Source organism: Oncorhynchus kisutch, linkage group LG6 (assembly GCF_002021735.2).
Source record: "Oncorhynchus kisutch isolate 150728-3 linkage group LG6, Okis_V2, whole genome shotgun sequence".
Taxonomy (NCBI): Eukaryota; Metazoa; Chordata; class Actinopteri; order Salmoniformes; family Salmonidae; genus Oncorhynchus; species Oncorhynchus kisutch.
The window spans coordinates 28,128,717-28,417,074 of NC_034179.2; the positions used below are offsets into that span (position 1 = coordinate 28,128,717).

General features: G+C 42.4%; 14 protein-coding genes and 2 long non-coding RNA genes across 32 annotated transcripts; 10 read left to right on the forward strand and 6 right to left on the reverse strand.

Annotated features, from left to right (window-relative positions):
- Positions 1-14,090: 14,090 nt before the first annotated feature.
- On the reverse strand, positions 14,091-84,982 carry LOC109892603 (connector enhancer of kinase suppressor of ras 2). Its single transcript, XM_031826525.1, has 23 exons — positions 84,615-84,982; positions 80,760-80,923; positions 77,818-78,020; positions 66,385-66,472; positions 66,087-66,128; positions 63,627-63,746; positions 63,355-63,414; positions 61,005-61,073; positions 54,091-54,237; positions 42,994-43,127; positions 41,690-41,904; positions 39,407-39,654; positions 38,963-38,997; positions 34,435-34,483; positions 34,271-34,319; positions 33,905-34,077; positions 31,781-31,854; positions 31,163-31,234; positions 21,076-21,146; positions 20,764-20,864; positions 18,729-19,269; positions 18,142-18,353; positions 14,091-16,502 (listed from the first exon to the last, which is right to left on the reverse strand). Exons 1-23 carry the CDS (start codon positions 84,679-84,681, stop codon positions 16,281-16,283), a joined length of 3,156 nt encoding a protein of 1,051 aa, XP_031682385.1. The 5' UTR covers positions 84,682-84,982; the 3' UTR covers positions 14,091-16,280.
- On the forward strand, positions 39,525-44,331 carry LOC116374373 (uncharacterized). Its single transcript, XR_004210241.1, has 3 exons — positions 39,525-39,628; positions 42,481-42,620; positions 42,988-44,331. It is a non-coding gene; the product is annotated as an uncharacterized LOC116374373 (long non-coding RNA).
- On the forward strand, positions 72,324-74,197 carry LOC116374374 (uncharacterized). Its single transcript, XR_004210242.1, has 3 exons — positions 72,324-72,614; positions 72,850-72,907; positions 74,151-74,197. It is a non-coding gene; the product is annotated as an uncharacterized LOC116374374 (long non-coding RNA).
- A 1,507-nt stretch (positions 84,983-86,489) lies between the features above and the next one.
- LOC109892097 (protein CXorf21-like) lies at positions 86,490-88,559 on the reverse strand. The gene is made up of 3 exons (XM_020484516.2): positions 88,506-88,559; positions 87,940-88,077; positions 86,490-87,784 (listed from the first exon to the last, which is right to left on the reverse strand). Coding segments are annotated over exons 1-3 (831 nt in total). The 5' UTR covers positions 88,507-88,559; the 3' UTR covers positions 86,490-87,092.
- A 249-nt stretch (positions 88,560-88,808) lies between these two features.
- On the reverse strand, positions 88,809-100,301 carry LOC109892605 (SH3 domain-binding glutamic acid-rich-like protein). 2 transcript variants are annotated; one of them, XM_020485266.2, is made up of 4 exons: positions 100,138-100,301; positions 92,078-92,263; positions 91,731-91,811; positions 88,809-90,369 (listed from the first exon to the last, which is right to left on the reverse strand). In XM_020485266.2, the coding sequence occupies exons 2-4, from the start codon at positions 92,237-92,239 to the stop codon at positions 90,334-90,336; spliced, it is 279 nt and encodes a 92-aa protein (XP_020340855.1). In that variant the 5' UTR covers positions 92,240-92,263; positions 100,138-100,301; the 3' UTR covers positions 88,809-90,333. The 2 variants fall into 2 exon arrangements, with proteins under 2 accessions (XP_020340855.1, XP_020340854.1); XM_020485265.2 differs by lacking the exon at positions 100,138-100,301 and adding an exon at positions 93,659-93,836.
- On the forward strand, positions 94,412-97,634 carry hmgn7 (high mobility group nucleosomal binding domain 7). Its single transcript, XM_020485267.2, has 6 exons — positions 94,412-94,596; positions 95,452-95,478; positions 95,783-95,812; positions 96,374-96,421; positions 96,602-96,718; positions 96,916-97,634. Exons 1-6 carry the CDS (start codon positions 94,582-94,584, stop codon positions 96,943-96,945), a joined length of 267 nt encoding a protein of 88 aa, XP_020340856.1. The 5' UTR covers positions 94,412-94,581; the 3' UTR covers positions 96,946-97,634.
- On the forward strand, positions 99,809-119,970 carry LOC109891771 (bromodomain and WD repeat-containing protein 3-like). Of its 2 annotated transcripts, none has more exons than XM_020484256.2 (40): positions 99,809-99,971; positions 100,127-100,185; positions 100,280-100,309; positions 100,497-100,556; positions 105,242-105,392; positions 105,555-105,653; positions 105,789-105,949; positions 106,064-106,285; positions 106,571-106,671; positions 106,802-106,872; positions 107,057-107,157; positions 107,282-107,322; positions 107,410-107,514; positions 107,615-107,765; positions 107,906-108,040; positions 108,165-108,293; positions 108,397-108,622; positions 108,727-108,873; positions 109,061-109,241; positions 109,396-109,489; positions 109,613-109,777; positions 109,867-109,940; positions 110,063-110,255; positions 110,487-110,603; positions 110,975-111,082; positions 112,704-112,828; positions 112,914-112,996; positions 113,262-113,373; positions 113,564-113,625; positions 113,930-114,085; positions 114,220-114,340; positions 114,533-114,658; positions 114,776-114,848; positions 114,962-115,015; positions 115,154-115,297; positions 115,647-115,799; positions 115,968-116,140; positions 116,262-116,350; positions 116,448-116,600; positions 116,890-119,970. In XM_020484256.2, the coding sequence occupies exons 1-40, from the start codon at positions 99,938-99,940 to the stop codon at positions 117,618-117,620; spliced, it is 5,310 nt and encodes a 1,769-aa protein (XP_020339845.1). In that variant the 5' UTR covers positions 99,809-99,937; the 3' UTR covers positions 117,621-119,970. The 2 variants fall into 2 exon arrangements, with proteins under 2 accessions (XP_020339845.1, XP_031682386.1); XM_031826526.1 differs by having other exon boundaries at positions 116,448-116,585; positions 116,890-119,785.
- A 3,131-nt stretch (positions 119,971-123,101) lies between these two features.
- On the reverse strand, positions 123,102-127,133 carry LOC109891772 (uncharacterized). The gene has a single exon (XM_031826528.1). It carries the CDS (start codon positions 126,534-126,536, stop codon positions 124,236-124,238), a length of 2,301 nt encoding a protein of 766 aa, XP_031682388.1. The 5' UTR covers positions 126,537-127,133; the 3' UTR covers positions 123,102-124,235.
- Positions 127,134-132,756: 5,623 nt separating this feature from the next.
- LOC109892607 (charged multivesicular body protein 1b) lies at positions 132,757-137,381 on the forward strand. The gene is made up of 8 exons (XM_020485269.2): positions 132,757-132,931; positions 133,427-133,524; positions 133,631-133,777; positions 134,060-134,128; positions 135,879-135,986; positions 136,178-136,221; positions 136,328-136,400; positions 136,660-137,381. Exons 1-8 carry the CDS (start codon positions 132,916-132,918, stop codon positions 136,702-136,704), a joined length of 600 nt encoding a protein of 199 aa, XP_020340858.1. The 5' UTR covers positions 132,757-132,915; the 3' UTR covers positions 136,705-137,381.
- Positions 137,382-137,769: 388 nt separating this feature from the next.
- Positions 137,770-142,075, forward strand: rraga (Ras-related GTP binding A). Of its 6 annotated transcripts, none has more exons than XM_020485272.2 (10): positions 137,770-137,958; positions 138,687-138,803; positions 138,963-139,062; positions 139,218-139,284; positions 139,381-139,603; positions 139,874-139,969; positions 140,045-140,167; positions 140,249-140,340; positions 140,447-140,562; positions 141,116-141,589. In XM_020485272.2, the coding sequence occupies exons 2-10, from the start codon at positions 138,777-138,779 to the stop codon at positions 141,217-141,219; spliced, it is 948 nt and encodes a 315-aa protein (XP_020340861.1). In that variant the 5' UTR covers positions 137,770-137,958; positions 138,687-138,776; the 3' UTR covers positions 141,220-141,589. The 6 variants fall into 6 exon arrangements, 3 of the variants coding, with proteins under 3 accessions (XP_020340861.1, XP_020340860.1, XP_020340859.1); XM_020485271.2 differs by having other exon boundaries at positions 137,774-137,932; XR_004210245.1 differs by having other exon boundaries at positions 137,789-137,958; positions 140,430-140,562; positions 141,116-142,075.
- A 2,252-nt stretch (positions 142,076-144,327) lies between these two features.
- LOC109892610 (nuclear pore glycoprotein p62) lies at positions 144,328-154,080 on the reverse strand. Of its 7 annotated transcripts, none has more exons than XM_020485273.2 (13): positions 153,909-154,037; positions 152,645-152,941; positions 151,872-152,281; positions 151,674-151,757; positions 151,390-151,503; positions 151,142-151,261; positions 150,872-151,001; positions 148,699-148,843; positions 148,501-148,550; positions 148,233-148,367; positions 148,014-148,125; positions 145,182-145,248; positions 144,328-145,068 (listed from the first exon to the last, which is right to left on the reverse strand). In XM_020485273.2, exons 2-13 carry the CDS (start codon positions 152,935-152,937, stop codon positions 144,977-144,979), a joined length of 1,752 nt encoding a protein of 583 aa, XP_020340862.1. In that variant the 5' UTR covers positions 152,938-152,941; positions 153,909-154,037; the 3' UTR covers positions 144,328-144,976. The 7 variants fall into 7 exon arrangements, with proteins under 7 accessions (XP_020340862.1, XP_031682389.1, XP_020340863.1 ...); XM_031826529.1 differs by lacking the exon at positions 153,909-154,037 and adding an exon at positions 153,810-153,834; XM_020485274.2 differs by having other exon boundaries at positions 144,702-145,068; positions 150,872-150,989; positions 153,909-154,080.
- A 3,042-nt stretch (positions 154,081-157,122) lies between these two features.
- LOC109892611 (plastin-3) lies at positions 157,123-189,246 on the reverse strand. Its single transcript, XM_020485276.2, has 16 exons — positions 189,035-189,246; positions 182,203-182,308; positions 181,798-181,949; positions 177,860-177,989; positions 172,663-172,795; positions 172,413-172,494; positions 172,059-172,224; positions 171,713-171,855; positions 169,881-169,976; positions 169,571-169,766; positions 169,383-169,461; positions 169,107-169,224; positions 168,787-168,920; positions 167,449-167,572; positions 165,316-165,440; positions 157,123-158,132 (listed from the first exon to the last, which is right to left on the reverse strand). Exons 2-16 carry the CDS (start codon positions 182,264-182,266, stop codon positions 158,000-158,002), a joined length of 1,875 nt encoding a protein of 624 aa, XP_020340865.1. The 5' UTR covers positions 182,267-182,308; positions 189,035-189,246; the 3' UTR covers positions 157,123-157,999.
- A 15,361-nt stretch (positions 189,247-204,607) lies between these two features.
- LOC109891773 (transcriptional regulator ATRX) lies at positions 204,608-233,058 on the forward strand. Its single transcript, XM_031825904.1, has 28 exons — positions 204,608-204,846; positions 205,354-205,463; positions 205,562-205,617; positions 205,732-205,775; positions 205,897-206,024; positions 206,160-206,276; positions 206,363-206,472; positions 206,629-206,696; positions 206,815-208,652; positions 208,793-208,859; positions 213,480-213,631; positions 214,168-214,315; positions 214,451-214,556; positions 224,661-224,843; positions 224,997-225,141; positions 225,255-225,359; positions 226,548-226,901; positions 227,015-227,152; positions 227,327-227,499; positions 227,643-227,760; positions 227,859-227,989; positions 228,286-228,400; positions 228,543-228,726; positions 229,463-229,563; positions 229,674-229,779; positions 229,994-230,171; positions 232,522-232,716; positions 232,796-233,058. The coding sequence occupies exons 1-28, from the start codon at positions 204,827-204,829 to the stop codon at positions 232,979-232,981; spliced, it is 5,376 nt and encodes a 1,791-aa protein (XP_031681764.1). The 5' UTR covers positions 204,608-204,826; the 3' UTR covers positions 232,982-233,058.
- A 406-nt stretch (positions 233,059-233,464) lies between these two features.
- On the forward strand, positions 233,465-239,382 carry LOC109892612 (cysteinyl leukotriene receptor 2-like). Of its 2 annotated transcripts, XM_020485278.2 has the most exons (6): positions 233,465-233,872; positions 234,011-234,104; positions 234,223-234,351; positions 234,452-234,748; positions 235,718-235,818; positions 238,154-239,382. In XM_020485278.2, exons 5-6 carry the CDS (start codon positions 235,782-235,784, stop codon positions 239,203-239,205), a joined length of 1,089 nt encoding a protein of 362 aa, XP_020340867.1. In that variant the 5' UTR covers positions 233,465-233,872; positions 234,011-234,104; positions 234,223-234,351; positions 234,452-234,748; positions 235,718-235,781; the 3' UTR covers positions 239,206-239,382. The 2 variants fall into 2 exon arrangements, with proteins under 2 accessions (XP_020340867.1, XP_031682394.1); XM_031826534.1 differs by lacking the exons at positions 233,465-233,872; positions 234,011-234,104; positions 234,223-234,351 and having other exon boundaries at positions 234,378-234,748.
- Positions 239,383-263,888: 24,506 nt separating this feature from the next.
- LOC109892613 (coiled-coil domain-containing protein 61) lies at positions 263,889-274,923 on the forward strand. 2 transcript variants are annotated; one of them, XM_020485280.2, is made up of 13 exons: positions 263,889-264,101; positions 264,580-264,757; positions 264,847-264,929; positions 265,011-265,171; positions 272,131-272,283; positions 272,373-272,580; positions 272,832-272,914; positions 273,048-273,265; positions 273,480-273,558; positions 273,783-273,974; positions 274,106-274,139; positions 274,215-274,284; positions 274,443-274,923. In XM_020485280.2, exons 2-13 carry the CDS (start codon positions 264,610-264,612, stop codon positions 274,532-274,534), a joined length of 1,521 nt encoding a protein of 506 aa, XP_020340869.1. In that variant the 5' UTR covers positions 263,889-264,101; positions 264,580-264,609; the 3' UTR covers positions 274,535-274,923. The 2 variants fall into 2 exon arrangements, with proteins under 2 accessions (XP_020340869.1, XP_020340868.1); XM_020485279.2 differs by having other exon boundaries at positions 263,891-264,101; positions 272,832-272,932.
- Positions 274,924-276,831: 1,908 nt separating this feature from the next.
- Positions 276,832-283,814, forward strand: LOC109892614 (inositol-trisphosphate 3-kinase C). 2 transcript variants are annotated; one of them, XM_020485281.2, is made up of 7 exons: positions 276,832-277,978; positions 280,176-280,275; positions 280,442-280,655; positions 280,824-281,028; positions 282,927-283,028; positions 283,103-283,174; positions 283,270-283,814. In XM_020485281.2, the coding sequence occupies exons 1-7, from the start codon at positions 277,598-277,600 to the stop codon at positions 283,477-283,479; spliced, it is 1,284 nt and encodes a 427-aa protein (XP_020340870.1). In that variant the 5' UTR covers positions 276,832-277,597; the 3' UTR covers positions 283,480-283,814. The 2 variants fall into 2 exon arrangements, with proteins under 2 accessions (XP_020340870.1, XP_020340871.1); XM_020485282.2 differs by having other exon boundaries at positions 277,209-277,523.
- Positions 283,815-288,358: the final 4,544 nt, after the last annotated feature.

Genomic DNA, 288,358 nt, shown 5'->3' on the forward strand with positions numbered 1-288,358 from the left:
AAAATATCACAATTGAGAGTGCGTTAATAAGTACAAATTCACAGCGCTGACTTGTCCAAGTAGGAGAGGAAAGGCTGACAGATTTGATCAAATGTTGATAATTTATTGTTCAGAATATATGAAATTCTTTCTAAGTGTACAGTGTTTGCCAATTCACTGAGCCATAATTTGGTAGAGGGCGCTTCCCTCCTTTTCCAAAACAACAAGATCAGTTTTTTTGCCGAAATGAGACCGGAAGAGATTAGTTGTTTTGGGGGGTTGGTTAATCCGTTTAGGGACTCAGATACTCCCAGGATTATCAGAAGCAGGTCTGGATCTATTGAAGTCTCCAAAACTTCAGAGAGGATCCCAAAAATTCCACACCAATAACCATGCAAGCTAGAGCATAGGGCAAAGCAGTGGAGTAGTGTACCCTGCGCAGCCTGACATTTATCACATGTAGGGGATGTATCAGGAAATATCCTATGCAGTTTAGTTTTGGAATAGTGTAATCTGTGTAATACCTTGAATTGTATGAGACAATGTCTGGAATTAATGGAGCATGTGTGGATATACTCCAAGCTCTCTTCCCAGTCTGCCACCGAGATGTCAGTCCCTAGTTCTTCCTCCCATTTTGCCTTGATGGCATCTGTAGAAGGTGTGCTAACAGATTGAAAAGCATCATATAGACGCGATATCATTTTATCTGAGGTGGGGCATATTTTTATGCATCCGTCAAACATGGAAGGTTTAGCATTCCCAAATGTTGGGAGGTATTTTCTAACGTAGTCTCTAATTTGTAGGTATCTGAAAAAATTACTTCTGGGAAGATTATAAGTTTCCCTCAGCAATTCAAAGGAAGCAAAGGTCCCTTCTATGTATAAATCCCCTATGGTACTTATCCCCAACTCTCCCCATCGCTCAGTGGTGGGCCGTCAGGGCCAGCAAGGCCTTCTCTGCTGGCCTAAACATCATCAGAATATATATATATTTTAAATATATTTTCCCACAAATATGTATTAAATTATTCCCCAGAGTAAGCGTTACACTCTTCATTTCATAGCGTTCCTCTTGGTTGCACTGCTTCCAGCCCCAGGTTGAGATTTGGAGGGCTGGGCTTTATGTTAGATCTTTTATCCAATCATATTCAGCCATCATGTGTTGCCAGGGGTCTAAAATCTGCCCTCAGGCCTTCAGAATCAACAGTGCGGGCGCTTGTAGCTTAAAGTGAATGGAAATGAAAATTTAGTGTCAGCTTTAGAGTTGGCTATTGTACGCCTGCTGGCTGGCTCCAGTGTTACACAGGAGCCAGCTAGCAGGCGTAGTGCGTGCACGTCTTTTGATTGGATTACCAATATTGAGAGGCAGGTCCTATATGGGCAGGTCTCAGAACTAGGAAACTGAAATTGATCAACAAATTAATTTGCGTACTACTAAGCTGTTTTTTCAACCCACAATGGCGGAAGGAGGAGATATCGATTTGGTCGAGGATATAATTATAACGCCATTCTCAAGACAAACTTTTCAAGAAAAGTTAGACATTGTCAGGAGAGGTAGACGCCGACGCTACAAAGCCTGTCACAGGCGGGAAAGGGGTTCGTTCGCCACTTTCAACTATGAATGACTCACAGGCTCCGAGAAGCACTGCAAACTGTACTGCTGGGAATGCCTATTATTTGCAAGTGATCGATTTGGTGTTTGGAGCCACACTGGCTTTGCAAACCTGAGTTGTCTAACCAAGGCAGCAACGAGACACCAAAGTATGGCTGGGCACTTACAAACAATGGTGCTTTTGAAAACTTTTGGGGACACCCGAGTGGATCTACAGCTCAACGAACAAGCGTGCAGGGCAACGAAGCTGCACAATGAAAAGGTATTGTACTCTTCCCCTGCAATTCTCTGAATAAAAATGTCAATTTCAAGGTGACGCAACGCCTGGTTATACTGCGTTTCTGTCTAAATGTATAGTGTCTAGAGCCATGGCATCATAATGATGGTAATAAGAGGTGGATTAATTCGGGTGGGACTGTGTAGGACTTCACTGAAGGCCCAGGCCCCAGAACCACGGCAGGCTACTGCCATCGCTCAAAGGTGTTATCAAGGTTAGAGGGGGAAAAGGAGGGATTCCTGGCGACAGGGAGCATGAATGACATTGGTCTAAGCTCAAAGTGGACTTTAATTTGCGTATAGGGAAATCTTATTTAGAGTATCTTTAGTATTATAGCCGTGTATTGCTGCATGAGATCTAATCGTCTGAGCGAGCGGTTTGACAATTAAGGCGAAGAGCATAGGCGACAGCGCACAACCCTGCCTTGTCCCCCTGTAAAGGTTAAATCGGGGCGACAATGATTGGTTAGTGAGTATTCTGGCACAGGGGTTCCTATATAAAAGCTGGATCCAATTTATGAACCCATCTCCAATATTACATTTCTGTAGGACCTTGAATAGATAGGGCCACTCAACTTGGTCAAAGGCCTTTTCGGCGTCAAGAGATATGACGGCAAGGTCCACGTTGGGTAACCTCTGAGAATACATAATATTGAAGAGGCGACTGAGATTGAAGAATGAGTTTCTGTTAGTCTAGCATCCAACAAAAAGTAGTCAATTCGAGTGTAAACATTGTGAACATGAGAGTAAAAGGAGTATTTCCTACCCGTAGGGTTAGCGATCCTCCATATATCTAATAAGTTAGAATTTTTTATGTAGGTATTCAAGAATTCGCTTGAATAGGAGGTAGGGGTTCGTTGGTTAGAGGATCTATCCAAATATTGGTCTAGCACACAGTTAAGGTCCCCTCCAATGACCAGGTTAGTATGGGAGATATCTGGAATCAGGGCAAGGACTCTTTTGAAAAAAGAGGGGTGATCAATGTTTGGCCCATAGATATTTAGTAGAGTTACTGAGGTAGAGTGGCTTTCTCCTATTACGATCACATACCGACCCTCTTTATCCGCAATAGTGGTTTTATGTAGAAAGGGAATTCCTTTCCATACCAGAATCGCTGTGCCTCTCGTTTTGGCAGAGAAGTTAGAGTGATACACTTGCCCCACACACCTACACTTAAGTCTGCTATGAGAGTTATTCTTCAGATGGGTTTCTTGCAAAAATATAATATCAGACGAGAGTGCTTTCAAGTGGGCTAGGACCTTGCCTCTCTTAATTGGTTCGTAGGCCCCGCCCTCCCCCCCCCCCCCCCCCCATCGACCCACATTTAACAGGCATGCACAAACAACAGAAGAGAAAAAAAAGGAAAAATAAAAATAATAAACACATTGTCTGGCCGATGCCAAAGAAGCACGGCGCGACCTCGAACAAGAGGTAAAGCAAAAATAAAATCCCAACTATACATATACCTCTCACTATCCTAGAACTTCTACTAACATATGAACTGAGGAGGCTCCCGAGAATAAAGTGTTCAGTTAGCATCTAATAAACCTAAACAGAATAAGTTGCAACTTAAACATATTGCGCATTTAAGCTTCATCCTGGGTCAGTCCCAGAGATAAGCAAGATATAGCCTCACAAGATTATATTGCTAAGCACTGCCGGTCAAAAAATAAATCCGCAACCGACATAGTCAGCCGTACCTTTACATACTGTGGGTCAGGAGATCGGAACAAGGATTTGCTAAATTAAACGTTCCCCCCAATAAAAAAAAATATTGAAAAAAATGTTTAAAAAACAAACAAACAAATATATATATATATATATATATATATATATATATATATCTACACATACATACATACACATACACACACAAAAATCATACATAAAAATATATATTTAAAAAATGTATATACATCCATATGCACATATACACATACAAACATTCATACCCCAGAATAACAATCTACACTGATTTAAAATATACACATACATAATACTAAAATGCTAAGAGAAAATAGTAATAAAGTACAAATAGTAATTATATGTACGCACACCTACACAGACATAAGCACTACAGAGGGCTGGTGGGACTCTAGTCGGGAGAGCGGCCCATGGCTAGACAAAGGCAGAACGGCACAAAACATCAACTTGCTAATCAGGTGTCTGCGTCGGCCCCTTCCCAACCATCAACCCCAGTCCCCTGCAAGCAATAAATAAATGGTATGGTAGTAAGAATAATGTAAGGATTGTAAAATAAATAACGATACAAAACAAAAATGGGGGAATATAAGTATATCCATCCGAATGTGTCAGTGATCAAACCTGGAAGTAAAAATATGCATCGCTCTGAGCACAGCCGGGATGAAAGTGAATTTAACATTAAATGAGAGCTCTGACCGCCATCCATTGGTCGGCTCAGCGTCTTACATGTTCGGTAGCCCTTGTTGAGCCCGTTTAATACGGTTTCACCCAATATGGTATAGTATTGATTTGAGTCCATGAGCAGGCCCTAACACACAATGACAAGGCGCTCTAACCTGTACGGGGAATTGGTGTATATCCCCGGATAAACTTATCTGCGTCCAAAACCGAGGAGAGACAAATCTTCTCACCGGAAGGCGGGGTAATTCTTAGTCTCGCAGGGAAGAGCAAGGCTGGGCGAAGATGGAGTTTGTAGAGTCTGGTCATGACATCTCTGTAGTCGGCGCGATGCTTTGCCACATCGGGCGCATAATCCTCATAGACACGGAATGGGTGCCCTTTATGTGACAGGTTGCCCCTCATTCGAGCTTCACGCAGGATAAGATCCTTGGTCTTGAAACTGTGACAACAGATGATTACTGGGCGAGGACATTGGCCCGGTCCAGGCACTGGGACAAGGGAGCGATGTGCACGATCCAGCTGGAGATCCGAATTCAAAACATCCGATCCCATTGCATCCTTCAAAGGCTTGGCGAAGAAGTCGGTGGGGCGAGAGCCCGCCTCTACCCCCACTGCCAGACCAACAACGCGAAGGTTATTAAGTCTGGATCGGCCCTCCAGGTCCACCACTTTCACAGAAAGCCTCTGCACACTATCCTGCAATGACGTGCATAGCTTCTCTAACAAGTCGATCCCACCAGCGTTGAATTCAGAAGCTTTCTCAAGGTCCACAATACTCTGGCCATGCGAAGCGACCGTTCGAATGATGCTCTCGATTTTGGTGTCCAGTTCAGCAATAGTGGCCTTAAGATCCTCAGCTATAGCAACACGTAGCTCCCCCAAAGCCCGGGTAAGTTCTGTAAGTGTCACGTTGTTGCATGTGCCTCCCTGTCTCGTTGTTTAGTGGGGAGTAGTCCTCCGCTGTGGATTTATTGTCCTTTGGTCGCTTATTACTCGGCATTTTCATATAAAAAGTTACAATCTTGTATTAGAAAGAAACCTTTGTTGTAAAAAGTGCCATAAATTAGGTTAAATCAGATTATTTCGCAAAAAAGTTGCAGGAGCCTCTCACGCACAGCCGTTCACTCCAACATGCTAGCTCCGCCCCCATAAAAAAATATTTTCACAGTAACAAAGTGAATGGTAATATTAGTGGCTTAAAGATAGTACTCTAATAATGGAATATTTGAGTAATTTGAATAAGTAAATGTTTCAGTACAAGGTCACATGACAAACAGAGGGATTGAGCCTTGGGACATTATATTAGAGGCTGCACTGGTGTTTGGGTTAGAGATAAGCTCCCTGTGGACAAATAGATAACCCGACAGTGAAATAAGTGCTACTCACTGAACTCAACAGGCTGTAAGAAAAAACGTAAGATACGTTTTTGACAGTTATTACTCAATTCTATAGCTTGGGTAACACCAGTGATTTAAGTAAGAAGGTAATGTCATCGAAAACAATAATCTGTTTCCATTACATGGAACTGTGTCCAAAATTGAAGTAGATCAAAGTAAATGTGTTAAGTACCGAATATTGAGGTGATAAGCCAGCACCAAATTTTTGAAGGACCTAGCAGATTTGTTAAACAACAGGTTTCATATTTTGACTAGTGGATGTCACAGGGACAGTCAGTACAGGACATATGTCAATGCAACAGGTCAAAATGATAAGATTACAAGAAAGGGGTTCTGGGATTGTTTACTTTAGAAGGTGCCCATTTTGCTTAACGGGACACTTTATCATCTGAAGTGTCTGAAGTATGATTCTGTATAAGTCTTTATCAAGACTTCCTGCCCAAGATTCAGTAAGCTCGATTAAGATTAAGAATTTTTGTGGAATGATTAAGATGTAGCATATTGAAAACTAACAAAATGTTCATTACCGAGTTTACCAATGATTCTGTATCTCTCCCTTTGAAAGGTTTCGGCCGGACCCAGATCCGGCTATTAAGGGATCTCCCAAATTAAGTAAGGCCTGGCCATTTTACTTTGTTTTTACCCTATGTTTTACAACACACACCAGCACCCACACACAACCCACCTGTTATGAAAATGTGTTAGTGGTGTTAATACTGTGTTTGATTTATTGTGTGTGGTCTTTTTATTTTGGTATAAGTGGATTTTTCCTGGGTTAGAAAGGATGCAACTTAAAGGGCACACAAATAACATTTTCTGAACTATCTATTGTCCGAGTTTTGGTTGCACACATGTAAATTCTCTTGATAAGAAATGTACTGAAAAACCCAATGTAAACCCAATGTTTTAAATGTCTTTTAATAATGAGTCTGAGGTAAAGGAAAGAAAAGGGAAATAAACACTCACTTTACTTCTTACCGATCATTGGGACGCTAGTGTCTCACCTCGACAACATCCGGTGAAATTGCGAACTGAAACACTATTTGAAGAAGAAAATGAAGAAACACCAGAAGAGTGAGTGCCGGGAGGGAGGGGGGGTGGTCAACCGTGCACATAATTAATTTAGGCTTGTACAAATTTGTTTATTTGGAGTATCAGGCTGATTGTGGAGGTCTGCACACTCCAAAATGTATATTAATTTAGACAAAATAATTGAGATGCCGATCTGTCATTAACATGCCACAAGCGACAAAAGCTCCAGCTGAATGTCATTGCCAGAATCCATACATTAAATTGTGTAATGAAGCATATGTGTAACTGTATGAAGCAAAGGTCTTAAGTTAAAACATTCTACTGCAATGGTTTTATAGGTTTGAACCATGGAAACAATCTGAGTTTACAGATCCCTTGTGTGTATTTTAGATTGTACGACCCGGAGTGAAAGGTTTGAAAGGATGAAGTGTCTGGTTTAATGTGTTGATTTCCAGTGGTGGAAAAAGTTCTATATTGTCATACTTGAGTAAAAGTAAAGATCCCATTATAGAAAATTACTAAAGTAAAAGTCACCCAGTAAAATTCTACTTGAGTAAAAGTCTAAAAGTATGTGGTTTTAAATATACTTAAGAATATTATATTATTATAAGTATAAGAAAGTAAATGTAATTGCTAATATATACTTAAGTATCAAAAATAAAAGTATAAATCATTTCAAATTCCTTATATTAAGCAAACTAGACGGCAACTCCAACACTCAGACATAATTTACAAATGAAGCGTCGGTGTTTAGTGAGCCCACCGGATCAGTCTGTAGGGATGTACTCTTGATAAGTGTGTGAATTGGATTTTGGAGTTCTAGTCAAGATTCTAGCAGCCATGTTTAGCACTAACTGAAGTTTATTTAGTGCTTTATCCGTAAAGCTGTCCCAACAGCAGAACTTTCTTTTCAGCACCATGGAGTGAATCCACCGCTAAACATGGCTAACAGTGGTGCCTTGTCTGGCAGCGAAACAGTTCATTCAGCCTCATTTACTGCCTTTAAAAAACCTAGCTGATATGGCTGACTTGCTTAAACAAATATGGTTTCTAATGACAATTGAGACGTACAAACTATGGCATAAGGGAACGACGAGCAGATAAGAGTTCATCTGTAATTTCGATTAAGACATTAATGAGCGAGCAATGATAACGTAGTCGATATAACTATTGGAAATGTACGGTGACAGAATTCAGAACATTGGCCGTTCTTACAGTATTCTCCCTGTACACAAAGTCAGAACCGTAGGATAAATAAAAGGGAGCATATAAGCAGACAATGAAAGCTCTTACAATATTCGATGATTACAGTTCTCTATATATATTTTTATGTACATATTCATATTCATTCCTTTACACTTGTGTGTATAAGGTAGTTGTGAAATTGTTAGGTTATATTACTTGTTAGATATTACTGCATGGTCAGAACTAGAAGCACAAGCATTTTGCTACACTCGTATTAACATCTGCTAACCATGTGTATGTGACAAATACATTTGATTTGATTCTAAAACAAGTTATAGGCTACATGTGCACCACCATGTCAGAACAGTAGGTTAAGTTATGGGAAAGGGACCAAATTATTAAGGTGATGCACATGGGCTACTAACAGCTTACTACACAACATACACTTAGTATTACTTTCTTAGATAAGGTATACATAGCTCCATAGCATATTACATAATTTATGCAGCAGCATACAATACATTTTTGGACTCACCTTGTGCTGTGCTCACTTAAACAGGAAAGTGGCGCGGCGGTCCTTCTTGAGGGCAAATTTTGTCAAACTTTGCAATCAAAGTCTAGCATTCTCTGGATTGATGGTGCTTTCAAGACAACTGGGAACTCTGGAAAAAAAACACGGTTGAATCATGACATCAGTGATCTTCAGGTCGCAGCTCTAGAAAGAGGCCCGAGTTCCTGACTTAGAATTCCAAGTGAGATGACCTTTCAAAACGTATTTTTCCAGTCGGAGCTAAATTTTTTCCAGAGTTCCCAGTTGTCTTGAACTCACTGAAGTCTGAGATTTCCCAGTTCCCAGTTTTGGATGCGGCAGAAGTCATGCTGGATTGACAGCATGGCCAATGTATTCAACCTTCTCTGGCCTATGATGTGTTGCAAGTGAATGTTAATCCTTTTAAGCTTGGAAAAGAGAGCCTTAAACCCAGACTTGGACCACACACACCCTCTCCACTGAATAGCAGGCTAGGGATTGCTTAGCGAAATTTACAGTTAGCCACTCATTATTGGTTTAATATAAGCTTATCATTATCTGGGAACTCCTCTCTGAATTTGAAATAATCAAGTGTCCCTCATTCCAGTAAGTCCTTTTTGTAAACAACGTACTTCCTTCCCCTAAACATGGACTTGGTTCATACATATTCTGGTTTGGCCCGAAAGGTAGATAAACACTATCGCCCTCTAGTGTTTGAAATCAAATACTCATATCATTCCCAATTACTTTGCATGACTATCACAATACTTTATTTACCATTTGCACTTTTTCTCTGCTCTGATTAAAATTTCAAAAAAAAGGAGAATGAAGGAAAATGCCTTTATTCCCTATTTGGCAATTCTATTGCACCAAAGAACACACATCTGAAACATGATTGTCATTGTGAAGATCAGGGCTGGGGTGATTTCAAATTGAAGGCAGTCGATTCGTGAAGTGATTTTCATTTATAAAAAAAGAAAAGAGGGAGTGATAAAACATGTAAAATATGTCCTCTTGGCTGTACTGTAAAATAGCCTAATATATATATATATATATATATAAGTTTAAATATGTCGACAGTTCTATTAAAATACAAACATATGTTTGAAACATTTCCTTTTGAAAATACTAACTGACATCAAGTACAAGGACATTATTCCAATGATCCAAACACGCATATCAAACTGGCCAATTCATAATGTAACATGACTTCCAGGTTCCTCTGTGGGCTTATTTGTGAGTGTCTAACTTGTGCAAGAGCTGCACAAATCCATAAAACATTGGGTCTTTACAAAAAGGTTCAACTCAGTAGTTCTATAAAGTCTTACAAATGCTATAAAAACATGGATGTGTGTTAAAACGGCTCACTCGTTTAGGAAATGCCACATGGAAAATATTTGCATAGACTGACCGGACTAATAACAGGCATTCACCATGTGAATGTGGCTGACAAAAAAAGTGACAGCATAGCCGTGACCCAAGTAGTCCCTAGTAAAAAATAACAATATATATATTTAGTGTAATGGTCCAGTTTGGTTAGTAACATAATTTGTGGACTCCACAAATTGCGGCTGTTCTGAAGGCAAAGGGTGTTCTTAATGTTTTGTACACTCCGTGTAAGCGCTGGTAGGTAAACCTTGTGTTGTGGTGGATGCAGATGATGGCCTGCACCCTGCTCTCTGTGGGTGTCTTTGTAAACTGCAAGCTCCTCTGCAAAGAAACACAAATGACACTAGAGTTCAAATACTATATGGGTGCGTCCTGATTCTCCATCCTTCTCCGTGTAATGAATTCAAATCGGATTGCCCGGAGGCGGGAGTTTCCACCATTGGTAAATCCATGACAGGAAGTGTGCAGGGGGGGGGGAGTCAGCTACTCTACATAGTGGAACATGATACCAAAGAGACATTTGGCAACCTGCTTATTCAACCATTCTACTGCGAAGTGTACATTTTGGATTATCTATAGTTAGTCTACACCCCCTTGAACTTTGTGCACATTTTGTAGCATTACAATGTGGGATTCAAATAGATTTCATTGTCATGATCTACACAAAACTCTGTCAAAGTGGAAGAAAAATGTGACCATTTTTTAAAAGATTAATGAAAAATAAAACAATTAATATACCTTGATTAGATAAGTATTCACACCCCACTGAGTCAATACATGTTATAAACACCCTTGGTAGCGATTACAGCTGTGCGACTTCTTGGGTACGTTTCATATGAGCTTTTCACACCTGTATTGTGTGTATTTTAATTTTTTTTTATTTCACCTTTATTTAACAGGTAGGCTAGTTGAGAACAAGTTCTCATTTGCACCTGCGACCTGGCCAAGATAAAGCGTAGCAATTCGACACATACAACAACACAGAGTTACACATGGAATAAACAAAACATACAGTCAATAATACAGTAGAACAAAAGAAAACAAGAAGTCTATATACAACTGAGTGCAAATGAGGTGAGATAAGGGAGTTAAGGCAATAAATAGGCCATGGTGTCAAAGTAATTACAATATAGCAATTAAGCACTATATGGTAGATGTGCAGAAGATGAATGTGCAAGTAGAGATACTGGGGTGGAAAGGAGCAAGATAAATAAATACAGTATGGTATTTGCCCATTATTTTTTTCAAAATTCTTCAAGCTCTGTCAAGGTGTTGGGGATCATGACAGCAATTTTTAAGTCTTGCCATAGATTCAAGCAGATTTATGTCAAAACTGTAAATTGGCCACTCAGGAACATTCACTGTCTTCTTGGTATGCAACTCCAGTGTAGATGCTGCTTTGTGTTTTAGGTTATTGCCCTGTTGAAAGTTGAATTACTCTCCCAGTCTCTGGTGTAACCTACTTCAGTCTGCTTTTTCCTCCAGGATTTTGCCTGTGCTTAACTCCATCCTGTTTATTTTTATCCTAAGAAAATTCCCCAGTCTTTGCCAAAGTCAAACATACCCATACCCTGCAGCAACCACCATGCTTGAAAATAAGGAGGCAGTTCATCAGTGTTTTGTTGGATTTGCCCCAAACATACAGCTTTGCACCTAGGCCAAAACATTTATTCCTTTGCCATATTTTTCTGCAGTCTTACTTTAGTGACTTGTTGCAGACATACGCACTTTTAAAAATAATTGTATTCTGTATATTGTTCTTCTTTTCACTGTCATTATTGTAGAGTCATTGCAATGTTGTTGATCCATCCTCAGTTCTCCAATCACAGCCATTGAACTCTGTAGCGGTTTTAAAAAATAACTAATGGCCTCATGGTGACATCCCTAAGCAGTTTCCTCCCTGTCCTGCAGCTTAGTTCATATATTCTACTGCATCTTTAAGGTGTCTGGGTAGTTTAATACATCATCCACAGCATAAGTATTAACTTCACCAAGCTTAAAAGAGATATTCAATGTCTGATTTGTTATTGCTACCCATCACTGCCATTATTTGAGGTCTTCGAAAAGCTCCCTGGTCTTTGTTCACTGAACAAACAAACGCAACATGTAAAGTGAGGACCAACATTTTACAAGTTGCGTTTATGTTTGTTCAGTGAACAAAGACCAGGGAGCTTTTCGAAGACCTCAAAGAATGGCAGTGGTCTTCTTGAGCTGAAATAAATAATCCCATACATTTTTCATATGCACAAAAAGCTTATTTCTCTCAAATTTTGTGCACAAATTTGTTTACATCACCTATTTCAATCCTACTTTGTAGCTCAACAAAATATGCAAGAAGTTCAAGGGGGTGTAGACTTTGTATATGCACTATATAATAAACTGCTGGTCAATAATCTGGGGAGTATTCAGTAACTCATTATTACCAGGATCAGACCAGCTAACCCAGAGACTGTGATCACACTGACCCTCGGGAAGAAACCAGGAGGAGGATCACTCAGGAACTCGTATGTATCTAGGTAAAATAGACATGAAAAACAAAGTTGTTAGAGATTGAGATACTAGAACAGACCTACTGATATGTCAACAGAACACCCCCACTCCTCACCGTGTCCAGCAGTATAGACTGTTACAGCTCCAACCTTGACAGAGGTATAAGCATTCTGGAAAAACAATGGTCAGAAATTAGTACAAAATAAAACCAACAGAGCTGAGATATTACAGAATCACAAAAGCTGCCATTTTCAGAAAGTCCCTCACCGTCTATTGATCTCATGGCATCTAACACAAAATGTGAGTTCTCATTAAAAGTAGACAATTACTATAACTGAACTAAAGAGCCACTCCAAAACTTCCAGCATGTCATTCTTAAAAACCCATATTGATGAATATTCAAATTAGCCAATACAACCAACAGTCAGCAGTGATAAGAGGCCATCAGAGCCATATAGTGCAAGTATACCTTAACGGCTCTAACATATGGCTGCAGCCCCACTCGGACCACACCCAGCCCACTCTGCAGATCTCCAGGCTGCTCATCCATGTAGTGTGTTGCTGTATGTAGGGTCTGGAGCATAGATGGACAACTAAGAACAGAACAATAGATCATCATCAATTGATCGTCAAATGCATACAGTAAGAAGCATGCTGGTAATAGTCAAGTACATCCCGGTTCTTGAGTAAATTGAACATCATCTTGGTCATTTGATTACCTCTCTAGGGGAGAGCCGCACGGTTTCTGTTTTGTCCTCACTCATGGCATAAACTTGAAACGAGGTCATTCCCATTGCTGCGGAGATCGCCGCCAGCTTCACTACCTGCAGACACACAAACAGAGTTTTGTCAAGATAGGAAAACTATGGACTACTTTAGGCCTGTCTTATATTCACACCTCATCAGTTATTGAAGAGGCACAGTTGAATCTAATACAACACAGGCCTACACCCGTTTTGTGCCATCTAGTGCTAAAACTATGGACCTATAATTGGACAATATTCTACTGTAACTGATGAAAATGATAGGCCTAATTATAATTATTCTAATGGCAATTATAATACTGTTACGAATATTATTACAATTATCAGAACAGTACTTTACTTCATGAAACCACGGTTGCAACATTTTTTTAAACTAAGAATGCAATATCAATGGGATACTGATCAAAGAGATAAGACCTTGATAAGAACTTGTTGAGCAGGGCTCTTCTAGATTAAAATAATTAAATTGATACAATAAAGATACATTTAGGACAGGTTAAGAAGAGGTGACCTCTTTCACATTGAAAGAGTAGGCCATCTATGCTAATCCTGAAATATACAGGGAAACACTTGGCTACATCCATTCTATATATACTTTAAAATCCACATTCGTAGCGAACGTTAACTAGATAGAATTTAGAGTAGCAAACAATGTTGTATTCACGCAATTCTAATCTGTCAGGGGGGAGATTTTCGGCACAACACAGGTACTATTTACATTTGGATGCAAGAGCTCCACAATACTTTTGAGCTAATATTGGATAAGTAGAACAAGAGCTCAAGCAGTTGAACCTTTGTGGTGGCGGTATCAGCTCCAGTGAGCTTCTGCCCAAGTTAAGCACTGTTCATTGGTCAGTGAATAATGACCTTCACTATAACAATGACATACACATAACAATGTTAATCAGTTTTCTTTATTTAGAGTATTGTTCTTCATTCCTGATCCTATCCTGGAAAAGCCTGCCCATTATGTGGGTCCCTATGAGCAAGGTTGAAGATCTGCTTTAGTTCAGAGTACTGTTTTTGTTATCGAAATAAATAGACATGAATGCATTTATTTGTGCAGTAATTCAGTTTATTGGTTTTACAACTTCAGTTTTACAACCTCGTACTGTATATATTTCTGAGAAACAAAAAGGCTACTTTTGATTCATAGGAAGAATAAATGTATTTCTCTTTCTTGATAACACTTTTTTTAAATCAGTTAATGTACAGATAAACAGATAATAATATACTTCCAAAAAAGAGCAATATGTTCCTTTTTTTAATGTCGCAGTGCAACTTACATCTTAGCTACACACCTGCGCAGTTGTACTATGAGGTGCACACCTCCAAAATAACACAGTGGAACCCTGGACAGATTGGGCAGATTTCATGTACAATGTTTTAAAACATTGTGAGAACAATTACATTCTGGTTAAATGAAATACATTCTACAATACATGTACTGCTATTCATAAAATTTGAAAGTTGCAAGCAACAACTTGAGAGTAACTGCTGACACGTTTTATAAATGTTAGTAGCCTAAATGTCTAATATGACATGTAGCCAAACAATGCAGGGCCTGTGTAATCATACTGTATAATTTGAAGTAGATTATACTGTATAACAAATGTACTGACACCTAAAGGCATTTTAAGTATCAGGACACAACACTGGATGATAACTGGAGGTGAATTGAAGAAATGTCAATATCCTGCCAGGAATAAGGGAGCATGTATTAAGCAGCACAAAAAAAACCATTATAATTGAAATTGGATAGAAATGACATATTCCATCACAGGTAAAAGAAAATCCAGAAAAAAGGCCTAAAAAGAATCAACCAAGTATGTCAAACTTAAAAAATGAAAAATGTGTTATGAGTTGTTGATCATGTATTTTAGGCAGAAGGAATGCAAACACATTGAAGTACTACTTCTTAACCTGTAGAAATAAACAACTTAAGCAAATACAATTCGACACAATTTCTGGGATCCTTTTGAAAATAAGCCAGTACATTCACATAAAATCAACAGAGACACAGAAAGGGAACAGAATACATGAGCAAAACTCAAGACCTGAATCAACCCTGAAGATCAGGAGGTAACTTCTGTGACAGGTGGAATGAAGCAAAAACAGTCATTCAGGAGACGCAATGCTTTTTGTCTTTTATATACTTTTTCTAAGAAAAATATAAGTAAAAAGATTCTGTCGTCACAGAATCTAAAGATTGCATTCACAAGTATATAGTTCACAGTTTTAAATAGAGGGTGCTGCTATGCAAACAATATAATATTTTTATTTAACACATTTCTCAACCTCAATGGCCACATGTACATGTTTACTACCATGCAGATGTTTGATTTCAAAAATAAATCTCACCAACAAATGCTATAATGATTGGCAAAATCAAAATAGCTACAAAGAGACATATCAATAAATGTAAAGTGTCATTCCGGTGAGCTGTGTTTGGCTAAACTACTTTGTTTAAATGTCAAACAAAATGTACATAATTATACATACATGTTAAACATGCAACATCCGTACATACAACAAAAATGTGTAATAAAACCCTACTGAGCTTCATACACTAAAAGCCCAAATACCTCCATCTCTTTCTCTCACTCTCTCTTCCTCACACACCCCTGTCCTCTCCACACTTATACAAACATACAGTGTGCACACTTTTACACAGATTGAGGCTTTCTTTCTGGGGGCTCAGGGTCACACAGTAACATGTTGGCCCAGTAGGGGGGTGCATTGTTGTAATCAGAATGATGCCTATAGCCCGTCGCTACATAGCTCTCTCTTCAAGCAGCATTAAAGGGGAAATAAAAAATGAAATAAAATCAAAGCTTGCTTCCTCTTAATCAAGGAAATAAATAACAAAAATGAGAATCGAAGAAAAAAAATGCTCTGCATCAGCCAAAAACAGTTCGTCTTCTTTTTGTTGTTAAGTTCTCTTTCAATCTATCATCTGTTGCATTTTCTGTTTTGAAGATAATAATGAAGAAGGATAGTTTCTCCACACATGCAGAATGGCACCCCGTGGGAGCCTTATTTTATCCAATATACAGTATATACACCGCCCGTAACTCTCTTCTGTTTGATCTCAGTGCAGTATGTACACATATTACAGTGATTGGTTTGTCAGTTCATTTGCTGTGAATGGTGACGGTAGACCCTGGCTGCATCGACGATTGGGGGGGAAAGAGATGATTGCATGATTCCACAGTGTCTTCCTGTTACTCTGTATCTAAGCACTCAAACGTGAGTTTCGATGAAGGAGTGGGTGTGCATCATCAGAGGTGGAGACAGGGGTGAGAGGTCGGACCCCTCAGGGTGAGACTCTGTCGGGGCAGAGCTGAACTCACAGATGTCCACAAAAAGCTCATGGTGTTGCTGCTTCCACTCCTGGAATTTCTGGGAGTTTAGACCGGGGTCGTCCAGCACTTGGCTGATAATGGCCAGATCACCCTCTTTGGCCTGTGGGAACACATCAGTTAGTGTTTGGCTTACATACGACCTAAATGACCCCACTCATATGCCACCTCCTTCGTATCGCTATAGACAGCCACCTGCTGGACACCTGCTGGACTTGTAACATCCTATACCATTCATATTTGCCCTTTGCAGTGTTTTCCCTAAGCGCTGGCCGTTGGCTAACCAGCCGATAACAGACTGATTATTGTCCGGCTACTTTTTCCACTTCATAAATGAACTAGGCTTCTTTTCATTTAAAAGTTTAAATTCGCTAGTCAGAAAAGTCAGTATAGCGTTCTCCCCCTAGAATAAACAATATGCATCTTTTAGTGCCCTATTGGTAGGAAAGGCGCCTGTCAGTCATAAAGCGAGCGATGACAGGGAAACACTGCTGGTTTGTCAGTCTGCTGTCTGTCCCGACTCTCGGTACATGCTTCTTCATCGTCTCCTGTGAGTGAATTTACACGCCCCATGTAATGTAACTGGTAACCATGACTTGAAATCTATTTAATTATTGTTTTGTGGCACATTCAACTATTTTATTTAATGTATTTTATATAGCCAGCCACGGAGTCGGGGCACAGGCTATTTCCTGTGCTTTGATTGACGATCGAACAGCAAGTGTTGACTAGTTTAGTAATAGTGTCGAACTGACTGAATAAGTCAGTCTCCTACTGTATATACTTTGCTATTCATAAATCATACAATGTAGTTACATGTCCATGGTATCTCATCGGAACAAGTAAACCAAATATCTTGTTTGTATTTTCCTAGGACTTGAAGCCCATGTCAAAACTTGCCACAATAAACTAAATTGAAAGAGTAGACTCGACTAGTTTTTCTGACTATATTACTAAGCTACCGCCTTCCCTCTAAGTCCAACTCCCAGTGAATGATTGACAGGTCTGAAACCCAACCAACTCTGAAACGTCCTGCTCCCTCCCCTGACAATCCCACCCACAGTGAATGATTGACAGGCCAAACTGTTAAAGGGATAGTTCCCCCAAATTACAAAATTACACATTGGTTTCCTTATCCTTAGTGTCCACAGCCACAGAGCCAATAAAATACATAATTTGAAGAACAAACATCATTGTGGCAATTCATATCTTGCAGCAAAACTGTAAATATGACTTTAATCTCAAGAGAAGACAGGTTAAAGGTTAAAAAAATAAGCTTATTTTACCTAGGTATAGATGATATCCAATGCAACACACTGAATTCATACATTTTCAGTCATTTTAATTGCAAAGTCATGTCATGCTACTCAGTACCACAACTCATTTAACCAATCTGGGATGTAAAGTTGTACAAGCATTTCGCTACACACACAATAACATCTGCTAAATATGTGTATGTGACCAATACAATTTGATTTGATTTTAACTATTCAATAATTTAGCTGTATATTTTGGATGGAATCAAGGCATTAGAATGTACCAGAGGCCACCAAAATAGAGCTTGTTCTGCAAAAACAAAATGTCTTTCCCCAGGAGGGAAAGCACCCCCGGAACCCCAAAGTCCGGAACTCCCTGGGCTGGCTACTTTTCATATTTGGCTGGCTACTTCATATACTTGGGGAAAACACTGCCTATGACTGCCCTACAGCCTGCCCTGTGGCTGTGTCCCTTCCTCTCCGTACCTTGAGCGTGCTGCGCAGGGCACGAATGCGGTGCAGCTTGTCATTGATGACAGGGTCATTGCAGCGCTTGACGAAGGAGCGTCTGAACTCCTGTTTGGTGGAGGGCCTCTGCTCCCCCAGGGCAGACAGGCTAGCCTGCTCTATGGAGCGATACAGCTCATGAAAGCCATCCACTCCCTCATGATCATGGCCTCGCTCTTTAGACCGAGAATCTGAGCGGGGAAATTAGGACAGGATTTCAAAGCTCTGTATTAAACCTTATTCAACCATTTTAACTTGGATAAAAGCTTTACAAAGTACCTTGTCTAGGGTTGCAAAATTCTGTGAACATTCAATACATTCCCTGGTTTTCCAGAAATAGTGGTTGGAGGATCCAGGTTTTCTATGTACTCCTAATTCCAGGAATCGTCCAACTGGGATTTCGGGAAAACCAGGGAATTTATTGAAAGTTCACAGAATTTTGCAACCCTAACCATGTCATCAAATGAATATATAATCAAGGCATAACCAGGTATATGTGTATTTTTTAAACAGTAACTTGAAATCTGAGGAGTCCTAAAGAGAAGTTTGGCGAGAGCAGGAAGTACCTTGTTTTTTTCTGGAGTTGTGCTTTCTGAATGGCACCTCATCATCCTCACTCCTCTCCTCTGAGGGTCCTGCTGGGCACAGGCTGCCCTTGGTGCCCTGCACGTCCCTGTTCCGGGGCAGGCTCTGGCTGCGCTGCTTATGTGTACAGTGGTGGAGGCGCTGCTCACGCTCCTCTATGTCCACCAATGGGAAGGGCCCATCTCTGTCAGGTTGCCGGCGCCTCTGGGCGGGCAGCGTGGCCTGACGCCGGTGCTCGGGGGACATGAGCAGCTGACCCATTCCCATGTGGCCACTGCCGTAGCCTCCATCGCCCCTGTCACCCTCCCCCGGCACCGTCTGCAGGAAGTGGAGGCCCGAGCTGGTGAGAGGCGTCTCGATCAGGTCCTGCCAGGAGCGGCGTTGGGTGTCACGGAGGGTGGGGCGGCAGCTGGAGGAGTGGGTGCTCCCGGGGACGTCTGGACGGGAATCTTCAGCAGAGGAGTGGGAGTACGTGGACTCACTGGAGAAGTGGCGCTCAGGGAACGGACTGGAGGAGTTCACCTGGAAGGGCACCAGTGGATAGAGGTATTTAATGATAGGGTAATTATGTATTGTATGAGCTTAAGCATAAGTGTGCGTATCAGTGGGGGCTCCTCAGAGGAGGAAGAGGAGGACAATCCTCCTCAGTGAATTTCATAAAAAAAATGTTTTTAAAAGTGATCCTTTTTAGATAAAACTGTACTAAATATATTCATATGTCACCAAATAATTGATTAAAACACACAGTTTTGCAATGAAGGTCTACAGTAGACTCAACAGCACTCTGTAGGGTAGCACCATGGTGTAGCCGGAGGACAGCTAGCTTCCGTCCTCCTCAGGGTACATTGACTTCAAATGGTTCTCACCCCCTACCAGTAATCATGACAACTTCCAGAGGACAACCTTCAACCTATCAGAGCTCTTGCAGCATGAACTGACATGGTGTCCACCCAAGCAAAGGATCAGACAATTAATATATTACTGAAAGCATAAGCTACAGCTAGGAGAGACTCAAGGAGAGAGAGAAAGACTATATTAATTTCATTAAAAAAAATAAAAAAACTTTCAGTTTCACAAATGCAGCTAGCTAGTTTGGCCTACTCAAACACCCTGATCAAACAGAGGGATGATATGTTAGCTAGCTGGCTATGACTATCCAACACACACTGGAACTCTTCCAAGTCAAGGTAAGCTTTTCGTTTCACTCATTTATTGCCACCAGGACCCGCCGGTGTAACTGCTAAACTGCTTACTGACTATACACTAACGTTACTGCATGATTGTAGTTGGTTTACTAACGCATTAGTTCTATACGCGATGTTGTCTATGACGTTACTTTAGCTAATATGGTGACAATAATGTAGGTTGTGTGTAGCGGTTAGGATACGGTTTGGCTTGGAAAGGTTTTTTCGCCTGGTCACATACAGCTGATGTGTTGTGCATTGAAGTCCACATACGAAGGGAAAAGGTGAGAGAGGGAGAGCGCATAGATGCGAGAAAGAATACAACGTGGCCGCTATGAAAGTTAACTGTGTTTACGTGTGATCAGGGGTGCATTCATTTCGCTGATTCTGTCGAAAAACATTTCTTAAACAGAAGCAAACGGAACGAAAATGGGAATAAACTTACCTGAATTTGTCCAATAGAAACTCTCATTTGCAACTGTTTGACTAATGATTACACCCTAGATCAGCTAGATGCAGGCAAGAGTGTGCAAGGCGGTTTTGAATGTGTCACTATCTGTCCATGTGTCAGTGTCTTTTCTCTCTACCTGCAGATTACTCATGATGGGTATAGGGAAAATTAGAGTATCATATAGTATTGTAGCTTAAACCTATCAATGTTACATTGAACTGAGTGAATAGAATATGAATGACCGTCATCCAATATGCTATAATAGAAATAAGGCCATGATTGTGAAAAAAATAATTGCCCTCCCTCATCTTAAATAGCACCGACCGCCACTGGTGTGTATGTGTGTGTGTTCCAGAATGTGGACCAGATGCCTGCACTCACAGACGGGGTGCGGTGGTAGGTTTCACAGCGTGATGACATGCCCTCTTGTTTCAGGGTCATAGAACCATCAATCTCATCCTGGTCACTTTCACTCCAGTAATCTGAAACACACATCAAAGTTGAACATCAATAAGATAAACAGCTTGGGTGACCTCATCCATGCCAATACTGTCAGTATTGCACTACAGTACAATAGGTATTGATCTAACACACTTATGTAACATTTTACGTCAATGTCCTAAAATCACTCAATTTCCACATCACAACAGGATGTTGTCTGATGTCATTACACATCTAGTCAGATTGTCCTACCTTCATCAGGGCGAGAAACTTTATCGTCGGGTGTGTAGCCAATCGCTGCCAGCCCCAGCCGGTTCATCCATCTAAAATGGGTAAGATGACAGGGTGCAGATACACAACATGAGATGGTTAATCGACTAATTGATACCATACTGGGAGTGCTAGGAAGATGGAAATGTGTTGTGTTGCCAGACTTGCCACCTGAACAAATCAGTTGGAGGGGCCTTTGATTTCCACAGACGGACCATTTTTTCATACGACCCTTTTATTGCGACCTATGTGTGCACGCACTTGCATACATTTTTTCAATGAGTGTAATAGTAAAGACCACAATTCATCCTACCATTTCTACCGATCTTAGTGCCAGTTATGATTATTTTTAAATGCACATTTCATGGAACAGTTTCATAAAAAAACGGTTAATCATAAAAATCTGAAGTTGGCCATAAATGATACAAATCTAAAACTATGGAGAGAGCACAAGCCTCTGTCATAGACACACTGATACACTGTGAACCATTAGTGACTAAAGAAATGAGAGCATAGAACTCAGAGATAGCCTACAGGCCAATGCAGCAGTGGTCTGCATTTAGTAAAGAATACAGTTGAAGTCAGAAGTTTACATACACCTTAGCCAAATACAATTAAACTCAGTTTTTCACAATTCCTGACATTTAATCAGAGTAAAAATTATTCTCCGTCTTAGGTCAGTTAGGATCACCACTTTATTTTAAGAATATGAAATGTCAGAATAATAGTAGAGACAATTATTTATTTATTTCATCACATTCCCAGTGGGTCAGGAGTTTACAAACACTCAATTAGTATTTGGTAGCATTGCCTTTAAATTGTTCAACTTAGGTCAAGCGTTTCAGGTAGCCTTCCACAAGCTCCCCACAATAAGTTGGGTGAATTTTGGCCCATTCCTCCTGACAGAGCTGGTGTAACTGAGTCAGGTTTGTAGGCCTCCTTGCTCGCACGTGCTTTTTCAGTTCTGCCCACATATTTTGAAAGGGATTGAGGTCAGGGCATTGTGATGGCCACTCCAATACCTTGACTTTGTTGTCCTTAAGCCATTTTTCCACAACTTTGGAAATATGCTTGGGGTCATTGTCCATTTGGAATACCCATTTGCCACCAAGCTTTAACTTCCTGACTGATGTCTTGAGATGTCACTTCAATATATCCACTTAATTTTCCTGCCTCATGATGCCATCTATTTTGTGAAGTGCAACAGTCCCTCCTGCAGCAAAGCACCCCCTCAACATGATGCTGCCACCCCCGTGCTTCACGGTTGGGATGGTGTTCTTCAGCTTGCAAGCCTCCCCTTTTTCTTCCAAACATAACGATGGTCATTATGGCCAAATAGTTCTTTTTTTGTTTCATCAGAACAGAGGATATTTCTCCAAAAAGTCCCCATGTGCAGTTGCAAACCGTAGTCTGGCTTTTTTATGGCGGTTTTGGAGCAGTGGCTTCTTCCTTCCTGAGCGGCTTTTCAGATTATGTCGATATAGAACTCGTTTTACTGTGGATATAGATCTTTTGTACCTGTTTCCTCCAGCATCTTCACATTGATTTGCACTTTTCGCACCAAAGTATGAAAAGAGACAGAACGCATCTCCTTCCTGAGCAGTATGACGGCTGCGTGGTCCCATGGTGTTTATACTTGTGTACTATTGTTTGTACAGATGAATGTGGTGCCTTCAGGCGTTTGGAAATTGCTCCCAAGGATGAACCAGACTTGTGGAGGTCTACCATTTTTTTCTGATGTCTTGGCTGATTTCTTTTGAATTTCCCATGATGTCAAGCAAAGAGGCACTGAGTTTGAAGGTAGACCTTGAAATATATCCACAGGTATACCTCCAATTGACTCAAATGTTGTCAATTAGCCTATGAGAAGCTTCTAAAGCCCTGACATTTTCTGGAATTTTCCAAGCTGTTTAAAGGCACAGTCAACTTAGTGTATGTAACTTCTGACCCACTGGAATTGTGATACAGTGAATTATAAGGGAAATATTCTGTCTGTAAACAATTGCTGGAAAAATGACTTGTGTCATGCACAAAGTAGATGTCCTAACCGGCTTGACAAAACTAGAGTTTGTTAAGAAATTTGTGGAGTGGTTGAAAAATGAGTTTTAATGACTCCAACCTAAGTGTATGTAAACTTGACCTGTTCACTGTGATTACTATTATTTGACCACGCTGGTCATTTATGAACATTTGAACATCTTTGCCATGTTCTGTTATACACAGCCAGAAGAGGACTGGCCACCCCTTATAGCCTGGTTCCTCTCTAGGTTTCTTCCTAGGTATTGGCCTTTCTAGGGAGTTTTTCCTAGCCACCGTGCTTCTACACCTGCATTGCTTGCTGTTTGGGGTTTTAGGCTGGGTTTCTGTACAGCACTTTGATATATCAGCTGATGCAAGAAGGGCTATATAAATACATTTTATTTTATTTAAACTTCCGACTTCAACTGTATATATTTTTTTTTCTTTCTGTTTTCATGTTATTTTGGCCTTAATACGTGTCACATACCAATGTAATTATTTATTTTTTATGAGTTAATAAAGCCGCATACAAACATGTTCTCTGTTTTGCTTTCTTGAGTAAGACAGCTCCAAAATGCAGTTTTTTTTCAGCCTAGCTCAGCGCTTTCTGTTGTGGTGGGGCAGCCAGCGGAAAATACGGAGCGTTTGGGTTGGTAATGTGATTGGCTCAGTGTTCTGTCACTGATGGGGACACTACGTCACTACAAAATCTACAGGTAGAGCTTGGAAATTTAAGCCCATTGGGTGCTGCCGTAGACTTACATTGGAAGTGCCCATCCAATAAGTCATTGGCCAAAGATAAAATTATGTCAAATCACGTTATATCTACCGTAGCTTTGATTGTACCGATCATGTCAACATCATCAACAAAATCTTAGCAAGAAAGCTATCAGTCATCATCATGCATCAAGTCGGCAATCTGCTGGAAAATCCCTTTCAATCCTTGTCATATGAAGAGAAATTATAGATAATAACGTATCGGTGCTCATCAGCCATTGGACATAAACATAACACAACAAGTTGGAAATTACAAATTCAACAATGAGTGCTAAGGCGCCACTGCAGTCCCGGGTTCGATCCCAGTCTGTGTCACAGTCGGCTGTGACCGGGAAACCCATGAGGCGGTGCACAATTGGCCCAGCGTCGTTTGGGTTAGGGGAGGGTTTGGCAGGCCAGGATGCCCTCATTGTGTTCAAGCAACTCCTTGTGGCGGGCCGGTCACCTGCAAGCTGACTCTGCCAGCAGCATACCACCCTGCATACTACTGCTGGCTTGCTTCTGAAGCTAAGCAGGGTTGGTCCTGGTCAGTTCCTGGATAGGAGACCAGATGCTGCTGGAAGTGGTGTTGGAGGGCCAGTAGGAGGCACTCTTCCCTCTGGTCTAAAAAAATATCCCAATGCCCCAGGGAAGTGATTGGGGACACTGCCCTGTGTAGGGTGCCGTCTTTCGGATGGGAAGTTAAACGGGTGTCCTGACTCTCTGAGGTCATTAAAGATCCCATGGCACTTATTGTAAGAGTAGGGGTGTTAACCCAGGTGTCCTGGCTAAATTCTCAATCTGGCCCTCAAACCATCACGGTCACCTAATAATCCCCAGTTTACTATTGGCTCATTCATCCCCCTCTCCCCTGTAACTATTCCCCAGGTCGTTGCAGCAAATGAGAATGTGTTCTCAGTCAACATACCTGGTAAAATAACAGATAAATAAAATACAATTAATTTGGTTGTCAGTTCGACAGTGTTTCCTCTGACACATTGTTGCTTCTGGGTTAAGCGAGCAGTGTGTCAAGAAGCAGTGCGGCCTTGCTCTCGACCTTCACCGAGTCCGTAGGGGAGTTGCATCAATGAGACAAGATCGTAACTACCAATTGGATTTCACAAAAATGCGGGTAACGCCATGGGCCTTAAAGGTTTGAATACACTGGCCATGCTGTCAATCCAGCATGACTTCTGCCATGTTCAAAACAACTGGAAACTCGGAACTGAGAAATCTCAGACTTCATTGAGTTCAAGACAACTGGGAACTCAGATAAAACTAGCTGCGACTCTGAAAATACGGAAAATAATTTTGAACGGTCATCCAACTCGGCATTCCAATTTGGGATTTCGGGCCTCTTTCTAGAGCCCACAAGAAGGACCGCCGCGCTACCTTCCTGTTGAAGTGAGCACAGCACAACAAGGTGAGTCCAAATGTCTTGTATGCTGCTGCATAAATGATGTAATATGCCAGGGAGATATGTATACTGTAGCCAAGATAGTAATACCAAGTGTATGTTGTGTAGTAAGCTGTTATGTGCCTAACCCTAATAATTTGGTCCCTTTCCCCCTCATAACTTAGCCTACTGTTCTGACTTGATGGTGCACATGTAGCCTATAACTTGTTTTAGAGAACTGTAATCATCGAATATTGTAAGAGCTTTCATTGTCTGCTTATATGCCCCCTTTATTTATCCTACGGTTCTGACTTGGTGTACAGGGAGAATACTGTAAGAACGGCCCATTTTCTGAATTCTGCCGCTGTACATTTCAAAAGTGCTGAACAAATTGTTATATTGACTACGTCAGTCATAGCTCACTCATTAAGGTCTTAATCGAAATTATGGATAGCCTCTTATCTGCTCATTGTTCCCCTATGCCATAGTTTGTACATATCACTTGTCAGTAGAAACCACATTTGTTTAACAAGTCAGCCATATCAGCTATGTTTTTTAAAAAGCCTGTAAATGAGGCTGAATTAACTGTTTCGCTGCCAGGCAAGGGTCCGCTGATAGCCAGGTGTAGCTGTGGTAGGCCCTAACAAGGTTGTGGGCATGGTTTGTCACCGTTATAGTGCAATGAATGTATTGTTTAGTGTTGTGTTGTGTTATGTTATGTAGTGGCTTTACTGGCATGCATCAAAAATAAATCATTGTTTGTCACACCAAGATTTACATGCTAAAATCGCCACTGAATAGGCCAATAACTTCCAACAAAAACTAAGTCAAATACATAGGCCTAAAGCTGACAAATAAGAACAGTAGAAAATATCAAAATGAAAATTCTGGTTCTTTCAATCACATTCATCTCTCTTCTCCGCATGTCTGCCTCCCTTTCCATCTGTCTTGACTTGAGCTATTGCCAGTGAAGTTCAACATTGCATCAAATCATCAGAGGGTCCAGTCTGAAGCTGTCGTTAACAAACTTGCAACAGTGTATCAACATGCCTATTCCAGGCCCTTAAAGTGTCCTGCTCCAGTAAGCCCGGGACAGAAAGCAGCTTTTTATGACGTTTCCACTGGATATATATATATTTTGCTCTTTTCACACAGACGCCACATACTGAGGAACTATCATGCGCAATGGATGTTAAAAAAAAAACGGACTTTGTTGACTTGTGTGAGGCAACGAAAAAATTTGTGGTGTACGTGGTCAGTTAAGACAAAAATAAATCAGACATCGGCAAATGGGCCCTTCTTACATATGCATGCATTCTGAAATGAGACACACCATATCTTCACCACACCTCTTCCCCTTCTTGATGCCACATTTTAAATTATACTAAAGACACATTATCTTCACACATATTTCAGATGCTTTTAACTGATAGCCGCAACTCAATCAGCTAGACCTATTGCCACGTGCACTAATCAAATTGCAGGCTTCCCATACAATCCACAGCCATTTTTTAAAAGAAGCTAATGATCCTCTGTGGATAAGTCATGCTCCCCGGTGAAGTATTTTGAATGATTTTATGTTGACAGGAGTAATTATATAATTTTGGCTAAACATCCATTTATTTTAGGGCAATTCAGCATCCTAACAGTGCACAGTTTATGGAATGTACATATCATTAGGATCATAAGAAAAGCCATGCGTGAAACATGAAATGTAAGTGTTGCGATTACAGACAAACTTTTAGGCTTGAACAAATCTTGTGTTGCAATTCTGATGTACAACAATAACTTTCAGAGTTTTGGCAGAGTTTCATCTCACCAACAAAAAAAATGTATACCAAACGGCCTGTGAGGAGTGCTACACGAACAAGCATAACACAGTATAAAAAACACGGAAGTCAGGGAAACTGGAGAGCGGTATCCTGCACGTTTTCAAGTTAAAAGTCTCCATTCTCTATTACTCAGTTGAGTTTACTTCACATGTAGGTAGCGAATGTAATGGTTTGTTTGCCAGCGCAAGTCTAGATAGCACTAGCTGTATAATGCCTACAACAGTGAAGTTTCAGTCCACTAGGTGCATCTCTACAGAATGGGCATGTCTCTGGTGACATGGACATCCCCATGCATGCACCTTATCAAAATATGACTAATTCAATATTGCACCGTCCCATTCTCTGTGCTCTGTCTGCAATTATCAAAATATGACTAATTCAATATTGCACCATCCCATTCTCTGTGTTCTGTCTGCAATCATAACCAGTATTATCAACCAGGAATAATGAAACATAGGATAATGATAGATGTTTGGAGAATCTATGAATTATGTATGACCACTGGAGACTTTGCCACTCAAAATATATTTTTATGGAATATTTTGACATTTATTTATCACTCAAAATCATGCCAAAGCATATTATGTAGGAGGGGTTCTTTTTTATATTTTTTATAATTTGACATGATTTATATTCATCGGGTCACGAACATATGGACTTTGAAATTAACAAGGGAGACGTTAAATGTAGGCTAAGTCTGGCATAAGCTTATTCCCACACTTTACAATAACTATGTTGCAGTGGTCTTAGGTAGTCTCCATATAGTCTATCCCCTCCATAGCGACACTGCTGCCCAGTTGAAGAGTGTGTGATCTCTATGCAGCACTACAGCACCATGCGCATTCGGAAAAGAACACCTCAGCCTCAGAATAATCCCTTCTGGGGGCATGCAGTCATAGAGTCATTATATCCTAATGTAGGCCTATTTGCCTACTAGCCAAATAAAATGCAGAGCATGCATGATGCGTGCAACTCGTCATTCCAACATATTTGAACATTTAATTCATCCTTCATTCAGTTGTCAGTCAGTATGTCATCCATTCTGTCATTTGTCGGAGTTACAATAGGAACTAAATCAAAGAGAATAGAACAGTCTTATCCAATTGTTTATTGAAATCCATGTGTGTATTCAAAATTATCTAAATTCTCCAAAGTTATTTAGTCTATCACTTTAATAATTCAATGTTTAACTTAGGCCTATCCAAAAACAAAAATAGGCCTTCAACTTGTATGCATTGCAATTTAGGCTATCATTTTGGGTACTGGTGTCTTGTGGAATAATTTTAGAATTCTGTGTTTTATAACTTTTTATTTTAGGCTTCCCCCTAAAAAGAGACCCTAGCTCACAGGCTTCTAAATATATTTGAAACAAAATAATTGAAGAAGCCCATGCAGTGGCTGATAGGGAAAACAGATCTGGCAATAAGAATAAGCTATAGATAGTCTTGACCATTTGGGACCTCTTGGCTATTTTGCTCAGGGCCGGTTATAGCCAAGACTTAATCAATATTTTGTTATGTCTCATTTATTGATATGGATATAGCCTCTGCATGATGGGGTTGTGCAATGCAAATGGCTATAACAAGCTTACATACAAAGTGGGATTCACAATACAACAGTCAAAATGCCTAATATAAGGCCTATAGTCCGTGCTCCCAAATACTGGAAAAAGTGTAATTCATTAGGTTACATGATCACCACAGTAGCGCCACACGGCTATAAAAATTAATTATGCAATTATATGCCATTAAATAACACACAGCAGCATGGCATATTTAGATAGTGGAATAGGCCGAGCCTAAATCATATTTACTTTCTATTTTGCAGCTCAGGCGGTTATTCTGGACAAGGCTCTTCTGTATCTTTATAGTATCATTCTCACACAAGTCATTTGCTGAAGGCCCAAGCCTATACTACGCCATCTAGTTGTACTACGTTGTTATTGAATGCCGTTCTAAAACAAGCTCTTGACATTTATTTTGGAAATGAAACCGAAAGCTGCAAAGCAACTCTTACGTCTGGGCTAGAGTTGCTTGATTGACTAGCTACATTCAGTTCATGTCCTTTACAGATGCCACATTCCGGACAAAGGTTTGTATGTATAAAAAAGATCTGTAACCGAGTTAAGGGAGACAAAGTAAGAATTGAACGTGTAAATGTTCATTCATAGTCGTAACATTGGGTTTGTACATTTACAGATCAAATTTAACAGTTTGTTTCATGTTTCACGCATGGCTTTTCTTACGATCCTAACGATATATACATTTAACCTTTTAGCAGCTATCTGGCTCCATAACTGTGCCCCCGCCATCTTTCCTGTCTAATTCGCAGAGGCTGAAACTAGAGATCTGCATATAATGACGAGATGCTCATGTCTCAGCCCTAACAACGGGAGTCTTTGTCCCAAAGGCGGGCGACAAGTTTAGGTCTGCATATTATTCCCATAGAAACGCATTGGTCTTATTTATACTGGACAGATTTTTGTCAAGAGAGCCCTCTCGCTTTGCCTCTTCCTCTGCTGAAACTATATCACTGAAGAAACCACCCGAGCGAGCGAAACAGCACCCCTCTATATGTAGCCATTATGTCTCAGTATTGGTTAACCATGTATCTGATGCTGTCTGGCCAGGAATCATATGACATGCCATATTATTTTGGTCCAAACAGCATCAGATACATGGTCTACCCATACTGAGACAGAGGGTAGACAGACAGAGATTGATGCGTCTTTCTGTCGGCGCATGTCTGGGTCAATATTTAAATATTTTATTTTGACGGGCAAGGAGGTACGGTATGGCGGGTCAGGCCCCTTTAATGCCGGCTCTGTATGTTGCACTATAGTCTATATTTCTTAAGAATATTCATAATTAAAGACCCAGTCCAGTAAAAAAAAACGTTATTTTTCTGTGTTTAATGTATATTGTAACAACCCTGGGTTTATAAGCGCGAATATCGACTCTGCCATTCGAGCATGCTTTTGGGGCACAGTCGATAGCACGCTGGTGCCTGTTTCATTACATTGGTGTCAGAAGTGATCGGATCTTGCATCCACAAACGTGTGTGTGCTTGGCCAGTGAGCGCGTTCCTATAAGATGTTGAGTCGCAAGCTAGCGCGAGGATGTGCTCTTTGAAAGGAGGGAGTTGTGTAACGATCCTGGCTTTATAAGCGAGGATATCCACTGCCGATCGAGCATGCTTTTGGGGCACAGTCGATAGCGCGCTGGACTTCGGGCTAGAAGGTTGAGGGTTCGAGACCTGCTCCCTGCCTGTTTCATTACAATATATATTTCCACACTATGAGGTTGGAATAATACTGTGAAATTATGAAAATGCCATTTTAGTGTAAGAGCTGTTTGAAAAGTTCCTAAACCTCTCTGCCATGTAGTTCCATGTCGTTTTCAGTTTTCCCCTTCCCACTCAGGCCACTCCCAGACAATCCTAGCAAAATTCTTGCTTAAGAAATTGCTATTCTCTAATTTGCTTTTTTGTTTATTCTTGACCATTTTAAGGTACTTAATTGTTACCCAGAAATTATTTGATATTGACATAAAAACGGGCTGCATTGGACCTTTAACAGTCTGCATTGAAGAAAATAATGTATATCGATGGCATGATATGCAATCTCTGAATCCTCTCACATCCTTTCTTTTGTTAGTGCTACTCAATCAATAAAAGGGAATTTGTGATCAACACTGCCACATAATTGCAAAGCAAAGAGCCAGAGATGATAACAAGTGAATCAATCACAACACAAGGGAAAGATGAAACTGTTTCTGATGAACAAAGCAGCAGCTGATGACCCAGAGGGTGCCTTGAAACAAGATACTTCCTGCTCTTTTTCATCTCAGTAGAAAACAAAGAAAAATAACATTTCAGTAGAACACAACTACAGATATCTAAAGTATATTTTCATATTCCTCCTGTTTGAGCGGAGAACAATGCGCTGAAACAGATAATACGCCTTAGAAAATAAGCTGTTCACCTACTGTACATTCTGTTGCAACCAAGAGAGCATTTTATGAAATAAGCACACTAACTAACCCTACCATCATAGCACTGGTCTTACCTGTTCATCTCCTCCAAACAGTCTGTGGCAAAGAAGAAACTCTTGATTTTGGGATGGCAGGCTTTGAAGGCACTGTAACGGAAGCAGAAAAAAGATCCATTTAGTCTGTGTAATGTTGTAGTTCATCTGACGATTAAACATCTCAATTTAGCATAATTCCATTCCATTAGCCTTAGATCCAGACCACGTGGTACAATGCGAGCTTCAGAGCATTTGGTAATGGCCAAATAAGTGTACTGTATATGCAACGTGCTTATCGCCACTGTAGTCTCTGTAATAGGGACATGAGGCCTGGCTGGCACATGCCACAACCTAGCCAGTTGACCCCTCTCTGATCCCTATGTGACCCAATCAGCTTCTCAGGTGGAAACAGACACCTATTACTTCTACTACTTTGTGCCACGGCTATTTAAAGCTCTTATTATGAAAATAAAATAGTCATGCCACGCATCTGTTTCTGTGTTGTCCCTTTGAAGCCAAACAGAAGCACTCGTGCTGGCAATAATGTATGATGCGTTTGTCTTTGTGTTTCATTTAGGCTTTGTGTTTTCTTTTAAATCCTCAGGTTCACTAAAAGTTTGAGAGACAAAATAAAACATGAATCCCAAAAACACGCACTGTTTCCTTCTGCATTCAATCGCTCGATCTATTCGGAACTCAGGTAGGCTGATGAAACCTTCAGCCTTCTCGTCCTAGGGAAGGAGAAGTAAGGGAAATAAGAAGCAATACATTGCCATATGCCTGTAGAGATGACACACCTCATTAAGTATACGAGACACACTGGAATATGCTGTACACTACATGTCACTTCAACATACAGTGCCTTCAGAAAGTTATCACACCCCTTGACATTTCCCACATTCTGTTGTGTTACATCTTGAATTTATTATGGATTAAATTGAGATTTTGTGTCACTGGTGTACAATACCCCATAATGTCAAAGTGGGATTATGTTTTAAGAAATGTTAACAAATAAATTAAAGGCTGAAATGTTGAGTAAATAAGTATTCAACCCTTTTGTTATGGCAAGCCTAAATAAGTTCAGGAGTAAAAATGTGCTTAATAAGTCACATAATAAGTTGCATGAACTCACTCTGTGTGCAATAATAGTGTTTAACATGATTTTTTCATCTCTGTACTCCACACATACAGATAATTGTAAGGTTGATCAGTCAAGCAATGAATTTCAAACACAGATTCAATTACAACGACCAGGGAGGTTCTCCAATGCCTCGCAAAGCAGGGCACCTATTGCTAATAATACAAAAAAGCAGACATTGAATATCCCTTTCAGCATGATGAAGTTATTCATTAGACTTTGGATGGTGTATCAATACCACCAGTCACTACAAAGATACCAACGTCCTTCCTAACTCATAATTTCAACATGAGGCCAATAGTGACTTTAAAACAGTTACAGAGTTCAATGGCTATGATAGGAGAAAACTAAGGATGGCTCAACATTGTAGTTACTCCACAGTACTAATCTAAATTTACAGAGTGAAAAGAAGGAAGCCTGTACAGAATAAAAATATTCCAAAACATGCATCCTGTTTGCACTAAAGGCACTAAAGTAAAAGTGCAGACAATGTGGCAAAGAAATGCACTTTATGCCCTGAATACAAAGCGTTATGTTGGGGACAAATCCAACACAACACATCACTGAGTACCACTCTTCATATGCTCAAGCATGGTGGTGACTATATCATGTTATGGGTATGCTTGTCAAGGACTAGGGAGTTTTTATGATAAAAAGAAGCAGAATAGAGCTAAGCACAGGCAAAATCCTAGAGGAACAACATGTTCACTCTGCTTTCCAACAGACACTGGGAGATAAATTCACCTTTCAGCAGAGCAATAACCTGTAGATAATAGGCAGAATCTACTGCACACCCAAAGATGATTTGAGAAGGTGCTGGAGGCAAAAGGCAAAACTGGAGAAACAGGAAAGAAATCTCTGCACACTTCCAGTCATATGCAAATGTGTTTTAATTAAGCTGAGCTTTCGGTCAGTCGACCTTCATCAGAGCATATCTCCACAAACAATAGTGGGACAAATAAGGCCACACAGTGAGCCAGAGCCAGCGAGCAGGACAATAACCTTAAGCACAAGGCCAAATATACACTGGAGTTGCATACCAAGATGACATTGAATGTTCCTGAGTGGCATAGTTAGGGTTTTGACTTAAATCGGCTTGAAAATCTTTGGTAAGACTTGAAAATGGCTGTCTAGCATTGATCAACAACCAACTTGACAGAGCTTGAACAATTAAAAAAATAATAATGAGCAAATATTGTACAATCCAGGTGTGCAAAGCTCTTAGAGACTTGCCCAGAAAGACTCACAGCTGTAATCGGTGCCAAAGGTGATTTTAACATGTATTGACTCAAGGGTTGTTGACTACTTATGTAAATGAGATATTTATGTATTTAATTTCCAATCAATTTGCTAACATTTCTAAAATCATGTTTTCACTTTGTCATTTTGGGGTATTGTGTGTAAATGGGTAAGGAAACATCCATTTTGAATTCAGGCTGTAACACATCAAAATGTGGAATAAGCCAAGGGGTATGAATATTTTCTGAAGGCACTGTAACTGGTTCAGTATCTGGAATATGGCCTATAGTGTTGCTATATCTGACAAACCTGCAGATCGTGTTGGTAAACAGCAAGCCTGTTGTGGATAAGAGAAAATAAAGTCATGTTTGACAGCTGCATTGTACTGTCAGAGAGCAGCTTACATTCTGGTTGGTGTACCAGTAGAGCGAGGAGTCCTTGAGGATGAACCAGTACTTCTTCCACTTCTGGGTGAAGTAGCCCTTGGCATCCTTCTTCTTCCACAGCCAGCCCTCACAGTCCCCATGGCCCAGGTCCTTACAGGAGATACGCCTGCGGCTAGCGCTAGTCAGAGAACCTGGGTGGAGAGCAGGATATCACAGGAAATTCTTATAGACACATGGACACACTAAACATTCCCTGGATGATACTGTATCCTTAATACTAACATCATTCCAACCCCATCACAAATCCTAATATAAAAGAAAACTATTGACAAAGGTTCACCAAAAGAAACCTCACAGTGAATGGGTTAATCCCTCATGTTTTACCTTTGGTTCTCTTTTTGGTCTTAGTCCTTAAAGACGCATAGTGAAATGACTGCAAGGAGAGGGAAGAAGAGAGGGTTTGATTAGAAGAGGTGTCTAAAGTACAGTACTGTACTCATATTAGGGGAGTAACAGTAGTACTAACTGTTTCATATAATTTGCTTTACCTTCCTCATGGATGAGCCTCCTTGTCTCTCGATGCCAAAACTAGCATACCTGGGGAAAGGGAAGATCAGGTGAGTAAGCATGCAACAAAATGGAGGCTAACCCTCTTTATATGGGGATAAGCTGATCCTGTACTGCTATCAATGTAATGATACTATTCATAAATAAAGGGTAGAATTATAACTTGATCTATCTATGTGAGTAAAATACTAAAGCATATATTCCATTGACATGAGTGCATGAGTTACATACATGAAATATTGATTTGTTTGAGTGTATCTCTTGATAGAATTAGTCCAAAAGAACTTAGTCCCCATTTCAGCATCTTTATCCTCCCCAGGGCTGGCCTGAATTCCCATCTGGACATGGCTCTACTGACAGATGGTACCATGCATGGTACTGGAACATGGACACTGACTGAAGAAATGGATATCACATATCATTCTCAATCTAAGTTTCACTACTTACTTTTGTGATATACTAGATGTAGATTTTCTATTAAGTAATGCAGTATGTGTAGCATGCAGTATGTGTCACGACTTCAGCCGAAGCTGGTGCCTCTCCTTGTTCGGGTGGCGTTCGGCGGTCGGGGAGGTCACAGCTCCACTACGTATGATAACGTAGGAGGGTTATGAGGAGAGAATTAGTCTCTTTCTGATCGATTCTCCTGATTTCCCTGTGGTGTTGGAGCTTCCCTCGTTGGCCTATCATGACCCCACTATTTCGTGGGAACAGGGGGCACTTAAGGGATGGTCACGTCAGTGCTCAGGGAAGTGTGTAGGTGTTTCCATAGGTGCAACTACGGTGGAGTCCAAACCAGGTCTCCACCATGCACATCCCCCCTGAATATGCCGATTTGGCTCTCGCCTTCTGTAAGAAGAAGGCGACTCAACTACCACCTCATCGACGGGGGGGATTGTGCTATAAATCTCCTGGTAGACGCAGCACTTCTCAGGAGTCACGTGTATCCTCTGTCACAGGAATAGACGGGGGCTATGGAAACATATGTCTCCGAATCTCTGGGACAGGGATACATTCGGCCTTCCACTTCACCTTGTGAAGAAGGATGGAGGTTTACGCCCGTGTATTGACTATCGAGGTATAAATCAGATCACGGTGAAGTATAGTTACCCGCTGCCTCTCATAGCCAGTATGACAGAGTCATTGCACAGGGCGCGCTTCTTCACAAAATTGGATCTCAGGAGCGCTTACAACCTGGTGCGTATCCGGGAGGGGGAAGAGTGGAAGACGGCATTTAGTACCACCTCTGGGCACTATGAGTACCTTGTCATGCCGTATATGTTGATGAATGCTCCATCAGTCTTCCAATCCTTTGTAGATGAGATTTTCAGGGACCTGCAGGGTGTAGTGGTGTATATAGATGACATTCTAATACACTCCGCTACTCGCGCCGAGCATATGTCCCTGGTGCGCAAGGTGTTTGGTCGACTGTTGGAGCATGCCCTGTATGTCAAGGCTGAGAAATGTCCGTTCTTCCAGCAGTCCGTCTCCTTCCTAGGGTACCGCCTGTCCGCAACAGGGGTGGAGATGGAAAATGACCAACCACGGTAAAGGAGGTGTAGCGGTTCTTAGGGTTTGCCAACTACTACCGGAGGTTTATCCGGGGCTTTGGTCAGGTAGCGGCTCCCTTAGGACAGGGCTTTATGTCACCTGAAGGCTCTGTTTATTTCGGCTCCCGTGCTGGCTCATCCTGATCCCTCTTTGGCATTTATAGTAGAGGTGGACTCATCCGAGGCAGGGATAGGAGCTGTGCTGTCTCAGCGCTCGGGTACGCCACCAAAGCACCGCCCCTGTACTTTCTTTTCGAAGAAGCTCAGCCCGGCGGAGTGAAACGGATCGGGAGCGGTTGGCTGTTGTCAAGGCTCTGAAGGCGTGGAGGCATTGGCTTGATTTTCTAAGTCCTACCGTCTCCTTCCTTTGCCCGGTCTCCCTACGGCTCTACAGACTGTGGAGGCCCTGTTCACCCACGTCTTCCGGCACTACGGGGTGCCTGAGGATATAGTTTCTGATCGGGGTCCCCAGTTCACGTCTAGGGTCTGGAGGGCGTTTATGGAATTTCTGGGGGTCTCGGTCAGCCTCACCTCAGGTTTTCACCCCCGAGAGTAACGGGCACGTGGAGAGAGTTAACCAGGATGTGGGTAGGTTTCTGCGGTCTTATTGCCAGGACCGGCCGGGGGAGTGGTTGGCTTTCATCCCCTGGGCAGAGATGGCCCAAAACTCCCTCCGTCACTCCTCCACTAACCGATCTCCTTTTCAGTGTGTACTAGGTTATCAGCTGGTTCTGGCACCGTGGCATCAGAGCCAGATCGAAGCACCTGCGGTGGACATATGGTTTCGGCGCTCGGAGGAAACATGGGACGCTGCCCAGGTGCATCTACAAAGGGCCATCAGATGGCAGAAGGCGAGCGCCGACCGCCACCTCAGTGAGGCCCCGGTGCACCGGGTCTGGCTCTCGACCCGAAACCTACCCCTTCACCTGCCCTGCCGGAAGCTGAGTCCGAAGTTTGTGGGGCCATTTATAGTTCTGAGGAGACTGAACAAGGTTTATTATAGGTTACAGCTCCCCCTGATTACCGTATTAACCCCTCGTTCCATGTGTTCCTCCGCCCCCTCTGGACATCGAGGGGGCCCTGGCGTATACTGTGCAAGGCATCATGAACTCAAGGTGTCGGGTGAGGGGCCTTCAGTACCTCGTGGAGTGGGAGGGGTACAGTCCGGAGAAGAGATGCTGGGTGCCGGTGGAGGACATCCTGGACCCTTCCTTACTGCAGGAATTTCACCATCTCCACCTGGATCGACCTGCGCCTCGTCCTCCGGGTTGTCCCCGAGGCCGTTGTTGGCGCGCTGCTGGAGCTGCGCATCAAGGAGGGGGTACTGTCACGACTTCCGCCGAAGTTGGTGCCTCTCCTTGTTTGGGCGGCGTTCGGCGGTCGACATCACCGGCTTTCTAGTCTCCACCGATCTACATTTATTTTTCCTTTTGTTTGGTCTTGATTGTACACACCTGGTTTCCATTACGTTATAATTTATTCCCTATTTAACCCTCTGGTTCAATCCTGGTTTTGTGCGTGTTTATTGTTGTCAAGTTGTCTCGTTTATGTGCTCTGGAATTTTGTTCTCCTTGATGGAAGATTGTTTTTTGAGTAAAGTTACGATTATTACTCATCTCTGTGTCCTGCGCCTGACTCTGCCTTACCCACATCACCTAGACTATTGACAGGATGTGTGTAGTGTGTTTGATTTATATGATTATGGAGCTTTTCTTTGTTTGCTTTTGAGGAAACTAATAGGCTCTTTTTTTGGTGCATCGTTGAGTAGTATGAGTTTGTACATTTTTCCATCATACTGACACCTTGGTTTTAACATAATTACTCTAACACTGAGTAGGGCCTTCACCTATCCAGAAACTCTGTGTAAAACTGGGTGCTGCTGCATCCATTCTACCAATGAGAATGATCTAAAGCTTGATACATTTAGAAAAATAATGTATTGCCTCCAGCAAGTGAAAGAAGCAACCTAAACCACGGAGCAAGTGGCAGGAAATCAGGTTCAGCAAGTCTCTGTCTCAGTAGAACTCAGCACGACGCAACATAAACCACTTAGGGGATGCGCTACTCATGCTGGCTATCTATGATGACCTTATTAGCTCTCATCACTGTAACAATGGCTGAGAGGAATTCTCTACTGCCAGACCCCCATTTTATACCTACATGGTTGGAGCACCCACTGAACACTGACTATAGGTAAGGTGTTGAATTGTAGCATAAATTGAAACAAAGCAGTGTTTTATTTTTAAATAGAACCAGGAAATAAGATTTAGGTCAATGAAAGGTAGAGGAAATATGTTCTGCTTGGCAACCCTCATGATTTATGTTAAAATCTCCTTCTCTTGAGGCCTATTGGCCAATTCCATAGCTTTTGTATAATTTCTGCCAGTAGTTTTGCAAGTAGTGCTCATGAGCCGTAACTGGTCCCCAAAAATGTTACACAATTATGTAGTACATCATCCGTTTCGTATGATATGTTTCATCCCAAAATTTTAAGCAATTCGTATGATATGTTACAAATTCTAATTCGTACAATATGTTAGGAATTTGTAAGTGCGTGAGTTCCCAGACTGCATCTTTAAGTTAATACATTGTAACAACACACTGAAGGTAAAGTCCTCTCTATTAGAATAATTAATATGATGGTATGCAGGATAATGGAAATTTACTTCACTCACAAGAAGCAGAAGTGGGTAACTAATACAAAGCATTCACAAGATAAATGATCTATCAATTACATTTTGATAGGTTCTGAAAAGCTCTCAATTTACTTCAGAGGAAATAATACCAATTCATTTCAAATTAGCACAATTTGCCTCCATAGCTTAAGCAAAAAAACTCCCACACATCAATTTCTGAATCCGCAAATAAATCCATGCTCCTCACAAAACCATGGCAATATTCTCTGGCCATTGAGTTGGCCTGTCCTGTTGATCCCCATGGAGAAGAAATGCTCACTCACCTGTCAGTGTCAGCTCTCAGTGTGTCTCCAGCTCTCTGTGGAAAGGTAAAGAGCAGATTAGCGCATCACAGAAAGAGAGAGAGAGAGAGATCACAGCGCACTGTTATCTCAGAGCGTGGCTTTTGTTTCCTGTTGTGACCAGGCAGGCAGATCAGTAGATCTGGGGAAGGTAGAGTCCCTGGGCCCAGGTAGAAACCATGGGGTGTCTGGGGTTGTGGAAATAGAGGTGGTATGGGTGGCACTCTTCTGAGTCACTTTTTATTTAATATTGATTGTGACCTCAAAAAAGCTTAAACCACAGAAAAAAGGCACTGCTCTGTGACACAAATAGGTTGAATCTGTATTGTCAGACCATTATGCCACTATGTCTGAGTGTTAAGCTATAATATCCTTCTTGAACTGGTGCAGATGGATAAAATATAAATAGTAGCTGTGCAGACTCACGTGGTACATTGGCACAGTGTTGCTCTCAGGCAGTGAGAAGGGCAGGCCTTCTGGTGGTCCTGAGTCCAGTCTGACAGGCGGGGCCAGCAAGGATGGGCTGATGGGATAGCTGGGGCTGCTGGGGTTGTGGCTCTTCTTGCGGGTACGCCGCCCAGTGTCCCGCTTGCATTCCCTGGACACGTCCGGCTCCTCCTGGATTACTAGGATCTTATCGTCATTCAGGTAACGTAGCAGGGAGTTGTCTGAGTCTAGCAGAGGTCAGGGAGGGAGGGAAAGAGGGGAGCAAGGTTGTGTCATTTGGAAGCCTAGAGAGGTAATTATTTGTTCATTAGGAGGCCCAGAGTGCCTATCACATTAAATGCTTGATGGCAAAACAACCTCTTACCAAGGGTTTAGTGAAACAACATTTGGAATGGAAAAGAAAGTCAAAGTGAGAGCAGTATGAGGTAATGTTTCCCAGTCTCACAGACCAGCATGTTTCCACAGAAACCAACCTCTGTTACGTGACCTTCTATCAGTGAGGGCAAGCCCCAACAGTGTGTGGTTTCAGAGCAGAGGGAGGCAGATATGTTTTTGCACTCGCTATTTATAACACAAGTCATGGGAGTGAGATGCTATCACTACAGCCCGCTCAACATGACTGCTGTAAATAGTCTCACGAAGCTACACTGAAATCAGCCAAGTGCAAAACAAAGATTAGGTTTTCAACTTAATTAATGCCTGACATGAAGATGTTATCTATATTTAACTGATTGAATCTCCTTTTTTTAAATAGAATTGGTTGAGCTTCTTGTGATAGCTTCATCTTTATACAGTGCAGTTTGAAAAGAGTTCTAAATGCACAATCATGTTTCTGTCAAGATTCAGTGGTAATGTCAAAAGAAACCAGTGTATGTGTGGCAGTTCCAGTGAAATGAATGAAAGAAGCAGGCGATTTAGTTATGTGTTGTTGAAAGTGGGGACGGTGATTGGTCCTCATTAGGCGTCTGTACATTGCAGACGCAGTGAAGCCAAAACTATTTCCTTCTCTAAGTCAAAGCATTTAAGGCGGGGACTGGGGAGACTACCTGAACTGAAGGACCCACCTCTGCTACCTCTCTTGTACATATTTGTCTCCTTTGTCTCTGCCATCCAGTTGTAATCCGTTGGCATGGAAACTGGCCTGAGGTCACCTGGAAAGAAGTCCAAGTAGCATGTCAGCTAAGGTGTGAGTGGAGAGAGAGCTAGGAGTTGAGGGAAGATGGGGACGGGGGGGGCTGTCTCACAGAGGGATTGGAGAGGGTTGTAGAGAGAGATGGTGAGAGAGGAGTGGCTGTGCGTGGGTGGATGTCTGCATGACAGAGGTCAAAGTGCAGGCAGGGCAGTAAGGGGTATAAGAGAAGTAGGTTATAGCATGGGAATCCAGTTGAAAATAATTCATCTTTAGAGTGAAGGGAAAACGGTAGGCTTGTTGCACGTGTGTGAATGTGTGAGCAAGAGAGACTGTGATGGAGCCATGTCATGGCACCTAGTGCCTCCACAGACTGGGATGAGCAGAGCGTACCCTGCCTGGAGCCATTATGAGCTTGGAAGCAATCCACCCTCACTTCCCTGGCAGGCTGTTAACATGAAAAACACTCCGTCTGGCAGAGCCAAAGGGATTTATCCCTGCACCACTACACACTGTACAATACACAACAAACTGAGCCTCAACAGAGCCTCAACAGATCCTCAACAGCCAGGAGGGGGCTGAAACAATGCATCGCCTTCTCTCTGTCAGATGGACGGATAGAATACTGTACATTATCAACGGCTTTCAAAGACCTCCTTTCCTTGTCTCAGTGTTGGCAGACAGTGTCACTCACTAAAGATTCCGGAGTCATGCCATGCAGTAATGTGAATGAGCTCATTATGTGAAGTGCAGACAGAGGTGGCATGTAGAATATTCATCATGCTGCTGGCCATCCTACAGCTGCAGTGCTGCTGATGATGAAGGGGCAATGACAGGGGAAGGGGATGTCTGACTGTGGGGGTGGGGCTGGACTGTAAAAGGGAGAGGTTTATGTGAAACATAAATACGCTGGGGTGCATAATAATAAGCTCTTCTATGCATAGCAATTGCCAATTACTGTACATTCTCCACGTGCCATTCACATGATAATGCACTTAAATGAAGGCAGGAGAGGGGAGCTACCCACCTCGCCTGGCATTCCACCCTTCAATGCTCCTCTAATGTTAAACTACCGCCCAGATTGAAAAGGCTGATTGGTTGGTAGTACTACATATCTGGGCTGGTTAACTCACCATGGGTGGGTGTCCTGTCCCTCCGCCTGACCCCTGTGGAGCGGCCCCTGGTCTCGTACTCCTGCCCCAGGGCCAGACAGTCCTCCTCCACCAATGTGAAGTACTTGCCCCCATCATGGTCCAGGTAGAAGCTGGGAGACTCCGAGCCTTTCATACCCATCTTCTCCAGACTGTATTTGTTGATGTCATCACAGGACATAATACCTATCTCGTCTCTGTGATTGACAGGTATGGTTATGGAGAAGATCAGTCAGGTGCTAAAGGACTAAAAAATCAAGTGAACATAAGCTGTACAGTTGAAGTCGGAAGTTTACATACACCTTAGCCAAATACATTTAAACAAATACATTTATATTTTTCCACAATTCCTGACATTTAATCCTAGTAAAAATTCCCTGTCTTAGGTCAGTTAGGATCACCACTTTATTTTAAGAATGTGAAATGTCAGAATAATAGTAGAGAGAATGATTTATTTCAGCTTTTATTTCTTTCATCACATTCCCAGTGGGTCAATTAGTATTTGGTAACATTGCCTTTAAATTGTTTAACTTGGGTCAAATGTTTTGGGTAGCCTTCCAGAAGCTTCCCACAATAAGTTGAGTGAATTTTGGCCCATTCCTCCTGACAGAGCTGATGTAACTGAGTCAGGTATTGCTATTGTTCTGGAATTGATTTGCACTTTTCGCACCAAAGTACTTAATCTCTAGGAGACAGAACGCGTCTCCTTCCTAAGCGGTATGACGGCTGCATGGTCCCATGGTGTTTATACTTGTGTACTATTGTTTCTACAGATGAACGTGGTACTTTCAGGCATTTGGAAATTGCTCCCAAGGATGAACCAAACTTGTAGAGGTCTACTATTTTTTTCTGAGGTCTTGGCTGATTTCTTTTGATTTTCCCATGATGTCAAGCAGGGGCATTGAGTTTGAAGGTAGGTCTTGAAATGCATCCACAGGTACACCTCCAATTGACAAAAATTATGTCAATTAGCCTATCAGAAGCTTCTAAAGCAATGACATCATTTTCATTGAATTTTCCAAAGCTGTTTAAAGGTACAGTCAACTTAGAGTGAATGTAAACTTCTGGCCCACTGACATTGTGATACAAATAATCCGTCTGTAAACAATTGTTGGAAAAGTTACTTGTGTCATGCACAAAGTAGATGTCCTAACCGACTTGCCAAAACTATAGTTTGTTTTAACAAGAAATTTGTGGAGTGGTTGAAAATTGAGTTTTAATGACTACAACCTAAGTGTATGTAAACTTCCGACTTCAACTGTATGTATGGGGTTTTCTAGGCTCACCTGTGTCCATAAAGGCCAGAGACTGGGGACAAGATGAAGACGTCATGGCCACTGTCCAGCGTAGAGGACATCCCCATGGTCCCCATGCTGTTGGGCGGGGTGTTGGAGTCACTGTTGGGACTGGTGGGGATGGGCTGTAGGGACAAGGGTGGAGTCATGTAGACAGCAGGACTGTAATAGTATGAGACAATTTCCTAAATGTAATCATTTTTCATTCATGGCATCGTATGTCAAGATTCATGAGTAAAATCCTATAGAATTGCATACTCCATGTTTGAGCTAATAGAGGATTGTGGTGCAATGTCCCACAGTTCACTTAGTTTACTTAACACAGTGGCACATAATAAACACTATGCTAGTGAAAAGGATAGGATGCTTTGTTGAATGAAGTTATTGAGACAAGGAGAGGATGTGAAGTGGCTCTTATTAACAACAGCAATCTCGTCCATAGCATCCAAGAAATTCTTGAGAGAGGTCTGTTGGAAACTATGGAGGGGATAGCAACAAGACCCCTAGCAACAAGGGATTATGTGATAACGACTATACATCATTAATGTCAAGATGTGTCAAGTGTGGTGAGCATGAGCCATCTCGCCCCAGGAGATGCACTATGAAGTGTAACCTACTGTGATGACTAAACCCTTTGACCAACAACATCTGATTGGTAAAGGTCCTGTGACCATCACCTTCCGATGTGAACAACTACACTTTCATATATTTTCCTTTTCCTCTTTTGAGTCTACTTCTAAGATGAATCAAATCAATTGTAATTTGTCACATGCGCTGAATACAACAGGTGTAGAACTTACTGTGAAATTCTTAGTTACAAGCCCTTAACCAACAATACAGTTCAAGAGACATGCGCGGACAGCATGTCATGACACTTTTTGTTTTTTTGTGTAACAGATGTTTCTTTCCATTCACCACTGTTTGGAGGCTGTAAATACACTACATGGCCAAAAAGATGTGGACACCTGCTCATATGTCACGCCCTGGCCTTAGTTATCTTTGTTTTCTTTATTATTTTGGTTAGGTCAGGGTGTGACATGGGGGATTTATGTGTTTTGTCTGGTCTAGGGTTTTTTGTATGTTTATGGGGCTGTTCCCTTTCTAGGTAGTTGGTATGTCTATGGTTGCCTAGATTGGTTCTCAATTAGAGGCAGCTGTCTATCATTGTCTCTGATTGGGAACCATATTTAGGTAGCCATATTCTGTGGGTACTTTGTGGGTGGTTGTCTTCTGTTTTTGTGTCATTGCACCAGATAGGACTGTTTCGGTTTTCACATTTGTTGTTTTGTAGTGTTCTCGTGTATGGTCTTTATTAAACATGTTGAACTCTAACCACGCTGCATTTTGGTCCTCCTCTCCTTCAGCGGAAGAAAACTATTACATCATAAAACATCTCAATCCAAAATCATGTGCATTAACATGGTCGGGCACTGATGTTGGGCGATTAGGCCTGGCTCGCAGTCGGCGTTCCAATTCACCCCTAAGGTGTTCGATGGGGTTGAGGTCTGGGTTCTGTGCAGACCAGTGAAGTTATTCCACACCGATCTCAACAAACCATTTGTGTATGGACCTGGCTTTGTCATGCTGAAACAGAAAAGGGCCATCCCCAAACTGTTGACACAAAGTTGGAAGCACAGAATAGTCTAGAATGTCATTGTATGCTGTAGCATTAAGATTTCCCTTCACTGGAACTAAGGGGCCTAGCCCGAACCATGAAAAACAGCCCCAGACCATTATTCCTCCTCAACCAAACTTTACAGTTGGCACTATGCATTCGGGCAGGTAGAGTTCTCCTGGCATCCGTCAAACCCGGGTTCGTCCATTGAACTGCCAGACGGTGATGCATGATCCATCACCCCAGAGAACGTGTTTCCACTGCTCCAGAGTCCGATGGCAGTGAGCTTTACACCACTCCAGTCGACACTTGGCATTGCGCATAGTAATATTAGGCTTGTGTGCGGCTGCTTTCAGAGGCAGTTTGAAACTTGGTAGTGAGCAGTGGTGTAAATTACTGAAGTAAAAATACTTTAAAATACTACTTAAGTAGTTTTTGAGCTATCTCTTTACTATTTATATTTTTGACAACTTTTACTAGATGAAGGAACATTGCTGTGGGGACTTGCTTCCATTCAGCCACGAGCATTAGTGAGGTCGGGCACTGATGTTGGGTGATCAGGTCTGGCGAGCTTAACGCAATTCCTTAAGAAACAAATGTACTTTTTACTCCATACATTTTCCCTGACACCAAAAAGTACTTGTTATATTTCAAATGCTTCGCATGACAGGAAAATGGTCCAATTCACACAATTATCAAGAGAACATCCCTAGTCATTCCTACTGCCTCTGATCTGGTGGACTCACTAAACAAAAACGTGTTGGAGTGTGCCCGTCTATCCACAAATAAAAAAATACAAGAAAATGGTGCCCTCTGCTTTGCTTAATATAAAGAATGTGAAATGATTTAAACTTTTACTTTTGATACTTTAGTATATTTTAGCAATTACATTTACTTTTGATACTTAAGTATATTTAAAACCAATTACTTTTAGACTTTTACTCAAGTAGTATTTTGCTGGGTGACTATCACTTTTACTTGAGTCATTTTCTATTAAGGTATCTTTAGTTTTATAATAATTGGATACTTTTTCCACCACTGGTAGTGAGTGTTGCAACCGAGGACCGATGATATTTACGTGCTACGCACTTCAGCACTCGACGGTCCCGTTCTGTGAGCTTGTGTGGCCTACCACTTTGCAGCTGAGCCGTTGTTGCTTCTAGACGTTTCCACTTCACAATAACAGCACTGTTGACCGGGGCAGCTATAGCAGGACAGAAATTTGATGGACATGTTGGAAAGGTGGCATCCTATGACAGTGCCAGGTTGAAAGTCAATGAGCTCTTCAGTAAAGGCCATTTTACTGACAATGTTTGTCTATGGAAATTGCATGGCTGTGTGCTTGATTTTATATACATGTCAGCAACGGGTGTGGCTGAAATATTCAATCCACTAATTTCAAGGCGTGTCCACATACTTTTGGCCATGTAGTGTATGTTGCGAGTGAATTAACATGCACGGGTAGCCTAGTAAAGGAGCCCTTTGAAGTGATTTTTTTTACAATTAGATGAAAACCTATGCCACAATAAAAGATAATAGATTTTAAAAGTTAAATGACAAATCTTTATGACTAAGCCCATAAAATGGAGGCTTCAGAACATCTAGAGCTCACTCCTTCTACAGGACTTCTGTAATTAATAATAAATACCGTTCTACAAGAAAATCAAAATAGAATCCATTTTATGTTCTTCTTCATTATTAATACATTTCTACAAGAAAAGTAAAAAAGATGGCAGAAATGTGTTGGCTCAGTGCTGTCAAAAGAAAATACCCCAACTGTTAAGATTGTTCATGTCTCTCAGACCAAAGGAAGATAAAACAAAAATAATTTAATATGAAGTAGTGGGTTAGGAATGGGTCAATAAACAAAACAAGAGATAAAAAGACACTACCGTACAAAATAATGATTAAAGCTGGTAGTCCTCTCACTATGTCTGTGTCCTATCAGTCTGACCACGGCAGCTGAGGGTTCTCCTGTATATTAGGGGTTCTCAAACTTTTTCACTCAGGCCCCCCTTCCAGCATTGGGGAACATCCCGCGCCCATCCTGCATGTGTGCGCCATGTCTATTTCTATGGGCACAAGCATTGTTTACACCCCTCTTGTTGGTGGAGAAAATCTTGCATTCTATAAATTTTGCCATGTCTAATGTGTATTTGTGTGATATTTTCATTTCAATTGTTATTTTAACCCTTATTTAACCAGGTAAGTTGACTGAGAACACATTTTCATTTACAGCAACAACCTGAAGAATAGTTACAGGGGAGAGGAGGGGGGATGAATGAGCCAATTGGAAGCTTGACTCAAATATTTGAGTGACTAAAACATTAGAGCAAGTTCTATGTGCTAAAAAATCTAGCTAAAAAACATTAGCTGACATGGGTTAGGTGACCTGGAAATTTCTGACAAGTTATAAATAGCTCTCTAAGGTATGCAATGGCTGACATGACAAGAGGAAAACTGATGATGCACTACCCAATTTCGAAATTGTACCTTGTGCATTCTACTACTACAACTTTCAAGAGTAAGTTGAAAGCCAGACTGAGTTCCGACCCCTCACGCCCCACAGTTTGGGAACCACTGCTGTATACTGGATGAACAGATGGCTAGGTTCAATCTTCATTGACTTATTCACTATGGGAAACACTGTGTGCTTGATAGGAGTTCACTGAAGACTCATTTCAAATTCATCTCACATTACATTTGTCCTCTACTACCTGGATTTTCCACATGCTTCTCTGTCATCATATGATTCGTAAAGAGTTGATTTAATAATAGAACATGCCTACCCTTTCTCCAAGCAGTGTTGAGCTGACGTGGTTTGACTCTTTCTGACTGAAACATCCATCATAAACAGTCCTGGGAGACAAAGTCACCCTAACAGTGTTCGTACCACATGTCAATGGCTCCTACAGCCACCCGACATGCTGTCATTTAACTCTGAGGTGCTTCATTAACCAAACAGTGTTTGTGGCTGATTGGTTACCTTTGTGTGTATTTGTTTGTGTTACCTGTAAGACAACAATGCCTGATTCCTCACGAAACTAGAACAAAAAATGACCATGAATTGTGGGAATTTCCAGAAATGTTATCCATAGAAGGGTCCTTTGGAGGAAGGATTGTTTCTTTAAGAATAATTGAGAAATAATTAATTGAAGTTGGATTAATTGAAGACTACATAATATTTCATCTGTAGATGCTGGGTCGTTCCACAAAATGAGTGCCTTTTGCTTCCTTTGATATTTTAAGTAGAAATGGTGCCCCAATATTGAATTTTAAAAGAGAGTTATATTCAATTGAAGTGCCTTTTAATATAGACCACATGGAGAATTTTTATATGAATAAAGAAATGTCCCTCCATACACACTTTGTCCAGGAAGATTTTAACCCACTTAAAGGGGAAGTTTACCTAAAATAAAAACAATCCCAAGTGATTCCATACATTAGGTGGAGTTTGTCTTCTCCTCCTCTCTTTCCCTGCAGTCTAGAACTAGAAAGCTGAAAAAATGGGTCACGTGACTCGTGATGTGTCTTTGTGCACTGCTAGCTCTGCTCAATTATCAGTCAAAGAGTGATTGAGAAAACCTTGAATTGTGGACAAATTCTTTGTTTTATTGAAAGTGTACAGCCAAATGAGCAATTTTTTGAGTAAGGAACTTTTCCACCCAAAACAATTGCAAATATTTTATATAATTATGTTATGTGACTGCAACAACAGTGGAGATGGGTAAAAACCGCGGAGATGGGTAACACCTGTGCATGTGCGCTCTCCTGGGGCAAACTCTGTGACGTATATGCCCTTATTTGGAGTTTGACATCACAGATCAAATCAAATCAAACCTTATTTGTCACATGCACCCTGAATACAGCGTGTAGACCTTACCGTGAAATGCTTACTTACAAAGCCCTTAACCAACAGTGCAGTTCAAGAAAGAGTTAAGAAAATATTTACCAAATGAACTAAAGTAAAAAATAAAATAAAAAGTAACACAATAAAATAACAGTAGCGAGGCTATATATAGGGGGTACCGGTACCGAGTAAATGTGTGGGTGTTCAGGTTAGTCGAGGTCATTTGTACATGTAGGTAGGGGTGAAGTGACGATGCATAGATAATAAACAGCGAGTAGCAGTAGTGTAAAAAACTAATGGGGAGGGGGGTGTCAATGTAAATAATCCGGTGACCATTTGGTTAATTATTCAGCAGTCTTATGGCTTGGGGGTAGAAGCTGTTAAGGAGCCTTTTGGTCCTAGACTTGGCGCTCCGCTACCACTTGTCATGCGGTAGCAGAGAAAACAGACTATGACTTTTTTGGGGGCTTTCCTCTGACACCGCCTAGTATATAGGTCCTGGATGGCAGGAAGCTTAGCCCCAGTGATGTACTGGGCCGTACTCACTACCCTTTGTAGCGCCTTACTGAGCAGTTACCATAACTAGCGGTGATGCAACCAGTCAGGATGATCTCGATGATGCAGCTGTATAACTTTCTGAGGATCTGGGGACCCATACCTAATCTTTTCAGTCTCCTAAGGGGGAAAAGGTGTTGTCGTGCCCTCTTCACAACTGTCTTAGTGTGCTTGGATGATAGTTTGTTGGTGATGTGAACACCAAGGAACTTGAAACTAATGCTTACAAATCGGATCATAACTCTAAAAGTAGCAAAGATTCTACTCTGGAACTTTGATATGCTCATAAAGTATATTATGTTCAACAATATATTGAAAAATGAGCCAAATCAAAAATGCTATACTTTCAGTGCCTTCAGAAAGTATTCATACCTCTTGGCTTATTCCACATTTTGTTGTGTTACAGCCTAAATTCAAAGTGGATACAATTTATATTTTTTCTCACCCATCTACACTCAACACCCCAAAATGACAAAGTGAAAACATGTTTTTAGATTTTTTACAAATCTATTGAAAATGAAATACAGATTGACACCCCTGAGTCAATACATTTTAGAATCACCTTTGGCAGTGATTACAGCTGGGAGTCTTTCTGGTTAAGTCTCTAAGAGCTTTGCACATCTGGATTGTACAATATTTGCACATTATTCTTAAAATAATACTTCAAACTCTCTTAAGTTCATTGCTAGACAGCCATTATAACGTCTTTTCAAGATTTCCAAGCCGATTTAAGTCAAAACTGTAACTAGGCCACTCAGGAACATTCAATGTTGTCTTGGTAAGCAACTCCAGTGTATATTTGGCCTCTACTGGAAAGCAGACTGAACGAGGTTTTCCTCTAGGATTTTGCCTGCGCTTAGCTCTATTGCATTTCTTTTTATCCCAAAAAACTCCCTAGTCCAATGACAAGCATACCCATAACATGATACAGCCACCACCATGCTTGAAAATATGAAGAGTGGTACTCAGTGATATGTTGTTTTGGATTTGCCTCAAACATTGGATTTGCCCCAAAGCTTTGTATTAAGGACATAACGTTAAGTTCTTTCATAAATTTTTTGCACTTGTAATTTAGTTCCTTGTTGCAAACAGGATGCATGTTTTGGAATATTTGTATTGTGTGCACGCTTTCTTCTTTTCACTCTGTCAATTAGGTTAGGATTGTGAAGTAACTACAATGTTTTTGATCCATCCCAGTGGCGACACGTCATTCAGGGCAGGTGAGCAGTACCACCTGTTTTGAGCCCCACATTTTTTGCGTGTTTTGCATGTTGTTTTGGCATTAATATGTGTCACATATCAGTTTGCAAACAATGTTAAAAAATATATATATATCATTGAGTAAATAAAGCCGTATGCAAACATGGTCTCTTTTTTGTTTACTTGAGTAAGGCAGCTGAAAATGCAGGTGTTTCAAACCCAGCTCAGTGCTTTCTGTGGTGGTGGGGCAAGCCAGCAGAAAATACGTAGCGTTGCGCCGTGATTGGCTCAGTGTTCTGTCACTCATGGGGACACTATGTCACCGCCAAGTCTATGGTTAGACCTCGAAAATTCAAGCCCCTTTGGTGCTGCCATAGAGTTACATTAGAAGTGTCCATCCAAAAAAGCTCAAGGTCACAACAAGTTAGAAATCGCAAATTCAACAAAGAGTGGTTTAGAAGGAATCAGTGACAGTGGATGTGTGGTCCCAAATCTGGGATTAAGGAGCTCTTTTCCAAGTTTAAAATGATAAACATTCAACATTGGCCATGCTGTCAATGAAGCATGATTTGTGCGGTGCTCAAAACAACTGTTAACTCGGAACTGCAAAAACTTGACTTCAGTGAGTTCAAGACAACTGGGAAATCGGGAATAAACGAGCTCCGACTGGATTCGACCTTGGTTTTTTTCAGAGTACCCAGTTGTTTTGAAAGCACCATAAATCCAGAGAATGCCAGACTCACAAAATGTTCCCACAAAGGGCCTCCGTGCCACCTTCCTGTTCAAGTGAGCAGAGCACAACAAGGTGAGTTCTAAAATCTATTGTATGCTGCTGCATAAATTATGTAATATGCCAGGGAGATATGTCTACTGGAGCTAAGAAAGTCATACTAAGTGTATGTTGTGTAGTAAGATTTAGTAGCCCATGTGCCTCACCCTAATAATTTGGTCTATTTACCCCTCTAATTTCACCTACTGTTCTGACTTGGTGGTGCACATGTAGCCTATAAGCTGTTTATGAAATGTAATCATTGAATATTGTAAGAGCTTTCATTGTCTGCTTATATGCCCCCTTTATTTTTCCTACGGTTCTGACTTGGTGTACGGGGGGAACACTATAAGAATAGCCCATGTTCTGAATTCTGTCACCGTACATTTCAAAAGTGCTATTGACTACGTCTGTCCTAGCTCGCACATTAATGTCTTAATCGAAATTACAGATAGCCTCTTATCCACTTGTCGTCCCCTTATGCCATAGTTTGTACATCTCAATTGTCATTAGAAACCACATTTATTTAAGCAAGTCAGCCATATCAGCTACTGTATGTTTTTTTTAAAGGCAGTAAATGAAGCTGAACTAACTGTTTCACTGCCAGACAAGACTCTGCTGATATCCAGGTGTAGCAGTGGTAAAATGTTGTGACTTTTTTCAGGACAGCTTTATGTAGGCCCTAACAGTTTGTGGGTACCGTTTGTCACCGTTATAGTGCAATTAATGTATTGTTTAGTGTTGTGTAGTGGCTTTGCTGGCATGCATCACACTTTATTTATTTCTTCGCCACTGATCCATACTTAGTTTTCTCCTATCACAGCCATTAAACTCTGTAACTGTTTTAATGTCACCATTGGCCTGGTGAAATTCCAGAGCAGATTCCTTCCTCTCCGGCAACTGAGTTAGGAGGAATGCCTGTATCTTTGTAGTGACTGGGTGTATTGATACACCATCCAAAGTGTAATTAATAACTTTCCCATGCTCAAAGGATATTCAATATGCTTTTTTTTACCCATCTACCAATACATGCCCTTCTTTGCGAGGCATTGGAAATCCTCCCTGGTCTTTGTGGTTGATTCTGTGTTTGAAATTCACTGCCTGACTGAGGGACCTTACAGATAATTGTATGTGTGGAGTACAGAGATGAGGTAGTCACTCAAAAATCACATTAAACATTATTATTGCACTCAGAGTTAGTCCATGCAACTTATGTGATTTGTTAAGCACATTTTTACTCCTGAACTTATTTAGGCTTGCCCTGAAGGGGCTAAATACTTATTGACTCTAGACATTTCAGCGTTTAATTTTTAATTAATTTGTAAAAATGTCTAAAAACATAATTTCATTTTGACATTATGGGGTATTGTATGTAGGCCAGTGACCCAAAATCTCAATTTAAAAACATTTTTGAATCAGGCTGTAACACAACTATATGTGGAAAAAGTCAAGGGGTGTAAATACTTTCTGAAGGCATTGCACATGTTTATATTTTTCAATATCCATTTTTATATTTTCAATATTAATAAATGTAAATGTGTTGTAAAAATCTAAATACTACTCATATTACAGAGCAAGCAGTAAAGCTTCATATGACACCAACTTTTGCTTGTAGCACCTACAGATGAAACATTATGGAGTAAATAACTTAAATTATTTATTCCTCAATTATGCTTTAATATACAAAGGTCAAAAATATGTCAACAATAGTTCCTTCAAAGGACCTTTCTATTGATAAAGGTTCATGAGAATCCCCAAAATTATGGCAAAAAAAAAGAAGAGGAATCACCCCAATATCCTCCATGGAGGGCAATCCAATACTCTTTTCTTTCTCCAATTCTTTTCAGCCACAATAATTAAGCATAACTCAAGCAGAACCCTGTTTATTTCAAACTGAAAAACATGCCACCATGCCAAATAATCAATACATAATTATTTCCCTGACATGACTTCTGTCACGTCCTGATCTGTTTCACCTGTCCTTGTGATTGTCTCCACCCCTTCCAGGTGTCGCTTATTTTCACCAGTGTATTTATCCCTGTGTTTCCTGTCTCTCTGTGCCAGTTCGTATTGTATGTCTTTCCAAGTCATCCAGCGGTTTTCCCGTTCTCCTGCTTTTTACAGTCTCCCTTTTCTAGTCCTCCCGGTTTTGAGCCTTGCCTGTTTCTGGACTTTGTACCCGCCTGCCTGACCATTCTGCCTGCCTTGACCACGAGCCTGTCTGCCACTCTGTACCTCATGGACTCTGATCTGGTTTTGACCTTTTGCCTGTCCACGACCATTCTCTTGCCTACCCCTTTCGATTAATAAACATTGTAAGACCCCAACCATCTGCCTCCTGTGTCTGCATTTGGGTCTCGCCTTGATACTTCAGTGCTTATCTACACACCCCATACAGAAGCAAACATTCTGGCTTCACATGTTGAGACATGAGGATAAGGTGCTGATTATCTGAACACATTAACTGATTTCACTGCAGATGCCAAAGACACGTAACCACAGAAACGTTCCTGGGCGTCATCAAGGCAACCCATGCAGCATGAAAATGAGTGAGCTTAGTGCAGAGCTAAAAATAGCTCTCACGCAGTCCAGGGCTCCCGAAGAAAAAAACATCCAGGCAGTTATGATGTAAACCCCCAACCCCCCTCTAACCATCATCCTCCCCAGCTAGTGTTCTGTCTTTGTTCCTCCTCATCAGGCAGTCCCTGTTTCCCCCAGCCAGTCCCACATACTGTACTGTCTGCACTCCATCCACACTGAGCAGCACAATAGATTCACTAACTCCATTCACTGATGCTCCAAATAATCCATTAGAATTCAATTAAAGGGTGGCCAGGTATGGGGTACAACTTGCAGATAATTACCCTTAAATTCATCATGTATCATAATCTCATCTATTCACAATGCAGCCCCCATAAGGAACTACTAAGCCGTTGGTCATTATCAATAATGAGCGCTATGTTTCTTATCGCTCAAATTACACAGCTCCCAGGTGAATTGGTGAAAAAACAATATTATTATCTACCAGAAGGAATCCTAAACAGATATCCAAACACATATAGGAACCTCATTCTCAATATCACATCATAACACAATTACCTGGAGTGCAAGGGGTTTCCACCGTACATTCTTGAGCAGGGCAGGGGCAGATGTGAGAGTGTTCTGAGGTCTCTTCTTCAGCGTGAGGATGACTCCGTTGGGGTCTTCTCTGAGGGCGTTCACCAGGTTCTTCAGCTGCCAACCCACCTGCACAAATATGCCATAGTGGAGAGAGACAATACAACACACTCAGTAAGGCTGATGAAATACTCAACCAATCATGAACTAGTAAATTGTCGTAGCTAGTTACTGAAGTTTTGAACATCTCCTCTACAAACCATGTCTGAGATAGTGACGCCGGAGATAATGACAATGAAAACAACTGCACTATCATTCCAATAGCCTACAGTCCATTCCCACAAATTACAGTGCTTGGAAAATAATGGCGTCTGGTACAAAAACTGTTAGCTAAACAGTATGTGCTGGGAAGTGTTCGTACAATGCAGACAAAATATTGTTCCAATTATTTCCTTTCTTGACCGAACATAACAATTTTCAGAATTCTGTCCTATCTGTTGTTACAACGTTATACAACGTTATACAATGTTTAACAGATAGTGTTGCACCTCGTGCCGACCTATAATGCTTCACAAAGCATCAGCACCATGCTCAACTGGGCTCTGTCCCACAGCAGACAGACAGTGTGCAGCTGTGCTACAGTGAGCTTGGTTCTGCTGATGGCAGTGTGCTCCCAGGCAGGCTCCAGTAGAGGCAGGGGAGCAGAGAAAGCAGGTCACGTCCCCCTCCCTCCTTCTCTCCCTTCCTCCCTCGCTCTCTATGCTACGCTGAGCAGAGCACCTCTCTCTCTTCCTCTTTCCTTTGTTCAGTTCCCCTCAACTCCCCCGTGCACTGTAGAGTGCCAATGTTAATAATGTAACTTATCTGTAAACAGGTTACATTATTCAACTCAGGGACTGGCATGGCGACATAGTCAAACTATAAAAAGACCAACAGATCCCTCTACACACACACACACGCATTTCTGTTTGTCCGAGACACTGTCTCTGTGTTCACACCAGCTTCTGTGCTTACAGGAAACTGCAGTGGCAGATCACACTAGCATGTAATAAGCTAGCTAGTCTCTGGCCCCCTGGTGTGTCAGTTGCAACCTTCTATTGGAGGTTCACCCAGGCATATGACAGTTCATTGGCACATCCACTGTCTCATGTTTCTGAACACAGCATCATGTCATAAAATGTGTAATCTCTGTGATTGGTTGATTGGTAATCTAGTTGTTTTGTATTCTGCAGTAAAACAGACTACTGCAACCACACCTTGTTAGTATGTCTTTGTTTGGGCAGGAGGAGCTATAGTGCCCTTTTTATTTAAATATACATCACAAATGTGAAATTAGGCCTACTACAAATTGTCCCCTACCGAGCTAGGACACTGCCCCTGCTCAGTACGACAACATCACAAGTGACCTGATTAATGCATCCACCATGGTGACACAAACCTAAATCATTTACAGCAATAACCCCAGTCCTCCCAGTCCATTGATTATAGTAGCTGTTTTTAAATGATTGCAAATGTATTAAAAAATAAAAAACTTTATTACATTTACATAATTATTCAGACCTTTTACTCAGTACTTTGTTGAAGCACCTTTGCCAGTGATTACAGCGTTGAGTCTTCTTGGGTATGAAGCTACAGGCTTTGCACACCTGTATTTGGAGAGTTTCTCCCATTCTTCTGCTCAAGCTCTGTCAGGTTGGATGGGGAGCGTCGCTGCACAGCTACAGTTGAAGTCAGAAGTTTACATACACTTAGGTTGGAGTCATTAAAACTAATTTTTCAACCAATCCACAAATTTACTGTTAACAAACTATAGTTTTGGCAAGTCGGTTAGGACATCTACTTTGTGCATGACACAAATAATTTTTCCAACAATTGTTTACAGACAGATTATTTCACTTATAACTCACAATTCCAGTGGATCAGAAGTTTACATACACTAAGTTGACTGTGCCTTTAAACAGCTTTGAAAATTTCAGAAAATGATGTCATGGCTTTAGAAGCTTCTGAGAGGCTAATTTACATCATTTGAGTCAATTGGACTTGTACCTGTGGATGGACTTCGAGGCCTACCTTCAAACTCAGTACCTCTTTGCTTGACATCATGGGTAAATCAAAAGAAATCAGCCAAGCACTGCATCGCAGTGCTAGCAGTGCCACCAGAGACTCTGGGTTCGCGCCCAGGCTCTGTCGCAGCCGGCCGAGACCGGGAGGTCCGTGGGGCGACGCACAACTGCCCTAGCGTCGTCCGGGTTAGGGAGGGTTTGGCCGGTAAGGATATCCTTGTCTCATCGCGCACTAGCGACTCCTGTGGCAGGCCGGGCACAGTGCATGCTAACCAGGTCGCCAGGTGCATGGTGTTTCCGACACATTGGTGCGGCTAGCTTCCGGGTTGGATGCGAACTGTGTTTAGAAGCAGTGCAGCTTGGTTGGATTGTGTTTCGGAGGATGCATGGCTTTCGACCTTTGTCTCTCCTGAGCCCGTACGGGAGTTGTAGCGATGAGACAAGATAGTAACTACTAACAAATGGATACCACGAAATTGGGGAGAAAAGGGGATAAAGGGGATAAAAAAAAGAAATACAATTTAAAAAAGAAATTAGCCAAGACATCAAAAAATAAATTGTAGACCTCCACAAGTCTGGTTCATCCTTGGGAGCAATTTCCAAGGTACCACATTCATCTGTACAAACAATGGTACGCAAGTATAAACACCATGGGACTACGCAGCCGTCATACCAGGAAGGAGACGCATTCTGTCTCCTAGAGATGAACGTACTATGGTGCGAAAAGTGCCAATAAATCACAGAACAACAGCAAAGGACCTTGTGAAAATGCTGGAGGAAACAGGTACAAAAGTACCTGTATCCACAGTAAAACGAGCCCTATGTCGACATAACCTGAAAGGCCACTCAGCAAGGAAGAAGCCACTGCTCCAAAACCACCATAAAAAGAGCCAGACTACAGTTTGCAACTGCACATGGGGACAAAGATCGTACTTTTGGAGAAATGTCCTCTGGCCTGATGAAACAAAAATATAACTGTTTGGTCAAAATGACCATCATTATGTTTGGAGGAAAAAGGGGGAGGCTTGCAAGCCGAAGAATACCATCCTAAACGTGAAGCACGGGGGTGGCAGCATCATGTTGTGGGGGTGCTTTGCTGCAGGAGGGACTGGTGCACTTCACAAAATAGATGGCATCATGAGGCAGGAAGATTATGTGGATATATTGAAGCAACATCTCAAGACATCAGTCAGAAAGTTAAAGCTTGGTCGCAAATGGGTATTCCAAATGGACAATGACCCCAAGCATATTTCAAAAGTTGTGGCAAAATGGCTTAAGGACAACAAAGTCAAGGTATTGAAGTGGCCATCACAAAACTCTGACCTCAATCCCGTAGAAAATTTGTGGGCAGAACTGAAAAAGCACATGCTAGCAAGGAGGCCTACAAACCTGACTCAGTTACACCAGCTCTGTCAGGAGGAATGAGCCAAAATTCACCCAACTTATTGTGGGGAGCTTGTGGAAGGCTACCCAAAATGTTTGACTCAAGGTAAACAATTTAAAGGCAATGCTACCAAATACTAATTGAGTGTATGTAAACTTCTGACCCACTGGGAATGTCATGAAATAAATAAAAGCTGAAATAAATCATTCACTCTACTATTATTCTGACATTTCACATTCTTAAAATAAAGTGGTGATCCTAACTGACTTCAGACAGGGACCTTTTACTAGGATTAAATGTCAGGAATTGTGAAAAACTGAGTTTAAATGTATTTGGCTAAGGTGTATGTAAACTTCCAACTTCAATGTTATTTTCAGGTCTCTCCAGAGATGCTCGATCGGGGTCAAGTCCGGGCTCTGGCTGGGCCACTCAAGGACATTCAGAGTCTTGTCGCGAAGCCACTCCTGTGTTGTCTTGGCTGTGTACTTATGGTCGTTGTCCCGTTGGAAGGTGAACCTTAGCCCTAGTCTGAGGTCCTGAGCGCTCTGGAGCAGGTTTTCATCAAGGATCTCTCTGTACTTTGCTCAGTTCATCTTTCCCTCGATCCTGACTAGTCTCCCTGTCCCTGCCGATGAAAAACATCTCCACAGCATGATGCTACCACCACCATGCTTCACCGTAGGGATGGCACTGGCCAGGTGAGGAGAGTTGCCTGGTTTCCTCCAGACGTGACGCTTGACATTCAGGCCAAAGAGTACATTTTGGTTTCATCAGACCAGAGAATCTTGTTTCTCATAGTCTGAGAGCCCTTTAGGTGCCTTTTGGCAAACTCCAAGCGGGCTGTCATGTGCCTTTTATTGAGGAGTGGCTTCCATCTGGCCATAAAGGCCTGATTGGTAGAGTGCTGCAGAGATGTCCTTCTAGAAGGTTCTCCCATCTCCAAAGAGGAACTCTGGAGCTCTGTCAGTGACCATCGGGTTTTTGGTCACCTCCCTGACCTTAGTGGTTCAAAACTTTGATATAAGAATGATGGAGGCCTCTGGCCTCTCTACGGACAATTCCTTCCACCTCATGGCTTGGTTTTTGCTCTAACATGCACTGTTAACTGTGGGAACTTATATAGACAGGTGTGCGCCTTTCCAAATAATGTACAATCAATTGAATTTACCACAGGTTGACTCCAATCAAGTTGTAGAAACACCTCAAGGATGATCAATGGAAACAGGACGCACCTGAGCTCAATTCCGAGTCTCATAACAAAGGGTCTGAATACTTATGTAAATAAGGTTTAGATGTTTTATTTTTCTATTAATTAGCAAAAAATTCTGAAAACCTGTTTTCGCTTTGTCATTATGGGTATTGTGTGGAGGAACAATTTTATTTAATCAATTTTAGAATAAGGCTGTAACGTAACAAAATGTAGAAAAAGTGAAGGGGTCTGAATACTTTCCGAATACACTGTAGATGGGCCAAGGGAGCCTCTATAGCAACAACAAGTAGAAACAAACACAGACCTCACGCAATGCAAGGTGACACCTCTAAAGCGGCCATTGTTGTCCATCTAAAGCTGCCAATGGATCAAATCAAATCAAATTTATATGTCACATGCAGAATACAACGGGTGCAGACTTTACTGTTAAATGCTTACTTACGAGCAAAATATATATTTTTAAATATTAACACAATAAAGTAACAATAACGAGGATATATACAAGGAGCCCCGGTATCGAGTCAATGTGTATGAGGTAGTTGAGATAATTGAGGTAATATGTACATGTAGGTAGGGGTAAAAATGACTAGGCAATCATAATAGATAATAAACAGAGTAGCAGCAGCGTATGTGAAGAGTGTGAAAGTGTGTCCATGTGTGTGTGTGTGTGTGTGTGAGTGTGCGTGTGTGTGTGCGTGTGTGCGTGCGTGCGTGTGCGTGCATGTATGTGTGTGTGTGTGTGTGTGTTGGAGTGTCAGTATAGTATGTGTGAGTGTGTGGGTGGGGTCAAGTGAGTGTGTATAGAGCAAGTGCAAAAGAGTCAGTGCAAAAAGAAGGGGGTCAATGTAAATAGTCTGGGTAGCCATTTGATTAACTGTTCGGCAGTCTTATGGCTTGGGGGTAGGTACTGTACATGTGTGTTCAGAGTTTTATTTATTTATTTTATTTTACCTTTATTTAACCAGGTAGGCAAGTTGAGAACAAGTTCTCATTTACAATTGCGACCTGGCCAAGATAAAGCAAAGCAGTTCGACAGATAAAACGACACAGAGTTACACATGGAGTAAAAACAAACATACAGTCAATAATGCAGTATAAACAGGTCTATATACAATGTGAGCAAATGAGGTGAGAAGGGAGGTAAAGGCAAAAAAGGCCAAGATGGCAAAGTAAATACAATATAGCAAGTAAAATACTGGAATGGTAGTTTTGCAATGGAAGAATGTGCAAAGTAGAAATAAAAAAATAATGGGTTAGCATGGTACAGGTGTACACAATGTTGGGAAAGCAAATAGGCCACAGTCCCAAACAAATATTACAATGAGGATAAACAAATGTGTACTTCTGGCAAAAATAGTATTGGAATGAATGCGGAGAAAACATTTATGTAGATAAAATTGATGTAGAACAATGGTTTTCTCTCCGCCAACGAGTGGATTGTGAACAGTTTGTGGCATAAACAGTGCTTGTGCCCATAGAAATAGACGTGGGGCGCGGGATGTTCACCAATGCTAGAAAGGGGGCTGAGTGAAAAAGTTTGGGAACCCCTGATGTAGAATAACCATAAATAGGGTATCTGTTGGTGAATATAGAGGAGTGATTTGACTGTGTCCCCCACTGAACTTTGCTGTTTAAAGTGAGATCAGGACCCGTATCCACTAAGCGTCTCAGGGTTAGGGTTAGTGCTGATGTAGGATCAGGTCCCCATCTGTCAATATAATAGTATTCATTATGATCTCAAAGGCAAAACTAGATCCTAGATCAGCACTCCTACTCTGAGAGGCTTTGTGGATACCGGCCCAGATCAGAATAAATGGATTGCCCACTGCTGTCAACCCCCTGTGGGTTAATTGAACGAACTTGGTTACATTGGGAACTAAAAGCTCATTATCAATGAATGACTAACCAGTCCCCTGTATTTTTACGAGTACAACGCCCCTGAACTACCAGATACTAAATGATTAATTGAGGACTAATTAGGTACTAGGCAGCACTAAATAAGCACCTTGTTCTTGGCTTCCAAAGACAAAGCGTTTTGTGCCCAGACAGGCTGGGCTGGAGGAGTACAGAGTCTAGGAAAGCACCCGTTTCTCATTCATGATGGCTGACCTTTCCTGACCCAGACTGAACAGAGTGTCTTTCCCCCAGACCCTGAGAGAGATCCTGTAGGACCAAATGACAGTGCAGTACTCAGAGCTGTACTCAGTGCTTTACAGTGGAACATTCAGTCTGGACTCACCACTGTCTGGTGGTTGACCTGAATAACCTCGTCTCCTGCATGGATCTTCTTGCACTGGTCAGCTGGAGACTGCAGAGACAGTGACAGACAGAGCCATGCAAGGGGGTTGTCAATTATCAGCATTCAAGTAGGATAAGTAGAGGTTAGGACACATAGCCATCATAGCAATTACATTCAAATATAATGGTTATTAGAGACCTTTCTTTATGGTATAGGCTATATAGTGCTTTGGCCCAACTCCTCTGACTTCATTGTCATGCCTAGGACAACATCTATGGCATGATAATGAACAGAACAAAGGAGTTGGCTAAAGTACAAACAGGGCCTGCATCCACAAAGTACCTCAGAAAAGGTCCTAGGAATCCTGTTAAAAACCTGTTTTAAAACACACACAAAACTCCCAGGTCAAAATGGGGTTTAGATTTGATGTTAATTCACTGCCCAGACAAACTCTGAGCCAGGAGTAAAAATCAACTCATAAAAGTTTGTCTCAGATGGTAATCATGACAGTTTGAGGTACCGCAAAGGAAAGATAGTGATGACGCGCATTAATATTGTTGCAAATAATGGGGAATAACCAATCATGATGAGGCTTCACCAACTGTGAACTCTATAGCACGCTTCAGATAACCACGGTGACTGTGACTGTACATCAAATGTTGCAATGGTAAAACATTTCATATCATTTTTGCCTGACACAATCACTTTGTCTACTCTTAATGATTGCCTAATATGTTGGCAACCATAACCTTTATTTACATTTTTTATAATAGCTGAATTTTGACAACATTACCGTTATATCAACACACTCATCACTCCCGTTTAACAACTCTAAATCACTTCGGCACAGTAGGCATCAAGTCATTTGCCAATAATGTTGCAAACAACATTGCATACAACATTTGAAAGGTCTATTATTTTCATCAACACAATCAAAGGTAACATAAGCCAGCTAGATGCTTTCAACTGCCGAACTTATAGGCAAGCCCAATTTAGGCATCGTTTTTAACAACATGATGTTGCGCTCCAAAGAGACAACTTGAAATAACATGCTGTAGGTAATAAAATCATCGAGCCTAGTGGTTATACATATTTACAGAATTAGGATCTTAATTTGAGAGAGTTTACTGCAGAAGGAAAATAATGATGTAGATTATAATTAATGGATTTTTTTGGTAAGGGTTGATACATTTTTCGTTAGGGATAATCAAGAGTGTCATTTTAAAGTGTAAATAACAAACTTTAGAATCGTTTTTAAACCTTGAATACCCTACAATTTGAAATGCAGGAAAATTCTCAGAAACAAAAGAGTGATTAAATTAAGATCCTACATTACAGGTATATCGTGAAATAGGCCCCATGTGAAACCATTGTTAAAAGCACAAGAGATAGTGTTGCATGTAGAGATTATTTATGTGTTGATCAAGATCCAAACATCAAATCATTATTTTAACAACTCCAAAGAGAGTGTACATGGTGCAGGAACCATTGACACCTGCTGGTAACTCTTTTAACTGATTAGGAGCGCTCATGAGGTCTCCTAAATATCTGTCAACTAGGTGGGACTCTTATGACTAAAGAGGCTTCATGCATAGCTTTTATTTTTAGGAGTGAAATGTCTCTATTCTAAGCACTTAAGACCAATGTTCTACTCTGAGATGCTTTGTGGATATGGGCCCAGATCTGCAAGGACAGGCTTCCTTGGCACAGCTTTATAAGATAGATAAATTGTGTTTTCCCCCAAAATGTCCAGTAAGTCTAAAGAGTGTTGATCTCAGCCACCATTTAGCAGCAATTGAAAGGAGTCACATCACTTGGCAGAGAATCAAACATCACCGGCCTCTATACCTCCTCCCTTCATACCATGGTAGTACGACTTCACACATTGTACAATATCACTAATAGTAACTATTTTCCTTCTTCAGGGGCTCGGAAATGATTAATGAACTGTCAGTCACAGCACCCATTCCCTCTCCATCTCCTCCAGAGGGTCCACAACATCCCAGTCATGCTTTGAACGTGTTGCTGAATGGAAGAGCTGTGGTTCTCTGTGCCATGCTGCCATCTGTAAGCCTGTGTCATCCCTCCTCAGTTGCCAACCCCAATTAAACACCCAGATGATAATTAGGGGTTCACTATTTGCTGCACTAATTGAACAGTTACCCCAGAGCCCCAACCAGAGATGCGGGTCATTACAGGACTACAATAGGCTCATGTGGAAAACGAGCAGGCCAATGGTAAAACAGAATAACAAAGTTATGGGTGCAAGAGTTGGTATGGTTAGCAGAGACTGTTTAAAGTAAAACAATTGTTTTACTACAGGGACACATGGTCCAGGAAGTAGACTTACGTTCTCAGTGGTCCCAGTGATGACATGAAGGCCGTCATATGTAGATTTGATGTACATTCCCTAAATGAGAGGAGAGAGGGTAGACTGTATTCAACTAAAAAGGAGAATAATGTAGTTATAATGATGAGACGTACACTTCATATCTTGGTATGACATTACAAACAAGTAAAGTTAGCCTGTTTGCTCTGTCACAGAACTATCCTGACAGAGTCCTGGTTCAGCTCCTGCGGAGGTATGATTGAAGGCGTCTATAGTGTAGTCTTAGTACTCACCAGGCCCTCGCTGGGCATGATGTTGGTCAGGTGCACAACCTCCAGATGGGCTGACTGGGACACCAGCGAATCAGAGGACAGCGAGATGATGTGGTCACAGATCCCAGACAGTGTTTTACACTACAGACACAAGAAGACAGGATGGGATCATTCAATATGCTGCAGCTCACACTGTCAACTAGCTGATATGAATTACTGCCTGAATGTCTCTCATTCGTCAGATGACTGTATGGTGGAGAGAAATGACACAGTGTAAAGTGAGCTTCGGGATCGTGCATCATCTCCTGGAGTTCAAGAGTACCACTTTGCTGGTGTAGGACAAAGAACCAACTGGGAATGTAGTGATGGGGAAAAACCAATACAGAACTTTACATACACTTAGGTTGGAGCCATTAAAACTCATTTTTCAACCACTCCACAAATTTCTTGTTAACAAACTATAGTTTTGGAGGTGTACCTGTGGATATATTTCAAGGCCTACCTTCAAACTCAGTGCCTCATCATGGAAAAATCTAAATAAATCAGCCAAGACCTCAGAAAAATGATGAACATACTTTGGTGCGAAAAGTGCAAATCAATCCCAGAACAACAGCAAAGGACCTTGTGAAGATGCTGGAGGAAACAGGTACTAAAGTATCTATTTCCACAGTAGAACGAGTCCTATATCGATATAATCGAAAGACCGCTCAGCAAGGAAGAAGCCACTGCTCCAAAACCGCCATAAAAAAGACAGTTTAAAGGCAATGCTACCAAATACTAATTGAGTGTGTGTAAACTTCTGACCCACTGGGAATGTGATGAAAGAAATATTAGCTGAAATAAATAATTCACTCTACTATTATTCTGACATTTCATATTCTTAAAATAAAGTGGTAATCCTAACTGACCTAAAACAGGGAATTTTTTACTAGGATTAAATGTCAGGAATTGTGAAAAACTGAGTTTAAATGGATTTGGCTAAGGTGTATGTAAACTTCCGACTTCAACTGTAAGTGTCATGATAATATCGTATTGTGAGGTCCCTGGCAATTCCTAGCCCTAATGACAGAGTGCATGGAGTCACTCTCTTCTCCTCCTGCCTGTGTTTTAGAGCAGAAAGAATAAAGCACTGTATGCAATTATCTGAGAATCTGACCTGCTTTTTAATGAGCGATTCTTTGGCTTATTCATCATCTGAGACACACATGGCATTCTTCAAAGGCAAGCTACGGCTTGTCATCCTGGGTTTAACAAGCTGAGGAGTAAAGGGGTCCTTATTGCTCTATGTAGCACTTTATTAGCAGCCTGTCATGTCCTTCAGATGTCATGTCGAATGTACTGTATTTTGGTTTCTATCACTGCCACAAGTAGCACAGCGGCTAGAACTGGCTAGCTACAGTGACACAGCCATGACTCCATCGATTCCCTTAGTCTCCAATCGCTCTCTCTGTCTCTCACTCACTCTCTCTTTCACACAGACACACACACAGACTGACAGACAGACAAACACACATCTGGCCTGTACATAGTTTGTCCTAGCTTCTCTCTCTCTCTCTCTCTGTCTAATTGCTGTAGGCAGGAATGCCCATGGGAGCAGCAGGGAGGTTCTGCATTATTCAACACAGACTGCCAACCAATGGCCTTAAAACTGCGGCTTTAGAGAAATACACAGGCAGACTCACACACTCTTATTAATAACCCAAACCCTCTTCTTCCATAGTGCTGCCTGCCTGGCGATGAGGAGTCTGCATGTGACTGCATTATCACATGTTCAAGTGTGGGCATGTGCCCTAAATGAAGTAGAGAGTGTGTGTGTGTGTGTGTGTGTGTGTGTGTGTGTGTGTGTGTGTGTGTGTGTGTGTGTGTGTGTGTGTGTGTGTGTGTGTGTGTGTGTGTGTGTGTGTGTGTGTGTGTGTGTGTGTGTGTACAAACAATGTGTAAAGATTCATTGGCGTTTCAAAATCATTGACCAACATATTGTTTGATGATTTATATGCCACTGTTATTTTGAAAACATTTGTTAATTTGTGTCATGTGTAACCTTTATCATGACTAATGTTTTTTATCTTATGACTGTAAATAAGATGGTAACACTTTTTTGGGATAGTCCATCTGTAGATGCTCTACAGACTATCAATAACATGTCAACTAACTATCTACAAACCCTATCCTTACCCCTAACCTTAACCCTTATCCTAACCATAACCCTTACCCTTACCCTAACCATAAACTTAACCCTTACCCTAAGCCTAGGCCTAACCCTTACCCTAACCTGTATTCTAAACCAAACCATAACCTTAGCAAGCAGTTACTAATCAACAGATAGCTTGTTGATAGTATGGACAATCTGGACTATCCAAATTATGTGTGACCAATAAGATTTGTGTCAGGTGCCAGTTAATGGTTGATAGGAAGATTTGTGGATCCTTGTGTGTCATTGTGAGCAGTAAACAAACAAACAAAAAAAGACTCCTAACTCACCACATGAAGAATCTTGTTTTCTGTCTCATACACCGTGCAGTCCTGCAAGACAATTAAAGACCAGTTAGAGAAATAAAACTGATCGCAAGTTTAGTGCAATTTATTTAGTTGGAAGACTGTCTATTGAGAGTGTTTAAAACAGGGAAGTTATTTTCAGAAGGCCATCTATTCCTGACAAAACTTTAACAGAAGTATAACATTGAGGTATGTAGCTAGGTGTTCTGTGAGAGAAATATTGATGCAATAGTATCTAGTTAATAAAATTCCCTAACATTTTTCATACCCCTGGACAACTCACCTGTTGTACTATGGTGGTTAACTCCAAGCACAGTTGAACAATGTTGTTCTTTAGTAAGGAGTACTCTGTCACACTGACAAATGGAGATCTGGCAGGAGGGAAGAAAGTACAACATGTAGAGTTCAGAGATGTTAAAAAATATAATCTTTGCATAAGCCCTCTCCAACAACTTTACAATGAAAGAGAACCATTATATAAACTATAAGACACATGCAAATGAAGTTCCTCTGGGAATATTTTGGCGGACCCTACAGAGCATAGCGCAGTGTCACAATATCGATTTTTGTCACAAAAGGGGTGGCTCCTTGTAGCACGCTTTATCATTCTACTTACTCCCGTGCCACATGAAAATGGTAACGTGCCATATCATTCCTTGCATAGCCATAGGAGAAGTGTTGTGTAGGCAATGAAGCTTGCTTGGTTCCTTGATCTGATCTATAGGGTATGCATCAAAGTAACCTTCACTGAACAAAAATGTTAATGCAACCTGCAACAGTTTAAAATGTTTTACTGAGTTACAGTTAATATAAGGAAATCAGTCATTTTAAATGAATTTATTAGGCCCTAATCTATGGATCACACATGACTGGTAATACAGATATGCATCAGTTAGTCACAGATAAAAAGTAGGGGCATGGATCAGAAAACCAGTCAGTATCTGGTGTGACCACCACTTTCTTCATGCAGCGCAACACATCTCCACCATGGGGCAAGCTGTTCACAATGTTGACATCAGCAAACCGCTCGCCCACACGACAACATACACTCTGTCTGCCATCTGCCCGGTACAGTTGAAACCATGATTAATCCGTGAAGAGCACACTTCTCTAGCGTGCCAGTGGTCATCGAAGGTGAGCCCACTGAAGTCAGTTACGACGCCAAACTGCAATCAGGTAAAGACCCTGGTGAGGACGACAGGCACGCAGATGAGCTTCCCTGAGTTTCTGACAGTTTGTGCAGAACTTTCTCGGTTGTGCAAACCCACAGTTTCATCAGCTTCCCGGGAAGCTGGTCTCAGACAATCCCGCAGGTGAAGAAGACAAATGTGGAGGTCCTAGGCTGGCGTGGTTACACTTGGTCTGCGGTTGTGAGGCTGGTTGGACATAATGCCAAATTCTCTAAAATAACTTTGGAGGCGGCTTATGGTAGAGAAATGTACATTAAATTCTCTCGCAACAGCTCTGGTGGGCATTCCTGCAGTCAGCATGCCAGTTGCACGCTCGCTCAAAACTTGAGACATCTATGGCATTGTGTTGTGTGACAATACTGCACATTTAGAGTGGCATTTTATTGTCCCTAACACAAGGTGCACCTGTGTAATGATCATGTTGTTTAATCAGTTCCTTGATATTCCACACTTGTCAGGTACATGGATTATCTTGGGAAAGGAGAAATTTGTACACAACATTTGAGAGAAATAAGCTTTTTGTGCTTACGGAAAATTTCAGCTCATGAAACATGGGACCAACACTTTACATGTTGCGTTTATATTTTTGTTGAGTATATTTTGCATTGATAAATCAATATAATCTCAGTGACTGTTTAAACAATAAACCAAACAATATTGTGGCCTTATTAGAATCCCCCCAAAATGTATTTTGTTTAGAAGTGATAATGTTGTTCTAGACTATTTGAAAACATAAAAATAGATAGCCATGTGACATATTTTGCTGATATGAGACCGAATAAATTGAAGCAACTTATCAAATTGGGATAATGTTGTAGGTTACAATGGCAACTATGAGTATTTGCCCGGACATATTCTTTTATTATAAATCAGATTATTTCACATGGCGATGTGGGAAGCTAAAAGGCTAGCTAACTTACAGTGTTTAGCCAACTTGCTAGTAAGGGAAGACAACAAGAACAAGTCCTTGAGCAAGGCACTTAACCCCCGCACAACAATACCTCCCCGGGCACCCACACCTCTCCAATAAAAGACGGTAAACAGTGCCAGTTAAACGTTTGGACACACCTACTCTTTCAAGGTTTTTTATTTATTTATTTTTTTAAACAATTTTTGTCACGCCTTGGTCTTAGTATTTTGTGTTTTCTTTAATTATTTGTTCAGGCCAGGGTGTGACATGGGTTTGTGTGTTGTGTTTCGTATTGGGGTTTGTAGTATTTAGGATCGCGGCTGATTAGGGGTGTTGTATAGGCTTGGCTGCCTGAGGCGGTTCTCAATCAGCAGTCAGGTGCTTCTCGTTGCCTCTGATTGGGAACCGTATTTAGGTAGCCTGAGTTCGCTTTGTCTTTCGTGGGTGAATGTTCCTGTCTCTGTGTAGTCTCACCAGATAGGCTGTAATTAGGTTTCACGTTCCGTTTGTTGTTTTTGTATTTATTAGTTATTTCATGTATCGTCACCATTTCCTCATTAAAGATCATGATTAACCACCACGCTGCATTTCGGTCCGACTCTCTTTCGACAAACGAAGAACGCCGTTACAATTTTCTACAATGTAGAATAATAGAGAAGACATAAAAACTATTAAATAGCACATGTGGAGTCATGTAGTAACCAAAAAAAGTGTCAAAATATATTTATTCAAAGTAACAACCCTTTGCCTTGATGACAGCTTTGCACACTCTTGGCATTCTCTCAACCAGCTTCATGAGGTAGTCACCTGGAATGCATTTCAATTAACAGGTGTGCCTTGTTAAAAGTTAATTTGTGGAATGCCTTTCCTTTTTAATGCGTTTGAGCCAATCAGTTGTGTCGTGACAAGGTAGAGGTGGTATACAGAAGATAGCCCTATTTGGTAAAAGACCAAGTCCATATTATGGCAAGAACAGCTCAAATAAGCAAAGAGAAACGACAGTCCATCATTACTTTAAGACATCAGTGTGTCAGTCAAGCTGGAAAATGTAAAGAACTTTGAAAGTTTCTTCAAGTGCAGTTGCAAAAACCATCAAGAGCTATGATGAAACTGGCTCTCATGAAAGGACAGGAAAGGAAGACCCAGAGTTACCTCTACTGCAGAAGATAAATTCATTAGAGTTAACTGCACCTCAGATTGCAGCCCAAATAAATGCCTCACAGGGTTCAAGTAACAGACACATCTCAACATCAACTGTTCCGAGGAGACTGCATAAATCAGGCCTTTGTGGTCGAATTGCTGCAAAGAAACCACTACTAAAGGACACCAGTAAGAAGAAGAGACTTGCTTGGGTCAAAAAACACAAGCAATGGATATTAGACCGATGGAAATCTGTCCTTTGATCTGATGAGTCCAAATTTGAGATTTTTAGTTCCAACCGCAGTTTCTTTGTGAGACGCAGAGTAGGTGAACGGATGATCTCCGCATGTGTGGTTCCCACCATGAAGCATGGAGGAGGTGGTGTGATGGTGTAGGGGTGCAATTTAATAATTGATTAAAATGCACTGTTTTGCAATGAAGGTCTACAGTAACTTCAACAGCACTATCTGGGGTAGCACCATGGTTTAGCCAGAGGACAGCTAGCGTCCGTCCTCCTCTGGCTACATTGACTTTAATACAAAACCTAGGAGGCTCATAGGCCTCACCCCCTTCCATAGACATGGTAATTATGACCACTTCAGGAGGACGTCCTCCAACCAATCAAAGATTTTGCAGTATAAACTGACATGTTGTCCATCCAATCATAGAATTAGGATCAGAGAATGAACCTAAACTGTGTTCGAATACCCATACTAACATACTATATACTATTAGTTCATGTTAGTGTACTGTAAACAAACAGTATCCTTTCAGTTGGGCATATTAGCTCTTCGCCTGTCTACGGGAAGTTGATGCTGTTGCTATGCAACCTCTTGCAAGCTAGTTAGCATAACAAATGCTACTAGTTAGACATTTTACAACTTCGGGTGTGTTCTTAAAGTCAATCTGGAGTGCCAGAGTGCGCTCGTAAATTCAGTGCGTCTCGCTCTCGGAGCACACACTGGACGCTCGGGCCGAGGAGTAGGGTTGATTTGAGCTTTCTGACCTTACAACGGCAGTCAAGCACACAATCTAACGTTGGCTAGCTTGCTAGCTACTTCCAGACACAAATGAGACCACTGACCATTTTACTCACCCTAGCAGAGCTGGTTAGGCAGTTTTCATGTTATTCAGAGCAGTGTGACTGTAACTGTGCTGCGGGCAACAATTTAATTACGCGTTTTTTGCTGCCATTTACTGACACCGGCCATATTCAACGAGTGTTGAGCTCTCGTAAATTCAATATGCTGCATTCTGGTACACTCAGACGAGAGTGCTCTGAAATTGGAGTAACGTTAGATAGCCAGAGGGAATTTACGAAAGCACCCGAATGTCCATTGAGAACGCACAACGACTATACAAATTAGCTAAGCTAAGAATGAAGGGAATAATCAAGTCAATAAATGTTGGGTAGTTAGATAGCCTAAAGTTAATAACATGGCAAGTTTGATGTATAAGTAGCCAACTAACATTAGGTAGATAGCTAACATACTGGTACATACTGCTGTAATGACATGCTATGTGGTTGGTAAGGACAGCGTAGCTAACAAATTGTCAGCCAACATAAATTGTAAGGTAACTTATTTGAAAAGTAATTACTTTATTACATTGTTCAACATTTTCTTAACATATGTCATAATTAGTTAAAGCAATGTATCCGCTGTCGTTGTACTTCAGCTGTATACTTTCCGCCATTTTGTTCAAATCTGAAAACAATGTGAAGCCATGCCCATTTTCTTATGAATTGCTTCATGGGCCCTAAAGTACAGAAAGAGTGTCCTCTGCGTATATACTTCATGTTTTGGTATGACATCCGGGAACTTTTGGCATACTAACTATATCCATGCTATGACCAATAAGCATACTATATACTCAATTCATATCACAAATAGTACAGTTAGTGTGGTTAGTATGAGTATTCAAACACAGCTCTAGTGTGTTGTATTGGGATTGTGCCCCAGAGCATTATGGGGGTTCTATGTGTTGAGAAGCTTGGTGACGTTGTTGGATAGAGATTAAGAGTGACAGTTTATCATTTTGGGGATATTATTGAATTCAAATTAGTTTTTTCAAATTACAAGAGACGGAGGAGGTATATTCTAAATTGATTTCAGAACTTTATTTTTGTGTCCAGTTAGCAAGGCAAATCTAAATAAATTGCACTAACTCCAGTAGCTAACGTTAGCTAGTTACCAGCGTGAGTATGTCGTTTTCTCTTGAAAATGTTGTGGACTTCTTGTTGAAGAACCCCATTCATTCTCTGGGGTACGTGGAAAAGGTGCAAAATAAATGTGGGGGGCCGACCTCTGGTCAGTTACATGAAGAAGGATGAAAAGGTGAGGGTGTTCAATACCAGCTGGTGTCAAAAGTATAACGTAAACTCACCCCATTCTGTACAAATGTGCGTAACCGCAACATTCAAACGAGGCTACAAAGAAAACGAATGGGAGTGTAGCGACTGTGTTGACTTCAAAATCGGGGGTGCGAACTAGGTTTCTATTCAAGATCGATATGGTAACGGCTCTATAGTATTGGAGAAAAGTAGTATTGAAAAAACAGACCCTCCGTTACATCGGGACGTGTCATGTCGTATCGTACAGCACGCATAAAGCAACTATTTCTGTCTTACAATCTCTCTCCACCAGGTGTAGCACTTCTATCATCCTTTAAAAACAAGAAATGGACAGTGACGGTGGTAAGGTACCTAGTCATTTTTTGCATCATCATGCGATCATCATTCTCAGAGCTGCTGTTTACTTCTAAGATCACTTTAGGCACCGCCCTAAAAACGCGATTCAAATTCGTCACAAACCTTCAAATAGGTATGTAATGACACATTATATAAACTCTTTATAATGTTTTATTTACATTTTAGAGGCGATAAGGTGATAAGTTGGACAGATCGACTGAAAAAAAGCAATTTTCCCACAAGACATCCCTCCTTCTCACTATCACACATTAGTTTCGCTTCCCCACCCGCCATTTTGAAAAAGACCCTACGTGCTCATTTCCTGCTTGAATTATGCAGAAACGGGCAGCGTTTAGGTCATGTGATTGATTATGTTGGAAAGGGGAGAAATTGTGCTTTACAATGGTGTTGACATTACAGTTGATCTGGAAATATTACGTTTTGGGGGCACTAAAATAAGGGCAATTGTACAGACCAAGGCGATGTACGAGTTTACTATAGCTGGTTAACAGGGAGCCTTTCATCGAGCCGCCTGTATTGCTGGCCTTGCCTGCATTTTGGAAAGTCTGAGCCTTGGTCGAAAGGTGGGTACAGTGACCTGGAAAACATCGATTGTTCAGCCAAACGGCAAAACAAAAGCAGGGAGCATATAAATGCCCACATCAGATTCAAGCTTCTGGGAAAAAGCTGCATCGATTATGATGAAGTTCTGCGTATTCAAACTGCACAACACAACGATAAAGTAAGAAGAAACAGGGATGTTATCAAACTGCTTATTAACACCACTGCGTTTTTGGGCGTGTAATAATTTGCTTTTAGAGGACACGACGAGAGGGAAAGCTCTGCCAACAAGGGCAACTACAAGGAGTTTGAAGAGGTAATTGCACGTTACGATGCTTTACTTGCTGAACATATGGAACTTTTGACTGTCTTTGGGATGTTGAAAACAATTCCGAATGATTTGATAGCTTCCATCGCATCATCCATTAAAATTAGATTGGAGAGAGGTTTACACAGCACATTTTTTCTTGTGCGCCCAAGTAGACTTTGCACTTTCCTCCGGTATTTATAACGCAAAGATGATAACACATAATCATTCCGGACAGACACAAGCAAAAACTCATGATATAAATGTGGCAGCAGCCTAGGCTTCACCTAAACATTAGAAATCTGACATGCTGTATGGGATGATCAACCACAGGCTACCTATAAGAGCAGTTGCATACAGCCAATGCGCGCTGTCCATCTGGTCAGGGTATTTATAGTCCATTTGTGTGTCAGGAGAAAATGTGAATATGATCTAATGTGGTTAATATTCAAAATTGGGCTGCCTATACATTTTTAATCCAAAATGATTAACTGGAATTAATCAATCAACTTAATAGTGATGATGTGAGTACATTTTTTATAAGGCCTACAGTTGCATAGGCCTGCATATTATAAACATGCATAAAGCAAGCTCAGCCCTGTGAGTTCTATTGTCTATCAGTTGTTGTCTATCTGTCTGGGTAGAGGAAATCCCCTCCTAATCTAGTCTAAATATAATTTAGCTGCAGTTTTGACAGAGTTTTCATTCACCCCAGGGCCAGGAGTTTTTTTCAGGAGTTTTTTAAAACCATGTGACCTGATTAGGACAAACTGGTCGCATCATAGCCCATATAAAACTTTTTTACAACTGATGAATCACTGTCATACCTTATAAGGTCCAGAGTTTTCCTAGTTAGGTTAACATAAAAGGAAAAAACTCCAGGCCCAAAGGGGTAAAAATTGCCCCACCGCTTTGGGACCTATGGTGCCACCAGCCTGCTTGCAGTTGTCAGTTATCTTCAGGTATGTGGATGATCAGGGCTTTATTCAGGAATGTTTGTTTGGCTACTTTGATGTGTCAAGTGGGCGAGATGCGTAGTCCGTGTTTGACTTTATGAGTTTTGAGATGTCTGAGTTTAACTTCATAGAGCAACTGAGTGCCCCTGTCAATTTTCTCTCATTACTGTATGTAGAGTCAATCACATACACAATCACATTATTACACATCAATGATTTTACTCCTAGCTTGGAATAACTCATTCTTGGCTCTTTTGTCTAACTATGTAGTGTGTTATTGTTTTTTGTCTTCTCAGTCAAATCCTGTCCTACACTGGTCAAGCCTCTGAACACCTCAACTCATGCCTCAGACCCTCATTCAATCACTGCTGTGATCCCTTTCCAACACTGTGTAAGTAGCCCTCTCATACCCATTCCCCATAATATTGTACTATAAATGTCTTTATTAAATATTTTAGGTTAAAATAATTAGTATTTGATGATTTTTGAAACACACTTGGTCTTATCCATGCACTTTGTCTTCTCCCACCCTCCTCAATTATTCAAGTCAACCAGCCTCCACTGCTACCACAGCATTCTGCAGCGATACGCCATTCTATCTGATTTACGCTTAGTGGGATTATCATTTGTTTTTCAACAGGACAATGACCCAACACACCTCCAGGCTGTGTAAGGGCTATTTGACCAAGAATGAGAGTGATGGAGTGCTGCATCAGATGACCTGGCCTCCACAATCACCTGACCTAAACCCAAATGAGATGGTTTGGGATGAGTTGGACCGCAGAGTGAATGAAAAGCAGCCAACAAGTGCGCAGCATATTTGGAAACTCCTTCAAGACTGTTGGAAAAGCATTCCTTATATTCTTTCTAAAAACCTGTTTTTTGTTTTGTCATTATGGGGTATTGTGTGTAGAACTTTGGGGGGGGGGGCAATTTAATACATTTTAGAATAAGGCTGTAACGTAACAAAATGTGGAAAGAGTCAAGTGGTCTGAATACTTTCCAAATGCACTGTATGTGTATGTATGTGTGTCTTTCAGAGGGGTTGGTTTTAAAGGCCAAGTCAAATTTCAGTTGGACCTTGCGTGTTTCATTCAATAGCTAGAGGACTCCTGATATCTCCAGGAGTGATAAGTATCATTTTTGTCTTAATCTGTTATTGTCTAGTACTCCTGATTCTGTCTTTTTGCTAGCTAGGGCCATCTAATTTAAGTGCTGCCTCTCCCCAGTAGCCTACTTGGTGCGTGAACTGCTGACTGCTCATAACTTGCAGATGATTGTGGACACATCAACCAGGATTAAGGGGCAGGGAAATTTCTGACTGTTGTGGTTTTCATAAACAGTGGCTGTATTGGAGTGGGAGTGGTTTCTCCTCAGCAATCAGCAATTAGTACCGGGAGGGGTGCTCTACACCTCTGCAAAGCAATTATTGTTAGTACTTCAGTGTCCCCTGTTTTCTCAGCGGCGCAGACAAAGTCCATCGCCGACAGCCTATCGCCGAAACAAAGATGGTTCTGCCGAGTTTTTCGAGGAAAGATAGAAAGGAAGGCTCCACAACACTCTCGCACTTGATTATTTGACCTAGTATTTTCAGATCTCATTTTGCTCTTTTGTAGCTTTGCCAACTATGTGTGTGTGTTTTCTATCCCAGTTCGCTCCTCTCCTTGTAGGCTTTACAGGCGCTCCCCACCTCTTGGCTGCAACCCTTCTAATTCAGTGTGCCTTGCATGCACAACCCATGTGGAATTACTGGTCTCTGGCAGCGTTTGTAACTGCCGATCTGCGGTCAAGAACACATTTCATCTCAGCCTATTCAGTCCCTAGAATTTGACGGAGACATGGCTCAACCCAAGAAAACACTGCTACTCCAGCAGCTCCCTCATCATCTGACTACATGTTCTCTCATAGTCCGAGAGCATCTGGCCGTCGTGGTGGTGGCACAGGGCTGCTCATTTCTCCTAGGTCGATGTTCTATTTTCCCTCACTCACTTATCCATCTCATTTGAATTCCATGCTGTCACTGTCACTTGTCCACTCAAGCTTAACATTGTTTTCATCTATCGCCCACCAGGTACCCTTAGAGAGTTCCTTAATGAGCTTGACACCTTGATAAGCTCATTTCCTGATGATGGCTCACCTCTCTTCGTACTGGGTGACTTAAACCTCCTGACGTCTACCTTCGATTCATTTCTTTCCAACTCTTTCCACTCCTTGCCTCTTTTGACCTCACCCTTTCCCAGTTCCCTCCCACTCACAAGACCGGCAATACACTTGATCTCATCTTTACTAGAGGCTGTTTGTCTACTAATCTCACTGCAACCCCCCTCCAGGTCTCTGATCACTACTTTGTTTCCTTTTCTGTTTCCCTTTCCTCCAACCCAATCCACTCAGCTCCTACCCAGATGGTCATGCGCCGTCACAATCTTCGCTCTCTCTCATCTATGCTATCATCGCTCCCATCTGCTAAATCCTTCTCCTGATTCTGCCTCTTCCACCCTACTCTCCTCCCTTTCCGCATCCTATGACTCGCACTCTCCCCTTTCCTCCCAGCAGGCTTGTCCCTCCCCTCCTGCTCTGTGACTGAGTGACTCATTGCGAGCTTACAGAACAGAGCTGCGGGCAGCTGAGCAAAAATGTGGGAAAACAAAACTTCCGGAGGACCTATCATCCTTTCACTCCCTCCTCTACCTTCTCTTCCTCTGTATCTGCTGCTAAAGCCACTTTCTATCACTCTAAATTTCAATCTTCTGCCTCTAGCCCTAAGAAAGTATTTTCCACCTTCTCCCTGTTTAATCCTCCACCCTCTCCTCCTCCCTCTCTGCGGACGACTTTGTCATCCACTTTGAAAAGAAGGTTGACGACATTCGCTCCTCATTCAATCTATTGAGCCCACTAGTCCCACTCACACAGAACCAACCTATGTCACGCCCTGGTCGAAGTATTATTGTGTTTGTCTTTATTTATTTGGTCAGGCCGGGGTGTGACATGGGTTTATTGTGGTGTGTTTTGTCTTGGGGTTTTGTTAGTTATTGGGTGTGTGGCTTAGTGGAGGTATCTAGCAAAGTCTATGGCTGTCTGGAGTGGTTCTCAATCAGAGGCAGGTGTTTATCGTTGTCTCTGATTGGGAACCATATTTAGGCAGCCATATTCTTTGAGTGTTTTGTGGGTGATTGTTCCTGTCTTTGTGTTTGCACCAGATAGGGCTGTTTCGGTTTTCACATTTCATTATTTTGTAGTTTCTTCATGTATAGTTTTTTCCTTCATTAAAATATCATGAATCATCATCACGCTGCATTTTGGTCCGACTCTCCTTCACCACAAGAGAACCGTTACACCCTATGCCTTGACCCCTTTTTCAATCACTCTGACGTAAAATAATAGACAGGTATCCCTTCTTTCTTTTCTTGTCATTTGACAAATAAAAATAATCTTGCTAGTTCATCTATAATAATCTCAACATGTAGTAGGCTAACTGCACTGTATCTGCGAGCTGTTGGCTAGAGCCCATGTACCAAGACCAGAGTGGGCACATTCGCTATATAACGCAACATTTTTGTGACAAAACCGTTAATAGAGTTGAAAATGCGATGGAAACCCATTTAACTTGTATTTTCTATTCGGTACATGGGAATTTAACCACAAACGTTTTGTTTTATTTGCACTACGTCATCACGCACAGCCTTTTAGCCACAGCAAGTCAATTTGATGGAAACACATCTCTGGTGGGAAAATGCACATATTGTTTTTATGCAGATTTTTGAATATTTTCATGAAACCCTGTCGCCAATTGGATGGAAACCTAGCTAATAATATGAAAATAGCCCCCAAAAATCACCCTGCTCATATTGAGGGGTTTGGTATCACATTTTAAAATCGAAGTTGACGCATTTGTTGATACAACTTCTTCAAATCATTTTATTTACAACAAACATGCTGAACATGCCCCCCCGAGGTAACACCCACCTGTCCAGCCAGGCCAGCAGGTTCTTGGCTGCTCCGATAAGGTCCACCACAGAGGTGAGGAAGTCGTTGGGCAGCCTGCGGGAGGCCCTGCCATCATAATGGCCACCTCGACGCCTCCCTGTGATGAAGTTTTGTAGGTTCTTTGCTGAAGCATTAAGCTTGTGGGATAGGGTACGCAGGTTCTCAGTCTCCAGTCCATAGTTCTGGAACAAAAAGTACAGTACCCTCATGGTTCAGTACGCTCCCAGAAGTGTTTAACTTTAAAGTTAAGATGTCATTCGTCAAGAAAATGTGAAATAACAGAAATAACAGTAACTTGCATGGACATTGTGGTGCCAGTCAACGTTGAATCAGCTGTTTCCACATAATTTCAAGGAAATTACGTTGAACCAACGCAGATTATAAATTGAATTGACGTCTGTGTCCAGTGGGGTCCTTGTATTTGAAAGCTCATACAAAACAGTGCTATAGCAAATCTATAATGGATATAAGATCTAAATGACAGAGATAAATAGAGACAAAGTCCCTCCAGTAATATAATCTCATCTTTACCTCTTCATTTATCCACCAAACCAGGTTGACGGAGCTGTATCTTTTTGATCAAGTTATTCAAGTAAACATAAATGGATGATTTCCTCATCAGATACACAATAAAGACCACTCTTCTGCTACACTTTGGTTAAAGTGTACAGAGCATCATGTCGTATTCCATTCTAACCGGAATGTAGGTTGTGTGTGTACGTAACTCGTCACAATGGTGTGTCTGTTGGAGATGTGTGCCTGTGTGTGAATAGCTGTCTCTCATTCTGTGGGTCTTGTTAGCAGTCATCGCTGTCACCATGGAGAAATGCCTCCTTCCTGTCTAACTCACGACTATGTAGCTTAGCCAGCCCGGTTGCCATGGTGACTCCTGGCTTTGTCACTCTTAATTACACCAAGCCCAGTGTTTCCATAGCTCCTTCTTCCCTTATTGATTTTCCTCTTGCTTCATTAAAAATATCAAAGTAATGTGCTGCTTTCTGATAGCCTTTATGGGGGCTTCTCCATCACTAGTCGGTTATATACGTCAATGCAGAGGATGACGAGACAAAAGGCGGGTGAGAATTAAATATACTTTACATTCATAAACATATGCTAAGCAACACTATAATAATGCCTTGTCAGTCGACCCACTGTAGAGGAAACACACTATTATGCTGCTAGGTGGTGGTGAGTACTGACCAGCTAAGCCATTTCCCTGCTATCTCCTTCCAGTGAGCCATTCAGGCAGAGAGAGGCTTCACTGCATGGAGAGGACACTTTCCTCTGATTGCTGTAATGTAATGGGAGTAAAACCCCAGTTGCCTCAACAACTCAGCAGCAGAGCCCTGTCTCTGTCTGTCTGGTCACTGCCGACTGATGAACAATTATCTAACTCCCAGCAACAAGCAACCCTCAGTTTGATGTCAAAGTGAGTCAGCAGTCACAATGACACTAAGCCAGCATTTTCTTTCAATCCATCACACTCACATAATCAACCCACGAAGGAGAGATTCTTTCCTAAAATGTATCTGTTGAGAGGCTTGTCTTTCGCAAGCAGAGCAGAGAGACTGACATCTATTCAGTTGACATCCATTTTGGACGGGCCATGTGATAAGGCTGTGTGTGTGTGAGTGAGTGGGCGTGTGTGCGTGTCCTGTCCCTCCCGGCCCCTCCACCTGCAGCTCTCCCCCAGTGCAGTCATTACTCATGTCAGCCTCCTCTCAGCAGTGACGCAATGTTCAGCTCTAATGCACTCTGCCAGGATCAATGGGGACATGTCCCAGCAGCCAATGAGAATCACAGCACATCACCATGCTGGAGATGAGATGCAGAACACACACTATACTGTGTTAACGCATATGCACACACACACGTTCACGCACTCAAACACACACAGTTGCACACCTACATTATAGCCCCCTATGTGAACAATCCAGTCTTCTCAACATTCACACACACACAAATCAAATTCTGACACACACACACACCCAGGCAGCCCCCACCGGACCGTCTAACTAACAGACACAGATTACATGTGTGTGGGTGTGGAGATGTTGGCCAGACAGGGTTTCAGGCAGTCCAGGCACGTTTCCCAAGCCTCTAATGATGCTCTGCTGCGGGCCGCTCTGTCACAGCGAATCATACACTAACCTCAGCTAGCTCCACACACGCCGCACACACAGGCAGCCCCACACACACACTCCCTCCCAACTGCTGCTTTCTAGGCCTATGGATCCATTACCAGCCCATCAGCGAGGACGTGTGCTGTGTGGCCCCTCTCTGATTCAGTCAAATCAATACACCGCTCTTAGCTTGCTCTAACAGGGCTCTTCCCAGGCCTACGCCTAACTCTCTCTGTATGACTCATCATACACCAAGGCTAACGACACCCACTTCATGCCACCCTTACTGATGTACACAGCACAGGCTCCTGCCGCTCCACCTCTATCTGCCCGTACAAGGATATATCACCAATGAATCTGAATTAGCCTTTAGCTCCAACGAACACAAATCATCACCGTAGCCTCTCGCCTTAGCCTTTTTAGCCCTGTTTACTGAGCACTGTACCTGACCCTCCCCTACTCAGCAAATAACATTGATGAAGACTGTAGGTGAAACACATGTTGTTTTTTATAATAAAGGGACACTTTTTACTGAACTTCAAACTTGTCTGTCATGCCTTGCCATACCTTTTCTGTCAAATGGTGCACAAACAGATCTGGCAACTAGCTGGACATCTCCTGCATGTCTGCTCTGTTCTTCCAGTTCGAGCACCTTGACTGCACTGGCTTGGTTGCACAGGAAGTCATCGATAGTAAAGTTGTTCCATCATGTCTGTGCACCAGACCTCGAACTCTACAGCCCTATCTCCTGACCATCCTTCCTGACTCCAACTCTTTATGTCTCGAACGACTCCTCACCAGAGCACAGAGTAGGTCCACGGCCTCCAGGATGAGCTCCTGGTGTCCGATGCGGGTGACCCCCAACTCCTCCAGCTCCTGGTGAGTGATGTGGAGCAGCTGCTCCCCATTGATCTTCTCCCGCTCAAAGTTCTTAATGTACTGCTGCAGACAGTCATCCAGGCCTGCATGGGGGACAGGCAAGAGAGCATGAGGGGGGAAACTATGTTAATTAAGCACACCTTTGTTCTAATAGTATGTATTTCTCCCCTTTACCGTCAACATCCAAGTAATTTGCTAGGTGTATAGGATGTGGGTTGTGATGGTTTATATACCTTTCAAAGGCATAAATATGACAGAGCTGTATAACATGCAGTGTGACTGGCAGATTCAGAGTAATTGCTGTAATAAAAAAGATGCATATCAAACTCCCGAGCTACTAAAAAAGTATTTTCCATTTCAGTCACTTTGTGTGTTAGTTCCTACATAATACCAGAAGCATGCTTCCAACCATAAACATGGTCCAAGTCCTGAGTGTGCTCTTACCCTCTAAGCAGAGAGAACAGACTTTTCTTTCAACTCCAGAGAACTGAGCAGATCCAGTCTACCATTTGACCTGCTCTTTGTGTAGAACAGAGCAGAGCAGAGCAGAGAGAAATGGGACTAGTCTAGGAGATCAACTGCTCTCACCACATCGTATTAAAGCCATCCTTATCAGAGTACAGCAGAGCCACACAGACACACAGAGTCCTCTGCAGCATTCTGTGTTGGAGCCATGTACAGCGGTCCAGGCAGCACAGAGAGAGCGACAGAGAGAGAGAGGAGCCCAGAAAGTAGCAGAGCAGACTAGCAGAGTCTCAGCTTTCAACCACAGCATCCATCCATGGCTCCCGGGAGATGAGTCCTCTCCGGCCGCGGAGCGGAGCGGGCCACAGCACAGAGCTGACCCACATTACACACACTGGCTGGGCCATGTCAACACCGCAGCACAGCACACACACATCCATGGACACAGGCATTCAACGGGACAAATTAGCCTAGGTCGATCAAAGGATGGTACATTCAAAGACATATGCTGTATCTAGATGGCTCTGCATAGTCTGCATAGTCAGGTGAATCATCTGACCATTTGTATGTGGCAAACACTTGTCTTGCCGTGTTGTGTGCTGCTGCCTAGTCCTCTGTTTCTCTGAGCACACAGACAGGTCCGTAGCCTTGAGACAGGTCCGTGGCCTTGAGACAGGCCCATGACCTATGTTCGTGGGAGTGAAATTTATGAAAGCATGATTGCGTAAGTGTGTGTGTGGTGTTTCTTTGTGTGTGCATGTGCATGTGTGTGCGCACAAGTTCATGTATCCATCTAATGATCATGAATGGCTGCTTTCATTTGAGAGCTTGCTGCTTGTGGGATTTCCATTCTGTTGCTTTCCTCTAGCTATCAAGGCTCCATGGCAACAGTTGCCGGGTGACCAAGAGGTAAGCCCCCTTGAAGAAGTGAATTATCAGCAGTACTTCATTATTGCCCTCAGACCTATCACAAAATGAAATAAGACAAGTATCTAATATTCATACTAAATTACATTTTACCCAAGGGAATAATCCTGAGCCCTCAATGCCCTCAAAAACAGGTCAGTCCCTCCCTCTTACTCTCATGGGCATTGAACCTACTCTCATACACAGCAAATAGTTGTTATGAAATAGATGCAGTACAGTTCAACTAGCTTGCCAACTGCTCTACCTCAAGCCACAATGTTGGAACGTAGTATCAATGTAAGGCAGCATTACCAAGGCAGGTTCGCTGTCCATGGTGCTAGTTTTTCTTGAATGCCTCAATTGATGCATTGGTGTGTGTGCATACTTGTGTAGGTAACGCCTAATATTTAGATTTTGTTCTTTGTAACAAGAAGTGCAAACTCCTAATCACAAAATTACATTTTCACAACTATAGGATCTCTATTGCCCTAATGATCTTTCCTTTGGAAAAATCAGGTGAGAAGCAACATGTAGGTAACGCCTAATATTTAGATTTTGTTCTTTGTAACAAGAAGTGCAAACTCCTAATCACAAAATTACATTTTCACAACTATAGGATCTCTATTGCCCTAATGATCTTTCCTTTGGAAAAATCAGGTGAGAAGCAACAGTCTCTATTGAGTGGAGTTCCCCTTTCACTTTAAGACTGTGTCCACTGACCACCTCTCAAGAACCCCTCAAGAAGAAGAGGGCCAAAGCAACCAATAGCATACCAATATCATCCTGTGTGAATATTCTGTACAGCTGTGACAGCACAAAGACATTTCTCAACTGTCCTATCAGCATCCTCTGTCTCAACTTGAATATGACAACAGATGACATAGATGTCACTTGTCTATGCACTTCCCATGGTGTTTGGTGTGGAGTATTTGAGACTGAACTGAAGTTCCTAGTTGTGTTGTGTATCAGCTGCATAGAAGTTGTGCCGTAGGCAAGCCCTGCCCTTGGTGCGAAGGCTGGAGACACATCTGTGACAGTGGCGCCAGAGGCAAGCACGGCTGTGCACTTCTGGACTGACACTTGGCTGGCATAAACTATTGTGTACAGTACGTGGGAAAACATAAACCATGTCTGTTTTGACACATCATAGCTCCTTTATTTGGATGATAGTAGACCTAAAATAAATCCCTGTGCCCTGGTGAGAGAGAAAGTTATTAAATCAAACCTGTGCTCGGATGTTACAGTAACTAGGTCTTTATTTGGAACATTATTTAAACATTTAGATAAGCATTCAGCTCCACATCCTCATTTTTTTCTAAATGGAGGCTGAAAATAAAGAATTTGTTGTCAGTCAGCGTCTCGCCTTCTGAATGACAGAAGTCTGCCACTACTAAAGTAACGGTGCCCACAATTTGTTTATGGCAGGTAATATAGCGCAACAATCATTTTGTCATCCATTTGGTCTTACCTAAGTGTTATTTCACCTCAGCTGTACTATTGGCCAACACAATAAGAAAAACAACTATAGGTAAGTATGTTTTCTCTCATAAAAATCTTAATGTTATGGCAGATAGTGGAGAATTTGACTAATACTCTTGATCATAAGGCATCTTTAAAACATACTGAACAGCAGAACGCCAACCATTTTGAATTCAGTATAACAGCATATCTAAAAGATCAAATTGACTACTGTGTTGCAAAAGCTGCTGTACAGTTAACTTGCAATTACCTTGCAACCTGCAATATGTTCCCTATCCATATCCACAATGCTGAATTGCAGTATCAATGTAGTAATGTGAATCATTGTCTAGGTCAACACAATATCAGATGTCCATGGTTCTAGTTTTGCGAATAACTCAATTGTTGCCAACACTTCTTCAACCTGTGTGTGTGTGTGTGTGTGTGTGTGTGTGTGTGTGTGTGTGTGTGTGTGTGTGTGTGTGTGTGTGTGTGTGTGTGTGTGTGTGTGTGTGTGTGTGTGTGTGTGTGTGTGTGTGTGTGTGTGTGTGTGTGTGTGTTTGAAAGAGAGAGTGTGTGAGAGAGAGAGACAGAGAGAGCACCTGTCTTTATGGTATGAGGTAATCTAAATGTGAACATTATATAGGTCAACTGATTGTTTTACACGTAATGCGTTGGTCTCAGTATCTGGTTGGTTGTCTAGAAATGCGTAGCCTATCAGGCCAGGGTGATAATTACACTAAATAGCGCTTCCATCAGGGTTGGATACACAAAATGGCACACGTTCAATGTTTCAATGCAAGGAATAGCACCGTTTTAGCTCATAACACCTCCATTGAACCAGTCATTTAGAGAAAATAGAAAACATGTGCACATATCCATGTTAGTCGTTTCTAAATGTACTCTGTCAAGCAAATTAAAATTTAAATGTTGTATAAGCATTACCTTTCATCCAATCCAGCACTTGCTTGGGTGTCCATTTGCTTATAGGTTCCATCACCAGAGCCATCATCGATGTCTTTAAATCCTTCAAACGAGGACTTGATCGAGCGTGAAAATCGTGTTAAAAATCAGAAATGTTGTATCGGTATACAAGAGAACACATAGCACAGGTGCACCTTACTGGGTAAAGGCATGGCTGGTGACAGTATCCTGGGTAAGGAATGCGATGGTGCAGTCCACGCGCTCACAGAAACGACTCCCCCGCCCATCTCTCTCTCTCTCTCTCTCTCTCTCTCTCTCTCTCTCTCTCTCTCACACACACACACACACACACACAAGTACCTGCCGACCACTGTGTGGAGAAGCGAGTCTCTCTCTGAGTGAGAAAGTCTTGCAACCCCTCCCTCCCTCCCCTGCACACCGCAGCATCACATGCTTCTTTCCAGAGACAGAAGGAATGGTGCAATAATACATAATAACCTGACGCCTTTATAGAGATGCAATGGCAGCTGACCGTGATGCATTATATTTCGATTGGACATTTCTGTTAAATATGATATCTCCACTTATAATACCGTTATTATCAGAAATATGTTCACCTCCTTAACTGACGTCATTTCCAGCCCATTTGAGTTGGAACCGAAACGAATCTATTGTGTTTTAACCAATAGAAAACTAGTGATGCCTGCATCAAGCCTGTATGGATACAGTATGGGGGGGAAACCATATGAAACTGGGTCAACCTGCAATTAAAGTAACGATTCTAAATTTAAATAATAAGTATTAAACAAAACATGAAAGACAATTGATTGTCCAAGTCGTTTTTTAAAGTTAGTTACAAGATACCTCAGTTACTGTAAAACCACATCACATCATGACAAATGGTGGGATGTGTGCTAAATAATCACTTCTTTCTGATGTCCCCATGCTTAATTATTAGGAAAATAAATGTAGTTCATAATTATTAAGCTATAGTCAATAGTCACCATTACAACTATAATCAACTATTTATGGTGTGTGCACACTGTGTGAGCCTGTGTCCCACTATGATATGGTTAATAATTCAGTCCTTGCTATGCTGGGCAGCATGATGACACATCTTTACCTAATACTGTACCTGCTAAGCCTGTTACTGACTCTTTGAAGATCTGGCCATTTCTTGTATCTTTATTCAAGTCTCCCCATAGGTTTCACTTCATGGTGATAAATGGAATAAACCTCCACGTTTTCTTATGGAAAATGATCAGAGGTATGGGAATAGTCACACACACACACTCTCACACACCCACACATACACACACAAACATGGCCACCACTCTCCCTAACCATTACCCTCTCCTCTGCTGCTCCAACAGTGCCATGCTAATAGTCCTTGGCATGGCTGCTGTATGACCCAGTGGCTCCCGACAGGGTGTGAAGTGGTGGCATTGGCTCTCACTCCTGACACACACTGGTTTACTGTTAATCCTCTCAGTCTAGTTCCCAAGCAGCATGCCACTATGATCACTAGCAATTTCCAGATTGTCCATCATAGCCTACCCCTAGACTAAACATGTGCTTAATGTTGTTCAATACTGTTTTACACATTAGATGCACCCAACTGAAAGAAAAATGCATGCATACCTAACACATGCTATCACATAGTCACACTCACGTAAACCCTGACAGCCATACATCCCTGCTGAGAATTCTGAAATGAACCTACCCACAAGTCATGCCAGTGATCCAGATAGATATTTTACAAATTAAGATCAAGAGGCTCACTCAGGCAAAATATAAACCCACCATGGCTAAACCAGTAAGTGTATATTATAGTCAATTGCAACCCCCATTCCAATGGCCAATACAGTTTATTCTCCACAAGACATGAGCAATAACTCAGTTCTTTAGCATATTAATATTTATTATTTATTCAGTCGCATTCAAGATTAAAACGCATTAGAAATGTGGCACAGCATGATATGTTTATCTGGCACAGATGTTGTGTAATATCTTTCTTGTCAAAATGCAATGTGACACTTGCAGTAAACATGCAATGCTTTTGTATGACAGCAGGTGGCAATATTTTTCTGCTTTGACAACCAAGTTAGGAAAATACTTTTTTTCTTTGGCGTTTTGTAAATCTGTGTTTAAAACAATATAATTTCAAATCAGCAGTATCTGTGAGGAATTATTTCTCAGAAACAAGATTCTTTACAAGATCAGCTCACAATTCCCTGTTTTTCTACTCTTTGTCTTTAAACTCGAAAGCTTGACATTGTCTCAGGCACCCAAGCATGACAATATAGCAACTGGTTGCATTTATGTAGTAAATATTTTGGACATTGTGGCATTTTCTAAAGATATTTCTTTCAACAATTCAACAAAATGAGGGGATCTCCTTCCGAATTATCAATTGAATTTTCGATTGATAATTGAATGCTTTAGCATTGTCAAGTACGTTAGAGTTGGCAAACAAAGTAGAAATACTGCTGGTTTCAGTCAGGTGGGCTTATTCCTGGGCTCAGGGTTGGGGATGCGTAGGTTGGAGATGCGCAGGTCGGGAGAGCTGAAGTTGGAGCTGGCCACGGTGCAGGTGCTGAGGTAGTGGATGACGATGCTCTGGGCCGTACTGGAGTCTAGGCCGTGGTCCTGACAGAGATACTGGCTGAGCTGCTTCACTGGTTCTGGTACCAGGCCCTGGGGAGGGGTCTGGACCAGGGGAGAGCTGCCCCGGGCCATGCTGTCCTGCATATGCTGTCTGTACACCTCCAGCAGCTTACTCTCCAGGTAGCCGTTCAGCATGGAGTTGGACAGAGGTTCCCTGTTCAGGGTGATGATGCTGCTGTCTATGACCAGGTTACCCTCATCCTGCAGGGTCTGGGACTCCACCTGTACCCCAGGCTCCACAGGCCCTGTGGGTTCCAAGGACTCCAGCTCTCCCAGGTCCTGAGATTGAAGAAGTGGCCCATGGAACACCTCACTCTCCAGCCGCAGGCTCATTGAACTCCTGTTTCCCACATGGTCCCCTCTGAGCTGCAGGTCGGGGTAGTCTTTGCAGAAGGTGGTGCAGCACCAGGAGCGATAGAGCTCCAGGTCACCATAGTCGTCACTGTGGCTATTGGGGATGGTGAGGGCATCACTGGGCCTGGTTGTCGCTCTAGGACCAGACTGCACCAGGCCATCCATGTTTCCTGTGCAGTGAAGTATTCAATAAAAAATGAATGAAATTATTAAACATTGTACACATGCCTGGATGCACTTAATCTCATATGAGCCTTCTAAAATGCAGCATAGCCAACTGATCCAGCGAGGCATGCAGTATTTCAGACAAATCCAAAATGCTTACCTAACATTGAACCTTGGTTCAGAACGATATTGGGAGCAGGGTGTGGTGGACGTTCCTGAGCCTTTGTGGAATCACAATCACAATCCTCTTTCCTGTACCTGAAGACTCTGATGAAGGCTTCTCCCAACATGGCAACCACTACACAACAGTGCATATTATCTCAACACAACATAGCAGCAAACCACACCAACTAGCACTTTCAATTGTGTATTTCCACAGATTTTATTCCAGAACTAGCATTAATCTGGTTCCACCCCAAAGTATTATGCTACCATGACATTAGCTTATCAGGCTCGAAATATACATAAATACTCAGATTCTCTTGCCAGGTCACATAAAACATAAATAGTATAAAACACAGGACAGGTACTGAGAATATCCCTACCTCTGTTTTTACAATAGATGTATTCTTCAGTCTGTCCACTAATACAAGGTTTACAAGTTAGCTACAGATGTCTCTGACTGGTAAGCAGCCACGGTATTGTGCTGTCCCTATTTGTATAGAGCATCTGAGTAGCAAATGTTTAAAACAGGAAGTATGTCAGAAATAAAGTGAGAACACTCACTACCCCTGCTCTTCAGCTGCTGCCTTCTGTGATGTGACACATCAGTTTTAGACTGTAAGGAGAACTGAAACAATATGTGACGGGGTGGCGGTCGGTGCCGTTTAAGGTGAGGGAGGACAACAACCAAAAAATTATGAGCATGGCCTTATTTATTTTACAGCATATTGGATGACTGTCATTCATATTCCAATCACGCAGCTCAGTGTAACATCAATAGGTTTAGGCTACTACATGATGCTGGAATTTTCCATACATCCATCATGAGGTTGCTACAACATAGCCTATAAATGAAAGTTTACAATGTAGGTGCACAGGCCAAGAGAATTTATTTTAGTAATAAAGGTGACAGACAATGACACATTTAACAACACCTTGCACACACTTGCCTGCATCTAGATGATCTAGGGTGTAATCATTAGTCCAACAGTTACAAATGAGAGTTTCTGTTGGACAAATTCTGGTATGTTTAGCCCGTTTGGTTCCGTTTAAGAAACGTTTTTCAACAGAATCGACAGAATTAATACACCCCTGATCACATGGATAACACAGTTCACTTTCATAGCAGCCACATACAAACAGCATGACCACATAATTCTTTCTCGCATCAAGGTGCTCTCCTCCTCTCACCTTTTCCCTTCGTTTGTGGACTTCAGTGCACAACAAATCAGCTCTGTGACCAGGCTAAAAAACCTTTCCAAGTCAAACCTTAATATCATAACCACTACACAGAGCCTACATCGCTGTCACCATATTAGCTAACGTCATAGTCAACATAGCTACTAGAACTAAGGTGTTAGAAAACCCGCTATGATAATGCAGTACAGTCAGAAAGCAATTTAGCAGTTACACCGGCAGGCCCCGGTGGTAATAAATAAAATAAAAGGCTTGGACTTGGAAGAGTTCCAGTGTTGGATAGCCATAGCCTGCTAGCTAACATAGCATTCCTGTTTGAGCCGAGTGTTTGAGTAGGCTAAACTAGCTAGCTGCATTAGCTAGCTAAGTGAAAGTTTAAAAAAATTCTACAAAATATAGCTAGCTCTTGCTCTCTCTTGCTTCTCCTTCAATTTAAAAAAAGGAATTTGTTCAAAACGGTTCAACTATAGTCTTTCCATCTTTGAATCAACTTCACCCCACATTTTATGCACTGCAGTGCAAGCTAACTGTAGCTAATGCTTTCAGTACTAGATTCATTATCTGATCCTTTGATTGGGTGGACAACAAGAGCTCTGATAGGTTGGAGGACTTCTTCCGGAAGTTGTCATAATTACTGTGTACGTCTATGGAAGAGGATGAGAACCATGAGCCTCTTAGGTTTTGTATTGAAGTCAATGTACTCAGAGGTGGAGAGAAACTAGCTGTCTTCCGGCAACACCATTGTGCTACAAGAATAACAAGGAAACTGGTTAAGAATAAGATAGACTGAGTAGTGAAGTAACACTATTTTATTATCAAAGTTGAAAAATATCTCATTGAATTAAATATTCTCAAATGTGTAAAGCATGTCTATATGATCTACTAAATGCCTAGTATTTGGGAACTCATTCTGCCTTGATTTCAAAATCATATTGAACACTGGATACTGCCCAGCATTGGCTTGAACTATTGAAACATTACAAGGTTATCACATTAAATACATTGTCATACAACACAACATTTGGCCATGCTCCGTTGGTCAATTTGATACCAGACTGGTTACATTTTACAACAAAATAAAGCTCTATGATTGGTCTGAGAAGACGTGTTCCAGACGAGCACTGGCAGGCTGCTGTAGAGCTGACTGGAAAACGCCAGGAGAGGGCACTGTGGTCCGCTAACCAAAACCATATGGCTACTGTTGCTCCTGTCTGGCCAAGGCCTCTGCTTCCTGTGGGTGGTAGGAAAACAGTGATAAGAAAATTATACAAAACCAGGGTTGAGACCACCTGTAATTATGCTTCCACCAAAAGGTTCATGTCATTTTAAAAACACAATTGTGTGTAAGTGTTGTAATGATATAGTACAGTAGTCAACAGAACAGTCTCGACCTGCTGCTTAAAAGCAGGTCAGCATTCATTGCCTCTATATTGTGCAACGGAGCTGTGAAATACATGGTAAGAGGAAACACTGCCTGGGAATTGGAAGTAACATGGAGATCTTACAATGAACTACTCACAACTACTCTGTCCCTGTAGGATCAACAATGTTATTGTGAATCAATAACTACTTTGTTATTACGAATCAATTTGTATTGCATGCCTCTTTTGTGAGGTATTTATATTTTCCTGGACAAAAAGCAAAACAATCATTAAAGGGGCAATCTGCATTTGCTACATCCATTTTTGGACTTATAAATTAATTATATGTACCTGTTGATTTTTGAAGATTATAATGTATAAATGAGCTTAGATCAATTGTTGTACCCTATCAGATCCCAAAATATAAGCTTGTTTTACTCCAATGTTTGTAAAGAAAGTAAACACTATATAGCCTCAAAACATGGTTAAAACTATCATTTTTATATCATGGATTGTCAGTCATTGCATCCATACCACTGTCTATGAAATTGAGGGTGGTTATATTTTTCTAGCTCCATCCCTCTGCTTTCTACCGAATCAGCGGAGGGGAGAACAATTTGTTAATGTTGCAACTGCTGATTGCCGCTTTAAAACTCAGTCATTGCATAATGGCCATTTAAGATACATTCTGAGACCTCAGAGAGAAGTACAACAGGTAGAAATCTAAATATACAGCTAAAGCCAGTTGAACCAGATACTAAACACGTGTTCAACACATGGAGATGAATTGCATAATAACATGCCACAAAACATGCCACAAAAATCTTCCTCCAGAACATTAATTTACATTTCATAATATATCATGAGTGTTAGTCACAAGCTTTCGAGCTTATTTTTGGGACAAATGTAACTCGTACACTGATTGTGTTGTAGTCTAACTGTGTGGTTGAAAATCATTGTCTTACGTCAGATGTCATCACTCTTCCCTCAACCCGATAGAACAGTTAATTAGGCCACACATACCCATTGGCCAAAAATAGCATTCCAGTCATTTTATAATGGCTGTATACAGCTAGGGCCAGAGGGCAATTTAGGACCATCTTTTATTTTGTAAGCTACAATCAGCACTGTAAGGTTCACTTCAAAACAACAAGCAATCAATTAAAAGTAAACGGACTGGTCACCTGTGGTTTTGACAGACTGAGTATGTCCATAAGATCATTGTCTTTACCTTGGAGCCTAGAGGGGCTGTTAGGCCCAAAAAGGCATACACTGCATGCTCCTCACGGGCATCAAAGAAGGCCTCATAGTTCTGTAATGACAATACAAGGGAAGCGGTCTCACTAAGTACGTTTCATTAGGTTATCACACAAATTGTTACAGAAGGTACTGGGTAGGTAATAGGAGGTAATATTCTCACGGAGTATGTTGAGAATGTGTACTTTCAATTAGAACAGAATAAATATTAACCAGGCACTCACTATGCAGTTGCAAGCCTACTGTCCTTTGACCTCTCATCATCAGTTCCAGGCAGTAAGCTTCACTACAGTGATGGGGTCAGTACAGTACAACACTCACCCCACAGTATTGTTCTTCATTAAATATCTGTGGAGGCAGGGGGACACCCGTCGTTGGTCTGAAGTCTTCAGGTACGTTCTCCCTCATCCACTTCCTGTTGTCTTCACTAGTGACGATGTCACACTCCTCAAAGTCAATCTTGTTGACAGTAAGGAAACCCATGATGTCTTGCTGCTGCTTCTTAATCTACAGGCAGAGAGGGGATATAGATATACTATGAGTTGTTGTAATAATGATACAATAATAATAGGGTTTGGGTGGTGTATGGGGAGAAAAGCCTCTATTCACTTTGCAGAGCCTCTGCTGCCGGGCTGCATTCTACATAAGAGCCTGAGGACTACGACAGACCCAATAAGGCCTCTCCACAACCAGGATCAGCTAAGAAGTCAGGCACAGACCAAATATGGCAGCAGGATGAGAGCCCAGTGTTCCCATGCTACCACTTATGTTCTGTCTAAACTGCGCTGCATGACTTTAGTTAAGAATTAGAGGAAGAATACTTTGGAAAATGACATCAAATTATATAGATGAAACATGCTGTCAACTCTTGTACACAAAGAGGCCTGGCTTTACAATTAGGTATACATAACCATTTCTGTATGGTCATTGTTGTGACTTGCAAATTCACAGTAAGCAATAATATCCGTCTTTCAGACCAGATAATTCAGAGGTTGGCTGAGGCAGTCGTTCTGTAGCCATTGTGCTTTTTGACTGATTCTTTAGAGGGTGACGTACTGTAATTGGGTGAGGTATGAAGCTCAGATGCCCAAAGACTGATCCTGTCCAGCTATTCTGGCCCAGAACCCCCCTGGCAACAGTAGGAGTGTTGTTTTACAGTATGTAGGGAAGGAGTGGTGGGCCAGGAAAATGGAGGAAGGTGGTGTGGGGGAGTCAACATCTGCTGGGAGAGTCTAATTAAGCCTGACCCCCTCACCCTCACCACTTGGACTAAAACAGTTGCTTGAAAAAATCTGAGATGTTTCACCAAGTGCTTCACCTAAACATTCTTGTCTGCATGCTCACTCATAAAAATACTCCAACACAGATGGGTTTGAGCAGGAGTAAGTGACTGCTATTCCAACAGACAAATACGTGACTATGTATCCTCTTATATTGTACTGTGTTGTACCTGCATTTTAGATACAATACAATCATGGCATTGTGCTAATACTATATTAACACTATGCAAATGAATACAATAATAGTGATAACAAATCAATATCTCCAAAATGGCAGGTCCTCCTTGTTTTAGGGCCATTACAATATGCATTGTCATGCATGAGAAGCCTATAGAATCTAGTGCATTTGTGCAGCTGTCCAGCTTCTACTCTATCGCCTGGGACATCCCATGCACAACTTGCAGAACTTTCAAAAGCAAGTTTATGTCGACGCTAATTCAATACTCGATAGAGCCGAATTCATATGATAGTATCTGCGTAGCTACAACAGAGCAATAGCACACTCGTATGAGCCCGCCACACCTACCTAATCATGCAAATACATGTCATTTGAATTCGCCAAGAAAATGAACATAAACAGTCAATAGGCTACAAAGCTTACTCAATACTCTAGGTTTCTTACCGCTGTCGATCCAGAGGATGATGCTATAAATACTTTTATCACCATGGCTGTTTGATTCACTCCCCAAAACCAAGTGAACGGTGCACACTGCACCAACGTCTCCAAATGATCTCGTTCTCTCTCTCGCTCTCTCTCTCTCTCTCTCTCTGTAACAGCCGATGGAAATCAGATATCTAAAAACAATTGGGAACACTATCCCGGTGCTTTCGAAACGTATTTCCAAAAGCGTTTGACTACGTTCATATTTCATACGCCTATTTACATAGCCTAATAAACACACATCCCATATATTTAAAGTAAGACTTTTAATAAGTATACACTAAATAAAGCTAATAGACATATGCTCGGACATAAGGAAAATACAGTAACAGGTTTACAACCTACTAGCTACCCAATGTAGGCCTAAAGCTGTCTGATAAGATAATATAGCCCTATCAAAAATCCGGGTGATTATTTGGCTGCATTGTTTTTCTTTTTAAGAATAGCCTATTTTGTCTTCCAACATTTTAATGATTTAATCTCATGGTGGCTGAACAACACTAAGCGCAAAAATGCAAGCAGAATTGCAACATTAACGTCTGTGATTTCTTATATTTTCTTGCGCCAGTCCGTGAATAGGCCTAGCTGTTACAAATGATAAACACGTCATTCACTTTCACTAGGAATTTCGCGCGTAAATGAACTACATTGAAAATCTGTTTCTTTTGTGACACCTTGTGCCATCCTTTGATTGGCCAAGCATAACATCAGTCAACATTTAGCCGCACCTACCCCCACCCCCATCCAACCACTGGGTTTAATGTGCTGTATCTTTACTACAGTATTAATAAGAAGACGCCAGTCTCTGCAAACTGTGAACTCTGAATCACAAAATATAGCTATATCTTTAGTTTCTATTAAAGAAGAAAACCTACAAATCCAACATGCCCAAGAGAAAGGTATGTAGAGAGCCTAGATTACAGTATGCGGATATACTTTTTGCCCTGTATAAATCAGTCTTGATATTATGAAGCCTTCGAGACAAGGGAGATTAAATACAAATCTGACGTATGTATTTATGTTCACTCTTGCAAAAAAATCATTTGATATAATTATTAGATTTTTTTGGTTTGCAAAGAGCGTCTTATTTCGCCGAATTTAGAATGTTTCGAGGGATTTCTTGAGAGGCGCACACAATCTTCTGTCTGGTCTGAAGTCAAGCTGGATCTCCATGCTATTGAAACCACAAGCAGCCATGCTTTGCAGTTCCTACCCACATCGCGAACACAGCCAAACAAAACGGATGCCTTTTGATAGTTAGACCGTGTAAATCTGCATGTAAATGGTACAGAAAAATAAAGTAAAAACTCTTCTTTTCTTCCTCAATATAATTTAATTCTAAGACCGTCGCAAAAATGATCATTTTAATGTTTTCTTTGTTCGCGTTAAATGGGTGCTATTGCGCCTTCTTATCGCCAGGGGGCGGAACACAGTTGATTCTGCCCCTCCCCCTAAAATACATTTGGTGAAAACAGATGAGGACTAATGTCCCAATGAAAAAAAAATAACCAGGTCCACTGCTTCTTCTACTCAACGCATAGAACATGAAGCGCAAATCTAGAATGAGTAGAGGCTGGCTGTATAGGCAAAGTGTAGGCTATTGCCAATGTTTGCAAGCGGCTAAGTTTCTGTGAACTTGCAGTTACACATTTTAGACAATATTTAAATATTCAGCAATAATATATTATGTTTTAGATACGCATGCTATTGTTTCCAATCATTTTGAGTAATGTATTTTTTCATACATTTTGCAGGGAGCCGATGGAGATGTCAAGGAGGAGGTAAGTGATACACACACACAAAGACTCACACATGAATATCACCCTTGTAGAATAAGCTACAGGTTGCAATCTTCACCATTATTGAAATCATCACTAGTGATTACTGGTGATTGATTTTATCACATTATTTGCTCGTAAAAACCTGAAAATATTAAATTTGTTGAAAAGTATAATGCATTCTTGAAATAGTGAAATATTCAATTGTCTGCATTATGAAGATGAAGAAAACATCCTCATTCAATTCCTTTTTAAATGTTTTCACACACCTTTGATTGAGTAATATTATTCTCTTTTCTTACATTAGCCTTCAAGGAGATCTGCACGGTTGTCATCGGTGAGTACATTTTGTTTCTTTAAAGCTACCTTTTGGAAATGTAATATGTATATAGGCATCAGCACTACAACTATTTAACCTTTAACTAAAAATATATTTTCTTCTTTTCAACTATCAAATCAAATCATATTTGTCACATGCGCCGAATACAACAGGTGTAGGTAGACCTTACAGTGAGAGGCTTACATACAAGCCCTTAACCAACAATGCAGTTTTAAGAAAATACCCCCAAAAAGTAAGAGGTAAAATAAAAAATAATTAAAGAGCAGCAGTAAAAGAACAATAGTGGGGCTATATACAGGGGATACCAGCGCAGAGTCAATGTACGAGGGCACCAGTGTCAATCAAGGTAATTGAGGTAATATGTACATGTAGGTAGAGTTATTAAAGTGACTATGCCTAGATAATAACAGAGTAGCAGTAGCGTAGAAGGGGGGGCAATGCAAATAGTCTGGGTAGCCATTTGATAACTTATATATATTTTTGTTCTGTTTCATGGTATGCAATGCATTGCTTTGAGAATCTATTGTATCAATATACTCTTCCTTCTGTATTTTTCAGAAACCAGCCCCTCCCAAACCAGCACCAAAACCAAAAAAGCCAGCTAAAGTAATACTTACCTGTCTTCAACATCTACTCATTCAATATAATTATGCATGTCAGGTGTTTAGCATGTCATGTTGTCTTTTCAGCACATTCACACCCATATTAAGTGTCTAGACAATTACATCATTCTGAGGTTCCAGGCAGAGAAGATTTGACAGATATGCATGTAAATTGTCCCCACAGAAAGAAAAAGAAGTAAATGACAAGAAGAAGGAAGACAAGAAGAAGGTGAAGGCAGCAGCAGTCGAGGAGCCTAAAGAGGAGACCCAGTCTGAAAATGGCGAGACCAAGACAGACGAAGTATGTCATGCCATATCACCTGATTGTTAATATAAGACTATTATTTTTAATTGGAAGTATTATCTCGAGAATGTTGTTTTTAGTTAGTTGTATCTTACTATTTGTAGAGGTAAATCCATCTAAAAACATGAATCATTCAGGATTCTCAGTGTCTCACAGTGAATGGCTCTCAAGGTCTTACTTTTTTCATCTTACAGGTAGAGACTCCAGAAGAGAAGACTGAGTAGCACCTATCCTGTTCGTCCAATCCCCTCCCTTGTATGGCCCCCCAAGTCTCATGTGTTTTCCCTAAAACCTCCATTACCTTATTAACAGAGGAATATTTTTATCAACAATTTTGTAATTATTGGTACAGGTTTTTAGCACAAAACAAAGCTAAATATGGAAGATTGTTCTGTTGTGCAGTGGTCATATCAAGTGTTTTTAAGCAAACATAATTACGGTTTCGTTTTTTTATTAGTGTTGGTACCTTGTTGGGAGCTCAAAAAATAATGCTGGCTGGCAGACTAATTGCAGGTGGTATAGTATCACATTGTAGGTTTGCCAACTCACAACATTTCACTTTTGTTGGTGGTTGTATTTTTACCCTTGATATGTGCAGTGTTTTTTCTTTATGTGGGGGTTTACTTATTTTCAACGTGAATGTCTGTAAGAGGAATTTAAATATTGAAAAAATATTGAAAACATTCCAGGCTTAATAATGATGTGGGCATAACTGCTTTTGAAATAATCTTGCTCTGAATTATTTTGATGACAAATTATTTTAACGGCAGAAGAGACTTGTTGGAAGTCGCTAATGCTTTTTGAAACAAATGTTGGGATTTTTTATTGAAATATGCCGCCATCTGTTGTGTTCCCACTGAAGTTCTGGATGTCTAATTGGAATTTAATAAAATAGTAATTGGAATTTTCCTCATGAGGTTGCACTCTGTCTCATTACTTTACGTGTCATTATTACTGTATCATTACCATATCATATATAAACAAACAATAATCTTAAATTAATGACTGATGGAAAACTTTTGGTCAGAGGTAGCATTTTGCAACATACTTTCTGGATTTGTCTAAATGTCTTAGTCACTATTTGCTGACCAAAACTCAAAATGAGAGTAAATGGACCCTAGGTACAATACATGACCAAAATGTGTGTATGTGGACACCTGCTCGTCAAACATCTCATTCCAAAATCATGGGCATTCATTTTGCTTTTGCTGCTCTAACAGCCTCCACTCTTCTGGGAAGGCTTTCCACTAAATGTTAGAACATTGCTGGGGAGACTTGTTTCCATTCAGCCACAAGAACATTAGTGAGGTAAGGCCACTGATGTTGGGCGATTAGTCCTGGCTCGCAGTCAGCATTCCAAAGGTGTTCGATGGGGTTGAGGTCAGGGCTCTGTGCAGGCCAGTCAAGTTCTACCACACTGATCTTGAAAAAACATTTCTGTATCGACCTCGCTTTGTGCACAGGAGCATTGCCATGCTAAAACAGGAACGGGCCCTCAAACTGTTGCCACAAAGTTTGAAACACAGAATCGTCTAGAATGTCATTGTATGCTGTAGCGTTAAAATTTCCCTTCACTGGAACTAAGGGGCCTAGCCCGAACCATGAAAAACAGCCCCAGACCATTATTCCTCCTCCACCCAACCTTACGGTTGGCACTATGCATTGGGGAAAGTAGCGTTCTCCTGGCATCCGCCTAATCCAGATTCGCCTGTCGGACTGCCAGATGGTGAAGCGTGATTCATCACTCCAGAGAACGCGTTTCCAGAGTCCAATGACAGCGAGCTTTACACCACTCCAGCCGACCCTTGGCAAAGTGCATGGTGATCTTAGGCTTGTCTGCGACTGCTCTGCCATGGCAATCCATTTCATTAGGCTCCAGACAAACAGTTATTGTGCTGACGTTGCTTCCAGAGGCAGTTTGGAACTCGGAGTTGCAACCCAGGACAGACAATTTTTTACACGCTTCAGCACTCGGCGGTTCCGTTCTGTGAGCTTGTGTGGCCTACCACCTCGCAGCTGAGCCGTTGTTGCTCCTAGACGTTTCCACTTCACAATAACAGCACTTACAGTTGACCGGGGCAGCTCTGGTAGGGCAGAAATTTGACGAACTGACTTGTTGGAAAGGTGGCATCCTGTGACGGTGCCACGTTGAAAGTCACTGAGCTCGTCAGTAAGGCCATTCTACTGCCAATGTTTGTCTATGGAGATTGCATGGCTGTGTGCTCGATTCTATACACCTTTCAGCAACGGGTGTGGCTGAAATAGCCAAAGCCACACATTTTAAGGGGTGTCCACATTCTTTTTTATATATAATGTATCATGCCAGCTTACTTGTATAGAGCCTACAAATCACCACAAAGACATGATTTTGCATGTCTTGCAAAAGCATGCAATTTTTCAGCTCTTAACATTATAATTGTTTGACATGCAAATTGGTAACCTTGCTCTAACTAGGGCTAAGTAGTGTTTGGCAGTACCCATTAGCCGTAGCTTTTGTGGAGCGATGGGTAACGATGCTTCGAGGGTGACTGATGTGTGCAGAGCGTCCCTGGTTCGCGCCCAAGTCAGGGCGAGGGGACGGATGTAAAGTCTATATTGTTACATATAATAATATGGCGTTATTTTTGCCATATGGTAAGTTTTGTGCTTGTCTGAAAATAACCCTATAGTTGTAGTTGCAACTTAATTTAATATTTGGAAGTACATAGTCTAAAAGTGAAGGCAAGACATTAGATCAACATCCATGAAATCTCATCAGCAGAATATAATAGGCCTTACTTGTTTATTTATTTGAAATGACAATCTCAATACCCCAGAATATGCTCTACTCAAATTAATTGAGGTCGATAAAAACAACTTTATCTACAAATATGTCCTCAATAAAAGGTCTCTGTCCTGGGCTCGATTTCCCAAATGCATTTTAAGGATAAATTAGTCTTTAGAACCATAACGATGGTTCTAAAGCCTTCAGATGCTTTTGGGAAACCGGGCCTAGTACTATATGGTAGGAACTCCTCACCAAAACCAGGTGGTATGGCCACCAGGTGGCTCGTGCTGGAATTGCAAATGTTCTGTCATTGGTCGCGGGAGGGCGCTAACAAAGCTGTGAGATAGCTTGAGAAAGGAAAAGGCCAAACGCTGGGAAGCAATTCAAGTGGCTATTTTCCAAATACACCTAAACATTAGTGAATCAAATGTCGATGTTCTTATCAAGTGATGGCAGAAGAACAGTGTTCACAAATCGAAGCTGGTGAGTGTTACATGTCTAGCTATTTCTCTCTTTAAAATATTAACGCAAACACAGTTTAGGTCTTGAGTCAGTTAGCCTAGCTATCTAGTAGTTAGCATAGCTGGCTAGCTTAGCAAGCTATTGAATGGCTTAATAATGCGCCTCTCTATTTTCAGAATTGTATTACCTCATTGCCAGATTTCTCCAGTCGGGACCGTGTAAAAAATCGGCACAGGTAGGAATGACAAGTTATATCAATAACTTTAACTACAATTGCTATCTATCTAAATATCTCAATGTGTGCTAAAGACTAGCAACTCTCTCCATAGATCCTGGTTGAGGAACTGGAAGAGTATGAGGTAAGCTGCGCTCGCTCTCGTCTATATTAGCTTGTTCTCAGGTCTCGTTTCCGCGATATTGGGGCGCTTTCTACTTTTATTGGTATGGTGTGCTTTGTTATTGATAGAGGCATGAACAATACGGCAACTATATTATTGTATTTATGGAGTTTTGATGCATTTATCTAACCGCGTGTCTTCCGTTTAGTTGATCCCGAAACGATGGAGTTGGGACGGCAAACAATACAAACGAAACTTCCAAGACTGGGTGAGTGTTATTATAATAAGTTCATAACCGGCTATCCAATCAATCGTGTAACTTTTGATTGCGAGAATACATTTGTATATCAATATTTTGTCGGCTTTCAAATGTTTTTGTTCAGTTGATGGATGATAGTTATTTTTAAACCATCTGTGCGTTTGAGTAAAAGCCGGCATTTGATTACTTCAAATTAATATTTGGTCAGGAATTATAGCCGTGTTGTGTGTGGGCAAAGAGGAGGGGTAAACAGAATGAGGATGTACAAAGGTTTAGGAAACGTCCATCTTACCAGACAGCCAATGAAATAGCAGTTAAGGCGTCCGCATGCTTCCCACCCGAAACAGTTCTTGCATATATTATGACGACATTTTGTGACGTTTTAGTATCGGCAAGGGTTTTTGCGGCTGTTCGTGCACAGGACATATTTTTTTCTCGAGGCAAAACGAATGGTGCTTCGAGGCCAAAGTAGGTAACATTATGACGTCAGGGATTTTTAGGTCGGAGCTCTAGAAAGATGCCATATTTCCTGACTTGGAATTCCGAGTTTGTTGACCGTACAAAACGATTTTCCCAGTCGGAGCTCGTTTTTTCCCGAGTACCCAGTTGTTTTGAATGCTCGGAAGTCGGAGTGTTCCGAGCTCCCAATTGTTTTGAACGCAGCAGAAGTTCGGTCAGAGAAATCTAGGCTCCTTTGTCAGAGATTGGTCAACATTGGGGATTATTCAATGAAGTGTTTGTCATTGAGTGAGAGAACTCGTTTTCATGTACAATTTTTTCAATAGAGATGTACTGCACCAAACATCTTAGCTAGATGTAAAATTGCGCAACTAAGAGGTCTGCAACAACGTCAAGATGAAAGACCGATTTCTTGAGATATTTTTGATTAATTAAGCCTATACTGGCTAAGGCGTCTCATGATGGACAAACGGCACTATTGCAGTTTTTTCAAATTTTTCAAGCGAAGGTCTTTTAATATTTTAAGGGAGTATACACGGCACAAACCTTCACTTAGCACAGCCGAGTTCTGCTAGGCGCAAACCGAACCTAGTATGCAGAGACTTTACAATTTGAGACAGCTGGGAGAAGGAAGGTGATTCAGATGGCTAACTGCAGTGTGTGTGTTTCCCAAATCAAATTGTATTTATCACATGCGCGGAATACAACCGGGTTAGACCTTACAGTGAAATGCTTACTTACAAGCTCTTGACCAACAAGGCAGTTTTACTAAACAAAAAGGAAGAGCTGATGATAATAATAACACATTATTAAAGAGCACTAGTAAAATAACAATAGTGGGGCTATATACAGGGGGTACCGGTGTTGAGGTAATATGTACATGTAGGTAGTTATTTAAGTGACTGCATAGATAATAATAATAATAATAGAGAGTGGGGGGGGGCAATGCAAATAGTCTGGGTAGCCATTTGATTAGATGTTCATGAGTCTTATGGCTTGGGGGTAGAAGCTGTTTAGAAGCCTCTTGGACCTAGACTTGGCGCTCTGGTACTGCTTGCTGTGTGGTAGCAGAGAGAACAGTCTATGACTACGATGGCTGGAGTCTTTGATGCCTGGTACATGGGTCGTGGATGGCAGGAAGCTTGGCCCCGGTGATGTACTGGGCCATACACACTACCCTCTGTAGTGCCTTGCAGTCGGAGGCTGACCAATTTCCATACCAAGCAGTGATGCAACCCGTCAGGATGCTCTTAATGGTGCAGCTGTAGAACCTTTTGAGGATCTGAAGACCCATGCCAAATCTTTTCAGTCTCCTGAGGGGGAATAGGTTTTGTCGTGCCCTCTTCACGACTGTTTTGGTGTGCTTAGTGTGTTAGTTTGTTGGTGATGTGGAAGCCAAGGAGCTTGAAGCTCTCAACCTGCTCCACTACAGCCCAGTCGACTAGAATGGGGGCGTGCTCGGTCCTCCTTTTACAGTAGTCCACAATCATCTCCTTTGTCTTGATCACATTGAGGGAGAGGTTGTTGTCCTTGCACCACACGGTCAGGTCTCTGACCTCCTCCCTATAGGCTGTCTCATCGTTGTCGGTGATCAGGCCTACCACTGTTGTGTCATCAGCAAACTTAATGATGGTGTTGGAGTCATGCCTGGCTGTGCAGTCATGAGTGAACAGGGAGTACAGGAGGGGACTGAGCAAACCACTAATTCCTATGATTAATAGTGTTAAACAGTGTTAAATCACACTGAAAACAATGTTTTTTTGTGAAAATATTTCATTTTGCCATTATAACAAGATTGGTAGCAACATTTGAAAATTGTGTGGAAATCAGTTAAAATCATATTGTCATATGCTTCGTAAACAACAAGTGTTGACTAACTGCTTACTTAGGGGCCCTTCCCAACAACACAGAGAAATAATAACACAAGGAATAAATATACAATGAGTAACGATAACTTGGCTATGTATACGGGGTACCAGTACTGAGTCAATGTGCAGGGGTACGAGGTAATTGAGGTAGATACACTACTGTTCAGAAGTCACTTAGAAATGTCCCCTTTTTTTAAAAGAAAACACTTTTTTTTAAATCATTAAAAAACATAAAATTGATCAGAGATACATTGTAGACATTGTTAATGTTGTATTTGACTATTGTAGCTGGAAACAGATTTTTTTTAAATGTATTTTTATTGAATATCTACATAGGTGTACTGAGGCCCATTATCAGCAACCATCTCTCCTGTGTTCCAATGGTATGTTGTGTTAGCTCAATGGCCAGAAACAAATAACTTTCTTCTGAGACTCGTCAGTCTATTCTTGTTCTGAGAAATGAAGGCTATTCCATGCAAGAAATTTCCAAGAAACTAAAGATCTCGAACAACGCTGTGTACTACTCCCTTCACAGAACAGTGCAAACTGGCCCTAACCAGAATAGAAAGAGGAGTGCGAGGCCCCGGTGCACAACTGAGCAAGAGGACAAGAACATTAGTGTCTAGTTTGAGAAACGGACACCTCACAAGTCCTCAACTGGCAGCTTCAGTAAATAGTACCCGCAAAACACAAGTCTCAACAGTGAAGAGGTGACTCCGGGATGCTGGCCTTCTAGGCAGAGTTACTCTATCCAGTGTCTGTGTTCTTTTGCCCATCTTAATCTTTTCTTTTTATTGGCCAGTCTGAGATGTTTTTTTATTTGCAACTGCCTAGAAGGCCAGCATCCTGGAGTCGCCTCTTCACTGTTGACATTGAGATGGGTGTTTTGCAGGGTACTATTTAATGAAGCTGCCAGTTGAGGACTTGTGAGGCATCTGTTTCTCAAACTAGACACTAATGTACTTGTCCTCTTGCTCAGTTGTACAAATTCAAAAATTCTAAACTTGGATTAGCTAACACAACGTGCCATTGGAACAGAGGAGTGATGGTTGCTGATAATGGGCCTCTGTACGCATATGTAGATATTCCATAAAAATCTGCAGTTTCCAAATACAATAGTCATTTACAACATTAATAATGTCTACACTGTTTCTGATCTATTTTAATGGACAAATTGTGCTTTTCTTTAAAAAACAAGGACATTTCTAAGTGACCCCAAACTTTTGAACAGATGTGTATGTACGTATAGGTAGGAATAAAGTGACTAGGCAACAGGATAGATAAATAGTTGCAGCAGCGTATGTGATGAGTCAAAATAGTTAGTGCAAAAAAGGGTAATTGCAGATAACCAATAGCTACCCGGACTAACTATTGAACTTGGGAGTATGAGCTGTTCAGGGTCTTGTTGGTATCGGACTTGGTGCATCTGTATGCTTGCTGTGCGGTCGCAGATGGAACAGTCTATGACTAGGGTGGCTGACGTCTTTGACAATTTTTAGGGCCTTCTGACTGCCTGGTATAGAGCCACACAGTGGAGGTGTCATATTACCTATAAAAACATAGTGGTCAAACAGGGAAATGGTTCCAATAGTTTTTCCCCAAAGGGAATTTTAGAAACACTTAAAATAAGGGCTATGTTTTGTGTAGGCTTACCCTTGCGTGACATTTTGATAACCATGTAAATCTCTCAGACAAGGTGACTTTTATCAATATATCAATTTTATCAAATGCTAATTAGCATCAAATTAGACATCATGCAAGACTACAAATTCCTGCAAGCTCCTGCACGTGTCAATTTAAAACTTGCACAAGACAATGCACAGAATTTTCCTTTTTTTTTTTTTTTTGCCAATTTATTATTACTACAGTTAGATAACATTTGATAGTTAATCTAGAGATTCTTACCATTGCCTCGATTCTTCAGTCTAGTCCAGATCATCATGGCATTTGTAGTTCTTTGATAGCCACATTAGCAGCTAATTTTGGGGGGTAAATACAAGCAAATATATTGATAAATGTCACCTCTTAGAGAGATTTACACGGTTATCAAAATGTCATGCCAGGGTAAGCCTACGTGAAACACAGGCCTTATTTTAAGTGTTTCTAAAATCTCATTCTCACTTTCCACCATCTTCTCCTCAGAGCTTACACTCCAATTTCACCCCTGCCCAGTGTCCGTTTTGGGCAGAACATAAAATCTAACTAAAGATGTATTTTGACATCTAGTTTGTAAATGTAAGGCATTTCATATATTAAAGTGTCTAGGGATACGGTTACATTTTCCCTAATGTTGCTTTGATGACATTTTCCTACTGATTCCACTCACACAGGTCTATATGATGACTGTTTTCTCTGATGTGTCCACAGGTGATCTTGAACCAGCACATCCCAGCAGACTACCTGCTGAGAGTATGCCAACAGATCGGTCCTCTCATAGACAAGGAGGCCCCACCTAGCGTCCCTGGAGTCCAGACCCTCCTGGGCTTGGGAAGGCAGTCTTTGCTTCGCACAGCTAAAAGTGAGCCCCCCCACCCCACCCCAATTCACTGTTTCTTTCTCTTGCCACCAAAATAATGTCATCATCACTAATCAAGGTGCTTGATTAAACAGATGCGGAATACATGCCCCAGACTCCCAGGTCATACAGTCTGTAATGCTTTAGAACCATGTGTTCTGTTAGGTTGTACCCACACAGAATGGAGCGGAACTGCTGTTGCTGCGCTGCACCGGGGTCGCCCCCCAGAACCACCAGTCAGCTTTGGGAAGCCCCCCAGCATCGGTAAGCTGTGCTGTAAAAAGAAAAAAAGAATATTCCTGAAACCTGTAAATTATTGGAAACACTACAGAGCAATACATATTTCATTGTAAATTCCTTTACCTCTACCCAACTGACCTCTACCCTCTCGCTGTCTAGTGTCCATCATGGGTGCTCGCCAGGCTACTGGCACTGCCCGCTTCGGCCATGCCCTGCCGTCCTACACCTACCAGCATATGAAGATGCACAGGCGCATCCTGGGCCACCTGTCCTCTGTGTACTGTGTGGCCTTCGACCGCAGTGGCAGACGGATATTTACGGTAAGAGTCTGACAAAAGACGAGAAGATATACCAAAGACAGTTGTTGTCCGTTCCCTCTGAAGTGTGTCAGTCTCTATACCGCCGGTGTCTCATCATGACCTCTCTCCTTCCAGGGTTCTGATGACTGTCTGGTGAAGATTTGGTCCACGGATGACGGCCGGCTGCTGTCCACCCTGCGTGGCCATGCGGCCGAGATCTCCGACATGGCAGTGAACTACGAGAACACGCTCATAGCCTCGGCCAGCTGTGACAAGGTCATCCGAGTGTGGTGCCTGCGCACCTGCGCCCCCATCACTGTGCTGCAGGGCCATGCAGCCTCCATCACCTCCATTCAGGTCAGGACAAGTAATAGGAACCTAGCTAGTTATACCCTTCATTATTCATTTGTGTTAGGTTCACCTAACACCTTTTTTGCACTATTGGTTAGAGCCTGTAAGTAAGCATTTCACTAAGGTCTACACCTGTTGTATTTGGCGCACGTGACAAATAAACTTTGATTTGATTCATTTACCTTCTGTGATGTAAAATATCTTGCATGAGGCCTGTTTTTTTTTGTGCAATTTTGTGAACCTTTCGATTTGAGAAATATCAGTGTGTTTGACACCCCCTGTCCTCCTCAGTTTTGTCCGGCGGTAAAAGGACCGATGCGCTTCCTGGCCTCCACTGGCGCAGACGGCATGGTGTGTTTATGGCAATGGCACTCGCTCAGCATGAAGTTTGTGTAAGTGTTGGACAGCGGAGGTTGTCTGAGGCATCCAGGGAGGAATGACAAGGTGATGGTGTCTTTATTTTCAACAGATCCTTTTTGTGGCCTAAGTGACCCTAACCTGTGTTTTCTGTTTCCTCCTCAGTGACCGGCCAGTCAAGTTCATTGAGCGGTCAAGGCCTGGGGTCCAGATTTCCACCTCCTCCTTCAGCTGTGGTAGGTGGCCCCTAATAAACAACATGCTTTACATTACATTACAATTCCTCATCACATTTTCACAGATTTTATGGAGTTATTTGCAAATTACTATTTGAACAACATGAGTCAAGGTAAAGTTTTCACAAAGCCACAGCACTAGATCAGTTTGTTTAATGTACTTACCTGTTGCTCTTTGAATCAGGTGGGATGTTCCTGGCCACGGGCGGTACTGATCATGTGATCAGGGTGTATTACCTCGGCTCTGAAACACCCATGAAGCTGTCTGAGTTGGATGCTCACATGGTAAGACAGCAGGGAAGAAGAGAAAAGAGAGCGGAGACAGAAGAATAAATAGCGCTAGAGCACTTGTACTGTTCAGTTTGTTTCTCACTACTCCTTTTGTTAACTCCTACCTCTCTTCTTACAGGACAAAGTTGTGGTGGTCCAGTTTTGTAACAACAGTAACAGGTTAGTGTGCACACTTGTCTCTTTACTTTGATAAAAACTATTTTGATTTGTTGCTGTGTGGGCTCTTACTGCTGTGTCTGTCCCCAGCCTAAGGTTTGTGAGTGGCAGCCGGGACGGCACGGCTAGGATCTGGCATTACCAACAGCAGGAGTGGAAGAGCATTACTCTGGACATAGCCACCAGACTACCAGGGTAAGACAATGCTGTCTATAATTGTCTGTGCTGCTGCAAATGGGTGTATGGGTTTGTTTGTCTCGTTAGTAAGTGTACTTAACGTATGACTGTGTCACAGGAGTGCTGTTGTGAATGGCGAGGACAAGACCAAGCTGGTGCCGACGATGGTGGCCTGGGACCGCGGTGACCGCACGGTCGTCACAGCGGTCTCTAATTACCTGCTCAAAGTGTGGAGCTCTACCACGGGCCAGCTACTGCATGTGCTGTCTGTGAGTAGATGTCTCTATCTCCCGTTGGTCTCCTCTGCAAACGGCTGGAGACCTCTGGCTCTGTAGAAAGGCATAAAACCGTCTGGTCTCTTCAGTGAGTGTGACCTGTTGGGACTGAATGGGTTGTGTTCCTCCTTCAGGGTCATGATGATGAAGTGTTTGTCTTGGAGGCCCACCCATTTGACCGCCGCATCATGCTGTCTGCTGGTCACGATGGCAACATCTACATGTGGGACCTCGCCAAGGGAGCGAAGATCCGCAACTTCTTCAACATGGTGAGAGCCTGACTGCTGTTCCAGTTAGCAAAGGATCTTCATATGTACTACACGGTGACCGCGTTGGTGGCGTACCAGTGTTTTCACCCTGGCCGACATTCACACAAGCCTTCCTCTGTCTCAGATTGAGGGCCAAGGCCACGGTGCAGCGTTTGACTGTAAGTTCTCAGCTGATGGACAGCACTTTGCCTGCACTGACTCCCATGGCCACCTGCTCATCTTTGGCTTTGGCTGCAGCAGACCCTATGAGAAGGTGAGTGTCTGGCCTTTACACATGGCTCATTTGAACATAGATATGTTAATTCCATGTCATCTAATTGCTTGTAAAGAGAATAACAAATCACCATCTCCTCCAGATTCCTGACCAGATGTTCTTCCACACTGACTTCCGGCCCCTGATCCGGGACGCCAATAACTTTGTCCTGGACGAGCAAACCCAGCAGGCGCCCCACCTCATGCCCCCTCCCTTCTTGGTGGACGTGGACGGTAACCCCCACCCCACCCACTACCAGCGCCTGGTGCCCGGCAGGGAGAGCTGCAAGGAGGAACATCTGGTGCCCCAGCTGGGCTACATGGCCAATGGTAAACCTCCTTATCAACACTCAATGTTCAATCAATGTTTCTTTACCTGGCTCTGGGATCAAAATGTGGGTAACGTTGGGAATTGTAACTTCTCTGTTGCTTAGGTGATGGTGAGGTGGTGGAGCAGGTGATTGGCCAGCTAACAGCAGATGAGGGTCAGGGAGAAAGCCCATTGGATGTCCTGATCAGACAGTTGCAAAACCAGCCGGATGAGAGGCGGGACCAAGAGAGAGAGCCTGAAGGAGAGGGGGGTACGTTCCACAGTTTCATATAACCATATTTGCATACTGGAATGACCCTCATACAGTGTGCATATTGGATTTCAGATGTTGTAGTCATTAATTAAATATTCGCTACACTCGCATTAACATCTGCTAACCATCAAATTTGATTTGATTTTGATTTGATATGTGTAACTCTGTTTTTCCTCATTTGAAGCTGGTGAGAGACCAGAGGTAGTGGGATCGCCCCCTAACGTGGGCCTGAGGAGGAGTGGTCAGGTGGAGGGGGTGCGTCAGATGCACCACAACGCCCCTCGCAGTCAGATGGCCACGGAGAGGGACCTGCTGGCCTGGAGCAGGAGGGTTGTGGTCAATGAAGTCCAGCAAGGGGTCCTCCGGTGAGACTGACTGACCAGACAGAGCCTAACTTAGATGGCCTTGAACCTTGTGTTCTAACCAGTCCTGCCCATCTTCTTCATTTTGAGCCTTGGACCATTTGTAAGATTGGTGCTGAGGTAGATATGGCTGACTAAAGCTGTTTGCGTTGTGTAGGGTGATGGAGGAGACCAGACGGGCCAAAGGTGAGGTGGAGTGTTCCATCTACAACACAGAGAGGAGGAGGAAGCCTGTACCCAGTTCTCCTAAGGTGACTACACTACTGTCCCACAGCTCTCAATTTTTTCAGGAGAAATGTGTGCCCCTTTGTTGAATTCTACCAATTGCTTTACTTTCTTTTCTATCATTCAACAACGACTTCTCCCCCCTGTAGACTGAGCAGCAGGCTCCCTGCAAGCGCTCCCTGCGGCGGACCCAGAGGAAGAAGAAGCAGACCAGACCTCCACCAGCGTACCAGACCCGCTCAGCAGGAGAACGTCGCCGTGTGAACAGGGGGAGGATCTCTGACAGCCAGATGGACTCTGACAGCGATGGAGAGGTGGGGGGGTTGTAGTCTTGTTCTTGAAGTAGCAGAGGACTCGCGTTGTCATGTCAGTGGAGGTCTAATTATGTTTCTGTGTGGAGCAGGCAGAGGAGCAGGCAGAAGCCAGCGAAGCTTCCTCTGATGGGGAAACACAGTGGCAGAGTGACAGCAGTTCCAGGTAAATGTCTGCCATCTCCTGAAAAGTCAGTATACTGCAGGAACATAGGTATCCATTCATTACTCTACCTTATGTCTGTGATTACAAAATATACATTTTGATACCACTTTTCTCCCCCTCAGTGTCTCCTCTAGTGACTACTCTGATTGGACAGCTGATGCGGGGATCAACCTCCAGCCCCCCAAGCGGACCAGCAGAAGGCAGGTCCGACCGCCCGGTGGCTCCAGCAGTTCAGAGGAGGCCGAGGGCCAGGGAGAGGAGGCCGGAAGGAAGCAGGCGGAGAAGAAGAAGAAGCCCAAGCAGACCAAACAGAAGGTGTGCTGACCGAACGTACAGTAGAAACATGGGAATGTCAGGAAATGGCACAGCCAACTTGCTGCTTGTTAATGGCATATTATTATTGATCTTGTCTATGTTCTCAGTTACTGTCTTTACGGAGTGTAGAGCCTTTGACTTTGATGTGCTGAGGTCTCGTGACTGAGGGCAAGTTCCCTTAAGAGTGTGTGTGTTATTTCAGACCGTTTAACCCCCTGTCTCTGTGCTCAGAAACCTAGCTCGTCTCTGTCTCTGGCTGGGTGTGATGCAGAGGAATGGCTGCCCCCCTCCTGGATCATGGAGACCATCCCCCGCCGCTCTCCTTTTGTGCCACAGATGGGTGACGAGGTAAGGAACCCTACTGCCTTACGGGCCTTAGGTCCAACAGAGTACACCAGAAACCTTGGGACTATAAGGTTCTATCAGCAAAAAAGATGATTCTGTTATAATTGGCTTGAAAGTTCTAAACCCTCATTGCTTTGAATGTTGTCATAAATGTTTATATTGTATTCTTTTGAACTTAACAACATGAGTAGGTAGAGAACATTGAACAGAACAAGGCTGTGTCAGTAACAGATTTTTGACAAAAAATGCTGATAGTCACAAGCTCTCGAATTGAGCTAAATCTGTACCTAATTGAATACGATAGTGCAAGGTTTGCTTCATAGTTAATAGACACGTGGCCTGCGTGGTGACCCTCTCCACCTGTTCCTCTTCAGCTGATGTACTTCAGGCAGGGCCACCAGGCCTACGTCAGGGCAGTGCACAGGGCCAAGGCCTACAGTATCAATCCTCAGAAACAGCCCTGGAACAAGCTCAACCTCAGGGTAAGACTAACTCTCAACACTTACTCACATTGCTTCCTTTATGTCTACCACATACAGTTGAAGTCAGAAGTTTACATACACTTAGGTTGGAGTCATAACTTGTTTTTCAACCACTCCACAAATGTTTTGTTAACAAACTATAGTTTTTGCAAGTCGGTTAGGACATCTACTTTGCATGACACAAGTCATTTTTCCAGCAATTGTTTGCAGACAGATTATTTCACTTATAATTCACTTTATCACAATTCCAGTGGGTCAGACGTTTACATACATTAAGTTGACTGTGCCTTTTTAAACGGCTTGGAAAATTCCAGAAAATTATGTAATGGCTTTAGAAGCTTCTGAAAGGCAAATTTTACATAATTCGAGTCAATTGGGGGTGTACCTGTGGATGTATTTAAAGGCCTACCTTCAAACTAAATGGGAAATCAGCCAAGACCTCCAAAAATCTGGTTCATCCTTGGGAGCAATTTCCAAATGCCTGAAGGTACCATGTTCAACAAACAATAGTACGCAAGTATAAACAGGCAGCCGTCAAATCAATTCCAGAACAACAGCAAAGGACCTTGTGAAGATGCTGGAGGAAACAGTTTACAAAAGTATCTATATCCACAGTAAAATGAGTCCTATATCGACATAACCTGAAAGGCCACTCAGCAAGGAAGAAGCCACTGCTCCAAAACCACCACAAAAAAGCCAGACTACGGTTTGCAACTGCAAGATCGTACTTTTTGGGGAAATGTCCTCTGGTCTGATGAAACAAATATAGAACTGTTTGGCCATAATGACCATCATTATGTTTGGAGGAAAAAGGGAGAGGCCTGCAAGCCGAAGAACACCATCCCAACTGTGAAGCATGGGAGTGGCAGCATCATGTTGTGGGGGTGCTTCGCTGCAGGAGGGACTGGTGTACTTCACAAAATAGATGGCATCATGAGGCTGGAAAATTAGGTGGATATATTGAAGCAACATCTCAAGACATCAGTCAGGAAGTTAAAGCTTGGTCGCAAATGGGTCTTCCAAATGGACAATGACCCCAAGCATACTTCCAAAGTTGTGGCAAAATGGCTTAAGGACAACAAAGTCAAGATATTGGAGTGGCCATCACAAAGCCCTGACCTCAATCCCGTAGAAGATTTGTGGGCAGAACTGAAAAAGCACGTGTGAGCAAGGAGGCCTACAAACCTGACTCAGTTACACCAGCTCTGTCAGGAGGAATGGGCCAAAATTCACCCAACTTATTGTGGGGAGCTTGTGGAAGGCTACCTGAAACGTTTGACCTAAGTTAAACAATTTAAAGGCAATGCTACCAAATACTAATTGAGTGTATGTAAACTTCTGACCCACTGGGAATGTGATGAAATAAATAAAAGCTGAAATAAATAATTAACTCTACTATTATTCTGACATTTCACATTCTTAAAATAAAGTGGTGATCCTAACTGACCTAAGACATTGAATTTTTTAAATGTCAGGAATTGTGAAAAACTGAGTTTAAATATATTTGGCTAAGGTGCATGTGAACGTCCAACTTCAACTGTATGTTTTTTTATGTATTACATATCCTTTGTGAGGCCTCTCTCTTATTTCAATATATTTTGTTTGTTTTCTCGTCATTCAGGACCAGGAGTCTGTGAAGGTGGTTGGCATTAAGTATGAGGTGGGCCCTCCCACCCTCTGTTGCCTAAAACTGGCCTTCCTGCACCCCATCTCGGGCAAAATGACCAATGAGTCATTCTCCTTAAAGTGAGTCATCCATCTTATTCTCTTGTTTGAAAAGAATATGGTAATATCCAGCAATAAGTGGCAATGACTTTCCTTGTTCTCTCAGGTACCATGACATGCCGGATGTCATTGATTTCCTGGTGCTCCAGCAGTTCTATGACGAAGCTAAAGAGCACAACTGGCAGACTGGTTAGTGTTGCTTCACTCTAACAGGCTTATGTACATGGTGGTTAGAGGCTAGCAGAGGATCGGTCCAGCTCCCTCGCTTACATGTTCCACCTCCTCTCTACTTTGTGCCATATAAGCAGTGTGGTGCGCTCTCCCACATACGTTTCTGTTCTGTGGGATGTACCTTTACAGTTCAAACTCCCATACATCTGTGCTCTGTACGTATGATGATTCACGGACCAGCTGTTGTCATGTACTGAAACGTGCTATGTTTTATCCCGGCTAGGTGTGCGCTTCCGGAGCATCATCGATGACGCCTGGTGGTTTGGCTCGGTGGAGGACCAACAGCCACTCCAGCCAGAGTACCCAGACAGCCTGTTCCAGTGCTACGCTGTCAAGTGAGTCAATGTGTACCCCGCACTCAACAGGTCTGATTAACACGTCTGACACTAGATTTAAGCTTAGTCTGCAGTGGTACATCCCAGTGTGACCCTCAAAAGTTCATACTGTAGCTTACACTCAATAGGAATGCATAAAATATAAATGTCTTATGTTACTGAATGCTGAGGTGTGGTTTCTCTTGACTAGGTGGGATAATAGCGAGAGGGAGAAGATGAGCCCTTGGGACATGGAGCCCATTTCTGATGAAGGTTAGTATCACTGCTTCTATCAATGGCTTCTCACCCATCTCAGGTCATCTACTGGAATAATGCAGTTTGTTTTCAGTCAGTGTACACATTTAAGTGTCTTCCTTGCTAGCTCATTCAACATAACACATGCGGTCTCTATCTATATCAGGTTATTGATAGTGAGACTGAGCTGCCAGCCAATGAGCTGATGTTGTCTCTGACTGGTGTGTTTTAACCAATGAGCTGATGTTGTCTCTGACTGGTGTGTTTTAACCAACAAGCTGATTAATGGTTTCTGACTGGTGTGCTGCGTTCCCTCCCCCAGCGGAGTTGCCAGAAGAGGTTGGGGACGGGGTGGTGGTGACAGAGGAGGAGGTGAAGGCTCGCCTCTACAGCCCCCAGGAGGGGGAGTGGGGGGCTCACTCACGGGACGAGGACTGCCAGAGGGTCATCTTTGGCATCAACGATCTGCTTACACTGGGTAGGTCACTGCTACCACACAGGAACAGCTTTCATGCTAGGAATTCTGCGTTAAATAGATTGTAACTGGAAGTGAACTTGCATATGGATTGGTATTGCCTGATGAGTGTGATGGGCTGTATATTTTGTATGTAGACCTGGCCAAGGCGTTTGCTTCACCTGTGGACCTGCGGGACTACCCCCTCTACTGCACTGTGGTGGCCTACCCCACTGACCTCAGCACCATCCACAGACGGCTGGAGAACCGCTTCTACAGGTCAGCACTGACCTCTCCACACTAACACTGTAGTCATCCCTCAAAACAATTGTAATTGTCGCTAATATTCCATTTATCCTTGCTGCCCCGTTGTACCTCTGTGTTGGGACTTTGGTATGTGCCAGTTTGGGGAGATCAGTGACTCTCACTCAGTTTATCCCCCCCCCCCCCCTGGGTGTTCCTCTCTCCTAGGAGGATCTCTGCTCTGATGTGGGAGGTGCGCTACATCGAGCACAACGCCCGCACTTTCAACGAGCCCCAGAGCCCCATCGTGGCAGCAGCCAAGGTGGTGACTGACGTGCTCCTCCGCTACATTGGGTAGGGCACCCCTGACATCATACTAGAATGAAGGGTGTAGATTTCCACAATGTGAAATCTACTTAAAGAACTTGGTTTTGACTGCAAATATGACAAGTTGTTGTGTGGTTTTGTCAGGGACCAGAGCTGCACAGACATCTTAGATCTGTGCCACAAGGTGAAGACGGAGCTGAGCAGTGGAGAGGACGAGGTGAGACATGGAGAAGTACATGTACACCCCAAAGGAGTTCATAGTGATGTTTAAATGGTATTGGTGGTCTATTAAACTGTACTAAGAGTACTTGTCTCTCTGTTGGTGTACAGACTGCTGAGGTGGACGTGGACTCTGACACTCCAGGGACATCCACAGGACAACAGGTAGGGGAGGGCTTAATCTCAAACATGGAATATGCATTGTTTTTGCTATGACTGTGATTCCTCCTCCCTGTTGTCTTTCTGCATCCTGTTTTTTATTTATTTACCTAACTGGAAACCTTCCCTTTCTCCCACTTTCAGCGGGCCAATCCCAGTCCTAAAAAGCGTGGGGTTGTGTTAGACGTGCGTGCGTGGCGGGGCCAATGTCGGGAGCTGTTGCGGCGTATGATGGACGGCCCTGACTCTGAGCCCTTCAGACAGCCTGTGGACCTCTTTACCTACCCAGTAAGGCTTGTTATTATAGTCACTGCCACTCCCACAGAGTCATGATAACATCCCCTTACAGGATAAGTGCCTTAGGATCTGAGTGCTTTACAATCTGGCTCATTTAGTCCCGTAACAAGATCAAACCTGCTCCTGGTCTAAAAAGCAATGGCGATTCTTCTTTGAAAACACTTTTTATTTTAGGATTAGGTTTAAACTGTTTCTGGGAAACCAGCCCACTGGCATTTCAATCAGAGAAGCTGATAGTCTTATTAGTCTGACTGTAGTGGTTCAGAAGTATTACAAACTATCTGTCCTCAATTCTCAGTTAAGTGGTTTCAGACGTCCTAAAAACTACCCTCTCTCCTAGGACTATCGAGACATCATAGACACTCCCATGGACCTGGGGACTGTTACAGAGGCGCTGGTCGTCGGAAACTATGAGAACCCCATGGAGTTTGCCAAAGATGTCCGTCTCATTTTCAGCAACTCCAAAGCATATACACCTAACAAGAAGTCACAGGTTAGTTTACTCATTCTGACCATTGTTTGGGTTGCACCTCGACTCATGTTGGTTGAGCACTCCCCACTTCTTTCCAAGATTCAGGGGGGGGGGGGCGGGTCTTATACCCCTGACCCTTATGTGTTCTGTGAGAGAATGGGGTTTTGATCTTCATTGTTTTATCTTCAGATCTACACCATGACCCTGAGCCAATCAGCCTTCTTTGAGAGACAAATCATCTCCATCATCTCCGACTACAAGTCTGCAGTCCAGAACCAGCGGAGGAGGAGTCGCCAGAGTGTCAGCTACAGGAAGAGGCTGAACAGTGGAGGCAGCTCCCCTCCCACCAGCCGACCCTCCAGGTACTGGCATGGCTGGAATGCCTCTCTACAACTTTAACCCTTACCACTGTAATAAACACACCTGTTATTTTACCACTCCTTGTAGGATCTATTTAGATTTCACCTGGTGTCTTATCTCTAGTCCTAAAGGGAAGCACAAGTCGGGGAAGAAAGCAACACCCAAAAAATCCCAACCCTCATCTAAAAGCCAGTCTCGCAGGCCATCTCAGGGTAAGTCTTGTCGTGTATGTTTGTGTCTGTGGCGGTATGTGTGAAATGTTTGAGGCGATGGGAGGTTGGGTGGTAACCTGAGGTGCTGCTATTGCAGCGTCGGAGTCGAGCAGCGTGGTGGTGGAGGAGGACAGCCAGCCCTCGTCCTCCTCCAGCTCCGGGACAGGCAGCCACATTGGGGGCCCAGGGGCCGACCGTGTCACCCGCAGTCGGACCACACCCATCAAGAACTTGGGTATTACTACACAGGGTAACCAACACCAAAAGGCAGTGGATAAATAGTCCTTCATAGAGATGTTTTACCAAGCTATCAAGACAAATGTCTTTAGTTAGTTTCCCAACTACTTGAATGTTTGAAGTCAACCTGGTTAAAACGCAGCAGTTAATGGTGTTATTGCTATGTTTTTCAATGCTACCAAAATCACACAATCAGAAAGGGTTATCATGTAAGCCTACTTGGTAGCTGTTGCTGGAGGCTACTTTAGTCAATGTTGCTGTGATATGTTTAACAGGGAGACTATGTATGTTTGTCTCTCTAGAGCGTAACAGACCTCTCACCAATGGTGCCAGACAGAGCCACCGGCGAAGAGTGCTGCAGGAGGGGGAGGAGTCTGGAGGATCCAATAGCTCCTCCTCTTCATCATCGTCTTCCTCATCATTGTCCTCATCAGACAGTGATTCAGACAGTGAGTCAGAGGTTGGGAAGTTCGTGGAGGGAGGAGATCACGACTACAGCAAAGCTCCCTGCTTAAAGACCCGCCACAAAGCCAAGGGCAAGATGGACGTTTCTGGGAAGAGGAGGCGGAAAGAAGAACAGGAGGCGGAGGAGGCTCCAGAGAGAGCCAAGAGAGCACGAGTCCAGGCAGAGGATGAGGAGGAGGAGAAGGATGAAGAAGATGATGAAGACAATGAGGAGGAGGAGGAAGAAGAGGAGGAGGAGCCACAGCCGCAACCGCAGAGAGAGGAGGAGGATGACGAGGAGGAGCCTGAGGAGGAAGAGGAGCCTGAGGAAAAGGAGGAATCGGAGGAGGACGACTCTGAGCAGGGTGAGGGTGGGACAGAGGGCGGTCAGAAAAGCAGTAGCCGCAGTAAGTCTGGTCAGGTGAACACCCGGAACCAGGGCCGCAGGACAGTGTTGTACAACGACGAGTCAGATGAAGAGTCGGGGATCACAGAGGACCCCCTCAACCTAGGCATGTCCCGCTCAGGACGGGTACGTCGCATGACCGAAAAGGCTCGTGTCAGCCACCTCATGGGCTGGAACCACTGACACACACAGCCCCCTCAAACCTCCTCAAACTGGGCTTTCTAACCCCAACCAACCACCATCTACCTTACCCACCAGGCGTGATACTGAGACTGGACTCTGTTCAATTGACTAAATTAATACTTCAGGGATTTCTTTTTTTAATGATTTTTGCATAATTTTGCTTTGTGTAGGAGACTGTTTACGACTCTACTGGCAGTGGTGCTCCTGATAATCTTGCCAAGGAACCTCCCTCCCTGGTCTTCAGGGTTACTCATCAACATGGACCTGGTTAAACTCGCTTCCACCTAACTTACTGCTCTCCTGGGCCTTAAAGACTCCTTACTCCTCTTCTATCAACTCCTCTCATCTGCTTTTCCTCTGCCATCTTTCTACTTGCCCTTGCATTCTCCCTTCTTCCTGGTCGTACTACTACAAAGTTTCAGAGATGCCAAAAACCGGTGCTCATGTTATATCTCAAGGAGACTGTACGGTCTGTTTTTCTCTACCACCTGGGTGACAGAAAGTGATGTTCCCTCTACTCTCTCTGTTTGTGTCCTGTCTGAACAGTACATCTCTCCCTAAATGAGCCTCTTCCACATGACCCCCTCTGTGTTGGGTTGTCTGATTTGACGCTAACCCTGTCACTATTCTTCATCCTCCCAAATCCTCACCCTTCTCATTGAGAGGTCAACTCTGGTGTGCTCATTCACTGCATAAATGTCCCCTTTCAGGTGTCCAGGCTAGGTCATAGAGGCAAGGTGATTCTGTGGGTTTTGGTTCAAGACTATCTTCGCGTAGGAACTGATTGATTCTAATTAGTTGAGGTGGTGACTTCCTACATCATTAATTATGTCTCGTTATAAAATGCTGCATGCCTACAGTAGACTGTTCCACCATTGAATCAGAGACAGATGTAGCTCCTTAGTTAATTCCTGGGCCACTGAATGTTTTTCATGTTATATTCCCCCTAGTCTCTATCTGTTCTGTAGAATTTGTATATTTGCACATACAATAGTTTTATAGAGGCTTGGCCATGTCCTCATCCTGTGGCATGTGGTTGTTAGGGTTGATTGATGTCTAGTGTGCTAGTGACATGAAAGAGTGTGGGTAATTGGAAAGGAGAAATGCAAAGCTGTTGTATAAGGATTGGAACCATTGTTCTATTTCTGTTAGTCGGAATATACTTTTATGGATCAAATGAACACATTAGTTTATAACTTCCAGGGCACTGTCCTTCAAACCAGTCATTGGTTCAAACACCAATGTGAATCATGGTACTTTTTGGGAGATGTTTGCCCATAACCACCACTCACTTCCACCTTGTGCTGAGACGGGCATTTTTTACTACAGAAATGTGTATTTTTTTCACTGTATTATACACTTTGCAATTCTTTCTTAGCTAATACTAATGATGGTGAAATATTTGCATATTTATGTATTGTGTAGCAGCTGAATTTGAGAAGGCTTTTGTTGGGCTGAGCATCCATTGCACCTCTGATTTCCTCTTAATTGGACAACCAGAAAAGCTACAAAGAGCGAAGGACTTTTTTTTTCATGTGGTTTTAAAGAACAAAGGACTTTATTTGTGTGTACAAATCACAGATACATTTTGCCAGTAATATTAATGTACAAATACATCTGATCAAGTTGTTGTGAGCATTACTGATCAGACGGTTGTGCTTGCTGGCTCGAAGGTCGGAGCGACGGGTCTGCCTTAGGAACAGACCGCATGGCTACAGACAGGCAGGTTCTCTTCTCCTTTCCTTCCACTTCCTAACATAAGGTGTGTGTGATACAGTTCCATGACTTCACCCAATGTTCCCAGGATCCCCCCCAGCTCCTCTGCCCCATGATTCCCCTACTACACTCTGGTTTAGTGGCTCTGAACTCTCATGTGTCATGTGGTGGTCCATGCTACTGCTAGTCATGTTGCCACACGAGAGAAGGAGATGGGACTCTGGGAAGTCAATTCATTAAGCAAGGTTTTGGTTAGTCAATCGCCAGCCAGCAGTAACTCTGTCTGCAAACTCTTTGTGGGTGTAGAGTTTGAAAAGACTTCAATTGTGCCAATAGATAGGCTTAAATACCTACTCAATATTTTGGGAATGTGCTCTCTTCATATAATAGATGGTAACTGGACTGGCCCCCTAGTCGTTTCTGAGTTCAATGATGACATTCTAGGTATAATAAGTGTTTATTTTTTCCCCCTACAATTTTTTTTTCTTTTTTTTTTTCTAAAAAATAAAGGAGCAACAGATTTTCTCCAAACTTGGCACCCCTGGTATTTCAGTTTAATTCAGTCACATTCTATAAACACAAACATGTTTTACCATGATTTACATGTTCTGTCACTTCTCATGGAAAGATGGGACTGTGAATTCTCATTTCCTCTAGCTAAGTGTTCCAGCCATTTTCTCCTGTACCTCCATATTTGTTTTCCCAAACCCCTTGCTGTCAACGTGCTATCATTTGAGTTATCACGACATGGTTTGCACATCCTGCCAGTCAACACACTTGGTACAAACTGAGCTGCAACTCTTCCCCAGGCCCTGTAAATTTGACTAGCCACTCTTGTCTGGCTGTTTCAAACCTATCCCGGGCTTGGTGAGTCATCTCTGGCTGCCCCTTCAAAGAGCCATGATGAGTCACAAAGATGCACCATATCTCTGCAGTGATGTCAATCCTACCTGTCCCTGACCACACCACTTTCCCCTCTGAGTGGCCTACTCTACCTTGGAGAAGTAGTAGCAACAGTCTAGGCATTGGATAGGGTATGGAATCTAGGAGGAGAGTGGAAAAATGTGGTGGTATGGTTGGTTTGTTTGCAGCCAGTTAGCCTTGTGATAGAGGTGACTCAGCTAGCTGGGCTATGGACAACCAATCTAGCTAATGCACTGGAGATTGGAAAGGTGAGTCAGATTGCCAGCTAGCAACCATACTTAGTGCTCCTCTGCTGCATGTTGCTCCAGCACTCCCAGAGAGACTGCACTGCAGTGATGTTGAGTTTCTGGATGGAAGCAGGCAAATTGTTCAATTTGGATTATAAAAACCAAGTGTGTTACTTCCCCTCGAATGTTGAAGTCACCTCAGCTTTGCACGTGTCTGAAAACTGTGATAATTACGTTCAGCATCAACCAGCCACTTTTCTCCAGGGAAAATAGTATCAGCATCCCTGTTTGGAGGCTGAATGCAAGAAATCTGAGGAGGCTATTTAAGTGCGTAAGGTTTGTCAAAATGACCATACAAATTCAGCAAATTTTGAATATGAATACAGAGATCATGAAAATTCATGATGTTTCTCTAGTAGCTCCAGAACAAGTTCAGACACAAAATAATTCCACCTAAAGAATCCCAACACATTACTGTATTACAATTTACAATCAACGCTATGGTATATGAAAGTACCAGATTACTGCAGTTACATTTACATTAGACTTTCCTCAATATTGAATTGGTTAATCACAAATACATCCGCTACATCTATAGTTCACTAATCAACAATAAGGTTGCGTACGTTTATGTTGTGCTTCAGTTTCATTTGCCTGTTAAAGTAACTCACTGCCATGACTGTGCTGAAAATACATGTTGTAGATCTTTTACAGTACCTCTTGTTTATCTTATACAATGAAATGCCACACGCTGGGAAATAACAATTGAGAGTGAATCTACATTTGCTGTGAGTGTCATTGTCGCACATGGTCAACTTATAACTATCTGTAAATACTACCACATAAGAGAAATTGAGGGGTGATAGTTTAAACCACTTTGGAATCTCTCATCTTAATGACCCTGATTTTTGTCCTGATAAATTACCTTTGTCATTCATTAGACACTAAAACGTTCACCAAGGATGCAATCAGACGTTGTTAACACCCAGATAACAAATCAATATGTACTCCACATTTTCCCAATACCTAAGCACAGCTTATGTCATATCAAGATTTGTGATTACAATACAATATTAAAGTATGATCACTTCAAGAAAGTTAATTCACTTAAATTGAAGAACAACTGACGCTATATTGAGGTTCTCTAAAACACAGCAGGCTTGATCAGATACTGTCTCATTTGTACATTGTGTGTTGTGATTTTACTATATGGTATGTCTAATTTGAAGTGTTTCTACCTTCATCCACTGCAGCATACTTGACCCTCATCTACCTCACTATAGTATATTTAAGCAATATTGCCTGAGGTGTAGTATATGGCCAATATACCACGGTAAAGGGCTGTTCTTAGCCACGATGCAACACGGCCACAGCCCTTAGCCATGGTATATTGGCCATATATCACAAACCCCAGAGGTACCTTATTGCTATTACAGTGGGGCAAAAAAGTATTTAGTCAGCCACCAATTGTGCAAGTTCTCCCACTTAAAAAGATGAGAGGCCTGTAATTTTCATCATAGGTACACTTCAACTATGACAGACAAAATGAGAAAAAAAAATCCAGAAAATCACATTAGGATTTTTTTTATGAATTTATTTGCAAATTATGGTGGAAAATAAACTTTTGTTATTGACAAAATACTTATCTCAATATTTTGTCATTGCCAACAAAGGGTATATAACAGAGGTCAAACATTTTCTGTAAGTCTTCACAAGGTTTTCACACACTGTTTCTGGTATTTTGGCCCATTCCTCCATGCAGATCTCCTCTAGAGCAGTAATGTTTTGGGCTGTTGCTGGGCAACACAGACTTTCAACTCCCTCCAAAGATTTGCTATGGGGTTGAGATCTGGAGACTGGCTAGGCCACTCCAGGACCTTGAAATGCTTCTTACGAAGCCACTCCTTCGTTGCCCGGGCGGTGTGTTTGGGATCATTGTCATGCTGAAAGACCCAGCCACGTTTCATCTTCAATGCCCTTGCTGATGGAAGGAGGTTTTCGCTCAAAATCTCACGATACATGGCCCCATTCATTCTTTCCTTTACACGGATCAGTCGTCCTGGTCCATTTTGCAGAAAAACAGCCCCAAAGCATGATGTTTCCACCCCCATGCTTCACAGTAGGTATGGTGTTCTTTGGATGCAACTCAGCATTCTTTGTCCTCCAAACACGACGAGTTGAGTTTTTACCAAAAAGTTATATTTTGGTTTCATCTGCCCATATGACATTCTCCCAATCTTCTTCTGGATCATCCAAATGCTCTCTAGCAAACTTCAGACGGGCCTGGACATGTACTGGCTTAAGCAGGAGCAGGGGGAAATGTCTGGCACTGCAGGATTTTAGTCCCTGGCGGCGTAGTGTGTTACTGATGGTAGGCTTTGTTTCTTTGGTTCCAGCTCTCTGCAGGTCATTCACTAGCCCCCCCCCCCCCCCCCCATGTGGTTCTGGGATTTTTGCTCACCGTTCTTGTGATCATTTTGACCCCACGGGGTGAGATCTTGCATGGAGCCCCAGATCGAGGGAGATTATCAGTGGTCTTGTATGTCTTCCATTTCCTAATAATTGCTCCCACAGTTGATTTCTTCAAACTAATCTGCTTACCTATTGCAGATTCAGTCTTCCCAGCCTGGTGCAGGTCTACAATTTTGTTTCTGGTGTCCTTTGACAGCTCTTTGGTCTTGGCCATAGTGTAGTTTGGAGTGTGACTGTTTGAGGTTGTGGACAGGTGTCTTTTTATACTGATAACAAGTTCAAACAGGTGCCATTAATACAGGTAATGAGTGGAGGACAGAGGAGCCTCTTAAAGAAGAAGTTACACGTCTGTGAGAGCCAGAAATCTTGCTTGTTTGTAGGTGACCAAATACTTATTTTCCACCATAATTTGCAAATAAATTCATAAAAAATCCTACAATGTGATTTTTCTGGATTTGTTTTTCTCATTTTCTCTGTCATAGTTGAAGTGTACCTATGATGAAAATTACAGGCCTTGTCTTTTTAAGTGGGAGAACTTGCACAATTGGTGGCTGACTAAATACTTTTTTGCCCCACTGTATAAACTAGTTACAATGTAATTAGAGCAGTAAAAAAAAAAAAAGTCATACCTGTGGTATACAGTCTGATATACCATGGCTGTCAGCCAATCAGCAATCAGGACTCGAACCACCCAGTTAATAATATAAGAAACGCTCGGTCTACACTTCATACAGTATTTCTGTGATGTTAAACAACTTTCTCATTAATTGACAACCTAGGATCCCCGTCACAGGAAGGTGACAAAGGACTTGTTTGACATTGTAGCCGACAGTGCTGATGACTGATCTACAAGTAATTTTGCATCATAAATACCTACTCAATATTATTTGTAAATCATTCAGTCAACATTTACCCACAATGCATCACAGATTTTATGCTCTTGAACACGGCCAATGCCTGCCTGCCTGCCCTGCTGATGCAGCTAAAACAGCCATGTAAACGGTTCTTTCCCTATGACAGCTATTCTCTCTCCCATTCAAAACAACAACAAAAAATGTAACGGTGACGTGGTGGCCGGCCTTTATCTAAAGAACTCCAATCCTCCCTATTCTGTGTCCACTGTCTCTCATGTCATAGGCAGTGTCTTTTCAAAGCATTGAACAAACTGTGCTCATGCAGCCTGTTTTCTTTTTTAAATATATTTTGTGTCTCTGGTTACAGAGTAGAACCATATAGAACACAGCCCGCATGCTCTCCCCCACTCACATGCTGGGACCTACACCAGGCCGGCCTGCATGTGGACATGTAAAGGGTAGGGGTGGTAAAGGAGGGGGGGCTGTGCTGCCTGGGGAATGTAGTAGCTGCTGAATATGGGGTCAGCCATGTAAGGTGCAGGCTGGTAGAAGCAGGTGATGTTGGCAGTATTGGGAATGGCATTCTGTTCCCCCAGCACCCTCAGAGCCAGGACAGTGATCATATTGAGTGTCTGCCTCCGCTCATGTCCCATCAGACACACTGTACTATCATCTATCACCCGACGCAGGGTCATCAGAAAGTCATATTTGCCCGTCTCCTCATCGCCAATAAAGTGGCAGTGCAGGTAGGCCTCGATTTTGCGCTGCTGCTCGCTGAGGTCAGGAAAGTCAATAAAGAAGCGGGAGCACATGTAACGCTCAAGGGACTTGATCTCTGTCTCACTGGCTGGCCTGAAGTTCCTCACGAGCAGGTCACTGTACTTCAGAAGTCCACCTCCTCTGATCTCCTCTGGGTTATGGGTGGAAATGAGTCGGAAGCGCAGGTGATCCATGGCTTGCTCAAAGTCACCGTACATGCACTCTGCTACCACAGTGATGCTGACCCTGTCTTTTAAGGCCGAGCTTGGCCCTGGAAAGACTGTGGTTGTCTCTGGTGGCCCTGGTTCCTGAGCAGCAGCAGGCGCAGACTCTGGGACTCTGTCCCCTGTGGTTTGAAGGGACACTGATTCCTGAGTAGCTTCTGAGTTGGGAGGCTTTTTTGAGTATTTCACCCTGACTATTTGTTCTATGTTGTGGGGTGATATGTTTTTATCTTGGGATGAAACAGCTGGAGTAAGGTGATCTGTGAGTGTTTTGGTGCTCTCTGAGTTCCTCTGTCTGGACCCTGAGGAAGATGAATAATGGCCTTGATCAGTGTCTATTAAAGAGGGATTTGGTTGTATTTCTATAGGCTCAAACAGCTGTGTTGTCAGATCTGACAGATCTTTTAACAAAGACCATTTTTCAGGGAGTGATGAAGTGCTGCTCATCTTTCGTGACATCTTCCTTGGAGATTTAGGTGAGGGGCAAAAGTCAGGTACAACTTGCTGGGATGTGTCACAGGTTTTCTTGGCTGGGGGAAGGAATGAATGTTCAAGGTGTATGTTTTGTGTGACAGCAGGGCAGTCTTGGGATGTGGATTGAAGTATCACCTGAAGTTGAGCTTGCTCTTGTTGCAGTGCTGAGTTCTCTGTGAGCAACATGGGGGATGGATTGATGTCTTTTGACTCAGAAATCAATGACTCCTCTGTGTTACTTTGAGGGTCTACAGATGTATTTGGCACCAGAGGTTCCATCTCTTCTGTCATTGTTTTGGAGGATATAACTGAGAGGTAATCTGTATTCTGAACAAATTGTATTTTTACTGTATCAACTGTTAACACCACCACCTCTTCTACCTCTTCCTCATCCTCCAGAGATCCCAGGTCAAGCTCTGCTTTCTCTAACACTTCCTGTTCCTCTTGCTTTCCAGTTGCATGCACATCAATCGGATGCGATGATTCTTCCTTTTGAACGATAACCTCTTCACTGTGGCACAGACTGTCAGTGAAGTGTGTCATCATTGAGTCATTGTCTTTATCTTCTTTTAGACCCACAGAAGGGTACTGGGGTTCCATTATGTTTTTCTCTGCCCCTCTATCCAGATATAACACATTGCCATTGTGTAACTCCAATCCCTCACACTGACCCTGTTGCCTCCTCTCAGTCTCCCAATATGCCTCCAGCATATGGTCCAATATAATCTGGAAGGAGTCCACACTGAATTCAAACTGTCGTCGCAGGGAATTTACGAACCTGAGTCCCACAGTCTTACCCCTGTTATTGGACAGTGAGATTTGGCTCCAGCGGTCGTGCTCATTGAAGACCTTGACCATCTTCTGTACGTAGGCCTCCTTCATGGTGAGGCAGGTGATCTTGCGTCTGTTGACCCCATGGGGAAGGAGGTCACGCAGGCTGCCCAGCACCACCTCCTTGATAACCTGGAAGTCCTCCTGTCTGGGCAGCTCCACTCCAAAGATGATGTCCAGGTCTCTGTAGCCTGTGCCGTTGTCCCTGACCATCACATAGCTGGCGGTGGAGCCATTGAGGCGGATGTCCCTGACCCTGATCTCCCTCTCCACCAGCCGGTCCTTCACTACGTGGATGATGTCCATGGGTCTCACCTCCAGGGTGGGGAAGTTCCCTCGGCCGTGGATGGGGATCACCTCTGTCAACACCTGGTCCAGAGTCTGGACTTGCTCCAGGGTCAAGTTGTGGAATCTTCTATCCATTTGGAGCTCCATTATCTTGGGTTTACCTGCAAAAGGACACAATATTGTATTTGGAAGAACCTGGGTAATTTCATGCCACAAAATGTGTGTTCAATGGGAAAGATTCTAATGCATTTTACAACAAGTGAAGAAATACTATCATTCATTCATTCACATTGAGTTCAGGGGATGTCAATGTCAATACTGAAACACAAGAGACACCAAAGGCACAGATTGCACCATTCCAAATTAAAAAAGCTGTGTTGGTACTACTAAGCATAAGATACTGCCTCAGCAGGATACAAGGCACCATCTATGGAATATGCTGTAGGATGCATCCTCCAACTCACAAATCTTGCCAGTTACTGTCACACATGTGCATTAGCCCCCCTTACACCCACATGAACACATGGGGGTGGAAGATGTCAAATGAAAAATTAATCAGGAAGGTACCCAGCTAGGAACTTCCTCTCAGAAGAGAAGTAATATGAGCAAACCTTGTCCTTGTTGTTCTAGTTTGCACAATATCCTCTGATCCAAAGGTAATAGTTTTATTTTCAACTGCTTAATTTGTGTATTTTAAACTTAGTGATAAATGAACTCATTGAATAAATAATATTGGCTGTCTATAAACAAATCAATAAGGATACGTAAACATTTGGAAATTATATCCCACAAATAAGATTAGCCTGATGTCGCCTACTTTGACACAGCTTTAACATGAACAGTGGTGGGAGGTCAACAGCTGGGGTATGTATTGGTACTTTCCCACAAGAGCCAAAAGTTTGCATGGACAGTTCTTATGGAATCCATCATGTACTAGAATAATAGTCGCATGCTGCAGAATTTTAGTCTAATGTGCAACCCCTTCTCGCCCGTGCGCCTGCTCCCACTATTTAGATAAAACTGTATGAGTCATATAGTCACTGAATAAAGCACCCCTCGCGGCGTCTTCTGGATTTTCTGCATGCGTGTAAAAAACATCGCCACTTCTCACATATTCCCATTGTTTGAGACTTATGCTATACAAATATGGTATTTCAAGAAAAGGGTCCAGTTGTTGATAATCAGAATCGATCAAGTAAAATATTGCGTAGGCTATCAATCTGTTCTCTTGAGATTTTATTTTACAGTCCTTAGACTAAGTACTCAACGACGTGATGCCGCGTATGCACAGTTTATGCAATTTACCTAAATAATATTTACAAACCCTTTATTAGCCTAGTGAACACTCACAGGACACTGAATAGACCACGCACGTAGACTACATAAACATGCTTAACATATTTTATTGAACCGAAACTAATAAAATATACAAAATAAAACATTTTGGTGAGTTTAGTCTACACCTCTTCTCCCACGTCTTCACCTGATGCAATATTGTTAGGTATAATTTACACACTGGCCAACATTGTTTGCTATTGTTTAATCCATCCATGGACAATGCAAATCATTAGCCTATCAAATGTACATATTTGTTTGATCCGTTTACATTCAAATTGTATAAGCACAAACCTTATGTATTTCGAAATTATTCCTGTATCAAATGTAACATGACAATGATCATGCAATTAAATAATTGACTTTAGCCTACTCACCTAACTGCTGAATGAAATGGTAGAACTTAGCCAAACTATAGTGATAAAAACAACAATAAGTGATATCCAACAGGTTTAATTGGATCTCCGAGTCGTAGACACAATTCGTTATTATCTTGCTAAGCTGTAGGTTCGTGCGTGATCGCTGTCCAACAAGACAGTGGTGCTGAAACAAACTGAAGTTCAACCACGCACTGTTTTCTCTCAACTGGGAGCGTAATGTAGTTTCCATGGCAATCTGGCGTCACGATGTTACGGTAACTGAACGATACTCTGTATGTTCATTATGGGATTATCTATCAATCAATCTACATATACAAAAGTATGTGGACACCCATTCAAATTAGTGGATTCGGCTATTTTCAGCCACACCCGTTGCTGACAGGTGTAGAAAATCCATCATTGGATGCCACCTTTCCAAGAAGTTAGTTCTGCACTGCTAGATCTGCCTAGGTCATCTGTAAGTGCTGTTTTTGGGAAGTGGAAACATTTAGGAGCAACAACGGCTCAGCTGCGAAGTGGTAGGCCACATACGCTCACAGAATGGGACCGCCAAGTGCCGAAGCATGTAGCGAGTAAAAATCATCTGTGCCAAGTTCCAAACTGCCTCAGGAAGCAACATCAGCACACTGTTTGTCGGGAGCTTAATGAAATGGGTTTCCATGGCCGAGCAGCCAATGGTGGCAAGCCCAAGATCACCATGTGCAATGCCAAGCGTTGGCTGGAGTGGTGTATAGCTTGCCGCCATTGGACTCTGGAGCAGTGGAAACGCGTTCTCTGGAGTGATGTTTCCATCTGGCAGTCCGACAGACGAATCTGAGTTTGGTGGACTCCAGGAGAATGCTACCTGCCCGAATGCATAGTGCCAACTTTAAAGTTGGGTGGAGGAGGAATAATGGTCTGGAGCTGTTTTTCATGGTTTGGGCTAGGCCCCTTCCAGTGAAGGGAATTCTTAATGCTACAGCATACAATTACATTCTAGACGATTCTGTGCTTCCAACTTTGTGGCCCTTTCCTGTTTCAGCATTACGATGCCCCCGTGCACAAAGCGAGGTCCATGGTTTGTCGAGATCAGTGTGGAAGAACTTGACTGGTCTGCACAGAGCCCGGATGTCAACCCCATCGAACACCTTTGGGATGAATTGGAATGCCGACTGCGAGCCAGGTTAAATCGACCAAAATCAGTGCCCGACCTCACTAATCCTCTTGTGTATGAATGGAAGCAAGTCCCTGCAGCAATGTTCCAACATCTAGTGGAAAGCCTTCCTAGAAGAGTGGATATTGTTATTGCAGCAAAGGGGGGGACCAACTCCATATTAATGCCCATGATTTTGGAATGACATGTTTGAAGAGCAGGTGTTCACATACTTTTGGTTATGTAGTTTATCTGTCAATGTTTTCATACCCCTTGACTTATTCCACATTTTATTGTTACAGCCTGAATTCAAAATGGATTAAATATAGTTTTTTGACCCATCTACAGGTAATACCCCATAAAGACAAAGGAAAAACAAGTTTTTAGAAATGTTATCAAATGTGTAAATCAAATAAACTGATCAATTTTACATAAGTATTCAGACCCTTTACTCAGTACTTTGTTGAAGCATCTTTGGCAGCGATTACAGCCTCAAGTCTTCTTGGGCATGACGCTACAAGCTTGGCACACCTGTATTTGGGGAGTATTTCCCATTGTTTTCTGCAGATCCTCTCAAGCTCTGTCAGGTTGGCTGAGGAGAGTTGCTACACAGCTATTTTCAGGTCTCTCAATAGATGTTTGACTGGGTTCAAATCCGGGTTCTGGCTGGGCAACTCAAGGACATTCAAAGACTTGTCTCCAAGCCACTCCTGTGTTTTCTTGGCTGTGTGCTTAAGGTCATGTCCTTTTGGAAGGTGAACCGTTGCCACAGTCTGAGGTTCTGAGCGCTCTGGAGCAGGTTTTCATCAAGGATCTCTCTGTACTTTGCTCCGTTCATCTTGATCTTGACTAGTCACCCAGTCCCTGCCACTGAAAAAACATCCCCACCACATGATGCTACCACCCACCATGCTTCACCATAGGGATGGTGCCCAGGTTCCTCCAGATGTGATGCTTGACATTCAGACCAGAGAATCTTGTTTCTCATGTTCTGAGAGTCTTTCGGTGCCTTTTGGCAAACTCCAAGTGGGCTGTCATGTGCCTATTACTGAGGAGTGGCTTCTGTCAGGCCACTCCACCATAACGGCCTGATGAATGGATTGCTGCAGAGATGGTTGTCCTTCTGGAAGGTTCTCCACAGAAGAACTCTGGAGCTTTGTCAGAGTGACCATCGGGTTCTTGGTCACCTCCCTGACCAAGGCCCTTCTCCCCCGATTGCTCAGTTTGGCCGAGCGGCCAGCTCTAGGAAGAGTCTTGGTTGTTCCAAACTTCTTCCATTAAAGAATGATGGAGGCCACTGTGTTCTTGTGGACCTTCAGTGCTGGAGACATTTTTTGGTACCCTTCCGCAGATCTGTGCCTCGACACAATCCTTTCTCGGAGCTCTATGGACAATTCCTTCGACCCCATGGCTTTGTTTTTGCTCTGACATGCACTGTCAACTGTGGGACCTTATATAGACAGTTGCTTTGTCATTATGGGTTATTTTGTGTAGAATGATGAGGGGGAAAAATTGATTCATTCAATTTTAGAATAAGGCTGTAAAGTAACAATGTGGAAAAAGTCAAGGGGTCTGAATATTTGCTATATACAGCAATAGCTGAATAGGATGACATTGACTGGAATACAGTATGTAAACATTATTAAAGTGACTAGTGTCCCATTATTAAAGTGACCAGTAATTCCATGTCTATGTACATAGGACAGCAACCTCTAAGGTGCAGGGTTGAGTAACCGGGTGGTAGCTGGCTAGTGACAGGGTGGAGGCCGGCTAGTGATGGCTATTTAACAGTTTGATGGCCTTGAGATATAAGCTGTTTTTCAGTCTCTCGGTCCCAGCTTTGATGCACCTGTACTGACCTCGCCTTCTGGATGATAGTGGGGTGAACAGGCCGTGGCTTGGGTGGTTGATGTCCTTGGTTATCGTTTTGGCTTACCTGTGACATTGGGTGCTGTATGTGTCCTGCAGGGCAGGCAGTGTGCCCCTGGAGATGCGTTGGGCAGACCTCACCACCCTGTGGAGAGCCCTGCAGTTGCCATACCAGGCAGTGATACAGCCCTACAGGATTATCTCAATGGTGCATCTTTAAATGTTTGTGAGGGTCTTAAGGGCCAAGCCAAATTTCTTCAGCCTCCTGAGGTTGAAGAGCTGCTGTTGCGCCTTCTTCAGATTGTCAGTGATGTGTACGCCAAGAAACAAGAAGCTTTTCACCTTCTTCACTGCGGTCCCGTCGATGGGGATGGGTGCTGTTTCCTGAAGTCCACGATCAGTTCCTTTGTTTTGTTGATGTTGAGGGAGAAGTTATTTTCTTGGCACCACTCCGCCAGGGCTCTCACCTCCTCCCTGTAGGCTATCTTGTTATTGTTGGTAATCAGGCCTACTACTGTTGTCTGCAAACGTAATGATTGAGTTAGAGGCCTGCGTGGCCATGCAGTTATGGGTGAACAGGGAGTACAGGAGAGGGCTGAGCACGCACCCCTTTGGGGCTCCTGTGTTGAGGATGTTGATCCTACCTTCACCATGTGGGGGCGGCCCGTCAGGAGGTCCATGACCCAGTTGCACAGGGCGGGGTTCAGACCCAGGTCCCCGAGCTTAATGATGAGCTTGGAGGGTACTATGGTGTTGAAGGCTGAGCTGTAGTCAATGAACAGTATTCTTACATAGGTATTCCTCTTGTCCAGATGGGATAGGGCAGCTTGCAGTGCAATGGTGATTGCGTCGTATGCATATCTATTGGGGCAGTATGCAAATTGAAGTGGGTCTATGGTGTCAGGTAAGGTGGAGGTGATGTGATCCTTAACTAGCCTCTCAAAGTACTTCATGATGACAGAAGGGAATGACAGTCATTTAGTTCAGTTGCCTTTGCTTTCTTGGGTACAGGAAAAATGGTGGACATCTTGAAGCGGGGACAGCAGACTGGGATAGGAAGAGATTGAATAATACTCCAGACAGCTGGTTTGCACATGCTCTGAGGATGTGGCTAGGATAGTGTTATGGGAGTTTGTGTTATTGGGAAATTGCACTCCTCCAGGATTGGTGAATAAATGCCTCAGTATCATTTAGGGGTGAATGAGCAGACATTCATAGAACAGAGCAGGAGGAGCTTGGGAGGAATGCACTGGCTGGCTCAAAGGGGGGGAATATTATATCAGACAGAGGGTGAGTCATCCCCTCACTCACCGCAGTGATCCAGGGACACAAACCTAATCATCAATCAAGCTCGATTCCCGCCCACTCCCCAGTTATGCCACCACCAGCACAACTTGTCTTTGAGGAGAACCCCCAGCACTAACCTGATTGGATTGTCTCTGCACTGACATACCACCAGAGATAAGGGATAAAGGGAGGACAAGGCTGTGCACATAATAGATAGCAATATTGTGGCAAATGTAATAATCCTGAATAAATGTAATAATTCCAGAACTTTACACGTCCATTCAGACATCCACTGACAGAAATAAAATAGTTATTTTTTGGGGTTGTTAGTGACGTCAAATGCAACGCACTGAACGCACCCCCTGAACATGTGATGGTGACGTCATATTTGGGTAGTGTGCCCGGAAGTATCAACGATAGTCAAATTAAAATAGGAAAAGCAAGTGCTGCATTACGTTTAAATCGAGAAGAATAAGAGCAATAACAAGATATTAATTATCGGACCATCAAGGACCCTACCAGCATGTCGAATATGGATAGTATCCTTTGGAAGAGTGTTAGCTAGGCGTGAAAATGGCACCAGGAAATATAGGTAGACAAGGAAGGCCTCTGTTAAGTTCATGATAAAGCCTCGTCTGAATAAGATTTTAAAATACATATATAGCTATCAGGTTTAGATTTGTATTTAAGCATAAAGTTTATACTTGTATTGCTTGGTGACAAAGGTAAACGCTTGTTTGCTCTTATTGATATTGTAACGACATCTGCCAAAGTAGGCATAATCTATAAATACACAACCAGTTTAGTAAACAATTTTACTAGTCTGAAGACACCCAGTGCCTGGTAGCATGGCTGGCATTTTCAGTTTATTCACATGTCTACATCACAGGTATTTCATTTCGGTGGTGGAAGCACGTCACCATCGAGTATAGTTTGTTTGTATAGAGGGTACGAAGAAAGTTGCAGTATTTTTGCCCCTTTGGGTTTAATTTATGTATGACAATTTTGACACAGTCTTTAACGTCACGTCACAGAGCATCTCTTCAATCTCAAGTTTTCAGCCAAAGAACTGCAACGAAACTCTAAGAAATGTGACAAAGAGGAAAAGGCAGAGAAGGCCAAAGTCAAAAAAGTAAGTAGGCTTTTTACATCATTAGTCAATCCCTGAATCACCTCACCTTAACTCTGAACATATCAACTGAGAATGTAGGGATACTGAACCTTTATCCTTGCCATAGGCTATCCAAAAAGGAAATGTGGAAGTGGCACGGATCCATGCGGAAAACGCCATCAGACAGAAGAACCAGTCAGTCAACTTCCTTAGGATGAGCGCTCGGATCGATGCAGTGGCCTCCAGGGTCCAAACAGCAGTCACAATGAACAAGGTGCAGTTGTTATACATACCTATGAGACTTCACACAGCAATGTTCTTATTTTGTAGATAAACATTTGTTCACACTTTACAACACGTAAAACATTGGTTTGGATGTTCAAAATGGAGACACTAATTCTGCTTAAGATGGTTCCACACTTCTTTTTTTTTTACTTTGGAGGGAAAATTTGGTGCAATGTTGTGTGAAAGTGCAAGGTAACTACGGCAACAATGGCTGTGTCCAACCACACAGCAAGGTACCTTTCTATTTAAGTAATGTTGGTTAATTCTACAGGTCACTAAATCTATGGCTGGAGTGGTGAAAGGCATGGATGCCACACTGAAGAGTATGAACCTGGAGAAGGTAAAGTGTGTATTTTCAAATTTTATTTGGATCCCCATTAGCTGTTGCAAAACCAGCAGCTATTCTTCACACAAAACATGAAACATGGCACAATACAGAACATTAATAGATAAGAACAGCTCAAGGACAGAACTACATAAATTTTAAAATGTCACACACAGCCTCCACATCAGTACAGCCGTCTTCATCGACCTGGCCAAGGCTTTCGACTCTTGTCAATCACCGCATTCTTATCGGCAGACTCAATAGCCTTGGCTTCTCAAATGACTGCCTCACCTGGTTCACCAACTACTTTTCAGATAGAGTTCAGTGTGTCAAATCGGAGGGCCTGTTGTCCGGACATCTGGCAGTCTCAATGGGGGTGTCACAGGGTTCAATTCTCGGGCCGACTCTTTTCTCTGTATACATCAATAATGTCGCTCTTGCTGCCGGTGATTCTCTGATCCACCTCTACACAGACGACATCATTCTGTATATTTCTGGCCCTTCTTTGGACACTGTGCTAACAAACCTCCAAACGAGCTTCAACGCCATACAACACTCCTTCCGTGGCCTCCAACTGCTTTTAAATGCTCTAAGTGCATGCTCTCCATCCGATTGCTGCCCGCACCCTCCCGCCCGACTAGCATCACTACTCTGGACGGTTCTGACCTAGAATATGTGGACAACTACAAATACCTAGGTGTCTGGTTAGACTTTAAACTCTCCTTCCAGACTCACATTAAGCATCTCCAATCCAAAATTAAATCGAGAATCGGCTTCCTATTTCGCAACAAAGCCCCCTTCACTCATGCTGCCAAACATACCCTCGTAAAACTGACTATCCTACCGAACCTTGACTTTGGCGATGACATTTACAAAATAGCCTCCATCACTACTCAGCAAACTGGATGTAGTCTATCACAGTGCCATCTGTTTTGTCATATTTGATGCCAAACCCACTGGCTCCAAGTCATCTATAAGTCTTTGCTAGGTAAAGCCCCGCCTTATCTCAGCTCTCTGGTCACCATAGCATCACCCACCCATAGCACGCACTCCAGCAGGTATATTTCACTGGTCATCCCCAAAGCCAACACTTCCTTTGGCTGCCTTTCCTTTCAGTTCTCTGCTGCCAATGACTGGAACGAATTGCAAAAATCATTGAAGTTGGAGTCTTATATCTCCCTCACTAACTTTAAGCATCAGCTGTGTACAGGTACAGTGAATCTGTAAATGGCACACCCAACTACCTCATCCCCATATTATTTCTTGCTCTTTTGCACCCCAGTATCCCTACTTTCTCATCATCATCTGCATATCTATCAGTCCAGTGTTCATGCTAAATTGTAATTATTTCGCCTCTATGGCCTATTTATTGCCTACCTCCCTACTCTTCTACATTTGCCCACACTGTACATTGATTTTTCTATTGTGTTATTGACTGTACGTTTGTTTGTGTAACTGTTGTTTTTGTCGCACTGCTTTGTTTTCTTGGCCAGGTCGCAGTTGTAAATGATAACTTGTTCTCAACTGGCCTACCTGCTTAAATAAAGATGAAATAAAAAATAAAAACATGCACACAAAATATATAGGTCGTTTTTTAATCCAGGTTTTGCTGTTTACTTGAGCAATCACAGATGGGAGTTCCGTGCAATCATGGCTGTGTGTGTGCACACATAATGCTGGTAGTCAAATACAGCTATTTGATATGTGTCACTCTTCACAATCACAATGAGAGGGAAATTGTGTAATGAATGTCTCATCTCTCTAGATCTCAGGCCTCATGGACAAGTTTGAACATCAATTTGAGACATTGGATGTGCAGACAGCCCAAATGGAGGACACCATGAGTAGCACAACCACGCTTACCACACCACAGGTAATGATGCTTTTCTGTGCTCCTGCTAGACAGACCTTTTGTCTTTGACCAGATGTGTGGCCTTTAATCTTGAAGTCTGTAACAGTAAATACACACCCAAGTTCAGATCATGACGAGATACATGTATTTTGATTAGTTTATTCTGCTCTGTTCACAAACAATGGAGATTAACAGTCAGTGACGTGTTTCAGAATCAAGTGGATTCACTGATGCACGAATTGGCTGATGAAGCAGGGTGAGTATTCCTCATTTTGTGGTTTTCTCTTTTCTTGAAAAAACTTTTATATAAAGGATGGAAATGTAATGAATAGCAATTTGTTCTTCTGTTTCTTTATGTTTAGTTTGGACCTGAACATGGAGCTCCCACAGGGGCAGACTGGATCAGTGGGCACCAGCGTAGCATCAGTAGAGCAGGTACAGAAACAGGCCCTGAACAAGAGCCATTATATACCCTACCACACTTTCAATTGTCTACTGAACAGGATATTTAAAATAAATTATTGAGATAATAGAGCAATGATATTATTATTGTAGCTGTGCCTCAGGCTTGCAGAAATATTGCCCTCAGCCCCACCTCTCACCCTTCTTACACAATAAAAAAAGTTATATTTTTATTGATGTCTGACTTACTGCATCTGCAACAACATAACACCTGTTTTTCTTTTGTTTTCAGGATGAACTGTCTTCAAGGCTTGCCAAACTCCGAGACCAAATGTAAAGGAAGAACTCAGTCTGAGACCTCAATGCATGGCCTGAACTGGATAAAAATCCAAGACCTGCTGTTCTTTTCATAATGTCTTTGTCTCTCATTTAGTTTCTCTTTAAATGTATACCTTTGAGAGCCTTGTCCTTGAGTCCTTTATTGGTGTTCGAAATGTACTATTTTATATAGAGACTATGAAGGTACAGGAATATATTCCACCAGCCTACTAACACAGACTTATTGGTTATGGAAAATTCATGATTTAAAAATGATAATAACTGGTATGGTTGCTTGTCCAACTGATGCTTTTTGTATATCTTTTTTGATTGTGTTGTAGTTTGGCAGACCTCTCTTGTGTCATAAAATGAAACTACAATGTTATATGATGCGTTTCTTTCTGGTGTCCCTCCATTTACCCATTTCCTGACAATATATTTTATTCACGTGAATAATTGTGTTTAAAAAAAATGATGTGTATATATTCTCCTATCCTGTATCAGAACGGCATGGTTTTATGAAGAGATTGGTTGGTTGATTCTTACATTTGATAACTCTTGAGTTTTGGGGTTGTTTTTTGTGTCTACACAGTTTAGGGTATTAGATAATACAATTTTATACAGTAGGCCGTCATTGTAAATAAGAATTTGTTCTTAACTGACTTGCCTAGTTAAATAAAGTTTAAATAAAAATAACACCTTTAGCCTCTTGTACCTTTTTCAGTCTCATTTCCATGTACATCTCACCCTATTTGCATGTATGTAAACAATGTTGAAAATAATAGGGTTTAAAGCCGTGCTTGACTTGGACCGAAATAGGTGCCTGTACTCGGTTCTGGTACTGTTTATATTTAAGTGCAGGAGGGCAACAATACTTTTGAGCTAATATTATATTTAGAGGAACAGGAGCTCAAGCAGTAAAACATGTGAGGTGCAGGTACTAATTCAAGCTCTGGTTTAAAGATAAATGTTGTATGCACATGTCAAAATGACATATAGTCTGATGAAATTAGCCACGTTACAACAAAAATATCCCCAAGATTTGACGCTTTGGAACGCACTCACACTTACGCATTCTTGGGTCACGTGAATTGCCCCCTCCCAGCTAGTAATCACGTGAAATGTCTAAGACGCTGTATAGACAGTGGAGTTAGTTTCTGTACCTCTCTCGCTACTCAACTAACCAAATATTTATAAAAGTCGTTTTTTTCTGTTATTATTTTACGAGCCTCGACCAGCCTCTTCAGGTGATAACGCATCAGATGACCCGTCGGTAGTAAAATCGTAACCGAATGATATTGCATGTTTTGTGGGCCTGCCTGTTAACGTTAGCTAGCATCAGCATGTTTGTGGAGGCTTAAACACAGCAAGCAATGGACCTGTCCGCTCGCTAGCTATCTAAATCAAGTAATGTATAAGCTATTTTAAATCGAAAATATTGACATAACTATATAGTTACTGAATATTTTGTCAATAATTTACCAATTTTTCATCGCAAGCGAGTAAACTAAACCTTTTCTGAATGTTGTTTAACGTTATTAGCTTGCTAAGTTCGTTAGTTAGCTCACTTGTTGTACATAGCTAACGTTAGTTTTATGTAGTTAGTTATTTTGATAGTTGAGAACGTAGCAAACTACACCAACATTGTAGTACGTCTCTGGCTACACTTCAATACCAAAGTTACACTTCCCTTTCTTCATTTCACTTTTTATTCTGTATCCCCTTTTGTAAATAATATTTGCTAATTTGTGCAATGTATAACACTGGTAGTGCAAATGCTTTAATTTACATTTTTCACATATCCTAACTATATCTGGCCCTCTAGTGTCATATAAGCTAGTAATCATATACTCTTGCAATCTATATAATTTACCTATTATGTAGCTAACATTTTTTTGACCTTACCAACTGTTTAGTTTGGGTGATACTAGCTAGTAATTACATCACATTAGAGAAATGACATATCTGTATTTATTCTGCATGTTATGTCTTCTGCTGAAGCTGTAAGTGATACGAACAGAAAGCCTGCTGAAGAGGGCCAAAGTCAGACTGACTAGATTTCAACATTCTGCAAACTGAAAGATTAAGGGGATGTCAAGCACAGCCATGAAGAAAAAGGTAGATAAATAAAAAATGAACTCTACACTGGTATTTGTAAGAATTTAAACACAACCTTTTCAGTGACAATAGACACTGGGGGCTCAGAAGAGTTGTAGGAGTCTGTGGTTGTCCCCCTATAGAAATTCCCCATATGCAATTGGTTGACGTTCTCTAAAGGTGTTGCTGATGGGCAAGAGTGGGTCTGGGAAGACGAGCATGAGATCGATCATCTTTGCCAACTACATAGCCCGAGACACACGCCGCCTTGGAGCCACGAGTAAGCACTAGCTGAAGTTTCTAAACTAAATACATTTTTAAGCCAGTTGAAAATGTAATAATTTCAATTGTTGTCAGATAGCTAAGTTGTGTTGCATTGATGCTCACCCTATTCTAATTATTGCATTTTTTTTCTCCTATCCTCTTGCGACTTAGTTGATGTGGAGCACTCCCATGTGCGATTCCTTGGCAATCTGGTTTTGAACTTGTGGGACTGTGGAGGGTAAGTCAACCAGTCTCTTTCAGCCTCATTTGACAAGCTGTAGGGTGTTTCTCTGTGTATCACCACAAATAACATTCTGCTTCCTGTGTCTGTCAGACAAGACACTTTCATGGAGAACTACTTTACCAGCCAGAGAGACAACATATTCAGGAACGTGGAGGTACTGATCTATGTGTTCGATGTGGAGAGCCGTGAGCTAGAGAAGGACATGCATTATTACCAGTCCTGTCTGGAGGCGATCCTACAGAACTCCCCCGACGCCAAGGTCTTCTGCCTGGTGCACAAAATGGATCTGGTTCAGGAGGACCAGAGAGACCTGGTGAGCTGGGGTTCACACAAAACACCATGCTGATCAGACACTTAATGTTTTAATGCATCAACTCATATTCACTTATTCATACACACATTGAATTTTAAGACATATTTCACTAGGAATCTGGCTTAACACTTTTGCGGCACTCAGACATTCCTTCAAATGGCCAGAGGGCTCCACCACTAACCAACCTGTTAGGAGGCTATTTATTTAGCATGGGGGTGTACTCAACTCTTAACACCTATGTGGAAGAGTGATTGTCCTCCCTTTCTCCAGATCTTTAAGGAGCGTGAAGAGGACCTGAGGCGTCTGTCCAGGCCATTGGCTTGCACCTGCTTCAGAACATCAATCTGGGATGAAACACTGTACAAGGTAGCTGCTCTGTCTGTATGACTGTTTATCGCTGTTCCCTCAGATAAGTCTCTAACATCTTGTTTCTCTCTTAAGGCATGGTCCAGTATTGTTTACCAGCTGATCCCCAATGTACAGCAACTGGAGACAAACCTGCGTAACTTTGCCCAGATCATTGAGGCAGACGAAGTGCTTCTGTTTGAGAGAGCCACTTTTCTGGTGAGAGCTGCTAGCTATTGAAAACTGCTTTGTTGGATGAGTAGGAAATTATGTAATTTCTGGTGGTAATGTTTGTTACAGGTAATCTCTCACTACCAGTGCAAAGAGCAGCGTGATGCTCACCGCTTTGAGAAGATCAGCAACATCATCAAACAGTTCAAGCTCAGTTGTAGGTGAGGTCATCCTCCAGAAGGAACATGTCTCTGTGGTGACCTTACTGCGTCTCGACCTGGTATCTCTCTTTGGTGTTTTCATGATGCAGTACTTTGGTGTTTGCAGTAAACTGGCAGCCTCCTTCCAGAGCATGGAGGTGAGGAACTCCAACTTTGCGGCCTTCATTGACGTCTTCACCTCTAATACATATGTTATGGTGATCATGTCGGACCCCTCCATACGTAAGTATAGCCATTATTATTATTATTTATTATTAAGGACTTGTTTGTACATGAGAAAATATATCTACTGTAAGTCAATCAATCAAATACATTTATAAAGCCATTTTTATATCAGCAGATGTCAAAGTGCTATACATACAGAAACCCAGCCTAAAAGCCCAAAGAGCAAGCGGTGCAGATGTAGAAGCATGGTGGCTAGGAAAAACTCCCTAGAAAGGCAGGACCCTAGGAAGAAACCTAGAGAGGAACCAGGCTCTTGAGGGGTGGCAAGTCATCTTCTGGCTGTGCCGGTTGGAGATTATAACAGGCCAGAATGTTCTCAAAGATATTAAAACATTCATAGATGACCAGCAGGGTTAAATAATAATCACAGTGGTTGTAGAGGGTGCAACAGGTTAGTACATCAGGAGTAAATGTCACTTGGCTTTTCATAGCTAGGCATTCAGAGGTCGAGACAGCAGATGCGATAGAAAGAGTTGAAAACAGCAGCTCTGGGACAAGGTAGTACGTACGGTGAACATGACACTCTAAATAATGTTGTCTCTACTTATAGCCTCTGCAGCCACACTCATTAACATCCGCAACGCCAGGAAACACTTTGAGAAGCTGGAGCGTCTGGATGGACCAAAGCACAGCCTGACCATGCGTATGCGCTAAGCACTGCATCTGGACCAGGGGGTGCCAGCCAGCTGAACCAATCAGTCCACAGACAGCTAACTACAGGCTGTGGTCCAGCCTTGACCAACGCATATGAGCAGCCCTGCACTGTGCTACCCTGTCTCACTCAATCACATGTTTTTCCTACAGAAGATTCTGTTTTCCTTTAAGTCAAATCTTTGTTGATCTCATGTATCATGAACTGTGATGCTTTTCTCAGACATGTCAGATTAAAAAAAAATCTATATAGAAAAATCTATTAAATGCTCATATTTTACTGTTAGGGGATACCAATGCTGTCTTGGTCTGTCACAGTCACTGTAAATGATAAGCACAGTATGTTGATTAAAAAAGGAGCCTCAGAAATGATTTTCTGCTTTGCATAGTCAAGTGACTATCTTTACAATGATCTGCTGTTGTCAAGGCTAGTGTTACGTTACTATGTGGATGTGATGAGTGCTACCTCACCATGCCATCTCATGTAAAGGCTTTGACGCTGAATTCTATGAATCAGGGCTCTAAAACCCTGTTCCTGGTGAGCTATGGTCCTGTAGGTTTTCACCCCAAACCCTAATATAGCACACCTGTTTCTAACAATTAGCTGGTTGATAATCTGAACCAGATTAGTAACAAATGGGGTTGGAGGAAAAACCTACAGAAGGGTAGTGCTCCAGGAACATGGTTTGAGACCTGTCATCAATGCTTTGAGGTGATGGAAACGTGGGGGGTGGGATATGGGTGTGAGCTCAACAAATACAGTATCTCACACACTGTTGAACACTGGAAAACACATTTTGTGAAGACTTTAAACCTGGAATAGTGCATTCATGCATAAATAAAACATATTTAGAAATAAGTCTGGTGTGTTCTGCAACATGTGACAAGGAATATAATATGGTGTAGGTTTTGTTGAATTTTTTGGTACTTTTTACACCCTTTTTCATGATATTCAATTGGTAGTTAGTCTTGTCCCATCGCTGCAACTCCCGTACGGACTCGGGAGGGGTGAAGGTCGAGAGCCATGTGGCAGGGTTGTCCTTCGAAACACGACCCTGCCAAGCCACACTGCTTCTTGACACACTGCTCGCTTAATAAGGATTAGACCCTTTTTTTCAATTTTCGCCTAAAATGACATACCCAAATCTAACTGCCTGTAGCTCAGGCCCTGAAGCAAGGATATGGATATTCTTGGTACAATTTGAAAGGAAACACTGAAGTTTATGGAAATGTGAAAGGAATGTAATAGAATATAACACAATAGATCTGGTAAAAGATAATACAAAAAAAAAAGTATGTTTTTTTGTACCATCTTTGAAATGCAAGAGAAAGGCCATAATGTATTATTCCAGACCAGGTGCAATTTAGATTTTGGCCACTAGATGGCATCAGTGTGTGTGCAGCATTTTAGACTGATCCAATTAACCATTGTATTTCTGTAAATGTTTTATCAAGACTGCTCAAATGTGCCTAATTTGTTTAACTTTTCATGTTCAAAATTGTGCACTCTCAAACAATAGCATTAGCTCAACCATCCTGTGGAAGGGACACCGATCCCGAAGAAATTATTAAATAGTTAGGACTCTTCAATCTGCATAACGGAAGTTTAACTTTACAGCGTGAATACAATTTAAAGGCAATGTTCCTGCTTTAGTGGAGACTCGCGTTCACGATAAACTGCATATATAGGCTAGATCGGAAATTGACCCCTTTTGCACAAACTTATCACATAAACAGTGTACAAAACATTAAGAACACCTCTTTCCATGACAAACTGACCAGGTGAAAGTTATTTGATGTCACTTGTTAAATACACTTCAAATCAGTGTAGAAGGGGAGACAGGTTAAAGAAGGATGTTTAGGCCTTGAGACATTGTGTATGTTTGCCATTCAGAGGATGAATGGGCAAGCTAAATTATATGTGCATTTGAACGGGGTATGGTAGTAGGTGCCAGGCACATCGGTTTGTGTCAAGAACTGCAACGATGCTAGGTTTTTCCACACGGGAATGGTCCACCACCCAAAGGATATCCAGCCAACTTGACACAACTGTGGGAAGCAATGGAGTAAACATGGGCCAGCATACCTGTGGAACGCTGTCGGCACCTTGTAGAGTCCATGCCCCGACGAATTGAGACTGTTCTGAGGGTAAAAGGGGGTGGGGGTGCAACCAATGTCCCCTCTATTTCCGGCACGGTGCACATTTCAGGTCTGCTGAGCGCTAACTTTAACATTGTGAACACGGAGGCTGTACCTGCTTTAAGTTAACAGTTTTAACAGTGGCCAAGTAGGCTACTGGGGCTATTTCATCGTAATGTAGGCCTAACAGAGTGGCCTACCATAAAAAACAATGGAGAAAATGCATCCCATAACGTTTTAACATGGAAATAGCTGTTATCATTCAGCCTACAGTAGCAGCAAATGTGCGGTGTTCAATGTAGGCCTACATTCCTTCAGACGTTTGAAAAAAAACATGCAGGACTTGACATTAACCTGTTGATCCATTTGTCGCAACTAAAATGGTGTTTCATTATTATTCCCAAACCATTATTAGGGAATCAGACAAATTCTGCTACCCTCTGCCTATTGGCTACTTAGTTTATTCAAGACCATCTTAAAATATGCTGTCCCTTATAGACAAAAAAAAAGCTATTTACCTGAAATGCACACATTTTGTGCTCTTTTAGGAAGCAACTATTCCCCTATTGTTGATTAGAAATTAGCTGTAACTGGGCTAATAACTCACTAACTGGTAAAGAGTATTAACAAATATGCACAGGTGGCTACATGTAGCTCCCGCTTTGATCTCAAAACAAGAAAATCTGCAGGTTTGATTGGCTATGGCGCACCAGTATTAAGAGTATGGGGCTGAAAGGCGCTGGTCAATCTGCCGTCTGCATTGACTTTACAGGATTTACGGTGATATGGCCTCTGCAGAAGTCAAGGCACTCATGCTTCGCAGAGCTGTTATGAAGGAAAATGTCAAGGAAGCGAGTTTGTGTTTACACAAGACCTCCTGCCCTCCCCCACCGTCAACCAATCATGTCAATGCGGAGCTATACGGAGACCTCCGCGCTGTTACATTTGAGGCGCACAGCTATGCGGTAAACGGCTCCATTTGGGCTCTGCGTCCGTCAAAAGACTTCCCAATTGCGTCACACAGTCCATACGGAGCTCCAGACCAAATGTTCGTATCAAGCATAAATTGGCATTGAGTCGTACATGTCAATGCAATTCTACTCCAAGGCGCTCTGCCAACAATATAATTCCTTGCGGTTAGTTCATTTTGTTTCGGTATGTTACATTGAAAGCGGCTAGTATTGTGTTGATTCTAGAACAATTTCGACAGCAGCGCGAAACGTTGCTCGTTTCGCGCTGTGTAAACAAATAAACATGTATTTTGATTGATTTGCATCGGTCAACGCTTCTTATGTCTTCTCAATTAGGAAGTACCTTCACATTTAAATTGCACTACAGCGCTGATCTTCAGTGTCACGGATTTAATCGATCCCATGGGTGCAACTCTTTATTTACTCAGAATTAATTATTTGCCCAGCACCAGTGTTGAAATTTGACAAGTGCATCTCACACACACCTTCGCATGGAGTGCTTTTCTATAAATCACAATTGATGCTGCATTAAAAGCAAATCTTTAACATAACTCCTCTCAAAAATATCTTAATTGTATTAAAAGAAAAGAAATAAACTTGCATAATGCACATACACGTTCTCAATATCATTCTGATAATTATTGCAATCTTCAATGAAATGTTATGCGAAAAGTCTTCTCCTGCTCTTTGCGTCGGTTGTCACAGAGTTTGGACACATCCTCCACCCTTCTCTGTAGAAGCACTGAGGATAGACATATTACAGAGTTAATATGGATTGAAGGATGTCAACTTTATCAGAAGCAAGGGTCAAGTTAAAAAGTTGTTTACTCAAGACCACATGGGTTAAATACTGACCCGAGTTCTGGTCAATCCATTGAAGAGAGTCCATGTGGGCATTGAGAATTTTGCAGATCTGCTGAAGCTAAGGAGAGAGAAAAAAGTGTTAATAACTATTTACACATTTCCTCTTCCCAAAATAAACAAACCAGGTAACCACAGTAAAGAACATGTGATATATTTGCTTTAGAATAACTGTAGAAATACATTTTTTTCATCTTTATTTAACCAGGTAAGCTAGTTGAGAATAAGTTCTCATTTACAACTACGACCTGGCCAAGATAAAGCAAAGCAGTGCGACAAAAACAGAGTTACACATGGGATAAACAAACTTAGTCAACACAATAGGAAAAAAATTGGGGGAAAAAGAATGTCTATATAGTGTGTGCAAATGGCGTGAGGTAGGCAATAAATAGGCCATAGTAGCAAAGTAATTACAATTTAGCATATTAACACAAGTGATAAATGACAAGATGATGTGCAAGTAGAGATACTGGTGTGCAAAAGAACAGAAAAGTAAATAAAAACAATATGGGGATGAGGTAGGTAGATTGGGTGGGCTATTTACAGATAGACTTTGTACAGATGCAGCGATCGGTTAGCTGCTCAAATAGCTGATGTTTAAAGTTAGTGAGGGAAATATGTCTCCAGCGATTTTTGCAAATAGTTCCAGTCACTGGCAGCAGAGTACTGGAAGGAAAAGCGGCTAAAGTAGGTGTTGGCTTTGGTGATGACCAGTGAGATATACCGTATGGAGCGCGTGCATCGGGTGGGTGTTAGCATGACCATTGAGCTGAGATATGGCGGGACTTTACCTAGCAAAGACTTATAGATGACCTGGAGCCAGTGGGTCTGGCGACGAATATGTAGCGAGGTCCAGCCGACTAGAGCATACAGGTTGTAGTGGTGGGTGGTATAAGGGGCGTTGGTAACAAAACGGATGGCACAACGATAGACTGCATCCAATTTGCTGAGTAGAGTATTGGAAGCTATTTTGTAAATGACATGGCCGAAGTCGAGGATCAGTAGGATAGTCAGTTTTACAGGGTAAGTTTGGCGGCGTGAGCGAAGGAGGCTTTGTTGCGAAATACAAAGCCGATTCTAGATTTGATTTTGGATTAGAGATGTTTAATATGAGTCTGGAAGGAGAGTTTACAGTCTAGCCAGACACCCAGGAATTTGTAATTGTCCACATATTCTAGGTCAGAACCGTCCAGAGTAGTGAGGCTAGTCGGGCGGGTGCGGGCAGCGAACAGTTGAAAAGAATGTATTTGGTTTTACTTGCGTTTAAGAGCAGTTGGAGGCCACAGAAGGAGTGTTGTATGGCATCGAAGCTCGTTTGAAGGTCAGTTCAGTGTTCAAAAAAAGGCCAGATGTATACAGAATGGTGTCGTCTGGATAGAGGTGAATCAGGGAATCACCCGCAGCAAGAGCAACATCATTGATATATACAGAGAAAAGAGTTGGCCCGAGAATTTAACCCTCTGGTACCCCCATTGCAACCCCTACTACCTGTCTGTTCAACCCCTTTCGTATCGTCCGAGATCCCTAAAGATTGCTGGCTGCCACGGTCTGTGGTACCCCCATAGAGACTGCCAGAGGTCCGGACAACAGGCCCTCCGATTTGACACACTGAACTCTGTTTGTGAAGTAGTTGGTGAACCAGGCAAGGCAGTCATTTGAGAAACCAAGGCTATTGAGTCTGCTGATAAGAATGTCGAAAGCCTTGGCCAGGTCAATGAAGACGGCTGTACAGCACTGTCTTTTATCGATGGCAGTTATGATATTGTTTAGTACCTTGAGCGTGGCTGAGGTGTACCCGTGACCAGCACGGAAACCAGATTGCACAGCGGAGAAAGTAGGGTGCGATTCAAAATGGTCCGTGATCTGTTTAACTTGGATTTCGAAGACTTTAGAGGCAGGGCAGGATGGATATAAGTCTATAACAGTTTGAAGAGGGAGATGACCGTGGCAGCCAGCAATCTTTAGGGATCTCGGACTATACGAAAGAGGTTGAACAGACTGGTAGTAGGGGTTGCAACAATGGCAGCGGATAGTCTTAGAAAGAGGGTCCAGATTGTATAGCCCCAGCTGACTTGTACAGGTCCAGGTTTTGCAGCTCTTTCAGAACATCTGCTATCTGGATTTGGGTGAAGGAGAAGCTGGGGAGGCTCGGGTAATATGTAGTTGCAGGGTGGGCTGTTGGCCAGTGTAGCCAGGAGAAAAGCATGGCCAGCCGTAGAGAAATGCTTATTGAAATGTTCAATTATCATGAATTTATCGGTGGTGACCGTGTTACCTAGCCTCAGTGCAGCTGGGAGGAGGTGCTCTTGTTCTCCATGGACATTGTCCCAAAACTTTTTAGAGTTAGAGCTACAGGATGCAAATTTCTGTTTGAAAAAGCTAGCCTTTGCTTTCCTGACTGACTGTGTCTATTGGTTCCTGACTTCCCTGAACAGTTGCATATCGGTGACTATTCGATGCTATTGCAGTCCGCCACAGGATGTTTTTATGCTGGTCAAGGGCAGTCAGGTCTGGAGTGAACCAAGGGCTATATCTGTTCTTAGTTCTACATTTTTTAAAAGGGGCTTGCTTATTTAAGATGGTGAGGAAATTACTTTTAAAGAACGACCAGGCATCCTCGACTGACGGGATGAGATAATATCCTTCCAGGATACTCGGGCCAGGTCGATTAGAAAAACCTGCTCACAGAAGTGTTTTAGGGAGCGTTTGACAGTGATGAGGGGTGGTCGTTTGACCGCGGACCCATAGCGGCTGCAGGCAATTTACATAAGTAAAAGCACTGGCAGAAAGGTATTCAAAAGACATCGGTCTGCTTTTCCTTCTCACCGGGTCACTGTTATCAGCTGGCCCGCTGGATGTATTCAGGTGTTCAATGATCTCCTTTAGATCTTGGGACATCCTCTTCAGCTGGGCGTCCACGTTCTCTGCAAGCTTGTACCTGCAGAAAGAGATGTAGATATTGCATAAAGATGAGATATCACTTAGTCATGATTCAGTTCACTGTGCATTGGTTTTCACTCAGAAAGACCTTTGGTAAAACCTTACGTCCGCTCGCGTTCCTCGTCTGCGTTCTGCATGTAGATGGTTCCACTCTGTTCTTTGACAGACTCCTCCAGTGGGGACAGCAGGTCCTCCAGCTCCTTCTGTTGTGACAGGATGAAGTCCAGTTCCTGGTCCAGCCTGGGACGGGGTAGAGAGCAGAAACACAAGGTCATACAATAAACATTGACAATTACCATAGATCTACTTACAGAATTCTGAATTATCTGATATATTCAAATACATTATAAGAAATAAAGCTGTTAACCGCTACCTTCTTTGGTCCAATTTCACTTTCTCCATCTCCCTGTGCAGTGATGTGATCTGTAACAACGAGATTAACATGCCCTTCAAACATCTGCCATAAAGAGACCCCAATGTTCAACTTCATATGAGATTAAAACAAATAGCATTGCCTAGCTTCTAGTGGTGCAGTTACGAGAAGTGCCACTATAATGACATGTCTGTTTACCTTCTCTCCGTTCTCCACCAGCGTGCGGTCCCAGGCGTTGACCTGGGTGGCTTGCTGTAAGAAATGCCTCTCCTGGTCCTCCAGCTCAAGACTCCACTTGTTAATGAGACCCTCTAGTTGGATATATGACATCACTGGAGGAGCACTGCAGGGGGAGGAGTAAGGGACCAGTCACAAATCGGTCACATACAGAGCAGAAATTATTGGGGGTGTAGCGAAATGCTTGTGTTCCTAGCTCCAACATATCAGTAATATCTAACAATACACAAATTGTATTGTTAGATCTAAAAAAAGTCACAGATTTAAGAAATATTAGGATGAGCAATGTGTGTACACAGGTTTTCCTTTCTGTTTTCTATGAGTTTGCCTACAACTCCAACACCTGCGGAAAGTACCTGGATGTGCGCATGTTCTTCAGCTTGTGTACACACACACACACATCGGAATGTATTCAGACCACTAGAACTTTTCCACATTTGGTTACTTTACATTTTATTCTAAAATGTATGAAATAAAACCAGGTTTAGAGATGTTTGCAAATTTATCAAAGAAACAGAATTCCCTTATTTAAATAAGTATTCAGACACTTTATGAAACTCAAAATTAAGCTAAGGTGTATCCTGTTTCTACAACTTCACACCATTATTTTTTATTTCTACTTTGCACATTCTTCCATTGCAAATCTACCATTCGTGTTTTACTTGCTATATTGTATTTACTTTGCCACCATGGCCTTTTTTTGCCTTTACCTCCCTTATCTCACCTCATTTGCTCACATTGTATATAGACTTGTTTATACTGTATTGACTGTATGTTTGTTTTACTCCATGTGTAACTCTGTGTCGTTGTATGTATCGAACTGCTTTGCTTTATCTTGGTCAGGTCGCAATTGTAAATGAGAACTTGTTCTCAACTTGCCTACCTGGTTAAATAAAGGTGAAATAAATAAAAAAAGTAAAAAAAATTGGAGTCCACCTGTGGGACAGTCGACAATGCATGTCAGAACAAAAACCAAGCCACTAGGTCAAAGGAATTGTTCGTGGAGCTCTGAGACAGGATTGTGTCAAGGCACAGATCTGGGGAAGGGTACCAAAAAACATCTGCAGCATTGAAGGTCCAAGAAAACAATGGCCCCCATCATTCTTAAATGGAAGCTTGTAATCAGACATCCCAGAGCTGGCAAAACTGAGCAATCGGGGGAGAAGGGCCTTGGTCAGGGAGGTGACCAAAAACTCGATAGTCACTGACAGAGCTCCCCTGTGAAGATGGGAGAAACTTCCATAAGGACAACCATCTCCGCAGCACTCCATCAATAAGGCCTTTATGGTAGAGTGGCCAGACGGAAGCCACTCCTCAGTAAAAAGACACATGACAGCCCGCTTGGAGTTTGCCAAAAGGCACCTAAAGACTCTCAAGACGATGAGAAAGGAGACAAGCTCTGAACGTCCTTGAGTGGCCCAGCAAGAGCCCGATCAAACATCTCTGTAGACTTGAAAATAGCTGTGCAGCAACACTCCCCATCCAACCTGAAGGAGCTTGAGAAAATCTGCAGAGAATGGGAGAAACTCCCCAAATACAGGTGTGCCAAGGTTGTAGAGTCATAACCAAGAAGAACCGAGGCTGGAATCACCACCAAACATGCTTCAACAAAGTACTGAGTAAAGGGTCTGAATACTTATGTTAATGTGATAATTTAAGTTTTTATACATTTGCAAAATATTTATAGAAACCCGTTTTCCTTTGTCATTATGGGGTATTGTGTGTAGATTGATGAGGGAAAAAAACAATTGAATACATTTTAGAATAAGGCTGTAACGTAACAAAATTTGGAAAAAGTCAAGTACTTGAGTACTGAGTACTTCCCGAAGGCACTGTATGTGATGTACAGACAATATGGATACATCTGTATTATACAGTATATGTACAGCAATAGTTAAATAGGATAGGCCTTGACTAGAATACAGTAAATACATATGAAGTGGGTAAAACAGTATTTAAACATTGGTTACTTTAATAGTGTTCCATGACTACGTACACACATTTCAGTTTACTTCCAGAATTTAATTAATTGAAATTGAATTAACCCCAACCCTAAATACAATGGTTATGGATACAAATACAGTGAGAGATATTGCAGTGAGTAATAAAATGGACTGGCTGAACCCTGCAGTACCTTGCTGTAACAGTAGCAATGGTTGTGGCTACGCCAGTGATGGGGGCCGTTACACCAATGCCAATGGCGCCCGCAGGTTTCATAGCCAGTGAGAAACCTGTGGTTGTGGTAGGGGCAGCTAAAACAAACACTACAGTGAGGAATTCACAAATATGACAAAAATACTTAATGAACAACCCCATATACACAATTTTGCATAAACAGGCAACAATATCAATCTCTAGTTATTCTAATAATCCTGCATGATAAAACAGTGAACCTGTATAGTACCTGTGCCAACTGGGGCAGTAGTTGTGGCAGTGACTGCTCCCAGGGGTTTGAGCATGAAGCCCAGGGTACTTCCCGCTGTTGAGGTGGCAGCCGGGGCAGCTGAGGTAGGGGCAGCGCCCACTAATCAGAAGAGAGTCAAGAAATTAAATTCCACCACAGAATGTTAGAAAGCCAATATAATCTTATTTTTGAGTTTTCCAACACTTGATATTTCAAGCAAGAGCTCACTAGTAGGAAATAAAACTCACAAAATCCTGTGATTGCTGCTGTAGCAGGAGCTGCTGTTGATGCTGGTACAGCAAAAAGAGAAGAACCTAATGAGGCTTGGGTAGCCGGGGCAGTTGCAGTCGGGGCTGGAGTAGCTTGAGAGAAAAGAATTGATCATCTTAAACTCATAGCCGTTAATAGTTTAAAAACAGGCACACACCCCCTTTAAAAAAAAAGCACATTTTCAGTTAAATGTTTTTTTAAATCTACAATTTGTCAGATATTCTTTTCATATATGCCAAATGTCTCCAATTCCCCTATTTACCAGAAGGTTTGACGCCAAAAGCGAATCCTCCAACCTGGGTTGTGGTTGGTACAGCTGTTGAGGCCACAGAGTTAAGAGTCAGACCTGAGTAAAGACAAAATACTATAATTCAGGATAAAAAAAAACCTCTGATGTAAAGTAATAATGGCATTTATAGTACATTACCCATGATCTGATAAACAGGCTCAGAAAACTCACTTGTGGGCTGGGTCCCCAGGGAGAGGCTGGCAGGTGTGCTGTTTCCAAATGAGAAGCCCCCTCCTACGGTTACAGTAGGGGCTGGGGCTGTGGTGGCCTGGACCTTGGCTGCACCAAAACTAAACCCACCTCCCATAATTTGGGTGACTTCAGCAGGAGTTCCTAAAGAGAGTCCACCAGCTGCAGCAGGTTGGGTCTGGGGCTGAGTTTGGGCAACAGGGGCTCCAAGCCCTCCTGCGGCCCCAAAGCTGAACCCCCCTCCTGCAGGGGCAGCAGTGGTTTGTGTGGCGAGACCCCCACCAAGTCCAAAGCCTGTCCCAGAGGAGGGGGTTGCCATCCCCATAGTTAGCCCAGTCAGTGCAGGTTGAGAGGCGACTGGTGTACCCAGATTGAGTTTAGCAATGGGAGTCCTAAAGACAAAAGCAAGAGAAAATACAATTACGATTGCAATCCTACTGCAAGCTACACAGGCAACAACCTACCAAGTTTATTTTATTTAACTAGGCAAGTAAGTTAAGAAAAAAAATATTTACAACTGCCTACCCCGGCCAAACCCAGACGACGCTGGGCCAATTGTGCGCCGCCCTATGGGACTCCCAATCACAGCCGGATGTGATACAGCCTGAATTCGAACCAGGGACCATAGTAACGCCTCTTGCAGACATGCAGTGCCTTAAGCCACTCAGGAGTTTGTTCAGCTCACCATCAATGCTACCCTAAGATAATATAACTACCCAAACATCCATGCAATCTACATCATCCAACAGACCCACCCAAAAGAGAAGCCTCCTCCTGCAGGAGTACTGCTCTGTGCAGGGGTCCCAAAGCTGAACCCTCCAGTTGGGTTTGTGCTACCTTGGATGGGCATAGCAAACAGCCCAGAGCTCTGGGGGGCAGCTACTGGGGCCTGGGGAGTGCTGGGGGTTCCGAAAGAGAAGCCACCACCTGGAGCTGCAGCACTAGGCATCCCAAAGCCTGTGGCTGGGGCAGTTGCAGCTGTGGTTTTGGGAGCTCCAAAGCTGAATCCAGTACTGGACGCTTGTCCAAAGTTGAATCCTCCACTCATTGTCCTATCCAGAAAGAGAACAAGGGAGAGAATAATACAATGACATATCGTACCAATATCATTATTGTCCCTTCCAACATCTTCATCCACCAACACAGCTTGGCTAGAAACAGAGAAGAGATTCAGCTGGACATGGGAATGACCTGTCCTGATAACAAAAACTTGCCAGAAGATACCGACCCTACCATCACGCTTGTTTACACGGACTTGCACTTGGGTCGAAACACAACCACGGTTACATTAAAACACATTGGAGGCTCATGCTAGTTTGCAGTAGCCACCACAGACATTTTGGAATGGCAGTGTCAGCCAATCAGCTCCTTTCTTGTTCAACTCAACACCCCATTCCATTATGGGTGTGGGGGCTACTGCTAACTGGCATGAGGTAGAACATTTCGGATTTCCGAGAAAACTAGCATTATTTCAATCTACTCGATGGAACAGTGTGGATAAAGGTCATATACAGCAGGATATCCCATCCCTGCATTGAGCGGTACATTTTCCGACCAGTATCTGGCGCCGGTTCCACGGCCTCTTAAAATATAACTATGATTTAACATGATTGCGTTCCGACCCCTGTGTAGTTCGGTGTGAACGGTAGGGTTGGTATCGAAACAGTAGGGCTGGTATTTCTGGCAACATGCTAACAGACTAATTTAGCTAGTTAGCCAGCTAACTACATTTTGAGCTAGCATTTTTTACACTGATGTATAAATAGCAAATGGGAGAACGGTATCAAGCCAGTTGACATTCAGCAAATAAATTGCCTATATGGTAGCTAGCTAACGTTACCTAACTAGCAAATTTTAGTTGGCTAGCTAGTCAGCTATGGTTGGTTAGCTACAAAAATACGAACGAGTTAGCAAACTAACGTTAGATGGCTAACAAAACGCCATATATTAAACCTCCAGCCAAACAAATGTATACATGTTCGTTCACTGGCGTTGAACAAATGGATAACATAACCATACCTTTCGTTTTCTTCAGACAACAATTTAAATTGAAAAACGCACGTTATCTGCGTGGAGTTTCAACGAGCGCTTTTATGGTTGCGAAAACGACAACACTGGCAGGTCCACAAACGCCCAGAATGTGAGAGCGCCATCTGCTGTGATGGAGTGTGGAGCTAGACCACGCTGCAACTCAGGACAAGTCGTAGTATTAGTATATATATTGTTTTTGGTAGTATTGCAGTGGTTTTTTTGTGTGTTTTTTTTTTTTGGGGGGGGGGGTCAAATAGGTATCTACTTATTTAACTTATTAAGTACAGAAAAATACATAGAGTATTTATCTAACTTCAAACTCACCAGGTTCTAGAAAAGCCCCCTTCAATGAATGTAGACCTGTGCTTCTTGTGTGCTTCTTCCCAGGCCATATTACAACTGGACATGCCATTAATTAATTCAAAGGAATGCTCCATATTGTACCAAATGAATCACATTCCTCTGTACAGTGCATTCGGAAAGTATTCAGACCCCTTCCCCACACGTTGTTACATGACAGCCTTAATCTAAAATGGATTCAAGAGAAAAAAAATCTATCTACACTAAATACCCCATATAAAGGCAGGGGAAAAACAGGTTTTTCGAAATTTGTGCACATTTATTTAAAATTAAAAACAGAAATACCATATTTTCATAGGCATTCAGACACTTTGCTATGAGATTCGAAATTCAGCTTAAGTGCATCCTGTTTCCATTGATCAGCAGCGTAGCCTAGTGGTTAGAGCGTTGGACTAGTAACCGGAAGGTTGCGAGTTCAAACCCCCGAGCTGACAAGGTACAAATCTGTCGTTCTGCCCCTGAACAGGCAGTTAACCCATTGTTCCCAGGCCGTCATTGAAAATAAGAATATGTTCTTGACTGACTTGCCTGGTTAAATAAAGGTATAAAAATTTTTTTTAAAAAAAATCCTTGAAATGTTTCTACAACTTGGAGTCCATCTGTGGTAAATTCAATTGACTGGACATGATTTGGAAAGGCACACACCTGTCTATATAAGGTCCCACAGTTCATGTCAGAGCAAAAACCAAGCCATGAGATCGAACGAATTGTGCCGAGGCAGGATTGTGTCGAGGCAAAGATCTGTGGAAGGGTATCAAAAGATGTCGGGAGCATTGAAGGTCCCCAAGAACACAATGGCCGCCATCATTCTTAAATGGAAGAAGTTTGGAACCACCAAGACTTTTCAGAGATCTGGCCGCCCGGCCAAACTGAGCAATCGGAGAAGGGCCTTGGTCAGGGAGGTGACCAAGAACCCGATGGTCACTTTGACAGAGCTCCAGAGTGGAGATGGGAGAACCTTCCAGAAGGACAACCATCTCTGCAGCACTCCACCAATCAGGCCTATGATAAAGCAGCCAGATGGAAGCCACTCCTCAGTAAAAGGCACATGACAGCCTACTTTAGCAAAAGGCACCTAAAGGACTCAGACGATGAGAAACAAGATTTTCTGGTCTGATGAAACCAAGATTGAACTCTTTGGCCTGAATGCAAAGCGTCACATCAAGAGGAAACCTGGCTCCATCCCTACGGGGGTATTTGTCCTTTTGATTCCGTCACTAATGAACACTAACATAGACAAAGTAGACTCCTCAATGTAGCATTTAGTTCCTGCAAGTCCAGATAATGAAGCCCATGAGAGCCAAAGCTGTCTGCCATCCCCTCATCTCATCTTTCTCCCTCACAGAGCTCTCTGACAGACTGTGGCAGACAGTCTCCACTTCGTGAACACAGTCTGAGCGGAGTGCTTAGAAAGCCTGAGGGGCTTGTGGCTGAGAGCATTCTCAGAATCTAGACTAGTGAACAGCATCCAATGATCTGCTATCTGGGTTCACCATGGATTAATCACTACTCCACCAAAACACCTCTATATGGATGGAGAATACATCCATCCAACTAACACAGAAGTTAAATAGTTGCACTATCACTGTGGTACCTAATGCCTATCACTGTACAGCAGCCTATTGTTACTTTATGGATTGATACTTTTGAATGCAAGCAACTAGACCATGCTGGTATCTGGAGAAAAGTAAGCAAATGTATTTGGTAAATTGGTAAACCGCACTGTAGTAAAAATCCTAGGGTGGTGCGACCCCATCACTCTTTCCCTCCAGTGTAGAGAAAAGCCCGCAGGCAGACAGTCCACAGAGCATACGTCCCTTCAGACCTCCCACAGCACACAATGAACACAGGGAAGGAAACAACCACCAATCACTATGCTAATGTTGTCTGCTCGTCAAGGGACAAATAGTTTATGACCATGAATGAAATAAGGTTCTACAATGTATACTAAACAAAAACACATGTAAAAGTGTTGGTCCCATGACCTGAAATAAGATCCCAGAAATGGTTTGACACCTTCAAAAATCACAGGTGCACCTTGTGCTGGGGACAATAAAAGGACACTGCAGTTATCACACAGCATAATGCCACAGATATCTTAAGTTGAGGGAGCGTGCAATTGGAATGCTGGCTGTAGTAACATCCACCCGAGCTGTTGCCAGATAATTGAAAGTTTATGGTCCAGAAATTAACTGCCTGTGTTGTATTAGAGAATTTGGCAGTACGTCCAACCGGCCTCAACCCCAGACCACATGTATGGCGTCATGTGGGCAAGCGGTTTGCTGATGGCAACGTTGTGAATACTGTGCACCATGGTGGTGATGGGTTTATGGTATGGATAGGTTTACGCTAGACAATGAACACAACTGCATTTTATCTATGGCAATTTTGATTGCAGAGATACCGAGAAGAGATCCGGAGGATCTGTACACGTCCCAGTTCTTCTATGGCATGCTTATGCAAACACGTCACCCATTGAGCATATTTGGGATACTCTGGATGAACCTGTACGACAGAGTGTTCCAGTTCCCGACAATATCCAGCAACTTCACACAGCCATTGAAGAGTGGGACAACATTCCATAGGCCACAATCAACCTGATCAACTCGACATAAAGCAACTAGTGGTCACACCAGACACCGACTGATTTTCTGAGCCACATCACTTAAAAAGTTGTGACCAAGAGATGCCTTTCTGTATTCAGTCATGTGAAATCCATAAATTATGGTCCAATTTATTTATTTAAACTGATATCCTTTGTACAGCGTTATATGAACTCTTTAAAATCATTGCATTTATATTTGTGCAATAAAGATATGCCCAAGTACAAATAAGAAGCAGATTTGTATGCATTGTTTGTTTTTATTTATTGTTCTCTTTATGTATAAAGCACTGCAGAGTAAACATTTATACACAAGACAAAAACGCATTGGTATGGTAACGCAGTTATATGGAATGCAGAAATAGGTCAGCTATATTTTTTGGTCATGGTGAATTCAAAAGATAAAGTGGAAACCTTACTGTGCAACAGAATATAGCATCAAGACAAAATTAAAAGGCACAACAAATGAAACTGAACTCAGTAAGCTCCCTCTCTTCCAGAGTAAGACATCTTAAGTCCAATACAAAAAGGCTAGACAAGACACCCAGCTCCTTTCAGCTTACTAGCTAGCATAATTGAAAAAAAAAGAAACAGAATACCCTTCAGGCTTGGTCATTACTAAGGTTTGACCTTATGGCTTCTGTGGAGATATGCAGCTGTTGCCAAGACCAGCTATAAATATATGCATGCATTTCAATAGGGCAGAGGGGAAAGTTAATACTCCACAATTTCAGTTTAACCAAGTTAAAGCTTGTCATCCACTGTAAGGGATGTTATGAATATGTAGTGTGAACAGCAAGCATATAGTTTTAACAGTAAAAATGCACATACCATACAGCATTCTGAAACATAAATGGAGTGTTACATATTGAGAAGTAACATACCAAGTGGTCCTCTTAACAGGCCTAGTCTTCTTCAGAAACATGCTATGGGCTTCACTTAAATAAGAATACTACAAAATATTGTGCAAACACATTGCTGTTCAAAACGAGGTTGAAGTAACACTGGCACCTTTAGTAACATTTTCTTCCACATCTTTCTAAATTCCCAGGTCGCCGTTCATCAAGCAAATGGCTTGTGGGTAGTTTGTCGATGCCAAAGTGACACAGCATCCTGGTTAAGGCCACTTTATCCCCCGGCCCATCAAGCATGCGAACACAGTCATTACCATTTTGGACTTGACCTCCACCAGGTCGTCTGGGAGAGCGTAGACACACACCCCGATCTTCCTCGCCATGGAAATGGCATATCTAAGAGTAGAAATAAGTTTCATTTAATATTGATCAGCACTTTCTTGCATGACAAGACATTGACATTTCCATTTGTTGAATATTCATTCGCATGACTACTTAATATATTAGTGTGCCTTCAAAGTATTCATACACCGACTTAATCCAGTGTTACAGCCTGTATTCAAAATTAAAAGACCTCACCAGCCTATATACACTCCATAAATGACAGTGAAAACATGTATAGACATTGAAAATGAAATACAGAAATCTAATTTACATAAGAATTCACACCAAGTCTTATTATCTGAAAATTTGGTCGGTGGCTTCCTATGGATTGTGTGATGCAACTGCGGAGCCTCCGGAGGCTGCATTCAAATTTTGTAACAATGAGGGATCCATATAGACATGATTGGTTGACAGTAGGTGGGCAGGCGGTCCTATACAGTGCAGTCAGAAAGTATTCAGATCCCTTCACTAACATAGTTACATTACAGCCTTATTCAACACAATACCCCATAATGACAAAGCAAAACAGGTTGTTGCAAATGTATTAAAAATAGAACAGAAACACCTTATTTACATGACCATTCTGACCCTTTGCTAGGAGACTTGAAATTGAGCTCAGTTGCCATTTATCATCCTTGAGATGTTTCTACAACTTGGCATCCACCTGTGGTAATTTCAATTTATTGGACATGATTTATAAGGGGACACACCGATCAACAAAAAAAAAAAGGTCCCACAGTTCACATAGCATATCAGAGCAAAAATCAAGCCATGAAGTTGAAGGAACTGTACGTAGATATCCGAGACAGGATTGTGTCGAGGCACAGATCTGGGTAAGTGTACTAAAACATTTCTGCAGCATTGAAGGTCCAAGAACACAGTGGCCTCCATTCTGAAACGAAAGACGTTTGGAACCACCAAGACTCTTCCTAGAAGAGCCCCGTCGCAGACTAAGATGTCTTGCTCCCAGACAGACTAAACTTCTTTGCTCGCTTTGAGGACAATACAGTGCCACTGACACAGCCCGGAACCAAAACATGCGGACTCTCCTTCACTGCAGCCGACGTGAGTAAAACCCTCGCAAGGCTGCAGGCCCTGACAGCATCCCCAGCCGCATCCTCAGAGCATTTTTTTTTTATTAATTTTTTATTTCACCTTTATATAACCAGGTAGGCTAGTTGAGAACAAGTTCTCATTTGCAACTGCGACCTGGCCAAGATAAAGCATAGCAGTGTGAACAGACAACAAAGTGTTACACATGGAGTAAACAATTAACAAGTCAATAACACAGTAGAAAAAAAAGGAGAGTCTATATACATTGTGTGCAAAAATGCATGAGGTAGGCGAATAATTACAATTTTGCAGATTAACACTGGAGTGATAAATGATCAGATGGTCATGTACAGGTAGAGATATTGGTGTGCAAAAGAGCAGAAAAGTAAATAAATAGAAACAGTATGGGGATGAGGTAGGTGAAAAAGGGTGGGCTATTTACCAATAGACTATGTACAGCTGCAGCGATCGGTTAGCTGCTCAGATAGCAGATGTTTGAAGTTGGTGAGGGAGATAAAAGTCTCCAACTTCAGCGATTTTTGCAATTCGTTCCAGTCACAGGCAGCAGAGAACTGGAACGAAAGGCGGCCAAATGAGGTGTTGGCTTTAGGGATGATCAGTGAGATGCGCGTGCTACGGATGGGTGTTGCCATCGTGACCAGTGAACTGAGATAAGGCGGAGCTTTACCTAGCATGGACTTGTAGATGACCTGGAGCCAGTGGGTCTGGCGACGAATATGTGGCGAGGGCCAGCAGACTAGAGCATACAAGTCACAGTGGTGGGTGGTATAAGGTGCTTTAGTGACAAAGCGGATGGCACTGTGATAGCAAACTGGATGCAGTCTGAGTAGAGTGTTGGAAGCAATTTTGTAGATGACGTTGCCGAAGTCGAGGATCGGTAGGATAGTCAGTTTTACTAGGATAAGTTTGGCGGCGTGAGTGAAGGAGGCTTTGTTGCGGAATAGAAAGCCGACTCTTGATTTGATTTGATTGGAGATGTTTGATATGAGTCTGGAAGGAGAGTTTACAGTCTAGCCAGACACCTAGGTACTTATAGATGTCCACATATTCAAGGTCGGAACCATCCAGGGTGGTGATGCTGGTCAGGCGTGCGGGTGCAGGCAGCGAACGGTTGAAAAGCATGCATTTGGTTTTACTAGCGTTTAAGAGCAGTTGGAGGCCACGGAAGGAGTGTTCTATGGCATTGAAGCTCGTTTGGAGGTTAGATAGCACAGTGTCCAAGGACGGGCCGGAAGTATATAGAATGGTGTCGTCTGCGTAGAGGTGGATCAGGGAATCGCCCGCAGCAAGAGCAACATCATTGATATATACAGAGAAAAGAGTCGGCCCGAGGATTGAACCCTGTGGCACCCCCATAGAGACTGCCAGAGGACCGGACAGCATGCCCTCCGATTTGACACTGAACTCTGTCTGCAAAGTAATTGGTGAACCAGGCAAGGCAGTCATCCGAAAAACCGAGGCTACTGAGTCTGCCGATAAGAATATGGTGATTGACAGAGTCGAAAGCCTTGGCAAGGTCGATGAAGACGGCTGCACAGTACTGTCTTTTATCGATGGCGGTTATGATATCGTTTAGTACCTTGAGCGTGGCTGAGGTGCACCCGTGACCGGGTCGGAAACCAGATTGCACAGCGGAGAAGGTACGGTGGGATTCGAGATGGTCAGTGACCTGTTTGTTGACTTGGCTTTCGAAGACCTTAGATAGGCAGGGCAGGATGAATATAGGTCTGTAACAGTTTGGGTCCAGGGTGTCTCCCCCTTTGAAGAGGGGGATGACTGCGGCAGCTTTCCAATCCTTGGGGGGATCTCAGACGATATGAAAGAGGTTGTACAGGCTGGTAATAGGGGTTGCGACAATGGCGGCGGATAGTTTCAGAAATAGAGGGTCCAGATTGTCAAGCCCAGCTGATTTGTACGGGTCCAGGATTTGCAGCTCTTTCAGAACATCTGCTATCTGGATTTGGGTAAAGGAGAACCTGGAGAGGCTTGGGCGAGTAGCTGCGGGGGGGGCGGAGCTGTTGGCCGAGGTTGGAGTAGCCAGGCGGAAGGCATGTCCAGCCGTTGAGCAATGCTTGTTGAAGTTTTCGATAATCATAGATTTATCGGTGGCGACCGTGTTTTGTCACATACACATGGTTAGCAGATGCATGCGCAGACCAGCTGGCTGGTGTGTTCACAGACATACTCAATTAATCCTTATCCCAGTCTGCTGTTTCCACATGCTTCAAGAGGGCCACCATTGTTCCTGTGAGCCTTTTCCTGTACTCCCTGTTCACCCACAACTGCGTGGCCATGCACGCCTCCAACTCAGTCATCAAGTTTGCAGACACTACAGTGGTAGGCTTGATTACCAACAATGACGAGATGGCCTACAGGGAGGAGGTGAGGGCCCTTGGAGTGTGGTGTCAGGAAAATAACCTCACATTCAATGTCAGCAAAACAAAGGAGATGATCGTTGACTTCAATAAACAGCAGAGGGAGCACCCCCCTATCCACATTAACGGGACAGTAGTAAGTTTTGTTCCTCGGCGTACACATCACGGACAAACTGAATTGGTCCACCCACACAGACAGCATCGTGAAGAAGGTGCAGCAGTGCCTCTTCAACCTCAGGAGGCTGAAGAAATTCAGCTTGTCACCAAAAACACTCAAACATCTACAGATGCACAATCGAGAGCATCCTGTCGGGCTGTATCCCCGCCTGGTACGGCAACTGCTCCGCCCACAACCGTAAGGCTCTCCAGAGGGTAGTGAGGTCTGCACAAAGCATCACCGGGGGCAAACTACCTGCCCTCCAGGACACCTACACCACCCGATGTCACAGGAAGGCCATAAAGATCATCAAGGACAACAACCACCCGAGCCACTGCTTGTTCACCCCGCTATCATCCAGAAGGCGAGGTCAGTACAGGTGCATCAAAGCAGGGACCGAGAGACTGAAAAACAGCTTCTCTCTCAAGGCCATCAGACTGTTAAACAGCCACCACTAACATTGAGTGGCTGCTGCCAACACACTGACAATGACTCAACTCCAGCCACTTTAATAATGGAAAATTGATGTAAAAATGTATCACTAGCCACTTTAAACTATGCCACTTTGTTTACATACCCTATATACTGTACTCGATACCATCTACTGCATCTTGCCTATGCCGTACTGTACCATCACTCATTCATATATCTTTATCATCCGTTTAGACGTGTGTGTGTGTGTGTGTGTGTGTGTGTGTGTGTGTGTGTGTGTGTGTGTGTGTGTGTGTATAAGGTAGTTGTGAAATTGATAGATTACTCGTTGGTTATTACTGGATTGTTGGAACTAGAAGCACAAGCATTTCGCTACACTCGCATTAACATCTGCTAACCATGTGTATGTGACAAATAAAATTTGATTCTTAGAAGTGGCCGCCCGGGGAGAAGGATCTCGGTCAGAGAGGTGAACAAGAACCCGATGGCAACTCTTCCAGACCTCCAGAGTTCTTCTGTGGAGATGGGAGAACCTTCTAGGACAACATCTCCGCAGTACTCCACCAAATCAGACTTTCATGGTTGAGCGGCCAGATGACAGCCAATTCTCAATGAGAGGCTCAATGGATTTTGCCAAAAGGCACCCAAAGGACTTAGACCATGAGAAACAAGATTCTCTGGTCTGATGAAAACAAGACTGAACTCTTTGGCCTGAATGCCAAGCGTCACATCAGGAGGAAACCTGCCACAATCCCTATGGTGAAGTATGGTGGACAGGGAGACTAGTCAGGATCACGGCAGGGACAGGGAGACTAGTCAGGATCGATCGAGGGAAAGATTAACAGAGTAAAGTACAGCGAGATCCTTGATGAAAACCTGCACCAGAGCGCTCAGAACCTCAGACTGGGGCCAAACTTCACCTGCCAACAGGACAACGACCCTAACCCCACAGCCAAGGCCACCTGGGACAAGTCTCTGAATTTCCTTGAGTGGCTAAGCCAGAGCTCAGACTTGAACATCTCTGGAGAGACCTGAAAATAGTTGTGCAGCGATGCTCCCTATACAATCTGACCAAGCTTGAACGTCTCTGCAGAGAAGAATCTCCCCAAATACAGGTGTGCCAAGATTGTAGTCGTCATACCCAAGACTCGAGGCTGTAATAGCAGCCAAAGGCGCTTCAACGAAGTACTTAAAGGATCTGAATACTTAAGCAAATGTGATGTTTATTTTTAATCAATTTGCACCAAGAAAAATGTTAACCCTTTTTCTCACCAAGCAGTACTGCTTCTTGACACTGCTCACTTAACCAGGGATCCAACCGCACCAATGTCAGAGGAAGCACCGTCCAACTGGCGACCGTGTCAGCATGCATGCGTCCAGCCCGCCACAGGAGTCCCATCACGCTCTAGCGACAAGGACATCCCGGCAGGCCAAACCCTCCCCTAACCCGGGCCATGCTGGGCCAATTGTACGCCACCTCAGGTCTCCCGGTTGCAACACAGCCCAGATCTGTAGTGACGCCTCTAGCACTGCAGTGCCTTAGACCACTGCGCCATATCGGGAGGCCTAAAAACCTGTTTTTGCTTTGTCATTATGGGTTATTGCGTGTAGATTGATGGGTGAAAAAACAAACAATTTAATACATTTTAGAGTAAGGCTAAACAAAATGTAGAAAAAGTCAAGGGGTCTGAATACTCTGAACACACACCCTTCCTAAAAGCTGCTTGGCAAAGTGCAAGTAGTATGACTGCTCTGACTTCTACAGAGGCCGTATCACCGTAAATGTTGCATGGCCAATGCATATGTCCGATTGACCACGCAATGCCTTAAGTCTCAAAGAGCTTTCCACGCCTGGATTGTGCAACATTTGCCCACTCATGACATTTTTTTATTCTTCAAGCTGTCAAATTGGTTGTTCATTGCTAGACAACCACTCATAGCTATCTCAGCCACATTCAATGTTGTCTTGGGAAGCAATATTTGGCCTTGTGTTTCAGGTTATTGTTCTGCTGAAAGGTGACTTCATCTTCCAGTGTCTGGTGGAAAGCAGACTGAACCAGGGTTTCCTATAGGATTTTGCCTGTGCTGAGCTCCATTCCATTTCCACTTACCCTGAAAAACTCCAGTCCTTCACGATTACAAGCATGCCCATAACACGATGCCGCCACCACTATGCTTGAAATGGAGTGTGGTACTGAGTCAGTAATGTGTTGTATTTGCCGCAAACATGCATAACGCTTTGTATTCAGGACAAAATGTTAACATATTTGCCACATTTTTTGCCGTATTACTTAACGCAAACAGGATGCTGTTTAAATATTTTATTCTGTACAGGATTCCTTTTTGCTCTGTCAATTAGTATTGTGGAGTAACTACACAGTTGTTGATCCATCCTCTGTTATATCACAGCCATTAAACTAAGTGTTTTAAAGTCACCATTGGTCTCTGGTGAAATCCGAGTGGTTTCCTTCCTCTCCGGCAACTGAGTTAGGAAGGACACCTTCGTCTTTGTAGTGACTGGGTGTATTGATACACCATCCAACATGTAATTAATGACTTCAACAACACAAAGGGATAGTCAATGTCTTCTTTAAGGTGTCCTATGCAATACATTGGAAAATCTCCCTGGTCTTTGTGGTTGAATCTGTTTGAAATTCACTGCTCGACTGAGGGACCTTACAGTTTATTCTGAGTTTGGGGTACAGAGATGAGGTAGTCACTCAAAAATCATGTTAGTCACTATTATTGCACAGAGTCTAACTTATAACTTGTTAATTAATCAAATATTTACTCCTGAACGCATTTAGTCTTGCCATAACAAAAAGGGGATGAATAGTTGACTCAAGACATTTCAGCTTTCATTTTTAATTAGTTTGTAAACTTTTTGAAAAACATTTCACTTTGACATTATGGGGTATTGTGTGTAGGCCAGTGACAAAATCTCAATTTAATCCATTTTAAATTCAGGCTGTAACAAAATATGGAAAAAGTCCAGGAGTGTGAATACTTTCAAAGGTACTGTACTTCACAACCCCCATATTGCAGGTTAACAGGAAGTATAGCAAAAACCAGTAAGTAATTGAAACTTGAATTCCTATTATAGGTCACTAACCCATATCAAAGTTTGTCTGGACAAGTTCATCAGTGGAAGTCTTACTTGGCATTCTCCAGCTTGTCCTCAGCTGCCAGGCTGCCAGTCTTGACCAGGTCATAGCTGATGCTGCCAGGTTGGATGGCATCAATCAGGTCCACCACTGGTAAACTGTTGCTGATCTCCTTGTCCTGACAATCAAGGGGAGAAGACAGTGTTAAATACCCGCTTCGGAAATCAGTTCAAGTACTGTGTCAGAATTTGTGGTATGTCACATTAGGTCTGCTGATTAGATGTATTGACTGAGTATCACTACAGTACAGATGCACACAAACTGTCAAATAACTAAAAGTATTTTTAAATAGAACATACATAGATACATAAAGTGGGGCAAAAAAGTATTTAGTCAGCCACCAATTGTGCAGGTTCTCCCACTTAAAGATATGGCCTGTAATTTATCATTGGTACACTTCAACTATGACAGACAAAATGAGAAAGAAAAAAATCCAGAAAATCACATTGTAGGATTTGTAATGAATTTATTTGCAAATTATGGTGGAAAATAAGTATTGTCAATAACAAAAGGTTTATCAATACTTTGTTTTATACCCTTTGTTGGCAATGACAGAGGTCAAATGTTTTCTGTAAGTCTTCAAGGTTCTCACACTGTTGGTATTTTGGCCCATTCCTCCATGCAGATCTCTAGATCAGTGATGTTTTGGGGCTGTTGCTGGGCAACACGGACTTTCAACTCCCTCCAAAGATTTTCTATGGGGTTGAGATCTGGAGACTGGCTAGGCCACTCCAGGATCTTGCAATGCTTCTTACGAAGCCACTCCTTTGTTGCCCGGGCGGTGTGTTTGGGATCATTGTCATGCTGAAAGACCCAGCCACGTTTCATCTTCAATGACCTTGCTGATGGAAGGAGGTTTTCACTCAAAATCTCACGATACATGGCCCATTCATTCTTTCCTTTACACGGATCAGTCGTCCTGGTCCCTTTGCAGAAAAACAGCCCCAAAGCATGATGTTTCCACCCCCATGCTTCACAGTAGGTATGGTGTTCTTTGGATGCAACTCAGCATTCTTTGTCCTCCAAACACGACGAGTTGAGTTTACCAAAAAGTTCTATTTTGGTTTCATCTGACCATGACATTCTCCCAATCTTCTTCTGGATCATCCAAATGCTCTCTAGCAAACTTCAGACGGGCCTGGACATGTACTGGCTTAAGCAGGGGGACACGTCTGGCACTGCAGGATTTGAGTCTCTGGCGGCGTAGTGTGTTACTGATGGTAGGCTTTGTTTCTTTGGTCCCAGCTCTCTGCAGGTCATTCACTAGGTCCCCCCGTGTGGTTCTGGGATTTTTGCTCACCGTTCTTGTGATCATTTTGACCCCACTGGGTGAGATCTTGCGTGGAGCCCCAGATCGAGGGAGATTATCAGTGGTCTTGTATGTCTTCCATTTCCTAATATTTGCTCCCACAGTTGATTTCTTCAAACTAATCTGCTTACCTATTGCAGATTCAGTCTTCCCAGCCTGGTACAGGTCTACAATTTTGTTTCTGGTGTCCTTTGACAGCTCTTTGGTCTTGGCCATAGTGGAGTTTGGAGTGTGACTGTTTGAGGTTGTGGACAGGTGTCTTTTATACTGATAACAAGTTCAAACAGGTGCCATTAATACAGGTAACGAGTAGAGGACAGAGGAGCCTCTTAAAGAAGTTACAGATCTGTGAGAGCCAGAAATCTAGCTTGTAGGTGACCAAATACTTATTTTCATCATAATTGCAAATAAATTCATTAAAACTCCTACAGTCATTTTCTGGATTGTTTCTCATTTTGTCAGTCATAGTTGAAGTGTACCTATGATGAAAATGACAGGCCTCATCTTTAAGTGGGATAACTTGCACAATTGGTGGCTGACTAAATACTTTTTTGCCCCATTGTGTGTGTGTATGTGTATGTGTGTATGTGTGTGTATATGTGTATATGTGTATGTGTGTATATGTGTATATGTGTATATGTGTATGTATATATGTGTATATGTGTATATGTGTATATGTGTATGTGTGTATATGTGTATGTGTGTATATATATATGACATATGAATATATATATATATATATGACATATGAATATATATATATATATATATATATACACACACACACACACACACACACCAATAAAGCTTGACGAACCTTGAAGCTTGAGATCGTGGTTGTTTTCCCCGCCTCTGTCAAGGTTGTATTGACCCATTTGACAATGTCGTCATCATTAGCCATCTGGCCATCTCCCAAGTCCTCTAGTACATTCAGAGTATATCTAGGAGAGATGTCAAGTGTTAGCTAGTATATTGACCAGTTTCTGATGCACTCAGCAGTGGTTAGCATGCCTGAAGATTAGGCAAGAGTAAATGGAAAATCAACTTATTCATCAAGATCTGCTTAAGAACTAACAAAAACAATATTCCAGTGCTGTTGCCTAGGGGCCAGGTTTACAAAACATTTTGCCATATGCTGCCTTCTCTTACCCCTCCTGTCTCAGCCTCCAGTATTTATGCTGCAGTAGTTTGTGTCGGGGGGCTGGGGTCAGTTTGTTATATCTGGAGTACTTCTCCTGTCCTATTCGGTGTCCTGTGTGAATCTAAGTGTGCGTTCTCTAATTCTCTCCTTCTCTCTCTCGGAGGACCTGAGCCCTAGGACCATGCCCCAGGACTACCTGACATGATGACTCCTTGCTGTCCCCAGTCCACCTGGCCATGCTGCTGCTCCAGTTTCAACTTCCACCTGACTGTGCTGCTGCTCCAGTTTCAATTGTTCTGCCTTATTATTATTCGACCATGCTGGTCATTTATGAACATTTGAACATCTTGGCCATGTTCTGTTATAATCTCCACCCGGCACAGCCAGAAGAGGACTGGCCACCCCACATAGCCTGGTTCCTCTCTAGGTTTCTTCCTAGGTATTGGCCTTTCTAGGGAGTTTTTCCTAGCCACCGTGCTTCTACACCTGCATTGCTTGCTGTTTGGGGTTTTAGGCTGGGTTTCTGTACAGCACTTTGAGATATCAGCTGATGTACGAAGGTCTATATAAATAAATTTGATTTGATGACCCTGATTTACTGAAAAGCAACCGCATGTGAAAGCATGTCAAATATCGCTGACAGTACCACCACAGATCGTAGTATTGGAACAGAACAAACTGGGAATTCTACGCACCACCTACTTCAGCCCATAACCATGCCTAGCTGGACAAATGATAAAATAACGACTTCTGGGTATTGAAGTAACAATGCAAAGTTAAAATTGGAGCAGCATATTTTTGGTTTTAGGAAACAAATAAATTTGCCAAAATATTTGACAGTATATGATTGACGAAAAGACAATTGGGGTAAAATGTTCCTTTCAGCCCTCACCCTGGATCTTTATTTTACCTGTGCTCCGTTTTTCCATAAACAACCAGAAATAAGAACAACATTTTATCCCTGGCTATAAAACAGTATGTTACATATTGATCTAAGCAAGTGCCAAGACTAACCTCCTCATGAGCTGCCACAGCAGAGCCAGCGTCAGGGTGGCGTTGCCATCGTTCAGGTCCTGCCCACCAATGCCAACCAGAGAAAACTTGGCCGTCATCTTTCCCAGATCCACTGCATAGTTGCAGTTCTCCAACTGCGAGCAGACAAAACACAGTAAGAATCAAGAGAAACAAAATTAGTCCCTCTATAGAACTGGAATTGGAGCTGTGGTCTTTTGATCTATGAATAGTTGAAAACAGTCAGTTCTGCAGTATTATTTAGCATTCTTTCAAAGTAAAAATAAATGGAAGAAAATCGATTTTATTTGACAATAGTCAACCTTTTTCATGTTTGTCCCAATCTTGGGATATGGTGGCTTGTTGACTTTGTTGGTCCAGTCAACAGGTACTTTTATCTTTTCATAAAGCTGAAGGATGACCAAGGCGTCTGCTAGGTCTCTATAGAGTTAAGGTAGTTATTAATGTTACTCATTGATAATAAAGCCAAAGAAACCTTACCCTGTGTATGAACACCACTGGTAGGGAGCATGTTATGAGCAGTCAGTCATTGGCAGTTAAATTTCTCATGTAAGTCATTAGTTGAATTTGGTACATACCCATACAGATGATTGACATGTGGGTTCACGCCCAGGGAATTCATCCAGTTCCGGAATGTTCCCTCTTCTCGTGTCTCACCTAAATAGAAAATAGAGCTGTTGAGTGATTTTAAGGTCCAGGGGAGTACAATATATACTGAACAGAAATCACAACAACCTCATGACCAAAAGACTAGCTCAACACCCACCTTCTAGCAGGCCCCAGTCAATGCCCTCTCCCTCAGGCTTGGTGAGAGACGGGTACTTGTTGAAGAGATTGGCCACAAAGGCCAAGTTGAGTTTGGGGTTGCCAGAGACTACGTCGGCTGGTGTGACAAACTGGCGACAGTCCAGCCTGTCAGCCTGCTGAAGCATGTTCTCTGCCCTCTTCAGGTCATCCTTCTCCTACAGGACAGACACCACAGGGTCATGCTAATGACATTTCATGTATCCCTTCTGAATCTTCTTAGCCATGTTATCTGTGTATGGGATTTGTATATTCGCCGTGAAAGTGCTTACACTGAAGCCTGCCATGCTGATGTCTGTGTGTGGCTGGTCTTCCTCTGTGCATTTGGGGGAGATTTGGATGAGGAGGTGGAAATAGGCTCTGGAGTCCTGAAACAGAAATCTTGTTTCAATCTTAGCATTGGAAAAAAAAAAGCACACTGAGATACAAGGCTGTGCAGGCCACATGGGAACACAAATGGACAAGTATGCAATGACCATGACAGGAAATAATACAGTACAATGACCATGACACATGAAGCTATTGTCAACTCCGATACAGTAAGGAAGTTGCTCTATGAAGTAACTTTACATGTTGAAATGTCTGTCCGCTAAAGAAAAAAAAGTGTCAGTCAGAAATCAAAGCACAGGCATAATATATTTAACTTTACAAAGAACCTTCTATTCTTTCAAAGCGAACATTTAAGAGTCCAGATTTGGATAAAGCCTTGTTTGAGGCACATCCATCATTATTTTATTTAGCTATTGTTCCAACACTTTTGTGAAGACGAGAATAGAATTACATGAACCATAAAGACAGTGCACTCAGTTCCCACCCCTGGACTTCCCACATTTTGTGGCATTAAAGCCTAAATTTAAAATGTATTAAATTGAGATTTGTCACTGGCATAACCCCCTAATATCAAGGTGGAATTGTTTTTTGACAGTTATACAAAAAAAAAAACTAACTATTCAACCCCTTTGTTAAGGCAAGCCTAAATAAGTTTAGGATTAACAATTTGCTTAACAAGTCACATAAGTTGCATGGACTCACTCTTTGTGCAATAGTGTGTAACAGGAGTTGAATGATTACCTCATCTCTGTACCCCACACACACAGATCATTTTAAGGGCCCTCAGTCGAGTAATGAATGTCAAACACATTTTCAAACACAAAAAAGGTTTTCCAATGCCACAAAGGGCACCTATTGGTAGCAGACTGACTATGCCCTTTAGCACAGTCAACTTTTTACACTTCGGATGATGTATCAATACACCCAGGCAATACAAAGATACAGGCGTGCTTCCTAACTCGGTTGCCGGAGACAAAGGAAACTGCTCAGGAATTTCACCATGAGGCCAATGGTGACAAAAACAGTTACAATTTAATGGTAGGAGAAAAGTGAGGCTGTATCAACATTGTGGTTACTCCACAATACTAACCAAATTAAGAGTAAAAAGGAAACTAACCTGCTCAGAATAAAAAATTAATTCATTTGTTTGCAACAGGGCACTAAAGTAATACTGCAGAAAATGTGACTAAGCAATTCACTTTTTGCCAAATAAAAAGTTATGGGGCAAATCCAATACATTGAGTTCCACGCTCCATAATTTAAGCATAGTGGTGTATGCTTGTAATTGTTAAGGACTGGGGTGTTTCAGGATTTTTTAAAAAGAGAAACATAATGGAGCTAAGCACCTGTCAAAATTCTAGAGGAAAATCTGCTTCAGTCTGCTTTCCACCAGACACTGGGAGATGAATATACCTTTCAGCAGGACAATAGCCTAACAGTTTTGAATGAAATCTGCTAGAAAATCTTTGTCTTGCAATGATCAACACCCAATTTGACTAAGCTTGAAGAATTTGCACAATCAGGTGTGGAAAGCTCAGAGACTAACCCAGAATGACTCATAGCTGCCAAAGGTGATTTTCACATGTTTTTCCACAGGTGGTTGAATACTTATCTAGTCAAGATTATTTTCTTCCATTGAGAGAATTATGTAGGTCATTGACAAAAAAAACACAATTAAATCATTTTAATTTTACTTTGTGATAACAAAATGTGGAAAAAGTCAAGGGGTGAAAATACATTGAAGTCACTGTACATGGATTTTACACATCCATACCTTGATGTCCAAGCTGAAGTTACTGATTTTCTCCCAGCCTGCGTTCTCCAGGTGGAAGTTAGCCCAGCGCAGCAGCAGCTCCTCTGGAGACAGCTTCATCAAGTCCTCCAGGGTCTCTCCATCCCTCAGCAGAGCAGCCAGGGCTGAAGGAGACAGGGTCACAGGACAGTCAGCTACATCACCGCAACTCACTGACCAGAGGTCTTCAGCCAGAAAAAAAAGACTACCAGACATAAAAAGACAACTTTGATCCTTGTAATAGGTCAATGTACCATGAGGAATAAAATGGTTAAATACCAGGTTCATGAGTCACCAAAGATGTGATAGTGCTGTGAAAGCCCCTCACCTTCATTCCTGCTGAGCTCGATGTCAGCGAACAGGCCGATCTTGATGATTTGCCACAGCAGGCCTAGCACCAGGTGGGGCTTCCCCTCCCTAAGGTCCAGAGCCCCGATGTTCACCACGTGGCAGCCAATGGCAGAGGCAGAGTTCAGAGCAAGGTTCAGATTCTCCTGTAGGACGAACAGAAACAAAGACCGTTTTGAAGTACCGTTCACGAAAGAGAAACAAGGCCTCCCACATATGTAAATTAAACAGATGACAGTAATTATCTTTACAATAGCATGGGGTGGAATGACTAAATCTAACAATCACTCAGTCAACTACAGTATATGACCAGTTTGGTTGAGTTTGTAAGGACCTGTATTGTGAACGGTGTCAGTTTGGTCTTGTTTATGGTCCTCTCGTCAATCGTGTCTGGCACCGACAAGTTGATCATTTTACTACAGGAGCACATAAACAGCTGGTTTATGAGGGGTCCTAATGTTGGAAGACACAGGTATGCCCCATTTCAAACCACCACGTGTAAGGAAAAATAGCTGTAATAGGAGCTGTAAGGCTTGAAGGGCAGGAATTATACAGAACACAATTATGTAAATCTATGGTCTCACCAAAGAACGATGCCGTCACCCAGGGACTTGAAGAGGGAGTCTGAGTTGGGGTCCATGGGCAGGGCGTGCTTGCAGTCAGGGTCATTCTCCAGTGCTGTGTTTATCCAGTTGACAAACGCGTACCGTTCCTCCTCTGCATAGGGCAGCACAGAGAAACACCAAGTCAACAACTAGCACCACATAACAGTGGCGGTCGGTGCCGTTTAAAATGAGGGAGGACGATAAAACATTTTATCATTTCAAATACAGTATATTGGATGACTGTCATTCAGCCCTGGCCTGCTAGCTGTCTGAATCGCTGTGTCTCCAGCCAGCCCAACCACTCACTGGACCCCTATTGATCACCCGGCTACGCATGCCTCTCCCTAATATCAATATGCCTTGTCCATTACTGTCCTGGTTAGAGATCCTCTTATTTCACTGTAGAGCCTCTAGCCCTGCTCAATATGCTTTAACCTACCATTTAGTTCCACCTCCCACATGCGGTGACATCACCTGGTATAAACATCTCTAGAGACAATCTCTCTCATTACTCAATGCCTAGGTTTACCTCCAAAGTACTCACATCCTACCATACATCTGTCTGTACATTATGCCTTGAATCTAGTCTCTCATGCCCAGAAACCTGCTCCTTTTACTCTGCTCTGAACGCACTAAGCAACCAGTCCTGTTAGCCGTACCCTCATCCTACTCCTCTTTTCCTCTGGTGATGAAGAGGTGAATACAGGCCCTGCAGTGCCTAGCTCCACTCCTACTCACATTTGTTGACTTCTATAACCGTAAAAGCCTTGGTTTCATGCATTTAACATTAGAAGCCTCCTCCCTAAGTATGTTTTATTCACTGCTTTAGCACACTCCGACAACCCTGATGTCCTAGCCGTGTCTGAATCCAGGCTTAGGAAGTCCACCAAAACCCCTGAAATTTCCATCCTTAACATTTTGACAAGATAGAACTGCCAAAGGGGGCGGTGTTGCAATCTACTGCAGAGATTGAAATGATAGAGCTCTGTCGTACTATAATTTCAAACTTCTACTTTTAAAAATCCATCTTTCCAGAAACAAGTCTCACTGTTGCCGCTTGCTATAGACCACCCTCTGTCCCCAGCTGTGCCTTGGACACGATATGTGAATTGATTACCTGTCCCCCCCCCCCCCCATATCTATCTTATAAGCTTGTGCTGCTAGGTGACCTAAACTGTGACATGCTTAACACCTCAGCCATCCTACAATCTAAGCTAGATGCCCTCAATCTCACACAAATTATCAATGAACCAACCAGGTACAACCCCAAATTCATAGACAAGGGCACCCTCAGATTTCATCCTAACCAACCTGCCCTCCAAATACACCTCCGCTGTCTTCAACCAAGATCGCAGTGATCACTGCCTCATTGCCTGCATCCGTAATTAGTTTGCAGTCAAACAACCACCCCTCACTGTCAAACGCTCCCTAAAACACTTGAGCAGGCCATTCTAGTCGACCTGGCCCGGGTATCCTGGAAGGATATTGACCTCATTCCGTCAGTAGAGGATGACTGATTCTTTAAAAGTGCTTTCCTCAACATCTTAAATAAGCATGTAGAACCAGGAACAGATATAGTCCTTGGTTCTCTCCAGACCCGACTGCCCAGCACAAAAACATCCTGTGGCGTTCTGCATTAGCGTCGAACAGCCCCCGTGATACGCAACTTTTCAGGGAAGTTAAGAACAAATATACACAGGGAGTTTGAAAAAGCTAGCCTTTGCTTTCCTAACAGAAATTTGAATCCTGTAGCACAAATTACAAAAAGTTCTGGGACACTAAAGTCCATGGAGCATAAGAGCACCTCCTCCCAACTGCCCTGAGGCTAGGAAACACTTATCACCAATAAATCCACAATAGAGAATTTCAATAAGCATTTTTCTACAGCTGGCCATGCTTTCCACCTGGCTACCCCAGTCAACAGCCCTGCGCTCCACATAACTCACCCAAACCTCCCCCACCCAAATCCAGATAGCTGATGTTCTGAAGGAGCTGCAAAATCTGAACCCCTACAAATCAGCAAGGCTAGATAATATGGACCCTCTATTTCTAAAATGATCTGCCAAAATTGTTGCAACCCCTATATTACTAACCTGTTCACCTCTTTCGTATCGTCTGAGATCCCCAAAGATTGGAAAGCTGCCACAGTCATCCCCCTCTTCAAAGGGGGAGACACTACAGACCCAAATCTATTCTACCCTGCCTTGCTAAGGTCTTTGAAAGCCAAGTTAACAAACAGCTTACCAACCATTTTAAATCTCACCGTACCTTCTCCGCTATGCAATCTGGTTTCAGAGCTGGTCATGGGTGCACCTCAGCAACGCTCAAGGTCCTAAACGATATCATAACCACAATCGATATTCATCAACCTGGCTAAGGATTTCGACTGTCAATCACAACATTCTTATTGGCAGACTCAACAGCCTTGGTTTCTCAAATGATTGCGTTGCCTGGCTCACCAACTACTTCTCAGACAGAATTCAGTGTGTCAAATCGGAGGGCCTGTTGTCCAGACCTCTGGCAGTCTCTGGGGGTGCGACAGGGTTCAATTCTCAGGCCAACTCTTCTCTGTATACATCTGTCGCTCTTGCTGCTGGTGATTGTCTGATCCACCTCTACGCAGATGACACTATTCTGTATATATCTGGCCCTTCTTTGGACACTAAACTAACCTCCAGATGAGCTTCAATACCATACAACTCTACTTCTGTGGCCTCCAATTGCTTTTAAATACAAGTAAAACTAAATGCATGCTCTTCAACCGATCGCTGCCCGCACCTGCCCGCCCGTCCAGCATCACTTCTCTGGACGGTTGTGACTTAGAAAATGTGGACAACTACAAATACCTAGGTGTCTGGTTAGACTAAACTCTCCTTCCAGACTCACATTAAACATGTCCAATCCAAAATTATATCTAGAATCGGCTTCCTATTTCGCAACCAAGCATCCTTCACTCATGCTGCCAAACAGTCAGTTTTACGAGGGTATCCTACTGATCCTCGACTTCGATATCGCTTACGAAATAGTCTCCAACACTCTACTCAGCAAATTAGACGTAGTCGATCACAGTGCCATCTGTTTTGTCAAAGCCCCATATACTACCCACCACTGCAACTTGTATGCTCTCGTCGGCTGGCCCTCGCTTCATACTCGTTACCAAACCCACTGGCTCCAGGCATTCTACAAGTCTCTGCTAGGTAAAGTCCCGCCTTCCCTCAGCTCACTGGTCACCAGAGCAGCACCCACCTGTAGCACGCGCTACAGCAGGTCTCTCACACTGGTCACCCCCAAAGCCAATCCTTCCTTTGGCCTCCTTTCCTTCCAGTTATCTGCTGCCAATGACTGGCACAAACGGCAAAAATCTGAAGCTGGAGACTGACCTCCATCACAAGCTTTAAGTGCCAGAGCAACTCTCAGATCACTGCACATAGCTCATCTGTAAATCGCCCATCCAATCTACCCCATAGTGTATTTATTTTGCTCCTTTGCACCCCAGTATCTCTACTTGCACATTCTGCACAGCTTAACATTCCAGTGTTTAATTGCTATATTGTAATTACTCTGCCACCATGGCATATTTATTGCCTTAACTCTTATCCTACCTCATTTGCACATGCTATATATAGATTTTCCTACTGTATTATTGATTGCATGTGTCAAACTGCTTTGCCTTATTTTGGCTAGGTCGCAGTTGCCAAAGAGTTCAACTAGCCTACCTGTTTAAAGGTGAAATAAAATATCAAATTCCAGTCACCCAGCTCAAGGTAACATCAATAGATATAACCTACTACATGATACTCGAATTTCCCTATACCCATCATGAGGTTGCTACAACCTAGCCTATGAATGAAAGTTAAAAATTCAACTTGTGAATAATGTTTAGTAATCAGGGTGACAGATTCAACACCGTCCTGCACACACACTTTCCTGCATCTAGCTGATCTAGGGCATAATCATTAGTACAGTTGAAAACGAGAGTTTATTGGACAAATTCACGTATGTTTATCGCCATTCTGTTTAAGAAACTTTAACAGAAACTGCAGAATGAATACACCCCTGATCACACAAATGCAGTTCACTTTCATAGCAGCAACAAACAGCATGATCACTTTGCTTGTTGTAATTCCTCACCTTTTCCCATCGCTTGTGGACCTCAGCTGTCTGACCTGTTGAAAACCTTTTTAAACCAAATATCATAACAGCTAGACAGAGCCCACATAGTTGCCACCACATTATATAACGTCATAGTCAAACATGCTAATATAACGCATTAGTAAACCCGCTACAAATCATGCAGTACAGTCACCAAACACTTTAGCAGTCACAGCGGTCGGCCCCGGTTGCAAAAAAATTATAAAAACAAATTCTTACCTTGGAAAAATGTCAGTGTTGAAGAACATAGCTAGCGTGCTAACAGGAGCCCTCAGAGTCAGGTGTTTGAGTAGGCTAAACTAGCTAGCTCTTCCATTTTTGAAGAAATGTATTCTTTTAAAACTGCTCAACTATTGTCTCAGACAACTTCTCACCACATTATATACACTGCCAACTGTAGCTTGTGCTTTTAGTACTAGATTCATTATCTGATCCTGATTGCAGCTTTAACTGACATTTTGTACAGCCAAAAGCAATGAGCGGAGGACATCCTGAAGTTGTCAATTGTGTAAGTCTATGGAAGGGGGTGAGACCCAAGAGCCTACTAGGTTTTGTATTGAAAGCAATGTACCCAGAGGAGAACGGAAACCATCTATCCTCCAGCTACACCTTGGTGCTACCCTACAGAGTGCTGTTGAGGCTACTGTAGACCATTGCAAAACTGTTTTAATCAATTATTTGGTGATGAATATATTTTAAAATAGTTATCCCCAAAGAAATAGCTGTAATATTACCTATTTTTATGAAATTCATCGAGAATTGACCTCCCCTTCCTCGGAGTAGCCTCCACTGCTTCATACACATGATTTGTCACTACACAGGAATAATCTTTTCAATGACATCCCAGAAACCCAGTTCTTGTTTTCGATTGACTAATCAATACACTACGAAAGAGACAAACAGGGCATCTACCTAAACTCATGAGTAAGGATCCCCTAGATTAAAGCAAAGACCCTACATATATGCAATACAACATACTGTAACACAATGACAGAAGTGGTAGGAGATGCTGTGAGCAGCTCACCAGAGAAGGAGTGTTGCGTTCCCTCGCTGGACTGTGTAGATGTCCCACCTATGGCCAGGATTCCCTCCTTCCTGTTAATGGCCTTCCGAAAGCTTTTGGCAATGTCACTGCTCTTCAACTCCTGGAATATCTGCAGTAGAGAGGGCAAAGGGCATTTAAAATCGCTTCTTAGACCAGCTGATATCTCAAAGTGCTGTACAGAAACCCAGCCTAAAACCCCAAACAAGCAATGCAGAAGCATTAAGCTCCCACAAACCATGACATACCTCAAGATCTTAATATGTTACGATTACGCTATGCTCAGTCATGAGGATTACTACAAGAGAAATCTGTAGAAAGGAATTGTGTCATCTCGAATCAGTTGCACGAGTCAAAACAAAAATTCTGTAAGCTGCAATTCTATTCAGTAAGGTTCTCACTGGGGAGAGGCCATATGGTAACAGAAACAGTGTTTAACAGGAAGCTAAGTGCCTCTGTGTACCAAACATTTCATCCCCTTTGTAAAAAGTAAACATATGGGATACTGTGCTGAATGGCCAGGGGAAATGCTTTTGGAATTAAGGATGCGAGGGGGGTGTAGGTTGGGTTAGAAAGACATTTGTCAATGGCCTAAAATCTATACAGGAGCCAAAGTTTGAGCCAAGTAAATCAACGCGTTTGTATTCACAGGCCCCAACATCTCTAGTCGCTGACCTGACACCTGCTGGTCTCAGTAGTCACCACCAGCTACTCAGCCTGGGATTGAGTGACATTAAAAGGTGTACGCCACAAACATCGGATCATGTAGCGTTAGTTTGAAATCCTAAAGCTTAGTAAAATAACAGAAATTTTCCATGAGAAGTTAAGCAAAATTCCTGGGTTTAAATTCATAAAGAAAAAAAAAGTTGGCTTACAGTGAACCTATTTTATGGGATAAACAAGCCAATTCTAGATCTTGCAGAATATTTTGGTTAAACTATCCCAAATTCAATGGAATTGCAACCCTATGCATTCTTCCATCACATGTACAGCTGATTCTCAAGATCCTGCACACTAATAGAGATGCTATTGAGCCCACACTACTACACTCTGCGCCAAGGACTACATGCTTTCTGGTAAATTAGAATTACAATACTGGGTGTTAACTAGTAAATAGCCTACAGCAACAACAAAAAAACAAAAAAACAAAAAAAAAAATTCTGCTAGTTAGTTTGCCACCATGTGGGTTTTTAGCTTGCTTGAACCTGCTAACTGAGGTGTTAATTCACCAGTTTCCATACACGTTTCATTTTTAAACATTTATCTTACAAAGGAGTTCGTTAAACTGCTTCACCATTTATCTGTACATGGAATAGTATTTTTACAAAAAAAATTCCCCTAATCTTTACAGGAAAACGCCACGGGCACCATCTGATGGAGACATTTCACTGCAGCTAATGTAGAACAAACAGCTGTGTACATTTGCAAATACTGTGCCAAATCATATGTGAAGAATGCAACAATGCAGAATCTGGGCAAGTGCATAAAGTACTCTCAGCGCTCACAACAAGTCCCTCTACTTCTATTCGAGGTGAAAATTATGAAATCAGACACCTTATCGATAGCAACAGCTCACGGTCCTCCTGGAATCAGACAGTTTTTTTTACTCATTGGAGGAACGTTGTCAGAGAAATGCTGATGAATGTTTTGCTCGAGCTGTGTATGCAACTGGCTCACCTCTGATGCGCACAGGCAATGTGTATTGGAAGAGATTTCTGAATGTTCTTCGCCCAGCATACATCCCGCCAACCAAACATGCTTTATCTACTAATTTGCTGGATGCAGAGTACAACAGAGTAAAGTAAATCATAGAGAAAGCAGAATGTATTGCAGTCGTCGCCGATGGGCGGTCAAATGTTCGTGGGCAAGAACTCATTAACTACATCTCCCCCTAAACCAGTATTCTACAAGAGCACAGACACCAGTCTCTACATTGCAAATGAGCTGAAGGCAGTCAATGACCTTGGACCACAGAAGGCGGCTTGGTATAAAGTGGAGGAGTCCTAACCTCACACCCATTGGCTGTGCTGCTCATACATTGAATCTGCTCAAGGACATCATGGCACTGAAAACAATGGATGCTCTCTACAAGAGGGCCAAGGAAATGGTTAGGTATGTGAAGGGTCATCAGGTTATAGCAGCAAGCTACCTCACCAATCAAAGTGAAGAATAAGAGCACCACATTGAAAGCTGCCCAGCAACACCCGTTGGGGTGATGTCATCATGTTTGACAGTCTCCTGGCGGGGAAGGAGTCTCTCCAAGAAATGGCCATATCACAGTCCCTGGTGAGACAAAACCGTGAGTCATAAGTGAAGAGCACTTTTTGCCAGTCCTGTCTGATCCAGCGACGGTGGGTTTGTGCCATAGTTGTTGCCGGTGATGTAAGGCAGGTCCTCACCAGACAACAGGCCTACAAGCACTCAGTCCAGCCTCTCTCAGCCTATTGCGGACAGTCTCAGCACTGATGGAGGGATTGTGCGTTCCTGGTGTAACTTGGGTAGTCGTTGCCATCCTGTACCTGTCCCGCAGGTGTGATGTTCGGATGTACCGATCCCGTGCAAGTGTTACACGTGGGGGACGTTTCTTTTTTGCTGAGTTTACATTTAACAACGGTATTAATATTTATTAGCATATATTCCTGAATATTCCCCAAAATGTGCAACCCTAGTTAGCTTACATTGCTTATGCACTGTAGATAGAGGAAGCCCATAGTAACCATAATAGTATGCATTTCCCTTTATAAATAATGCCTTTGTGGTGATTTAATTTGCTTTCAATGAAAGGATATTGTTCATGTTCATCTCAACCAAAAAAAATAAATGTAATCCATTATAGCAACTAAAAATAGCACAACCCCCTCTAACAAATATACTGTAATAGCCATAGGTATGTTAAACCATACAAAAAAGGCTGAATTCAAGATTTAAAATTGTCCCCCAAAAATAAAGTTCCTCATCATTGAGCTATGAGAAATGGCCTTAAAGAGATTATGAATTTGTTTTTCTTTTGGGATGCAAGATGTCACGTCATTACTCAACATGGAGACTAGCACAGGCCTGCAAATTAATGTCACAGGCAAAACAAAATAAGAGCACACTACTATTGACCTAATTTCTGTATGTACGTACACACATTTTACTATACTTCTGAATACCAGAAGTCATCAATTAAAATTGATAAGTGAGGACATTTTGCCAGTCCTTACTTGTTAAGACCATTTTAGGTTTAGGAGTTAAAATTAATGTTAGAGAGAAATAAGACAGATAAATAGCTACATGGACTACCTGCATGGTCCAGTCTCTATGCACACTACACCAGGGCGATTCAAACCTTTTCCTGAAGAGCTACCTTCCTGAATGTTTTCACTCCAACCCCAGTTGAAACTAACCTGATTCAGTTAATCAAGCAGCTAATTATTAGAATCAGGTGTGCTAGATTAGGGTTGGAGCAAAAACCTACAGAACAGTAGCTCTCCAGGAACAGGGTTGGAGAGCTCTGCTCTACACACACCACCAGGGGTGTCAAACTTATTCCATGGAGTGGAGGGCCTAGGGTCTGCAGGTGTTCCCTTTCATTTAAGACCTACACAACCAGATGAGGAGTTCTTTACTAAATGTGATTAAGTCATCAATTAAGTACAATGGCGGAGCAAAAACCTGACTCAGCCCTCCCTGAAACTGCTACTGTTTAGCATACATCCTGATGCCAAGTCACCTTACAACACATGCACAACCCTACTATGCCAGTATCCCTGCCTTCACATTGCAAATATGGTATAGACACTGCATTTACCCTGTATATAGGTTCCTTACTCACGTGTTCTCGTTTCTACTTCACATTAATTTTAATAGTATTACTGATATCGATTACTGCTTTGTTGCGTATTTCTCGATCCCCCCCCCCCTCCTCCATGACTCACTGATACAAACTCGTCAAAGCTGATCTCGTTGTCCTTGTTGCGATCCAGCTTCTGGATGATCTCCCTGACTTTGTAGCCAGGCAGGGGAAGGTTTGCCTCCTTGAACAACTCATGGAGCTCGTAGTCACAGATGGAGCCATTGCCATCGAGGTCTACAAATGCAGACAGGAGCTTAATCATATTAGGATTTTTTTTTTACTAACATTCAGCCAACACAATCTTTGTTTCTAGGAAACCTGGCATGGTTCCCAAACAATTCAAAAAAGCTAATAGGACTAAAAAGTCAGGGACTGTACAATGTAGAAGCTGTTGACTATTAGCCTAGGTGTGTAATGTCACATATTATGAAAACATTCATTAAATGATCAACTAACGCAGAAAATAAATCAAATGTAGCCTACTCACCAACTTTGCCAAACGCCTCTCTCAGTTCCTCCAGCTCATCTTTGGAGCTAATCTTTCCTGCCATCTTGATGAAAATGATCCGAGGTGGTCAGTCAAGAGGTGGGTTCTGTACAGACAAAACAGGGAACACTGTCAATGAAGTTTGGAAATTAGAGCGAGACATGGAACAGAAGTCCAGAACCAGTCAGCTCATGAGGCAGAAGAATGTGTGTAGGCCCCACCCCAACTTCTGTGCACTTTGTCACCTGGGTCCACAGAGCAAAATGGCCCAAGACAATGCTCACGGGCCAGTCAACCCTTCCCCAGTTAAGAGAAAATGCCTCCCACTCTTACAGTATCCATCAGACTACAGAAGTGTGTTGGAGTAATGCTATTGCATCAATTTGGCATCCATCTGTAACTTGTCCTCTGAGAACATCAATATGGACAAACTCAGCAAAAAAAGAAACGTCCCTTTTTCCAGGACCCTGTCTTTTCAAAGATATTTTGGATTTTTACATATTAACTTCACAGATCTTCATTGTAAAGTGTTTAAACACCGTTTCCCCATGGATGTTCAATGAACCATAAACAATTAATGAACATGCACTTGTGGAACGGTCATTAAGACATGAACAGCTTACAGACGGTAGCAAATTAAGGTCACAGTTAAGAAAACGCAGGACACTAAAGAGGCCTTTCTACTGACTCTGAAAAACACCAAAAGAAAGATGCCCAGCGTCTCTGCGTGAACGTGCATTAGGCATGCTGCAAGGAGGCTTGAGGACTGCAGATGTGGTCAGGGCAATAAATCGCAATGTCCGTACTGTGAGACGCCTAAGACAGCGCTACAGAGAGACAGGACAGACAGCTGATCATCCTCGCAGTGGCAGAACATGTGTAACACCTGCACAGGATTGGTACATCCGAACCTCACACCTGCGGGACAGGTACAGGATGGCAACAACTGCCTGAGTTACACCAGGAACGCACAATCCTTCCATCAGTGCTCAGACTGTCCGCAATAGGCTGAGATCCATCTGAAACTGGACTGAGGGCTTGTAGGCCTGATGCAAGACAGGCCCTCACCAGACATCACCGGTAACATCATCTCCTATGGGTACAAACCCACCGGCGCTGGACCAGACAGGACTGGCAAAAAGTGATCTTCACTTACGAGTCACAGTTTTGCCTCACCAGGGGTGATTGTCAGATTCGCATTTATCGTCAAAGAAATAAGCGTTACACTGGGACCTGTTGGATCGGAGGGTGATGGTTAGGGCCATTCCCCCCAGAAATGTCCAGGAAGTTGCAGATGCCTTGGTGGAAGAGTGGGGTAACATCTCACAGCAACACTGGCAAATCTGGTGCAGTCCATGAGGAGATGCACTGTAGTACTTAATGCAGCTAGTGGCTCCACCAGATACTGACCTACTTTTGATTGACACCCCCCCCCCCCCTTGTTCAGGGACACATTATGCCATTTGTTAGTCTGTTGAATCTTGTTACGTTCATACAAATATGTATACGTTAAGTTTGTTGAAAATAAATGCAGTTGACAGTTTTTTTGCTTAGTTTATAATCTGTAGTAACATGTATCTGTTCAAGGTGAACTCTAAAATACTGTTTTCAAGAAGTTGTCCTTAGGAACCTATCCCTTTCATAAACAGACCAAAACCCCACTAATTTACAATTCCTGCTTCCTTATAGCTGAAAGGGGTGGGGGTAGTATATTAAAACCCACCTAAAGTCAGAGTCAAGATTCCTGTATTTTTACAGTCCCCATAACCAAAACAGGTATTGGGTCGGTGTGAATGGTCCTCAGCTTTGGGTCAAATTAAGCCTCAACTACAAAAGACCCTTTAGTGACCGGACCACTCTACCAAACCAGCAGAACGAGATCGACAGTTGATTTTAATCATGAAGGGCCCTCAGCGATTACAGTCTCCTCAGCCATTTTGCTCCTCAGCTGAAAACAACCTGAGCCATCAGGACTCCGCCGCCCACCCCATCTACTTCCTATCCCCAAATGATCATAAATAAGATAGCAACCGAACAGAGGGATCTTGCTCCAATAGGAGCAGTCTTTACCAATCAGCCTCTGGCATCACAAGCACATATTCAACAGGACGAACAAAGGACAAAAGACAATGTGTAATCACTAACCATGAATGAAGATCATTGATTGGATACACTAAAGGGAGCAAGGAGGTGCTTTGGTTTCTCAAACTCTCAAAACTAGAAATTAAATTGTCAAAACTATTAGGCAATATTTTATCCCCCAGAAAGCAGCAATTTCCTATGCGAGTCATGTCGGGGCATTTCCCCACTAATCAAATGATAGAACATACTGTTTTACAGAATCATGGCTCTAACCGTGTACAAAACATTAGGAACACCTTCCTAATATTGAGCGCACCCCCTTTTTCCCTCAGAACAGCCTCAATTTGTCAGGGCATGGACTCCAAGGTGTCAAAAGCATTCCACAGGGATGCTGGACCAGGTTGACTCCAATGCTTCCCACAGGTGTCCAATTGGCTTATAGTGGATCTCTACTCCGAAAATCTCATTCAATCTCATCCCATAGATGCGCAATTGGCTTGAGATCTGGTGACTGGACATGCCACTGCAGTAAGTGGAATTCACAGTCATGTTTGTGGAACTCTTTCTGGATAATCCTAGCCTTGTGGCATTATCTGGATTTAAAAAAATAATAAAGTGCAGACGGATACACTGCTGCCAAGGGATGCACCTGATTGGCAATGTTCACATATGGCATGCATAAATTGCTCTACTTCGAGCCCAAAACACAGTCACCAGCAAGCTTTGTTGAGACGTGGTACACGCATCCATCATGCCGCGTGATACAGTAGGAACAGTGACTCAGACTAGGCAATGTTTTTGGTTCATCAGCCCACAGCAACTTATTTTTTTGCTGAAAGTAGTAACTAAGGTCGTCGGCTAGCATACCCCATTTCGGTCAAGGTACAAGTTGTACAATCTTTTTATTGGTCTTTAGTCATAGCCAAAGACTGCAGAGCCACAGTCTGGCTACAATTTGTTTCAGCCTTTTTTGTCCCCTTTAGTCAATCAACGACCCTTTTTTGCCCGATGGCTGGATGTATTTTGGGTGGCGGGCACGTCTTGATACACAAGAAACTGTTGAGCATGAAACACCCAGCAGCATCACTGTTCTTGACACACTCAAACCGGTGCGCCTGGCACCTACTACCATGGTGCAATTGTGGTAACGTACAAAAACTCAAGTCCTTCTGTTCTCCCGAACTGGAATACCGCTATCATATGCTGACCAGAATAATTTTTCGGTTACTGCCATGTATGTTCCCCTCAAGCGGACTAGAGGTCGACCGATTATGATTTTCAACACCGATACCGATTATAGGAGGACAAAAAAAAGCCTATACCGATTATTCTGCCAATTGTTTTAACATTTGTAATAATGACAATTACAACAATACTGAATGAACAGTTATTTTAACTTAATAATACATCAATACAATCTATTTAGCCTCAAATAAATTATGAAACATGTTCAATTTGGTTTAAATAATGCAAAAACAAAGTGTTGGAGAAGTAAAAGTGTAAAAGTAAAAGTTCCTTGCTCAGAACATTTGAAAGCTGGTGGTTCCTTTTAACATGGGTCTTCAATATTCCCAGGTAAGAAGTTAGGTTGTTATTATAGGACTCTATACAATTTTTATTTCATATACCTTTGACTATTGGATGTTGTTATAGGCACTTTAGTATTGCCAGTGGAACAGTATAGCTTCCGTCCATCTCCTCGCTTCTACCTGGGCTCGAACCAGGAACACAACGACAACAGCCACCCTCCAAGCAGCGTTACCCATCGCTCCACAAAAGCCACGGCCCTTGCAGAGCAAGGGGAACAACCACTCCAAGTCTCAGAGCGAGTGACGTTTGAAACGATGTTAGCGCGCACCTCACTAACTAGCTAGCCATTTCACATCTGTTACAGCAGCCTAATCTCGGGAGTTGGTAGGCTTGAAGTCATAAACAGCTGCTGGCAAAACGCACGAAAGTGCTGTTTGAATGCTTACGAGCCTGCTGGTGCCTACCACCGCTCAGTCAGACTGCTCTATCATAGACTTAGTTATAACATAATAACACAGAAATACGAGCCTTTAGTCATTAATATGATCGAATCCGTAAGCTATAATTTCGAAAACAAAACGTTTATTATTTCAGTGAAATACGGAACCGTTCGTTAACTTCTATAACGGGTGGCATCCCTAAGTCTAAATATTCTTGTTACATTGCACAACCTTCAATGCATGTCAGAATTACGTAAAATTATGGCAAAGTAGTTCGCAATGAGCCAGGCAGCCCAAACTGTTGCATATACCCTGACTCTGCGTGCAATGAATGCAAGAGAAATTACAATTTCACCTAGTTAATATTGCCTGCTAAACTGGATTAGTTATAACTAGTGATTATGATTGATTGTTTTTTGTAAGGTAAGTTTAATGCTAGCTAGCAATTTACCTTGGCTTCTTTAACTGACTTGCCTAGTTAAATAGGTATACATTTTTTTTTTAAGAATCGGAAATCGGTGCACAAATATACAGATTTCCAATTGTTCTGAAAATTTGTAACCGGCCCTAACTAAATCGGCCATTCCGATTAATCGGTCGACCTCTAAACCAGAGGGTCACTGACGGTTCTAGAGTTCCTATGGAGATGGGAGAAGCTTTCAGAAGGACAACCATCTCTGCAGCACTCCAGCAATCAGGCCTTTAATGGTAGAGTGGCCAGACAGAAGCCACTCCTCAGTAAAAGGCAAATGACAGCTTGCCAAAAGGCACCTAAAGGACTCAGACCATGAGAAACAAGATTCTCTGGTCTGAATGCCAAGCATCACATCTGGAGGAAACCTGGCACCATCCCTTCAGTGAAGCATGGTAGTGGCAGCATCATGCTGTAGTAATGTTGTGTGGCAGGGAGACTAGTCAGAACTGTGGCAAAGATGAACAAAGCAGAGAGATCATTAATGAAAAGCTGCTCTAGAGCGCTCAGGACCTCAGACTGAGGCAAATGTTCAGCTTCCATTTTGACAACCCTAAGTACACATCCAAGACAATGCAAGTGTGGCTTCAGGACAAGTTTCTGAATGGCCTTATGCTCAGCCAGATCCTGGACTTGAACATCTCTGGGGAGACCTGAAAAATAGCTGAGCAGTGACGCTCCCCAGCCAACCGGAGAGCTTGAGAGGATCTGCAGAGAAGAAACTCCCAATATACAGGTGTGCAAAACTTGTAGCTAAAAAACCAAAGACTCAAGGAAGTATTCACTGACAACGGTGCTTGAAAGTACTGAGTATGCAAATGATATTACCCAAAGAGTGTTAAATTAAAATATATTTTATTTGAGAATCTTCAAAGTAGCCACCTTTTGCCTTGATGACAGCTTTGCACACCCTTGGCATTCTTTCAACCAGCTTCACCTGGAAAGCTTTTCCAACATTCTTGAAGGAGTTCCCACATATTCTGAGCACTTGTTGGATGCATTTCCTTCACTCTGCAGTCCAACTCATCCCAAACCATCTCAATTGGGTTGAGGTTGGATTATTGAGGAGGCCAGGTCATCTGACGCAGCACTCTCCTTCTTGGTCAAATAGCTCTTACACAGCCTGGAGTTGTGTTTTGGGTTATTGTCCTGTTGAAAAACAAATGATCGTCCCACTAAGCACAAACCAGATGGGATGGTGCATCACTACAGAATGCTGTGGTAGCCATACTGGTTAAGTGTGCCTTGAATTCTAAATAAATCACTGACAGTGTCACCAGCAAAGTAACCCCACATCACACCTCCATGCTTCATGGTGGGAACCACATGTGGAGATCTGTTCACCTACTCTGCATCTCACAAAGACAAGGCAGTTGGAACAAAAAATCTACAATGTGGACTCAGACCGAAGGACAGATTTCCACCGGTCTAATGTCCATTACTCATGTTTCTTGGCCCAAGCAAGTCTTAATATTGGTGTCCTTTAGTAGTTGTTTATTTGCAGCAATTCAGGCTGTGTCACAACCGGCTGCCATTGGGAGTCCAATAGGGAAGCGCAAAACTGGCCCAGCGTCGTCGGGGTTTGGCAGGTGTAGGCCATCACTGTAAATAATAATTTGTTCTTAACTGACTTCACTAGTTAAATAAAGGTTCAATAAAAATATTATGTCAAGAATAGCTCAAATAAGCAAAGAGGGTCCAAGGCATGGTCAGTCAATCTGGACAATTAAGAGATTTGAAAGTTTCTTCAAGTGCAGTTGCACAAACCTTCAAGCGCTATAGTGGAATTAGCTCTCAGATCCAGAGTTAACTCTGCTGCGGAGGGTAAACTCATTAGTTACCAGCCTCAGATTGCTTCAGAGTTCAAGTAACAGACACATCTCAACATCAACTGTTTAGAGGAGACTGCGTGAATCAGGCCTTCGTGGTCGAATTTCTTCGTGTGTGATATATATCATCTTTAAATTTAACCAGGTAGGCTAGTTGAGAACAAGTTCTCATTTGCAACTGTGACCTGGCCAAGAAAGCAAAGCAGTTCGACAGAGTTACACATGGAATAAACAAACATACAATCAATAATACAGTATGAAAAGAATCAAGAGGCATATTGAAATCCAATTTATCCTAATGCATTTACTCAACATCCAAAGTAATTTCCCCTGGTAAAGTTTGGGACGCTACTATAGCTACTACAGATGCTACTATAAAGCATACAAACGTATAATTAATGGATGAAAAAGGGAACGTTGTTGACCAGTTTAAACAAACCATGATGTAACGTTAATTTATATTCTTAAAAATAACTTACTTCAGATGCCCCTAAAATTACGCACAAGGTCCTGCTCGATCCCAGAGACTTCCTCCCTCATCCAGCAATGGAAATGCACTAGCAACCTCGGCCTACTGACGAGCCAATAAGTGTTTAGAGCAAATTAATGACAGGCTGCGTTTGAGGCAGCCCAAATCTGATCTAACACAACAAAAATGTTGACATCAGCTATTTATCAGAGCTGAGCTGATTGGTCAAAAGAGTAGAATTGGGCTGCTTGTTTAAACGCAGCCACAGTGGGCCCAATTCGGATCTAATTTAGACTAATTGGTCTTTTGACCAATCAGATCAGCTCTGACGTGAAACGGTCTGATGTGACTGGTCAAAAGACCAATTAGTGGAAAAAAGATCAGGTGCATAATCATTTTTATATTTGATTCGACCTTTATTTAACTAGGCAAGTAAGTTAAGAACAAGTTCGTATTTACAACGATGGCCTACCCCGACTCTGGGCCAATTGTGCACCGCCCTATAGGACTTCCAATCACAGCCGGTTGTGATACAGCTTGGAATCGAACCAGGGTCCGTAGTAACACCTCTAGCACTGAGATGCAGTGCCTTAGACCGCTGCGTCACTCCGGAGCCCCAATCATTATTCTGATTCTGTTGCAAAACATTTTTTTTAAGGAAGCAAATGGAACGATACGTGGAGGGACACAATCCGTGCAACTTAGTGTCCAACTTGCATACACTGACACAACATTGAACAGAACTATAGAGACACTTTTATTTTTTTTATTTAACCTTTTATTTATCTAGTTAAGTAAGTTAAGAACAACAATTGTGTTTCTTTACGTAATATGTAAATGTCATAACTTTAATGTCAAAACAGTTGTCCTAAAGACAATTACACTCTTCTAAGATATTTACATCGACCAAGTATTTAAACTCCACCAACGAGGCTAGATCATCACATTTTAAAATGTTCAGGAGAGCATTCCAGGACCACGGAGCTGGGTAACTAAAACAATTTATACCATGACCTGTTCTAATTCTTGGTACTGTTAAAAGCAAATGAGAATGGGACTGTCATTGATATTTATTTACTGACCTGATTAAAAAAGAACCAAGGAAGTGACATTTTGGGGAGAACAAGTATTTGATACACTGCCGATTTTTGATCTTGAGGGATCAGCCCAGAACTACACGGCAGGACCTGGTCAATGACCTGAAGAGAGCTGGGACCACAGTCTCAAAGAAAACCATTAGTAACACACTACGCCGTCATGGATTAAAATCCTGCAGTGCACGCAAGGTCCCCCTGCTCAAGCCAGCGCATGTCCAGGCCCGTCTGAAATTTGCCAATGACCATCTGGATGATCCAGAGGAGGAATGGGAGAAGGTCATGTGGTCTGATGAGACAGAAATAGAGCTTTTTGGTCTAAACTCCACTCGCTGTGTTTGGAGGAAGAAGAAGGATGAGTACAACCCCAAGAACACCATCCCAACCGTGAAGCATGGAGGTGGAAACCTCATTCTTTGGGGATGCTTTTCTGCAAAGGGGACAGGAGGACTGCACCGTATTGAGGGGAGGATGGATGGGGCCATGTATCGTGAGATCTTGGCCAACAACCTCCTTCCCTCAGTAAGAGCATTGAAGATGGGTCATAGCTGGGTCTTCCAGCATGACAATGACCCAAAACGCAGCCAGGGAAAATAAGAATCTTGAAGAAGGAAGGCTATCACTCCACTGTGCAACACCATGCCAATCCAATTTGTGGGATGTGCTTCATGAAGCACGGGGTATTTATTATCTCTTAAGATTACCTCAACAAATTGGCAACTAGAATGTCAAAGGTCTGCAAGGCTGTACTTGCTGCAAATTGAGGATTCTTTGATGAAAGCAAAGTTTGAAGGACACTATTTCAACAAAAAATTATTTTTTATAACCTTGTTAACATCTTAACTATATTTCCTATTTGTTTCCTATTTCAACTCCTTTCATGTATGTTTTCATGGAAAACAAGGACATTTCTAAGTGACCCCAAAACATATGTATGTATCCAGTCAAAAGTTTGGACACACCTACTCATGCCTGGGTTTTTCTTTATTTTTACTATTTTCTACATTGTAGAATAACAGTGAAGACCTTAAAACTATGAAATAACACATGGAATCATGTAGTAACCAAAAAAGTGTTAAACAAATCAAAATATATTTTAGATTCTTCAAAGTAGCCACCCTTTGCCTTGATGACAGCTCTGCACGCTCTTGACATTCTCTCAACCAGATTCACCTGGAATACTTTTCCAACCGTCTTGAAGGAGTTCCCACATGCTGAGCACTTATTGGCTGCTTTTCCTGCACTCTGTGGTCCATTTCATCCCACACCATCTGAATTTGGTTGAGGTCGGAGGATTGTGTAGGCCAGGTCATCTGATGCGGCACTCCATGTAACATCACTAAAATTGAAAGCTGCCAGTAATGTACATCGTACCAGCTCCTTCCTGGCCAGAGAAAAACAAGCCTAATGCTGGTAATAAAAACGTATTCTCAGCTTTAGCTTCCTTATCAAGTTCTCCACATGAACATTGAAGCTCAGCTTGTCATCCACTTCAAATCATATAGATTCTGTTGTATGTTGTTAAATGCTCTTTGGGCATTTTCAAAAGCTAAAGCTAACTGCTACCACTTGAATAAAGAACAGTATTATCTGCATAAAAATTTACATCTGCTGTTTCAATATGATCCCTAAGGTTGTTGATATACAAAATTAACTACAGTGGGTCGACTTGACCTTTTTGATTGGTGCATAATTTCTACTTAACCTATGTGTAATTTTAAAAGCCTGTTCTATGTGCCCTTTAATATAGACTACATGCAGATTTTAATAAATCAGATTTTCAATATGAATAAAGCCTTTCTAATGTACCAAAACATGTCCCTCCATGCACCCTCTGTGACTTCTAGGAAGATTTCACCATCATTGTAAAGACCTAGTTATTTTGTTGCTTTGACAAATATATTTATTTGAAGATGATTATGTATTTCATGTGATTAATTTACGTCTGTCCCTCATTTTAAGGTCAACCCTGTGACGTGAACTGAACTCTCATTTTAATATAGTAAATCTATTCCTTTTGAAATATTTATTTCAAAACCAACTTTGAACATCTAATAATCAAATCATAGTGTAAAAGCAGGTGAACTGGTTCTACTATTTTTGGCAATTTTGTGGTGGAAAAACTAGTAATTACCAGTTGGAGGGCCTTTTCAACTGTTTCTTTTCCCCCCAGATGTGGTAGATTCCAACTTCCCACTTGGTTATGAGAGCACCATAACATTGCCAACCATCCACTGAGGAGCCATATAATATCACTCATTGGAAGCACAAAACCAAGACCTACACATATTGACACATTGTGGCGTGTTGTATGATGTATAGTTTCTGTTAAAATCGATTTAAAAACGCACAAAAACAGCCCATTTCTTTCATTATTTAATTCATGAATTACTGTGGGGGTTTTTCACGTCTTGAGATGGGGAAAACGTGTGTTTTATGAAGTTGAGTATGTGCTCTTTATGACAGAATGTAAAAATTTGGTGAAATCAAAAGTTTTCTTTTTACACACATTACAATTTCAATTATATCATTGGCAAAGTTTCGGCTTGGTGGCCAAAAGAATGATCTCCATTGATCAATACGCAAAGAGTTAGGAACAACTTTGACCACCCTGTAGACTAGATGTCATAGCCATGCATAACTGGAATATTGTCAGGCATTACATACATTTCAGCAAAGATGCAAATGTATTAACATGTATTTGAAGTATATTTTAATTATATATATTGAAATACATTTTCTCCTGTACAAGTTAAAATGGTTAAGATTAAGGGTAGGGATGTCCCAAGGATACATGGATAGCATTAGCTATTACACTACCCTCTCCATTCAGGATTCAGATGGTTTAATAGTCACATGTACAGGGTTGCAGGTGTGATTGCAGGGTACAGTGAAAATCTTAGGCTTCAATCTCCAACATGCAGGACTAGTGAAATAAAATAATGAAATTAGTAATAAAAACAGTAGAAATAGCACTATATAAATAATAACAACTGTGGCAGTGATGAATAAATAAATGTCCATTGGGGTGGAGGCAGAGTAAAGACAGTTGAGGGGGTGGAGTGGAATGACCATAGGGGGAGCAGTAGCATGACCATGGCCGTACACGCCTTTCCAATGGCCTCGGGTGCCATCCTGCATCTCACACCAGTGTAGTGATCGACGACTGTGCATCGTCTCTTTTGAGTCTCAAACTTGGGTCTCCCAGACAACCTGCTAAGGCGAGATCGTAATGACGACCCAAGGGTTGTTACAATGCCAATGTGGCTCAGAGGCTTTGCGTGATCATCTGTACAATGCGAGTAGCCTACAATAAAAACACTACCTGGAAAGCGACCACCGTAACATTTTAACTCAAAGAGTGAGATTCTGGGGATGGCGGAAGCTGATGTGGAACTTGAATCAAACAAATTCATGGGAAAAGGAGTAAAATTCCTGTGGAAAATATGTCTAGTTCTCATCATACCCCATCGTATCTGGTAGGAGTGCGGTTTTTGAGAAAACAATGTATGCCAGACTTGGTGAATCCATTTGAAGCTTCTAAAACAGTGGGGAATGCTTTGGGTAAAGTGAAATTGGTGACATTTATGAAAAGTTGAGGAATGCTATGATTCCAACTGATGGATCCATGTCATATACCCTCATAAAATATTGTATCATGAAGGAGAGGCGATGCATATTTGAATTTCATCAAGTAGAAAGGGAAGTGGTAGAAAGAATGCTGTTGTCTCTTTCGGATGACAAGTCACCTGGTACAGATAATCTTGAGGCCAAATTGCTTCGAGTTACAGCTAACCAAATATCTACCCCAAACTCATATTTTTAATAAGTGCTTGATGTATGGGGGTGTGCTCAGAAGTCTGGAAAGAGTCAAAGGTTATTTCACTACCTAAGGATAAAAAAATTGCATTCACTGGACCTAATATTTGGTATTTTATTAGGATCCCCATTAGCTGTTGCAAAAGCAGCAGCTACTCTTCCTGGGGTCCACACAACACATGAAACATAATACAGAATGACATAATACAGAACATCATGAAATGGAATTACATACATTTTTAAAAAGGCACACAAAGCCTACATATCAATGCATACACACAAACTATCTAGGTCAAATAAGGGAGAGGCGTTGTGCCTTAAGGTGTTGCTTTATCTGTTTTTTAAAACCACGTTTGCTGTTTATTTGAGCAATATGAGATGGAAGGAAGTTCCATGCAATAAGGGCTCTATATAATACTGTATGTTTTCTTGAATTTGTTCTGGTTTTGTGGACTTTGAAAAGACCCCTTGTGGCATGTCTGGTGGGATAAGTGTGCGTGTAAGTTAACTATGCAAACAATTTGGGATTTTCAACACATTCATGTTTTTTTATAAAAATAAGAAGTGATGCAGTCAGTCTCTCCTCAACTCTTAGCCAAGAGAGACTGGCATGCATAGTATTTATATTAGCCCTCTGATTACAATTAAGAGCTAAATGTGCCGCTCTGTTCTGGACCAGCTGCAGCTTAACTAGGCCTTTCCTTGCAGCACTGGACCACATGACTGGACAATAATCAAGATTAGACAAAACTAGAGCCTGCAGAACTTGCTTTTTGGAGTGTGGTGTCAAAAAAGCAGAGCATCTCTTTATTATGGCTAGACCTCTCCCCATCTTTGTAACCATTGAATCTATATGTTTGACCATGACAGTTTACAATCTAAGATAACGGCAAGTAATTTAGTCTCAACTTTTTCAACAGCCACACCATTCATTACCAGATTCAGGTCTAGCACTTATGGACGGATTTGTACCAAATACAATGCTCTTAGTTTTAGAGATGTTCAGGACCAGTTTTACTAGCCATCCATTCCAAAACAGACTGCAACTCTTTGTTAAGGGTTTCAGTGACTTTATTAGCTGTGGTTGCTGATGCATATATGGTTGAATCATCAGCATACATGGTAGTACATGGACACACATGCTTTGTTTAATGCCAGAGCAGGTCAATGGTAAAAAAAGAGTAGATGGCCTAGAGAGCTGCCCTGCAGTACACCACACTTTATATGTTTGACATAAGAGACGCTTCCATTAAAGAAAACCCTTTGAGTTCTATTAGATAGATTGCCATATCGTGGATTCAGAGCAGAGGTTGAAAAGCCATAGCACTTAAGTTTTTTCAACAACAGGTTATGGTCAATAATATCAAAGGCTGCACTGAAATCTAACAGTACAGCTCCCACAATCTTCTTCTTCTTAATTTCTTTCAACTAATCATCAGTCATTTGTGTCAGTGCAGTACATGTTGAGTGCCCTTCTCTATAAGCATGCTGAAAGTCTGTTGTTAATTTGTTTACAGAGAAATAGCATTGTATTTGGTCAAACACAATTTTTTGCAACAGTTTGCTGAGAGCTGGCAGCAAGCTTATAGGTCTGCTGTTAGAACCAGCAAAGGCCGCTTTACCACTCCTGGGTAGCGGAATTACTTTGACTTCCCTCCAGGCCTGAGGACAAAGACTTTCCTCTAGGCTCAGATTAAAAATATGACCGATAGGAGTGACTATAGAGTCAGCCACCATCCTCAGTAGCTTTCCATCTAAGTTGTCAATGCCAGGAGGTTTGTCATTATTGATCGTTAACAATAATTGTTCCACCTCTCCCACACTAACTTTACAAAATTCAAACTTGCATTGCTTTTCTTTCATTATTAGTTTTTTTATACATGAATATAATTGCTCACTGATTGTCATGGGCATTTCCTGCCTAAGTTTTCCCACTTTGCCAATGAAATAATCATTAAAATAATTTGCAACATCAAATGGTTTTGTGATGAATAAGCCATCTGATTCGATGAAAGATGGAGTTGAATTTGTCTTTCTGCCCATAATTTATATAATTGATCTTGGTTTCATAATAAAGTTTCTTCTTTTTTGTTGAGTTTAGTCACATAATTTCTCAATTTGCAGTAAGTAAGCCAGTCAGCTGTACAGCTAGACTTATTAGCCAGTCCTTTTGCCCCATCTATTTCAACCATACAGTTTTTTCAATTCCTCATCAATCCATGGTGCCTTAACAGTTCTAACAGTCAGTTTCTTAACAGGTGCATGTTTATCAACAATTGGAAGAAGCAATTTCATAAATTCATCAAGTGCAGCATCTGGATGCTCCTCATTAATCACATCAGACCAACAAATATTTTTAACATCATCCACATAAGAGTCACAGCAAAATATTTTGTACGATCTCTTATACACTATTTTAGGCCCAGCTGTTGGAACTTTGGCTTTCCTGGATATAGCCACTATATTGTGATCACTCCATCCACTGGTTACGGATATAGCTTTAGAACAAAGTTCTACAGCATTAGTAAAAATGTGATCGATACATGTGGATAATTTTGTTCCTATAGTGTTTGTAAACACCTTGGTAGGTTGATTAATAACCTGAACCAGATTACAGGCGCTGGTTACAGTAAGAAGCTTCCTCTTGAGCGGACAGCTTGATGAAAACCAGTCAATATTCAGGTCCCAAGGATGTCGACCTCTCTGTTTACATCATAATAGTCGTCCTATAACTTGCTGCCTATCTGTACAAATCAAGGATTATTTCTCATGTAGTGGTCTGATAACAGGTTTCCAGCATGCATACAAAGAAGGGCATTCTACGAGTACGGCCTTAGCACAAATGACAGATGATTGGTTAAAGAGTATGGATGACAGGAAGATAGTTGGTGCAGTGTTACTAGATTTCAGTGCTTCTTTTAATGTAATTGATCATGAACTGTTACTAGGTAAACCCAAATGTTATGGTTTCAAGTCTGCAGCTCTATCCTGGATGGAAAGCTATCTGTCCAGGATAAGTGTTCTTAAATGGTAGCTTTTCAAACAGTAAAGATATACACTTTGGTGATCCTCAAGGAAGTTGCCTAAGCCCACTTCTCTACTCTATATTTACTAATGATTTACCTTCAGTAATGAACAAAGCAAGAGTGGTCATGTATGATGATGACTCTACAATGTATAGCAGCATCAGAATGTAATGAGCTAACAGATGTACTGAGCAGTGAACTAAGAATGGTGTCTGAGTGGGTTGATATGAACAAATTGGTGTTGAACATTTCTAAAACGAAATGTATTGTATTTGGTTCAAGATATATGCTTGCTGATGATCCCCAATTGAATTTGTCGATGAATAGAACGCAGTGGTGGGCCGTCAGGGCCAGCAAGGCCTTCTCTGCTGGCCTAAACATCATCAGAATATACTTTTTTTTTAAATATATTTTCCCACAAATATGTATTAAATTATTCCCCAGAGTAAGAGTTACACTCTTCATTTCATAGCGTTCCTCTTGGTTGCACTGCTTCCAGCCCCAGGTTGAGATTTGGAGGGCTGGGCTTTATGTTAGATCTTTTATCCAATCATATTCAGCCATCATGTGTTGCCAGGGGTCTAAAATCTGCCCTCAGGCCTTCAGAATCAACAGTGCGGACGCTTGTAGCTTAAAGTGAATGGAAATGAAAATTTAGTGTCAACCAATCAGCTTTAGAGTTGGCTATTGTACGCCTGCTGGCTGGCTCCAGTGTTACACAGGAGCCAGCTAGCAGGCGTAGTGCGTGCACGTCTTTTGATTGGATTACCAATATTGAGAGGCAGGTCCTATATGGGCAGGTCTCAGAACTAGGAAACTGAAATTGATCAACAAATTAATTTGCGTACTACTAAGCTGTTTTTTCAACCCACAATGGCGGAAGGAGAAGATATCGATTTGGTCGAGGATATAATTATCCTACTGGAAGCTAAATAGCTTGTTATTAAATAACGATATAGTTCAGTTTGAGGTTAAAGATCTGCTTTCATACTTTTGGGAAAGGGCTTGTGAAGAAACATCTTATTGCAAAAACTGGGAGCTCCTTAAATTTGAAGTGTCCAAATACCTTAGAAAATATGGTAGTAATCTTGCTAAGACCAGAAGAGCTGAGGAGGAAAAGGTGATCATTAAGATAACTTCCCTTTCTCTGAAGTCCCCAGCCGGGCTCTCGGGGGAGGAGAAGATGGAACTGATTGAGTTACAAAATAAACTGGATAATATATATAGATTAAAAGCAGAAAGAGACTTTAATTAGATCTAGGAAAAAAATGATTGAGGTGGGGGAACAGAATTACTCCTATTTCTTTAGACTTGAGAAATTTCACTCTACAAATAACACTATCCATAAGTTAAACATTGATGGTGTTATTACAGATGACCAAAAATTCATCGCTATATATTGTAGCATTTTTTACAGAAAATTGTATAGCTCTACGTACTGTCAGGAATCCACAGATATGTTTTTTGACTCACTGAATAATGTTCACTCTCAGTGATATAGAATGTAAACAGTGTGATGAATCCATCAAAGTTGAAGAGATTATAGAATCTATCAAACATCTAAAGAACAATAAATCACCAGGTGTTGATGGAATTACATCAGAATTTTACAAATTATTTTCTGAACATGTAGCTCCCTTCCTATTTTAAGTATTTTATTTCATAGAGAATGAAAAACAATGTTCTCCCTCCTACAATGAGTCAGCGGTTAATAACACTGATACCTAAGCCTAAAAAATAAGTGCTGCTCATCGATAACTGGCATCCAATTTGTCTTCTTGATAATGACTATAAAATATTAGCCTTACTACTTGCAAAAATAATTAAAGAAGTCCTGGATGCAATCATTGATGAAACACAGTCTGGCTTCATGAGGAACAGACATATTTCTAACAATGTCAGACTAGTATTAGACGTACTTGACTACTCAGACCTAATAACTGAGGATAGCTTCATATTATTTTTAGATTTTTATAAAGCATTTTACACAGTAGAGTATCCGTTTCTCTTCCACTCCCTTGAGAGACTTGGCTTTGGGGATTTTTTTCTGTAAGGCTATTAAGACTCTCTACAAATGGTAACAGCTCTATCAAATTGAAATATGGCACCTCACCTAGATTTGAGTTAAAGAGAGGACAACCTTGCCTAATTCCTATCTCTCCGTACCTGTTTTTATTAATCACCCAACTTCTTACAAAGTTTTTAAATAATAGTCCTGCACAAGGTATTTCCATAGCTGGTAAAGAAATTATTATAAGCCAGCTGGCTGACGATACTAGACTTTTTCTGAAAGACGCTAACCAAATTCCCATATCAATTAATGTGATACAATCCTTTTCCAAAGCGTCTGGTCTAATAAATGTGAACTCATAGCTGTCAAAGATTGTGTGACACCTTCATATTATGGTATTCCAGTAAAATACGAATTTACATATTTAGGCATAACCATTACAAAGGATCAGAAGTCTAGAGGCTTACTAAATTTGAACCCTCTTATTAAACCCCCCCAGAAGTATCTAAATCAATGGCTACAGAGGGACTTATCTTTAAAGGAAGAGTCCTAATAACCAAGGCTGAAGGTATCTCTAGACTAACATATGGCTTTATATCATGGTGGTAAAATAAGCAAGGAGATAGACCAGATGCTTTTCAACTTTCTGTTGATGAACCGTACCCATTACATTAGGAAAACTGTTGTAATGAACACGTATGAGAATGGTGGGCTGAATTTCCTGGACTTTACTACCTTAAATAATACTTTTAAGGTCATTTGGAGAAAACAATTCCTAAGGAGACCCACATCTATGTGGAATTTTATTCCTCATCATGTCTTCTATACTTTTGGTGGCCTTAACTTCATGTTGGTTTTAAATTATAATATTGACAAAGTTCCAGTGAAACTTTCTGCTTTTCATCGGCAGGTTTTCTTGTCATGGTCCTTAATTTATAAGCATAATTTTTCTCCACACAGATATTATACATGGAATAATCGGGATATATTGTATAAAAATACTTCTTTGTTTTTGGAATATTGGTTCCGAAATAATATCCTATTGATGAGCCAACTGGTAAATGCAGAGGGCCTTTTACTCAGTTATAAGGAATTCTTATCACTTTACAAGGTCCCTGAAACACCTAAAGATTTTGCAATTGTTTTAGATGCCATTCCCTCAGGTGTTGCTGCATTATTCATGAACGTGTCAAGACCTGACCCTCAGAGCCTACTTTCCATTGACCCTGTTGACTCATCAGTAGGAAAGATTTGTTTCTCTTTTGGTCCATTCAACAACCTTGTTTCAGCAGGATGTTGTATCTCTACCTTATGTCATGCCTTATTGGAATGGATTTATTGATAATATCTGTTGGAAAAAAAGTTTGGATGTTGCCACACGCATACCTACTTGTTAACAAAATTAAGGAAGTTTCCATTGAAATTATTCATAAATATTATCCTGCCAACCACTATATGAAGAAGTTTAAGGAAAACATCAACTCAAATTGTTCCTTTTGTAATGACCACCCAGAAACAGTGTTGCATCTCTTTTGGCATTGTATTCATGTAAGGAAACTGTGGCAAGACATCAGTAGATTTATAATTGAACACATTTATGAAGATCTTACACTATTGTGGAGAGATGGACTGCTTGGATTCTTTACCGACAATATAATTTTAAAAAAATGTAATTAATTGCATTATTATTTTGGCCAAATTTCATATTCACGAATATACATTTACAAACAAAACACCACATTTTCTTCCCTTACAAAAATAAATTGAATTGTATTTTAAGACAATTAAATACTAACAAAAAAATCTGTTAGAATAATAAGTGTATGTATGTCCCTTAGATTCTTGTGTAATGTGATATTGTACCCCCTAGCCCAATTGTCCTTTGTATATTATTTATATATACTTGTGTTCCCACATGTACTTTCTGTATTGATTTGTTGTTAATAAAACATTTTTTATAATAAAACATTTAAACACTTCTTCCCTCGCCCTGCAAGTGTATACTCTTCAGAATTCATGAAGTGTATACTCGTCAGACGTCATGGCCAGGTCACAGTTGTAAATGAGAACTTGTTCTCAACTTAAATAAAGGTGAAATAAAAAAATAAAAAAATTAAACGTCATCAGAAGTGTTTGGACTGCTGCCTCATACTAACTGCACTATTTCTGATGTACATTGAGTATAAAGTATGCTTATAGGTCATAGTATTGATTTTTATTTTTTATATTTTTTTTATTTCACCTTTATTTAACCAGGTAGGCTAGTTGAGAGCAAGTTCTCATTTGCAACTGCGACCTGGCCAAGATAAAGCATAGCAGTGTGAACAGACAACAACACAGAGTTACACATGGAGTAAACAATTAACAAGTCAATAAAAAAAAAGGGTAGTCTATATACATTGTGTGCAAAAGGCATGAGGAGGTAGGCAAATAATTACAATTTTGCAGATTAACACTGGAGTGATAAATGATCAGATGGTCATGTACAGGTAGAGATATTGGTGTGCAAAAGAGCAGAAAAGTAAATAAATAAATAAAAACAGTATGGGGATGAGGTAGGTAAAAATGGGTGGGCTATTTACCGATAGACTATGTACAGCTGCAGCGATCGGTTAGCTGCTCAGATAGCAGATGTTTGAAGTTGGTGAGGGAGATAAAAGTCTCCAACTTCAGCGATTTTTGCAATTCGTTCCAGTCACAGGCAGCAGAGAACTGGAACGAAAGGCGGCCAAATGAGGTGTTGGCTTTATGGATGATCAGTGAGATACACCTGCTGGAGCGCGTGCTACGGATGGGTGTTGCCATCGTGACCAGTGAACTGATATAAGGCGGAGCTTAACCTAGCATGGACTTGTAGATGACCTGGAGCCAGTGGGTCTGGCGACGAATATGTAGCGAGGGCCAGCCGACTAGAGCATACAAGTCGCAGTGGTGGGTGGTATAAGGTGCTTTAGTGACAAAACGGATGGCACTGTGATAAACTGCATCCAGTTTGCTGAGTAAAGTGTTGGAAGCAATTTTGTAGATGACATCGCCGAAGTCGAGGATCGGTAGGATAGTCAGTTTTACTAGGGTAAGTTTGGCGGCGTGAGTGAAGGAGGCTTTGTTGCGGAATAGAAAGCCGACTCTTGATTTGATTTTCGATTGGAGATGTTTGATATGAGTCTGGAAGGAGAGTTTACAGTCTAGCCAGACACCTAGGTACTTATAGATGTCCACATATTCAAGGTCGGAACCATCCAGGGTGGTGATGATGGGCAGGCGTGCGGGTGCAGGCAGCGAACGGTTGAAAAGCATGCATTTGGTTTTACTAGCGTTTAAGAGCAGTTGGAGGCCACGGAAGGAGTGTTCTATGGCATTGAAGCTCGTTTGGAGGTTAGATAGCACAGTGTCCAAGGACGGGCCGGAAGTATATAGAATGGTGTCGTCTGCGTAGAGGTGGATCAGGGAATCGCCCGCAGCAAGAGCAACATCATTGATATATACAGAGAAAAGAGTCGGCCCGAGGATTGAACCCTGTGGCACCCCCATAGAGACTGCCAGAGGACCGGACAGCATGCCCTCCGATTTGACACACTGAACTCTGTCTGCAAAGTAATTGGTGAACCAGGCAAGGCAGTCATCCGAAAAACCGAGGCTACTGAGTCTGCCGATAAGAATATGGTGATTGACAGAGTCGAAAGCCTTGGCAAGGTCGATGAAGACGGCTGCACAGTACTGTCTTTTATCGATGGCGGTTATGATATCGTTTAGTACCTTGAGCGTGGCTGAGGTGCACCCGTGACCGGGTCGGAAACCAGATTGCACAGCGGAGAAGGTACGGTGGGATTCGAGATGGTCAGTGACCTGTTTGTTGACTTGGCTTTCGAAGACCTTAGATAGGCAGGGCAGGATGAATATAGGTCTGTAACAGTTTGGGTCCAGGGTGTCTCCCCCTTTGAAGAGGGGGATGACTGCGGCAGCTTTCCAATCCTTGGGGATCTCAGACGATATGAAAGAGAGGTTGAACAGGCTGGTAATAGGGGATGCGACAATGGCGGCGGATAGTTTCAGAAATAGAGGGTCCAGATTGTCAAGCCCAGCTGATTTGTACGGGTCCAGGTTTTGCAGCTCTTTCAGAACATCTGCTATCTGGATTTGGGTAAAGGAGAACCTGGAGAGGCTTGGGCGAGTAGCTGCGGGGGGGGGGCGGATATAGTTACTATGCCAAACGTCCCGGATGTCGTACTAAATTCGCCAAAATACAAAGTATACAAGCAGTGGATGTATTTCCATGCTTTTAGGTCCCATAATGCCATTCTTCAGAAAATGGGTGTGGCTTCACAACGTTTTCAGATGTGAAGAAAATGGCGGAAAATATACAGGCGAAGCTCGACGAGAGTGGATACTAATGAATTGCTTTAACTAACTATTACAAATGTTAAGAAAATGTTGAGCAATGTAATAAAGTAATGACTTTTTAAATAAGTTATGATGACTGACAATTTGTTAGCTACAATATCCTTACGAACCGCATAGCATTACAGCAGTATGTTACGATATGTTAGCTAGTTACCTAACGTTATTTGGCTAATACATCGAACTTGCCAGGTTAGTATATTAACTAACTACCCAACGTTAATTGACTTGATTATTCACATTCTTAGCTAAGTGCTATAGTCGTGCGTTTGTAACATTATAACTTTAAACCATCCCCACGCCCATACCCGGGCGTGAACCAGGGACCCTCTGGGACCCTCTGCACACATCAACAACAGTCACCCACGAAGCATCATTACCCATCACTCCACAAAAGCCACGGCCCTTGCAGAGCAAGGGTAACCACTACTTCATTGTCTCAGAGCAAGTGACGTCACCGATTGAAACGCTATTTATCGCGCACCGCTAACTAAGCTAGCCGTTTCACATCCGTTACACGTTCTCAATGGGCATTGTTAATTCTGGCTATTTAGAGCACTCTCATCTGAGCGTGCCAGAGCACATATCTGATGAATGTAGGAATGCTCAACACTGTTGAATGTGGCCGTTATCAGTGAACGTTGGCAAAAAAAAGCTTAATTAAATTGTTGCCAACAGCACAGTTACAGTCACCAACGCTCTGGATGAAATGAAAACAGCCTAACTAACCATCTCTGCTAGGGTGAGTAAAATGGTCAGAGTGAAGTGTTCTCTCATTTGTGTCTGGAAGTAGCAACGTTAGCCAGTTAGCTTGGGTGCTTGACTGCCATTGAACACTCGGTTCAACCCTATTCCTCAGCCAGAGTGTCCAGTGTGGGCTCTGGATGTACAAACGGACAATCAGACAATGCTCTGTATTTACGAACGCCCAAACGCACTCCAGATTGAATTTACGAAACACCCGAAATCATAAAATGTCTAGCTAGTCATTTGTTACACTAACAAGCTAGCAAGATGTTGCATAGCAACATAATCAACTTCCGGTAGACAGGCGAAACTGTAGTAGGCTCAATTGAAATGCTACGTTTCGTTTACAGTATACTAAAATTAACTAATAGTAGGTATTATACAGTTTGAGTATTCGAACACAGCTACAGTCTTTATACCGAGATACAGTACGCCCAAATATATATTTTTTATAACTAGCTCATTGTTCTTTCTGTGGTAGGCCTACAGACTGGAACGCGCCCATTTTCAAGTCTGCGCAGTCGCAATGACGAAGGCATCGGAGAAACAGCGCCATTTTTGCTTAGCTAGCGCCTCTGTCGGTGTCTGGCATTGTGTTAGAAATCTGAGTAAAAATTACTTGCAATAATGAGGGTAATTGTGAAATTTTGGGGGGAATAAGCCCATATAGTGCGCCGTTTGCACAAGGTGCATTTGACCAGCTCAAGATGTCCTCAGAGATGCTCAGGTAACGTTAATATAGCAAAGGTCTCCAGCTGCCTGAGCAAGCTAATTGGGCAAGCAATAGCTAACTAGCTAGTTTATTTGCTGCAGATAGTCCTAAAGTAGCTAGTTAGTCAGTTCTCACATTGAAGCTGCTAGTCCTACTTTTAAGATTTACATTAAATTAGTACGTGCATCAAGATGGCCACATATCGTACCCAAAGTTATGCATTTTGTTTGATATTTAAGTATGATAGCTACTAGCGAATATTAGCTAGCTAACGTTAGCTAACTAAATTGTTTTGTCAATGATCTGGAATGCATTACTAGCCAAGTATTGAATCATGATAATAACTGTGCCTGAAGGAAATGGACCGATGCGCACAAGGACAGATATGTCCACATCATAGCTATATCTTATCCACACACTTTTTGGTTAGGCATTTGAACGGGGGGCAGGGGGGTGTTGAAAGAAACTCGCATGATTGAGGACATATGTTTAATTACTGGTCATTCTATTCGTTATTTTTAGCGTTCCTCCTGGCACGAGCAAGCTCGATGTGTTGGTGACCAAACTGCATGAATTCTTGGCTCATGCTCCAGAGGATGATGAGGACAGACTGGTGACAGAAAGTCCTGATGGTGAGAACTTTAATAAGTGAAACTTTAACTCGGGCATGGTGGTGTTTGTAGTAATATTAGTGGTGACTCACAATTGCCTACTGATTTTTAATTCACAGGTATGACAAACAAGGACTGTGTGGAGCCACACTCAACGGACCGAACCCCTCTTGAGGTATTATCATGAGAAGTATCCGTTTATGCGGTTATAGACCAAAGAGTATTCAGTGTTGATGCAGATCTAGAAGATATATTTGTAAAATGTTCTTGTTGAATACATCCTCAACAGACCTCAACAGACACCTTGAAGCAGTCTGGATGTGGTTCCAGGAGGTGGGCTTCCTTCTGATATTTTGACTAATTTGATAGTTCATGTACATTGTTTATGGATGGGGAAACATAAAAACACAGTATTTTGATGTATGTGCATAGATGGATGTCACTTGTATTACAGAAAACCTTCAGTTGTGATTAAACACAGTGGACTGGATGAATCTGGTGCTTCAAATGAAAGTGATGATGATGATGACGGCTTGATCATCAATTCAAACGGTTATCCTGATGTAACAAGATTACCTAAAGGTTCGTTTTTCTACTACTGTTTGCAATTAAACTGTACGGAGCTATTTACACTGAAAATGAATAATGTAATAATGCATTTATGAACAGAAAATGCTTTGGTCTTCATTCATGGGTTTTAACATGTCTTATGCACAGGCACTGTGCTGGTGAGGCCTGAGCCAGTGGAAAATGTCAGAGATGACTTCAGAGGTCCCGAATTCCGTTGTGGAAAATCTGGCAATCTGAAGAGAGCTTTTTCTAGGAGACGTGGAGGTGAGCTTTCGTTAATAAATGGGAAAAGAGATATCCTTTACCTTAAAATAGTCTGCCGCAGAATGACGATTGATGTGTGTTTGTAGGTGGTGAACACTTGGAGATTGTTAGCTGTACAGCCTGTGGCCAGCAAGTTAACCACTTCCAGAGGGACTCCTTCTATCAGCATCCAGTACTCAAAGTACTTATTTGCAAGGTGAGAGGATCCTGGGTCCGTCAAAGAATGGCTCAATGAAATAAATAGGCTTAATATCACATTGGTTATAATGGGCATTCTCCAACAATGTTGTTGAGCTCATCTACATTTTTAGGGGCTCCATTCCTAATTTTCTTGTCTTATTATTTTTCTCAGTCTTGTTTCAAGTATTACTCCAGTGATGACATCAGCAAGGATTGTGATGGCATGGATGAACAGTGCAGGTATGATGGGGTGGTTCTCTTATACAACAAGATGCTCCAAGCAAATCCTGAGATGTTAATAAACATACAGGTTGTTACGTTAATCATGACTTCAATCTATTATATTTGCTTTTTACAGATGGTGTGCAGAGGGGGGAAACCTGATATGCTGCGACTTTTGCCCCAATGCCTTCTGTAAGAAATGCATTTTGCGGAACCTGGGGCGAAAAGAGTTGTCTGGCATCCTGGATGAGGAGAGTAAGTGGTACTGCTACGTATGTAGCCCAGAGCCTCTTCTGGACCTGGTTGTCGCTTGTGACAACGTCCTTGACAACTTGGGGCATTTGTGGCCAGACCACCGCAAGAGGGGCAGGGGCGAGGGAAAATCTGGACATTATGACTCCCATCCAAGGCATTCTCAAAACATTCCCGTGGGTCATTGGAACCATAGTGGCATGGATGGTCACGTTGTGTTCAACTACAACACCCTTCAAATTCCAGAGGAGATGGCCAAAAAGGCTAAAAACCTGGTGGACTCTACAAACACTGTAAACACAACTTTTGTGAAGTTCATTCAAGGTGGCATGCAGCAGAAACAGACAACCGAGTTAAAGCTACAATACCTGAAGACTTTCCAGTCAGTACTGAAGGGTCTGAAGAAGTCTCAGACGGCTCTGGAGGAAGCCCTTTTGGAGGAGTTCAGAGAGATGGGTTTGCCAAATGGTGGCGAAAACCCCACGTTTGATGATACTGATGTACCTCAACAAGAACAAGAGGGTTGTGTGGAAATTGACATTTCTGATAAGAATGGCCTTCATTACTTAAAGAAAATTGCAGCTGAACATTTGGAAGAGAATGATTCAGACTCAAATGGCTTTATGGATGATGGAAGGCCTTCGTCCTCAATTGAAATGAAAGGTGTCCTTGGCACAGAGATAATTCCCAGACGAGGTAGAGGCAGGCCGCGGAAAAACTCAAAGCCTGGAGAAGATGCTTGCAACGTGACAAAACAACTGGTGGTGCAAATTTCACCTGCCCCTGTTGAACAAGAGCCACTCTCTGGCCCCCCAGAGTTGGAGGTGGAAGTGGAGTTGGAGGCAGAGGAGGAAGAGGAAGAGAGAAAAGAAAAAGTGGAGGAACGGGAGGGAGACTGTGAATCTATTGAACTTGTAACAGAGGGGGAGTATGAATCTGCTGAGGGAAGCGAATCTCTGGAACTGGAAGAGGAACCAGATAATAGACGCTCACCTCGGGTAAAGACCACACCCTTGCGCAGGCCAGGTGAGGGCAAGACCCATCCGACCCCCTCGGGTGCAGACAGTGAGAGTGACTCGGACCCAGACACCAGCCCCAATGCTGAAGTGCCTCAAGGAGCTGACGAGGGAGGGCTTGGGAGAGGAACTGATGACTCTGACTCCGATGAGGTCCCAGCTGTCCTCCAGCGGGCTGCCATGACGCGTAGTTCAGACGAAGCCGAGAGTGACGATGGAGACCATCGGAGTGTGACCAAGAAATGCCTCTTCGGCCTGAAGAAGAACACGCCCCTCTCTCCAGAAAGAGTTGTCCGCAAACGCAAGGTGCCAGACCGCTCCTCTGACTCTGATTCCTCCAGTGACGATCCGGACCTGCAGAAGGAGATCAAGACTATGACCAGGCCCAGGGGGAGGCCTCGGAAGGTTAAGAGAGAGGATGAACCTACCCCCAGCAAGGATAGTCCTCAACATAGGCCCAGGGGCAGACCTCGGAAGGTCAAGAAAGAGGATGAATCTACATCCAGCAAGGAGGGTAATACCCAGGCAGCCAAGCCTCAAAGCACACCTCAATCCGAGCATAGAATGAAGCAGACGCCATCCTCTTCCAGTCAAGAAGAGGGGGACCTGGACTCTGAGTCTAGCGATGTCAGTGGTGACCAGAAGATCAAGCCTATCACTGAGGAGGTGGCCTTACTGGGGGTAGCAGCTTTCCACCAGTCGTCCGGTGAGCTGGTCTCTCACTTTCTCTGTACTTTTTAGACAATGCACTGCATTCATGAGCTGTATTGTAACAATTTTCAGCTTGCAGTGTAGATTTCCTGTGGCAAATGTTGAACTAACCTCCATTTTTTTTGTACTCTGTAGGCGATGAAGAGCAGCCCCAGTCTGGGCCTTCTTGGGCAGCAGAAGATGATGACGATCCAGAAAATAGGTATGGTTCAGAACGAACGGACATAGCGTTTGTAACACACCCTAGGCGCAGGAGAAAGGCCATGCCACGGAACCCTAAGTTGAGTGCTAATAATGGGGACTCCTCTGTTGTCAAGACCCTGTCCCAATCGAACCGGTCTCGTCCAACTCGCAGCTGCAGTAAACCAGCAGCTATCCCATATCATTTCTAGTGTTAAGTTCAGAGGTACATGTCAAGTGCAGGGAGAAACCCCTCATACCTCGCTTAGGCTGTGTTATAAATGATAGGCCACTTATGCCACACTGTTTTCGTTGATTACCTATTCTTTAATTCATTTTTGTCTTTAATTTGAAGTTAAATGTGATGTGTCTATTAGCAGAATGTGGCATCAGTTGAGTCCATGTCTCTGTGCATACCAAGGTGATTAAGAGGGGAAAATGCTGTTTAATGCATCAGTTTGCACAAAAGCATTATACACTTATTAAAACACATTAAACAAATCATTTTTATCTCATAGTTTCTCATTGGTTAACAATTCTGTAAGTCCGTGGTTTCAAACTAATTTCCCCCCGGGGCCGCATTCAGTCTTAAATGAGGTCCAGAAGGCCGCACAGTATATTTTTGGTATTTCCTTGCCGTCAAAATGTGCTTTTTTCCCCCCTATCCGTCGTTTTTGGAATTTGCGATGGTCCTTGACTGTCTAATTTCTGGGATTTATTAATGAACTGGACTCAGTCAAGAAACTATTAATGTTGTTTGATTTATCATTTTTACAGTTTCGATTTGGTTTGAGTCAGTTTAAGGTATATTGCACGCCCCCCCCAGCCCGCGTACCGTATGTTTGACACCCCTGCTGTAAGTCATCCTTATTTCTTCCACATACAGTATTCTTTAAAAAATTTACCAAAAAAATAACTATACTGAATATTTAAACTTATTTTAAGCCACGTTAAGGATTTGATTGTATTATTTGTAAATAATGTATAATTTTATTTGCTCCAAATATGTTAAGTTGCACTCATTTGAATCTGGATTCGCTTCTTGATCTATAGTCTGATGGTAGTAAAAGTTACATGCATGAAAACAAGCCAGCAAGGTGATGTTTTTGTAGAATTTTTGTTTTTCGCCAAGCATATCCTAAAATGGTTAACTAATAAACCACACCACCAATCCACACCAGTGTACACAATACAAACCTGAAAATGCCCGTAGACTTCACTTACAGATCTGGATATCATTATACTAGATGGGGTGAATTATGTTCCTCTAACGGGGAATTAGTCATCATGGAATTTGATGTCATTTCTGAAGTGACTGGGATTTAGATCCCAGACCCTGATGATATTATACATGCCCTAATGGTCAACTCATGATCAGGCTTTCTTTAGGGTGGCAGTATTGTACATGACTGCACCCTTGCACAGTGGTGTAAAAGTAAACAAGTAAAAATACTTTGAAGTACTACTTCAGTTATTTTCTTGTGTATCTGTACTATTTATGTTTTAACTTTTTTACTTTTACTCCACAACATTCCTAAAGAAAATAGGTTATTTTTACTCCCATTTTCCTGGACACCAAAAAGTTCTTGGTACATTTCAAATGCTCAGGCAGGACCGCAAAATAGTTAAATTCACGCACCTATCAATATAACTGCCTCTGATCTGGCGAACTCGCTAAAGACACAAATACTGCGTTTTATAAATTATTTCTGTGTGTTGCAGTGTGCCCCTGGCTGTCCGTGAATAAAATAGTTTGCATAATATAAGGAATTTGATGAATAGCTTCTACATTTACTCAAGTATGACAATTAAGTGTTTTTTTCCACCATTACTTATGTCAATTTTAAACCACTTTAACTCAAGTACTGTTTTTCTGGGTTACTTTACTTGAGTCATTTTCTGTTATGGCATCTTTACTTTTTACTCCAGTATGACAATTTAGTACTTCTTCCACCACTGCCCTTGTGGCTGCTGGATTTTGCTAATTTCTGTAAGTCATTGTAAAATCAAGTTTCTGCTAGTATTTGGTAATTCTGTTGGTATATGGTTACCATATGGAGATTTCTTTCTTTGATATATTGATAACATTCATGTGCAATATGCCAGTGGTTGTTTTACGTGCTGCTTTTCTCACACTCGTACTAATACGATGGGTTGAGGATCCCATTCTCTCTGAACAGACTGGCAATACAATCTATTCTGCTTGATTCCATTTTAAAATGGATGATTTATCGCTTCTGACAGGTTGAGGGCTTAGCAGAGAAGGAGGACTTGTGATGCTAAACAGCAGTATACCAAATACACTGATTATTAGGCCTACTGTACTGTATTTTGGAGCCTTTTTTTTCTTTCTTACCACATGCTTTGTTTATTGTACTCGATCCATAATATTTTCAGTATTTTCATGTCTGTTTTGCATGCAAGGCCACATTTAAAATTTATTTAAAGTTTAAATGCAACTGCATTTCACTTTGGAGGAGCTTGATGCCCTAAGCAACAGCTCTGAAAGCTGGTCCTGTGGAGTGGTTGTAATGCATTTTATTCAACCACAACTTTGTGACCTCTGAGGTCAGCCTTACAACATTGCTGTGAGACGAGTATGTAGTGAAGTGTCTTTTTTTCTTCCACTTTTCTCTTCCCAGTTTAAACACTTGAGGTAAGGCCCAGGCCGAGGCTGTTGCCGGCCGCTGCTGTTTGTTACTGCCTCATATGGGGCCCTCATCATGTACACGTACTTCTCGCTGAGGCTGCGTCAGAGGCTTCGTTCAACTATTACTATCTGCCAAAAGGATTCTTTCTGCAAAACATATTCATGTCTAAATGGATACGTACATGTATTTCAGAGTATCGAACTTGGAAAATGCCCTACAAAACCATTTGACCCTGTTTTTTTTTTTACCCTTTACAAACTTCCTTTCGTACCAACTAAAAAAACAGTGGTTAGAAAACGTATTTTCAAATTGAATTAATCATTTATGTTGTCTTTAGCTCTGAGGTGCTGTAGTGTTAGCCTTGTAGAGGCCTGTTACTTGTAGAGCATGCATTAAACAAGGATATGTTCTTACTTTTGTAATTGAATGAACTCTGTAAGAGAAACTATTCGTTGTAATAAATTAATACCCTTTATGATGTCTCGTATGTCTTCCTTATTCTACATAGGACTGGGTTTGTTCATCTTGTTCTGAGTGATAAGTCTTAGATATTTGTTATGGAGGGGTTGTTTACAAGGTCATTAAGTCACCTGACTTTTGACTCCTCAATGTGTTGCGTTAACACAAAATAGTGAAATCGTCCTTGACAGTGTTTTAGCTCTATTTGCTCACAGCATACTTTTCCATTTATAATGTATGTCTACACCCTTTAAAATTGGTTGATTCGGCTATTTTAGCCACACCCGTTGCTGACAGGTGTATTAAATTTAGCACGCGGCCATGCAATCTCCATAGACAAAAAATGGCAGTAGAATGGCCTTACGGAAGAGCTCAGTGACTTTCAATGTGACACTGTCATAGGGTGACACTTTTCCAAAAAGTCAATTTGTAAAAATTTCTGCCCTGCTAGAGTGGCCCAGGTCAACTGTAAGTGCTGTTATTGTGAAGTGGAAATGTCTAGGAGCAACGCGCAACGCAAAGTGTCGGCTAGACTGATGTAAAGCTCACCGCCATTGGACTCTGGAAACGCGTTCTCTGAAGTGATGAATCACGCTTCACCATCTGGCAGTCCGAATGATGAATCTGGGTTTGGCGGAGGCCAGGTGAACGCTACCTTCCTGAATGCATAGTGCCAACTGTAAAGTTCAGTAGAGGAGGAATGATGGTCTGGGGATGTTTTTCATCGTTCTGGCTAGACCCCTTAGTTCCAGTGAAGATAAATCGTAGCGCTAAAGCATACAATGACATTCTAGACGATTCTGACTTTGTGGCAGCAGTTTGGGGAAGGCCCTTTCCTTTTTCAGCATGACAATGCCCCATGCACAAAGCGAGGTCAATACAGAATTGGTTTGTCAAAATTGTTGTGGAAGAACTTGACTGGCCTGGACAGAGCCCTGACCTCAACCCCATTGAACACCTTTGGGATGAATTGGAATGCCAACTGCGAGCCAGGCCTAATCGCCCAAACTCACTAATGCTCTTGGCTGAATGGAAGCAAGTCCCTGCAGCAATATTCCAACATCTAGTGGAAAGCCTTCCCAGAAGAGTGGAGGCTGTTAAAACAGCAAAGGGGGTCCAACTCCCTATTAATGCCCATGATTTTGGAATAAAATGTTTGATGAGCAGGTGTCCACATACTCTTCGTCATCTAGTGTATTTACATCAGTAAAGAAAACATTCAACAACTTAATGCAATGGCCTTTCCCCTCTCATAGTCACTTAAACTATATTGTTGGCTGTTTGCAGGCGGGGGACTGCAAAATGATACTAGAATAGCTAACATTACCTTGTTATTTTCATTCATTCTAGAATAAATGTATCTCCTGGTAATATTACGTTTAAGGTGAAATCCTGCATCTTGTTTGCTAATTCCTATATAAAGACAAGTTCCTTTAGAGAATGAACCTATTAAGCAGTGCTTGATGGATTTGATGTGATGATCATTAAAATGATCCCCCGGTCCCTTTCCCTCTCTCCCTTGCTTCTGAAAGAATCGCTAAGAAAATGCTCTTGGCCCAAATCAAAGCCAACTACTCATCGGGGGAGGATTTCTCTTCAAACGTGGAGTCATCACATGATGATGAGTCTGACAGGGAAGAGAAGGAGCAAGAAGATGGGAAAGATGAAAGCTCCGATGAGAATGGTGAGTGATCCCTCCATACCACCGCTACAATTTCAAGTTTATTTTGAGATGCAGCAATAAGCTGAATTTAGTGTTCCTTTGAATAAGGCAATTTTTTAGACATTAGGCTGAAATACTTATCTGACATCACCTGTTGCTTAGTAACTGAACATTTTAAAGTAGGCCCATTATTGTGATGATCTAAGCCATCACCCTGTGTTACTGTGTGTTAGTGTACAGGTTACATTGACATTAACTATCGGAATATGATGTCCTCCTGACAACATACCATGTTGTTTCTGCTGCAGGGGAGACCTCCAGTTTGACCTCTGAGTCCAGTAAAACACGTCACAGACATCGTCTGCTACGCCACAAGCTCAGCGTTGACAATGGAAATCCAAGTGATTAGAAAACCGCTGATGAAAATGGGATTGAGCAGAAAGTCAGGAAGTCTAGAAGAACCAACGGTTTGCATGGGATGGGTTCTGTGGTACGACTATGATTGGATACCATCAGTGCCCTAGTGGTGGAGTGGCTCTGTTACCCAGAGTAAACTCATTCTCTGCTTTCTTCCATTGCCTCAGGTGAGAAATTGGATAGCCAGAGTAGTGATGATGATGATAGCCAATCACAGCAGGAAGAGTCTGGTATGAGTGAAGAGCTGAGCCAATCGGAGAATGAGGGCAATGAACAGATGCTCAAAAGGTAAGACTCCTTATTGGTCAGCGCTGCTAACCAGGAAGGAAACCTAATTTTCTTTCATTACATGTGCATTTCTTTCATTACATGTGCATCACATGTGCATTAGTGAAATAACTTTCTGCTCTTTTGTCTCCTTAGCTCTACATCATCTACCTCTAGAGTCGAGAGGGAATCAGTCCGTAGTTATCTACAGAAGAAGCAGCAACCCTCATATATTGTGCTGTCTGACTCCAGTGTCGATAAGGTAACCAATCACTTGTTGTCGCATCTCAAACTGATGGTTCATGAAAGTTTAATGCGATACCATTTCCATAAACACCGTAAGAGCTGATGGAGAAACAAACCAAAAATGCTCTTACAATATGAACAATACAGTGCCCAAACAATACACTTTTACACAACTTTACATTGGCATGCTTCGTACATCAAATGCATCAATATGCATGAGAATTTTTACCCAAATAGTTGATTACGTGCTAATAGTTTGTTAATGTGGTGCAAGATTAACTAATATTAGCCAGCACCAACAGTGGAGCTAGGCTACAGCTAATAATGTTATATTCCTAGCAGACTTCAGAAAATCAATTACAATACAAATATCCGTAAAGAATTAGAAAGATTTCTGTAACAAGACCAATATTGAAAGACAGTAAATACCTTGTTCTCTTTCCAGCTAGGTGCTAAGTTTAACTTTGGGGGGGCAGGGTAGCCTAGTGGTTAGAGCGTTGGACTAGTAACTGGAAGGTTGTGAGTTCAAACCCCTGAGCTGACAAGGTACAAATCTGTCGTTCTGCCCCTGAACAGGCAGTTAACCCACTGTTCCCAGGCCGTCATTGAAAATAAGAATGTGTTCTTAACTGACTTGCCTGGTTAAATAAAGATAAAAAAAATAAAATAATTGTTTCTAGGACGCGTGTACAAAAAAAGTCATTTTCCTTTTTCTCTCGCGCCCATTTCTCATGTACCCTTTGTGTGTAAAATAGGCAAAAAACATGCTGTCAAAATGTTTATTTTTTAAAATGTATTTAGGGATCGGACTCCCGTCCACGGGACAGTTGAGCTAATGTGATTAGCATGAGGTTGTAAGTAACTAGAAAATTTCCAAGGACATGGACATATCTGATATTGGTAGAAAGCTTAAATTCTTCTTCATTTAACTGCACTGTCCAATTTACATTGTGGTCTGACACTTGTTTTTAGGGTTTCATTTACACTCCCACCAAACCATGAGTGATTTTGAGCAATTTACATGGTAAGCACAAATTATTTCTGTACTTTAAATGACTTATGACCATAAATAGGGTGTCATAAAGGTATGGAATCATAGTACAAACCATTCAAAATTATGAGATTATGGTTAGATACCAGTCTCCAGCAACAAGACCAGCTTCTGAACTGGGCGTTATAACACTGACAGCTTGGTGAGATGTTTGCCTGTCTTGTCTAACACCCGACCACCAACACATATTTTGACTTTTTACTAGTCCATCTTTATCAACAGTAGTCTCTGAAACTCTACCCAAACACCACTCATTCCTAGGCAGATCATTGTCTATCATCATCACATCACACCGATTCGCAGGTTTCTCTTCTGGGTGTGCCAGCACTGCCTGATGGTGATGTTGGCTAGATACTTTTTTCGCCAGCGACTCCAAGACTGTTCTGCTAGATAATGAACATGCCGCCACCTTTTCCGAGCATATATGTCCTCCCTCATGAACATGCCTGGAGGAGGTAGAGCTGTGGTAGATTTCATATGATAGGGGTTTGCAGAATTTGCAGAATTTGTTTCATTCTTAATAAGTTTGAGCCAATCAGTAAGTGTTTTGACAAGGTAGGGGTGGTATAAAAAAGATAGCCCAATCTGTTGCAAAAACCATCAAGCGCTATGATGAAACTGGCTCTCATGAGGACCGCCACAGGAAAGGAAGCCCCAGAGTTACCTCTGCTGCAGAGGATAAGTTCATTAGAGTTACCAGCCTCAGAAATTGCAGCCCAAATAAATGCTTCACAGAGTTATTTCACCTTTATTTAACCAGGTAGGCTAGTTGAGAACAAGTTCTCATTTGCAACTGCGACCTGGCCAAGATAAAGCATAGCAGTGTGAGCAGACAACAAAGAGTTACACATGGAGTAAACAATTAACAAGTCAATAACACAGTAGAAAACAAAGGGGGAGTCTATATACAATGTGTGCAAAAGGCATGAGGTAGGCAAATAATTACAATTTTGCAGATTAACACTGGAGTGATGAATGATCAGATGGTCATGTACAGGTAGAGATATTGGTGTGCAAAAGAGCATAAAATAAAATAAATAAAAACAGTATGGGGATGAGGTAGGTGAAAAAGGGTGGGCTATTTACCAATAGACTATGTACAGCTGCAGCGATCGGTTAGCTGCTCAGATAGCTGATGTTTGAAGTTGGTGAGGGAGATAAAAGTCTCCAACTGAAACCCTACATTTACAACTGCGACCTGGCCAAGATAAAGCAAAGCAGTGTTACACAAACAACAACACAGAGTTACACATGGAATAAACAAACATACAGTCAATAACACAATAGAAAAAGTCTATATACAGTGTTTGCCAATAAGGTAAGATAAGGAAGGTAAGGCAATAAATAACCCATAATGGCAAATAATTACAATTTAGCAATTAAACAATGGAGTGATAGAAGTGCAGAAGATGAATGTGCAAGTAGAGATACTGGGGTGCAAAGGAGCAAAAAATAAATAAATAACAGTATGGGGATGAGGTAGTTGAATGGGCTATTTACAGATGTAAATTACAGCGATCTGTGAGCTGCTCTGACAGCTGGTGCTTAAAGTTAGTGAGGGAGATATGAGTCTCAAGCTTCAGTGATTTTTGCAATTTGTTCCAGTCATTGGCCACAGAACTGTAAGGAAAGGCGGCCAAAGGAGGAATTGGCGTTGGGGGTGACCAGTGAAAAATACCTGCTGGAGAGCGTGCTACAGGTGGGTGCAGCTATGGTGACCAGTTAGCTGAGATAAGGCTGGGCTTTACCTAGCAAAGACTTATAGATGGAGCCAGTGGGTTTGGCGACGAATATGAAGCGAGGGCCAGCCAACGAGAGCATACAGGTCGCAGTGGTGGGTAGTATATGGGGCTTTGGTGACAAAACGGATGGCACTGTGATAGACTGCATCCAATTTGCTGAGTAGAGTGTTGGAGGCTATTTTGTAAATGACTTCGCCGAAGTCAAGGATCGTTAGGATAGTCAGTTTTACAAGGATATGTTTGGCAGCATGAGTTAAGGATGCTTTGTTGCGAAATACGACGCCGATTCTAGATTTAATTTTGGATTGTAGATGCTTAATGTGAGTCTGGAAGGAGAGTTTACAGTCTAACCAGACACCTATGTATTTGTAGTTGTCCACATATTCTAAGTCAGAACCGGCCAGAATAGTGATGTTGGACAGGCAGGCAGGTGCGGGCAGCGATCGGTTGAAGAGCATGTATTTAGTTTTACTTGCATTTAAGGGCAGTTGGAGGCCACCGAAGGAGAGTTGTATGGCATTGAAGCTTGTCTGGAGGTTAGTTAATACAGTGTCCAAAGAAGGGCCAGAGGTATACAGAATGGTGTCGTCAGCTTAGAGGTGCTAACTGTAACAGACACATCTCAACATCAACTGTTCAGAGGAGACTGCATGAATCAGGCCTTTATGGTCGAATTGCTGCAAAGAAACCACTACTAAAGGACACCAATAATAAGAAGAGACTTGCTTGGGCCAAGAAACACGAGCAATGGACATTATTTTTTAATTTTACCTTTATTTAACTAGGCAAGTCAGTTAAGAGCAAATTCTTATTTTCAATGACAGCCTAGGAACAGTGGGTTAACTGCCTGTTCAGGGGCAGAATGACAGATTTGTACCTTGTCAGCTCGGGATTTGAACTTGCAACCTTTTGGTTACTAGTCCAACGCTCAAACCACTAGGCTACCCTGCCGCCCCAGGCTACCCTGCCTCCCCAGTGGAAATCTGTCCTTTTGGTTTGATGAGTCCAAATTTGAGATTTTTGGTTCCAACTGCTGTGTCTTTGTGAGACGCCGAGTAGGTGAACGGTTGATCTCCCCATGTGTTGTTCCCACTGTGAAGCATGGAGGAGGAAGTGTGATTGTGTGGGGGTTGCTTTGCTGGTGACACTGTCAGTGATTTATTTAGAATTCAAGACACACTTAACCAGCATGGCTACCACAGCATTCTGCAGAGATACGCCATCCCATCTGGTGTGGCTTAGTTGGACTATCATTTGTTTTTCAACAGGACAATGACCCACAACACAACTCCAGGCTGTGTAAGGGCTATTTGACCAAGAAGGAGAGTGATGGAGTGCTGCATCAGATTACCTGGCCTCCACAATCACCCAACCTCAACCCAATTGAGATGGTTTGGGATGAGTTGGACCACAGAGTGAAGGAAAAGTTGGTCCAGAAGAACTCTTCAAAATCAGAATTTCTAAGTTCCTCCTTGAGAACATTGCTTGCTTTCACTGAGACAAATGCAGCTGTGAGTTCTAGTCTGGGAATAGTTGTGACCTTTTGTCGGAGTGACACAATATTTTCCACAATAGTTTTTAGAGCACAATGAATTTGTCTCTCTTCATTCTTGAGTCTCAAATATGAACACTGACCATATCGGATCGTGCTTGCATCAGATAAATTATGTAGCTCTGTTTTGGTAACCCTTCCAAAGTCAGCAGGTGCATAACTACGGGGTGTGTTCACCTTCTCCAAATGAATAAGATCATTTTTCCAACATGCCCACATTGGTTGAAGTGCTTCAGTCAGAGGGTCATCCCAACCTGTGCAATGCCTACACATGTCCTTCAGTACTCTTTTTCCATTTTGCAAGAATGGAGCTATAAACCCTAAAGGATCATACTAGGAGTCAACCGTAGACAGTAAACGTATACGTGTTGCAGGTTGAGATTGACATTGAACTTGAAGCAGTCAGACTCAATGGCCACTGAATCCCTAGTGCTCTTTCTGATGGCATGTCATCCCATGCAAGGTTAAGGTCCTTAATGTTGGATGCACGTTCACACGGCGGTATGCTTTCTAGGACAGCTCTGTCACTGGATACAAACTTGTGCAGTCGAAGACCACCGATGGCACAAAGTTCTCGAGCCTCCTGTGCAAACTGAATAGCATATTCCGAACAGTCTATGCTTGTAACCCCATCATCGACGTAAAAGTCACTCTTGATGAATTGTGAGCAGTGAGGGTATAGGTCTCTGTTCTCCGTAGCTAGATGCTTCAGTCCATAGTTTGCACATCCAGGAGATGGTACAGTGCCTAACAGATGCACCTTCATGTGGAACTCTTGAGGCTGTACAGTAATGTCTCCCTTTTTCCACCAAAGGAAGCACAGATAATTTCGGTCAGTGTCGGGCACATGGAATTGGTGAAACATCTACTCAATGTCACACATCAATGCAATAGGGTGCTGCCGAAAACGCATGAGAACACTGTTCAGCTAGTTCATCAAATCAGGCCCTGGAAGCAGATGGACATTTAAACTGGTTCCCTTGTACTTGGCAGAGCAATCAAATACTACGCATAGCTTATCTGACTTCTTAGGATGGTAAACTCCATGATGAGCAATATACCATTTCTTGCCTTCATTTCCATCATCTTCAACTTCTCCGCGTCACCCTTTTCAATGACATCATCCATGAATTTGACATAACTTTCCTTTATATCTTTCATCCTTTAACAGATGTCTGAGCCGTACAATGACGATTGTTTGTTGTTGGGTAGATTGGGTCTCTCCTTAAAAGGCAAGGGCATTTCGTAGGGGCCATGACTATTTTTCCTTATACCATCATTCAGCTTGTTCAGGAAGAGGATGTCATCCTGAGACACTGTCTTGCTATCTTCACTGGCGTCCTTGAAATCGCACTCCAGAATGCGAATAGCATCTGCAGGGATTACTGAGGGGACCTTTTTGACGATGACCCGGTGACACAGACAAGCGGCGCCTGGTGTATCAATGAATGGCGATGAGCCTCCCACAACGCTCTGTCCTAAGTCAGTTTGAACAGCGTAGGGCTCATCATTTTCACCTAAAATCACTTGTTTTGGTGCGATTGCCCTTGAGCAGTTCTAGCCTATCAGAAGTGTCGTGTCTGTGACGATCATTAAATGTGAAGACTTATTTATATAAAATCAGTTCCCTCTAGGTTGAATTATTACGTGATTAAACTAATCATGTAAACATTAATGAATTAGGAAGTCGGGGGACCACGGAAAATGTTGAGATTAAAGTTATAATTTTTTCGAATATAACTTCAGATATTTTAATATCTGATCAATTAGTCTTCTATTAATTAATTATTAATTGTTACCTCATTAGTCTCATTCCAAATGTCGTAAAATTCTTGGTTATCTGCACAAACCCTAGTTTCCATAATGAGTCTGCAATATACAAATTGTCTTAATAATTGATTTACTAACTAACTAAATAATCACAGAAATACATTAAAAACAAACAGTAGATATTGGTTACTAACTGATAGAAAAGTCCAGAGTGGGCTAAGCCGATATGACGGCTTGGTAGACAAAGGAAAGGGGTGGGGACTGAGAAAGTGCGGGAAAGAAAAGGGATTTACTACACACAGTCTATAATTGTATTAATTGAAATGCTAATCCTTTGCACGTGAACACATGGATACTTCAGAGTACCATTTGGAAATGTTCTCATAGATAGACGCTTCGGCGGTTGTCGGTATTCTCGTTCTAGGCTTATGTAATTTCTAGATGCAGGCTAGTAATTATTCGTCTAAGATTTGTTTTTATTCTGTAGTGATCGATAGTCTCAGAGTTTAACCACTTCCGGCCGTGTATCCAAACTACAGCTGTATGGTCTCCGGTGGCCTATAGAATTGTAGCCACTGACTAGTTCATCTTTATATGAAAATCCATACTCTCATTTAGAAGGTTAACATGACATTACATCTTTTCACAAATAGTTTCATGTTTAATCACATACGTTTCACAATATTTAGATGTAAACCTGACAGCTGGGACATGTACACTTTAAGAGATACAGTTATTTGTGTTTCCTGTCCTTCATGAGATCACCAAATGAAACACACTCGTCATAACCGCTTGTCATGACGCTGGCCTGGGGGTAGGTTTATGACAGTCATAAATACCTCTCACCCCCCTTTTTTCCTCTCTCTACCCTACTGATGTGACTATTGAAAATCCCTTGGTTAACATAGAGATTCTGGGAACATCAGAAGGTGGGGGAAATTAACCATATTTTGGTAATCCAACCAGTTGAACATATGCGTTGGTACTTAATGAATATGATGTCAGTTTGGTTGTCATGTGAGATATTCTCATCAATGATAGGATGACATAAATGGTACAGTGGAAAGTCTACACATTATAGTTATCAGATAAACATGGAATTGTTGTGCAATTTAAATGTTTGAATATGAAATTATTTGTGAGGGGATGAAATGTGATTTTCTAAAATGTGAGAATTGGGTTTTCATGAGTGAATTAGGCCCGACTCAGTGGCCCGCCCACGTGAAGAGACATTGGTTATAAACTATGAAACACGCCCTCTTCTCCCTTCCTATATAAAGTCTTGACGACAATAAAAACTTCCTGTTCCGGGTACATTAGGATGACGATCCGATGTCAGAAGGGTTCAGATAATAACTACAGAACGAAGCCAACCTCAGCGTGAGCTTTGGTTGCGAATGGTATGAACTTTGAACTTTTATTCGCTACAGAAGTGATACCTCCTAGCCATTGAGTTAGCAACAGCAGCTGAAAACGTGGGCTAGAAGAGGACAGACAGACAGAGTATCCCGTCTACCACACAACGATGTTACTACAACGTATCCAAATTACCACCAGAGACATTCTTCCGAGGACAGGAAGATCTGTTGGCCAACACGACCAGCATCTACGACCAACCTACCGAAGCGCAGCTTAGAGTAAATATTTATTGCATTTTCCTTTTCCAAATGGGCGGTAATTTAGAATGCATAGGATTCTGTATTTACGATAGAGTAGCTGCCTACGGCCCGATAGAGACATCACTTCTCCCTTTGTTCTTCAGTCTTCCACTTGCTTTTCACAACTGTCACGTCCTATCATAGTAGTTTATTTCAGTTTCACTGGATACGTATCTTCTTGTAAAGAATTGCTCACTTCCTGGTCAATGAATTTAGTCTCACTCTTGATGTCAAGCAGGGCGTAGGGAAGTTTTTCAGCACCTGACATGTTCCTTTGACACCCACACTGGTATGATCATGAAAGTGTTAGTAGATTGTCCTTCTCCAGCTATGTTGAGTGACAATGCAGTTGCTGCCTCATCCATATTATTTTGGTAAGACATTGGCAGAGGTGTAGGCTTTTTCCGTTTCACCTAACTGTCATCGTGGAGACACGTGGGATGCTTTCCTTTGCAGGTGTCAAAGGTGTGGTGATGACGACAGTCCTTTGCACTGTGACCAGATTTCAAGCACCCATAGCAAAGCTTATTTTCTTTCACATATTTCTGTCCTTTGGCTGACTTTTGATTATCTCTATCTGTGAATGTTTGAGAACACTTGCCATGCTCCTCTTGGTCTCCATGACATTTAGTTTCTCAGTGGTACATTCGGATGAACGGAGAGCATTGAAAGAAGTTATCTGATTGCAAGCAATCTCTGCTTCCAACGTCATCAAAGTAGCAAATTTCTGGAAGCTGGGGAATTCTTGACTATTGTTCAAGGTTTGTGTAACTTGTCTGTTCCAATAAGAAGCTGCCCAGTCAGGCAGTTTTTGAACTAGCTTCTGATTCTCTTTACAGTCATTTAATATCTGAAGACCTTTAACATAGGTATAGCATCCTGACAGGCATTTAAAAAATCTGGAACGTCTCTGAGTCCTACGGTGTCCTTAAGTTGAGTTTTTGGCCAGTTTGCAAGCCATTCTCTAAATGCCCTCTGTATGACAAATGGCTGGCCATATCTATGGTTGAGTTTGTTCCACACGTCTTTGTAGGCCTTGTCATCATTTCTGTAGAAAGTACCATCCAGGGTCTTACGAGCTGGGCCACCCACGTACTTCTTAAGATAATAAAGCTTGTCAACTGACACTTCTTTGATCGATAAATTACACAAATGAGGCTTTCCACTCAAGGAATTGAATTGAATCACCATTGAATACAAATGGCTCTGGCATTGGAAGTCGATTAAGGGCTTAGCTATCTTGGAAGGCTTGAGCCAGAGAAGTCACATCCACATGAGGTGATGATGCTGGGGCATTGGAGAGTTATTGAATGGTAGTTGGAGTAATGTTGTTGACAGTTTAGAAGCTAGTTTTTACAACCTGGCCCGAGCTGCCTTTACATCTCTCTTTGCCTGTAGTTGTTCCAACTCACATCCTTCCTTTACTGCTCCTCTGAGTGTTGTATCATTTCCTTTTGTTTCTTTTTCTCCAGCAACACTTCATACTCAACTTCCTTTGCTGCCAGCTCTGCTGCTGCATCTGCACATTTGGCTGCCATACATGAGGCCATGGAGGGATGGCTGGATTGAACACTGGACTTGTGACTGACTTGTGAGACTGTAGATCTGTAAATGGTGCGAGTGTAGTCGCGGTCAAGTAACTCACTGAGACACTGTTTTTCCTGTTCGGCATCAAACTCTTCATCAATGCCTGATATCTTTTCATAGGCAATTCTGATGATATCTGCTGTAACTGCCTCACCTGTGTCGACACAACGCCTTAACTCAGTTGACTGTGTGATGTGATCTTGAATTTCAAGATAGATGCTCATGACATCCGTTCCTTTCTTCAATGTGTTGATCAGAAATGCCAGCTGGCTCTCTGTTACGTCTGACTTTAGCTGCTCTCTTGTTTTGCGGGCTTGGATCTTCCATTGGTCATATATGGAGATAAGTATTTTTTCCTTTTACTGTGCCGCTTCTCTTTGCAATGCAAGCATTTTGTATGTAAGGGTTATTTGGTCGGACAGAGCATCGAAGGCCTTGAGGTTCCTCGAAGACATCTTGAAGTTGACCTTGGAGGTCATTCGGCGCTTGTTCTTTGGCTTGAATTTCTTCCTCTAGGCGATATCACCATCTCATTTTACATTTGCATTGTCAGTCACCCTTTTGTTTCCTTCTTACTAACTTCATTGATGTGTAACTATTGGATTTCTGAGATGTATGATGATCATTTTGCTATTCTTGTTTTATTGTTTGTGTACTATCAGGTGCTAAATGTATCATTGTTAAAATGTATGTTCTTTTTTACAGTGTGTTAAAGGGTTCTTTAACTGCTGGTGACTTACTGATCTATCTATCTAAACAGAGTGACGATGAAGAGAAGGACGGTGAGGAAGGGGACAACAAAGGTACACCTAAGGGCCGCAAGAAGATCCGCAGGATCATCGTAGACGAGCACCTGCGCTCGGAGACCCAGAGAGCCCTGAAAGAGGAGGAGGAGAGACACAGACGCCTGGCAGAAAGAGAGCAGAGGGAGGACTTCAGAGAGGTACACTACACACAGCTGACCCTCTCCATGCACACTCACTGTAGAATCCATGCACTATCAGAAATGTCATACTACTACTCGATTTTATTTGATTAATTATATATTATACCATTTTATATGATCAGTTTTGGTCTAATAGTGGTTTCCTCACAGGTGATTGTTTTTGAGGATGAGGCTTCTCATGTGGCCTGTCCCATCACCACTAAGCTGGTCCTGGATCAGGATGAGGGGACAAAGGAGCCACTCATCCAGGTGCACAGGAACCTGGTGACCAGGCTCAGGCCTCACCAGGTGGATGGTAAGTCTCGGTTTTTATTTCAGTTGTACAAACCCAATACAGACAGTAAGTTAAATACAGTGGCTATCAGCATTGCCCCTTCAATTTGCTGTATCTCTTCCTCCTTCTGATAGGTTTGCAGTTTATCTGGGACTGTTGTTGTGAGTCTGTGAAGAAAGCCAATTCAACTGGATCAGGCTGCTTACTGGCCCACTGCATGGGCCTAGGAAAGACACTGCAGATAAAAGGAAGCGAACAGTAGGAGTGTTGTCATATGCATATGTCATTCATAGAACAGTATATTTTGTTAACAATACTAGAGATACTCCAATGAACTAAAATATAAATACAACATGTTGTTCCCATGTTTCATGAGCTGAAATAAAAGATCCCAGAAATGTTCCATATGCACAAAAAACGTATTTCTCTCAAATTTTGTGCATTAATTTGTTGCCAAGATAATCAATGCAGCTGACAGGTGTGGCATATCAACAAGCTGATTAAACAGCATGATCATTAGGGATGCGTGCTTAGTCCCCTCCTGTACTCTCTGTTCACCCACGACTGTGTGGTCAATGACGCCAACACCATCATTAAGTTTGCTGACGACACAACAGTGGTAGGCCTGATCACCAACAACAATGAGACAGCCTATAGGGAGGAGGTCAGAGACCTGGCAGTGTGGTGCCGGGACAACAACCTCTCCATCAATGTGAGCAAGACAAAGGAGCTGATCATGGACTATTGGAAAAGGAGGGTCGAACAGGCCCCATTAACATCGATGGGACTGAAGTGGAGTGGGTTGAGAGTTTCAAGTTCCTTGGTGTCCACATCACCAACACCTGTACCCCGCACATTGACTCAGTACCGGTACCCCCTGTATATAGCCTCGTTATTGTTATGTACATTTCTTGAGTTACTTTTTGATTGATTCGATTTTTTTACTTTAGTTTATTTAGTAAATATTTTATTAACTAAATTTATTGAACTGCATTGTTGGTTAAGGGCTTTTAAGAAGCATTTCACAGTACCTGTTGTATTCAGCGCATGTGACAAATAAAATTTGATTTGATTACACAAGTGCACCTTGTACTGGGGACAATAAAAGGCAACTCTGAAATGTGCAGTTTTGTCACACAACACAATGCCACAGATGTCTCAAGTTTTGAGGAGTATTTCTGTCTGTAATAAAGCCCTTTTGTGGGGGGAAATTCTTTCTGATTGGCTGGGCCTGTCTCCCTAGTGGGTGGGCCTATGCCTTCCTAGGCCCACTCAGGGCTGCCCTAAATGAGGGCCTAATGAAATTATTTCAATTGACTGATTTATTTCTATGAGCTCAGTAAAATCTTTGAAATTGTTACATATTGCGTTTATATTTTTGTTTAGTATATAATACTAGAAGCTCTTGCTTCAATATTTTCTCATGTAGGTGGTGACATTTCTCCATACGGAGCTGCAGTCAAAGTGCATGAACTTCAGGACTGCCCTGGTGGTGTGTCCACTCAACATCATCCTCAACTGGATCAACGAGTTTGAGAAGTGGCAAGTTGACATGGGAGCTGACAAAGTCAAGGTAGCCAAGAAGATTTTAGTTTTTGTTTTGTCAAATACATGCAGAGGTTATTGGGCCACACTGAAGCGTTATATTGCCCTGCAGAGATGGCAGATGGATGGTGGTGTTATGATCATGGGCTATGAGATGTACCGTAACCTCACACTAGGCCTCAAAGTCATCCACGGAAAGTTCAAAAAGACCTTTGACAGTACTCTGGTCGATCCAGGTACATCCTCTACCATTTATATGCATGTGAAGTGTTGAGAGGTATGTAGAATTTTGAAGTAGTATAATTGATTGATGTTGAAACTCTAATACACTACATTTGTTGTACTCCAGGTCCAGACTTTGTGATCTGCGACGAGGGTCACATCCTGAAGAACGAGGCATCCAACATCTCTAAAGCTATGAGTGCCATTAAGACCAAAAGGAGGGTGGTGCTGACAGGCACACCACTGCAGAACAACCTCAATGAGTGTAAGGAGGCCTGCTTCAGTTTGAACACAGCCTATGACAGCCTTTCCATTTAAGCTACTTCTATGGGCAGTATGTCAACGTTTGGGTTAGTTTATTCATGTTTCAGTTTTATTATATAAAAAAATGATAGTAGTCAAAGGTGTAGCCTTGTCTTATATATTTTTGTTTTCTCAGACCACTGCATGGTCAACTTCATCAAGGAAAACCTGGGCTCAATCAAGGAGTTCCGGAACCGCTTTATCAACCCCATTGAAAACGGCCAGTGTGCAGACTCCACCCCCAGAGCCGTCCGCTTCATGAAGAATCGCGCCCATGTCCTTCATGCAATGTTGACAGGATGTGTACAGGTGAGACAGCTCAATTACTAGGAGTGTATGGCATATTTATTTGTAGTTTATCAGAACCACTGCTTACTTTTTTACAAATATTTGTTGCAAAGTTCTTTGTCAGTTTCCAGTGGATACACTTAGTGTGTTTTCCTCTTTGTCAGAGAAGAGACTACTCAGCCTTGACCAAGTTCCTGCCCCCTAAACATGAATATGTTATAGCGGTGAGGGTGACCCCTCTCCAGTACAGACTGTATTGCTACTACCTGGACAACTTCACTCGTAAGAACCTCCATCGTTAGCTCAGAAAGCTCTACATATCAATGAAATGTGCATGATTTAATAAACCTTTTGGAGAAAAAAGCTGCATATGTGTTTAGGAGCTAGGTCTGTGGTTGAGGGAGCCAGGGGCAAAGCCGGAACTAGCCTTTTCAAGGACTTCCAGATACTCAGCCGAATCTGGAACCATCCTTGGTGTCTGCAGCTCAACTATATCAGCAAAGAAAATAAGGTAAAGACCCATCAGATGCAGGTTTGAACAGAAACGACTATTTTCTCATCTGCAGACGGATCCTGTGGCATGTCAATCAAATCGTCATCAACATAGATGCTCTTTGTTTTCAGGCCCATTTTGATGGGAAGCACCAGGGGAAAACATGAGTATTCAGTAGGCTACCCAAATCTTTTAACTCCTACCACTGTGTGATGCCTGAAGTAGTCCATTACCACCCAATGACAAATGAAATAATGCAAATAATAGATTGTTGCCTTTCATAACTTTTCCTTTATGTCCCACTCGGGAAAGAGAAGGAGAATAAGGGGAAAGTGGTGAATGCTGATGAAGACAGCAAGGATGTGGAGGTGATCCTGGTGTGGAACAGCACATCAAAGGGTGTCAATGTGGAAGGAGACCAGCGAGCAGGTAAAAGGTAGAGTTGTCTCTTCCAATCAGGAAATTACTTCACCGAGTCTATTACAATACCTTCTAGTGTTACTATTGAACATTTTGAATGATTTACCTTATGTTAATGACTTATTTGTTAGTCTCATTCATTTGAGGTCAGTGGTGATAATGTATGCTCTGTGTTCAGCGTTAAGATCGTCCACCAGTTTCAGGCCTGACAGTCCGGCTGCAGACTGGTACAAGTCAATGCTGAGTGACTCTGACGCCACCATCCTGGGACACTCAGGGAAGATGGTGCTGCTGTTTGAGATTCTCCAAATGGCAGAGGAACTGGAAGACAAAGTGTAAGGCTGAATCCCAAATCATCCCTCTTCCCCTCGCCCCTCCATTTATGCGTTCACGCACTTTATGCGTTCACGCACGCCTCCGCCATATACACTAGTGTCACAAAGCTGAGGAATTGAAAATGATGGAGGGTGTAGGGGCTATTTAGACCCTCCGATAAACACTTTGACCGAGCAAGCTATGCTTCAGAGCGAAGTGGTATCCCAAAAACACACCACATTATTTTGAGTTTGTACAAATTCACACAAAAGAATGGAGAGGCGTGCCTAATTATAAGCCACCTGTATTTGTTTTTGTCTGATTTCAAAGCTTGACACATGTAACATATGAAATACATCCCAAATTAAACGTTTAACTGTTACTGATGTTTTTATCTTGTAAAACGACGGGGAATTTTCTCATTTGAATTTCATGCTAATTTTATTATTTAAATGTGGAACATGAATTGCATCATTCAAGTCACGAGTGTGTCCCTGAAGTTGAAGGGTTTATTTGATCACCCCGGCCACTCTTGAAGTCACCCTCTAAGTTTCGTCAGCAACATGACAACAGAGGGCCCTCCGAGCGAGTTGGTAGTGGTGAGGGGCTGGTTTGGGATTCATCATATGTGTGCTTGGGAAATGGATTCAGGCACCAGGGGTGCATTTCAAAAAAGAAGGATCAAGTTAGCCAGTTTCACAGAGCAGATTTGTTGAATGAACCTTTTCTTCATCAGTTTTTGTTGTATATTCACAGGTTGGTGTTCAGTCAATCCTTGATCACATTAGACATGTTTGAAGATTTCTTGGACCTCACCAACAAAGCCAAAAACAACAGGCAATCATCCCTATACAAAGGTACCAGTTCCATTGGCTTTTCAAATGCTATAGTTTTACAACAACAAAAAATGCATCTTCAGAGTCTATTATTGTGTAATATTTTCTTTGTTTCCTTTTCTAAACTGTAGGTAATGGCAGCTGGATCAGAAACACTGACTATTACCGTATTGGGTCCACCAGCGCCACATCCAGGATGAAATGGGTGCAAGATTTCAATGATGCCACCAACGAGCGGTACATTTCTGTCTGACTGCTGTACTTTTCTACATCTCACATTTCGCTGTGGTGCCAAACCTCAACACAGTATGCAGCATAACACTTTACTTAGTGATGTAATATTATATGGCAAGGCATCAGTAATTGTAGACCTAATGTGAATTGTTGAGATGGTCTGTTTTTAAGATCACACTCACTCCTTTGATTTAATTTCACCCCCCTTTTCTTTCAGGGGTCGTCTGTTTCTCATCTCGACAAGAGCTGGGTCCCTTGGGATCAACCTGGTAGCAGCTAACAGGGTCGTAACTTTTGATGCTTCGTGGAATCCCTCCTATGACATCCAGAGCATCTTCAGGGTGTACCGTTTTGGCCAGCTGAAGGCTGTGTTTGTCTACCGCTTCTTGGCTCAGGTAATCACATCTCGTATGACCCTATCTCCTGTAATGTGATTGTGAGACACATTGTATGATTACATATGAACTCAGCAAAAAAATAAACGTCCCTTTTTCAGGACCCTGTCTATCAAAGATAATTCGTAAAAATCCAAATAACTTCACAGATCTTCAATGTAAAGGGTTTAAACACTGTTTCCCATGCTTGTTCAATGAACCATAAACAATGAATGAACATGCACCTGTGGAACAGTCGTTAAGACACTACAGCTTACAGACGGTAGGCAATTAAGGTCACAGTCATGAAAACGTAGGACACTAAAGAGGCCTTTCTACTGACTCTAAAAAACACCAAAGGAAAGATGCCCAGCGTCCCTGCTCATCTGCATCAATGTGCCTTAGGCATGCTGCAAGTAGGCATGAGGACTGCAGATGTGGCTAGGGCAATAAATTGCAATGTCCGTACTGTGAGACGCCTAAGACAGCGCTACAGGGAGACAGGACAGACAGCTGATCATCCTCGCAGTAGCAGATCACGTGTAACAACACCTGCACAGGATCGGTACATCCGAACATCACACCTGTGGGACAGGTACAGGATGGCAACAACAACTGCCCGAGTTGCACCAAGAACGCACAATTCTTCCATCAGTGCTGAGACTGTCTGCAATAGGCTGAGAGAGGCTAGACTGAGGGCTTGTCGGCCTGTTGTAAGGCAGGTTCTCACCAGACATCACTGGCAACAACGTCACCTATGGGCACAAACCCACCGTCGTTGGACCAGACAGGACTGCCAAAAAGTGCTCTTCACTGACGAGTCGCGGTTTTGTCTGACCAGGGGTTATTGTCTGATTTGTGTTTATCCTCGAAGGAATGAGCGTTACACCGAGGCCTGTACTCTGGAGCGGGATCGATTTGGACGTGGAGGGTCCGTCATGGTCTGGGGCGGTGTTGTCACAGCATCATCGGACTGAGCTTGTTGTCATTGCAGGCAATCTCAATGCTGTGAGTTAGAGGGAAGACATCCTCCTCCCTCATGTGGTACCCTTCCTGCAGGCTCATCCTGACATGACCCTCCAGCATGGCAATACTGCTCGTTCTGTGCGTGATTTCCTGCAAGAAAGGAATGTCAGTGTTCTGCCATGGCCAGCGACGAGCCCGGATCTCAATCCCATTGACCACTTCTGGGACCTGTTGGATCAGAGGGTGAGGGCTAGGGCCATTCCCCCCAGAAATGTCTGGGAACTTGCAGGTGCCTTGGTGGAAGAGTGGGGTAACATCTTACAGCAAGACCTGGCAAATCTGGTGCAGTCCATGAGGAGGAGATGCACTGCAGTACTTAATGCAGGTGATGGCCACACCAGATACTGACTTACTTTTGATTTTGACCCCCCCTTTGTTTAGGGACACATTATTCCATTTCTGTTAGTCACATGTCTGTGGAACTTGTTCAGTTTATGTCTCAGGTGTTGAATCTTGTTATGTTCATACAAATATTTACACATGTTAAGTTTGCTGAAAATAAACACAGTTGACAGTGAAAGGACGTTTCTTTTTTTGCTGAGTTTATAAGGCCCTATAATATTTCTATTTTTATTTTTTCCCAAATTCAGTTTTCTCCATTTTTGTTTGGCCAGGTTTCGGTTTTCCTCAATTTTTTTTCAGGTTTTCCATCTTAAATTCACTTTTTTACTTTTTTTATAGGGAAAAAAATATATAATTGGATGTTCTAAGTACACAACAATGCTCAGGAGACCAATTTTGGGAAATGGTCTGGGAAAACTAGAAGAGGTTTGGTTATTTAGGTGTAGTAACCCTTTAATGCAAGTGTGCACCAGCAAGAGACCGTTGCTATGTTAGCTATGTTTCTGTAGAGTTCATGCATTGCAGTGTGCAAAACATATGGCCACTGGATTGATGCAAATAATCATGATATCATTCTGCCAGGTAGGCATAGGTTCCTTTGTAGTTAACATTTAATTGAGATGTTTTTTTTTGCATGCCTTTCCATCTCTACCAGAAGAAGGTTATCATTAGCATCATCGCAACGGTTACACAGTTTAGACATATGTGCACACTGCACACACACTCGGACAGGGACATTCCTGTGCCATTTTCAGAAAGTTGCAGGAAAATATGAATCACTGATGCATTTTGTTCATGTTTTGTGAACTTTGGCAAATTAATGAATTTTCTAATAATACATTTAGTTGATTTTCTACTAAGTTCAATACATTTTTAAATATTGTTGAATTCCGTTTTAATGTCTGGATTCCGTGATTCCGTCAGCGTTCTTCGCAATGCGGATTTTATAGAACCCTACATATAATTCTGTAATCACTGATATTGAATTGCTGATTCTTTCCAGGGCACTATGGAGGAGAAGATCTACGACCGGCAGGTGGCCAAGCAATCACTGTCGTTCCGGGTGGTGGACCAGCAGCAGATACAGAGACACTTCACACTGTTTGAACTGACGGAGCTCTACATGTTTGAGCCAGACCTGCTGGATGACCCCAACTCTGAGAAGAAGAGCAAGAGGACCACACCCCTGCTGCCCAAGGTGACCAGAGCTTCAAATTAAACACGCAAGACCATTATAATCTCAATTATTAGTGACATTGTTTGTCTGTGTTTCCCAGGACATGGTGCTGGCAGAGCTGCTGCAGAGCTGTAAAGGGCAGATTGTCTGCTACCATGAACACGAGTCCCTGCTGGACCACAAAGAGGAGGAGGAGCTCAGTGAGGCTGACCGCAAAACTGCCTGGGCTGAGTACGAGGCAGAGGTAAAGAGGAACTACTATACATTAGTTTTACAACACACATAAATACGTTTTCATGGACAGTGGTGAGCAATCGAATACAACGGGTGTAGACTAGCGTGAAGTGATTGCTTACGATGCATAAGTGTACCTATGATGAAAATTACAGGCCTCTCTCATCTTTTTAAGTGGGAGAACTTGCACAATTGGTGGCTGACTAAATACTTTTTTGCCCCACTGTGTCAGAGCTTAAGAGGATCTGCAGAGAAGAATGGGAGAAACTCCCCGAATACAGGTGTGCCAAGCTTGTAGCGCAATACCCAATAAGACTTGAGGCTGTAATCGCTGCCAAAGGTGCTTCAACAAAGTACTGAGTAAAGGGTCTGAATACTTATGTAAATGTGATATTACATTGTTTTTTGTAGGTTTTTTTGGGGCAAGAATTTCTAAAAACCTGTTTTTGCTTTGTCATGGGGTATTTTGTGTAGATTGATGAGGGGGGAAACTATTTGATTCATTTTAGAGTAAGGCTGTAATGTAACAATGTGGAAAAAGTCAAGGGGTCTGAATACTTTCCGAATGCACTGTAATGAACTAATTAGCAGTCTTATGGCTTTCGTCTGTGAGCCGATGCTCTGGTACCATTTGCTGGACGTTATAGCAATTTTTCTGTCACCGCCTGATGGAGGTCCTGTATTGCTCTTGCCTGTAAACATAGAGTAATTGTGGTTTTGAGTCATTGCGACTTCCTTACTTGAACTCTTGTTCCTCAAAAATAAGTTAAGTGTGAATGATATATGTATGGTGTAAAAACAGCTGTATGTTTATCTCTCCACTATGAAGGGTGCTTTCTTCTTGAACAAGGCAGAACACAGCAACACCAACATTCCCAGCCCCTCCACAACTATGGCTGTCAGTCTGTCATCCCTGTACAAGAAAACGAATGGGCAGCTGAAGGTATCAGGCCTGTCTCACCACCACACTTGTGTGATAATCAGTTGCTTATCTCTAAAGTTTCTGTTTGGGATGATCTGTCAGTGGATAGATGCCTCCTCTCACATTAACATTTGAACGCGTCTCTCTCCTGAAAAACAGAACATGATTTATTCTAGCTGTGAGAAGGTCAACGAGGCCATCAAGTCCCTGCATTTCTTACGGAACCTCTCCCTGGATGACTGTGTTGCGCTTGGTTAGTCCCTCATATTATCTTACATTCATATTATATTAGTATTTAATATTACACTGATGTCTCAAAGTATTGTGTGGGAAAAAATGTATGCGCATTACAATGACTTGTGTTTTTACAGTGGCAAGATAACCCAAGTCTAGATGAGAAGCAGGTGAGAGCCCTGGCCCAGACCTGGAAAACCAGCAATGACAAGGAGCGGGAGCGACGACAGGCCTTCCATCACGACCTCCTCGCAAAACAACAATCAGTGAGCCGCAATTCTCAACATTTTATTTTTTCTTTCTGGTTTTGATATCTTTAACTTGTAACTGCTTAACCTTACATCTTTCCCTGATTTCCCTCGACAGCTTACAATGTGCATCCAGACCATTTTGGCCAGTAGAAAAAACGAAATTACCCATAAGCCACGGTCACCAATCACACACCAGCTCTAACAGATTCCGCCAATAAACCTACACAGTGATGCAGGAGGGATGTCTCCAGTCTCAGTCCCCTGTTCCACTAGAGGACGCTCTAGTCTAACCACAGTAACTACAGAGGGTTCTTAGTGCTTATTCCCCCCAAAGGGGTGACAGATGGGTGACAAACAACATTTCCGTTAAGGATTTACTTTATTGAAAATGAATGCATGTTCTATAGCAAAGGTATTGTTAAACATATGTTATGTTAAATACATATGTTCTGGTATTTTTTTCCTTTAAATTATTTGGAAAAGATTTTCCTATGTGATTAATTGTATATATCTGTCTTTCTCTAAAGCTATGATAAAACCTTTGTCTAAAACGTTATAGGTTTTATGGTAAATTTTTTTGCTTTGGTCGTTACACTTTATTTTATGGGTACAGTCAAATGACCAGGTAGTTGACCTCAAATAAGATGGTAATAATGATTGGTACTTCTTGGTACTTAATTCAAAAATATTTAATAAGTAACATTTGGATGATATGTCACTGTTAGTGAGGTACTGAATCATTTCAATAATACATCCTGTTCAATACATCCTCGCTCAGCGAAAATTACACATTTAGGTCAAGAAAACTGTGGGTTACTAGGATTGGAGAGATTGTTCATCAGAAGAAGTGTTTATGCTCAGTAGTTTTGTTTTTACTTTGGTGTAGAGCGGATGCTAAACTGATCTTTATCTCTGATGCTCCAGAAAGGTTGAATCAAACAGAAGAAAACAGGTCAGAGCCTGTCATGGAATGAAAACACGAACATTGCATGTTACAGTAAAAACTGTAAAACTCACTATAACATTGCTTTTTATAGGACATTGTGAAACTACTTAAGTGGATCTAATTGCATGCACAGAGGTTTGTCAAAAATGGTGACAACTGTATATTCCATTATAAACTGTCTCAATCATATTTCAAATGTTATCTTAACTTACCCAAAGCTACAGCCTTGTCATAAAAACATAATTAAACACACAGTTGCTTTGCATAGCAGTTGAATAGCCTCAGTGAACTGTTTACAATGGCAAATTAGGTAGAATTGGACTTGGAGAGCAGCAGAGTGGTATTGCAATACATCAGAGGAAGTCACACCCCGAGTAAACCCTGAAGGCATTGTAGAGAAAGAGATTGCACTCATTTCTGTTTGGCTTTCTCCAGATATAGTTCAGACACTTACTACCACAGCCATCAGAAGACTGATTCAACAGGGTTCACTGGACTGATGACAAGTATGCAACAGTATTGGACCACAGAAAGAGGTACTGTCAACTTTCTCATGTTTATTTTTGTTATATTTGATATTAGACCTGTTGAAACGAGTGAATACTAAATCTACATATGAGAAACCAGATTCCCTGAAATAAATCAACAGCTGATCAGCTAGGTCTAATAGAGGGCTCTCCAACCCTGTTCTTGGAGTATTACAGTCCTGTAGGTTTTCCTTCCAAACCTAATCTAGCATACCTGTTCCTAATAATTTTCTTGTTGATCATCTGAACCAGGTTAGTTACAACTGGTTGTAGCGAAAACCTACAGAAGGGTAGCTCTCCAGGAACAGGGTTGCTAGAGACCACTGGTCTAATATCATTCATTTACAAAATATTATAATTAGACATTGGACATCAATTCGGAAAGTATTCTGACCCCTTGACTTTTTACACATTTTGTTATGTTACAGCCGTATTCTGAAATGGATCCAATTGTCCCCCCCCTCATCAATCAACACAATACCCCATAATGACAAAGCAAAAAGATTTGACATTTTTGCAAATTTAAAAAACAAAATAAACAAAAATATCACATTTACATAAGAAATTCAGACCCTTTACTCAGTACTTTGTCAAAAGACCTTTGGCCTCGAGTCTTCTTTGGTAGGGTAGCCTAGTGGTTAGAGCGTTGGACTAGTAACCGGAAGGTTGCAAGTTCAAACCCCCGAGCTGACAAGGTACAAATCTGTCGTTCTGCCCCTGAACAGGCAGTTAACCCACTGTTCCTAGGCCGTCATTGAAAATAAGAATTTGTTCTTAACTGACTTGCCTGATTAAATAAAAGGTAAAATAAAAAGAATAAAAACAAGCAAGTTACTCTGCAGATCCTCTCAAGCTCTGTCAGGTTGGATGGGGAGTGTCACTGCACAGCTATTTTCAGGTCTCTCCAGAGATGTTCAATTGGGTTCAAGTTCGGGCTCTGGCTGGGCCACTCAAGGACATTCAGAGACTTGTCCCGAAGCAAGTCCTGCATTGTCTTGGCTGTGTGCTTAGGGTTGTTTTTCTGTTGGAAGTTGAACCTTTGCAGCAGTCTGAGGTCCTGAGCAAGGATCTCGCTTTGCTTTGTTCATCTTTCCCTCTATCCTGACTAGTCTCCCAATCCCTGCCGCTGAAAAACATCCCCATATCATGATGCTGCCACCTCCATGCTTCACCGTAGGAATGGTGCCAGGTTACCTCCGAACGTGACGCTTGGCATTGAGGCCAAGAGTTCAATCTTGGTTTCATAAGACAAGAGAATCTTGTTTCTCATGGTCTGAGAGTCTTTCGGTGCCTTTTGGCAAACTTCAAGCGGGCAGCCATATGCCTTTTACTGAGGAGTGGCTTCTTTCTGGCCACTCTACCATAAAGGCTTGATTGGTGGAGTGCTGCAGAGATGGATGTCCTTCTGGAAGGTTCTCCCATCTCCACAGAGGAACTCTGGAGCTCTGTCAGAGTGACCATCTAGTTATTGGTCATCTCCCGGCAGCCAGCTCTAGGAAGAGTGTTGGTGCATCCAATCTTCTTCCACTTAAGAATGATGGAAGCCACTGTGTTCTTGGGGATCTTTTTTGGTACCCTTCCCTAGATCTGTGCCTTGACACAATCTTGTCTCGGAACTCTACGGACAATTCCTTCGACCTCATGTTTTGGTTTTTATTCTGACATGAACTGTCAACTGTGGGACCTTTATATAGACAGGTATATGCCTTTCCAAATCATGTCCAATCAATTGAGGTGGACTCCAATCAAGTTGTAGAAACGTCTCAAGGATGATCAATGGAAACAGGATGAACCTGAGCTCAATTTCGAGTCTCATAGCAAAGGGTCTGAATACTTATGTAAATAAGGTATTTCTGTTTTTATTAGTAATACATTGGCAAACACATTTGCAAAAGTTTTGGTTTGTCATTATGGGGCATTGTGTTTATTTTTTTATCCATTTTAGAATAAGGCTGTAACGTAATAAAATGTGGAAAAAGGGAAGGGTTCTGAAAATTTAACAAATGCACTGTATGTGAAAAATAGTTCCTGTAAAGTGGCTCTGACTATTTTTGTTAGATTTTTAAACCTGTGTTTTTCTATCAGTCATTGTTGGCTAGTTTTATAAAGTAACCACAACATCTGATAGTACAGCATATAATGAGATTCTGTCTTTATGCCCCTCATGTGGCTGTAAAAATGTATGGTAAATAGGTAGCATTGGAAGAGGAGAGGTCTGTAATTAAATGCCTCAACATAATGTTCTGTTAGTATTCACCTTTTCAGTCTTTTATTTGCTGTCTTTTTACCTTCCAGCACTTGCAGTACATTTTCCATACCTGTGTCTCCCTCCCTTTATTCACAGGTCTCACTGGAGGCACAGGTAATATGAGTTTGGAATCAGAGGTGAGGAATCTGACGTGCGATTGTCCCATTGACAGCTTCAAGCGCACCGTGTTTCCTGCTGCATACCTGCTCTTCTTCTTCCTGGGCCTGATAGCCAACAGTGCCTCCCTCTGGGTCTTTCTGAGCATGTACAGGAGGAAGAGGAGTATCACCACAGTCAACCTGTACATGTTGAACCTGCTGTTGTCAGACCTCATGCTGGTGTGCTCACTGCCACTCAGGGCAGCATACTACCTGCTGGACTCCCATTGGCCGTTTGGGGACATCACCTGCCGCCTGGTCTCCTACGTATTCTATATCAACATGTATGGCTCTGTCTACTTCCTGCTGGCCCTGAGTGTCCTCCGTTACCTGGCCGTATCGCGCCCCTATACGTTCATGAATCTGGAGGGGGGATCCTGTGGTTGGGGAGGGTGTCTACTCATCTGGATCTTTGTGTCCCTGGCCTCCGCACCCCTACTGAGTTCTGGGACTGTCCAGGAGGGGGAAGAGCGGACCCGCTGTCTGGAATTGGGCAGCAGCCTTGGCACCATCATCGTCCTGAACCGTGCTGCCCTGGTGGTTGGCTTCACCCTGCCCTTCACTGTCATCTCTGTCTGCTACGCGTGTGTTCTGCTCAGCTTGAGGCAGTGTAGGGCTGGGGTGGAGGGGATGAAGAGGCCCTCCAGGAGGAAGTCTTGTGCCCTCGTTATCCTCGGTCTCGGCATCTTCATGATATGCTTCTTGCCCTATCATGTAGTACGAACCTTCTTCCTGGCAGCAGAGCGGAATGCTCAGCTAAATGGTTGTGTGGATTCTTGCAGCTATCTCCAAGGGATTCGGAAGGCCGCCGTGGTAACGCTCTGTCTTGCAGCAGGAAACAGCTGCCTGGACCCCTTCCTTTTCTTCTTTGTGGGAGAAAACTTCAGAGACTTCTGTATGAAAAATGGTAGGAGACAGAGGAGAGTTGTTAACAACACAGAGAGGCAGAGGCTTCAAGTGCTGCAGCCCATTGAATTAACAGTAAATTGATCAACTTTACACATTTTTGTAAACATACCAACAATTTTGCATTCAATGTTTTTTTTGTGTGTTTTTTGACATTTGCTTATCTGGTATTACATTATGAACTTTTGTTATGGCTTGTGTCAGTCATTTATCTATCTGCTTTAAAATAAATACATTTCGATATGTAAAGAGTGATCTCAATCTGTCTCGACTTGAAATGTATGATTGGGCTACTTTTACATAGCACACATTGGTCCTGGAGGCCTGTGCCTGTCTCCCTGCTCTATGGATGGATGACTTGTAGTGCTGTAATTCGTGTAGAGCCAAATTGTTTGTGGTTTTAGATTTATGGGACCATTGAAAATAAGTTTATAATAATAATGACAATATTTAATTTGAGTCCATTTCCCATGCTCAATGCACATAATGTAGAAAACAAAAAACAGCATCAATACATCAATAAGTAGAAACATCAAAACATTAGCTACTAATGCAAAATATAGACTATGAAAATCAAACATTAAAAGCTAGCTTGAATATCTATGTCTTAAGTTGTTTTTTAATGGTCTAAGCCCTTCAATCACAGTAAATACTAAGACTAAGCTAACACATGGAATTGTTTTTTATATGGTCATAGTGTATAGTTTAGTCATTTGATTTTGAATTTTAGGACCCATGTAGGTCTAAAAAGTATATATATAAAAAATATATTTTATGAAATCTTGAATTTGGCCTTTACTGCTATAGCTCATAGAAACGCTTTGAATAACACATTCATAAATGGCAAAACGGAAAGTCAAAAAATAAATCATAAGGAACAAGGTTTTGAAGTGTCATATAGCTGTACAGCCTGGTTCTGGGTAACCTACAGATGACTCCCCTGAAGCTTGTCCACCAGAGCTGTTGCCAGAGAATGTCATGTTCATTTCTCTACCATAAGCTGCCTCAAATGTTGTTTTGGAGAATCTGGCAATACGTCCAACTGGCCTCAACCGCAAACCTCTTGTAACCACGCCAGCACAGGACCTCCACTTCTTCACCTGCGGGATTGCCTGATACCAGCCAACTGGACAGCTAATGCAACTGTTGGTTTGCACAAACGAATAATTTCTACATTCTCCATTGAAGAGGAGTGAGACAACATTCCACAGGCCACAATCACCAGCTTGATCAACTCTATGCGAAGGAGATGTGTCGCGCTGCATTAGGCAAATGGTGGTCACACCAGATAGTGACTGGTTTTCTAATCCAGGCCCCTACTTTGGGGGGGATCTGACCAACAGACGCATATCTGTATTTCCAGTCATGTGAAATCCATAGATTAGGGCCTAATTAATATTTTAAATGACTAATTTCTTTATATGAACTGTAGCTCTAAAACAACATTTTAGGCAGCTGAGTTCCTAGGAAACTATGCAGTATTTCGTTTTTTTATGTATTATTTTGTTGCAGCAGCGCCTCTTCAACCTCAGGAGGCTGACGAAATTCGGCTTGTCACCAAAAACACAAACTTTTACAGATGCACAATCGAGAGCATTCTGTCGGGCTGTATCCTGTCAGTTGCCTGGTACGGCAACTGCTCCGCCCACAACCGTAAGGCTCTCCAAAGGGTAGTGAGGTCTGCACAACGCATCACCGGGGGCAGACTACCTGCCCTCCAGGACACCTACACCACCCGATGTCACAGGAAGGCCATAAAGATCATCAAGGACAACAACCACCCGAGCCACTGCCTGTTCACCCCGCTATCATCCAGAAGGCTAGGTCAGTACAGGTGCATCAAAGCTGGGACTGAGAGACAGCTTCTATCTCAAGGACATCAGACTGTTAAACAGCCATCACTAACATTGAGTGGCTGCTGCCAACATTCTGACTCAAATCTCTAGCCACTTAATATTTAAAAATGTAATGTAATAATGTATCACTAGCCACTTTAAACAATGCCACTTTATATAATGTTTACATACCCTACATTACTCATCTCATATGTATATACTGTACTCTATACCATCTACTGCATCTCGCCTATGCCGTTTGGCCATCGCTCATCCATATATTTATATGTACATATTCTTATTAATTCCTTTACACTTGTGTGTATAAGGTAGTTGTTGTGAAATTGTTAGATTACTTGTTAGATATTACTGCATGGTCGGAGCTAGAAGCACAAGCATTTCGCTACACTGGCATTAACATCTTCCAACCATGTGTATGTGACAAATACAATTTGATTTAAAATATTTGTAATTATTGCATGTTCTGTTTATTTTCAGTGTACTAATGAACAGCAACTTGATTATAATATTTAGCCGTCAAATAGTCATTGCAACAGAATATTTTTTATAATATATATATTTTTTATTTAATATGTTTTACTAGGCAAATCAGTTAAGAACATATTCTTATTTTCAATGACGGCCTAGGAACAGTGGGTTAACTGTCTTGTTCAGGGGCAGAACGACAGATTTTTACCTTGTCAGCTCGAGGATTCGATCTTGCAATTTTTCGGTTACTTGTCCAACGCTCTAACCACTAGGCTACCTACAGTGTACACATAAATTCCCAAACTGTAATCCTGTCAATCAATCACATATTTGGGGACCCAATTCATTTGTTTTATTCAATTGAGTCTGGTATGAGAACGGTAGGCCATATATGCAAAATTACTTGGTCTGTGGAGTATCTTAGCTATTGATCGGTGCCTTAAAATCTTTGGTGTGATTTACTACCATATATGGGCATACAAAGTTATAAATGCAGACTTTGCCTATGACTTCTTTTCAAGATGGCTGCTACCTACGTTCCGGGTTAGTGTTGAGAAGCATAGACGAAATAAAACTAGCAATATCAATATCGAACAGGAACCTAAAAATAGGTTTTCGATTCTGCCGAGGAAGATTGTTTTCTGGAAGGATTGGATCCACTTTTAGATCTGTAAGTAAATTATTTTAATGACTTTATATAGGTATTTTACTATATTTAGATATCCTCTTTTTGTGCATTGGATTTACTTTACATAGGCCTATGTAAGTTAGCAAGTAATTTCAATGTTATATAATTCCAAAGTAGCTATTCATTATGTTTCATATTAGTTCACTGTTTACTGTTCTAAGTTTCATCTTTCTAACTTTGGAGAAGCCACTAAACGTTAATGGCCATTGTTTATTTGTGCTTCTCACCTCTGCCTTTGTGTCCAAAGTGTTACTGCTTGCATTGGGTGTGTTTCATACCTTCTATGTGAATCACTGTACAGATAAAGTTTAGGCTTGGTGTTTTTAATTTACAGTAATGTCGTTTTGTAAATTTAGTCAACAGTAATTCTGTGTGTATTACAAAAATATATCCCTTTATTTTATTCACCACAGGGTGGAGGATACAGAGGATTTGGATGATGCCACCCCTCCCCAGCAAGCACCCTCACCTGTCATGGTCTAAACGGTTCTACATGCACTTTTCATAGACCTCTTGAAAAAGAAAATAGGGTCCTGTGGCACCATTTGTCCTAACAGAATCAGTTTCCCGAAGACCAAGGTAAATGACATGACAAAGACAGCGGAGAGGTGGACCATACGTTGGGTCAGGACTAACAAGCTGCCTTTTGTGAAATGGATGGACACTTGGGAAGTAACCATGCTCACCACACATCATCAAGTATTCAATAACAAAACATGTCTCAAGGAGGGTGAGAAATGCCAGTGGGGGCATGGGTGAGGAAGAATGTCTCCATTCCTGTTTCTGTGAAGGACTACAATGCCAGCATGGGGGGGCGATGTTGACCTATCTGATGCTCTGGCTACTACCAGGTCCTCCACAAGTCCAGGAAGTGGTATAATACTTTTTTTTAGCACTTTATGGACATTCAAGTGCTAAAAAATGTGAATTAACAGAAATATATGCAAATTAATATTAATACTATTTAAATGTAGATGTTTTTTGAATTGGACATATTGTATCTCCCCCAAAAAGGTTAATGTTATAAGCTAACTTTTTAAAATGAATTTAAGCAACATTCCCTAAATTCCAGGGCTTAACTTCCCATGGAAAATTCTGTAAATTTACCGGATAGATTCCGACCTTTTGCAACCTTTCTCACTACAATCACAAGGTCAACATTGGATCATTCAGAGATCCTCACTGAACTTCTGGAGAGAGTTTGCTGCACTGAAAGTAAAGGGGCTGAATAATTTTGCACGCCCAATTTTTCAGTTTTTGATTTGTTAAAAAAGTTTGAAATATCCAATAAATGTCGTTCCACTTCATGATTGTGTCCCACTTGTTGTTGATTCTTCACAAAAAAATACAGTTTTATATCTTTATGTTTGAAGCCTGAAATGTGGCAAAAGGTCGCAAAGTTCAAGGGGGCCGAATACTTTCGCAAGGCACTGTACTTCTGTGTATTGATTTTAAGAAAGGCATTGATGTTTATGGTTAGGTACACATTGGAGCAACGACAGTCCTTTTTCACGAATACGCACCACATCGATTATATGCAACGCAGGACACTCTAGATAAACTAGTAATATCATCAACCATGTGTAGTTAACTAGTGATTATGATTGTTTTTTATAAGATAAGTTTAATGCTAGCTAGCAACTTACCTTGGCTTACTGCATTCGCGTAACAGGCAGGCTCCGCGTGGAGTCCAATGTAATCAGGTGGTTAGAGCGTTGGACTAGTTAACTGTAAGGTTGCAAGATTGAATCCCCGAGCTGACAAAGTAAAAATCTGTCGTTTTGCCCCTGAACAAGGCAGTTAACCCACCGTTCCTAGGCCGTCATTGAAAATAAGAATGTGTTCTTAACTGACTTGCTTAGTTAAATAAAGATTAAATAAAAGGTGTAAAAAAATAAAAAAATAAAAAAACGGCCAAATCGGTGTCCGAAAATCGGCCCTAATTAATCGGCCATTCCGATTAATCGATCAACCTCTATTCTGAACTATGCAAGTCCTGTCTTCTGATCATTTCCTCAATGTTTTTATATGTCAGAATCATGTAATTACACATGAATAGAAGTTACTTTTGGTTATGTCTATTTTGGCAGAAATCAATATTTTGCCATTTCATTTTAAGAGGTTTACGAAATTTCCAGGCAGAGTTAGTTTATCACCCATTGACTCCTGGTTTTGGGTGTGGGGGATGGCTGGTGGGTGAGCTGCTTGAGAGTGCTGTGAGATGGTGAAGTCACCAGCAGGGGACGTCCTAACACAGGCTTCCTTATGTATTGCTACAGATAGAGAATTGTCCAATGGAGGTCCGTGGACAACTCTGCTCGGGGGGCTTCAGGGATGTCTGGATTTCACCCACATTAAGTAAAATTATTAATGCTTACATGCTAAAACAGCATGTATTTTCTTTTCTGAATTCCTTAAATTAGATACCATGTGCTTAGTGTTCTCTGTATTTTCCCCCCTATATTTTAAGCATCAACCAGCACATGCGTCTGTATCTGCTGTTCAGACTCCTCCATTGAGAACTGCATTGAACTTGTCAATGGTAAATATTACATTTTTTGTCACATTTTTCCTCAACTACTATGGCTCTGCTACCATGATATAACACATTCAGATAATCCTTTTGACAGGTGACTTGGTTTCCTCCTCTGTTCATTGTGACCATTGTTTTTTTTCTCTCTTTTGCAGTTCAATAAGAAAAGATTTTGGGGGCTCTCATGTGTCTGCAGCAAGACCAGCCCTAAATTTGGCAAGGAAGCCTGCTCAGGTGAATCAAATACAGGCAAAACTGTGAAAAGCTTGGTTTGTGTTGATCTGTTTTTATAACAGTATACCTTAAATAATCTTAAGGTAATTATACACTACTGTTCAAAGGTTTGGGGTCACTTAGAAATGTCCTTGTTTTCCATGAAAACATACTTGAAATGAATTACAAAATGAATAGGAAATATATTTAAGACATTGATAAGGTTATACATTTTTTTTTTTTTTTACATTTAAATAATAATTATGTCCTTCAAACTTTGCTTTCGTCAAAGAATCCTCAATTTGCAGCAATTACAGCCTTGCAGACCTTTGGCATTCTAGTTGTTCATTTGTTGAGGTAATCTGAAGAGATTTCATCCCATGCTTCCTGAAGCACCTCATATAAGTTGGTTGGCTTGATGGGCACTTCTTACTGCTGCTTCCACAACAGCTCAATAGGGTTGAGATCCAGTGACTGTGCTGGCCACTCCATCATAGACAGAATACCAGCTGAGTACTTCTTCCCTAAATAGTTATTGCGTAGTTTGGAGCTGTGCTTTGGGTCATTGTCCTGTTGTAGGAGGAAATTGGCTCCAATTAAGTGCCGCCCACAGGCTATGGCATAGCGTTGCAAAATGGAGTGATAGCCTTCCTTCTTCAAGATGCCTTTTACCCTGTACAAATCTCCCACTTTACCACCACCAAAGCAACCTCAGACCATCACATTGCCTCTACCATGCTTGACAGATGGCGTCAAGCACTCCTCCAGCAAGCACTCCTCTTACGAATGTTCTTCTTTGTGATCCGAACATTCGTCTGTCCATAACACATTTTTCCAATCTTCCTCTGTCCAGTGTCTGTGTTCTTTTGCCCATCTTAATTTTTTATTTTTATTGGTCAGTCTGAGAGTCGCCTCTTCACTGTTGACATTGAGACTGGTGTTTTGCGGGTACTATTTAATGAAGCTGCCAGTTGAGGACTTGTGAGGCATCTGTTTCTCAAACTAGACAATTTAATGTACTTGTCCTCTTGCTCAGTTGTGCACCGGGGCCTCCCACTCCTCTTTCTATTCTGGTTAGAGCCAGTTTGCGCTGTTCTGTGAAGGGAGTAGTACACAGCGTTATATGAGAACTTCAGTTTCTTGGCAATTTCTCGCATGGAATAGCCTTCATTTCTCAGAAAAAGAATAGACTGACGAGTTTCAGAAGAAAGTTCTTTGTTTCTGGCCATTTGAGCCTGTAATCGAACCCACAAATGCTGATTCTTCAGATACTCAACTAGTCTAAAGAAGGCCAGTTTTATTGCTTCTTTAATTGACACAACAGTTTTCAACTGTGCTAACATGATTGCAAAAGGGTTTTCTAATGATCAATTAGCCTTTTAAAATTATAAACATGGATTAGTTAACACAACGTGTCATTGGAATACAACCCGGGCTGGCAAAACCCTGGATCGTTGTTATTCTAACTTCCGCAACGCATATAAAGCCCTCCCCCGCCCTCCTTTCGGAAAATCTGACCGACTCCATTTTGTTGCTCCCAGCCTATAGACAGAAACTAAAACAGGAAGCGTCCGTGCTCAGGTCTGTTCAAAGCTGGTCCGACCAATCGGATTCGACGCTTCAAGATTGCTTCGATCACGTGGACTGGGATATGTTCTGCATAGCGTCGGACAATAACATTGATGAAAATGCCGATTCGGTGAGTGAGTTTATTAGCAAGTGCATCGGTAATGTTGTACCCACAGCGTCTATTAAAACATTCCCCAACCAGAAACCGTGGATTGATGGCAGCATTCGCGCAAAACTGAAAGTGCGAACCTCTGCTTTTAATCAGGGCAAGGTGACCAGAAACATGACCGAATACAAACAGTGTAGCTATCCCCTCCGCAAGGCAATCAAACAAGCTAAGCATCAGTATAGAGACAAAGGAGAGTCGCAATTCAACGGCTCAGACACGAAAGGTATGTGGCAGGGTCTACAGTCAATCACGTACTTACAAAGGAAAACCAGCCCCGTCGAGGACTACGATATCTTGCTCCCAGACAAACTAAAAAACTTCTTTGCTCGCTTTGAGGACAATACAGTGCCACTGACACGTCCTGCGGGCTCTCCTTCACTGCAGCACATGTGAGTAAAACATTTAAACGTGTTAACCCTCGCAAGGCTGCCGGCTCAGACGGCATCCCCAGCCGCGTCAGAGCATGCTCAGACCAGCTGGCTGGTGTGTTTACGGACATATTCAATCAATCCTCATCCCAGTCTGCTGTTCCCACATGCTTCAAGAGGGCCACCATTGTTCCTGTTCCCAAGAAAGCCCTTTGAGAGACTAGTCAAGGACCATATCACCTCCACCCTACCTGACACCCTAGACCCACTCCAATATGCTTACCGCCCCAATAGGTCCACAGACGACACAATCACACTGCCCTAACCCATCTGGGCAAGAGGAATACCTATGCAAGAATGCTGTTCATCGACTATAGCTCAGCATTTAACACCATACCACCCACCAAACTCGTCATTAAGCTCGAGACCCTGGGTCTCGACCCCGCCCTGTGCAACTGGGTTCCTGGACTTTCTGACGGGCCGCCCCCAGGTTGTGAGGGTAGGAAACAACATCTCCACCCCGCTGATCCTCAACACTGGGGCCCCACAAGGATGCGTTCTCAGCCCTCTCCTGTACTCCCTGTTCACCCATGACTGCGTGGCCATGCACACCTCCAACTCAATCATCAAGTTTGTGGTAGGCTTGATTACCAACAATGATGAGATGGCCTACGGGGAGGAGGTGAGGGCCCTCTGAGTGTGTTGTCAGGAAAATAACCTTTCACTCAAGGTCATCAAAACAAAGGAGATGATCATGGACTTCAGCAGAGGGAGCACCTCCCCCCTATCCACCACCAAAGCACCCCCAGACCATCACATTGCCTCTACCATGCTTGACAGGTGGCGTCAAGCACTCCTCCAGCAAGCACTCCTCTTCCGAATGTTCTTCTTTGTGATCCGAACAGTCGTCTATCCATAACACATTTTTCCAATCTTCCTCTGTCCAGTGTCTGTGTTCTTTTGCCCATCTTAATTTTATTGGTCAGTCTGAGATACATCGACGGGACAGTAGTGGAAAAGGTGGAAAGTTTTAAGTTCCTCTGCGTACACATCACGGACAAACTGAAGTGGTCCCCCCACACAGACAGCATGGTGAAGAAAGTGTAGTAGCGCCTCTTCAACCTCAGGAGGCTGAAGAAATTTGGCTTGTCACCAAAAACAACATTTTACAGATGCACAATCGAGAGCATTCTGTCGGGCTGTATCCTGTCAGTTGCCTGGTACGGCAACTGCTCCACCCACAACCGTAAGGCTCTCCAGAGGGTAGTGAGGTCTGCACAATGCATCACCGGGGGCAGACTACCTGCCCTCCAGGACACCTACACCACCGGATGTCACAGGAAGGCCATAAAGATCATCAAGGACAACAACCACCCGTTCACCCTGCTATCATCCAGAAGGCGAGGTCAGTACAGATTTTTTTATTTATTTTACCTTTATTTAACCAGGTAGGCAAGTTGAGAACAAGTTCTCATTTACAATTGCGACCTGGCCAAGATAAAGCAAAGCAGTTCGACAGATAAAACGACACAGAGTTACACATGGAGTAAAAACAAACATACAGTCAATAATGCAGTATAAACAAGTCTATATACAATGTGAGCAAATGAGGTGAGAAGGGAGGTAAAGGCAAAAAAGGCCATGATGGCAAAGTAAATACAATATAGCAAGTAAAATACTGGAATGGTAGTTTTGCAATGGAAGAATGTGCAAAGTAGAAGTAAAAAAATTATGGGGTGCAAAGGAGCAAAATAAATAAATAAATTAAAATTAAATACAGTTGGGAAAGAGGTAGTTGTTTGGGCTAAATTATAGGTGGGCTATGTACAGGTGCAGTAATCTGTGAGCTGCTCTGACAGTTGGTGCTTAAAGCTAGTGAGGGAGATAAGTGTTTCCAGTTTCAGAGATTTTTGTAGTTCGTTCCAGTCATTGGCAGCAGAGAACTGGAAGGAGAGGCGGCCAAAGAAAGAATTGGTTTTGGGGGTGACTAGAGAGATATACCTGCTGGAGCGTGTGCTACAGGTGGGAGATGCTATGGTGACCAGCGAGCTGAGATAAGGGGGGACTTTACCTAGCAGGGTCTTGTAGATGACATGGAGCCAGTGGGTTTGGCGACGAGTATGAAGCGAGGGCCAGCCAACGAGAGCGTACAGGTCGCAATGGTGGGTAGTATATGGGGCTTTGGTGATAAAACGGATTGCACTGTGATAGACTGCATCCAATTTGTTGAGTAGGGTATTGGAGGCTATTTTGTAAATGACATCGCCAAAGTCGAGGATTGGTAGGATGGTCAGTTTTACATGGGTATGTTTGGCAGCATGAGTGAAGGATGCTTTGTTGCGAAATAGGAAGCCAATTCTAGATTTAACTTTGGATTGGAGATGTTTGATATGGGTCTGGAAGGAGAGTTTACAGTCTAACCAGACACCTAAGTATTTGTAGTTGTCCACGTATTCTAAGTCAGAGCCGTCCAGAGTAGTGATGTTGGACAGGCGGGTAGGTGCAGGTAGCGATCGGTTGAAGAGCATGCATTTAGTTTTACTTGTATTTAAGAGCAATTGGAGGCCACGGAAGGAGAGTTGTGTGGCATTGAAGCTTGCCTGGAGGGTTGTTAACACAGTGTCCAAAGAAGGGCCGGAAGTATACAGAATGGTGTCGTCTGCGTAGAGGTGGATCAGGGACTCACCAGCAGCAAGAGCGACCTCATTGATGTATACAGAGAAGAGAGTCGGTCCAAGAATTGAACCCTGTGGCACCCCCATAGAGACTGCCAGAGGTCCGGACAGGTGCATCAAAGCAGGGACCGAGAGACAGCTGTTTTTCTATCTCACGGCCATCAGACTGTTAAACAACCAACACTAACATTGAGTGGCTGCTGCCAACATTCTGACTCATCTCAAGCCACTTTAATAATGAAAAAAATGTATGTAATATTTGTATCACTAGCCACTTTAAACAATGCCACTTTATATAATGTTTACATACCCTACATTACTCATCTCATATGTATATACTGTACTCTATACCATCTACTGCATCTTGCCTATGCCGTTTGGCCATCGCTCATCCATATATTTTTATGTACATATTCTTATTAATTTCTTTACACTTTGTGTGTGTATACGGTCGTTGTTGTGAAATTGTTAGGTTTGATTACTTGTCAGATATTACTGCATGGTCGGAGCTAGAAGCACAAGCGTTTCGCTACACTTGCATTAACATCTGCTAACCATTTGTATGTGACAAATACAATTTGATTTGGTTTGTCATTAATTAACCTGTTTCTATATTTCAACCAATTCTTTGAATGAATTTTTATTGTAGGTCAATAATTCTTCACTTTTAATGACATATGTGGCTCTCAAAGAAAATTGTCATACATCCCACTTGGGCACACATTGGTTGAATCAATGTTGTTTCTATGTCGTTTCAATCAAATTACGTTGAACCAACGTGGAATAGATGTTGTGCTCAGTGGGATGTGATGTATTTAAAGTTAGATCAGGTAATATGCAGTCCACAAGAAACCTCAACAGATAACTAACTTCATAAACAAAGTAACGTGAGTATAGTACAGTAATAAACCAACCTCATTAGAATAACTTTTTTAGATTTTATGATTATGCTACCTTAATCATTCCATGAACTCAGGTGATCTTTAATTCACAAATGTGAAAAATAACACTTTTGGAGACTAGCGGTTGTTTTATTTAAATTTTATTTATAGCCGAGGCTGGATTCAAGCTAGCAACCTTCAGGTCCACTCTTCCCCTTCCTTAAACACAGAAAAAAAACTAAAGGTTTCTGGTTCGAATATCCGATTCGACAAGGTGAAAAATCTGTTTGTGCCTTTAAGCAACTGCTCTAGAGTTGCTGTTGAAAATAGCAGACCCTGGCTGTGACCCCACTCTGAGGGCGTCTCAAGGACAGTTGGGATATGCATAAAACACATTTCCAATTCACACATGCATATTAATACACACTTGTGCATGTGAAATAGGACAAATATAAGCACCCACCAAAATATTATTATTATGGCATTTATCAATGTTATCCATAGTTATATACAGATTATAAAGCAAATGACTTTCATTGTGATGAACACTTGGAAGATAGTCATTAGGAGAAAGGGATAGAGAAGGAGGAAAAGGATGAAGAGCCAGTTGCTCAGCTGAAGAAAGAGAGGAAGGTAAGATTAGTCCTCTGGTCATTTGTGTTCTTTGCTAGGTTTGAATTAATCTGTCTATGTTGGCAAAATTATTGGTTGCTTCGGCAAATGGGATTTGAAATCGTTTTCTTGAAGGCCAAACTGAAATCGAGTGCCAAGAAGACCTCTGCCGACCATGGTACAGAAGGTTCAAGATTTTTCTATATTAAAATATTGTTTTTCCCAGTACTACTGTTTGGTTAGCGTGCTCTTTGTTGTGCGGATTCATAAAAACTCATTTATTTAGTTCAGGTCTATCTGTGGCATTCTGTTCATCCAGAGCTCAGTCTCCAGATAAATACCAAAACAGAGTGGAAGAGGACATCTGCTTCCAAATCCTGATCAATGAGTAATGTCACTGATCGGTATGCTGAAAATCTTTCAGTAGCGCACAATCTACAGTTGAAATCGTTTACATACACCTTAGCCAAATACATTTAAACTCAGTTTCACAATTCCTGACATTTAATCCTAGTAAAAATTCCCTGTTTTAGGTCAGATTTTATCACCAGTTTAATTTAAGAATTTGAAATGTCAGAATAATAGTAGAGATAATAATTTATTTCAGCTTTTATTTCTTTCATCACATTCCCAGTGGGTCAGAAGTTTACATACACTCAATTAGTATTTGGTAGCATTGCCTTTACATTGTTTAACTTGGGTCAAATGTTTCGGGTAGCCTTTCACAAGCTTTCCACAATAAATTGGGTGAATTCAGGCCCATTCCTCCTGACAGAGCTGGTGTAACTGAGTCAGGTTTGTCGGCCTCCTTGCTCGCACACGCTTTTTCAGTTCTGCCCACATATTTTCTATAGGATTGGGGTAAGGGCTTTGTGATGGCCACTCCAATACCTTGACTTTGTTGTCCTTATGCCATTTTGCCACAACTTTGAAAGTATGCTTGGGGTCATTGTCCATTTGGAAGACCCATTTGCGCCCAAGCTTTAACTTCCTGACTGATGTCTTGAGACGTTGCTTCAATATATCCACATAAATTCCTTCCCTCATGATGCCATCTATTTTGTGAAGTGCACCAGTCCCTCCCACAGCAAATCACCCCCAAAACATGATGCTGCAACCTCCGTGCTTCTCGGTTGGGATGGTGTTCTTTGGCTTGCAAGCCTCCCCCTTTTTCCTCCAAACATAACAATGGTCATTATGACCAAACAGTTCTATTTTTGTTTTATCAGACCAGAGGACATTTCTCCAAAAAGTACGATCTTTGACCCCATGTGCAGTTGCAAACCGTAGTCTGGATTTTTTTATGGCGGTTTTGGAGCAGTGGATTCTTCCTTTTTGAGCGGCCTTTCAGGTTGTTGTTTTACTGTGAATATAGATACTTTTGTACCTGTTTCCTCCAGCATCTTCACAAGGTCCTTTGCTTTTGTTTTGGGATTTATTTGCACTTTTCGCGACAAAGTACATTCCTCTCTAGGAGACAGTGTCTCCTTCCTGAGCGGAATGACGGCTGCGTGGTCCCATGGTGTTCATACTTGCGTACTATTGTTTGTACAGATGAATGTGGTACCTTCAGGCGTTTGGAAATTGCTCCCAAGGGTGAACCAGACTTGTGGAGGTCTACAATTTGTTTCTGAGGTCTTGGCTGATTTCTTTTGATTTCCTGTGATGTCAAGCAAAGAGGCAGTGAGTTTGAAGGTAGGCCTTGAAATACATCCAATTGACTAAAATTATGTAAATTTGCCTATTTTCTGTTATTTTCCAAGCTGTTTAATGGCACAGTCAACTTAGTGTATGTAAACTTCTGATCCACTGGAATTGTGACACAGTGAATTATAAGTGAAATCATCTGTCTGTAAACGATTGAAATTGAAATTTGTGGAGTGGTGAAAAACGCATTTTAATGACTCCAACTTAAGTGTATGTAAACTTCTGACTTCAACTGTATATACAACAAACCTGCCTGATCCACTACAAAACTGAAAATGTTCATTTGTGTTTTTATCAGAAAGTAGAAGGTTATTCAAGAGGGCATGTGACATAAGTTAATCTGTACATTTGATGTATGATTATTTAATAGAAAGTTGGACATAAAGTTGGTCATATTGACTACTAAGCACTAAACACCATGCTCTTTTTTTTATATCGAAACACGACCAAAGTACACCTTGCCAAAATGTGCGGGAAGATAATGAAAGCAGTTTCCTACATAACGGATAGAGATCCTCATCCCGGCCCTTGCACACATACAAGAGCTTGATGCCGCTAGAGAAGCTAGCACCTCTCCCTCACTGACTAGATCAGTATTTCTCCACCATTGCAAACATCCAGGAACGCATGGTGAGGTTTAATAAAGAAGGTCTACCCAAGAGGCCTGGCAGTGGAAAGTCTCTGTGCACTCAACAGGTCAAGACTCCCCACTGCCATTGACATTGAACATAGGCTGGAGTTGATCCACGAACACAGTTACGTATGTTTACCAAACACACCTCAACTGTGTGCCTGACTAAAATAATAATTTCACTGTATACATTACCAATTCAGGTTAACCTTTTCACACATTACACAACGTGAGATTTCTGAGAATACAAAGCAAAGATCTCACTGGGTAAAAAATTGTTGAATCAACATTGTTTCAATGTGATTTGTCAACATATTGTGATGTGGAATCTAATTGGAAACAACATTGGATTTGCAAAAAGTAATCAACAAACTGTTGTCTTGAGGGTGAAATTTCAACCACAGGATTATGTCATCATTGTAACAAATTTTCAATTTAGACAAATATGTTGCGTTTTTACCTTTGAAACAACCTTATATCCACTATCAGAAAAAAAAACTGGGCAGCACCTCCTACTGGTAAGTAAATATACTGTATATACAGCTATCCCTTTGGTATGCCATCCCGTGTTTTAAAGAAGCCCAGCTTAGCTTTGATATTTGTCTCTGACTACTACCAATGTGCTTGTTACAGTTTTCTTGTGTCGAAGGAGAGGCGGACCAAAATGCAGCGTGGTTATTTCGATACATGTTTAATAAAAGATCAATACAAACCGTGAAACCGTAAACAGCCTTACCTTTTTTTAATAAAAAATAATTTATTATCTCCAATACCATTCATTCTTTACAACTCATAATTTTCATACATACTCAAAAAATTGTATTTTAATTTAACTAATTTAAATAAACAAAAACCCCAAACAAAACCTCAGGGGAGCATCTTCCCTCCCCGTCACCCTACAAACTACCTTTCCCTATCTCCCCGTCCCTAATCTATCTCCTTGAAAATCTAAATGACACCCAGCCCTAAACCCCCTTCCACCTCTCCCGAGCAGCGTGCTGCCCCCATTTCCTCTCCTCCCTCTTCATCCTCCCCCTCAAATCTCCTTCCACCCTCCTCACTATCCCTTCCACCCCACAATCTCTCCCTGTCTTCACCATGTTCTGCCTGGCTTCCCACAGCCCCCATTTAAAGAGACTCATGAGAAGCCAGAGCAGAAACCTGTCCCTATCCGTCCCTCTCGCTCTCCCTACACCTCTCTCTAACCTGGCCCACGTCAATACAAAATCCCCCCTTACCAAACCTAACAACACCCGTGCCCTAGCCCATACTACTCCGGCAAAGGCACAGTCCCAAAAGACATGGTGCACAGTCTCCTCCCTGCCACAAGAGGATCTTGGACAGGTGGGGGATTGCACCAAACTATACCGGTACATGATGGAACGTACCGGCAAGCACTTATGGAGGCTCAACCAATTCAGGTCCTTGAGCCTGTTGTCCAGACCCCGCGCCTGCACTCCCTCCCAGACCACTTCCGAGATGCTCACTACAGGCGCCGGACTCCCTGCCTTTCTGACCTCCTCGTACAGGTGCCTGTGATCTAAACCTACTCGGGCAACTTCAACCTCAGGGTGCGCACGCAGCCACTTGGCCGCAGCTGTGCCACGGCAGCTGTTCCGCCCGAGGACCTGTGTTAGACCACACCATTACGCTTCTCGCCTGATACGAGAAGAACACCCGCAGGAGGTAACCGGACGGGTGTATCACTGGATGAGCAAGCTCCGTTAACAAGAAAGAAACAAAAATTGTGTCCAGCTTGAGGGGGAAATGTGGTACCCCCCCTACCTCCCTCCCCGATGGGACAGATCATGCGTGCCCTGGCGACCCACTCGCACCTGCCACTCCACATGAACTGAAACACAAGCCTCACTAGAGGCCTCCTCAGACAAGCCGGCAATGGGTAGATGTACGCCAAATACAAAAGAGACGGCAACACATCCACCTTTAGGACCAGGACTTTGCCCATAAAAGACAAATACCTAGCCTTCCACATTGCTAGCTTCCTCTGTACCACTGCGATACGCATGTTCCAGTTCAGCGTCGCTGAGCCGGAGGTCTCAAAATGGACCCCGAGAATCCTCAGGGCCCCCTCACAGAGAGATAACCCCCCGGGCACATCCGTTCTACCGCGCCATCTACCGAAAAACTTGACGGAAGACTTTGCATGGTTCAGAACCGCTCCCGACGCTCGGGTGAAATCCCCAAAGATGGCAAGGGACCTTGTCAGGCACGAGTCCTTGCACAGCAGCAAGGAAGTGTCGTCGGCGTACTGCGTCATCTTAACACGCAGCCCACCACTTCCAGGGATCAACAAGCCTTCCACCCCTGTGTCTGCCCTAATGGCAGCCCCCAGAGGCTCCATGTACAGAACGAAGAGGAGAGCCGAGAGTGGGCACCCCTGCCTGACCCCAGACGAGAGGTCAAAAACGTCACCCAAGTGACTATTTACACTAACTCGGCACCCCGCTCCGACATATAATGTACGAATCCATCCTATGAACTTCTCCCCAAATCCTAATCGACCTAACACTCTGAATAAAAAGGATCTATTCACGCGATCAAAGGCTTTCGCCTGATCTAGTGCTGCTACCATTAAAGGCAGTCCTCTATCTTCAACCCAAGCGATGGAGTCCCTGATTAACTGTAGGTTCCATCTAATAGAGCGGCCCTCTACCCCGCACGTCTGATCCTCATGAACGACGTAGGGAAGGGCTGTGCGCAACCGGTCTGCTAAAACCTTTGCAAGTAGCTTGTAATCTACGCACAGCATGGTCAATGGCCGCCAGTTGCCAAGGTCTGTTACTTCCCCCTTCTTATATAAAAGTGACAGCACACCAACAGCCATTGATCCCCCCGGGACCCCCGTCTCAAGGATGGCCTTCAAGACTTCGAGGACCACTGGTCCAAGTATACCCCAAAACTTGAGATAAAACTCAGCCGGCAGCCCATCCATCCCAGGCACCTTCCCTTTTCCCATCCTCCTAAGAGCGCTCTCAACCTCTTCTAGTGAAATCTGGGCCTCCATCACTTCTCTAATGTCCTCCGGCAACCGCCTGGACAAGTGTTCTAAAAACACATTTCCACGCTCTACATCTATTTCCCTTTCCTTAAATAAACCTTGGAAATGATCAGTTGTCACCCTGACCATATCCTCTGGTTCTCTAACTATACTACCATTTTCTTCCCTAATGCCATGCATTACCTTCCTACTCTGTCTGGCCCTAACCGACTTAAAGAACATAGCGGAACAAGTCTCATTGTGTTCTAGAAAGCCACTATGCGCACGCTCCAGGAAAGCTCGAGCCTTCCGCTCCTGCAACTCCCTGAGCTGCGCCTTTAGGGTAGCGGATCTCTCCCAGTCAAACGACCCGCCGAGGTTGCCTGCCTCATACTCGAGTTCAATTAACCTTTGGATACGATCCACCTCCCTCCTCTCCTCCCTTTTTTTCCTCTTGCAATACCCTATTATAAAAGCCCTAATCCTCACCTTAACTAATTCCCACCACTCTAACACCCCCTCGCACATGGACCGGAGGCCTTCAAGCCTCCAAAAGAAATCATAAAACCCGTCAACAAAAGCCTGCTCCTCCAGCACATCCCGATCTAACTTCCAGTACCCCCTACCAAAGAGGCAGACTGGAGACCCCACCTGCAGGAGCACCCCGTCGTGATCCGAAAAGAAAACAGGCAACAGCCGCCCAGACAACTTACCCAAAGACCTGGGTACAAAAATATAGTCGAGCCTCCGCTCAACCCCCCTGGAGTTGCGCCATGTAGGACCGGCCATTTTCGGAGTAGTGTGCAGACCACCATCAACCAGACCATGGCAAGCCATTAGCCTGGTAATGGCGCCTGCACTGCTATCCCCCCCTATTCCTAAATCTGTATTAAAATCCCCCCCTATCACTAATTTCCTATTTGTGACACACAGGGGCGTCAGACAGTCCACCATCTCCCTCCTGTCTGCCACCACCTGTGGCCCATACACCACCACTAATCTAAATTTACAATCCCTTATCGTGACATCCACCCCTATAACCCTCCCCTGCATTACCACAAAAGAATCCTCCACTTTTACCTCCCTGTGCCCACACAAAATCCCTACCCCCGATGAGTGCACCCCCCCAATACCCCAAACCGACTCCCCCTTGTCCCACTCCCTCTTAAACCTACTAACATCCCCTCCATCCCTCAGGTGAACCTCCTGTAAAAAACAAAAATCAAACCCCACACCCTCCAAATAACTAAAAACCGCCCTCCTCTTAACAAAATCCCTTAAACCCCTTACATTTAAAGTAACAAAAGTAAAATTAGACCCCATGAAAGAATCAAATAAAAACATGTAATACACTCAAATTCTAAACCCAGACAGAAAAAAACAAAAACAGGAGACTCACCCGATGCTCCCCTGCTCCATATCTACCGGTGAGAACACCATCCGTACTCCCGACATCCCCCCCACTTCCTCCATCTCACCAACCCAGGATGCAGGAATAGTGTTTGGCTCCGGGGTGCCCTGCACCCTGGGTCTACCCCCACAATCCTCCCCCTCCCCAGTGCTGCAGCTGGATTGGAAAAAAATCGGGGAGGCTGAGTCCCCAAACAAAAAACTCCCCACCTCCTCCTGTACCCAGTCCTGAGTCTTGTTAGGTGTGTCCCCACCCAACAGAAGTTGAGGGCCTGGGGAAACCAGCAGCAACCCAGAGGTTTCTCCCACCCCCATCACTCTCTTGGCCATCCCCTCCCTCTCACTGTCGGCCAATCGCACCCTCCTCTTCATTCTCTTCTTTGGTGATGGCGGTAGTGGAGAGATACCACCCTCCCCCCCCACCAGCTCCTCCACCATACCCCTCATCTCTTCCACCAGGGCACTTTCCCCCCAGTCCACTTGCTCTTCCACCGTCTCCTTCTCCAACACTCCTCCCTCGCTTTCTTCTCTCTCATGCTCCTCCACTCGGTTGCCTTCTTCCGCCGCTTTTCCTGGTTCTCCTACTCCCGTGCCTTCCGTTTCCTTCTCTCTTCCATCCGCCGCTTCTTGCTCCTCCTCCTTCCTTGCGGCCTTCCCCTCTGGACCTGTACTCTGGTCATGAGGCTTGCTTCCTTCCCCCCCTCTTCTTCCCCCATCCCCCGCTCCTGCTCCCCCCCCAGCCGCAGACGCATATGACCTCTGACGAGCCGGGCACCCCCGCCACAGGTGTGCTGACGAGCCACACCCGTGGCACGCCTTAGGCTTGTCACAATCCTTCGCCTCGTGTTCCTCAGATCCACAAAATCTGCATTTTCTTGTGCTGCACGAGGCGAATATGTGGCCGTAGGCCATACAGCGCCTGCAAAATGGGGGCTGACGTGTATAAAACAACGTCCCCCTGTCAGCCCCTAGGGAGAACATAGCAGGAGGATGGAGGTAGCCACCATGTCCCTTTGGGTCCTCTCTGAGGAGGGCCTGGAAGCCTCTCCTCCCATTCCAAAACCCAAGGGAGTCTTTGAGGTGCCTTGCTGAGGAGACGTTATCCATGTATCTCCCCAGAAAAGCCCTCACCTCTTCATCCTTAACGTATGGGTTGTAAATGTTGACCGTTACAACCCTAAAGTTATTCTTCGCCAGGCTTGTTATTTCATAGTGGCTCATCGGCCTCTCGCCTCCCACTGCTCTTGCCCTTCTCAGGATATCATCGTGTTTCTCCTCTGTATATAGTGCCACGTCGTATGCTCCCTCCAACGAGTTGCCTTGGAAACAAAACACGTCCTTCACCGTCAGCTTTAGAATCCCCATCAATATTATCCTTCCAAAAGTTTCCCGTCCTAAAGGCTCCAACTCCTTTTCCTTCCAAGCAAAACGAATCGTATTGGCCAGCCCAATCCCAGGGACCGACCGTGTTGATGTATTTAGCACCATCTCCGCAAGGAGAATGGCGCTCGTTCTCTTCTCTTCCAAAACAATGAAAAAAGAAAATCCAAAGTGAGTGAGTCTATCTGGTGACAACTAACACAGAGACAGGAACAATCACCCACGAAACACTCAAAGAATATGGCTGCCTAAATATGGTTCCCAATCAGAGACAACGATAAACACCTGCCTCTGATTGAGAACCACTCCAGGCTACCATAGACTTTTCTAGACAACCCCACTAACCACAATCCTATAACCTATTAAAAAAAACCTAGACAAAACACACCACAATAAATAACCCATGTCACATCCTGGCCTGACCAAAATAATAAAGAAAACACAAAATATTTAGACCAGGGCGTGACAGTGCTATCATGAGAATGATTATTAAGAGATCTCCACTTAATTACTAAATTGATTCACTGTTGTTATCAAAGTCATTCCAAAAGGCAGGTTTAATAGAGCAAATGAAATGTAAGCAATGTATTCATATATTATCAATGATACTATTTAGGCCTATATAGCATTTATGAAGTCATCAACAGCTATGGTTTCAATATAGGCCTAGGGTGTGAAGCTTTGGTTGATTTCAAATGTAATCTTCAAATGAATAATTAATGTGTTTGATTAACGTTTCCATCTCAACGAAAAGTCAAAGTTAAAGAAAAGGACAATCAAATCAAACTTGATTTGAAGTGCATTTAAAGCTGGATTTGACTTGATTTTGTTCAATTCTTTAACTTGGATTTTTCGTTTAGATGGAGACGTGAATACACCAAATAAATTATTAATTTGTAGACAAACTAGAAATTGAATTGTGTTTGGTTGTTCACGCAACCAAATATCAACATTTGAAGGAGATGTGGCAGGGTAGCCTAGTGGTTAGAGCATTGGACTAGTAACCAAAAGGTTGCAAGTTCGAATCTCCGAGCTGACAAGGTACAAATCTGTCGTTCTGCCCCTGAACAGGCAGTTAACCCACTGTTCCTAGGCCGTCATTGAAAATAAGAATTTGTTCTTAACTGACTTGCCTAGTAAAATAAAGGTAAAATTTAAAAAAAAATGTATATTCTGCTAGGATAGTTCCATATTTGCCACTGACTTAGTCTGGCTTTAATTCCAGTTTGTCTACAAATGAATAATTGCTATGTCGGATTCACGTCTCCATCTTACAAACTACTGTAACAGTATTTATTTTCGACCTTAAAATGAGTACCACAACCATGGCCACATTTTGAGGTTACTGTAACAATATTTATTCAACCACATCCATGGCCACCTTTTGAGGTTACTAACTATAAATGTCTTTATACACAGTCAGCGTGCATGTTCAAGAGCATCCAAAAGTCACAAGAGATTGCTTCACAATTGCTTTAATAATCTGTGCAGAATCTCTCAGTGAGGCCAATTAGGAGGAGTAGTGGCCTCAAAGGCCTTTATCTTCTTTATTTATGTACTGCAGCAAAAGCCTCAAGGTCTCAGTAATGTAAAAACACTCCTATACACCAAGGAACTCCAAGTTCAACTGAGTGGCTGGACGACTGCTTCCCTACCATTAGAAGCACATGTATTGATGCAAGGGATGATATTACGTCGATGGCCTCATTGAGTGAAAACATGAATGATGTTGTGAGTATCATCATTGAAAATCTTGATCCTGGAGTGTTGCAGCAAATCGCTTCTCTAGACTGATCTAACATGGATGGAAGAACTTATCTCAAGGGAGAAGATTCATTCATTGTGCCATAACCTTGTGGATCAACTTGATAGCCTCATTTGGGAGCAGAATAGCATGCGATGCGGCTCTGACACAATTCTGCTTAAAGGGGAAGTTAACCCAAAAACACCTCTGGGCTCTTTATAACACTTGCCTAGCCGTTTGTCGGTACCCCAGACAGTTTTTAGGTTCATTAGTTGAGTATTTAGATGTAGTTAATAAAATGATTATATATGCAATGTCAAAGTCCATCATAAATACCTCCTAAAAACACTAATCTGGCCTCCCATGACCGCAATAGTGCTTGTAATGACTTTCTCGGCACAATTTTCAGATATTATTTCAGTAGGCAAATTTTAACCAATGTATTTAGTTTTTTTATATTGAAATCCAGGAAGTAGATTAATGCGCGCCACGAGTTGACACCTAGGTCGGGATTTCCGAGGTGGGCGTGGTTGAAGGTGAAGATGTAAACAAGAATGTTCTGTTCCCACTCTGCCCTCACAGTAAAATACAGAAATCTAAATACTCAAACAATCGACTTAAACATTTTCTGGTCAACTGATAAACAGCCAGGCAATTTTTATAAAGGGCCCAGAAATGTTTTTGGGTAAACTTCCCTTTTAACTGTGAAAGGAGAGATAAACAAGTTAGGAAGCCCTTCTCCGAACTCATCTACTTGTTTACTGAGGAGTCAGTGAAGCGTTTGCTGCTTCCCCACTGGGAACAGACATCAGACGTGATACCATGAACCTGTTCACAAGGGAAATCTGTCACCAAGTGATAGACAATGTGTCTGTGGCTATTAGTCCAACAGTGAATGACAACATCCATGATAGAGGCATCTGTCATAGCCACTGGATCTGAGGAGCAAATCTGGAGTCTCTTCAGTGCTCCTCAGGTTGTCAAACAAGCCAAAGGGAGATTCAGATTCTTGCCAAAGATTGCCAACTTCAAAATAAACCTCAACGTACACCAGAAATGGTCCTAGTTTAGATATTGTTTTTTGTATTTATATGAGTATCTTACAACAAAACATGAAAACCAATTATTGGTATTACTTGTCTTGTCTTTAATTAGTAACCCTGTGTAACTGTCGTCGTATGAAGGAGAAGAGGACCAAGGTGCTGCGTGGGATGTGTCCATATTTATTAAATGAACACGGAAATAACAAAGAGAATGACCAAAAACAGTTCTGGCTGGTGCAGACACACAACAGAAAACAGAAAATAATCACCCACGAAACACAATAGAAAACAGGCTCCCTAAATATGGTTCTCAATCAGGGACAATGATTGATAGCTGCCTCTGATGGAGAACCATACCAGGTCAAACACAGAAATGGCAAATCATAGAAAAACTACCATAGACAACTCACCCAACTCACGCCCTGACCATACTAAAACAGACATAACAAAAGAACTAAGGTCAAAACATTTCACCAACCACAAGACCATTAGACTGTTCTGAATGTTAAAGCAGTAGTTCACTAATCAGAAGTTTAAGCTGTTTCTTTATCAGTTTACATTTGTTTTAGCATTGTCAATATTGAATGAACACTGTAAATGGGGGCCCAGAAAATGTATTATTTCAGTTTATTGGAAAAACAATTGATATGATATGGACCTGTAAGGAACCTGTAACATGTATTTGAGAGATGTAGGATAAATACAAATGTAATATACAGGAAATCTTTACTTTTCACGGCAACATATTATGTACTGTAGCCTACATAAAAAATTGCCAACAACTCTGAAATAGAATGCGCAATAACACACTAAAAGGACAAGTTGAGATAACTTTCTGAAAACATTGTATGGCCTACAGTACTACACACTGTCTTCAGAGATGAAGTCTCACTGGAGACACTTATTAGATGAGATAAGACACACTATTTTCAATATCATAGGATTTGGGGAAAATAACTTTGAATTCTAGAGAGAGCTCAATCTGTGTTTAGCAGTAGTCTTAAAGCAATGAAGCCAAAACCCAAGATAGAGGGGCAGAGTGAATGAGATATGGACTCTGACGGGGAGGGGAATTTTGTACGAGACGCTATAGTAGAAGGACATAGCATAGTGCCTGCCAGGTGATCCAAATGCAGTCCTACTCTGAAGGACTCGTTCTAGTTTTTGCTTGTATTACAGTATTAGTGAGGCAGGTGTTTTCAAACTACAGAAAATGGACAGACGCATACATGTGTGTGTGTGTTTGTCTGTTTATAGTAGCTCCAACATGTCGCATTGTTCCAGTATGGTCTGTGCGCGTGTGTGTACCTCTCTCATAGAGTGTATTACAATGTTTAGCACCATCCTGCCTCCTTTTCCTCCTTGCTCACACAAACACACTAAATCCAGGAACACTCTTCGGTCAGGCAGTACTGCATACACCAGCTCAGCCCCTTTTCGGATCAACCAGGGGTGATGGGGGGCCAGGACCATGGTGTACACATCCCTAGGCAACAGGGGCAGGGTTTGTGTGTGTGTGACTGTGCTTGTCTGCATACATGTGTGTTGTTGCAATTAAATAATTCCTACTGACCAAGTGCCCGCCAGCTTACTATTTTCTGTTCTGGTAGAACAGCTACAAAAGTATTTAGCTCTTTGAGGATTTATATTTACAAAGCCGTGTTGCTTATCATGGGGCTCAGCATCAATTTCACTAGAGGGCCTCGGAGCTGACGCTTGAGCACCCGCGAGATCCTCACAGCGTTTACATATGACTGACGGTAGCTCCACCCAATCAGAGTTCCTTGTATAGTATTTTAGACCAATAGATTTACTTGACATTGTGTAGGGGGTGGTAGTTATGCATTCCCGGTTAAGGAACCGCTACATTCAACAGTGGCGGCGGCTTCCAAACTGTCAGGTATCAAAGAGGGGTGTACTCTTTCATGCCAAATACATTATCTGACTTCATTCGGTATTTGTATTTTATTTTGAGAAAAACAATGCTATCCAAGGTGTAGCAATTTGGAATCTGTGTTCGAGCGCTTCACTACGGGTATGTAACTAACCAAGCATATATTACCTAGCTAGCAAGCTGGCTAACGTTAGCTAGCTAGCTAACTTAGCTGTTATTTACCAACACAGACCGAGCAAGCACACTTGCACGCTAGTTTAGTTACTTGCAAGATAGCAGTGTAATTAAGTTATCATGCATTATTATAGTTAGCAGAAAACAGCAGTTCATTTGAACGCCTGCTCGCTAGCTGGTTTAGTTATCGTTCGTTAGCTAGCAAACCAGATGTTGTTGGCTAGTTCAATTATCTCCAGCTAAACCAACGTTTATTTATTTTATTTAACCATTATTTAACTTGGCATATATTAGCTATATTACGTTCCAGCAAAGATTCGTAATCACATTTTCATTGGCTAGTTACTCAATACTAGGCCTACATTTAGTTTGTCAACATTGATGCCCAGTAGTGGGCATGTGTGAGATGCTGTGAATCGATTGATGGTCTGTCTCGGTCTTGTAGGTCTGTAGACGTTGCGACCAAAGCAGGGAGATGGAGGTGGGCTCAGTGGTACAGGAGGACATTATTTTCCGAGGAGTAGGGTTTGCTGTGAAGATAGAGCTAGAAGAAGGATTGCTAATAGTCGAGATATCTGATGCAATGACAGCTGACCAGTGGAGGGGAGAGTTTGATCCAGCATGTAAGTGAAGTTTTGTTAAATTACAATTAATTTATATGGACATTGTAGACATGACTTTATGGTCTTATCATGTTTTCAATGTGTTCCAGACATCGAAGACCTCACTCGCAAAACAGGCAACTTCAAGCAATTTCCCATCTTCTGCAGCATGTTGGAATCTGCTGTTAGTAATGTGAGTCTGTGAAGCATTAAAGGAAGCTAAAACATGTATGATTTAAAAGTGTTGTGATTATAATGCATTATTTTTCTTCAGACTAGTGAGTCTGTTACCCTTGACCTCTTGACCTATGCTGACCTGGAGCTCCTGCGGAACCGTAAAGCTGGGGTTGTTGGTCGTCCGCGTGCCCAACAGCAATCTCCTAACCTCAGTGCCAAAAGATACCTCATCCTTATCTACACTGTTGAATTTGACAGGTTTGTTTATCTTTTAGCGATCACTATCTTAAACTTCACTATCAAACTCTACTTGAATCTTACAACTGCAAACTTGCCAAGTTAACTTTTCCTTATCAATGATTTATATAGTGCCTTCAGAATGTATTCATACCTCTTGACTTATTCCACATTTTGTTGTTACAGCCTGAATTTAAAATGGATTATATTCTTTTTTTATCTCACACGTCTAGGGCTGTTGCGGTGACCATATTCCAAATCCAATTGTATTTGTTAAATGCGCCGAATACAACAGTGAAATGCTTAATTACAAGACCTTAACCAACAATGCAGTTTTAAGAAAAATAAGTGTTAAACAGTGCCTTGCGAAAGTATTCGGCCCCCTTGAACTTTGCGACCTTTTGCCACATTTCAGGCTTCAAACATAAAGATATAAAACTGTTTTTTTGTGAAGAATCAACAAGTGGGACACAATCATGAAGTGGAACGACATTTATTGGATATTTCAAACTTTTTTTAACAAATAAATAAAAAACTGAAAAATTGGGCGTGCAAAATTATTCAGCCCCCTTAAGTTAATACTTTGTAGCGCCACCTTTTGCTGCGATTACAGCTGTAAGTCGCTTGGGGTATGTCTCTATCAGTTTTGCACATCGAGAGACTGACATTTTTTCCCATTCCTCCTTGCAAAACAGCTCGAGCTCAGTGAGGTTGGATGGAGAGCATTTGTGAACAGCAGTTTTCAGTTCTTTCCACAGATTCTCGATTGGATTCAGGTCTGGACTTTTACTTGGCCATTCTAACACCTGGATATGTTTATTTTTGAACCATTCCATTGTAGATTTTGCTTTATGTTTTGGATCATTGTCTTGTTGGAAGACAAATCTTCGTCCCAGTCTCAGGTCTTTTGCAGACTCCATCAGGTTTTCTTCCAGAATGGTCCTGTATTTGGCTCCATCCATCTTCCCATCAATTTTAACCATCTTCCCTGTCCCTGCTGAAGAAAAGCAGGCCCAAACCATGATGCTGCCACCACCATGTTTGACAGTGGGGATGGTGTGTTCAGGGTGATGAGCTGTGTTGCTTTTACGCCAAACATAACGTTTTGCATTGTTGCCAAAAAGTTCCATTTTTGGTTTCATCTGACCAGGGCACCTTCTTCCACATGTTTGGTGTGTCTCCCAGGTGGCTTGTGGCAAACTTTAAACAACACTTTTTATGGATATCTTTAAGAAATTGCTTTCTTCTTGCCACTCTTCCATAAAGGCCAGATTTGTGCAATATACGACTGATTGTTGTCCTATGGACAGAGTCTCCCACCTCAGCTGCAGATCTCTGCAGTTCATCCAGAGTGATCATGGGCCTCTTGGCTGCATCTCTGATCAGTCTTCTCCTTGTATGAGCTGAAAGTTTAGAGGGACGGCCAGGTCTTGGTAGATTTGCAGTGGTCTGATACTCCTTCCATTTCAATATTATCGCTTGCACAGTGCTCCTTGGGATGTTTAAAGCTTGGGAAATCTTTTTGTATCCAAATCCGGCTTTAAACTTCTTCACAACAGTATCTCGGACCTGCCTGGTGTGTGCCTTGTTCTTCATGATGCTCTCTGCGTTTTTAACGGACCTCTGAGACTATCACAGTGCAGGTGCATTTATACGGAGACTTGATTACACACAGGTGGATTGTATTTATCATCATTAGTCATTTAGGTCAACATTGGATCATTCAGAGATCCTCACTGAACTTCTGGAGAGAGTTTGCTGCACTGAAAGTGAAGGGGCTGAATAATTTTGCACGCCCAATTTTTCAGTTTTTGATTTGTTAAAAAAGTTTGAAATATCCAATAAATGTCGTTCCACTTCATGATTGTGTCCCACTTGTTGTTGATTCTTCACAAAAAAATACAGTTTTATATCTTTATGTTTGAAGCCTGAAATGTGGCAAAAGGTCGCAAAGTTCAAGGGGGCCGAATACTTTCGCAAGGCACTGTATATATATTTATTTATTTATGGTTGAAAAATAACAGTTGTGAGGCTATGTACAGGGGGTACAGGTACAGAGTCAGTGTGGGGGCACAGGTTAGTCGGGGTAATATGTACATGTAGCTAGAGGTAATGTGACTATGCATACATAATAAACAGAGTAGCAGCAGTGTAAAGGGGGGGGGGGGGGGCAATGCAAATAGTCCACGTAGACATTTGATTAGCTGTTCAGGTGTCTTATGGCTTGGGGGTAGAAGCTGTTAAGAAGCCTTTTGGACTTAGACTTGGCGCTCCGGGTACCGCTTTCTGTGCGGTAACAGAGAGAACAGTCTATGACCATTGTTAGGGTCTCCCTCTGACACTGCCTGGTATAGAGGTCCTGGATGGCATGATGCTTGGCCCCAGTGAGGTACTGGGCCATACACACTACCCTATGTAGTGCCTTGCGGTCGGAGGCCAAGCTTTTGCTATACCTGGCAGTGATGCAACCAGTCAGGATGGTGCAGCTGTAAAACTTTGAGGATCTGAGGACCCATTCCAAATCTTTTCAGTCTCCTGAGGAGGAATAGGCTTTGTTGTGCCCTCTTCACGATTTGTCTTGGTGTATTTGAACCATGATAGTTTGTTGGTGGTGGATACCAAGGAACTTGAAGCTCTCAACCTTCTCCACTACAGCCCCGTCGATGAGAATGGGGGTGTGATCGGTCCTCATTTTCCTGTAGTCCACAATCATCTCCTTTGTCTTGATCGCCTTGAGGGAGAGGTTGTTATCCTGGAACCACACGGCCAGGTCTCTGACCTCCTCCCTATAGGCTCTCATCATTGTCTATGATCGGTCCTACCACTGTGTGTCGTTGGCAAACTTAATGATGTGTTGGAGTCATTCCTGGCCATGCAGTCATGGGTGAACAGGGAGTACAGGAGGGAACTGAGCACACATCCCTGAAGGGCCCCTGTGTTGAGGATCAGCGTGGCACTTGGGGACAGCCCATCAGGAAGTCTAGGATCCAGTTGCAGAGGGAGGTGTTTAGTCCCAGGGTCCTTAGTTTAGTGATAAGCTTTGAGGGCACTGTGGTGTTGAATGCTGAGCTGTGATCAATGAATAGCATTCTCACGTAGGTGTTTCTCTTGTCCAGGTGTGAAAGGGCAGTGTAATCTGTGGATCTGTTGGGGTGGTATGCAGATTGGAATGGGTCTAGGGGTAATGGTTTTGATGTGAGCCATGACCAGCCTTTCAAAGCACTTCATGGCTACAGATGTGAGTGCTACGGGTTGGTAGTCATTTAGGCAGGTTAGCTTAGTGTTCTTGGGCACAGGGACTATGGTGGTCTGTTTGAAACATGTTGGTATTAGACTCACAGGGAGAGGTTGAAAATGTTAGTGAAGACACTTGCCAGTTGGTCAGTGCATGCTCGTCCTGGTAATTCGTCTGGCCCTGTGTCCTTGTGAATGTTGACCTGTTTAAAGGTCTTACTCACATTGGCTGTGGAGAGCGTGATCACAGTCTTCCGGGACAGCTGATGCTCTCATGCTTGCTTCAGTGTTGTATGCTCGCTTCGAAGCAAGCATGTCATTTAGCTCATCTGGTAGGCTCGTGTCACTGGGCAGCTTGCGGCTGTGCTTCCCTTTTGTAGTCTGTAATAGTTTCCAAGCCCTGCCACATCCGACGTGCGTCAGAGCCGGTGTAGTACGATTCAGTCTTAGTCCTGTATTGGTGCTTTGCCTGTTTGATGGTTCGTCGGAGGGCATAGCGGGATTTCTTATAAGTGTCCGGGTTAGAGTCCCGCTCCTTGAAAGTGGCAGCTCTAGCCTTTAGCTCAGTGCAGATTGTCGTGGGAAGAGACTGCAGATTCTTTCAAACAACACTTCATCATAAGATTTGCAAAGATGAAGCAATCAACATCACCAAGAATAGTTGAGTTGAAAGCTTAACAAACATAGCCGGGTCTCTGCTTTTATAGAGAAAATACATACAACCCCTTTCTGTATGTGGCTGTCAGCAGATCGTGTGTAAAAGGTCATTAGTTAGCACATTCGCAACAGTAAAATGCTATAATGTGCTCCTTTCTGTAAGTTTCCATACATGTGACTTTCTGTAGATAGTAAACCCAGGGGATGTCACCCAAGCGGGCCTTAGCTATATGCCCAGTCTTATTACTAAGTTTCACAAAGACAAGTTTGTATCAGGTTGGAAAAACACTAGCATATAATGAGACAATTCTTTAAACAGTAAAATACGGGATAGCATGACTAATTATGTAATTTTCCACGATAGGATGTTGCCTGTAATCTATGGCTTCTGGTTGGGGTATGTAGGTACGGTTACTGTGGGGACGACGTCATCGATTCACTTATTGATGAAGCCAGTGACTGATGTGGTGTACTCCTCAATGCAATCGGAAGAATCCCAGAACATATTCCAGTCTGTGCTAGTAAAACAGTCCTGTAGTTTAGCATCTGCATCATCTGACCACTTCTGTATTGAGCGAGTCACTGGTGCTTCTTGCTTTAGTTTTTGCTTGTGAGCAGGAATCGAGAGGATAGAATTATGGTCAGATTTGCCAAATGGAGGGCAAGGGAGAGCTTTGTACGTGTCTGTGTGTGGAGTAAAAGTGGTGTAGTTTCCCCCCCCCTCTGGTTGCACATTTAACATGCTGGTAGAAATGAGTTAAAACGGATTTGTTTCCCTGCATTAAAGTCCCCGGCCACTAGGCGCACCGCCTGTGGATGAGCGTTTTCCTGTTTGCTTTTGGCCTTATACATCTCATTGAGTGCGGTCTTCGTGCCAGTATCGGTTTGTGGTGGTAAATAGACAGCTACAAAAAATAAATAGTTGGTAAATAATGTGGTCTACAGCTTAAAATAATTAAAATAAAATAAATGTTTTAATGCAACTAGGCAAGTCATTTAAGAACAAATTTGTATTTACCGTGACGGCCTACACTGGTCAAATCCGGACGATGCTGGGCCAATTGTTATACAGCCTGGATTAGAACCAGTGTATCTGTAGCGACGCCTCAAGCACTGAGATGCAGTGCCTTAGACTGCTGTTCCACTCGGGAGCCCATTATGTGATTACCTCAGACGAGCAAAAGCTCGAGACTTCGTTGATATTAGATATTAAATCGTGTTTGCTAAATTAGCTAGTGTAGCCCACAGCTATTTGGAATAGCCAAATCAGGACCTAACTCAGAGTATGTTCTTCTGAAATAGACTACACTTTCTTCATATAATGATTCTTTAGACCTGTCTAAAATAATGGATTTTTTGTGAAGGTGTAGGCTATATTATATGGATTAAATGTGGATATTCCAAAGGTCTGCATCAGTGACTTGTGTGGAAGCCAAGAGATGATAAATGTGATTATGTTCATTAACAGTCAATTATCGTGAGACCGTTATTTGCTTGACGATCACCGGCTGATGAAATTTAGTGACCGCCACAGCCCTATACCCATCTACACACACTACTCCATAATGAGAAAGTGAAAACATGTTTTTAGAAAAATGTTAACAAATTTATTGAAAATTAAATACAGAAATATGTCATTTACGTAAGTATTCACACCCCTGAGTCGATACATGTTAGAATCACCATTGGCAGCAATTACAGCTGTGAGTTTTTCTGAGTAAGTCTCTAAGAGCTTTGCACACCTGGATTGTGCGATATTTGCAAGCTCTGTCAAGTTGGTTGATTTTGAAGTCAAAACAATACTAGACCAGTCGGGAACATTCAATGTCGTCTTGGTAAGTAACTCCAGTGTTTTTTTGGCCTTGTGTTTCTCGTTATTGTCCTGCTGAAAGGTGAATTTGTCTCCCAGTATCTGTTGGAAAGCAGACTGAATCATGTTTTCCTCTAGGATTTTACCAGGGCCTAGCTTCCATTTATTTTTATCCAAAAATACTCCCTAGTCCTTACTGATGACAAGCATACCCATAACATGATGCAGCCACCACCATGCTTAAAAATAGTTTGGGGGAGTGGTACTCAGTGATGTGTTGTTGGATTTGTTCCAAACATAACACTTTGTATTCAGGACATAAAGTTAATTTCTGTGCCACATTTTTTTGCAGTTTTACTTTAGTGCCTTGTTGCAAACAGGATGCATGTTTTGGAATATGTTTATTCTGTACAGGCTTCCTTCTTTTCACTCTGTCAATTAGGTTAGTATTGTGAAGTAACTACAATGTTTTTGATCCACCCTCAGTTTTCTCCTGTCACAGCCATTCAACTCTAACTGTTTTAAAGTCACCAGCGGCCTCATGGGGAAATTCCTGAGCGGTTACCTTCCTCTCCGGCAAATGAGTTAGGAAGGATTTCTGTATCTTTGTAGTGATTGGGTGTATTGATACACCATCCACAAGAACTGAACATGACACACTGTTCACAGCCCTCTTGTTGGTGGAGAGAACATTTTGCAGGTTTAAAGCTTATTGCCTGCAATTCTACATATTTTGTCAAGGAGTGCAGAGGACGTTATGCTGTTTTAAAACACATTTTCTTGCAATTCTATACATTTTGCCATGTCTAATGTGTATTAATTTGATATTTGACTGCAAAATCTATGGGCTTAAAAAACAGCTGACGGGCTAGTGATCTGGACATTTCTGACAAGTTATAAATGGCTCTCTAAGGTATGCAATGACTGACATGACAAGAGGAAAACAATTTTGAAATTTCACCTTCTGCATTCCAATTTTCAGTGGTTTCCCCCTGGTTTGGAACCACTTCACTAGATGATTGTACAAAAATATACTGTCTACAGTTGATTTTGCCATGTTTATTCTATTACAGACACCTTAATGCATGCTTTTAAATTATATTATGTGAGCTAAACAACTTTTAAAATAATTAAATACATGTAGAATTCCATTCATTCCTATGGAGGACTGCTCCTTCTGGGGAGTGCCAATATGACCAACCTGTGGCTTCAAAGCCTCTGATTGGACAATACATAGCATCAGCAATCCAGGGTTTACATAAATCATTATTTCCTATAGGATCCACTACCCCCTGCCTCTGCCCTACCATGGCAAGCCTGACCCTGCTGCCCTGCAGAAGGAGATCAGAGCCCTGAAGACTGAGCTAAACGCCCTTGCCAACCATGCAGGGCACAAACCAGCAGAGCCAGAGATACGCCGGCTACGGGCAGAGTAAGTTATAATCTATTATTGTTCTTTAGACTCTTGGTCAAACTCAAGCTAGAGGTTAAGGGCCCTCACTTCTCTCTGTCTGTTGTCAGACTCGCCTTGGTGAGAGACGAGAAGGAGGCCCTGACCAAGGCTCTGGAGCGTCTGCAGATAGTGGGGGCTGGCTCCACCCCTGGAGGAGGGGCTCGGGGGCTCAGAGAGGTGGTCAGGAGTTTAGAGGACCAGCTCCTCAGAGAGAGGGCCAAGAGTCAGCGCTCTGCCACCAAGAGGGGCCAGGAGCAGCGCCGCCTACTGGAGCAGGTTGGTCCTTGCTTGCATCCTATTTCAAGTAAGCATGTTGTCTGTAACTTTTATAACTTTAAATAATTCAGCATGACTTGCTTTGTGTTGATGGAAATAATGTAGCTAGTAACATAGATTCCTGCATACCATAACAAGGCCTTGTGTGCATGTCAAGACTTAGAAGTACTAATTTGTGTGCCGTTATAAGTAGCATTGTTGGTGCTGATTCCTCTGTTAAGCTGGTAATTCAGACGTTTCCTGTCTCCTAGTTGGAGGAGCTAAGAGCATCGGAGCGAGCTCTCCGGATTCGCGTTAAGAGTTTGACCAATGAGCTGGCGTTGCTTAGGCGAGGGTTAGTCAATCTAAGCATGTATGTCTTTCCTTTTTCTTTTATCTTTCACTCACTTTCCTACTTACTTACTGACTCACACACTCCTTATGATACTCTCTGCCTGTGGCTAATGTTGTATAATATGTGTCTTTAGTAGGTTGACCCCTGCCCTCTCTGGGCGCAGTGCCTCACGGGGTGATGGGGAGATCAGGCGCTCACTGTCCCGGGAGCGCAGTTTGGGACGTGTTGTGGTCAGGGCTCGCTCAGGGTCCAGGGAGAGGACAGAAGAGAGGGGTCGAAGGTCAGAAGGTCGTAGGGCAGACTCCTCAGGGCCCCGCACGCATGTTTCCAGACCCTCACCTTCTCCCACAGGTATTACTTTTTTTTTTCTCTCTTTATTAGGCTTTGGAGATGAAAGGTAATTTAGCATCATTGCATTGTTTTTGACTTAGTATAAGTTTGGTAATTTAAATGGTTTCAATCAAAGTTGATGTAGCACCAAGTCTGAGTAAAGCTGTCAGAGCTTGACTCTCTGCTTGGTTTTTTACTAGGAGTTCCCAGTCAATCCTGTCGTTCCTATTTCCAGGTTCGCGAGCACCACGCTTCGACCCCACTGCATATATCCAGGACAGACAGCGCCGACTGAGAGAGGGGGAGCTCAAAAAGTCAGACATCTCCCTCTAATCATTTAACTGTCATAACTATCTCCAATTATACCAGTGTTTCATGTATGTGAACACTGTTATAGTGATTTTCATCTGCTGAAATACATTCAAGGATTTCAAATGGCAACCCATTTTAGCTTAATGCTAATACAAAAAACAATACTGAGTGATACTTTGACTAATCACAACTTAACTTGGCTTCCTGTGTTCTCTCTCTCCCTCAGCCAGAGGAAGGTCCGGAGGGACATGCTAGCATCGCCTGTTCTGGAGAGGGGCCGATCTCGGTCCAGGGAGGCATATCCCCAGCTAACCAGGGCAGGCAGTGGGAGCAGAGGGAGGAGTTTATCAATAGAGAGTAGGAGGAGCAGACAGTCCTCTGTGAATTCATTGGTGGAGTTAGATGAGTTGACAATCGGGTAAGTTATTCTATAACTTGCATCTATATCATATGGTATTAAAGTTCAAACTGGGTTTGTTTGAGAAAATGGGAGATGTTCTGTTGCTTTACTGCGTGTCTCACAGTTTCTAATTTTGTTATGTGTTTCAGAGGAAGGAAGCAGACCTACAATGGTCCAACCATGGTGAGTGCGTTTTATTTTTTTTTACAGCTGGTGATAGACCTTGACTTGTTGAGTGACAGTGACTTCTTTTTGTAGCCCAGAGGAGGAAATTTGACCAGGAAGCCCCATTGCAGCACTCCCACACGCAGGATACGATCAGACAAAGGTAACCAATCCATGCCCTGCTCTCCAATCTAAAGTGTAATCAGTCACTTAGCTAAAAAAAAATGTATTTTTAATATGAGCCCTAGTAACATTCTGTGTGAGACCCTTGCTGAAACAAATAATTTAACATTGGCTGTGTACTGCTTGTCTTTTACCCAGAGGGCTCCATAGATGGGGCTGACCTGTCTGAGATCGATGCCCGGTTGCAGGCACTACAAGACTATATGAGGGACCTGAACACGGGACACTAAAGCCATCAATTCTGCACACTCCCAATCCGGACAATAGGTTCTGACGTGTTTCCTGTGCTGCAAACTGAGACCAAGGATTACAATCGGAGTCGACACTGACTAAACAAGACCACTGCACTACACCTATGATATTTTTGCACACAAGCAGACATTATCAACCGATAGGCTTATGCAAGTGCAAACACGGATGCACACACAGCTTATTCTGTCGTCCTCTGGCAGACAGTGTCTGATCTGTGGATAAAGATACCACTGTGAAGGCTGTTAAGCCACAGTTTGTTGAACTTGAACTGAGTGACTGATTTTATACTATGGTTTTATAACTCATGCATTGTGTATGTGACCGTAATACCCCATTTCCCTTTTTATAAAACAAGTGATTGATGAATGCAAAGCTTATTGTGATTTTATGTATTTGAGTCTGTAAATGTTACTTTTACTCAATGTATCTACTCTTAATCGTCACTGCAGCAGCTTTTCCTCTTCGTTGTGTGAGTGAACTACATGCAGTGTCCTCTCTCTGCAGTACAGTTAGTGTTGCTTGGATGGGCTGAAGGTTCCTCCTTAGGGCTTTACTCAAGGGGCAGCTGCCACTACAGCTGGCTGGGTCTCATTAACAGTGAACCTTCCAGGCCTAGACCCTTCCACTCCTGGGTAAGGCAGCTGGAAGAGCTGCTTCTATTTACTACTGTAGGAGGATGACAATATTGAATGAAGTTGACAGGCCTTTTGTGCTGTTTTTTGGAGGGGAGTTTAAATATATATATACACTTCTCAAAAATAAAGGGAACACTAAAATAACACATCCTAGATCTGAATGAAATATTCTTATTAAATACTTTTTTTTACATAGTTAAATGTGCTGACAACAAAATCACACATTATCAATGGAAATCAAATTTATCAACCCATGGAGGTCTGGATTTGGAGTCACACTCAAAATTAAAGTGGAACACCACACTACAGGCTGATCCAACTTTGATGTAATGTCCTTAAAACAAGTCAATGAGGCTCAGTAGTGTGTGTGGCCTCCATGTGCCTGTATGACCTCCCTACAACGCCTGGGCATGCTCCTGATGAGGTGGTGGATGGTCTCCTGAGGGATCTCCCAGCCCTGGACTAAAGCATCCAACTCCTAGACAGTCTGTGGTGCAACATGGCGTTGGTGGATGGAGCGAGACATGATGTCCCAGATGTGCTCAATTGGATTCAGGTCTGGGGAACGGGCGGGCCAGACCATAGCATCAATGCCTTCCTCTTGCAGGAACTGCTGACACACTCCAGCCACATGAGGTCTAGCATTGTCTTGCATTAGGAGGAACCCAGGGCCAACCGCACCAGCATATGGTCTCACACAAGGGGTCTGAGGATCTCAACTCGGTACCTAATGGCAGTCAGGCTACCTCTGGCGAGCACATGGAGGCCAATGCGGCCCCCCAAAGAAATTCCACCCCACACCATGACTGACCAACAGCCAAACCGGTCATGGTGGAGGATGTTGCAGGCAGCAGAACGTTCTCCACGGCGTCTCCAGACTGTCATGTCTGTCACATGTGCTCAGTGTGAACCTGCTTTCATCTGTGAAGAGCACAGGGCGCCAGTGGCGAATTTGCCAATCTTGGTGTTCTCTGGCAAATGCCAAACGTCCTGCACGGTGTTGGGCTGTAAGCACAACCCCCACCTGTGGACGTCGGGCCCTCATACCACCCTCATGGAGTCTGTTTCTGACCGTTTGAGCAGACATGCACATTTGTGGCCTGCTGGAGGTTATTTTGCAGGGCTCTGGTAGTGCTCCTCCTGCTCCTCCTTGCACAAAGGTAGAGGTAGCGAACCTGCTACTGGGTTGTTGCCCTCCTACGGCCTCCTCCACATCTCCTGATGTACTGGCCTGTCTCCTGGTAGCGCCTCCATGCTCTGGACACTACGCTGACACACAGCAAACCTTCTTGTCACAGCTCGCATTGATGAGCTGCACTACCTGAGCCACTTGTGTGGGTTGTAGACTCAGTCTCATGCTACCACTAGAGTGAACGCACCACCAGCATTCAAAAGTGACCAAAACATCAGCCAGGAAGCATAGGAACTGAGAAGTGGTCTGTGGTTCACCTGCAGAACCACTCCCTTATTGGGGGTGTCTTGCTAATTGCCTATAATTTCCACCTGTTGTCTATTCCATTTGCACAACAGCATGTGAAATTGATTGTCAATCAGTGTTGCTTCCTAAGTGGACAGTTTGATTTCACTGAAGTGTGATTGACTTGGAGTTACATTGTGTTGTTTAAGTCTTCCCTTTATTTTTTTGAGCAGTGTATATATTTGACCTCCACTGCTAACAAAATGTCAGATGCTTTCCACTTAACTAAATCACCATCTATCAGAAGTTGTTTCTTAGAGGATCATTCATAACTTTACACATTTAAACATTGAATGTCCTCTCTTTCAATGGGTTGTAGTTACGAATGCAAAATGCGGTGCTTATGTAGCACGTGCTCAATACTTTATAACCATTTAAAACTAAAATGTCAATTCTTCAGAAAATAAAGGCAAGACTAGTTCGTTATCATAAGCTGAGCTACAGCCCCATGGCAAGACAGCCACTAATCGATGATTAACATGTGGCCAACGCAGTGTAGCTTATGGGCGGAGTTAACTGGGTCAACGGGGAGTGGCTAAAGAATAACTCATGTAAATCTAGCACCCCTATGTGGTGACGAAGAATTGTTGCCAGCATCTGGTTGAAAACATTTGGTCGCGGTTATAAAAATGTGAATGTGTTTGCTAATTAAAATATCGCAATATCTGCCTTATTGCCCGTGCAAAAGGTGTTGTGACAATAGGCCTGCTTAGGTGGTTAAACTGTTTTGGATGGTTCAAAGGGACATAGAGTTGCTGAGATCAGCCAGGTTATTGTTTCCATTCGGAGATGAAATGCACCGTGGCTCTCTTTTCGTTTGGATTAGCTAGCAAACCTCGGCAGCAGCTAAATCAGGTGAGGCTGCACTCATTCACCGCTAAATTTCCGATGAGTATGACTAAAACCCAGTGACCGCAGCTCATAGCCCGATGACTATGGGGGATATGAACCACAGTTACACAAACGTATCGGGGGTTCCTGTATGGTCGGCAAACGGGAAGGCAGACTCTACAAAACATGCCGCTGATTTCCTTTCACATTGCGAAAACGCACACGAAAATGTTCCACAACTGGTGGTCAAATGTAATACAAGCCCATGCCGAATTGAATTGGAGTCCATCAGGGTTAGCGGGATCTCCGTTGGCTCTCATCCCGACGAGGATTCGATTTGCTCGGACAGTGGGTTCGGAGGCTCCCCCGCATCACTTCTACTCAGAAAGTTGTCAAACGCCTCATCGTCTGGGTTGTCACCCGCCTCGTCTTTTGAAGAATACGAGGACGACCGCGGCTTTCCTGATGAGGTTCCCCGGGTGAGTGTGTGCGGGTTAACATTTGTGGAGTGCGCCCCTGTGATGGAGAGGGCCCAACCAATATTATGTTAATGATATCATACTCTATCAGCTGCCATATGATGGGACAGATCCACATGAGTCTGAAATAATGTAACATTCTGCTCAGGAAGATGCAGGTTTCATTAGATTATATGATTAGAACTAGCTTTGGCTCAACAGTTCTGCTAAATTTAGCCTAAACTACTGGAAATGAGGACAACGTGTGAGATTTCTCCAGTCCCGGTAAATTTCCACCTGTCATGCCAGTACATTTTATGCCTATTTTATTACTGTGACGGCAAAGGGAAAAGAAGTCCACAATGGCACAGAAACTCGAAACACGTGTGATCTGTCTCCTAGGTGCCCTCTCTCGCTCCCTCTCCTCATCCCTCTGTATCTACAGACCGAGGCTCAAAGCCTGACACTGAATAGGCTGAGCTGGGGATAGGCTATTTGTATCATGCTAGCAGCTACATAACATTTTCGGGCATTAAAGAGTATTAGACTGATACAGAGATGATTACAGAATTTCACCCCTGGCAGCACCAGGGTGTTGCATCATGTTTACTAGCCAACACTCCAGTGATATATAGTGAGTATTGTCTACATGAACTAAGGTTTTCCACCCTCTCATTCCCTAATACTATGCAGGCCTCTCCCTTGGCATCCATCATTTATGGAGTTTATCTGCTCTGGCTGCCCACCTTCCTACAGTTGTCAACATGCAGGAGAGAGGGAATGGGTGATATAAAAAGGATGGACATAGATGTGTGGGGATATATTAGAGATTGGACAAAGATGGGACAATTATTCTTTGAAATCTCATTGTATTTGTATAGAAAGAAAGTAGTCTACTTCTAGACAACTAAGTTTTGAATAACAAAAAGGTTTGGTCAACTCCTTCAGGTGTATACTCTCCTTACCTGGGGGGGTTGTAGTTTCAGGTGTAGCTGCAGACCACTACACTAATGGAGAACAGATTGGGCAAGTATTTCCACATAAATGCATATCCTCATCTATACATACTGGGGGACATGTTTTAGAATATTGTCAAACTACAGAGACCTAGAGCAGAACAACAAACTCAACACTCGATACCATCTACTGCATCTTGCCTATGCCATTCTGTACCATCACTCATTCATATATCTTTATGTACATATTCTTTATCCCTTTACACTTGTGTGTATAAGGTAGTAGTTTTGGAATTGTTAGCTTACTCGTTGGTTATTACTGCATTGTCGGAACTAGAAGCACAAGCATTTCGCTACACTCGCATTAACATCTGCTAACCATGTGTATGTGACAAATAAATTTGATTTGATTTGAACACCCACTTTGCATACTTAATGTGGTACTTTAACGTGTGGGTGTGGTCTCACATTCACTACATCTTTGATAAAAACAAGTCCAGCAGCCTGTAAATGTTTGAATGTGTGCAGCTGTTGCACCAGCTATTAAAAATATTGTTGAGTCAGGCCATTACTGTTCCTGCTGGCTGATATGTGTTAATAAGTAGGTAATGTTAAACGTAGCACAGAGACCCTTTACTTGGCCATTCTTCCCGATTTTCGACTTGGAAGACAACACTTCTTCTAAACTTCCATGTCTAGTTCGTTTGAATTTAGAAAATGCTCAGTTATTAAAATAATTTGTTGGATTACTTCGTGGCACAAAACATTTATTGAATGTAATAATGGAGCATTTTCTAAATTCAAAGAACCCCCTGAAACTAGACGTAGACGTTTAGCACGTGTTGTCTTCCAAGTTGGGAATTTTGGCAAGTAAAGGTTTGGTTGAAAATTCTCTGCTACACTTAACATTATCTACCTAATAACGCACATTGGCCAGCAGGAACGGTAATAATGGTCTGACTAGGCAATATTTTTAATAGCTACTGTTGCGTAAGATTCCAGCCCAACCTCTCCTACATGTCTTGGCTCAGTCTAGTAGTCTGTCAATGGCTGTTTCCATAGAGACACTCAGCCATAGGTCAACAAATTGTGTGACGGAGTCTGAAGTCTGAGGTTGTCTTTCTCATGACGGAGTCTCTCGGTGGAGTTACAAGGGAGTAGGACAGACAGAGAAGGAAATGTAAGATAGAGGTGTTGTACTGTACGCTAAGGAATGGGGTTGTGAGGTGTAATGTGCACGATTGCTTGCTCTTCCCATGCAGGGCGTCACATGGAAGAAACCTGGAAGTACAGGGACCTTGCCTCCCCTCTCCGTGCCCCCCAAGAAGCCACAGCCCTGGGTACAAGTGGTCGGACATGCAGGTTGGTTCTTTGTCAGGCTATCTTTAATTGGTATTTTGCTGCCTTGATGGTTTTGTGAAGTTAGTATTTCTTACTGCTAATAAAAATGGCTGTGTAGTACCAAATGTGTTTTGAAAGTATAACATGCATAGTCTCCCTCCCCCCTCTTTTGTGGCTGGTGTGCCAGGGAGCTTCCATGCAGGGGACTATGGGATGCTGCTGAAGCGCTACACTGAGGGGGAGCAACAGTGCCTGCAGAGGCTGATGGAGGACTCTTTGAGGCCCTTCGTACCAGGCTACCATGGAGTGGTGCAGCGGGCTGAACAGGACTACAACATGATGGATGACCTGCTCACTCACTTCAACTCCCCCGCCATCATGGACTGCAAGATTGGCACCCGGTGTGTGACTGTGTGATTTAGAGACACTGGGAGCTGGTTTACCCTGACCCAGATTAAACCAACCTCTGGGCTAAAGTGTTCTATTGAGTCCAGGAATAGGCAAACTGGCTCTGGGTGTGTTGTCTTGTGATGAGTATGTATATAATATTCAGCTGTCTGCTCTGTTAGGACATACCTGGAGGAGGAGCTGACGAAGGCTCGGGAGCGTCCACAGCCTCGTCAAGACATGTATGAGAAGATGGTGGACGTGGACCCAGAGGCCCCCACTACAGAGGAGCAAGCCCTACAGGCAGTACTCAAGACCAGATACATGCAGTGGAGAGAGACCCTGAGTTCCACCACCACTCTGGGTTTCCGCATCGAGGGAATCAAGGCATGGATACACACACACAAACAGACAGACAAATGCAGGGAGATGAGATAAGTTGGTCAGATGTATTGATCCATTGTGTTTCTATGGCTTAAGTGCTGTATGACCGAGCCAAGGCTGGTGAACGTTGGAAGAGAAATTACATCTTAGTCATTTAGCAGACAGTGGATTTATTTAAAATACTCTTTAAAGAAGTAGGGTTTCAGACGCTAGAAATATCTGAAATGAACTTAAATCATACTTTTACATAAAAAAAAAATAAAAAAAAGTATTTATTATTGTACCTTTTTTATTTAACTAGGCAAGTCAGTTTAGAACATTCTTATTTACAATGACGGTATACCAAAAGACCTCCTGTGGGGCCGGGATTAAAAATATAGGACAAAACGGGCATCATGACAAGAGAGACAACGCTACATAAAGAGATGCCTAAGACAACAACAAGGCAACAACACATGGTAGCAGCACAAAACATGGTACAAACATTAGTGGGCAATGCTTCCTCATACTATAGCCTGAACCATTAGTTGTCTACAATCTCTTTTTCAATGCTTGAACATTTGAGTGAGAGAGAGAACTTCCCTCTTCCCACTTTTTTCCCTGCATACTCCTAGAGATAAGGAAGCAGGGATTGACTTTGAGGGTTGCCTGGTGCAAGTGAACTGAGCAAGTAGCCAGCAGCATACCACCCTGAATCCCACTGCTGGCTTGTCTCTGAAGTTAAGCAGGATTGGTCTTGGATGGGAGACCAGATGCTCCTGGAAGTGGTGTTGGAGGGTCAGTAGGAGGCACTCTTTCCTTTGGTCTAAAAACAATGTACCAATGCCCCAGGGCAGTGATTGGTGCTGCCTTTCAGATGGAACATTAAACAGGTGTCCTGACTCTGTGGTTACTAAAGATCCCATGGCGTTAACCCTGGTGTCCTGGCTAAATTCCCAATCTGGTCCTCATACTATTATGGCCACCTAATCACCCCCAGCTTCCAATTGGCTCATTCACCCCCCCCCCCCCCCCCCTCTCTCCCCTGTAACTAGTCCCCAGGTCTTTACTCTAAATGAGTGTTCTCAGTCAACTTACCTGGTAAAAAAAATAAAATAATTAACTGCTCTGAGGATGCCCCAGTTGATAAAAAAAATACAACTCGAAACAGCAAAGAATTCCACTAGGCGTAGCCTAAAACATATTTTTGGTTCATACCCATTGTTTTGTTTAAGTGAAAGACTGACAATTTCAGACTGCTTTGGGGTTTTCCCATTAGGCAGGTGATTTTTAAAACTGAAAACAACTATACTGCAAGTAATTTCAATAACCTAACATAGGACCTATACTGGGGCCCAAGTTTCAAAGGAGTGTCTCACGCTTGGCAAAAGTTGCGTGTCCAATGTCGCTAGCAGGTCAGTCAATTTTATTTATTTTTCTGTTTCCTCCCTGTTGTTTTAGGGCCTGAACAGTTATGGCATTTCTGCGTGTAATCAACTATTCCCAAATTTATGGGCAAGTGGCTATAATCTTTGGGAACCCAACAAATATTCCTGAGTGCCTTTCAGACCTAAATATAGTAAGGATGTTGCCAAAATATATTTTAAATTAAGGTGCCCACACGCGTCCTCCACCAGGTAAGTTGACCACTGTTCCAGGGGTTTTCAACTTCTTAATTGTTGCCCTAATAGTGGTAGTAATAGTATTTATTTTTCTATACACAGTTTTTGTTGTTGCACCCATTGTTGGGATTTATGAAGAGACAACCATTTGTCTCCATTTGTTAGTTCTTTGCATTTCTGCATGGTGATGGATGACAAAGGGATTTGAACTGTATGTATTTTGTAGTTTACATTTTTTTTTATCATGGGTGCCAATAATTTGATGTGACTGTCTACAACATTGTTAAATGCCTGTTTTAGAAGGCTGATGGTGTGTGCAACACAAACTTCAAAAGGACCAAGAGCAGAGAAGCGGTGAAGCAGGCACTGCAGGACTATGTGGATTGCAATGCTCTAATTGTGGTGAGTGTGTGTCGCTCTTACCCCCGTCACCACCCTTCCTCGTTCAGGATTACATTTCCCTTCTCCATTTTCAGAAGGGATATCTAAGACGACTGAAGGAGCTTCGACTGGTGTTGGAGACATCCGACTTCTTCAGGACACACGAGGTAAGCTGTTTTGCATTGCTTTCACAGTATAATGCATGTCTTGATGCTGGTCTATGTATGGAGAGGTGCACACTAACATCTGTCTCTCTCTGCAGGTTGTGGGCAGCTCCCTGCTTTTTGTGCATGATAGTACAGGGAAGACTGGAGTATGGATGATTGATTTTGGGAAGACTGTTCCCCTGCCGCCTCCTCTCACCCTGGACCACCGCACCCCCTGGGAAGAGGGCAACCGAGAGGACGGGTACCTGTGGGGGCTGGACAACCTCATCGACGTCCTGACTGACATACTGCCTTACCAGACCTGAATCTCAATCTGACTGACAGAACCTCATCAAAACAAAAACACCCCCTCACACCTGAACCATACCGTCTGAATGGCCACGCCACGTTTCACCTTAGAGGGTTGGATAACCGAGAGACTGTTCACAAATTGGACTTGGATTCTGTGTTGGTGTTTTTAACCACATCATTAATGACGTTCGGTACGAGTGTTTGTTTTTGTAAGATCGCTTTATAGATTAAATAAAGCAATGAATTGACCTACGTGACTTCAATGAGGGCCAGCCTACTTTCTGGTAAAGAATGCAGTGATGTGTTCTGAACCTGTCGCCCGTAATAAAACGTAGTGTGCTATGACAAACTGCTTCTAATGGCTTTAATGTAATGTCAGCTGCATTCATATACCGTGTGTTTAGAAAGTCAGCAGACCCCGCCCCTGAATTTAACATTTTGTTACATTACAGCCTTATTCTAAAATTGATTATATAAAATAAAGATATATATATATATATACACACATACAGTTGAAGTCGGAAGTTTACATACACCTAATACATTTTAAATCCAGTTTTTCACAATTTCTGACATTTAATCCTAGTACAAATTGCCTGTCTTCCGGCAGTTAGGATCACCACTTTCTTTTAAGGATGTGAAATGTCAGAATAATAGTAGACTTATTTCTTTCATCACATTCCCAGTGGGTCAGAAGTTTACAAGCACTCAATTAGTATTTGGTAGCATTGCCTTTACATTTTTTAACTTGGGTCAAATGTTTAGGGTAGCCTACAACAAGCTTCCCACAATAAGTTGGGTGAATTTTGGCCCATTTCTCCTGACAGAGCTGGTGTATCGGAGTCAGGTTTGTCAGCCTCCTTGCTCACACACGCTTTTTCAGTTCTTACCACAAATTTTCTGAGGGATTGAGGTCAGGGCTTTGTGATGGCCACTCCAATATCTTGACTTTGTTGTCTTTAAGGCATTTTGCCACAACTTTGGAAATATGCTTGGGGTCATTGTCCATTTGGAAGACCCATTTGCGCCCAAGCTTTAACTTCCTGACTGATGTCTTGAGACGTTGCTTCAGTATATCCACATAAATTCCTTCCCTCATGATGCCATCTATTTTGTGAAGTGCACCAGTCCCTCCTACAGCAAAGCACCCCCACAACATGAAGCTGCCACCCCCGTGCTTCATGGTTGGGATGGTGTTCTTCGGCTTGCAAGCCTCCCCCTTTTCCTCCAAACATAACGATGGTCATTATGGCCAAACAGTTTATTTTTGTTTCATCAGAACAGAGAACGTTACTCAAAGTACGATCCCCATGTTCAGTTGCAAACCGTTTCTTATGGCGGTTTTGGAGCAGTGGCTTCTTTCTTGCTGAGCGTCCTTTCAGGTTATGTCGATATAGGACTCGTTTTACTGTGGATATAGATACTTTTGTACCTGTTTCCTCCATCTTCACAAGGTCCTTTTCTGTTGTTCTGGGATTGATTTGCACTTTTCGCATCCAAAATACGTCCAACTCTAAGATACAGAACGTGTCTTCTTCCTGAGCGGTATGACAGCTGCGTAGTCCCATGGTGATTATACTTGCGTACTATTGTTTGTACAGATCAACGTGGTACCTTCAGGCACTTGGAAATTGCTCCCAAGGATGAACCAGACTTGTGAAGGTCTTGGCTGATTTAAACTTGATTTTCCCATCATGTCAAGAAAAGAGGCACTGAGTTTGAAGGTAGGCAGGTCTTGAAATGCATCCACAGGTACACCTCCAATTGAAATTATGTCAATTAGTGTATCAGAAGCTTCTAAAGCTATGGCATTTTCCAAGCTGTTTAAAGGCACAGTCAACTTAGTATATGTAAACTTCTGGCCCACTGGAATTGTGGTACAGTGAAATAATATGTCTGTAAACAAACAATTGTTGAAAAAATTACTTGTGTCATGCACAATGTAGATGTCCTAACTGACTTGCCAAAACTATAGTTTGTTAAACCAATCAGTTATGTTGTGTCAAGATAGGGGTGGTATATAGAAGATAGCCCTAATTGGTAAAAGACCAAATCCATATTATGGCAAGAACAGCTCCAATAAGCAAAGTGAACTGACTGTCCATCATTACTTCAAGACATGAAGGTCAGTCAATACAGACAATTTCAACAACTTTTAAAGGTTCTTCAAGTGCAGTTGCAAAAACCCGCAAGCGCTATGATGAAACTGTCTCTGATGAGGGCCGTCACAAGAAAGGAAGACCAAGAGTTACCTCTGCTGCAGAGGATAAGTTCCTTAGAGTTAACTGCACCTCAGATTGCAACCCACATAAATGCTTCACAGAGTTCAAATAACAGACACATCTCAACATCAACTGTTCAGAGGAGACTGTGAATCAGGCCTTCATGGTCGATGTCCTGGAAAGAAACCACTACTAAAGGACACCAATAATAAGAAGAGACTTGCTTGGGCCAAGAAACACGAGCAATGGACATTAGACCGGTGGAAATATGTCCTTTGGTTTGATGAGTCCAAATTTGAGATTTTTGGTTCCAACTGCTGTGTCTTTGTTAGACGCAGAGTAGGTGAATGATCTCCGCATGTGTGGTTCCCACTGTGAAGCATGGAGGAGGAGGTGTGGGGGTGCTTTGCTGGTGACACTGTCAGTGATTTATTTATAATTCAAGGCACACGTAACCAGCATGCCTACCACAGCATTCTGCAGCGATACGCCATCCCATCTGGTGTGTGCATAATGGGACTATCATTTGTTTTTCAACAGGACAATGACCCAACACACCTCCAGGCTGTATAAGGGCTATTTGACCAAGAAGGAGAGTGATGGAGGGGTGCATCAGATGACCTGGCCTCCACAATAATCTGACCTCAACCCAATTGTGATGGTTTGGGATGAGTTGGACCGCAGAGTTAAGGAAAGGCAGCCAACAAGTGCTCAACATATGTGGGAACTCATGAAGCTGGTTGAGAGAATGCCAAGAGTGTGCAACGCCATCATCAAGCGAAAGGGTGGCTTTTTTGAAGAATATAAATATATTTTTATTTGTATAACACTTTTTTGGTTACTATATGTTTCCATATGTGTTATTTCATAGTTTTGATGTCTTCACTATAATTCTACCATGAAGAAGCCCCTTGAATGAATAGGTGTGTCCAGACTTTTGACTCGTACTGTTTATACATTTTTGTTTAAGGAGTGCCACTGCAGATATATTTTTATATTGATGAGACAGTTATGGTCCCCCCCCATCTTTTTTCTACAACCAAGACATTAAGGCAAAAAACATATGTACAGCAATTAGTGTGTTTATTGATTTAGTAGTATTATATGAGTAGCAGCTCATCAAATTGGCAGCCTGGAACGTAGAACTGAACAATTGTGATATTTGGAGAAAAGTCTGCAACTGGTTTCTTAGACAGGCTACTCAAATGGAAGCCATTCAAATGTGAACCAACTTACACATGTCTTGCAGTAATTGTTGTCCTGTGTTATTTGTCAGGCTCACAGCAGTTTGTCAGCTGAACAGAGGTTGCTGAACAAAAATGTTTTATTTGTAACTGGGAATAGAAAGAGCTCTACTGCAAAAAATTATAGTATATGAAAAATAATGCTAGTTAACTTTGGTAAAAAATATGAATTCATGTATATGTTGCCAGACTATAAGCTCTGTTAATATATCCCTGATATGGTTCAAATATAACTCTATGTGTTCCACATGAGTCCTTTTCCCTTTTGCTAAGAAAGGGCAAATCCTTGGCAGGCGGGGCTGAGAGGGGGGTGTGCCAGTGTGTGAGCATCAGAGCTCCTGGCCCAGCATCAGGGCTCCTGGCCCAGTCCAGCTCCAGCCTCTCATACCTGCTCTGCCCCCGCGAACACAGAGTGAGCTGCTCAGCTGCCAGGGCAGAGGAAGCTCATGCTGGAACTGAGAGGAGGGTCTTTCCCAGGTCTTCCTCCTTACCTAGGTCATGTGCACGACCCGCTCACCCAAGGCACACTGGCCCACAGGCCTGGAAGGCAGCTGGGGAAGGCTATGGGCCATAGACTTGGCCTGGGGCTCTGTGACAGAGAGAGGAACAGGAGGCCCTGGGCAGAATGCAGTGTAAGGCGGGGCAGCCTTGGATGGTTTCTGGGAGTGGAAGCCATAGCGGGAGACCAGCTTGTGGAGGCTCTCCCTCCAGTTGGCGACCGCCTCGTCCCTGCTGGGCTGGAGGCGGCAGTACTCTGGGACAGGGTGAGGGGCAGGGACGAAGGGGGCCTGCAGTGAGGAGGACAAGCCTGAGTCACTGACCTGGACCTGCAGGGGGTCTGTCTTAGCAGCAGTGAGCCTACGGGACTTCCTGTAGATGTACAGCAAAGGGTCGTTGAACACCAGAACCTCCTGTTTCTCAACAACCTCCACCACCTTCTGTCTGGCCAGCGGCTTGAAGGGCCTGTTCTTGACACACTTTTTGGGGGCACTGGCATGAGGAGGGGGGAATACTTGGGGGGAACAGAGAGGCTTTTCTCTTCTCCTTCACCTCCACAGGCATCACAGATTCTCTGCTGGTACTACTGACTGTCAACTCAGAGATTATCACCTGATTTGCTTGTTATGAGAGATGGAGAGAGAATGACCAACTTAGTCAAATGCTGAAAAACCATCTGGCTGAGATTCTCTGCAGACTGCACCTAACATGCTTTAACTTTGCCTTCATGTCTCTCTGAAGTACCCTATGCCTTTCCCTTATGGCTACCCTATGGGTAAAATATAATGCAGATGTTATTTACCTTGCTTTTTAACAGATATGACCGGCGGAAGCTTCTCTGTAATGGTCATGCCTGAAACAGGGAGAGAGTGATAACTAAGATATTGTAGTGCTGGGTTGTGTGTAATAATCAGTGGTGTTTGCTGTAT

Bases quoted from the DNA above. Each gene is read 5' to 3' on its own strand.
- LOC109892611 (XM_020485276.2), bottom strand. From the start codon at position 182,266: ATGGCAGGAAAGATTAGCTCCAAAGATGAGCTGGAGGAACTGAGAGAG. The intron at 172,225-172,412 runs GTCCTTACAAAC...TTCGTCCTACAG, and splicing joins TGACACCGTTCACAATACAG to GAGAATCTGAACCTTGCTCT. The intron at 167,573-168,786 runs GTTAGTCTTGGC...CATCTCTCCTAG, and splicing joins CTGTGGCAGCTCATGAGGAG to ATATACTCTGAATGTACTAG.
- LOC109891773 (XM_031825904.1), top strand. From the start codon at position 204,827: ATGTCCTCAGAGATGCTCAG. The intron at 208,860-213,479 runs GTATGGTTCAGA...TGCTTCTGAAAG, and splicing joins GATGACGATCCAGAAAATAG to AATCGCTAAGAAAATGCTCT. The intron at 227,153-227,326 runs GTAAGGAGGCCT...TTGTTTTCTCAG, and splicing joins GCAGAACAACCTCAATGAGT to ACCACTGCATGGTCAACTTC.
- LOC109892097 (XM_020484516.2), bottom strand. The intron at 87,785-87,939 runs GTAAGCATTTTG...TTCACTGCACAG, and splicing joins GAACCAAGGTTCAATGTTAG to GAAACATGGATGGCCTGGTG.
- LOC109892607 (XM_020485269.2), top strand. The intron at 133,778-134,059 runs GTGCAGTTGTTA...TTAATTCTACAG, and splicing joins CAGCAGTCACAATGAACAAG to GTCACTAAATCTATGGCTGG. The intron at 135,987-136,177 runs GTAATGATGCTT...GACGTGTTTCAG, and splicing joins CCACGCTTACCACACCACAG to AATCAAGTGGATTCACTGAT.
- rraga (XM_020485272.2), top strand. From the start codon at position 138,777: ATGTCAAGCACAGCCATGAAGAAAAAG. The intron at 139,604-139,873 runs GTGAGCTGGGGT...CCCTTTCTCCAG, and splicing joins AGGAGGACCAGAGAGACCTG to ATCTTTAAGGAGCGTGAAGA. The intron at 139,970-140,044 runs GTAGCTGCTCTG...TTCTCTCTTAAG, and splicing joins GGGATGAAACACTGTACAAG to GCATGGTCCAGTATTGTTTA.
- hmgn7 (XM_020485267.2), top strand. The intron at 95,479-95,782 runs GTAAGTGATACA...TTCTTACATTAG, and splicing joins ATGGAGATGTCAAGGAGGAG to CCTTCAAGGAGATCTGCACG. The intron at 96,719-96,915 runs GTATGTCATGCC...TTCATCTTACAG, and splicing joins GCGAGACCAAGACAGACGAA to GTAGAGACTCCAGAAGAGAA.
- LOC109892614 (XM_020485281.2), top strand. From the start codon at position 277,598: ATGACTATGGGGGATATGAACCACAGTTACACAAACGTATCGGGGGTT. The intron at 280,656-280,823 runs GTGTGTGACTGT...CTGCTCTGTTAG, and splicing joins GACTGCAAGATTGGCACCCG to GACATACCTGGAGGAGGAGC. The intron at 281,029-282,926 runs GCATGGATACAC...TGCCTGTTTTAG, and splicing joins TCCGCATCGAGGGAATCAAG to AAGGCTGATGGTGTGTGCAA.
- LOC109891771 (XM_020484256.2), top strand. From the start codon at position 99,938: ATGGCAGAAGAACAGTGTTCACAAATCGAAGCTG. The intron at 114,086-114,219 runs GTAGGTCACTGC...TTTTGTATGTAG, and splicing joins CAACGATCTGCTTACACTGG to ACCTGGCCAAGGCGTTTGCT. The intron at 114,341-114,532 runs GTCAGCACTGAC...CCTCTCTCCTAG, and splicing joins CTGGAGAACCGCTTCTACAG to GAGGATCTCTGCTCTGATGT.
- LOC109891772 (XM_031826528.1), bottom strand. From the start codon at position 126,536: ATGGAGCTCCAAATGGATAGAAGATTCCACAACTTGACCCTGGAGCAA.
- LOC109892613 (XM_020485279.2), top strand. From the start codon at position 264,610: ATGGAGGTGGGCTCAGTGGTACAGGAGGACATTATTTTCCGAGGAGTA. The intron at 273,559-273,782 runs GTCAGACATCTC...TCTCTCCCTCAG, and splicing joins AGAGAGGGGGAGCTCAAAAA to CCAGAGGAAGGTCCGGAGGG. The intron at 274,140-274,214 runs GTGAGTGCGTTT...TTCTTTTTGTAG, and splicing joins CCTACAATGGTCCAACCATG to CCCAGAGGAGGAAATTTGAC.
- LOC109892612 (XM_020485278.2), top strand. From the start codon at position 235,782: ATGACAAGTATGCAACAGTATTGGACCACAGAAAGAG. The intron at 235,819-238,153 runs GTACTGTCAACT...CTTTATTCACAG, and splicing joins GTATTGGACCACAGAAAGAG to GTCTCACTGGAGGCACAGGT.
- LOC109892605 (XM_020485265.2), bottom strand. From the start codon at position 93,703: ATGGTGATAAAAGTATTTATAGCATCATCCTCTGGATCGACAGCG. The intron at 91,812-92,077 runs GTGAGTGTTGTA...TTGTCATTACAG, and splicing joins ATGAAGAACAATACTGTGGG to AACTATGAGGCCTTCTTTGA. The intron at 90,370-91,730 runs GTAAAGACAATG...TACCACCCACAG, and splicing joins CAGCCCCTCTAGGCTCCAAG to GAAGCAGAGGCCTTGGCCAG.
- LOC109892610 (XM_020485273.2), bottom strand. From the start codon at position 152,937: ATGAGTGGAGGATTCAACTTTGGACAAGCGTCCAGTACTGGATTCAGC. The intron at 148,126-148,232 runs GTAAGGTTTTAC...CTCTTTCTGCAG, and splicing joins GACGAGGAACGCGAGCGGAC to GTACAAGCTTGCAGAGAACG. The intron at 145,069-145,181 runs GTCAGTATTTAA...GTCTATCCTCAG, and splicing joins ATGGATTGACCAGAACTCGG to TGCTTCTACAGAGAAGGGTG.
- LOC109892603 (XM_031826525.1), bottom strand. From the start codon at position 84,681: ATGATGGCTCTGGTGATGGAACCTATAAGCAAATGGACACCCAAGCAA. The intron at 31,235-31,780 runs GTGCGTGTTTTT...CTTCCGTTACAG, and splicing joins ATTGAATGCAGAAGGAAACA to TGCCTTCAAAGCCTGCCATC. The intron at 21,147-31,162 runs GTAAGACCAGTG...TACCCATTTTAG, and splicing joins TGTTTGGAGGAGATGAACAG to ATGGATGAACCGGCTGGGGC.